Source organism: Macaca fascicularis, chromosome 10 (assembly GCF_037993035.2).
Source record: "Macaca fascicularis isolate 582-1 chromosome 10, T2T-MFA8v1.1".
Taxonomy (NCBI): domain Eukaryota; kingdom Metazoa; phylum Chordata; class Mammalia; order Primates; family Cercopithecidae; genus Macaca; species Macaca fascicularis.
This window is the reverse complement of record NC_088384.1, coordinates 33,670,886-33,952,178: the sequence shown is the minus strand read 5'-3', so window position 1 is coordinate 33,952,178 and position 281,293 is coordinate 33,670,886. Positions and strand designations below refer to the sequence as shown.

Genomic DNA, 281,293 nt, shown 5'->3' with positions numbered 1-281,293 from the left:
GGCGTGATCTCGGCTCACTGCAAACTCTGCTTCCCAGGTTCACGCCATTCTCCTGCTCCTGCCTCAGCCTCCCGAGTAGCTGGGACTGCAGGCATCTGCCACCACGCCTGGCTAATTTTTTGTATTTTTTTAGTAGAGATGGGGTTTCACCGGGCTAGCCAGGTTGGTCTCGATCTCCTGACCTCATGGCCTCCTGACCTCTGCCAGCCTCGGCCTCCCAAAGTGCTGGGATTACAGGCGTGAGCCACCGCACCCAGCCACCACACACTTCTTTTTTTTTTTTTTTTTTTTTTTTTTTTTTTTTTTTTTTTTTTTTTTTGAGACGGAGTCTCGCTCTGTCGCCCAGCCTGGAGTGCAGTGGCCGGATCTCGGCTCACTGCAAGCTCCGCCTCCCGGGTTTACGCCATTCTCCTGCCTCAGCCTCCCGAGTAGCTGGGACTACAGACGCTCGCCACCTCGCCCGGCTATTTTTTTGTATTTTTTTACTAGAGACGGGGTTTCACCGGGTTAGCCAGGATGGTCTCGATCTCCTGACCTCGTGATCCGCCCGTCTCGGCCTCCCAAAGTGCTGGGATTACAGGCTTGAGTCACCGCGCCCGGCCCACACACTTCTTAAAACAGGGTTTCGGCTGGGTATGGTGGCTCATGCCTGTAATGCCAGCAATTTGGGAGGCTGAGGCGGGCAGATCACCTGAGGTCAGGAGCTCGACACCAGCCCGGCTAACATGGTGAAACCCCGTCTCTACTAAAAATACAAAAATTAGGTGGGCATGGTGGCAGATGCCTGTAATCTCAGCTACTCGGGAGGCTGAGGCAGGAGGATTGCTTGAACCTGGGAGGCAGAGGTTGCAGTGAGCCGAGACCACACCATCGCACCCCAGCCTGGGCGACAAGAGCAAAACTCCGTCTCAAAAAAAAAGAAAAAAACCAGGGTTTCATAGGGAAAACACTATGCTAAGTCACTCACAAACCTATTTCTAATAAACACAGATGATGAACATGTATTAAAGAAAGCTATATTAGATGAACCACACCCTGCTAAACACATTGATTCTCAAAGATAACGTGAGGCTCACTCACTCATGGTAGACCTGTTAAACTTAACATTTAAATATGTATCACAGTAGATGGTAGTACATGAACCTCATGCTTCTGAATGCAGTGCTTCACAGAGGTAGCATTATTCTCAATCACTCACGCATCTGCCTCACTTCAATACGGAGCAAATATGTATCAGTGAACAGTGTGCCACGTGCGCTATACACGGCTAAACACAGTGGCTCAGACAGTAACACAGTGTGTGGTCGTTCACCGACAGAATGGGAAGGAGGAATGTGTCCCACTCTCAGCTGCTGTGTTATCTCATACAAGGTGAGTGACTAAGTTCATTCATGAACCCGGCTCTCTTCAACACAGGAATTAAACATGTCTATGGGACACAGCACACAGTGTGATTTGTGTCTGCATCTCCCTCGTGCATGTTGTGTATTTCATATAATGTGGGTACAAAATGTGACTTTGGTCTTCACCCCCATCAGCTATCATCTGTCACAGGCTACATAGTGACATAATACAACTCAGTTCTGCATCCGCCCTCTGCTATCATATGGCATCATGTGTGACAATGTGCCCCGAGGTGAGTAATGACTATCCCCTCACCTGCTGTATGATGTCATAGTGACATTTGTGACTCACATACACTGTGAATCAGGCCTGCATCTCTTCTGTCAGTTGTTGTATGATACTGTATGTGCCATAGTGACATAATGCAACTGAGGTCTGGGCTCCTTGATGTCATATAATATCATAAGTGACATGGTGACATGGTGTGAACAGGGCTGCCTCCCCCTCTTGGGTTATCATTGGCTATCATATAGGACATAGTGATACAAAGTGACAAGTACGTGTCCCCCTCAAGTGTTAAATACCATATGTGACATACAGTAAGGTGAGTCTGAGTCCCTCTCTTGGTTGTCCTAGATTATTATTATTATTTTATTTTATTTTATTTTTTGAGCTACAGTATCACTCTGTCCTCCAGGCTGGAGTGCAGTGGTGCAATCTCAGCTCACTGCACCCTCCGCCTCCTGGGTTCAAGCGATTCTCCTGCCTCAGCCTCCTGAGTAGCGGGGACCACAGGTGTGCACCACCTCACCCAGCTAATTTTGTATTTTTAGTTACATAGTGACAAATGTGACTGAGGTCTGCCTGCGCTCTCAGCTGATGCTGGCGCCTTTATTGCCTAGGCGTGTAACGCTCCTCAGATCTGCATCCTATCTCCTGTCACACATACTCACATGCTATGTAGGATGAGGACACAGCTGACACACTTAGTCACTGCACCTTGTATGATATAATACAACAGCTGAGCGAGTGGGACACATGCCTCGCTCTCATTCTGTCAGTGTAACAGCATATAGCAGCTGAGAACAGGGTACATCCCTGACTGACATGATGTCACAATGTCACATATGATATCATAAGTCATCCAGTGGCCCAGGCATGGTGGCTCACACCTATAATCCCCACGCTTTGGGAGTCTGAGGTGGGTAGATCGCTTGAGCTCAGGAGTTCAAGACCCGCCTGGGCAACATGGTGAAACCCTGTTTCTACTAAAAATACAAAAATTAGCCAGGCGTGGTGGTGTGTGTCTGCATTCCCAGCTACTCAGGAGGCTGAGGTGGGAGGATGACTTGAACCGAGGAAGCAGAGGCTACGGTGAGCCGAGATTGTGCTACTACACTCCAGCCTGGGCAACAAAGCTAGACCCTGCCTCAAAAATAAGAAAATTAAAATAAGTCATCCAGTGATATAATGTGACTCACATCTGCAGGCCATCTCTTGGTTGCCATATGATATTGTCAACCTTACATAGCAAGTTTCAGGAAATATGGTGAAATGTAGAGTTTATTTGAGCACAAACCTTGGCGACAGCCACCCAGGAACACAGATTCCAAAGAATGGAATTCAAGTGCCCCAAAGTGGAGAAGTTTTGGGGCTCATTTACATAAATGAGGTTTGGGAAGCTTAGCAGGGTTTCAACATTCCCTCAAGGCTAGCATGCAGTTACAGTAATCTGATCAGTCAAGGCAGTATTCCTTTATGGGAAAGGCATATTGAACATTTCACGGCCGGGCGCAGTGGCTCACGCCTGTAATCCCAGCACTCTGGGAGGCCGAGGCGGGCGGATCACAAGGTCAGGAGATCGAGACCATCCTGGCTAACATGGTGAAACTCCGTCTCTACTAAAAATACAAAAAATTAGCTGGGCGTGATGGCAGGCGCCTGTAGTCCCAGCTACGTGGGAGGCTGAGGCAGGAGAATGGTGTGAACCCAGGGGGCGGAACATGTAGTGAGCCGAGATCACGCCACCGCACTCCAGCCTGGGCGACAGAGCAAGACTCCGTTTCAAAAAAAAAAAAACCACAATGAAGATGTGAAACGTGGTCTTTTGTACCGTCTTGTCTGAGTTAGGTACAGGACAATAAAGGACAATAAAATATGACGAAGACCAGTGACTAGGAGGGGAGGCCTGGTCTCTGGTTTCTCCTGGTCATTTACAGAACATGAACAGTGAGGAAGAGAGAATGTATGATCCGAGAAGCTGAAGTTGCAGCTACCCACTTACGTGGCTCAGATCAGTCACATCTCTCTCAAGGCTCAAAGTGTCTGGGGGGTCCCAGCAGCTTTTACATTTTATCTGCTTTCACAACAGGTATGCTATATAGCAGTGTAATGTGTCTCAGGTCTGTGTCCCTAGTTTTGACTATTTGTAATGCCACGTGTCACATAGTGTCATAATTGAGCCCGGCTCCTGTGTGTGATTTGTTAGTCCTGACCACAGGCAATAACAAAGGCTTTACGTGGTGGGGCTGACAGGAGAAACCCCCTCCCACACCAGGCTTGGTGCACAGCCAGTGCATAGCAGGCCCGGGCCGAGCACAAAGGCCACACGCACGGCCTGCTGGATGGTTTCTAGGCTTATTGGCTGAATTGCCACGCAAAAGTGGCTGCCTTTTAGAAGATCTTACGTAATGAGCTGAGCAAGGTCTCCGGGTGAGGCGTGAGCTGCCGCCAATACTTGAGCAAGCAAATCAGAATTCGAGTATCGGTGCCTCCTCTTTGTTCACTGGAGGTTTCTCTCCAGTGAGCTCAGAGATCGTTCATCAGCCCCCATGGTCCTGCGATGGTTGATTTTATGTTGACCATCCTGGCTGGGCCACGGCGTGCCCGGACTGCACACTGTTCCACGTGTGCCCGTGAGGGCATTTCCAGGTGCACTTAGCATGTGAGCCAGTGGGTAAAGCAGACGGCCCTCCCCAGTGTGATGGGCATCACCCAATCCACTGAGGGCCTGAGTGGAACAAAGGCTGGGGAAGGAGAATTCACTTCCCTTTTCCCTCCCTCACTTCTGGGGCTGGACATCTCATCTCATTTTCTCCTGCCCTCAGACTGGCATTTCCACATCTGCTCCCCTGGTTCTCAGGCCTGGGGAGGGAGGTGTGAAGGTGTTGGATGGGGGCAGCCACCAGTCAGAGCAGCACAGGCCTCAGGAGGGGTCTAGGACTCCAGGCCTCTGATAGTGCCCAGAAAACACCAAGGGAGACAGGGATCTTTATTTTTATTTACTTTTTTTTTTTTTTTTTTACGGAGTTTAATTCTTGTCATCCAGGCTGGAGTGCAATGGCATGATCTCAGCTCACTGCAACCTCTGCCTCCTGGGTTCAAGCAATTCTCCTGCCTAAGCCTCCCGAGTAGCTGGGATTACAGGCATCCGCCACCACACCAGGCTAATTTTTGTACTTTTAGTAGAGACAGGGCTTCACCATGTTGGCCAGGCTGGTCTCAAACTTGTAACCTCAGGGGATCCACCCATCTTGGCCTCCCAAAGTGCTGGGATTACAGGCATGAGCTGCCGCGCCTGGCCGAGATGGGGATCTTTAAATGTGTTATCCTTCTGTGGCCTGGGAGGGAGAGAACCTCCCTTGTGGGCAGATCACCGATCTCTTTGGGAATACCCTGGTGTCACAGACAGGCCCACAGGGTCCTCCAGCCTAGTCTGGATCTTCCATTGTGGTCCTTTTCTCTGCCTTACACAGAAGGGCATTTCCCTTGGCCTGGGTCTAGTCTTCCACTCCAGGAGCTTGTTGCCAGGAACTGAAGAGTTTCCCAAAGGCTGACTATGGGGCCAAGAGAAGATTCATGTTCCCCAACAGCCTGGAGGTACTGATAGAACAAACTCGTCAATCTCACCCTCGTGACTGTGATGGGTTCAATTTCATCTCCCCTTCCAATTCATATGTTGAAGTCCTGACCTCCGGTTATCTCAGAAGGTGGCTGTATTTGGAGACAGGCTCTTTACAGAAGTAATTACGTTAAATGAGCTCATGGTCATTGGGGCGAACCCTAATCCCACTCTATAACTGGTGTCTTTATCAGAGTAAACTTGGAAACAGACTGTTAAATCAAGTGTAGTCTAAAACTACCTCCTTACATATTTTAAGTTCAGCCTAAAGATTTCTCTGCACGTTGTAAACTATAACCTAAATGGAACTGTAAGCAGATTCTAGCCTACTTTTGTGCCAATCACTAAGTTTTGGCCAATTAAATATGTCTAACTGTCCAAACTGTGTAGAAATAAGGCAAATGCCGAGCCGTAGCCAATCCGGCTGTGTCTGTCCCTCACTTCTGTTTTCTGTAGGTCACTCTCCTTTTTCTGTCCATAAATCTTTCACTACGTGCCTGCGCTGGAGTCTCTGAGCCTACTCTGGCTTGGGAGGCTGCCAACTCATGAATTGTTCTTTGCTCAAACTCTTTTAAATGTAATCTGGCTGAAATTTATCTCTTAACAAGACACACAGAGGGAAGACATTGTGAAGACACAGGGAAACGTCAGCCATCGACAAACCAAGGAGAGTCCTAGAACAGATCCTTCCCTTACGGCCCTCAGAAGGAACTGTGAGCCCAGAAGTATCTGAGACAGGTCTCAATCCAGTTAGAAAGTCCATTTTGCCAAGGTTAAGGATACACCTATGACACAGCCTCAGGAGGTCCTGATAACATATGCCCAAGGTGGTCGGGTACAGCTTGCTTTTATACTTTTTAGGGAGACATGAGACATCAATCAGTACAGATAAGATTTACAATCGGCTGGGTCTGGAAGGGCGGAGCAACTCAAAGCAGGGGGCTTTGGGGTCATACGTAGATTTAAAGGTTTTCTGATTGGCAATTAGTTGAAAGAGTTAAGTTATTATCTAAAGACCTGGAATCAATAGAAAGGAATGTCTGGGTTACGATGATGAAGGATTATGGAGAGCAAAGTTTTATGCAGATGAAGCCTCCAGATAGCAGGCTTCAGAGACAGTAGACTGTAAATGTTTCTGATCAGACTTAAGGTCTATATTGATGTTAATGCTGGTCAGCTTTTCCTGAATTCCAAAAGGGAGGAGGGTAAAACAAGACATGTCCAACCTCTGCTTCTCATCACTGCCTGAACTAGCTTTTCAGGCTAACTCTGGAATGCCTTTGGCCAAGAGAAGGGGTCTTAGAATTTTATTTTTGGTTTACAGAACCACCCCTACTAATAACTTGATCTCAGCCCTCTGGCCATCAGAACTATAAGAAAACACATTCCTGTTGGCCGTGTCTGTGGTCCTTTGTTACGGTAGCCCATAGACACACACACAGTGACATCTCATCATCTGGGCAGGCATGTTTTCCATTCTAAACCGCGGCTGGGGTTATAGTGGCCTGGGAAGATACAGCTGCCCCTCGTATTGTCCATGGCGCTAAGCAGATGAGGAAACAAATCTGGGCAGGTCGGTTCCCTTGTGGAGCTGAAGACCCTTTGCACAAGTCCTGGTGGGTCTTTGCAAGTTTTTCCTCACGCTCACATCACTGGCACAGTGGTCATGGCCTGGCCAGCTTGGGACATGGGGGTGGCCATTGGGCACCTGAGTGACATTCACTCCTTCTCATCCTGCATGTGCCAGCCAGAGGACCAGCCCCCTGGAGTCTCACTGGGCTTTTGCCCAAGCCCGTCGGCAACATTCCTCTTCTCATTGGCTCTAAGGGCAAACCTCAGAACGTGCATGTATTACTGACTGCCCATGGGGTCTAAGGAGAATTCTATCCATGTTTACAACCCACCAGGCAGAAGGAAGCAATCTCACTTTCCCAGTGGCGCAGACGATGAGCAGCAACTGTGGATGGCTTTCCTGAGCTTTCTGGGTCTTCTCTGCATTATCTCTAACTAGCCATCAGTGTGACTCATTGGAAGTCTCTGGCACAGCAAAGATCCCTCCGCCCCTCATCACCAAACACTTCAGCAACCAGGCCCATGCTGCCACCAGGGCTCTGCTTCCGACCTAGCTGGTTGGTCTGCAGGGTCTCACCTGTCGTTTTTCCAAAGAGCACTATGATGGGATCAATCTCCAAGAGAGGAGATGAAAGATCCAACAGCATGGATCTGTCCGAGGCATGTGACCTCTTTTCTGCAAAACAAACACACCTACTTTTACAGGAGTTGCCGATTTGGCATGAGGAACCTAAAGTTCTTTTTTTTTTTTGAGACGGAGTCTCACTGTGTCCCCCAGGCTGGAGTACAGTGGCATGATCTCAACTCACTGCAAGCTCTGCCTCCTAGGTTCACGCCATTCCCCTGCCTCAGCCTCCCGAGTAGCTGGGACTACAGGCAGCTGCCACCATGCCTGACTAAATTTTTTGTATTTTTAGTAGAGATGGGGTTTCATCATGTTAGCCAGGATGGTCTCGATCTCCTGACCTCGTGATCCGCCCGTCTCAGCCTCCCAAAGTACTGGGATTACAGGCGTGAGCCACTGCTCCGGGCCTAAAGTTCTTTACTTTGTAATAAGACAGAGAAGGCCAGGCGTGGTGGCTTAAGCCTGTAATCCCAGCACTATGGGAGGCTGAGATCACAAGGTCAGGAGTTCAAGACCAGCCTGACCAACATGGTGAAACCCCATCTCTACTAAAAATACAAAAAAATTAGCCGGGCACGGTGGTGTGCGCCTGTAATCCCGGCTACTCAGGAGGCCAAGGCAGGAGAACTGCTTGAACCCGGGAGGCGGAGGTTGCAGTGAGCTGAGATCACGCCATTGCATCCCAGCCTGGGCAACACAGCGAGCCTCTGTCTCAAAAAAAAAAAAAAGACAGAGGTTGCTCTCTGACTGCCTGAGGGATTCAGGGCTGAGTCCACCAACATTGTTTCATGAAACTCTCCTGGGTCAGCCAGCGGAGGCGTCATGTACACAGTCAGCACTCCACAGCTCCTCACTTCCTGAGCATTTACAGCGCAAACCGACACCCACCACACTCACAGAGCACCTGCTGCATGCCAACCCGAGCCTCCCTCACAGGTCGCTTTCATCTCTTTTTCTCTCTTCACTGCAAGGTTTGTGCCCAAATGCAATTAGGCACTTTTTTTTTTTTTTTTTTTTTTTTTTTTACAGAAACAGGAACTAAAGAGTTTTAACTGGGCACCACTATAGCAGTGGCTGTTGACCATCGTCTCCTGGCTGGAACCAGGGAATCCTGTCGTTCAAGGAGGAGCAACGCAGCAGCAGGCATGCCTTCTCAGCCCCAGCTGACTCACTCTGGGGTGGATGGATGGATTTACTTACTTATTTATTATTTGGTTCTTGCTCTGTCACCCAGGCTGGAGTACAGTGATGCAATCTCGGCTCACTGCAGCCTGGACCTCCCGGGCTCAAGCGATCCCACCTCAGCCTCCCAAGTAGCTGGGACTTCAGGCACATGCCACTACGCCAGCTAATTTTTTTTTTTTTTTTTTTTTTTTTTGAGACGGAGTCTCGCTGTGTCTCCCAGGCTGGAGTGCAGTGGCGTGATCTCGGCTCACTGCAAGCTCCGCCTCCCGGGTTCACGCCATTCTCCCGCCTCAGCCTCCCAAGTAGCTGAGACTACAGGCGCCCGCCACCACGCCCGGCTAGTTTTTTGTATTTTTAGTAGAGACGGGGTTTCACCATGTTAGCCAGGATAGTCTCGATCTCCTGACCTCGTGATCCACCCGCCTCGGCCTCCCAAAGTGCTGGGATTACAGGCTTGAGCCACCGCGCCCGGCCACCAGCTAATTTTTTTATTATTATTATTTTTTTTTTGAGACGGAGTCTCGCGCTGTGTCACCCAGGCTGGAGTGCAGTGGCGCAATCTCGGCTCACTGCAAGCTCCTCCTCCCAGGTTCACGCCATTCTCCTGCCTCAGCCTCCGAGTAGCTGGGACTACAGGCGCCCACCACCACGCCCGGCTAGTTTTTTGTATTTTTAGTAGAGACGGGGTTTCACCATGTTAGCCAGGATGGTCTCGATCTCCTGACCTCGTGATCCACCCGCCTCGGCCTCCCAAAGTGCTGGGATTACAGGCTTGAGCCACCACGCCCGGCTGCCAGCTAATTTTTTAAACGTTTTGTAGAGACAGGCTCTCGCCCTGTTGCCCAGGCTGGTCTTGAACTCCTGGCCTCAAGCCGTCTGCCCACCTTGGCCTCCCAATAGTGCTGGGATTACAGGTGTGAGTCGCCACACTCAGCCCACTCGGTTTTGAGTGGCCATTTGCTTTGACTCAGCAAACACTTCTGATGGTAACAAAGCATCAACTGGGTGGCTGGTTTCAATCCTACTCTTGCACCCAACACCGCAACATTTTATCTACCTGGAGCAAATGCTCTGGGGTCCTGAGGAGCTGGCCACACTGCCCATTTTGCTGGTGGGACAGTGGGAGGCCCTGCCCTCCTCCCATCCCACACCACTTAGGCAAAAGCTGTGCCCAGGAAATGTCACCAGTAACTGGTCTGCACAGATCCTGTCTTCCAAAAGGGTGCTGTGCCTCCACCAGACCCCACGGGCAGTACATTGGTCAAGCACATGCAAGACACGCCAAGGCCAAGGCCTGACTGATTGGACAGTAAAGACACAATGAGCCCCTCTCATTCGGAGCTGATTACTCACAGAGTGAAAATAAGAGAAGCCTGAGATGGCAGCTCCCTGCCATCCTGGTGCCACACACTAAAAAGGACAGCACCGAAACAAAAGGGGTCAGAGAGCACGCGCTGTGGGACACCCACTGCGGAGCAGCCCCTGGAGACTGCGCCGGGCGGCATCCTCATCTGTGGCTCTGTTATGGGGGCCGGGGGCAGGCAGCCTCCCCCTCACCAGGGCTGGCGAGGCAGGCAGTGAGGAGCAGTCTCGGGAGACAGACGGAGTGAGCGGTGGCCTGGGTGCAGCCTGATGTTCTGGGAGGAGCAGGCTTAGGTCAGCTGCTGTGCGCACCTCTGTGTGGCCTGTGGGGATCCTGCAATGGCTCAGGGCCCCACGGCAGAGCTGTCTCTCCGCCCACACAACGGACACACAACCTGACACACGGAAACTCACAGAGACACCAGAGAGGCACATGTGACACTCAAAGACAGACCCACACAAAACACGCAGCAAAGCCTTTTGCCACACGTGCACACACACATACACACAGGTGCCCATCCCTTCAAACCTTGGTGTTTGCCCAGACACACCTGTGTCAGAGACGGGACCTGCAGCTCCCCAACACACACCAGTCACCCCACACTAACCCAAGGTGTCACCAGCCAGCCTGGAGGACTTGGGAGGCCAAATGGAGGTGGACAGTGGCCGCAGAGCAAAGGCCTTCGGTGGATAGCACCCGACATGAAGAGCCATGGCGCCCACCGTGTCCACACACAGGGACACACACGTCTGTGCACCAGCTCCCCCATTCCTACACACGCATCACCCATCCCTGGGGCTCTGGAGGATGAGACCCCTCCCTAAAGACCCACAGGTGGCCCAGGAGTCCTCATGCCTGAGTGACCCACTGCTCATGTCCATGAAAAAGAAAAGGAACTTTTTATTAGCACCACGCTCTAACCAACTGAGCTAACCGGCCAGTTGTTAGAAAAGGAACTTTTTATCTGAGGAATGGGAGCCCCCTTTAATTATCTGGCTCACAGAGGCACTGGAATGAAACAGCAGTCACATCCCACTCCCACTTGAGCTAAAGACCTCTTGAAGCCACATCCTTTGTGAGTTCCAAACACGCCAAGTAGACATAAAAAGCCATGCGCTGGACACCATAACCCTGTAGTCCAACACTGTATAGCCAGTCACTAAGGTTCTCTCTGGAAAGCAGTCAGAAATCCTGCTTATTTGATATCAGCCCACTCCCTGTCCCCTTCAGTCTTTAAAAACTTGCTTGTGATAAGGCTGAAGGAAGCACTCCCAGGGCAACTTGGTGTGTCCTGGGCAGCTCTCTCAGCCTTGGCCCAGACAAACTCTCTATATGAACTGTGGTTCAGTTTCTTTCTTTAGGTTGACATCCACATTAGGGGAGCAGTGTTGCTGGGCTGGGGAAGCTGGTTCAGGTCAGATGTCGCACCAAGGGTGGGAGAAGGGGCGTTCCTGCATCAGCACCCGGACGAGGCAGAGCAGCAGGTGTCCAAACCCAGGCCTGGCTTGCTCCTGCTGTGGCTCACAGCCCCCACCCCACCTGGCAGACTGTGGAGCTGAAAACAGCATTGCCCAGCTGGCCACAGCATGTATCATCATCACATGGCGCTGCCCTATATACCCCAGTCTTCACACAGATACTCTTCATGGACTGGGGGACTGAGGGCAGGGACACTGGTGAAACAGGCAGGCGTCTTCACCCAGGTGCTTATCCCACTGACGACCTCCGGGGGAGGTTAACAGTGACCGACCAGGCCCAGCCCCAGCTGGCTCCTGGCCACTCACTGCAGGCTCAGCCCCCACAGTCTCCACTCCCACCTCCAGCTCCTGCCATTCCGAGGGACCTGGAGGCCAGGGTGCCCTGCGCATGAGCAGCTCTGGGTTGTGGCCCGCCCTCCACGGCAGTGGCCTGAGCGCTTGTCATTACTCACTTTATTAACTCCTGGTTTCTGGCTGGAAGGGATCACACAGACATGGCATGCAGCGGAGCCAATCCTGCCAGGGACTGAGGAAACAGATCCTGGAGAAAACCAGAGACTTTGCTGGCGCTTCAGGGGGACCCCAGTTGGCTCAACGCCCCCTCTCCCCCATAGCCAATCACTAACCAATGTTTTCTCTGGAAACCAGTCATAATTCCTAACCTAGTGAAAGCAGGGTCATCTCACACAGCCCAGCCACCCCGCAGGCAGCTAAAGAATGCCTGGTGAAACGCCAAGTCTGAGCGTGTCTGTGTCCCCAAGCCTTTCCGTGCCGCCTGCTGCTCTTCGGACAAGCCTCCAGCAGCCTCTGTAATGAGCAGCCCCCGCCCTTGTTTCCTGCGCTGGCTTCCGCAGCCTGGCCACACCGGTCCTCTCCTCCCTCCACCTGACCTGATACTGGCAGAACCTTTGCAGGAGCCTTTCCTCCACCCGAGCCCCTCCTATTAAAGCCTGTTCCTAGCCGGTTCAGCCTCAGCCACCAGAAGCCCCCCAGCCCCGGCCCAGCAGCTGGCCTGGGAACAGGGAAAGCGCAGTCTGGGCTCAGTTCGCGCTGGGGGCCGGGCAGCCTGGGGCGACCATGCAGGCCCAAATGGGGACTCCGGCTCCAACCGTCCTGGCCCAGAGGCTCTAGGGTGGTCCTGTCTGTCTCACCCCGGGGGCGGGGAGGACGCAGACAGACCCCAGCGCCACTGTTCGGCCGCGGATGGTGCCTTAGACCCAGGTCCTGTGGGCTCTGGCCGGAGCCCCCCACTCTGGGGGAAGGCCGGTGACTGGGAGGAGTCCGCCTCGCAGGCGCGCCCGTGCGGAGCCGGGACCTCAGCCCGCACTGACTCAGGGAGGGGTGGGATTCTCCATGGTCCTGCGATATCCAGGCGGCGGAATCTCGCCTCTAGGGTCGCGCGGCAGCAGGCAGGTGCGAGGCTGGGCTGAGCGAAACCCTCCTAGGAGCCTCCGCGGAGGGGCGGGGCCCCTCTCCTCCCGAATGACGCAGGGGGTGGGGCGCGGGGCGGGGCACGCGGCCAAGCGCGCCGCGCTCGGGACTGTCGTAAGAGGGGCGGGGCGCGCTGTGTTCGGAACTGTCGTAAAAGGGGCGGTCGCGCCGCGCTCGGGATGACGTGAAGCTGGGGGCGCTGTCGCTGTTGCCGGCGGCTAGCGGGCGTTCGCGCCATGGAGCGTTATGCGGGCGCCTTGGAGGAGGTGGCGGACGGTGCCCGGCAGCAGGAGCGACACTACCAGCTGCTGTCCGCGCTGCAGAGCCTTGTGAAGGAGTTGCCCAGGTATGCGGGCGGGCGGGCGGCGGCCTGCCGAGGCGGTGTCGGGTCCCTCCAGGGCTCACCGCGCCCCCCTACCCCGCAGCTCCTTCCAGCAGCGCCTGTCCTACACCACGCTCAGCGACCTGGCCCTGGCGCTTCTCGACGGCACCGTGTTCGAAATCGTGCAGGGGCTACTGGAGATCCAGCACCTCACTGAAAAGAGCCTGTACAACCAGCGCCTGCGCCTACAGAACGAGCACCGAGGTGCGCGGGGGCAGCGGGACGAGGTGCCTCCTCCTCGGGGTCGGCGCCTCCCGGCAGCTCTTGATATCTGTGCAGATCGGCTCCTTCCCTGGGAGTGTTCGGAAAAGGTCCCCGAGATTGACAAAACCCATGGGCGCGGAGACTGAGACAGTGCCTTTTTAGTGACCAGTGGGTCCAACTAGTTTTGTTTTCAGTTGCTGCAGCCCCCACTTCTTAGCAGAAACTCCTTGCTCGGGCTTCCCTCTGCCCCAGCCCCTTCCAGGCGGGACGGCCCTAGGCCTCGGTGCCTGATTGGCCTACAGGCAGACTCTGGTGGTGGCTCTGACTGGTTGCCCTTCGTAATTGGAGGTCTGTTGACAGCTGTGCAGCGAGCGCCCTTCAGGGTCAGTTCTCTCTCAGACCTCGCAGGGCCTCATTCCAGTTGCATGCACATCAAATTCCTAAGCACTGTCTCCTGTGGCGCCCTCGCAAACCCGAAGAGCTTCCCACTTGAGCCGCATGCTTGGTGCGCTTGGGAGTTCTTTCCTGCGAATTATATAGGCCAGGTGCCCCTGCACCATCAGATTTCAACCTTCGCTATTTTATTTTTCCCAAACTTCTTTTAAAAGTTGAAACATTTAGAAAAGCTGAAAAGATAGTCTACTGCGTGCGCTTGTGCTCGCCGCTGAAAGTTCAGTAGTGAACATTCTGCTCTAGTGTTTGATATCCCAAAATGCGTGCATGTGACAGCATAGCGGTTCACCTAGAGTCTTCAGCGTTCCTGGAGACCAAGATTTTAAACCCAGCAATGTTGACATTTGTGGCTGGGTAAGTCTATGGTGAGATGCTGTCTTGCGCATTGCAGGATGGCAGGGGTACCCTCCCTAGTCCGGAAAACCAAGAATGCCTCCAGACAACCGAGGGGTGGGGTCAACCTTGGCCTCGGATTGGGAGCAAGTTCTCTAGAACAAGAGCGGTCTCCTACACAGCTGCCGAGGGTAGCCCCCAGAGAAATTAACTGTTCCGGGTGACTCCTGACTTTCAGTGCACGGCCACATCATGCTACCTAACTTGTGGCAAATTGTTGATTTATAAGTAAGGATCCAGTCCAAGTTCATATACTACAATTGGCTACTTTGGTCTCTTTGCTTCTGGAACAGTCCCCAGCATTTATTGTGGCATTGACTTTGTGTAGAGTCCAGGGCAAATGCCCTGCTGTGGATCTATCAGGCTGCTTCCTCGTGCATTTAACCTGCTTCTCCACTCTCTGGGTTTCCTGTACACTGGACTGCTGGTAGAAGCCTGATTAGAAGCAGGTTTAATGTGGCAAAAATTCCTCCTAGCGGAGCAAGGCGCCCTTCCCCAGAAGGCAGGCGCTGTCCATCTGCTCCAGGATTCGTGTTTCTATCAAGAATGGATGTCGGATTTTGGTAGACCCGTTTGGCAGCTCTTGAGATGATCACGTGGTGAATCATTTTCTATGACTACAGTGAATTACAGTTACTTGAATTCCATCCTACTTGGTCGTGCTGTAGTATCCTCTTTATGTACGCTGGATTTGATTTGCTAAAATCTTGTTAAGAATTTTTTTGTCTATGTTCATGACAAAATGTGGTCTATAGTTTTCATGTAATATCTGGTTTGGGTATCAGGGTTTTTGCCAGCCTTATAGGATGAGTTTGGAAGTGTTCTCTCCTCTTCAGTTTTCCAGAAGAGTTTGTGTGTAATTGGCATTACTTCTTCCCCTAAATGTTTGGGCGTTTGTCTTTTTAAAATTTTTTATTGAGCTGTAAGAGGCATACAGTTTAATCCCAAGGGCATGGCTCATTATTCCTTATTGCTCAGACTGTGCCATGTGTGGCCAGTGGGGGCGCTCCAGGCTCCTTTAGATGCTTCCCCGTCATTCTGTGAGTACTTCCTTGCTTTCTGGTTCAGGTACATGTTCATGCTCATCTTTTCTTGTTTTCTCCCTGTCTCAGTCCTGGAATCCGCCATTTTTCCATAGAGCTGTGGTTCCTTCTAGCAGGATGGGGAGTTTCAGTAACTGCCTGGGCCCAGTGCTGTTTGTGCTTCAGGTTTGGGCCAGGCCCTGGTTCCACCAGCAGCAGGCATGCCTGCGTTGACTTTCTCCTTCTCCTTTCTGATTTGGCAGGGGTGACTGGCTGCTCCTGCCTCCTTTGTGTTCCCTGGGCATGTCTAAGGCCAGGCCCTTTCTACACAGGCAGCCGGCGTGGCTCTCTTCTTCCCTTTTTGTTGCCTACCTAGTGGAATCTGGTAGTGGGCCTGGCACTTGTAGCAATGTTTGATCAGTAGAGTGAAGGAGATGACATTTCCCTGCTTCCCTGTGTTATGGAGATGTCTCGAGGGAGCTCTTGGTTTGAAACATATTTCATGTGATAAATGCCATCACTGAGGTGTGTACAGAATGCCAAGAAACAGGAGATCGGGGAAGGCTGTAGGCACAGTGGAAGCCAGGCTACCCGCAGGGGAGCCTCAGGGACCCTGAAGTTCCCTGGAAACTTGCCACCAGAGAAGAGCTGCAACATCAGGGCTCTTCCCAGGAACAGAGTGTTGGGTTTCACGTTTCTTGTGGCCAGGGACCCCTCCTTCCTGGGGAGCTGTAGCCATTTGGCACTTACTGCAGTGGCGCCAGCTGCGGGGTGCTGCATGTTCCATTTTTGCCATGATGGTTTATGTCCCATGATTGCTTCCTCTGTACATTCTCTTCAGACTAGAGTTTGCACACATCTGTGTTTGTGCACAGTTCAGCAGGGACCGTGGAGCTTTGATTGGTGGCCGAGGGTGAGCCCCTCAAAGCCACACAGACTCCCTGACCCAGAGCCGCACAGGCTTATGGCACCCCAGGTTCATCCCAAATTTGGGCCTGCCAGGTCAGTTCACCCTTCTCGGTCTGACGCTGTGCAGGGGCTGGGAGCTGCAGATGGGGGAGGCGGCTGCCCACCCTGAAGGGTGGAGGGGCCGAGCACACCCCTGGTAGGTATCCCGGCCCACGGGATAGTCAGAGCAGGCCCTGGAGGAGGGGGTGGGAATTTGGGGAACAAGAGACATGAGAAATGGAGACAAGACAGTGCTCTGATCAAGTCTCGTTTAATGGCGGTAATGCACTGCCTTATATACACTTGGAAGGGAAGGGGTTGGGCTAAGGCGGAAATGATCTCATTGCCGAGGGCGTGGCCAGGTTAGTTTCGGTTTCTCGGGTCGGAGGTCATGTTGCGCTTGCGCTATTAAGTAACAATTTTCCCGGGCGCGGGAAAAGTGAGTGAAGAAGCAGGAAGAGCGCCATCTTTAATGAGGTATTAGTACAGGGGAAAAAAGGCAAAGATAGGGAGAAGGTGTGGGGTGGAAATGAATATAGCTCAGGCGTTTAATCCTCAATTATTATTCGCTATGGCCGGGGCGTGCAGCTCCGGACAGGTCCCCCTTTTTATATTTTTATGATAAGAAAACCCCTCGGGAACTGCGCCTGTCTTAGGTTGGGTCAACTCACCCCCACCTTCTAGGCCCGTCATGGGATAAGGCAGCAGCAAGGGCGGCCCTCCTGTCTTAGGCTCCGATGGGGATAGTGTCCTCTTACCCGTCATTGACTGTCCAGTTCAGCACACAGGGGAGGTGGTCTTATTAAGGTAAATAAGACTCACCATTTTCAGTCATCTCAAGGCGATGATAATGAACCTGTATAGGTTTGGCCTGGAAGGCCTCAATTTGTTGTCTGACAAATGCCATAAGCTTATTAAGGATTATAGGCCCGAGAGTGAGGAAGAGTAAAAGAGTGAGTAAAGGACCAAGAAATGGCAGGAGATAGGGGAGAAGTCCATCGAGTCCAGTCCATAGTGGATTGGCGGCCAGGCCTTTTCTGCGCTTTTCTAGTTCTTCTTGCAAAGTTTTTATCTTATCTCTGACGATTCCGGATTTGTTGGCGTAAAAACAGCACTTTTCCTGTAAAGCCAAACATATCCCTCCCTGTTCTGCCGTTAACAAATCTAGACCTCTTCTATTTTGGAGAACTACTTCAGCTAACGAGTCTACTTGGTCTTGTAAATCTTGTATAGTACTGGATAAGGTCTGTACATCTGAGATTAATTGATTGGATAATTTAGTATATTGGGTTAGTGAGACTCCTAGGCCTGTGGCTCCTGTAGTAAAAGCAGTGGTGATTCCTAGTCCAGCCAACAAGGGAATAAATTGTATGGCTCGTTTCGGTCTATAAATAAAATGTTCAATAGCGGGGATGGGGATAGGTTCATCTCCAGGGATGATATCAATGTCGGGGAGAAGAGTGGCCAGAACATAAAGCCCTGTCCAATTTGTAGGTAGATACGTATATGCCATGTTGTTTCCACAAACGAAAACCGAGCCATTTATAGCACACAAAGGGTTGGTGGCATTGATTATGGAAGTACAGTTGCCAAACACAACATAGCCTAAATCAATTTCTTTAGTGTTATTATATGATGGTGAAAAGAGGCAAGGGGAATTAGAAAACGTCATCGGTTGAACTAAGAGGGCGGGGGTAATAGGACAGGAATTATTTACTAAGGATTCATTTGAGTAATTGACATAGGGCAATGAAAGGTTAGGTATGGCTAGAGGAATAGGGGGGCCCATTTTAAGACAAAGCCAACAATCGTGGGCCAGGCTTGTATTGGACATTTGAAGTAAATTGTAAGTAGCATTGAGGATATCAAAGGTTTTGGCATCGAGCCTAAAATTATCTCTAAGCTCAGGCAGGGCTAAAGGGTGATATTGAAGTTCAGGATAAGAAGCTTTATGAATTTCTTCTAATTTTTTCTGGACGGTTTTAATTCTTGTAATATCTAATGGGCCTCCTCCATCAGAAATGTGAATGGGGACGGTAGTGCTTCAACAAACAGGCTTTCCTTTTTGGCCGTTACAAGGAGATTGTACAAGTTTATTAGTGGATCCTAATACTTGTACGTCATTAATGCCTCCAGTTTGTGTTTTTAGTAACGTGGCCGTATAATATGTTCTATTGCCTGATTTGCATTGTTGATAGGATGTATAACAGGAACTATGTACAGAAGATTGGAAAGAGCTACAAGGGCATTCTAGGAGTGGCCTGTTAGGTGAGGTATCTCTTGGGGTAGACTTACATTTCCATAACTGGTTTGGCATTAGGTAAGCTGTCTTGCCCGTGCAGGTCACCTGGGTGATTCTATCTGACGGAGGTTCAGATATTTGTCCCCCTCTGCAGTCACAAGGCTGGCCGTATTGTTTTCGTAATAATTCTCTTGCCTTACGAGGGTCACCAAAACCTGCATAGACTGTCACTATGTTATATAGAGCGATTATTCTCCAAAGGAATTTCATGTTAGGCTTCATTTTCTGAAAAACAAGAAGGAAAGAACTTCTCAGGGAGATTTATCTTCCCTGGACTGACAATGGTTATGATTTATTTGTCTTACCAATCTTTCAGGCAGCCATCTGGCTGCATCATTTTTTTGTGAGAAGATGCATACTGAGCCTCTTCCCCAAATTAAAACTGGATCGGGGCCATGCCATGAACTATCAAGTGGATCTTTCCATTTTACCATTGCAAACTGTTTTTGAGATTCAGGATGCCAGAAGTGGTCGGCAGCCGATTTTCCATGACTGTCCAAATTTAAAAAATTAAGGATAAACAGGGCATGATTGAGTATGTTTCTGGGGGTACCCTTCACGGGGTACCAGCTCCCCCCTTTTAATTTTGTGATAATAGTTTTTAATGACAGATGAGCTCTTTCTACTATACCTTGTCCTTGGGGATTATAGGGAATGCCTGTGGTATGTTTAATTTGTAGGGTATTACAAAATTGTAAGAAGGTTTTGGCTATATAACCGGGGCCATTATCTGTTTTGATTTGTTTGGGTATTCCTAAAATAGAAAAGCAGTGTAATAAATGAGCTATGACATGTTTGGTGGCCTCTCCTGTTTGGAGAGTTGCACTGATGAATCCACTATAGGTGTCTATGCATACATGGATATATTTTAGTTAACCGAGTTCTGAGTGGTGAGTAACGTCCATTTGCCAAATTTCGTTGGGGATGAGTCCTCGGGGGTTAACTCCTAGATGGGGAACAGGTAAATATGTTATGCAGTTGGCGCATTGTTTAACTATTTGTCGAGCTTGTTCTCTGGTAAGTTTAAACATAAGTCTTAAGGTTTGGGCGTTTAAATGATGTAAGGCATGTGCTTTTTGCGCTTGTTGCAAATTGTCTGTAGTGACTGTGGCTGTGGTTTTTGTTGCCGTGTCAGCTGTTGCGTTACCTTGTGTTAGAGGTCCCGGTAATCCTGAATGTGCTCTAATATGCCCAAGAAAAAAGGGAGTAGTCCTTTTTCGGATAAGTTGTTGACATTGCAAAAATAGGTTAGCTGTGTCTGAAATATGTTTAATTTGAGACACGGTCTCTAAGAGGGGTATTGAATGAGCCAGGTAGGCGCTGTCTGTATAAATGTTAAGTGGCTGACAAGGAAAAGCTGATAGTGCTGCAATTATAGCTTGCAATTCGACCAGCTGAGCTGATGTATAAGTGGTCTGGAATTTAACGACTACATTATTGTAAGTGTAAGCGGCAAGTCCTGTGGAGGATCCATCAGTGAAAATTAGTAATGCGTCATTGAGAGGTTCTTTACTGGTAATATAGGGAAATACAAACGCATGAAGTTTGCAAAATTGAATAAGTTTGTTAGGTGGGTAATGGTTGTCAATCGCGCCAGTATAAGAAGCGCAAGCAATTGGCCAGGCTTCCGTATTTTGTAACAGCCAATGGACGCGTGATTGAGTGTAGGGCTGTATAATGGTAGAGGGTTCTATTCCAAAGTATTTTCTACTGTTCTCTCTTCCCAAGATAATTAGATCAGCTATGGCATCATAATAAGGCAACAAAACATTTTTAGGGGAGGAGGGCAGGTGTACCCACATAATGGGATTGTTCTGCCAAAATAGGCCAGTAGGGGTTATTGTTGTGTTAAAAATAAGGAATATTAATGGCTGAGAATAATCAATACCGGTAACAAATTGTGTTGCAATGGCATGTTCTACCTGTTGGAGTGTTATTAATGCTTCTTTAGTAATGGACCTGGGGGATTTTGGATTAGAGTCTCCTTTTAATATATCGAAAAGAGGTTTTAACTCTCCTGTGGTGAGCTTTAAGTATGGTCGAAGCCAATTTATGTCTCCCAGTAATTTTTGGAAATCATTTAAAGTTTTTAAATGATCACGACGTATAACGGCCTTTTGATTAATGATTTTGGGTCCATTAATCTGGAAACCAAGATAAGTGTATGGATCTTGTAATTGTACTTTTTCTGGGGCTATTTGTAGTCCGGCTGCTGTTAACTCTTGTTTGAGTTGGGCGAAGCACTGTAAGACTTGTTCGCCAATTTCTCCTGCTATTAAAATATCATCCATATAATGTATAATATACATTTGTGCCCATGTTTTTCTGACTGGCTCTATAGCGGCAGCTACATATTTTTGACACAAGGTAGGACTATTGGCCATACCTTGAGGTAAGACTTTCCATTGATAGCGCTTCATTGGTTGTTTAAAATTTGTAGATGGAAGACTAAAGGCAAATCTTTTCTGGTCAGCAGGGTGAAGGGGAATTGTAAAAAAGCAATCTTTAAGGTCAATAACGATTTTAAAATATTTTTGAGGAATCGCAACCGGTGAAGACAATCCTGGTTGTAAGGCACCCATAAGGATCATAGTGATATTTACTGCTCTTAAATCTTGTAAGAGTCTCCATTTACCAGACTTCTTTTTAATAACAAAAATAGGTGTATTCCAAGGGGAATTACTTTCCTCAATATGTCCTGCTGCTAGTTGTTCCTGCACTAACTGTTGGGCAGCACTTAGTTTATCATTGAGTAAAGGCCACTGATCAACCCAAACGGGCTCATCTGACTTCCAAGTAATGGGGTCAGCGCACCTTTGGGGTGCAGGTATGTCAGTGGCCTGAGCTAAAAATTTCCAAACCCCTTTTTATCAAATTGTCCTGAAACCAGTATAGGCTGTGGGATACCGTTCTCTCCTTTTCCAAGACCTTTACCAGGGGTGTATCCTTGAGTCAACATTTGTGCAGTAACTATATCATTTGGACTACACATTATAATTTTCATTTGAGAGAGCAGATCTCGCCCCCAAAGGTTAACAGGTAGGTAAGGGATGACAAATGGCTTAATGAGGCCTGAATTGTTTTCTTTATCTGTCCATGTTAGGTATTTAGAACTTTGTTTAGGATTACTGCTTTGTCCAATTCCTCTCAAGTGAGTTAAAGTTTCTGTGGTAGACCAATGAGAGGGCCAATCTTCCTGTTTAATGATAGTTACATCAGCCCCAGTGTCTATTAGTCCAGTGAATGCCTTCCCATCTAACCATAAGGTTAGAGAGGGTTTTTGATTTGTAATTGGTTGCACCCAATATATATCTGATGATCCGAAACCTTTTATATTTCTATTAGAATATTGGATATTATTATCTGTTTTAACCAAAGGTAGCAGGAGTAACTGAGCTATTCTAACTCCTTGAGGGATAGTAATAATACTGTCAATAGCTCTGGCCATAATTTTAATTTCTCCTTCATAATCATTATCGATAACTCCAGGGAGGACTTGTAAGCCTCTCATGGTGACACTACTTCTTCCTAAAAGTAGCCCAAAAGTGTTAGGTGGTAAGGGTCCATATATTCCGGTATTTAAGGTTTGCGGTCCCATTTCAGGTGTTAGTATTGTGTGGGAGGTGGAACTGAGGTCCAATCCTGCACTTCCTGGGGTTGCTCTACTAAGTTTTGAAATGGATTGCTGTTGCTGGCTGGAACAAAGCTGACTGCCCCATATGCTTGTTTCGGGGCCTGAGGCTGGCCCCTCATCCCGTTTCCCTGCCTGGGGGGTAAAGGATTTCCTTGACTGTCAGTTTTAGATTTACATTCGTTTGCCCAGTGCCTTCCTCCTTTACACCTTGGGCAAAGGCCTGGGATTTTTGCTTCTGGACTCTTATTTTGGTTTTCACAGCAATCTTTTGCAAAGTGTCCCCTTTTACCACATCTAAAACATCCCCCTTTATCTTTACCTTTGTTAATGAGGAAATCTCTTACTGTTTGGCCGCTAAAAGCGGCGGCCATTGCTAGGCCTTGTTGATATGAGGGCCCAATATCTGAACAAAGGCGAATGTATCCTGTTAAATCTGTTTTCTTTCGATAAGGTCTGATTGCCGCTTGGCAGGCGGGGTTAGCATTTTCATAAGCTAACTGTTTAACATAATCTACACCCGTTTCTGCATTTCCAAAGATTCTACCTGCCGTGGTCATAAGTCTATGCACAAAGTCTGAAAATGGCTCATCGGGTCCTTGTTTAACCGCTGTGAGCGAGGCCCCTGGATCTCCTTTAACGGGAAGTTTTCTCCAGGCTTTTGTAGCAGCAGCCTGGATTTGTGAGAACAGTCCAGGGTCATATTGCATTTGGGCCTGAGTGTCTGCATAATTACCTGAACCAGTTAACATATCAAAATCCCAACCGTTTCCTGCCTGTTGATTTCTTTTAGCTGTATCTCTACAATTTTCAAAGAACTCTAACTTCCAAATTAAGTGGTCTCCCCCAGAAAGAACTGCCCCCAGAAAGACTGGAATAAGGTATTCCAGTCTGTAGGAGTGAGCCAATTCTCAGCTACAGATTCCACTATAGCAAGAGTATATGGAGCAGTAGCCCCATACTGAGAGGCAGCAGTCTTTAACTCTTTTATAATAGTAAAATCAAATCCAGTATGATGCCTCCAAGCCTGTCCCTGTTCATCTATGGTTTCAGTGACCGGAAAAACGTCTTTGGGGGAGGAGTCTTCTCTATGTCGGCTAGCAACTAACCCCCCTCTTGGAACATGTTGTCCAGGCCGCTGAAGTGGGCGCAAGGAACCCTCCATAGCGTCTGAGTTAGGTATTTTTTCATTTCCTGTTTTTAGCTTTTGGAGCCTAATTATCAATGATTGATGTAACTCTTCAAGTTTAATCTGTTCTTCTAGTTGAGCAATTTTTTGCTTTAACTCTTCTTTGGGATCTATTGCTGCCACAACAATGGGCGCAGAAGCCTCATTATGTGTCTTATTATATGGGGGTGGGTATGAAGAACAGGGAGGCAAATCAGGGTTATGATATTTAGCCGCCTCTTCCTCTAAATCATCCCAATTTATATCCGATTGATTAGGCTTATTAATTTCCTCCTCCTTTTGAAGCATCTGTAAAATTGGGTATTTTTTTGGTTTGTTTTCGTGTGGTATTTCTTTATGTTACAGAAGGAGACTTGATTTCCTCATGATCACTTTCGAGGGAAATGAGATCTTCCTCCGTATCTTGCGGAGGCTTTGTGAGGTTAGAGCGGGAGCTAACCTTTAAAATATGCTCTGTCTGAGCGACCGCAGCCATGACTTGCGGATCGGCCTCCTTCTTATCTATTAAATCTCTAATGAGGTTCCAATAAGAGAAGGCGGTTACAGGAATTTTTTCTGGCCCAAAAGTATTATAATAGTCCTGAAAACAATCCCCTACTCTACGCCATCTTTTAATATCAATAGTTCCTTCCTGTGGGAACCAAGGGCAAGTATCTTTTACAAAATCAAAAAATTTAAACAAATCATTACCTTTAACCTTTACTCCTCGTATCTTTAAAGCCTCTTTTAATTGTCCTACATATATTTGATGTTGGCTTAATTCTTGTCCCATTTCGGACGCGTCACTTACCTTCGATCCTGACGCGGCAGGTTCCCGCGGTGATCGGAAGAGTTTGACTCCTTTTGTCTTCGTTAGCGGTCGACCGTCCTTTGGCGTCCTCTTCCTCACGGAGTCCCTCGTTTCCAGGTCCCTGTTCGGGCGCCACGTATCCCGGCCCGCGGGATAGTCAGAGCAGGCCCTGGAGGAGGGGGTGGGAATTTGGGGAACAAGAGACACGAGAAATGGAGACAAGACAGTGCTCTGATCAAGTTTCGTTTAATGGCGGTAATGCACTGCCTTATATACACTTGGAAGGGAAGGGGTTGGGCTAAGGCGGAAATGATCTCATTGCCGAGGGCGTGGCCAGGTTAGTTTCGGTTTCTCCGGTCGGACGTCATGTTGCGCTTGCGCTATTAAGTAACAATTTTCCCGGGCGCAGGAAAAGTGAGTGAAGAAGAAGCAGGAAGAGCGCCATCTTTAATGAGGTATTAGTACAGGGGAAAAAAGGCAAAGATAGGGAGAAGGTGTGGGGTGGAAATGAATATAGCTCAGGCGTTTAATCCTCAATTATTATTCGCTATGGCCGGGGCGTGCAGCTCCGGACAGGTAGGCAGAGGCCCCACACTCAGGCTCAGCGACCCTGCTCCTCCTGCTCCTTTCCGGTGCTTTTGTCTGAGGTGGTCTCTGACTCTTGAGTAGATGTCCCATGGCCTGTGGCCATGGGGGCCCTGAAGCCCTCAGACTGCAGCCTCCCTCCCACCCGCCTCCTCCAGCTGCCCTGGGTCTGCGGCTGCAGCTTTGGCCCCACCTGGCCAGTCTTCCCCACCCCACCCTCTTTCAGTCCCCCCGTACCTTCTGGAGTCCCCTGGAGACTTGCCATTGGAGGGCCCGGCCCTGGGTGACAGTGGGGTAGGAGGATGGAGGAGGCCGGCGTCCCCAGTGCAGATACCCCTTTGGCCTGGCTGCTCCGCTGGGCTGGCAAGGCAGGTGCCCATGGGTGAGGGCTGCTGCCGAGTCCCACCACCTGCTGACCGGCTCTCATCCCTCCCAGTGCTCAGGCAGGCGCTGCGGCAGAAGCACCAGGAAGCCCAGCAGGCCTGCCGGCCCCACAACCTGCCTGTGCTTCAGGCGGCTCAGCAGCAAGAACTACAGGTATGGGGGGCACAGGCAGGGTGGCCAGCCCAGGTCTCTTGTGGGCACCACCTGGCTCTGCTGACTGGGCTGTACTGAAGGGGTGTGGGGGCCTCAGGCGTGGGTGGCTACCCTGGGCCTGAGTGGGCCACTGGAGGCCTAGTGAGTCCCACCAGGTGGCTCCTCCCTGAGGGTGCCAGGTGTGCTGGGGCTGGGTGGAGGGTGAGGGCCCACCGTTGCTCCCCTGGATAGCAGCTCCTCGTGGGTTGGGGCCTCCGCAGAGCAGGTGGCCTTGAGGGGGTACAAGGGCAATGGTGGGGTGATGGGGCCAGCCAGGAAGGGGCCCATCCTTCTCCCAGGGAGCACAGGGACAACCAGAGACTGGCATGTAACCAACAAGCCATGGGGCAGGGTGTGCCTGCGGAGATGTGTGTGTGGTCCCAAGGCAGCCCCAAGTTAGGGCATTTGTGGAAGCCCCTTAGGGCCCCCTTCAGGAGTTCGCATGGCCGAGGAGAGGCCTGGGTGTGCTGAGGATGCATCGGTGGTGTCAGAGCTGGTGCTGCTGGGGACGGCAGCAGGAGCATGTGTTTGAGCTGCCCTCCCCCTCCCGCCCCACCCCCCACGGCAGGCGGTGGAACACCGGATCCGTGAGGAGCAGCGGGCGATGGACCGGAAGATCGTCCTGGAGCTGGACCGGAAGGTGGCTGACCAGCAGAGCACACTGGAGAAGGCGGGGGTGGCTGGCTTCTATGTGACCACCAACCCACAGGTCAGTGCCTGGGCCTGCTCCGCCCTAGCCTGAGTGCCCCTGGGCCCCACAGACCCCATTCCATCTGGGGTTTCACCGCTGGTCCCTGGGGAGCCAGGCTCAGGGTATAGGGGATGAAGTGGAAGGATTGAGACTCTGGAAAGGATTTCTCTGCCATTCCCAGCACGGAGGCCAGGCCCATTCCCTACAGGAGGGTGAGCCAGCCAGCCACGGGGCACTGCCCACCCTCCCCAGGCCTGCTGTGCCCCACAGGGCCCTCTTCTGCTCCCCTCCCACATGCCATTCCGAGTGGCCCTGCTGGGGGCAGAGGCTCAGATTCTACCCTGTCCTGGCAGGCCATGACCAGGCTTCACAGGATGGCCGCCCTGTGGGCTCACTGCCTGGCACCCTTGGGCCGGGGTGAAAGGGGCCCAGGGGTCACTCTGGCCTTCACAGTGCCCCTCTGTATCCCAGGAGCTGATGCTGCAGATGAACCTGCTGGAACTCATCCGGAAGCTGCAGCAGAGGGGCTGCCGGGCAGGGAAGGCAGCCCTGGGACTGGGAGGTCCTTGGCAGCCACCTGCTGCCCAGTGTGCCCAGAAAGGCAGCCCTGTCCCACCATAGCCACAGGCAGCAGAAGTCTGGGCAGAGTTAATCTTCTGACCTTTGGCCACTGCCTTCCCAGCTGCCCACAGGGGTCCCCTGCTGAGGAGAGGCCGGGTGAACCCGGCTGCCTGTCCCCCTGCGTCTGGGACTTGCTGCCAAACGCTAGGTTGGTCTCATAAAAGGAAGGCCGGCCCAGCCTGCCGCTGTCTGCTTCAGGGCCCGGCAGAGAGTGAGGCCGGGGGTTCTCACACCTCACTCCACGGGGCACATCCCAGCCTGCACCGCGGGCCACCCGAGTGCTTGTTCTGGTCTCAGCCGCTCCCTTGGCAGCTGCAGCCCCCATGCAGAAGAGGCTCCGAGGCCCAAGCTCTGTGTGACCCAGAGAAATAAAGATGCCTCAGTGTGGCCCGCGTGTGGCTTGTGTGACAGCTGCAGGTTCTGCCATAACCAGGGCCCCAGTAGGGCCCCCGCCTCTGCTGCAGCAGAGGCCTCTGCCTGGGGGCCCCTTCCTGGGCTGTGTGCCCAGCCCGCCACCCCTCCCCCTGTACGGAGACTGGGACCCTCCAGCCTTTCCTGCCCCAGCCCTGCTCCCAGGATGCTGTCACTGCCATCTGCACGGGGCCCCCATCCAAGCCCCAGGGCATGAGGACCACATCCAGCCTGCTTTGTGGGGCTGGGGGCTGGAGAGCGTGGGAGAAGACCCGGGGTGCAACTGTGCGCCTGCCGCAGCCTGGTCAGTGTCCTGTGGGAACCACTAGGAGGCGCCTGATGCAGGTCACTGGGGTAGAGGACTCCGGGTGGCAGGAATGGCCTGAGGAGGAGCCCCGGGGGAAGGCGTGCCAGACCCACGTAGAGAGCTTGGCCTCTGCATCTGCATGAGTCCCCTCCATGCTGGCCTGGGCCCATGGGCCCTGCTGGGTCCTTGTGGAGTCAGGGTTGGGGGTGTCCAGGTCTGCGCAGGGCCTGGCCTCCAGGAACAGATGATGCTGGAAGCCAGAGTCTGGGGTGAGACTTCCCTGACCTTGTCTGAGCCACTCCCTCTTTGCTGCCCAGAGCTGACCCTGTGTGAGGGCAAGGGCTGTCAGCTGCAGGAACAGTGGTTTATTGACCAGGCAGGGCCTCCCCAGCCCGGCCTCTGCTCCCCGAGGGGCTCGGGCTGTGTGGGCTGGCCCTGGCAGAAGGCGGACAATCCTCTAGGCCCAAGGACATGGGGGTCACAGAGGTGGGGGCCTTGGGCCCACACATCCGGGGAGAGTTCCCAACCGTTCCCTGCAGCTATCCCAGGCAGGTAGCAGGTTTGGCCCACACCTGAGTGCCCAGACCCTGGGCAGGGCTGGGAGGCACCTGACCCCACCTCCAGCAGCTCTGCAAGTGTGGAGTGAAAAAAGGTGAGTCTATGTGAGGATGGGGTTGGTTACAACTGTGGTGACGGCCTGGGGTGGGCGCGGGGGGGCCTGGAGGCCGAGGGTGGGCTGGCGGGTGCTAGGCAGGGCGACGGAAGAGGTTGCCAGTTCGGAGCCGCCGCAAGAGTTCCAGCCACAGCAGCTGCCGCTCCCGACGGGCGCCCTTCATGAGGCTGCTGTTCTCCAGGGCGCGACGGGACAAGTAGGGCAGCACCTCCATCACGGGGCCGTAGGGCACGTACTTGTACACGGGGTAGCCAGCCTGGCCTGCAAAGGGGCAGATAGGCCATGAGGTACAGGCCCAGAACCGCACCCCATCACACCAGGGAGGGCCCCACTCACCCAGCGGGAAGCTGATCTGGTCACACATGCCTAGCAGCTGTCCAAAGTACACCTGATGGTCAGCGGGATGCAGGCACAGCTCCTCCATCCTATGCAAGTGGAGCCAGGAGCTGAGGGCCAGTTCCAGGACACTGTCCCCGGTACAGGGGTACAGGGCTCCTGTCCCAGCTCTGAGCCCATCCTACTACCCCAGATCCCCCATCTACACTCTCCAGACTTCATCCCCTGCAAGGTGGGGCTGGGGTGTGGGCTCTGCCTGGCCCTGCCCCAGTGAGGTCTCTTCTCAGCAGGACTCTGCTGGGCCGCCCTACTCTTCTCCCTGGGGAGGCCTCAGCCCTTAGCCAACAAGATCCTCCTCCTGCTTTCCCCACCCTCCCCTCTGCCACCTCTCCTCTACCTCCCTTCCTGGAGGTGCAGCCCTTCCTGGGGCCCTGACCCACCCAGCAGCCTGCCCCACAGGGCAGGGAAGCTCCTCGGCTCTCCTGCCATCCCTTCCTCAAGCCCCTCCAGGGTTCTGCGGTATGACTGGTCTCTGGCCCTCTGTGGGCTGCTCCTCTGCCCCATCCCCACAGCTGCTCTGTCCCACACAGCTGCCACCAGCCCCTGAGTCCTCGGAAGGCGGCTGCCCTGAACCGAGATGTGCTGCACATGTCACATACACACGGGATTTAGGAGACTTTGTAGAAACATAATACTCAATGCTGCGTTGCTTTTCTAAAAGCAGCTGGAATACGATTTGAAGTAATATTTTGTATATTTTGGGTTAATTAAAATATATTCTTGAAATTCATTTTCTTTTTTAATGTGGCTACTAAAGAATTTTGCAGATGTGGCTTGTATTATATATCTGTTAGCACTGCTCAGATATTGGGGTGAGGCCCTCAACTTTGTCCTGTCTTCACACCACCCCTGACAGGGTCTTACAAAGATTCTCAGGGTTTGAAATATCCATGCAGTGACAGTTCTCATGTTTCATGAGAAACATGAGACAAACAAAGTTCCAGCTTCCTATGTCCAGGTATCCTGACTTAGCCGGTCTGCACAGCACTGGGGCCCCCACCCTGGGCCAAGTTCCACCTGTTCCTCACACATCACCTGGGTGACTGGCGGGGCCTGTGCTGTGCTTCCCACTCCCTCCCCGAGGGCCTCACCTCCCCTGTTCTCTCCCCGCCCCAGCCCTGGCTCCCAGAGTACCCATCAGCCAGAGGCCCTTTCCCTCCATCCCTGGGCTGGGCTCCAGTGTCGGGACCACCCAGTCTAAAGCAGGCACCCGTCTCTGCCACATCGCCCTGGTCTCCATCGTGTGTCTCCCTCAACCCCAGGACAAGAACCCGAGAGCTGGGCTGCCACTGCTGGCTGCCCCCTCCCCTGTGGTGTGCATGGCCTCTGCCACGTGACTGCAGCTCCCCCCAGCGCCGGGCAGCAACTCACTCCGCCTGGCATCTGGGCTTGGCCTCATGAGGCATTTTGGCCAACAGGGAGGTACCAAAGGTGACACAAGCAGAGGCTTGCCCTCTCCAGGCCTTCTGGAAGCCTGAGCCCACCACATGCCCAAGCCTGGGCTGGCCTGTGAGACACTGGACCTGGGTACAGCCTCCTTTACTGCCCCAGCCACGAATGAGCTCATTAGGCCCCACCGGCCCCAGATCACAGATGCAGGAGGGACACAGGCACGGCCAGCGGCAGAAGCATCAGCTGAGCCAGCCTGCCCAGGCCTCCAGAACATGCCACTGTTTCAGCCTCTAAGTTTGGGGCGGGTTGGCTCCTCGGCCAAAGCCAACGCGGGTTGTTTGAGGGTGGGTGGTGTGGCAGTCTGGGCCCGGCATAGGACAGAGCAGCTGCCATAGTCTAGAAGCACTTACTCAGGGGAGGGGGCCCCAGTTCCCCAGAGCTCCCCAGCCACCCACTGCAGGGGCACAGAGCTGAAGCCTGCAGGGGTCCAGCCTCAGGCAGGGTTGTGAGCATGGTATTGGGGGAACCTGGCACACGGCCCTTGGGGCCATGAGGAGCGAGCCCAGCTGCCACTCAGGGGAGGGGGAAGCTGTGTCCAGTGGGGAAGCCACTGCCACAGCAAGACAGTGGGGACAGACAGGTGCCGGGGGGAAGCTGGAGAGAGGAAGCCCTGCTGAGGGCAGGCTGTCCTTTTGGAGTTGGATGGTGAGGTGTCTAGTCAGGCTGTGAGCTCACCAGCACTGAGAGTCCACGCAGAGGCCAGGAGTCCTGATTACAAGCTGAGAGGACCCACCAGCTCCCGAGTGCTGGCTCCTGCTGGCCGCCAGGCCTGTGCGTGTGGAGACAGTGAGTCTGTCCCATCACCAACACATCTGTGACAATTAGCAGAGGGTCAGGGCACAAAAGCGAGTGTGCTGCGATTTCAGGCCATGAAAAAGCAGCAGCATCGTGAACAAAGGCTGAATGTGGACATAAGTGAATGATTTCAGAGCCATGAGTCAGCTCCCCGAGCAGCACCAGGATGTGTCCTGTTGGCTGCAGCCCTGGCCCCAAGCCTGGCCCTGTGGCTTCACAGCTCCTTGGGGAGCCCCCTCGTGCCACAAGCCCTGGATCTGGAACACCCTGCCCTGCTGTGGAGTGGAACCTCTGCTCAGCTCCTAGGAAGGTGACAGCCAGCGAGGCCACTGCCCAGGCCCCCGAGGGTTCTAGGGGTCCCATCCCTGGGAAGGTGGAATCTGGGAGGGGAGGGGGACCTAGGACCCCATTGTGTGCATAGCTTGGGCTAAGGCATGAGATAAAACCAGGGTGACAGTACTGGAATATCCAAGAACTGACTTCACCTAACTGCTGCATTTGACTTGTTAGAATTCTACCAAAGTTGTGCTCCATGGGACACATGTTTAAAGGGAAAACAGACCGTTACATTCCAGATGTAGTAAAAATGTTAAGGGAACTGCTTATAAATGAGGCGGCGCTGTGGAGGCCTCCTGAGGGACTGGGCTCCAGCACTGCATCTGTACCTTTCAGCAGCCCTCCGAATCCCCTAATGAAACTTAGGTTTTTACTTTGGAAGTTTAATAAGTCAGATGTTAATTTTTAAAAGTCTGGGTACAGTGGCTGATGCTTGTAATCCCAGCACTTTGGGAGGCCAAGAAGGGAGGATCACTTGAGGTCAGGAGTTTGAGACCAACATAGTGAAACCCTGTCTCTGCTAAAAATAAAAAAAAACTAGCCAGGCATGGTGGTGCACACCTGTAATCCCAGCCACTTGGGAGGCTGAGGCATAAGGAATTGCTTGAACTTGGGAGGTGGAGGTTGCAGTGAGCCGAGACCATGCCACTGCATTCCAGCCGAGGTGACAGAGCGAGATTCTGTCTCAAAAAAAGATGTTAATTTTAAAAACCAACGTAACTGCAAAGAGCCTTTGTGCTCTCACAGTCCAATGTCCAGAAGGCCGGCAGGCCTGGGCCTGCAGGGCACTGAAGCTGCCCTCCAGTTCATTTCACCAACCTTTCCCCACAACCGTCCGCCTGCACCCAGCAGGTTGCTCTGCCCACCCTGAGCTCTGCACTGCTGCCACCTCTCCCCAGCCAGAGGAGCCAACGGCTCGGGTGGGGTGTCGGTGCAGGGTGGGGCGCACCTACCTGCGCAGCGTGAAGCGCACTGTGTCCTCGTTGTGGGAGGCCACCATCACCTTGGCCTTGGCGTTGTGCTTCAGCTCCTCCAGCACGTAGTCCAGGCACCTGTGGAGAGTGCCACGTGAGCCCAGTTCCAGCCTGTGGTCGCCTGCGCCTCTCATTACCAGCTGCACAGAGAGGAGGCCGAGGGCAGGCCCAGGGCCATCCAGTGAGCTGGCTCTTTCCAAGGGTGTCCACAGGATCCCACAGGATCAGGAGGAACAGGAGCAGCATCTGCCCCTCCCAGCACCTCATGAAAAAGAAAGACCGGCAACCAAGAAGAAGTGAGCGATGTCTGGGACCAGACAATTCATGCAGAACCAGCTGGGGTGCAGCGTCCCTGCATCGAACGTGCCGTGACGCTGGGGACCAGCCCAAACATGGCCATGAGCCTCATGACAGACACAGCTTTGCTTCTGGGGAGGGATCCTACAGTGCCCCCCGGCCCTGCAAGGAAATAAAAGGGAAGCAGGTCCCTATAGGGCACAGTGGGGGTGGGCATCCCGGTGCACCAGGAAGCCCGAGCAGTACCACCCTCCTGCAGCGAGGACACAGCAGGCTTGACCACGCGCACATTCTCTCTGACCCAGCAATTCCAGTTCCAGGAACCTAGGACAGCTGCATCCTCAGACACAAAACCCCTGATGGCCCGTGTGTACCATAGAGGGTGACGGTGTGTCCAGCGAGTCCCTGTTACAATAACCAGACTGAAACCAGTAAGATCAAAGATGCTGGACACACAGTCCCGGGCACCCCATGCCGGCTGGTAACAGCGCCACTCTGCAAGCCCACACAAGGGGACCCAGATGGAACGCGAAATGAAAAGCACATTGGGCAGAGAACACACTACAACGCAAACAACAATGGCGGAGATGTGTGCGCTGCGGCACGATGGGCACGGCGGCTGCAGGAGGGGAGCTGCAGGCAACCAGGAGACACCTGGGGTCTCTGAATTTGCAGCACACACGCCTCTAAGAGGAAAAGCTCATGGTTGGCCAACCTGTGCTACATGAAAAGATCACCAGGAAACTAGAGCAGTAAAAGCAGGTGCAGAACAGCTGATGGGCGATCCCACTGTGTGAACTGAAAAGCAAACAGGCTGAGCCTGCGGGGCGGGGAGGGCCGGGTGCTCGTGTACATCTCTGGATCTAAGTGTCTGCAGGAGCCGGCTCAGGGAACTGTGGCCTATTTTGCTTTGTTCAATGGGCTTTTCTATATTTGTAAAAGAATAACCTTAATGTTTTTGAAAAAGCAACACATGACACAAAAGCAGAGGAAATACCAGTTCTGACCTGGGGACACACAAGGCTGCCACTCCTGCTGGGGTCTTCTGGCCCCAGCAGGGTGGGACAGGGTCAGTCTCCAAGCCTCTCCCTCAGGTCCGGTTTCTTGGCACCCTGCCCTGGGAAGATGGAGGCGCGGGAGAGCTGCGCACCTGTGGTACATGGCGTTGGTGGCCTCGTACGTGGGGTTGATGGGGTCCTCATAGCCGATCTCTGCCGCACGGGCTCGCTCCTGAGCCAGGTAGGCGCCCCGCACCAGCTTGGCCCCAAAACACCAGCACTCACGGCGAGCCAGCTCCACGCCCAGGGTCACATTGTCATAGGCATCCTGTGGGGCCAGGGCCAAAAGTCACAGGGAGCCTGGGCAAGCCCAAGTGACAGCAGGATGGGGCCTTCCTGGGCCCAGGTGCAGTCACCAGGGCTGGGCAGCAGCTGCCTGGGGAGGTGCAGCTCAGGGCACCTGGAGCAGGTGTGGGTGAGGATCTGTCCCCAAGGAGCAATGGCAATGGGGATGTCTGCAGCTTCCTGTGTGGCCCGTGGACAGCCCTGTGGGAGCAGCTCAGGCACCAGCAGCCATCATGTGCCCTAGACTCCCAGGCTGACGGGGGGATGGGTGTGTACTGCAGGCTCCTGCCTGGACCCCTCGCCATGCCGCCCTGTGTCCTCCGGGCACCCGGCTCACCCCTGAGAGCTCTGAACCTGTTAACATCCCTGAGCAGTTTGGGGCCCACAGGCTAGGGTGGGCTCCCTGAATACATGTGACATCCTGGGTGAGTCTTTCCGGGGAGGACCCAAAGCTTTCATCCAAGTTCTTAGGGGCGTTGAACTGAAAACACGCTGGAGGAAATGGTCGTGTGGCGCCTTCCACGTTTGGGGCGTCAGGCACATCTAGTGGACCCTCATAGAGATCGCTGTCTTCCTCCTGCTCCTTAGACACTCGGCGGGTTCCGAGAACCACAGGAGAGGCTGCGGGCAGCGGGCCCTTCTTCCTACTCTGAGCCAGTCACCCTGGCCTCGGCCTCCTCTGCAGGCCTGGCTGTGGCCACCACCTAAGGGGCTCTTTCCTGGGCCCTGGGGCCCGCCCTGGGTGAGCTGTGTTGCAGAAGACCCCAGCAATCCCTTGGGGGCACGGCCCACTCCCTCCTCCATCCCGTGAGCTCCCTGGCGGGTGCTGAGTGTAGAGCCAGGCAAATGCCAGGGAGCTCAGATGAGAGGAGCCCCGCCTGTGGTGTCTCCAAGCCCCAAGGCAGGCAGGGAGGGGCTGAGCGGGGAGCTTGCCTTGAGGTAGCACTGGTACGTGTTGAAGATGAGCGGCTTCTCCACATTGAACTTGCGCTGCATCTCCAGTGTCAGGCGGCTGATGGCCGGCTGGAAGTAGGTCTGCTCGGCGTCCACCATCAGCCGCACGCCCACCTCTGTGGCTTTCTGAGAGGTGCAGAGGGAGGAGCAGTGGGAGCGACTGTTGCTCAGGTGAGGCAGGTGCCCTCTTCTGCACGAGTCCCAGGTCCCCAAGGCCCCAGCCCTCTGCCCGAGCAGGGCAGCTCACCTTGGCCAGGACATCCATCCGCTGTAGCATCCTCGTCATCTGTAGCTCCTCCTCCTCAGTGAACCGGGACAGCAGGGGCTCCAGCTGTCCTGTCTGGGGGTGCAGCACATGGTCAGGCCACAAGCGAGGGCTGGAAAGTGCCACCCTGAGGCCCAGGCTAAACCTTTCTCAGTGTTCCCAGCCCACGGGAACCCTCTGATCTGCCCATGCAGGGCCGGGAGGGCCACCTGGACACAGCAACACAGCGCCCGGGAACCTCCAATGCAGCCAGTGCACTGCCCTACGTGGGCCTGGTGGCACCATGAGGGAGCTCATTGGCCATGTCAGTGGGCCCCAGGCTCAGTCCAGGCCTGTACCCCAAAGTGTGTACTCTAGCAGCCTCCCCAGTTCCCACAGAGGCCCCACTGTTGTGGGAGGGCCCCCTGCAGCTCCCATGTGACACTGAAGAAGTGAACACTGACCACCCAATCGTCAAACAGAAGGCTCCGCCCGGAGCAGGGAGAGGACCCAGGAGGAGGAACCCCTGGCTACAGGCTGACAGGGCGGTCGTGCAGCACATGCTGACACATGGTTGGGGACCAGGGCAACCTCCAGGATGAGGCCTTCAAGGAGCTGGTGCTCAGAGGCCATGGGGACCCATCCCGCAGGGCCTCCCGCTCACCCCTTTGCTGCCCCAGCAGCCTTGCCTCACTGAGCACACACAGTACCGCTCTAGCCCTTGCTACACCATGCTAAAGTCTCCAGCAGCTGGTGGCCTTGGTGCACAGCCGCTCTGTACACACGGCGCCCCGAGCCTCTGGGTCGAGGTCTCTAAGTGTGAGGCTGGGCCCTTAGTGGACTGGGGCTGGATGTGTCACGGAAAGCTGCCTCTGTGGGATGTTTTCTGAAGGTGCTTCTGTTCTTTCTTCGAATCCCAGCTTAGGTTGTGGTTTCAAGCATTCTGCCAGGTCCTGGGCCCCCCTCCCACAGGCAGATGACTCTCATTCCTCTCCCCGCTGTACACAGGCTGGCCTGGTGACATGCTTCTAACACACAGAACTCGGCAGAAAAGACACCGTGTGACTTTTGAGGTGAGGCAGGAAAAGGTCACCCAGCTTCTGCCTGGCTCTCATGTCTCAGGGGACACTGGCAGGAAAAGGTCACCCAGCTTCTGCCTGGCTCTCACGTCTCAGGGGACACTGGCCCTTAGAGCCCAGCTGCCGTGTTGGGATAAAGCCCAAGCCACAGCCAGCACCAACTTCCAGGGAGTGGGCGCCTCCACCAGGTCCCAGCCCACCACTCTGTGAGGACAGCTACCCAGGAGACCCCAAGGGAGGACTGCCCGGCTGAGCCCTGTCAACCCCAGAACCATGAGGGAGAAGCAGAGTGACTGCTGCGTTTCAGGCCTCTGAAGTTTGGGGTGACTTGATGCACAAGACAGATGACTGGGGGAAGGCCCAGACCCCCTCTCCTTGTGGTGTCTTAAGGCTCTGCGTGGGTCTCTGTCCCACCAAGCACTCTGTGGGCACTAGTGGGTTTGTCTCCTTCCCCCTGGACCATAGGGGGTCTGTGGGGCCACAGTGTGCAGTGATCTTGGTCATGTTAAGTTCCCAGGGTGGGCAACCAGAGACACGCGTGGCAGGCTGAACTCCCTTCTCAGCCCAGCGCCCTGCTGAGCAGGGCCTCACCGAGGAGCGGAGGCGTTACCTGAGCGTTGGGGACCACCAGGTGCTTGGAGAGCTTGGTCCTGCTGTCGATGAGGCTGCCCCAGTCCAGCAGGTCCACGGTGCTGAGGGAGGAGGCGCATCAGCAGAGGGGGCGACCCCACCTGTGGGTGCTGGGGTCGGGTGGGGGATCCAGGCCCAAACCTGTCCGTTCACCAACCACCACAAAACCCACCTCGGTGTGCAGTTTTAAAAGACAGAGAAGGCTGAGGCAGGAGAATGGAGTGAACCCAGGAGGCAGAGCTTGCAGTGAGCAGAGATCGTGCCACTGCACTCCAGCCTGGGCGACAGAGCGAGACTCTGTCTCGGGAAAAAAAAAAAAAAAAAAGACAGAGAAAATGTAAATACTGTTCTCTGTTTAAAAATTTAAAACCAGTGGCGTGCAGTGGCTCAAACTTGTGATCCCAGCACTTTGGGAGGCTACGGTGGGCAGGTCACTTGAGCCCAGGAGTTTGAAACCAGCCTGGGCAACATGGTGAGACCTGGTCTCTATAAACATAAATTAATTAAAATAATTTAAAACCAAAACACAAACAGTCCTGTATCTAGGCGGCTCTGAAAACACTGAGTACCCTAGGGTTGTTTTGGGCTTGTGGAGGGGCCGAGCATAGGCAGCCAGGCAGGAGGTGGACACAGCTCCAGGGGCCAGGGAGGACACAGTGGGCAAAGCTGACAGTATGTGAGGGGATGGCTCACTACTGCACCACCCCAGTCACCTCCCCACTTCAACTGGGGGCTCCTGGTGACCTCGGTCCCAGCCCCTGACCCCAAGGATGGGGCGTGGGGCTCTGATCCTTCACCTGCCAGCGTGGGCTCCAGGGGGGCTGAGAGTGCCACCTTTGCTCTGGACCCAGATAATTCTATAAAGAGCCCTCTATGGGGCCCCAGGGACTCCTGAAGCCATCAAGTCCTGCTGTGTGAAAAGCAGGTCCTTCAGCACTGTCATCCCAAGGCCCACCCTCTCAGGCAGGGCAGTCAGGACTGGGAGACACCGCTGGGGCTTGGCTGGAACCATGGCTGATGCTTGTGTCCTCTCAGCCTGGGGGCTGTTCTCACCCAGACACTCCCAGGGTCTCCACCGTGAACCAGTCCTCAATCTCAGCCTTGGATGCGATGCCCATCTTTGCAACACTTTCCTTGAGAAGTGAGAAGGCCTGGATCAGCCCCATTCGTTCACATTTTATCCTTCCCCCACCCATTGGCCTCTGGTGCTGTTTCTGGCTTTATTACATCATTAGCGAGAACGGGATCCATTTCTGGTTTGTTTCTACTGCATAGACAGGTCTATTCCCACCCTGCTGCTGATGCTCGCCCATGCCCTGCAGGGCTGGTCCCCAGCCCTCCCACCAGCATCTCCCCACTCTGTTCAGCGTCCCTCTGACCTCCTCCTCCCCACAAGGCCAACCCCAGCAGCTGCAGAGTGAGCCACATGCCCTGGATGAGTTCCCCAAACCGCCTCAGACCACTGCCCACCATGCCCCCTGTGCGCCCCCATGGTGCCCACCCCCTCACAAGCCCCGGGAGTGGGGAAGGGGAGGGCTGCCCCACCTGCAGCGCCGCCACCTCCAGCTTGGTGTCCATGGCAGCCAGGCCCGCCTGCCCTTGCTCCGCAGCCATTTGGTGAAAGAAGCATCTCCACTTGGTCAGCACCTCTGAGAACTGCAGCTGCAAACACAGGCCTGAATGCCATCTGCACACGCCCCTGCCCGCCCCAGTCCCCCACGCAGCCCCTGTGGCCAGCTCAGGCCTCTAAGGCACAGGCACCTGTGCTTTCAGTGGATGCCCACAGCTGCACAGCACCAGACTCTGCAGGTGGAAGGTTCTAGCACTTACCAGAAACTGGGGTCTCCCCAGTGCCGTGAGCTTAATGGCTATGAAGCCGTCATCGCTGACTCTACCTGTCAGAAGCCACAGGAAAAGCCATGACGGCCCTGAGAGGTGCATGGAGGCAGTGCAGGGTGGGACAGGGAGGGCTGGGACCTCACCAGCCTACAGCAGGCTCCTGACCCCACCCCACCCGTGAAGTCCCCGCACATGGCGCTCTGGAGGTCCTGTAGAGATGGAAGGGGGCTCCGTGGCGGGGTCTGTGTTTGCCATGCAGGTGCGGGACAGCAGTGGGCACAGGAGCTGCCTGTCCCCTGCCAAGCAGCCCCCACAGGCTCCCTGCCTCAGTTTCCTCCCCTGTGCCACCAGCACCATAGGCTGCTCACCCGTGGGTCACAGAATCCAGAAACACCGAGCATGGCTAAGGCAGAGACACCCCAGCAAGGCCCCCTTGCTCAGGCCTCTGCCCCAGAGCCAGGGTCTCCCAGGCACCTCTGATGCTCCTGCCCCCACACAGCCAGCCCACAGTCCCACCCGGTCCTCCAGGCCGACCCTCCTGCAGCATTCTTCCCCCTGACACTTCTTTCCAAGCAGCAACCAGAAATGTTCCTTTAAAGTGAAAGCAGATCTTACCATCTCATCTTGTTTAATGTCACCCCAATGCAGGGCCTTCCCCTTCCATCTGCCCCGGGAGCACAGGCAATGGGCGAGAAGACGCCCCTCACCCTGGTGGCCCAGCATTCAGCTGGCCACTCTGACCCCCAGCCCCAGTCGGGAGGCGGCTTCCAAGCACTGCTCGGCAGGGCCAGGTGCAGTGGTCCTGGCCCTTTGGGAGGCCAAAGTGGAAGGTTCGCTTGAGCCCAGGAGTTTGAGACCACCCTGGGCAACATGGTGAAACACCATCTCTACAAAAAAATACGAAAAGTAGCTGGGTGTGGTAGTGTGCACCTGTAATCCCAGCACTTTGGGAGGCCAAGGTGGGGGGATCACTTGAGCCCAGGAGGAGTTCCAGGCTAGCCAGGGCAACATAGTGAGATCTCTCTTTTTTTTTTTTTTTTTTTTTTTGAGATGGAGTCACTCTGTCGCCCAGGCTGGAGTGCAGTGGCACAATCTCGGCTCACTGCAACCTCTGCCTCCTGGATTCAAGTGATTCTCCTGTCTCAGCCTCCCAAGTAGCTGGGATTACAGGCACCTGCTGCCATTCCTGGCTAATGTTTTGTATTTTAGTAGAGACAGGGTTTCACCATGTTGCCCAGGCTGGTCTTTAACCCCTGACCTCAGGCAAACCACCCGCCTCGGCCTCCCAAAGTGCTGGGATTACAGGCGTGGGCCACTGTGCCTGGGTGTAAGACCTCCTCTTTACAAAAATAATAACAAAAACAAAAACTTGGCCAGGTGTGGCGGCGTGCACCTGTAGACCCAGCTACTCAAGAGGCTGAGGTGGGAGGATGGCTTGAGCCCAGGAGGTCTAGGCTGCAGTGAGCTATGATCACACCACTGCACTCCAGCGTGGGCAACAGAGTAAGATCCAGTCTCATTTGAAACAAACAAACAAAAATATGAACAGGCCTGGGACCTGCTGCCCCTGACAGAGGGCTGCTGGGGCTAGCATGGGGCTGTGCAGGTTCGGGTGTTTCTAACACTGAAGGACACGGGGCCTTGGTGACCTCTGGCTTCTCTAGCCCTGGAAGCACCTGCTCCCCCCACCTCTGGCCCCCAGAGGCTGTGTCAGGGAGGGATTCCCAGGCAGAAGATGCGACACCAGCTCCCTGAACGGAACCTCCACCCTGGGCTAAGGGTGGCTCGGCAGCTGACATGGACCAACTTCCTGCAGCTCCTGGTCCTGGCCCCGAGCCAGGGAGAAGGGTGGGGAGCATGAGGTGGGATCAGGGAACAGGGGGCTGGGGCGGGGGCAGGAGATGCCTTCTGGGAGGCAGTGGGACCCCTCAGGAAGGGGCCGAACAGTGAGGCACCCAAGTGTGACCAGAACCCAGCCCTCTGGCTCCTGCCCCAGCTTGGTGTTCACCCACCAGCACCTCCGTGAGCCCAGGGGTCCACTCAGGCTGGGACATGGTGGGGGTATAGCTAGCAAAGAGGGGGCCCCACCTGAGGCTTCGATGCAGCGCAAGAATGTCTCCATGTGGCTGTCGCACTTGGCCTCGTTGGCATAGAAGTAGGTGCGGGCACTGATGACGCCACTCCTGCGGTCCCCGAAGGCCCGGTGGGCCTGGTATTGCTTATCTCGCTTATTTGTCCCTGGAATGGTGAATGCATGGCCTGAGCACAGCTCCAAACACCCACTCCCAGCACCCACACGCCAAAGCCCCAGGGCCCCTGCCCTCAGGAGGGCTCCAAGCGTAGTGGCCATGCCAGCCTGGCCTGGGCACTGTGCTGCCCCATGGTTCCCATCCCCAAACCCACCCTCCTGTCTGCACTGCAGCTCTTCCACCTGGAGTGCTGCATCCCCCTGGCTAAACCTCCTCATGAGGCCAGGACGGCAGAGCCTCCTCAACAAAAGCCTGGGTCCACCAGGAGGCCATCAAAAAGCAGCAAGGAATCGCTTTCCCCAGACACTTGAGAGTATGTCAGAGCCCAGAGCGACAGAGCAGGTGCCCTGGACACAGGAAGGGCCCTGGACATAGGGAGGATCCCAGACTCCGACATCACCCCAAGGCCCACTTGTGCTCCAGCCTAGACTCTCCTAGAAACCAGGGGGTGCGTGGAGTGGGGAGGGTGTCTGTTCACGTGCGGCGGCCTCTCACTCACCACTGCCATCCCTCTCCGCAGCTGAGGTGCAGGACCTGTGGGAAGGAGGGGGAAGGCAAAGGTCATTGTCACACCACCTGAGCCTCAGGTGACAGCCAAGTTCCCACTGAGGCTGCACAGAGGGCCCCACCACAACCCCGGTGGAGGGTAGATTCCAAGGTGCAGCCCCAGCCCCGCCCCAGCCTGGGGAGAACACCTGGGCCTGGGAGGGGCAGCACTTTATGGGGCTGTTGTGTCCCAAGGGCTCAGGAAGCCCGGGGCTCCTTGTGGGTGGAGAAATCAGAACGATATGCCTGAGTTCTCAGAACAGCCCAGGCCTTGCAGCAAGTTCTTGAATGAAGGTAGTTAGCTGGTTCCAAGTCAGGGCTGAGAGGAACGGAGGCGGGAAGGCACAAGCACACAGAGATCCCTAAATCCCCAACGAGGCCCCCTTACTCAGGCCTCTGTCCTAGAGCCAGGGTCTCCCAGGCACCTCTGCTGCAAGTGCAGGCTCCTGCCCCCACGCAGCCAGCCCACAGTCCCACCCTGTCCTCCAGGCCGGCCCTCCTGCAGCATTCTTGCCCCTGACACTTCTTTTCCAAGCAACAACCAGAAATGTTCCTTTAAAGTGAAAGCAGATCTTACCATCTCATCTTGCTTAATGCCACCCCGCTCCAGGTTCCCATCATTTCCCAGTAATACCCAAAATCCTGGGCCCCTGGCATGGGAACCTCAAGACCAGTGAGGCCAGGATGCTGGCTGTCCCCTGCTAGGCTGGCCACACTCTGCCCAGCCAAGCCCCTGTCCTTCCTGCAGGTGCCTCTCCATCCCCGTCTGGCCTGCACCCCCATTCCCACTGGCCCCTCCGTCCTCTAGGGTACCTGGCTCCCCTCCCCCACCAGCCCTGCACCCCTGCCAGAGCCACTGTGAACACCCTCCTCTTCCTCCTCCTCACGCCACAGTCTGCTTCCTGGCATGTGGTTTCGGTGCTGTGTCATTAGGGCTAGCAAGAGTTGCTGTGGCTGTTAAGTCTACTGTGACAAAGTGACCATGGTCTCTCCCTGGCCCCGGGAGCAGCTCTGTGGTCATCTGACTTTATATTCAAAGCCTGATTAAGTCAGTGACCATGGGGAGAGGTTGGCTGCATAACCAACAGCATCCAGAGCCTTCCCGAAGCTCCCCAGAGGCGGCGCTCGGACCCTCGGGGGGCAGCTCTGTCCACACTCACAGGAAAGGACAGGGTCCCCCTCAGGTGCCGGGAAGGGTAAAGGCAGAGCAGTGGTCAGTGAGCCGCATCCCACAGGCCTCCACATCGAGGAGCCTCAGCTGACTGCTTTCTACCTTCCACCTGCTCAAGGAGCAAGCCCTGGGCCAGGAGGCCCCACCAGGAGGCCTTCCCTCCCACCCACTCCTGGGCTGCCCCACATGGGCCAGGGACTCCTCATGTGCCTCCAGGTCCTCTAAGGCTGCAGCCCAGGGACGGGGCTGGCAGGCAGATATGTGCTGGCCCAGGGACGGGGCTGGCAGGCAGATATGTGCTGGCCGCCTTGTGCTGACAGAGATGTGACAGAAGAAGGTGGAATGCCATCTTGTGACTACGAACAGGCAGGCAGCACGTGACCCCCTGCCTTCGACAGGGAGCTCCCGGGTCCCTGGCTTGGGAACCTCAAGACCAGTCGTGAGGTCAATCCCAGGACTTTCACGCCGAGGTTCAGGTACAACCAGGCAAAAGCCATCTCCAAGGGGGACTCACTCTGCCAAGGCTGGGGCGGCAGCCAGAGCCCCGCCCAGGGTAGAAACCCTCATGGCAAGGAACAGCAGACAGTGGGGATGGGGCCTCAGGGGCCTCCATGACCCTGATGAGAAGATCCCATCTTGAAACCACACAGCCCACAGTTTGGATAACACGAGACTTAACCAGACAGGTGTCTGCCTGTGAGGCAGCCTGCCTTCATGAAACAGGATCGTTATCTGACAGGTCCCCGGGCAGATGAGTTCCGGCTAAGCATTCCCACAGCTGTTGTGTTCATCCTCCGAGGTGGGCCCGGCAGGAGAGGCTGGGGAAGCCAGGGCCACTCCCTCTCCTGCTCTGACACGCTCAGAAGCAGAACACCATAGGCTGCCCCCGTTTCCCTCCGTGAACCTTCAGAGCACAGACCAGGCTGACACAGCCAAGCACAGTGGCCAAGATGACCGCATAGCATGTGCAGTGGCCAGAGGGGCAACCAGGTCTCAGAGTGGACAGCTACGTGGCAAGGACAGGGCCACACTCTCCAACAGGCATCATGGGTTAGTCACAAGGAGACACAAATGGTGGTTCCCAGGCAGGTCAGGGTCCTGTTTCCACTGGAGGGGAGGAAGGACGCACCCTCAGAGCAGCTGATTCAGAACTGCTGGTGCCACATGGGAAATCTGGCTTTCCCCACTTGGGACGCTGCCACGTCATGGCTCAAGGCACCACAGGGAAGAGGGGGGCACGTGGCACTGGCAACTGTGGGGTGTTAGAGGAGGAAGGGTGAACTGGTGGATGTGAGGCCCTGATCAGGGTGAGGACCACATCCCAATGACTGCTTAAAGCCGGGACCCGCCCTGTGCTCCCCCAGCCCCACCCCTCATCATGCCCAGGGCATAGTCTATGGAAGGGCACATGATCACACACATGGGCACGGCCCGGGACACAGAGAAGGGAAGAGCAACAAGGGGACATGGGGCAGAGGAGGACAAGCACGAGTCCCCAGGGGGTCTTCCGAGACAGCAGGAAGACCCTAACCACCCCTTCAGCCTCTACCGAGCTCAGCTCTGGGTAGCTGTTCCTGGGGACGTGATGCCTGTTTGAAACAAGCAGAGCATAGGGGTCCACGCCCTGCCCTTGCCCAACTCTCCCCTGGAGGGAAGCCTGGCAAGCCCCTTCCTACCTGTACCCCCTTCCCCAGCTCCCCCAGCCCCTGCCTCCCCAGCCCCTTGCTCAGGACACACACTGCACACATATCCCAAGTGAGCTGCCCCAGCCTGGAGACCAAGTCCCAGACCCCGCCTCCAGCCAGCCCTGGGCCTGCACAGCCCGACTGATGCCCCCATCCATCCGCTAGGTGTCCCCTCACAGCCCAATCGTCAGGAAGATGCTTGGCCCCTTCCCCATCCCTAAGACCTCAGCCTGCTTAGGGGATCCCTGGGACTTCTCTCCTGGGATCAGGTAGGGCCCTGGCCTCTGGGAAGCATGGTCCCACTCCTCCTCTGTGTGGGCGCTGCTGTCCTGCACCTCCAGCCTCCCACCTCCTCCTTCGTGCTCCAGAGCACTGCTGGGACTCGCTTTGCCATGCACTCAGACGCCTCCATCCTCCCTGGGCCTCTCACGGTTAGGCCAGCACCACCCGCCATGGCCTTCATGTGGGGCGGTGGCCTCAGCGTCTCTCCCCAGAGTAGAGCTCATGGCCCTTGTGACAGGAAGGTAGGTTAGGAATACAGATCTTTCAGCAGTTCCCTGCACTAGGGTCTGCATAACTGGTCATTCCCGGCCAGGCAGGCCATGCTGCCGTGTGGACATCAGACCAGTGCTTGCAGACCCAGCCCTATCCCCATGGCTCAGGCCCCTCTGAAGGCACAGAGCAGCTGAGCTGGGTAGGTGTCCTCACCACGCACCCCCGTGAGGACAGGAGGGAACCCTGTTCACTTCCCAGAGCTGGAGCAGGGCCCCTGCAGACAGCAGCCACCAGCAGCAAGAGAGGCGCAGCCCTTGCAGGGCAAGGGACTCAGGCTCCTAAGGGGACGGGTGCCCAGCTCCCTGGCAGAGTGCAGGCCAGCCCACCTCCAGACACACAGCCTGCAGGGCATGGAGGAAGCCAGGCAGGACCACCCTGGGAAAGGAGTCTTTTCATACCAGAGGTGCCTGAGAAGAAAACCCCATTGTGAAACCAAGTCCCCACCCAGACTCCTTCTGAGAACACACAGGCCATTGGTTATTCAACAGGCAGCTCAGCAAAGGTTGCAGCCAAGGGCTCAGGCAGCTGTGAGGCCCACAGGGCCTGCTAGGAACACAGTGGAGTGCTGGGGCTGGAGCACCCCACCTTCAAAACAGCCAATCACAAGGCAGGGGCTGGGCTTCTCTCTCCGGGCAACTAGCAGCCGGCATGCTAAGGCAAGGCACAGACATTCCGTTCCCAGGGCTGGAGGCCTCATGTGACTGCCTTTCCCTCCCTTTCTCAGGCCAGCCACCAGGGCGGGGCATAGCAAACAAGACCTGACAAGGTCCACAGAGGGATTGTCCCAAGCCTCATGTGGGCCAGGCTCAGCTGCTGTCTGGGTGCAGGGGACCCAAATACATAAGGAGACACAGGGAGATCCCATCTTTACAAAAAAAAAAAATTAAAAATTAGCCAGATATGATGGTGCATGCCTATGGTCCCAGCTACTTAGGGGCTCAGATGGGAGGATCACTTGAGCCCAGAAGGCTGAGGCTGTAGTGAACCATGGCACCACTGCACTGCAGCCTGGGCAACACAGCAAGACCCTACTTTTAAAAAAATGGTTGAAAGAAATCAAAACAAGAATAATATTTTATGACACAAGAAAATTATATGAAATTCTAATTACCATGGCTCTACTGAGGCAGAGTGAAGCCGCTGTAGCAGGGAGGGTCTGGCGCAAGACTGAGAGTCTGTGCCACCTGGCTGTTTACACAAACATTTGCTGACCTGATGGGGGAGGCTCTGCTACAGCCTCTCTTCTGCAGGGATTCCTGACCCACAGGCGGGTCCCACTGCCTGACCCTTGCCTGGCCTCAGCCTGCCCTGCAGGTGTGGAACCTCCCAGGCCTGGCCCCTGCCCCAGTGTCAGTGGAGAAGGGAATTGAAGCCAGGAGCAGAGTGGCAGGCCGGCCTGGAGTCGGCTCCTGGAGGTCACTAACCCGACACAGAGCCCCTTCCCTGGGCAGTGAGTGTAGAGGGCAGTTGGTACCACCCTGACCCGCCCTCCTGGGCATCAGGACAGAACAAGACCATGTTTCTCTCCACTTCCTGGAGCAGTCCCTGGCTCATGGGAGATCCAGGCAAGACCAACCACTCTTTGCAGAGTGCTTGGTCCATATGCTGGTGCCTGTGCCCCTCCAGGTCGTGGGCTAGATAGGGCCAAGGGCCATTCTGTGCTTGGCTTCCTCAGGCCTCACGCACACCAGGCCTCCCATGAAAGCTGAGAGCTGTCATCTACATTAAGCAAAAATGCAAGAACTCCAGGCAGAACCCAGGAGGGTCGTCAGTAGTTGGGCTGACCAAGCTCTCCTAGGCTTGGCCTCCGCCCAGCTGAGGCTGAAGCCCAGCAGCTGGACACGTCCCACCTGCTCCCACTGGGTGCTCCCGGGTCATGATCAGAATGCCCGCAGACACTGGGCAGGCCTTACTCCATCTCCTTGTGCTCTGCCTCCTCGGGGCTCAGGTCCTCCTCCACTCCGTAGTCCAGAATGGCGCCGACACCGAAGGCCCTGTTGTGCCGAAGCAGGGGCTGGATGGACTCCTGGTCCTCGCCGGCTACAAAATGGCCGTAGAAGGTCATCTTCATGAGCTTGTTGAATAGCCTCTGCCCTAGAAGTTTCCTGGCAACATACAGCAGCTGAAAGGCAAAGGGAAGCCGCTGTCCTGGGCTGCCCGAACTCCCCTTCCCCAAGCAGGGCCCCGCTGCTCATCCCCGACCACAACACTTAACCCCAGCCGTGGGTCCCTGATATGGTCTCTTGGTGACTGGGCTTTCAGTGTCGATTTCTTTTTTTTTTTTTTTTTGAGACGGAGTCTCGCTCTGTTGCCCAGGCTGGAGTGCAATGGCCGGATCTCAGCTCACTGCAAGCTCCGCCTCCCGGGTTCACGCCATTCTCCTGCCTCAGCCTCCCGAGTAGCTGGGACTATAGGCGCCCGCCACCTCGCCCGGCTAGTTTTTTGTATTTTTTAGTAGAGATGGGGTTTCACCGTGTTAGCCAGGATGGTCTCGATCTCCTGACCTCGTGATCCGCCGTCTCGGCCTCCCAAAGTGCTGGGATTACAGGCTTGAGCCACCGCGCCCGGCCTCAGTGTCGATTTCATGGTGAAGACCAGCCGAAGCCGCTTGCTTCTCCACTCTGTCCATCACTCCAGTTCCCATCCAGAACAAAGAGACCACAGGAGGTGCCGCCTGCTTGGCCTGGGCACACTGTTCCCACCTGGACTCTGCCCCTTCAGGGCCCCACCCATGAGTCACTCCAGTGGCACACAGTGGGTGCCTGACCACTGCTTGGTGGAGCAAAAGGAGAATGGCCAGCCTCTGTGGGGACAGCAGCGGGCATTGTGAGACCATCCTCTGTACCCACATCTTGGCAGTTCTGCGGGGGAAGAGGAGGATCTAACTTGACTTTCTAGTACTTGACTGCCCAGATTTTTCAATGTTTTGTTCCCTCTTATCCCAAGTCCCTAAAACAGTGTGACTGGCACGAGGCCGGCCCCCGAATGGATGCTAAATAACAAACGTGTGAAACTCAGGCTGAGTCTGTGTCCAGCTGGAGGGAAGCATGCCCTGGCGACAAGGACAATGAGCTAGGTGACAGTCCACAGAGGCCTGTGAGATGACTCCCTCCCCATGACCCATAGGCTCTGCAGGCTCATCTGGGGCTGCCCGGGAACTTCTCGGCTGTCTCCTCCAATCATATTTCACCACATCGCTCATTCACATGTCCCAAGCTCCCATGCACCAAGCACCTTTTATAGACTGGAAACAACCAAAGGAAACTGACAAGGATCTCACATCCTGGTGGTAAACGAACCCCAAAGGGGAAGGAGGGACTCTGCCTGTCACTCAGGACAGGGGATGGGGCAGTGCCTGCAGGGTGGGGCAGGGGTGTTTACCAACCTAGACCCAGGAGTGGGGCTTGCCAAGGCAAGGAGATGGCATGGAGAACTGGGGGAGCTCCAGCACGGGGGACAGCCAGGGCAGAAAAGACAGGGACAACAAGAGGCTACTGGGAGAGGAGGGCCGAGTGTGATACTCAGAAGCACACCTCTGCCCCGTGTCTGCCACCCCTGCTGTCTCAGCACCGACACAGGAAGAGCCTGAGATTTCTCAAACCCAATGGAAACTAGAACTCCTTTTATGTGGGGAGCATCTCTTGAAACCATAGTTTCAGGAACAACTTCTAGTCTAAACAAAAGCATTAGCGAGTCAAACACTTATACCCAAGCCAGCCCTGAGCACCCACACACCTGCCCACAGGCAGACATGGCCCCACAGCCTTACCCTGAACATTGGTGCCCCATGGAGATGCCTCCTGACCATCACCCCTGGGCACGCCATGGGGCAGCCCCAAGGACCAGGGTTTCCCAGGCACTCACCCCTGCCTTCCTGCAGCCTCCACACAGAATCTGACTTTCCTGCATTTTGTTCTTTCATAAAGAGGATTAGAAACTGGAAAATGAACATGCTGACATGTTCTCCGTCTCCCACTGAGCCTGAGCCTGAGCCGGGAGCCAGGCCTCATTCCTGCCGGCAGCACCCAGGGATAGCTGGGAGAACAGGATGGGTCTGAAACATATCAAAGAACACCCAAGTGGCAGGCGGGGCAGAACTGGGGACCTGAAAACCATCACTGAGCTCATCCACATCCGCTCTGAGAGAACCATCAGAAACCCAACAGGAGGGAGGGTGGGCAACTGTCTGCTGTAGGGGCTGGCACGATTGCCTCACAGGGCCACGCAGTCTCCCTCTACCTAACCGCTCGCCTCTGCACAGCCAGCACTAAATGAAGAGGCGGGAGCTGGTTCCAGGCTGCACTGGTTCCAGGGATGCTTCTTCAAAAGATCGGGGGGCTGAGGGACTGGGTCCGGGCTGAGGCTGAAAGCTCCCTGCACAGGGCTACAGAAGCACACAGGCAGGGCCGGCAAGTTTATTTATTTATTTTTAGAGGCAGGGTCTCACTCCTGGGCTTAAGTGACCCTCCTGTCTCAGCCTCCAGAGTAGTTGGGACTAAAGGCATGCACCACCAGCTCAACTAACTTTTTTTTTTTTTTTTGCGATTCTCCCGCCTCAGCCTCCCAAGTAGCAGAGATTACAGGTGCCCACCACCACGCCCGGCTAATTTTTATATTTTTAGTAGAGATTGGGGTTTCTCCATGTTGACCAGGCTGGTCTTGAACTCCTAACTTCAGGTGATCCACCCGTCTCGGCCTCCCAATGTGCTGGAATTACAGGTGTGAGCCACCGCGCCCGGCCCCTGCTAACTTTTAAAAATATTTTGTAGAGACAGGGTTTCACAATGTTGCTCAGGCTGGTCTTGAACTCCTGGCCTTAAGTGGTCCTCCTGCCTTGACCTCCTGAAGTGCTGGAATTATAGGCATGAGCCACCATGCCCAGCCTAGGGCTGGTATGAGCAGAGCAAAGCAACCACTGTAACACCATCCTGATGTCACTGATGCCCCCGCATGGCACTACCTGAGACCAGGGCAGCCCCACATCTTCAGGTGAGGAGGGCCTTCGAGGATTTAGAAACCTGCACCAGTAACACATACACTTGTACCCTCTGTGAAAGACTCGATCAGATGTGTGCAGAGCAACACTGGTAGAGCCGGTTCTCTCCCCTCCCCCTCCTCAGGGAACCACCGTCACCATGGGTCCTGTCCCTTCTGTGAGGGCGCACACCTAACCTCAGTGCTGTTGTCATGGAAATCCCGGGACTTTCCTAAACCCTCCTCAAAAAGCCCTGCTTTCAGGCAAGGGCGGGCCCCAACGCTGTCCGCATCCAAGGCAGCAGCTCAAAGATCAATTCCTGCAACCTGACACTCCTGTGGCAGGTGTGATGGCCCCACTGCCCCGGCGCCTCACAGACCTGTGCTGGCTCAGCAGAAGGAATCTCCCCACAGCCACAGCCCAGAGGGTGAGGGCAGGCCCCCCTGCTCTGGCCTACCCACAGGACCAGGTTCTAGTGAGCAGCTCACAAGCCCAGGACCTGACCTCTGCCTTCGTCCAGTGCTGAGGCTGCCAACACCCACGGGACCACTAATAAGACAACAGCACAGACCCCACCGAGGGGCTTCCCAGAGCACAGGCAGGACCCTAGGGGAGCCTGGGAGAGGTCGCCTCTGGATGCCCTGCCTCTTCCAGGTACCCACAGCACCATCCCTGAGCCCTGGCACTTGCCTTAAGAAGGCACCCAAGGGACGGCGGAGCCGACACGTTCCTCCCACGGTCACGGAACAGCACCTGGCATTCCCCTCAGCGGACTGGGCACCAAACCCCACACCCAGCTCTTCTGGCTTCTCTGTGCAACAACTGGTCTAGACAAGAAAGCTTAGGGCTGTGCCTAGAGAAACCTGACCTGGTGCCTTCCTAGCCCTCTCTCCATCTCGGCCACAAGGTGGGCACGGCTTCTGCACAGCTGGCCCCAGCTGCCACCTAGGATGCCCATCCTTGCCCTGGGCAGGGACCTGTAACTGGCCACTCCCTCCCCTGGCATTCCTGCCCTGCTGCCTCCTCCTCCTACTGCAGCACCACCAGCACTGGCTGCTCTTTCTGGATGCCCCTTAGATGTGGGCACTCCCCAAAGCCTCCATATCACCGTCCCTCCCCCTGCCAGTTCCTCTACCTGGGATGTCCCTTCTCACCTTCTTGCTCTCCACGGCCACGGCTTGACCTTAAGGCATCTTTATGCACACAAGCACAGCAACGGCCTCTCAGAGGCCACTGTCTGTCCAGTTCAGCTCCTTCTTCCTCCACCATCCTCCGCACCCCTGCCACCACTGGTCCTCGGCTGACCGTGGCGCTCCCCATGGGATTCGGGCCAACAGCATCTGACTCTGATTTCGTGGACCTCTGCCCTCACCTCGCACCCGCCGAGGCCTCACCTAAGCTCAAGTGTGGCTCAGTGCTTCTCATCTCACACCACTCCCCGCCTTCCCCCCGCCTCCTGGTGAGGCCAGGGGTGCAGCCCCCGACCTCCGAGTCTCATCTGAGTAATCAACACCACCAGAACCCCGGCGCCAACAAAGGGAACGAAACTTGCAAACTCTTCCCAGGGTCACCTGGAGATAATCCTCATCTCTAATACCCCTAGGCCAATGCGGCTACAACAGCGTTCTGCTTGTTGCCCCCGCCCCCACCCCCACCAAAAGTCCTCACACTTTTTAAAGTTACCATGGGTGAGTTCAAAGCTGGGCGTTTGAGGGGCTTCCCTTTTTTCCCCAACAGTGTGCTCAGAGTGGCCCTGTCTGGGAAGCGGCTGGGTCCCGTGGATTTAACTCTGGAGTCCTACACCAGGCTTCTCTTGTGGCAACATGAAGAATACTCCATTTTAAATTCCAAGTGATAACTTTGTATTTCCACAAGTGGTATATATCGTAAATATTAAAACGATAATTGTTTTTAGTTGGTAGACATCGACAAGTAGGAAAATTTGCGAGGTTCGAAAGGCACTGCAGGAAACGCCTCCCTTCCTGGCTTCCCTCGCTCCAGGAGATGCTTGGGAGTCACCCCTTTCACGCCAGGAAGCTCCATAAAGGCTGACCGGCAGAAGCCCCGCGCCCCCGCCTGCACCCCGCGCACCTGCTCATGGCGCGCCAGCAGCGCGGGCCAGGCGCACAAGCGCAGCACCAGCAGGCTGCGCGCCAGCTCCCAGGTTCGCCGGCTGCGGTACGCCTCCTGCGTGTTGCCGAAGTCCACGGCGGGCACCGGTGCCCGCACTGCCTTGGCCGACCCACGTCCCGGCAGGGCTCCTGGGCCCGCGGTGGGCTGCTCGCGGACGGCCGGCGCCGTGGACAATGGGGCGAAGCGGGGAATGTAGGGGCGCAGCACCGGCAGGACGCGCCTCAGAGCCATGGCGGAAGGCCGGTACCGGCCCGGGCCGCTTAAGTATGCTCTGTTGGTCCCGCCCCGCCCCGCCCCGCCCCGCCACGCCCCGCCTGGTCCCGGAGGCCTCGCCCGATATTCCCCACAAATGCCAAAGGCTTAGTCTTGACAAGCACGCTGGCACTTCATTTACATGGTGGGGACCCTCTGCCGGCAGGGCTGAGGCCAAGGCCCACTGGCTTCCCAAAGCCTCTGCTCCTGCTCTCCATGAAGACAACAACAGAGTGAGACCCTGTCTCAAAACAAAACAAAAGAAAAATCGGCCGGGTGCGGTGGCTCAAGCCTGTAATCCCAGCACTTTGGGAGGCCGAGACGGGCGGATCACGAGGTCAGGAGATCAAGACCATCCTGGCTAACACGGTGAAACCCCGTCTCTACTAAAAAATACAAAAAACTAGCCAGTCCCAGCTACTCGGGAGGCTGAGGCAGGAGAATGGCGTAAACCCGGGAGGTGGAGCTTGCAGTGAGCCCAGATCGCGCCACTGCACTCCAGCCTGGGCGACAGAGTGAGACTCCATCTCAAAAAAAAAAAAAAAAGAAAAAAAAAAAGAAAAATCATGTATTTTCATATAGCTAGAAGATTATTGAGTGTTCGTAATGCAAAGAAATGATAAATGTTTAAGATGACAGCTATGCTAATTACCTCATCTGATCACTGCACATTGCATGTATAGAAACACCACTACATACCCCACAAATATGTACAATTATTATGTGTCAACTAGAAAATAAAAATATCCGAGTGTGGTGGCTCACGCCTGCAATCCCAGCACTTTGGGAGGCCAAGGCAGGAGGATCACTTGAGCCCAGGAGGGCCAGACCAGTCTGGGCAACATAATAAGACCTCATCTCTACAAAAAAATACAAAATTAATCAGGCATGGTGGTGTGTGTCTGTAATCCCAGCTGCTCAGGAGGCTGAAGTGAGGGGATTGCTTGAGCCCAGGAGGTCGAAGCTACAGTGAGCTATGATCATGCCACCGCACTCCAGCCTGGGCAATGGAAGGAGACTCTGTCTCAAAAATAAAAATGATTTTTGTTTTGTTTTGTTTTGAGACAGAGTCTTGCTCTGTCGCCCAGGCTAGACTGCAGTGGCGAGATCTCGGCTCACTGCAACCTCCGCCTCCCGGATTCACGCCATTCTCCTGTCTCAGCCTCCCCAGTAGCTGGGACTACAGGCGCCCGCCACCATGCCTGGCTAATTTTTTACGCTTTTAGTAGAGACAGGGTTTCACTGTGTTAGCCAGGATGGTCTCGAACTCCTGACCTCATGATCCGCCCGCCTCAGCCTCCCAAAGTGCTGGGATTACAAGCGTGAGCCACCGCGCCCAGCGAATTTTGTTTTTTTTTAAAGACAGAGAGATTCCAGACACAAATGGCCACAAGTTGTATGGTTCGGTTTATATGAAGAGTTCAGAGTAGACAAACCCATACAGACAGAAGTCACACGAAGACAAGCCCATAGTGTAGCCTGGTGAGTGCCTGGAGGTGGGGGACTGGAGGAGTAGGAGGGGCTGTCAAGGCCTGCGGAGTTTCTTTGGGGTCTGGAAATACTCTGGAACTAGAGAGTGGTGATGTTTGCTCATCCTTGTGTATTCACTGAAAAACCATTCAATTGTGCCATTGAAATGGGAAAAATTCCATGGTATAGTGCAAAAGGTAATACGTGAATAGTACAATGAATTATATCTCAATAAAGCTGTTATATTTTTTTACAAAGCAAAGTTGTAGCATTTGCTTCAAGGAAGCCTGTGGCCCTGCACAGAGGCAAAGGTGGGCAGGGGCTGCCAGGGGCTGCCAGGGGCAGGGCTGCAGAGAGGGCAGCGGGAGAGGTGAGGGGTGCAGGGATCACAGAGCTTGCCACTCATGTCCAGACCACAGCAGGGCAGGCCTAGCGCCGGGTGCCCAGGCCCATGGGAGAGCCCACCTGTGAGGGCGCCTGTGGGAACAAGACTGGCCTGAAAGTCACTGGTTGCGTATGACAATCAGTGAAACAACTGAGATTCACAGGAGCTCTGTTAACACTAGTGTCAGGCCTCTGAGCCCAAGCTAAGCCATCATATCCCCAGTGACCTGCACATATACATCCAGATGGCCTGAAGCAACTGAAGATCCACAAAAGAAGTGAAAATAGCCTTATCTGATGACATTCCACCATGGTGATTTGTTTCTGACCCACTGTAACTGATCAATGTACTTTGTAATCTCCCCCACCCCTAAGAAGATTATTTATAATCTCCCCCACCCTTAAGAAGGTATTTTGTAATTCTCCCCACCCTTGAGAATGTACTTTGTGAGATCCACCCCCTGCCCACAAAACATTGCTCCTATCTCCACTGCCTATCCCAAAACCTATAAGAACTAATGACAATCCCACCACCCTTTGCTGACTCTCTTTTCAGACTCAACCAGCCTGCACTCAGGTGAAATAAACAGCCATGTTGCTCACACAAAGCCTGTTTGGTGGTCTCATCATATGGAGACATGTGAGACAACTGGGAAGCAAGTCTTATGCTCAGCTGGGGACTCCTGGCAGGTGGCTACCCTGAGCCAGCTGATGGCTTTTTTTTTTTTTTTTTTTTTTAAGAGACAGGGTCTTTCTGTCTGTTGCCCAAGCTGGAGTGCAGTGGTGTGATCACAGCTCACTGTAGTCTTGAACTCCTGGGCTTAAGTGATCCCCCTGCCTCAGCCTCCCAAATAGCTGGGACTACGAGCTGGACTGCACCTAGCTAATTTTTTTAAAATATTTTTTTGTGGAGACAGGGTGTGGCTGTGTTATCCAGACTGATCTAAACTCTTGGGCTCAAGTAGTCCTCCCACCTTGGCGTCTGAAAGTGCTGGGATTCCGGCGTGAGCTACTGCGCCCAGTCGTGGATTATTTTGAAAGAATGATGCCCCGCCAGGGCCAGAGGATCCAGGTGGGAGTTGGTGGCGGGGGGTCCTCAGGGAGATGGGCTGGGTGGGAGGTGAGCGCCGGGGACAGAGGGGTGGGCTCTGTTCTCCAGCTCAGGAGATGGGCAGATCTGAGGGGCCAGTCTTGGGCATGTGGTGGGGACCCAGCTGCTGGGCGCCCCCGAGGTTGGGCCGGTCACCAGGGCCTGCCACTCCCAATGAGAAAGCAGACAAGAAACAGACTTTTGAGGGTAGAGAGGCTGCTGTGCTGCCCATTCGGCCCCCTGGGGACACTGCAGTCAGCCCCGCTCAGGACTCCTGTTCCCCCACTTGCCACTTGCATTCATTCCCAGCGAGATCATTGTTTCTCCTCAGCCGTGAGCATGACATAGGAGCTCTGGCAAAGTCTTTTTTTTTTTTTTTTTTTTTTTTTGAGACGGAGTCTCGCTCTGTCGCCCAGGCTGGAGTGCAGTGGCGCGATCTCGGCTCACTGCAAGCTCCGCCTCCCGGGTTCACGCCATTCTCCTGCCTCAGCCTCCGGAGTAGCTGGGACTACAGGCGCCCACAACCGCGCCCGGCTAATTTTTTGTATTTTTAGTAGAGACGGGGTTTCACCGTGGTCTCGATCTCCTGACCTTGTGATCCGCCCGCCTCGGCCTCCCAAAGTGCTGGTATTACAGGCGTGAGCCACCGCGCTCGGCCTATATATAATCATTTTCAATGCACGTGTGAGGAAAGGTATTTAGAGCCCCCCCCACCATCCCTACCAGATTGTTTCCTGCTGAGACCAGCTCAGTTGGGGAGACTCTAACCCAGTGGTGCTAGAGAAATTAAAGACACACACACAGCTGGGCACAGTGGCTCATGCCTGTAATCCCAGCACTTTGGGAGGCCGAGGCAGGTGGATCATGAGGCCAGGAGATCGAGACTATCCTGGTTAACACAGTGAAACCCCGTCTCTACTAAAAATACAAAAAAAATTAGCCGGGCGTGGTGGCGGGGGCCTGTAGTCCCAGCCACTTGGGAGGCTGAGACAGGAGAATGGCATGAACCCTGGAGGTGGAGCTTGCAGTGAGCCGAGATCGTGCTACTGCACTCCAGCCTGGGCAACAGAGCGAGACTCCGTCTCAAAAAAAAGAAGAAAAAAAAAAACAAAAGACACACACAGAAATATAGGGGTGTGGAATGGGAAATCAGGGGTCTCACACTCTTCAGAGCTGAGAGCTTCTAACAGATTTACCCACATATTTATTGACAGCAAGCCAGTGATAAGCATTGTTTCTTTTTCTTTTTTTTCTTTTTTGAGACAGTTTTGCTCTGTTACCCAGGCTGGAGTGCAGTGGTGTGATCTCCGCTCACTGCAGCTCTGCCTCCCGGGTTCACATCATTCTCTTGCCTCAGCCTCCCGAGTGGCTGGGACTATAGGCGCCCACCACCACGCCCGGCTAAGTTTTTGTATCTTTAGCAGAGACGGGGTTTCACCGTGTTAGCCAGGATGGTCTGACCTCGTGATCCACCCACCTCGGTCTCCCAGAGTGCTGGGATTACAGGCATGAGCCACTGCGCCTGGCCAGATAAGCATTGTTTCTATAGATTAACTAAAAGTATTCCTTATGGAAAACAAAGGGATGGGCCGAAATTAAGGTATGGGTTTGGCTAGTTATCTGCAGCAGGAGCATGTTGTTAAGGTACAGATTGCTCGTGCTATTGTTTGTGGTTTAAGAACATCTTTAAGAGGTTTTCCACCCTGGGTGGGCCAGGTGTTCCTTGCCCTCATTCCGGTAAACCCACAACCTTCCAGCGTGGGTGTCATGGCCATCACGAACACCCCACAGTGTTGCAGAGATTTTGTTTGTGGCCAGTTTTGAGGCCAGTTTATGGCCAGATTTTGGGGGACCTGTTCCCAATATGTCCCCCTTCTTTGATTTGCAAAGCAATAAAAGCAAAGGCAGCCTTGTCATGGTGAGCTACTTCTTGCAGGAGTCAGGATCCCCATCTGCAGACTAAACAAACAACACAGATGAAAAGCACAATCATCATTGAAATCACAGAGCTTCCAAGTGTTTTCCATTTTAATGGGTTGCTAGCCGTTCATCTGTCTGCAGCTCCTTCAAGCACTCCAGTTCCTGGCATTAAGGTCAGGTGTGCCTGGGATGCTTTAAATATTTGTTCTTTTTTTTTTTTTTTTTTTTTTTTTTTTTTGAGACGGAGTCTCGCTGTGTCTCCCAGGCTGGAGTGCAGTGGCACGATCTCGGCTCACTGCAAGCTCCGCCTCCCGGGTTCACGCCATTCTCCTGCCTCAGCCTCTCGAGTAGCTGGGACTACAGGCGCCCACAACCGCGCCCGGCTAATTTTTTCTATTTTTAGTAGAGACGGGGTTTCACCGTGGTCTCGATCTCCTGACCTTGTGATCCGCCCGCCTCGGCCTCCCAAAGTGCTGGGATTACAGGCGTGAGCCACCGCGCCTGGCCAAAATATTTGTTCTTTTAATTTTGCAATATCCAAAGACAAGTTTGTAGAATGTCCTTCTAGATGCTTTTTAAAAATTCTTTCCCAAATTTTGATCTTATTAAGAGCTATTCATAGTTTCCACAAATCCTTACGTTAAGCTCCTAGAGTGGGCCATATCATTGGAGGTTGAGGTGCCACTATACCACCATGGTTCCAGATAACGGGAACTCTTGCCACACTTCTTACCATTTCTGCCATCTGACCATTTTGTTCAGACCAGCTGAACGTAGTGCGGCCGTGGCACACAGACTGAGAGGTGCAATTTAAGCTAAACGTCCCCTTAGGGGACCAATCAATAATGATTCCATAGGAATCGTTGTGAAGCACCTCTGCCTGTTCTGCAATGCAATCTTCCCAGACAAGTACATTCATTACTTCTGGCCAGGTTCTGTTTTGTTTACAAAGAGGTTTTTAAGGGCGGTATGCCTCAATTATAGGAGCAGATTCATTATGGTAAACACTGAGATCAGAAAGTATGTGTAACTGTGTCATAGAGTGATTACATCAGGCATTATTGCCAGCCAAGATTGATAAATATGCCCAATAAGTGTAATTGTTCTCTGTGTCAGCCTTTGGTGAAGGAATATTCACGGCAGTGGTAGTCACCGCTATCATAGCTACCATTAAATTACTCATTGTGACTGGTCGTCCTGCTTTCCTCAGGTTTTCTTCTGCCATCTGTGACAGCTGCTTGATCTGTCCCCAGGTGGGTGCCTGTGTTCAACGGGTGTTGTTCGTGACAGTTGGGGTCCTCCTCAGCGTCAGTCTCCACATGGCTACAACCGGGGGGTCCTCAGGATCTTCCCGGAATCTCTTCCTCAGGATCTGGCTCATGATAAGTTTCAGGTGTCTTGATGGTATCCAAATCAGGTGTTGATTTGGTCCTGGAGAAACACAAGCATAACCTCTACCCCAAACCTATTTCCCAACTTTCTGTTATCAGATCTCTCCACCAAACCAGTTGTTCTGCTTCTCTATCTGCAGCTGGTTTCTGTAGATGTTGTTGAGCTGCTGATAACATCTGGCCTTTGGGCAGGCTCAAAAAATTTACAGTTAATAATGCTAGATTCAATTGTGTATGGGCTGTCCTGTAATCCCTATTTCTCCGCATTTTTTGTTTTTGTCATCAGTTGTTTATCTGTACAAAATAGTAACTGAGCATTTTTATTTTTTATTTTTATTTTTATTTTTTTTTGAGACGGAGTCTCGCTCTGTCGCCCAGGCTGGAGTGCAGTGGCCGGATCTCAGCTCACTGCAAGCTCCGCCTCCCAGGTTTACGCCATTCTCCTGCCTCAGCCTCCTGAGTAGCTGGGACTACAGGCGCCCGCAACCTCGCCCGGCTAGTTTTTTGTATTTTTTATTTTTATTTTTTTTTTTTTTTTTTTTTTTTTTTTTGAGACGGAGTCTGGCTCTGTCGCCCGGGCTGGAGTGCAGTGGCCGGATCTCAGCTCACTGCAAGCTCCGCCTCCCGGGTTTATGCCATTCTCCTGCCTCAGCCTCCCGAGTAGCTGGGACTACAGGCGCCCGCCGCCTCGCCCAGCTAGTTTTTTTTTGTATTTTTTAGTAGAGACGGGGTTTCACCGTGTTCGCCAGGATGGTCTCGATCTCCTGACCTAGTGATCCGCCCGTCTCGGCCTCCCAAAGTGCTGGGATTACAGGCTTGAGCCACCGCGCCCGGCCTAACTGAGCATTTTTAATTAACTGTGTGGAATGAACCACGTATGAAGAATCAGAATCACATTAATAGGCATATTAAAAGCAGTCAACACCTCAGTTAGAGCTCCGTTTTTTGAGCTGAAGTATAGGGCGTCTGGAAAACTTTACTTTTTGAGCCAGAATAAGAAGCTTTACCATTACTAGACCCATCTGTGAAACAATGAAAACGCTTAGTAGGCTGCAGGTTGTTTACCACAGGAATTGTAAATGCAAACCGTTCACAGTCTTGCTCAGCTAAGGGGATAGTAAAGAAACAGTCTTTTAAGTCTATGACTATTAAAGGCCAATTTTTTGGAATTATAGCAGGAGAAGGCAACCCTGGCTGTAATGCTCCCATAGGTTGTATAAGTGAATTGATGGCTCTTAAGTCAGTTAACACTCTCCATTTACCTGACTTTTTCTTAATTATGAAAACTGGAGAATTCCAAGGGGAAAATGTTGGAGCTATGTGCCCATTTTCTAATTGTTCAATAACTAATTCCTCTAAAGCCTCAAGTTGCTCTTTACTTAGTGGCCATTGTTCTATCCAAATTGGCTTATCTGTTAACCATTTTAAAGGCACGGGTTCTGGAGGCTTAACAATGGCCACCATCAAAAATGATATCCTAATCTTTGGCAGGACCTTTAACTTTCCACTTGAAGCGGTTTTTTCTTTCTTTTCTTTTCTTTCTTTTTTTTTTTTTTTTTTTTGAGACAGAGTCTCACTCTGTCGCCCAGGTTAGAGTGTGGTGGCACAATCTGGGCTCACTGCCAGCTCCGCCTCCCAGGTTCATGCCATTTTCCTGCCTCAGCCTCCCGAGTAGCTGGGACAACATGTGCCCGCCACCACGCCCAGCTAATTTTTTGTATTTTTAGTAGAGATGGGGTTTCACCGTGTTAGCCAGGATGGTCTCGATCTCTTGACCTCGTGATCTGCCCCCCCTCGGCCTCCCAAAGTGCTGGGATTACAAGCATGAGCCACTGCGCCTGGCCGAAGCAGTTCTTTCAAATCTTGCAAATTTTTTTCTAGTCCCATATCAGGGACATGCCCCATTTCATGCATCATATGTTGACTTTAAGAGCTATATAATTGTTCTGGAATTAGAACTTTGCTCCCCATTGTTGTAATAAATCTCTCCCCCATAAATTTATAGGTACAGAAGTTATAATTGGTTAAATAGTCCCAGGTTATCCATTGGGCCCCTCACAATGCAAAATATAACTACTTTGATATACTTCAGGGGCTTTACCAACTCCAACTATGTTAAATTGAGCGGGTTGAATTGGCCATGCGGACGGCCAGTGCTGTAGAGAAATGATTGAAATGTCTGCTCCTATATCTACCAAACCTTTACATTTCTTTCCCTGAATAGTCATTTCACAGGTAGGATGTTTATCAGTAATTTGATTCACCTAATAAGCTGCTTTGCCTTGTTTATTTGTGCTTCCAAATCCTCCTCCTATTGGTTTAATTTCACTTTTCCCCACTCCCACATACGTCACGATCAGGAGCTGTGCTATGCACTCTCCTGGCTCTGCTTTCCAGGAAACAGAAGTAGATATAACAATTTCAATTTCCCCATTGTAATCTGAATCAATGACTCCTGTATGTATTTGTACTGCTTTTATTTATTTGTTTGTTTATTTATTTATTTATTTATTTATTTATTTATTTTATTATTATTTTTTTGAGAGGGAGTCTTTCTCTGTCACCCAGGCTGGAGTGCAGTGGTGCGATCTCGGCTCACTGCAAGCTCTGCCTCTGCCTCCCAGGTTCAACCCATTCTCCTGCCTCAGCCTCCCGAGTAGCTGGGACTACAGGCACCTGCCACCATGCCTGGCTAATTTTTTTTGTATTTTTAGTAGAGACGGGGTTTCACCTTGTTAGCCAGGATGGTCTCAATCTGCTGACCTTGTGATCCGCCCACCTTGGCCTCCCAAAGTGCTGGGATTACAGGCGTGAGCCACCGTGCCTGGCCGTATTTGTACCCCTTTTAAATTTAAACTAGACCTTCCTAGAAGTAATCCTATTGTCCCCGCTGGCAAGGGTCCACAGACTCCTGTTGGGACATTTTGCAGGGGTTCCACAAATAGAAGGCTCACAGCTTTTGTGCAGCGTAAATCTACTGCGGCACTACTGGCAGTGGCGGGGGACAGACATTGCACGGGGGCGAGGGAATGGCCTGAGCTGGAAATGCCCCGGTTTGGAATGGGCCCCACATGGCATTTCCCGAAATCAGGTTCCCATCTTTATCAAACTTAGATTGACACCGATTAGCCCAACATTTTCCTTTTTTACATTTTGGACATATTTCAGACTCAGCAGTTTTCTTTTTTCCCCTATCTGGCGGCCTGACTCGCTGATTTTTTCTACATTCTTTTTTAGTATGACCATGCTTCCCACAGTTAAAACAAGCTCCAGGAAACAGTATTTCCTTTATCCACTCTTAGTCCTGCCATTGCCTGTGCCAACAAAGTAGCTTTATGCAAATTACCTCCGATACCATCATAGGCCTTGATATAATCAACTAAATATGCCTTCCCAAATGTAAAAGGAAAAGACTCAAATGTAGCTATACTATTTCCCTGTTGATCTTGGGGGTGTATTCTAACAGGGAACTGCCAAGCCTCTATATCACCCTCTCGTCTAGCTTGCTGAATTCCTGCCTGAATAGAACTGAGAGTGGTTGCTTGAGGCGCTGCTCGAACAGTCACTGGGGCAAGTACTTTTCACCCAGTGTCCTCCAGAAAAGAAAGATCTGGAGGGGCGGGCCACTCTTTTTCTTCAAAATAATAATGAGGGGATGCAGAAGGGTAGGGGTGAACTTCTCCCTCCTTTGCCACTTTAGCTTTAGCTGGCAAACAAACCTGCTCTGTAACCTCTTCTGTTACTTCGTTATACTCTCCTTCCTCCTCATCACTAGTGTGAAAAGGTTCCAAGGTGGAAGGAACCAGAGCCCACACTTGTCCCATTGTTACCCTGATGCTTCCGAGCTCCCTTTCTTACTCACCATGGGGATTGCTTTAAGAGTACTTGGGTGTCCTCCAGCTTAGTTCCACTTTCTCCAACCGTTGCTCCAGCAACTCTTCAACCTGGATTCGAGCCCCCATGTATGGGCACCGCTTGCCGAGACCAGCTCAGTGGGGGAGACCCTAACCCAGTGGCACTAGAGGAATTAAAGACACACACACACAGAAATATAGAGGTGTGAAGTGGGAAATCATGGGTCTCACAGCCTTCAGAGCTGAAAGCCTCGAACAGAGATGTACCCACGCATTTATTGACAGCAAACCAGTGATAAGCATTGTTTCTATAGATTATAGATTAACTAAAAATATTCCTTATGGGAAAAAAAGGGAGGGTCAAAATAAAGGGATGAGTTGGGCTAGTTATCTGCAGCAGGAGCATGTCCTCAAGGCACAGATCGCTCATGCTATCGTTTGTGGCTTAAGAACGCCTTTAAGCGGTTTTCCGCCCTGGGTGGGCCAGGTGTTCCTTGCCCTCGTTCCGTAAACCCACAACCTTCCAGCGTGGGCGTCATGGCCATCAGGAACATGTCACAGTGCTGCAGAGATTTTGTTTATGGCCAGTTTGGGGGCCACTTTATGGCCAGATTTTGGGGGGCCTGTTTCCAACAGTTTCCTTGCAAATTTAGGGTATATTCTGCTGACAAGCATGGTGTTCACAACCTTCCCATGCAGGAGCTACGATCACCGCTCCATTCTATGCAGGGGAGACTGAAGCTCAGGAGGAGGAGGGACTTGCCCAAGAGCCCACAGCAATATTTGAAGCTGAGGTCTCTGTCCTCAGAGACATTTCCTTTTTCCAAGAGTCAGATGTGTGCTAGGTCCACAGAGCCTGCTGCCCCCCACCCCCACCCCAGGGAGATGCAGGTGACTGGCACCAGGTGAGCCCAGGCTGGCATTGTCCTGATGGCCTGCGGGTCAGGGATCAGGAATGTGGGAGCCCAGCTGAAGGGACCCAAGCCCTCCAGCAATTGGAAGGGGAGGTGCTGATGGGGTTGAGGCCAGGTAAACACGGGCATCTTTGTGGTTGGTGAAGTGGGATTGTGTGTGTGAAGGATGAGGCAGGCTTGGGGTGCACGACCCCTTTGCTGGATGGAGCAGGTGTGAGCCTTGGGAAAGCTGAATGCCACAGTGACAGCAGCAGCAGCACTGACCCCAGATGTTGTGACGTCCCAGGCGTGCCCCACGTGGGAGCAGGTGGACTGCAGAGGGAGACTCCAGGCCCTGGCTTTGTGCCAGATGGGGTTTGGGACTTCTTCCTTGCGGAAGTGAGAATGGTAATAATGCCCCCTCAGGTTACTGTCAAGATTCAGGGGGCACCCAAGTTGTTTAGCACAAGCTCCAGCCCCCACTAAGCACACGATAACGCAGAGCCGTGATCTCTCTGCCTGAGCAGGTAGTGGGGTGGGGGACTGAGAGGCTGCAGAAAAGCCTCAGAGCCTCAGACTCCCTGCAGGCTGGGAGGGACCCTGGGGAAGGTCGGCTGCTGACTTGGAGAGGTCGAGGTGGAGCTTGAGCTGGGCGGTTTACAGGTAGGGGTGCTCCCTGTGAGATGCCCCAGCTGGCATCAGTCTTGGGGCCCCAGACAAGGCTGAGCCTCCCAGAGCCTTTCTGTAGGGTGGCTAGGTGCCTGTGATAGCCGGCACCAGAGACCTCGTCAGGAGGGCTGACAGGTTCCAGACAGAATCTCAGAGGGCCGCCCCTTTCAGAGGTGGATGGGAGGTCAGAGGACAAGCCACATGGGCTCCTGTGGAGTCAAGATGATTAATGGAGCCACATGTCTGGTGATGCCAGGCCAACCAACCACCCAAGATGGTTCACCCCATGGCCTGGCCACACCCTCTCTCCAGCCCGTCCAAGGCAGGACATGCGTCTGGAGTGGACCCAGTGACACCCTCGTTCAGGTGGAGCTCTCCTCAGGGAGGGGTGCCCGGCCATCCCCTGAGGTCCCTCCAGCCCGACCTAGCTCTCTTCCCCAGGTGGGCAGTCCCCAGTGTGCGGGATAAGCTTGTCTACTGTCCCCAGAGCCTGACCTGGCCTTGTGTGCCCTGCCGGGTGCCAGCAGGGCTTGTAGCCTCAGCACTGACTGTGCCTCCTGGGCACCCACTCGAGGGCTTGGGGACTTCCCAGAGGCGGTGACAACTGAGCTGAGATGAGGAGGACCCAGGCTGGTGAGGGAGAACCAGGGTGTCAGGGGGACAGAAGGACAGTCCATAAAGTCACAGGGAGACGTCGGCCCCGGAGCGTGAAATCAGCACCCCGGACTCACCCCCAAGCCTGCCCCACTCTAGCCAGGGCAGGTCGGGGCCGGGGGCTGGCAGCCTCCACTTCTCGCTTCTTTGCCATGGACACCCCCATGCCCCCATCTTCCTCCAGCAGCACGGGAATCCCCAAGGGCCCCATCAGTCCCAGCTCCTGAACCACAGGTCTCAGACTGCAGGCTCTGCTGGAGGCCCGGGCATGGGGGGATATCGGGGGCTCCCACCGGCCCCCTCCCAGGTGTCAGACTGTCAGCAACCTGTGCCTTCCAGCAGAGTTGCCAAGGTGAGTTCCCTTGGGTGGAGGACAGGGACAGACGGTGCTGTGCCCATCACAGCTGAAGGCTCCGGCTCTCCTCCTGTTTCAGAGCCCTTCATGGGCTTCAGGCCTCACGCAGAGCCTGTCTCCTCGGCTGGTGTGGGAGGCGTTTTATCCCCAGGTCTCAGCCAGTGGTTGCCCAGCAGCACGGTCAGAGCCGGGCCTACCTGGTTCCCTGGGCTGGCACTCTGAGTCCAAGGTGGCACCGTTGGGCAGTGACCCCTCCCTAAGCCCCCAACCTCTGACCTCCTAGGCACTGGCCCAAGCCATGGCTCCTGAAAAGGAAAACCTGGGGATTCCTTCAATGTCCACCACAGGTGATGACGGGCTCAGAGCACCATGGGGTGTGCCCAAGATGATGAGCCCTCCCTGCATGTCAGTAACAGGGACACACATCCCTGATGCGCGGGGAGGGAAGAGTCTGAGTGTACGAAGCTGTCTGTCCAGGCAGGCCACACGTGGATGGGGGGCTAGGACACGGAATGGAGGAAGACAGGACTCAGAGGACTCCCATCTTATGTGGTAATGTCTTTGCATCGACCACTCTTGTATAAAGACTCACCATCATTTCTCGCAAAGTAATAACGCCATGAGATAACGCCACAGTTTATCTCGTAATGTGGATCAGTCAGGACCAACTGGAGACGAGCATCGCCCTGAGGCTGACCCGTAGCAGGGCCACTGGAGCTTTGGGGAATTTGAGATTTCTTTAGCCAAGCCTGGGGTGCACTGTCAGGGAGCACCTCCAGAGCTGTTCAAGGCCTTTGTCTCCCCTCCGGGAAGGGCTCCGAGTGGAGTCAGATGAAGGGCCTATCAGGGGTCAGCTTGCCTACCAGGTTGTTCCAAACGTAGACAGCCGGGCTCCCTGGCAAGCTCCCGGGTGCCCTGTGAGCAGCTCTGACGTCAGTGGACAGTGTTCCCAGTGACCACTGACGTCGGTGGTCGGTCCTTGTGCCCAGCATTGATTTTCCTTCTGCGGTCAAGCTAGGCTGTGTTGTTGGTACTCGCTGTACCTCCAGGAGCTGAGCAAGCTGACCTTGGCCTCCCTGGCCCCATGGCCGCATGAAGCTAATCTCCCCCTACACATCCCGCCCCTCTGGCCCCGCCAACACCAGGGCACAGAGGAGCTGGCCCATGGCTTTCTTGAAACCATACATTTCATTTCTGATTATAAAACTAAGGTGTGCTGGGCTGGGCACCATGGCTCACACCTGTAATCTCAGCACTTTGGGAGGCCAAGGTGGGTGGATCATGAGGTCAGGAGATCGAGATCATCCTGGCTAACACAGTGAAACCCAATCTCTACTAAAAATACAAAAAAATTAGCTGGGTGTGGCAGCGGGCGCTTGTAGTCCCAGCTACTAGGGAGGCTGAGGCAGGAGAATGGCATGAACCCGGGAGGCGGAGCTTGCAGTGAGCTGAGATCACGCCACTGCACTCCAGCCTGGGTGACAGAGCGAGACTCCATCTCAATCAATCAATCAATCAATCAATCAATAAAACTAAGGCGTGCTTTGGTAGACCGTGTGGTGGATATGGGGAAGGATAAAAAGGACATCAACCTGTTCTGACATCCCAGCACCCAGGGCAGGGATCCAGAGGGGAGATTTGGGTGTATTTCTCTCCTTTGTCTTCGCTGCAAGCGTGACACAGGTGTGCACACACACATCATGTGGACACGTGCAGATGCAGCCCACCCATGTGTGCACAGGCACGAACACATGTGGGACATTTGCTCTGCCCCGCAGTGTGTGTGAGGCATGTGCACATCCACTGCCCTTTGTGGAAGGCATGTTCACACCTGTGCACACACCTGAGGCCACTGTGTCACTCCAGGCCCCTGTGCATTTCCTGGGAGACACGTTCCCATTTCATTAAGAATTCTCGGCCAGGCGCAGTGGCTCACACCTGTAATCCCAGCACTTTGGGAGGCCAAGGCCGGTGGATCACGAGGTCAGGAAATCGAGACCATCCTGGCCAACATGGTGAAACCCCGTCTCTACTAAAAATACAAAAATTAGCCAGGCGTGGGGGCCTGTGCCTGTAATCACAGCTACTCAGGAGGCTAAGGCAGGATAATTGCTTGAACCAGGGAGTCGGAGGTTGCAGTGAGCCGAGATCACGCACTCCAGCCTGGTGACACAGCGAGACTCTGTCTCAAAAAAAGAAAAGAATTATTCGTGATGGATCTACTCCAGGCCCTGCCTCGCCATCACTAGCCACAGAGCAACTCACAGCCAGTGCTCTCCTCACAGGGGTCTGAATGGCAAGGAGTGAGCCCCAGGATTGCCCAGGACAAGTGGCAGCAACAGGGTGAGTTCCCAGGACGCTGGCAGGCTGTGTGCGGCTCCCGGCTCTTGGAGGGTGCAGAGACCCCAGGGAAAGCCTTGAGATGCCTCCTGCACTTGTCCCACCGGCAACCTGCAGGGGTGGGTGGGATCAAGAGTGGCAGCAACTGCAGACACCCAGACATCTCCCCAAAAGAGCAGGGTGGGGGGCTCTGGGTGATGTTCTGGAGGGACAGGAGCAAGGAGGGAGGCCCAGGGCACCAAGGGCTTCTCATCACACAGGCTCTGTCCCAGCCACAGTGCTGTCCCTCCCTGAGCCCTGCATAGCCTCCTGCCCATAGGTGAAGATCCAGCCTCAGCTCCCTGCATGCAGCAGGCCCACCCGTCCATCCATCTGTTCACACCAGGAAGCCCAGTCAGGTGGATGGCCCCTGTCCTGGCAGTGCCATGTTGCTGGAGGCATCCTCCAAGAGTCACCCAGCCCCACAGACACTGATGGAGGACAGCAATGGTGCTTCCTGACAGTGACCACCATTCACCGAGTGCTCGGCAGGGGTGGGCGTCAGGGTCAGCCTCCACCACATCGCTGTGGGGACAGCCCCCAGGACCCGCTGACCCATTTGATACATCAGGAGGAAAGCCAGGGAGCACGGCGCACTCTCCAGCTACCGTGGGGCCAGCACACTGTCCAGCCACCGTGGGCCAGTGAAATGGAAAAAGTTCCCGTTGCCCTTGCAGGGTGTGTGACAAGGGGCGTGGCTCGCTTCTTCAGTGCTCCGCTGCCCAAACCTCTAGGGGAGCTGACAGATGCGCAGGCTGGGGCTCCGACCCCACAGCAGTCTCTAGGGGTCAATGTTTACAGCTGAAGCCCCAGTGGGCGTGTGTTATGGGGGCTCTTTTAGTTTGCCGTCCACAGGGCGACTTGTGTTAGTCACAGGGCTTTCTGCATCCTGGGTTTCTTGCCTTGGTGCACCAGAAGACTCAGGTCACATGTGGACTTGCAGAATGAGTGCAAGGTTGTATTGAGTGGAAGCCAGAAGGGGGTGGAGTGGGAAGGTTTTCCCTGGAGTGGGGTCACTGAGCGCCCAGGCTGTCCTCCGGCTGCCCAGCCAAACTCCGCGTGGTTCTGCCAGTCGGTGGCCTGCCAGCATGCCGGTGCCTATCAGTGTGTTCATCTCGACGTCCAGCCGCCCGTGTGTGCCTCTGTGACGTGCTCCTCTCCACGTCCAGCTGCCTGTGTCTGCCTGCTAAGGTCTCGGGGGGTTTTACAAGCACAGGATGGGGGCGTGGCAGGTCAGGGTGGTCGTGAGAAATGCGACATTTGGGCAGGAAATGCCTGTTCTCACCTATGTCCATGGAGTTGGAGCCCTAGTCAGGGATCACGCCCTCCTCTACCCAGCACTTCCCTTCCCCTCCTTCTGTGTCATTTAAATGGACCATACTTTTCCCTTCCCAGCACTTCCCTTCCATATCAACAGCACATTCTCCAGTCACTATGGGGTCAGCACACTCTCCAGCCACGTGGGGCCAGCAGCGGCTGGGCTCCAATTCAGGTCTGCACCAGTCCCTCATTCTTAAACCCCTGGGTCTCGGCCTGCCCATGTCCCAGCTTCTCCAAGTCTTGACTCCCAAAGTCCCAGCCTCCTTGAGGTCTCAGTCTCCCTGTTCCAGGCCTCAGCCTCCCCTGAATCCCTGCCTAGCCCAGTTCCTACCTCCCATATCCCCTCCCCAGGTCTCTGCTACTATGGCTCACCCAGCTGCACCCCCACCCCACATATCTCCTGGGACCCAGGAGGCCACTCGTGGGCTAAGCCTGGTATCATCCGCGTGTAAACCTTGCTCTGAGCACACTCCCATGGCTGTGGCTGCCGACTTCACTGTGCATATTAAATGCCATTCAGATGGATGGGATTGGTTTTCAGTGTCCAGCGGACGGCAGCACGTGGAGAAACAGCCGTCCTGAGGGGCCTCTCCCTGGGCCCTGGCGGGTGAGCTCTTGGTGGGAGCGACTGGGGAGCAGGAACCCATTTAGGATGGGGTTGGGGGAGAAGGCAGGAGGCAGGTGGGACCCTCCCTGGAGCCTCTCCTGAGATGCCCTAAGGGCTGGGAACGGAAGCTACTTGGTGGGGGAACCCAGCAGGGGTTTCCTGTCCCCGGGCTGTGGCCATGCCGAGGACCCTCCTGCTGCTGCCTCTCCCAAGGCCACTCGGCCCCTGCTCACTGTGCGACCTCACACAGCAGCTCTCTGAGCCCTTCTGTCGTCTTTAGCCACGGCCCACCAGAGTCCCCTGGGAGCCGCTGGCCAAGGCAAGGCTGGGCAGGGGGTTGACATAGGCTCTCACTCCTTCAGATGCCCTCAAATGGGATTCCACCTTGTCTTGGCTCCTGAGACCTCCCAGCCTGGCCTCTGAGGGTCTGTCCAGACCTGCAGGTAGATGGCTGGGCCTGCAGGGACAGAGGCGGCCGGCAGAGGGCAGCAGAGCGCCACAGAACTGAGCGGCCGGCACTCATCAGGTGGGGATGTGGCCACCCTGCATGCGAGCAGCTCTGGCTCTGCCTCTGCCCTGGGCCTTGTCCCACCCCAGGACACCCCAGGACACCCCAGGCCCTGGCTCGGCTGCAGCAGGGAGGCCAGGCCTCACCCCCCTCTCTCTTGACACCTGTCCAGCCACTGGCCTGAGCCACCGCCCTCCAGGCCTCTCCTGCCATCCACCCCAGCACCGGGCCCCTGATGCCCCTGCTTCCCTCCCATGGGTCCCTCCTAGACACCATCCTGGCCCAGCCAAGATGCCAGCACCGGATCTCCCCAAAACATTCCGGGCCCTGGAGGACAGGGTGAGGCTCCAGCACCTTCCAGGTGGCACACACGATGAACAATCCCAGGGCCACGCACCCTGGACCCACCTCCCCCAACGCAGAGACCCCCACCGCAGGCCTTCAACCATGAGTATGGACACACAAGCCTCCCGGGGTGTGGGCAAAGGGTTGACACTGGCCTATAGTGTGGGCACCATGTCACAGGGCGAGACAGAGACTCAGCCCCCAGGGTAGCTGACCTCGGGCTGGGCCAGGCCCTGGCCACGATGAACCAGGCCTGAGCATCCTCAGGGGCCGGCCTCTCCCTGGGGGGTCCCCACAAAGGCAGCCATAGGCTGGGCCCACCTCAAGCCCAGCACCTTGAGGGCCGCAGAGCCTCATGGCCCGGGTCACTAGTGGTCCCTTTGTGTCCTCTGGTGACAGGAAGCCCCCTTCCCGTCAGCCCAGTCGGTCAGCCCCCTCTGTCCCAAGGTGAGGCCTCTATGGTGAGGCCCGTGGTCCTGGCTCCAACCTAGCACTCCTCGGGACCCACTCCCAGGCCCAGCTCCCTGCCAGACCCACACACCCAGCTAACACCAGCCCCACCCGTCCTGCCCCACGGGGGCGGCACCCTCCACTCTCCTTCACTGGTCCCTTCTCTGTCCCCTCTTCCTGCCTCCCCGCCCTATCTGCTGGGCCCTCATTGTCTGGCCTCCTTCCACCACTCCTGAGAACCCTCCCGCACGTGAGCACCCGTCCCCGCACCTGCTCACCAGGCCTGGCTGGGCCGGACCCTCTCCCGAGGTGAGGGCTGCAGCCGGGTCGGCTCGGCTCGGCTCGGCTCAGCGGCGCTGACTTGTTTCTGCCACAACAGCGGGTGAGGAATGAGCAGACCACGGGCTAGCCAGGTCTCCGCAGCCTGCCCCGGGGCCGTGATGCTCCAGGGTGGTGCGATGAGGGAGGAGCTGCAGGTGGCTGAAGCAGAACGCGCTGATTGGGGCTGCCCAGAGGGGAGGTGGGCCCCTGGGCTGAGGGAGTCCCAAGGAACAGAGCTGAACCTACCTACCACTAACAAAAGATGGGCCAGAGCCAGCACACTATGCCACAGCACACAGAACAAAGGCCTCGTGCCCTGTCCCAGGCTGGCCGTGTTTCCCCTCCAGGCCCATCACTGGGCTTCCTGACCGCCTCATCTCCACTGTCCCTGGTAGCCGCCCTCACTGCACCCTCCTCCATGGCGCCCTCTGAATGAGGCCACCGAGGGGACATGCATGACTCCAGCTGGCATGGCCTTGCCCATCCCTCAAGGCTGCAGCACAGTGGCCACCCTCTCCTCACTGCTGGGAATGTTCTGGAGCTGAGTTGGTGAAGGGAGGGTGGAGAAGAGGACCCGAGCCCTCCGCACACCCACCCCTGGCTGCAGTTAGCAGCGGCTGGGGAGAGAAGGGTGTGAGCTCTTGCAGACATGGCACCCCAGGGTATCCTGTGCCAGGGACACTGGGCATGCAGGGGCTATCGGGGCACAGCAGGCTCTGGGGAGCATCGAGGGTGCCCTGACAGCACGTGTAGGGGAGCAGGGTCCCAGTCTCATCACCGTCCGGTCAGATGGGCCTGGCCTGAGTTCCAACTGCCTCTCCCAGCTCTTTGACCCCAGACGTCATGGCTTTCTGGCCTCTGGAATAGAGTTGGGGAGGGATGAAAGCCTCACCAGGGGTGGAGCAGGACCCACAGAGTCCCGTGGAAGTGCATGGCAGCTGTGAGCCTTTCATTCTGAGTATCTGAGACCCCAGGAGGGGCTGGGCGCTCGTCTGGGCTGAAGTCCCGCAGTGAGGGGCGGCGGCCGCAGCCAGGATGCACCATTCATTGCCATTGACGAGGTCTGGGAAGAGAGGTGGTTTGGGGGCCATTATCTGGGGTCCCTGGGCTGGAGGGTCCCGTCTTTGGAACGGAGGGGCCGAGAGAATGGGCTCTAAGCCGGCTGCCCAGGCCCCTCTGTGCTGTGTGCGGCTCTGTGCTGAGTGCATGGCCCCCAACCCCCCGGCCTGTTTGATGGCTTCTCCCCTCCCCTCTCTGCTGCATGGTCCCCTGGAGCTCTCCCTTCCCCACTGTGGGGCTGAGTTAAAGAAAAAAACTGATTCCAGCAGACGAGGGGAGGAACAGGCCTGCTGGAGGCAAGGTGGGCGTGGGGGGAGTTTGTCTCCCCCGATGCGCAGGCAGTGGCTGGGGGAGCATCTTTGGTGGGGGGATGAAAGCTCAGACTCTGGCCTGTGGGTCCCAGCTCTAGGCTCCCCAAGCCCCAGGCTCCCCAAAAGGCCTGTAGTGTCCTGGGCACCCAGGCCCCGATCTCCGGTGGAGGGGCACAGTGCCTCCCACAAGCGGCTCTGCCCAGCCTCAGGGCTCCTCACACACACCCAGGGCCTCTGGAGTGGGCAACTCCTGCATCTTCCGCTTCCCTCAGCTCAAAACCAGGGCAGGTTTGAAACGCGTGTGCAGCTCATCGTAGACGTGGGTTTGGAATTTCCAACGCGGTGCCTCCAATTTCACAAAATATTGCCCCACGTTAGACACTCTCAAGGAAAGGAAATGGGGTCTGGGAGGGACCAGGGCCTGTGGGAGGTGGGGCTGGGGGCAGCAGCCTTGGGACCCTTTCCCCGCTCCTTTCAGTCTGGCTCAGATATTTTTTAGATGAAATAAAATCGGATTCAGTGGTGGTTTCTGCACTGCCCCCAGGGCCTGGGGTCAGAATTCCCCCGCTGGGGCACAATAGGTGCCATTTCCCGTGTTTGCGGGCTCAGGGAACAGGGTGTGAGCCATGAGGGGAGGGGCTTGGGAAGGTGGGGATGGGCAGCTGGAGGCTGTGGGCCAGCATCCTGGTGTGGTGCCGTGCCTCCACCACGGCAGGCGGGTCCCTGGATGCCCAAGGCCCAGGACCCCGGTCCAAGGTGAGGAGCTGGGTCTCTGGGGAGGCCAGGCTACCTATAGTGGACCAGCTGTACCCTGGAGCCCTGTGCTAATGCCCATCCTCAGATGCTCCCAGCTCCAGCTTGCCTCAGGGCCTTGGCACTGGGGACCCATCCCGGCCTCCTGTCCCGTGAGGCCTTCAGAGCCTGTGGAAGCAGCGCCACCTGAGTTCCAGCTCTGCGGAGTCTGCTTTGGGCCGCATTTCCTCACTGCAGGCCCAGCTGGCTCTCAGCTGGTATCTGCCCGGGTGCCTGCGTCACAGAGACTGGGGTATGGAGGATGGCAGGCTCCCAGGGACCCTCTGGGGCCGCTCTCCAGGTTGGGTGCATGCTGGACACTCACTCCATTCTGCCCTCCATTTGCCCATGCTCCGTCCACCCAGCCAGGCCCGGAGGGTCAGGGGTGTGTGGGTGGGTGCTGCTCAGAAGCCCTGGCTATGGGGCAGGGGGCCCAGCCTCAAGACTGCGGCCTGGCCCTGAGCGTGGGCGCAGCCTGGCTCCCCGACTCTCCCTCCCCATAAATAAAAGATTCCCTCCTTCCAGCTTTCGCAGCCGCCGCCTGCTCGCCCGGCCCTTTGTGCCCACGCGTTGCCATGGAGATGGGCGATTCAAAGGCCTGGCACTTCAAGGCTTCCCTCCTCTCCTGGCGGGCCGGGGCGGGGGTAGCCGGGATGGTTGCTGGAGCCCCAGTGGGTGCCGCCTCCTCTCTCTGTTCGTGGGAGTTCGTGGGTGTTTTCAACAGGTACCCCTCCCCCCCGACCCGGTTTTGACTGCCCGCTGGGCTTCTGGTGTGAACAGCGGCTCCCAATTTAGCTGTCACTGCCAGGTGGGTGGCTCTAGAAGGATCCGCACTCCCTGCAGGGGCGGGGGAGGGGCGTGAAGCCACAGCGGATGCCTTGGGCACAGCCCAGGGACCCCCACCTTCCAGAGCTCTGCCCCTGCACCAGATTTGGGCCTTCAGGGACCAGAAGCTTCCTACTCCCCAGCCCCACCCAGCCGGCCTCCCCAGAGAGAGGCCACCAACTCGGTTGTGCCCACTGAGAGAAGACCCTGAGCCCATCTGCTGGCAAACACAAGTGGCCTGAGCTCATCTCAAGGTCCAGGAGCCCTGGGGACTCACTCACCCCTTCCTCTGGGCACCAGGAAGAGTGGCGGACCAGGGGTCCAGGTGCCAGCCCTGCGTGTCTCACTTGGCGGAGTGCCTGTTCATCTCCTTTCAGGCTCCCATCCTGGAGATGGGCCACAACGGATCCAGTCCAGGGCTGGGGGAGGCAGAGGTAAGGGCCATCACTGTGCAATGCACACGTCCCATTGACGGTCACCAGCAGCCTCCGGGTGGTGAGAGATGCGCATGGCCCGTCGGGGGGCCTGACCACAATCCAGGATGCCATTCTGTGGGAGGAGGCCCTTGCTAGTACAGAAGTCAGAGGCATTCGGAGATGGGCAGGCCCAGTGGGACTCTTGGGGCCCCTGCTGGGGTTTGGCTGTCGGTCCCTTCCTTGTACCAGCCCCCTTTGCTGCTGCATGTGGCTTTGGTGAATAAGAGACGAGGAAGCAGATTAATTTTGGCTTAATAGGCAGCAAAGTTGGGCAGAGGGACTCCTAGGGACGGGAGTCCTCAGGGTGCAGAGCTGATGGGGGAAGGCCAGGACACCCTCTGCAGCCCCGGAGATGGGGAATGGTGAGAGGCTTCTGGAGGAGGCAGAGTCTGTGGACAAAGAGAGGGCAGAGAGGGGCTGCCAAAATGTGGGTCCACCTAAGCTCCCCAGACCTCTTTCTCCCGTCTGGAAAATGGGTGGTGGTAGTAGTGTCTACACTGCAGGACTGAATGGGATGACTCACTCAGCAGGCCTGGCATAGAGTCCTCTCAGGCCTTGGGCATGCAGCCGCCCTCTGTGGTGACAGCAGATGGCAGGCTGGCGCCCCCCAGCTCCCTGGCACCGGGACCACATCCCCAGCCGCCTACTCAGAGTGCAGGGAAGGGTCGGTCACACTGACACACTTGGGCAGCAGGCACGCGCTTTCCACATGACCTTCGCGCTTCCTTCCCGGTCTCTCCTTGCGTTGGCCTGGAGTGGCCCAGAATGTGTGGAGCAAAGACTCAGTTTCCTTGCTGCCCCATCCCTCCCCAGGAGGCATCGAGGGCCTGGATGTCCATGAGTGCCGCACAGGCATGCCAAGCAAAGCCGTGGCACGCCTGTCTCTCCAGGCGGGAGATGAGCCTCCCGAAGCCCTGGGAAGCAGTGACCTTCCAAGGAGGATGAACCGTGTCCCTGTCAGCCCAAGACAGGCCACTGTGAAAGGTCGCCTCACCTCAAGCTGGCTTCTATGGGCAGGCCTGGAGTTTTTTTTTTGTTTTTTTTTTTTGAGACGGAGTCTCACGCTGTTGCCCAGGCTGGAGTGCAGTGGCGCGATCTCGGCTCACTGCAAGCTCCGCCTCCTGGGTTCACGCCATTCTCCTGCCTCAGCCTCCTGAGTAGCTGGGACTACAGGCGCCCGCCACCGTGCCCAGCTAATTTTTTGTATTTTTAGTAGAGACGGGGTTTCACTGTGGTCTCGATCTTCTGACCTCGTGATCCGCCCGCCTCGGCCTCCCAAAGTGCTGGGATTACAGGTTTGAGCCACCGCGCCCGGCCCTAGGCCTGGAGTTTTGAGTGAAAACCCTGCATGATCCTCTCAGGGGACAGGAGGGATGAACAAAGGAGGGAGGGTGATCAGCTGACCAGGCCCGGAGGCATTAGCGTCTGCCTCATCCACATGCTGTGCCAAGCTCAGAGAGGCCAAGGGGCTGGGCCGAGGTCACACAGTTGGGCAGGGCCCTCATGACCGGCATGCTGGTGGTGGAGGCCGAGCCCCAGGTTGGGGGTGGGGTGGGAGGTGAGGCAGCTCCTGGCCTCACTGGAAGGGGGTGGTGGACTGGGCAAGCTGGCAAAGGATGTGCCCTACAGGGTGGGTGTGGGGTGGGGAGCGATTCAGGCAGATGCCTGTGTGGCCCTCCTGGCCCAGTCCAGGCAAGGTGTGACAGGTCTGCACGGCTCTGAGGGCACAGCTGTCTGCAGTCTCCAGCTCACTCCTGATCCCCAGGGCCACGTGTCCAGAAAGCCTGGGAGCTCGGATCAGCTGGGCACAGATGGCCTGTCCTTCCAGCATCCCTGCTGGGGCTTCCTAGGGACTGATCGGTGTAGACTCTGGGCAGCAGATGGCCAGGATCTGCCCACAGGGTCCGTGGCTCCTCGCACGAGGTCACCCCATAGAACTGGCTGTGCCCCTTGACCAGGGGCTCCAGCCCTCCCTTGCTGCCCTCGCCCCCTTGCCCACTGGGCCCTGGGGGGTGATGGCTCCGCAGTCGCCTGCCCAGAGAGTACACCACTCCCCATGCTGCCCCCAACCTGGCTACACCTTGCAAAATGTGGCTTACCAAACCCTCCCACATGTGCAGCCTGAGAAGTGGGCTGTGCCTTGCTGGCAGCAGACCGACCAGCTGCCTAGCCCTGCTCAACTCTGCCTCTGCACCCACATAACTCCCTATCAGCGCTCGACACCTAACCATCCCAGCCAGCACCCAGGAGTGGACTCAGCTTCCAGTGGGGAGGGCGCTGGCCAAGGTGCTGACCTAGTGGCGGACATAGGAAATCGGCCAGTCCCTCAGCGCTCCCTCTGTGGGCACTGCACAGACCTGTGGGGAAGTGGAGGCCCAGGCCCCAGCCTAGAGCAACCGGAAACAGCCGGGCTTGGTGGCTGGAGAGGATTCCGGTGCCAGAAGCCTCCAGGGCAGCCCCAGCTCCCCATTTTCCCCCATGCCCATTCCATGCCCCAGAATGGTCACTTCAGCTGCTGCAGGAGGGGCGGGAGGGGCTTTAAATCTATGGGAGGGGGTGGGCTCACAATCTTCAGCTGTAGTGGGCCACTCTGGGTCACTGATAACTGAAGTGACGCCTGCGTAGTAAGCACGGAAGTGTCCTTTCAAAGCTCTCTGCAAGCACAGAGCAGCCCAAGACTGGAGCCTGGTCCACCCCGGGGCTGTCCTCAGACTGATGGCCAGTGCCACATGACTCATCTAGGGTCTGATCCATCACTGCTTCTCCTAGCAATTTGAGGCGATGTGCAAATTTAACCTTTGGATTTATGACTCTATTTCTTTGCAGCAAATGTCACGGGAAATGTCAGGCCAAGGCTGAGGCTGGGTGAGGGGCCTGTCGAGGAAGGAGGTAGGGCTAGGCAGGCTGGAGTGCTGAGGAGGGGCTCAGGCCAGGGTGGGCTTCAGGCCCCTCACCTCCTCCTGGGAGCCTTCCTGGGTTGTCCCTTTCTTGCCTGGATCCCCGGCTGTCACAACCTTGCTGAGATGTTGCCTTTATTTGCCTTCTGCCAGGGCCCAGATGAGGCCAGCTCGGGGACATGCCGGAAGTGCCCCATTCCCCAAGGCTGGTCAGCCGTGGGATCAGCTTGTGCAGTGTCAGCTTGCTGTGTGACCTTGGGCAGCTCCACCCTTCCTGGTCACCGTAGGCCTCATCTGCAGTCCGCGGCTGGTAGCCAGAGGTGGTGTTCCCAGCTCAGGGCCCTCAAGAGTGGGGAAACGCCTGGAGTCCTCGATGTGTGGGGTGTGGGGCTCTGGAGGAAGTGGGCGGGGGCTGAGTGCAGGGCTGGGGTTGTGGAGGGCTGGTCCTTGGTGGTCCCAGGGCCTAGGGCAGCCCCTGCACACAACAGGTGCTCAGTAAAGACCGAAAGGCAGTGTATGGATGTGGAAGGTGGAGGTGGATTCCAGCTGGGAGTCCACAGTCCCCAGTTACGCCCTCCCACTGCTACATGCCAGATGTCATTCCAAGGCCCCAGCCTGGCCTGTCACCAGCTCTGCCCTGCCTCCCAGGCCCGGGCGGGTCAGGGAACGGTGACTGCCTCCTCCCTGCCGTGTGCCAGGTCTGTGCACTGGAGCAGGGGTTCAGGCTCCCTAGTGCCCCGGCAGTTCCGCATCTCTCCGGCACACACAGCTCCCCCCACTGCACACCTTGAACCTCCAGATCCAGCCCATCCGCTAGTGTCACATTCTCCGTACCCAACGTCCAAGCCCGGAGTCCCAGCCTCTTCCCTCTACCCATCCCCAAAGGCAAAATCTGTGTCAAACTTGCACCCCATCTCCCGGTCCATCCCCTTCACTCCTCACTGAGGGCCAGCCTCAGACCCGGCCTCCATCCCTGGTCTGTGACCACAGCCGGCCCCTGCAACCTCCCCACCTCCCAGGTTCAAGCAATTCTCCTGCCTCAGCCTCCTGAGTAGCTGGGATTACAGGTGCCCACCACCACGCCCAGCTAATTTTTTTGTATTTTTAATAGAGATGGGGTTTCACCATGTTGGCCAGGTTGGTCTCAAACTCTGACCTCAAGTGATCCACCCACCTCATCCTCCCTGGGATTACAGGCATGAGCCACCGTGCCTGGCCTATGAAGGACACTTTCAAGAGAATACACAAACAACAAGCCAGGAGAAACTATTTGCAAATCATATATCTGGTAAAAGAGTTATATCCTAAATATACAAAGAACTCTCAAAACTCAATAATAAGAAAAAAACCTATTCACAAATTGGGCAAAATAATTGAACAACTGGTTCACCAAAGACATTTTGTCAGCAAACAGGCACAAGAATAGATGCTCCACATCTTTAGTCATTATGGAAATGCAAAATAGAACCTCAGTGAGATAGTACTTCATGCCCACCAGGATGGCTGTAATTTAAAACAGAAAATACCGAGTGTTGGCAAGGACGTGGAGGAACTGGAACTCTCATATGCTGCTGGTGGGAATATAACATGGTGCAACCACTTTGGAAAAGAGTTTGGTAGTTTCTTGAAGAGTTAAATATGAACCTACCATATGACACAGTCATTTCCCTCCTAGGTATCTACCCAAGGTAAGTGGAAGCATTTGTCCAGACAAAGATTTGTATACAAAGGTTTATAGCAGCTTTATTTGTATAAGCAAAAACTGGAAAGGACCTGGAAGTCCATCCACATGTGAATGGATAAACAGGCTGTGTTATATTCATACAGTGGATGGATATAACTGTATGACACATGAAGCATGGATGTGTATCGTGGATGAATATCAAAGGATTTTAGACATGGATAAATATCAGAATGATTGTGCTGAGTGAAAGAAGCCAGACAGAAAGCAGTGCATACCGTATGTTTCTATTTAGATTGAATTTCACAAGATGCAAACTAATCTACAGTGACAGTACAGATGAATGGTTGCCCAGGGGCAGGGAAGGGCACCGGGAACCTTTTGGGGGTCATCAGTATACTCACCTCGACTGTGATAAGAGGTTCACAGGTACAAACATGTCAAAATGTACCAAATTATACGTTTTAAATGGGCACAATTTATGTCAATTACACCTCAATAGAGAAAAATACAATGCTTATTTTACGCAAAGAGTTATTTTGTAAAACTCTTTTGAGGAGGACCATCCTGGTCAACGGCCCCCACCATCGAGACTCTCCCAGCACGTGGGTGCTGTGGTGACTCGGCCCCTGGGCTCACCCTCTGGTGCTGTGTGTACATCAAGAGCAGGATGGAAAGGTCCCCTCCCCACAGCCTGGCTGTCAAACCCCCAGCACAGAGGTGCACCGTGCAGCCTCCCGCCATTTCCCATTTGCCTGTCCAAGCTCTCAGTGTCCGAGCTCTGTCCTCTTTCTGGAAGACAGCCAGGTTTAGTGTTGGGAGCAGGAGACCAGCACGAGCTAGCCCAGTCCCACCACCTGAACAGAGGGGCTGTGATCCTCCAAGCTACCCAGGGAAGGTGCCACCTGGGTACACAGCTGGTCCCAATGGTCAGGCCTCCCCCTGACAGAGGGGCAGGGCCGTGTCATGGTCAGGGCCTGTGCCCCGAAGCCAGACTGAGGGTCAAAGCCCAGCTGCCCCACCGACAAGTTTCATGGTCTCAGGAGTGTCACTCTGCACATCAGTTTCCTCATCTATAAAACAGATCAATGACGTTATCTGCCTGGGTACCTGCTAGGGCAAGTGGGTGAGTTAAGTCTGATGAAGCACTTAGAACGGTGCCTGGTATGTGGCAGTGTACAGAGCATGCGGCAATCACTGCAGCCGACCTAGCTGGTGGCCCCAGTGGGCCTTAGTGCCCCCGGTGTCTGAGGAGCCCACACTTCGGCCCTTCCTCCCGGTGGCTGCAGCACACACTCCCCCATGACCCATTCAGCCCTCCCAAGGAGAGGGAAGCCTCCGGAACCTGGCACTGTCCGAGGCACAACATGCAGGAAGTAGGGCAGGTGTCCTCCCTGGCCCCTCCTGCTTCCTAGCCAGGCTGCAGCTGATCTGAGGTGGTTCCTTGATTCCGGAGTCTGAAGGGACATTGAGGGGCTACCTGTGCTCCAAACAGACCAGCCCTCTTCTCATCTGCTTCACACACAGGGGCTCTGGGTAAGATCTCGCTTCATTTCTTTGAAACACCACTCTGCTGGGCCAGCCAAGTCCTGTAGACCCCACCACTTGCACCCCTTGACCTCAGCATCCACAACAGGCCCACAAACTGCACCCAGCCGTGCTCACCAGACAATGAGGATGGTGCTGCTCACTGGCTCCGGACAGCTGTTGACTCCAGGGGAGCCAGCTGTGGCTGAGATCTTGGGGGTCTTGGTAAATCTGGTAAACTCCATGTGCAGTTCTAGCGAGCCCAGATGTGAGCACTGCCTGTTGGCCGGGAACCCTAGATCTGCTTGGGCTTTGTGAGGATCTTGCCCTGAGTGACCTCCAGCTGGGGAATCGCCCTCCACCTACACCAGGGAGAGCTTGGTCATTGTCCGCAGGACCCAACTAGTCAGGACGGGCTTCGATGAGGAGACAGATTGGAAAGTATGCTCCCTTCAGGAAGCAGTAGCTTTAAACTGGACTAGTTCTTATATAATGGGCAGTGTGTCCCTAACGAAACCAAAATATAGTCCAATAATGGCTTCTCTGAGGGAAGCACAGGGCAGTTGGGTTGTCCAAAACCGCCTTTGGAACTTCACAGGTTTGAAAGATGATGGTTCAAGAGGCCCCAGTACTGTTCAGCCATATAAAAGAATACCTAAACAAAAAGTGGCCTAGCCATACAATGGGCTATTATTCAGCCATAAAAAATAACATTCTAATACCTGCTGCAACATGGAAGAACGTTGAAGCATGATCCTGAGTGAAAGAAGCCAGACGCAAAAGGTCACATATGCGATTCCACTCATATGAAATATCCAGCACAGGTCAATTCAAAGAGACAGATGGTACATTAGAGGCTGCCACGGGCCAGGGAACGGGAAATGGGGAGTGACTGCTAATGGGTTCTGCTTCAGGATAATAAAAATGTTCTGGAATTAAATAGGGGTGATGATTGCACACCATTGTGAATGTACTAAAACCAATTAATTCTACCCTCTAAAGTGGTGGATCTTATGTGAATTATATCTCAATTGTATCTAAATAAATAATTGGTAAAGGCCTCAGGAGGGGAGCTGATAATCAGGACTTAATCCCTGACTTTGCACACTACCTGTCACCCACTGTCTCCAGTCCCTCATACTCATCAGGAGCCTTGTGCAATACCACCTTTGCACTTGAGGCTCCCTCTGCTTGGAATGCTGATCCACCTGCCCCAGCATGTCCCATGAGCCTGCCCGGCTCAGCTCAGTGACCCTTGGCTTCTGCTCTCCCCATTCCAGGTATCACAGCTTGTATTCTGCTTTCAGAAATCAGGTAGTCAATCTTGCTGGTGCCTAGGGGACTGGTATTCTGTCACATATAAAGAGTGGGTGACCAGCATTAGAGCATCAGGGAACACCCTCACCCAGGCACTCACCTGTGGGATGAAGCCACAGCACATCACCATGTGGAAGCCAAACTTGGTCACGTACTGAAGCTCAGCAACCTTACCTTTTCAGCCTGTTGACAGAGATCCTTGACCTGAAGGAGCTATTTGTCTTTCTCTTAAATGTCAGACCTCAGCAGAGCATCAGTACAAGCCTGGGCTGCACATGCTAGAATATAGGTGGTCTAAGGATGTACTACATACAGTGGCAATTAGTCAATATATGGATCTGCCAGGACATACCTACCTGAAACACACTGGACAGCAGGGTTGGGTATAAAAGGGGTTATTATTACCTCAAGCACACCAGACAAGAGGGCTAGGCATAAAAGGGATCATGTGCCAATTCTACTAGCTTATCAGCTCCATCAAAATTCTTATTTAATAATCTCATTTTCAGCCAGGCGCGGTGGCTCACGCTTGTAATCCCAGCGCTTTGGGAGGCCTAGGTGGGCGGATCACAAGGTCAGGAGATCAAGACCATCCTGGCTAACACAGTGAAACCCCATCTCTACTAAAAATACACAAAATTAGCTGGGCGTGGTGGTGGGCACCTGTAGTCCCAGCTACTTGGGAGGCTGAGGCAGGAGAATGGCGTGGACCTGGGAGGCGGAGCTTGCAGTGAGCCAAGATCGCACTACTGCACTCCAGCCTGGGCGACAGAGCGAGACTCCGCCTCAAAAAAAAAAAAAATCTCATTTTCATAATGTAGTGTAAAGGGAGACGGTATACAACTGAACCTATTATTGAAATGCCACCAAGAAGTACCATGAGCACCAATCTAGGGTAGACAATGTGGCTGGGTCAAGGTACCCAAAAGCAATCTGAACATACCCACTGTGTTCTCCTCCAACTTCTCCCTGAGCTTCTGGTTGTAAAGGTGCAAATCTGCCATCTGGTCTCCAAGTTTTGGTGCTTGACTGAGGAAAGAAGAAATGCCCCTAGTTAAAATAACAACTAAAAAAACATTACCTAGTTTGTTCCATTTTGAGAAATGTTTTAAATACATTAAAAACTACTCTCCACTCTTTAAAAAGTGAAAAATGAACACCAAGTAATGACTCTTTCTTTTCCTATTTCTTTGTTGTTTTTTTGAGACGGAGTCTCGTTCTGTCACCCAGGCTGGAGTGCAGTGGTGCAATCTTGGCTCATTGCAAGCTCCACCTCCCAGGTTCATGCCATTCTCCTGCCTCAGCCTCCTGAGTAGCTGGGACTACAGGCACTCACCACCACACCCGGCTAATTTTTTCTATTTTTAGTAGAGACGGGGTTTTACTGTGTTAGCCAGGATGGTCTCGATCTCCTGACCCCGTGATCCGCCTGCCTCGGCCTCCAAAGTGCTGAGATTACAGGCGTGAGCCACCACGCCCAGGCTTTTTTTCTTTTTTGAGACAGGGTCTTGCTCTGTCATCCAGGCTGGAGTGCAGTAGCACAATCATGGCTCACTGCAGCCTTGACCTCCAGGGCTCAAGCAATTCTCCCACCTCAGCCTCACAACTAGCTGGGACCACATGCATGTGCCACAATTCCTTTTTTTTTTTTTTTTTTTTTTACGAGATGGGGTCTCCCTATGTTGCCCAGCTGGTCTTGAACTCCTGGGCTCAAGCAATCCTCCTGCCTTGGCTTCCTAAAATACTGGGATTACAGGTGTGAACCACTATGCTTAGCCCTGGCAATGACCCTTTCCAAAAAATAAAATCGTGTAATCACAAACAGGAATTAAGCAAGTGAGCTTCAACAGAAGTCTTAGGAGGTACTAGGAATTAAGGGAGGAGTGCTGAAAAAGTAATGAAAAGTGAAAATGCAGGGTCAGGCACAGCGGCACAGTGGCAAAGGCTTATAATCCCAGCACTTTGGGAGGCTGAGGTGGGAGGACTGCATGAGACCAGGAGCTGAAGACCAGCCTGGGCAACATAGTGAGATCCCACCTCTACAAAACATTTAAAAATTAAAAAAAATTAGCTACAAATTTTTTGAGAAAACCAATGTAAATCACATATAGGAGAAAGACTGGGGCTGGGTGTGGTGGCTCACACCTGTAATCTCAGCACTTTGGGAGGCTTAAGGAGGCAGATCACTGAAGTCAGGAGTTTGAGACCAGCCTGGCTAACATGGTGAAACCCTGTCTCTACTAAAAATACAAAAATTAGCTGGTTGAGGTGGCAGGGTGCCTGTAATCCCAGGTACTCGGGAGGCTGAGGCAGGAGAATCGCTTGAATTTGGGAGGGGGAGGTTACAGTGAGCCGAGATCGTGCCATTGCACTCCAGCTTGGGTGATAGAGTGAGACTTTGTCTCAAAAATCAAACTGTCCAGGCACGGTGGCTCACGCCTGTAATCCCAGCACTTTGGGAAACTGAGGCAGGTGGATCACGAGGTCAGGAGATTGAGACCATCCTGGCTAACACGGTGAAACCCTGTCTCTACTAAAAATACAAAAAGAAATAGCCGGGCATGGTGGCGGGCGCCTGTAGTCCCAGCTACTCGGGAGGCTGAGACACGAGAATGGCGTGAACCCGGGAGGCAGAGCTTGCAGTGAGCCGAGATCGTGCCACTGCACTCCAGCCTGGGCAACAGAGCGAGACTCCATCTCAAAAACAAAACAAAAAAAGAATTGCATATTTGTTCATTTTGAGACAGGGTCTCGCTCTGTCATCCAGGCTGGAGTACAGTGGCACAATCTTGGCTCCCTGCAGCCTCTGCCTCCTGGGTTCAAGCGATTCTCCTGCCTCAACCCTGTAGTAGCTGGGATTACAGGTGTGCGCCTCCACACCCTGCTGTGTTTTTGTATTTTTACTAGAGATGGGGTTGGCCAGGCTGATCTAGAACTCTTGGCCTCAAGTGATCCACCTGCCTCGGCCTCCCAAAGTATAGGATTGCATGTTTAAAAAAATCAAACCTCATGAATGAGACCAAAGCGTCTACTGGTGCACAGGAAAAGAACACCCTTTACTTCGAAGTACCCCAGGGAAAACCCAGCCACAGCCTCCCCAGCCTGGCAGCCCTTGCCAGCCTGTACCTAGGGTGTGTGTGAGCGTCCACAGCTGGGAGAGCAGCTGGCACACCCCAGTCCTGCTCCCAGGGTGAGCCCCACATGCACCAGGCAGAGAACTCCTGGGCTTCGGGCTGCTAAGCCCCAGGGGCTCCAGCGTCACTTGCTGTCATGCATGGACTGAGCACCTACTGTGTACAGTTGGGGGTGGGAGGGAAGGAGTGGTCTCACCCTGCACAGCTTTCAGGACAACTAAGGATGTTTTTCCAGGGCCTGTGGGAAGTCTGAATCAAAAACTGCTTTTCAGTGAGTGGGACTCCTCGCTTTGAGGGATTTGGGTTCTGAGCCAGCAGAGCAGGCAATGCGAGGGGATCCGATCCCACACCCAGGCTCCATGGCTCTGGGGTTCCTCCTGCCAGCACTCTCCACCAGGACCCCTGCTGCCCCTCAGAGCACCCCCCACCAGAGTATGCAGGGCCTCCGAGCCCACTTGGGCCAGAAGGGCGCCCAGACCTGCCTTTCCCTGCCTGCCTGCTCTCAAGGCTTAAGCTAACTTTCTCCATTTGTGCTAACATCTTCCTTCCCTCCCTCCCTCCCTCCCTCCCTCCCTCCCTCCCTCCCTCCCTCCTTCCTTCCTTCCTTTCTTCCTTCCTTCTTTCCTTTCTTTCTTGAGACGGAGTCTTGCTCTGTCACCCAGGCTGGAATACAGTGTTACCATCTCAATCTAGGCTAACTGCAACCTTTGCCTCCCGGGTTCAAGTTATTCTCCTGCCTCAGCATCCTGAGTAGCTGGGATTACAGGCCGGTGCACCCCCCGCCCCCACCGGCTAATTACTGTATTTTTTTAGTAGAGACAGGGTTTCACCATGTAGGCCAGGCTAGTCTTGAACTCCTGATCCACCCACCTCGGCCTCCCAAAGTGCTGGAATTACAGACATGAGCCACCACGCTTGGACTTCCATACATTCTGGCCATTGGGACCAGCTGCGCACCCAGGTGGCACCTTCCCTGGGTAGCTTGGAGGATCACAGCCTCTCTGTTCAGGAGGTGGGACTTAGCTAGCCCATGCTGGTCTCCTGCTCCCAACACTAAACCTGGTTGTGTCATCCACGCAGGGCCCCCACAGGGCCTCCAGTCCATGCAGGGCCCCCATGAGATCTTCTGGTCTGCACAAGGCCCCCAGAGACCAGGAAGGGTCCCCTCGCTGGGATTTGAGTCCCAGCCTGAGAGTTGGGCCAGTGGTGTTTGTTCTCCATGTGTGACTCTGCAAGCAGCTTTCCCTCCTGGTTTCCTTTTTTTTTTTTTTTTTTTGAAACATGGTCTTGCTCTGTTGCCCAGGCTGGAGTGCGGTGGTCTGATCTTGGCACACTACAACCTTCACCTCCAGGATTCAAGCAGTTCTCCTGCCACAGCCTCCCAAGTAGCTGGTATTACAGGTGTCCACCACCATGCGCCCAGCTAATTTTTTGTATTTTTAGTAGAGATGGGGTTTCACCATGTTGGCCAGGATGGTCTCGAACTCCTGACCTCAGGCGATCCACCTGCCTCAGTCTCCCAAAGTGCTGGGATTACAGGCGTGAGCCACTGTGCCCGGCCCCGGTTTCTGTCTTGGGTGTGGTCCCCAAACTCTTGAGCATAGCCCCACGCCTCCACCCAGTCATTCACATAGACCCTGGGGTGCACAGAGGCGGAGGGTCGCCCTCGGAGGAGCTGTCCACATGTCCATGGCGGCCTCAGTGTGGCTCCTCTGCTTAGCCCAGGGTGTGGTGGTTCCATCACTGCTTTACGCGGTGGGGTTCAGGAGGAATTCTCATATAACAGGAATGTCTCCACATGTCTTCCCCGCCTTAGCGTCTTGGGGTGTACGTGGAAAAACCCCTGGTGGGGCTCACTCCGACAGAGTCCCGGCCTCTGACATTGAATCATCCACAGCCTCTCTAGTTTACATGGTAGGGTTCGGGATTTATGAAAATCATATATTAAAAAATGACTTCATTATCTCTTTGAATTCAACTTTGATTAATGTTTGATCCTATTTATTAACTCAGACCATGAAATTCCCTTATTTTTTTTTTTTTTTTTTTTGAGACGGAGTCTCGCTCTGTTGCCCAGGCTGGAGTGCAGTGGCGCAATCTCGGCTCACTGCAAGCTCCGCCTCCCGGGTTCACGCCATTCTCCGGCCTCAGCCTCCCGAGTAGCTGGGACTACAGGCGCCCGCCACTGCGCCCGGCTAATTTTTTCTATTTTTAGTAGAGACGGGGTTTCACCATGGTCTCGATCTGCTGACCTTGTGATCCGCCCGCCTCGGCCTTCCAAAGTGCTGGTATTACAGGCGTGAGCCACCGCGCCCGGCCTCCCTTAAGTATTTTAAATGAGATTAATATACATCATAGATTTGATTTTTCTTTTCATATATCAGTTGTTTGGCTAGCAAACAGACCTTCCAAGCATTTAAACCGTGCTTGTAAATCTAATAAATTAACCAAAAAATGTGAAGCATCTTTAATAATTCTCTGGATTTTAATATACTTTGTGAGCTTAGTAACATTTTTCTATTCCTCTTAAGATAAACTTAAGGCCGGGCGCGGTGGCTCAAGCCTGTAATCCCAGCACTCTGGGAGGCCGAGACGGGCGGATCACAAGGTCAGGAGATCGAGACCATCCTGGCTAACACCGTGAAACCCCGTCTCTACTAAAAAAATACAAAAAACTAGCCGGGCGAGGTGGTGGGCGCCTGTAGTCCCAGCTACTCGGGAGGCTGAGGCAGGAGAATGGCGTGAACCTGGGAGGCGGAGCTTGCAGTGAGCTGAGATCCGGCCACTGCACTCCAGCCTGGGCGACAGAGCCAGACTCCGTCTCAAAAAAAAAAAAAAAAGATAAACTTAAAAAAAAATTGGGGAACTAGGCCAGGTGCAGTGGGTCACGCCTGTAATCCCAGAAGTTTGGGAGGCCGAGGCAGGCAGAACACCTGATGTCAGGAGTTCAAGACCAGCCTGGCCAACATGGTGAAACACTGTCTCTACTAAAAATACAAAAATTAGCCAGTGTGGTGGCACATGTGTGCCTGTAATCCCAGCTACTCGGGAGGTTGAGGCAGGAGAATTGCTTGAACCCAGGAGGCGGAGGTTGCGGTGAGCCAAGATTGTACCACTGCATTCTAGCCTGGGCAACAAGAGCAAAAGTCTGCCTCAAAAAAAAAAAAAAAAAAAAGGAAACTAATATTAAAGAGCACAATCTAAAGTGTAGGGGTGGAATGAATGAATGAACCCTCTAGGCGAGCAAAGGCTTTCAGGGCAGGTGTCCGTCAGTCCTGTGAGCCAGGCCTCCGCAGGCTAAGCACTGAGCGCTGTCTGACCAGGACGTCATCCACTCGGGCAGCGCCCTCCTGCCCCGGCCACCAGGGCGGCGTGGGAGCAGATCCAGCAGAGTGAGGGTGGCACGGCACAGCTGCTCTGGCGCCTCGAGGGCTACTTCAGCAACGTGGCACGCAACATGCAGCGGACGTACCTGTGGCCGTTTGTCATCGTCACCGTCAACATGAGTAAGGCACAGGCTGCGTGGGGGCTGGAGGCCTGCAACCCTCAGGGGTGCGCCCAGGAGCTGGGACCCCATGGGTGGAGCAGGTAGGCTCCTGGCCCCCGCTTGGCCATGCTTTTAGAAAAATGATTCAGAGGCTGGGTGCGGTGGCTCATGCCTGTAATCCCACCACTTTTGGAGGCCAAGACAGGCAGATCACATGCAGTCAGGAGTTCGAGACCAGCCTGGGCAACATGGTAAAACCCCGTCTCTACTAAAAATACAAAAAGTAGCCAGGCGTGGTGGTGTGTGCCTATAATCCCAGCTACTTGGGAGGCTGAGGCAGGAGAATCACTTGAACCTGGGAGGTGGAGGTTGCAGTGAGCCGAGATTGCACTCCAGCCTGGGTGACAGAGCGAGACTCTGTCAAAAAAAAAAAATCAGCAGCTAGGCCTCCGTTTCCTCATCTGTAAATGGAGCCTTTGGGAAGACAGTCCGCGATGACACACCCATCACTCCCAGGGACAGGTCCTGGGCTTGGGAGATGGTGGGCCATGATCTTGGGGGTCCGGCAGCCCTTCCAGACCCTCAGGTGTGAGACTCTAGAAGGGTAAATGTCGAGGGTCCTGCCTCGCTCCAGGCTCACTGCAGACAGGTGTGGGTACAGGTGGGAGGCAGGAAGTTGGAAGTCAGTTCTGTTCTAAAGATGGTCAGTCAACCGGATGTGGTAGTTCACACCTGTAATCCCTGCACTGTGGGAGACCAAGGCGGGTAGATTGCTTGAGCCCAGGAGTTTGAGACCAGCCCAGGTGCCATAGTGAGACCCCATCTCTATTAAAAAAAAAAAAAAAATTGCCAGAGGTGGTGGCATGCTTCTGTATCCCCAGCTACTCAGGAGGCTGAGGTGGGAGGATCGCTTGAGCTCAGGAGGTTGAGACTACAGTGAGCTGAGATTGCACCACCGTACTCCAGCCTGGGTGACAGAGTGAGACCCTGTTTCAAAAAATAACATATAAATAAATAGGCTGGGCACGGTGGCTCATGCCTGTAATCCCAGCACTTTGGGAGGCCAAGGCAGGCGGATCACTTGAGGTCAAGAGTTTGAGACCAGCCTGGCCAACATGGTGAAACCCCATCTCTACCAAAAATACAAAAAATTAGCCGGGCGTGGTGGTGCATGCCTATAACCCCAGCTACTTGGGAGGCTGAGGCAGGAGAATTGCTTGAACCTGGGAGACCGAGGTTGCAGTGAGCAGAGATCACACCACTGCACTCCAGCCTAGGCGACTTGAAACGAAGTCACTGCGAGACTTCGTTTCAAAAAAATTAAGAATAAAATGTAAACAAATAAATACATAAATATGGCCAGCCAGTGTCAGTGTGACAGTTGTGGTCATTTTGAAAACAGCAAGTGTTCAAGAAAGCCCTGGGAATTACGTCTGATTAAAGGAACTGTCCCCCTAGTTCTTGCTGTCGACATCTTTGACAAGTTCAGCTTCATGGGAGCCAGTGTCCTGCGGTTCAACGCCCTTCACGAAGAGTTCCCCGGGGACCTGGAGTCCTCCATCTCCTTCCCAGCTGACTTCCTCAAACCACCTGAAGAAAAAGGTAGAACTGCTTAGAAACCTGCTACTTCCCTCGAAGTCCCCAGCGTTCAGAGAGGGAAGGGTCCCCTCCTGCGGCATCCCAGGAGGATGAACACGCCATACTCCCCGCACTGAATATCCGGCCGGAGTGTTCTGAGTGTTCACTGGCACCAGGTCCTATTGGTGACAGCGGGTTGTTTCGTCCGGTGCTTAGGTACAGGTTCGGCATCCTAATCCTGAAATCTGAAATGCTGCAGAATCTGAACCTTCTTGAGCACAAGCCTGACACTTAAAGGAAGTGCTCATTGGAGCGTAAGTATCAAACGATACTTAAAAAAAAAAAAAAAAAAAAAAAAAAAGATCTAGGCCGGGCACGGTGGCTCATGCCTATAATCCCAGGACTTTGGGAGGCCGAGGCAGGGGGATCACCTGAGGTCAGCAGTTCGAGACCACTCTGGCCAATATGGTTAAACCCCACCTTTACTAAAAAATAAAAAAAATTAGCCAGCTGTGGTGGTGGGTCCCTGTAATCCCAGCTACTCAGGAGGCAGAGGCATGAGAATCACTTGAGCCCAGGAGGTGGAGGTTGCAAAAAATCCAGAATGTTCCCAAGCATTTCAGCTAAGGGATACTCAGTCGTGTAACTGATAATGTAAGAAAGAAAAAGAGAACTGAAATTTGTATGTGAGCTGATTGTCTTTGACGTGCAGTGAAAAGCTGCTTCTAGCTGGGTGCGATGGCTCACACCTGTGACCCCAACACTTTAGCCGGGAGTGATGGCTCACACCTGTGACCCACCCCAACATTTTAGCCGGGCGCAATGGCTCACACCTGTGACCCCACACTTTAGCTGGGTATGATGGCTCACACCTGTGACCCCAACACTTTAGCCGGGCGTGATGGCTCACACCTGTGACCCCAACACTTTAGCTGGGCGCGATGGCTCACGCCTGTGACCCCAACACTTTAGCTGGGCGCGATGGCTCACGCCTGTGACCCCAACACTTTAGCTGGGCGCGATGGCTCACGCCTGTGACCCCAACACTTTAGCTGGGCGCGATGGCTCACGCCTGTGACCCCAACACTTTAGCTGGGCGCGATGGCTCACGCCTGTGATCCCAACACTTAAGCCGGGCACGATGGCTTACACTTGTGACCCCAACACTTTAGCCGGGCATGATGGCTCACACTTGTAACCCCAACACTTTAGCTGGGTGCGATGGCTAATGTCTGTAACACCAACACTTTGGGAGGCCGACACGGGGAGGATCACTTGAGCCCAGAAATTTAAGACTAACCTGGACAACATAGGAAAATCCCATCTATACTAAAAAAGTTTTTTGTTTTAATTACCTGGGCATGGTGGCACATGCTTATAGTCCGGCCTACTAAGAGGCTGAGGCAGGAGGATTGCTTTAGTCCAGGAGATGAGGCTGCAGTGAATTGTGATTAGGTCCCTACAGCCCAGCCTGGGCAGCAGAGCAAGAACCTGTCTAGGTGGGGGGGAGTCAGGGGAAGCTGCTTCTAAATAGAAATAGAAATTTTAGAATCACCTTCCCTTCCCTGCAAAAAACAAACAAAAACAAACCAGAATGCTGTCTGTGTATGTACAAATCTTCAATCCCAGGTTGAGATTATGACACAAAACAGTTTGAAGAATTTGAACTTTCTTAAGGTGCTTTTTTACAGATCCATGACAGTTACTAAAAACTTCCCCAAATAAAAAGGACATGAAAAGGTAAACTCCATAATGGACAGTTTAAAATTGGAAACCTTGGTAGTAAATGGATTTTGTCAGGTATATGGTGTTAACGCCTGTGTCTTTTTTTTTTTTTTTTTTTTTTTTTTTGAGATGGAGTCTCACTCTGTCACTCAGGCTGGAGTGCAGTGGCACGATTTCGGCTCACTGCAAGCTCCGCCTCCTGGGTACACGGCATTCTCCTGTCTCAGCCTCCCGAGTGGCTGGGACTACAGATGCCCGCCACCATGCCCAGCTAATTTTTTGTATTTTTAGTAGAGATGGGGTTTCACCGTGTTAGCCAGGATGGTCTCGATCTCCTGACCTCATGATCCACCTGCCTCAGCCTCCCAAAGTGCTGGGATTACAGGTGTGAGCCATCGCGCCCGGCCCTCATGTGTCTTAAAAAGAGGGGTGACTCTGATGTGGGGTCATGCTTGAAACTGAGAGGACGAGGTCCCCGACTCTCCATTGCAGCCAGCTCTCTCTGGAACTAATAGAGTGAGAACTCGCTCATTACCAAGGGGAGGGCACCCCTATGACCCAAACAACCCCGACCAGGCCCACCTCCAACACTGATCACATTTCAACATGAGATTTGGAGGGTTAGACACCCAAACGGCATCAGATACATTCATGTTTAAGCAGTCGGTCCCCAGAACTCTTTTCAGCCTGCAGATCTGAAACTCTAGTCCACAAAACACCAACTCCCCTCCCCAGCCCCTGGTGCCCACCGTTGTTTCTGTCTCTGAATTTGACTCTTCTAGGGACCTCCTAGAAGTGGAATCACACGATATTTGTCCTTTTGTGATTGGCTTATTTCACTGAGCGGAATGTCCTCTAGGTTCACCTGCGTTGTAGCAAGTGTCAGACTTTCCTCCCTTTTGAAGGCTGAGTAATACTCCGTTGTGCGTGGGATTAAGCAAATGTTTCCTAATCATGTTCGTCCCTGTGCTCTGGCTTCTTGACCTCAGGCTGCCTCACTGGTCCATCATTAATACCCCGATGGTGAGCATGCTGGTATACAGTGAACGGGCTCTGGTCCCGAGACCCCTGGAGAGGCGTGTCCTGGTAGAGTTCACCCTGCTGGAGATGGAGAAGCGAACCAAGCCCGTCTGCGTGTTCTGGAATAATTCCCTGGTGTAAGTGTGACGCCGGGAGCCCTGCGTCTCTATGTGAGGGCTTTGCCAAGGCAGAGAGAACCTGCAGGGTCGGAGGCTCAGTTGCACAGCGTCCCACAGGGACAGTCTCTTGTGGTCTGTGTCTCCCATTTCAGCCCCCCATGGGGCAGTGAGCCTCCTGCTCTGCTTCTGTGGGAGCATCAGAGGCCCCCAGATGCCCACACACAGACGTGCACAGACCTGAACAGGGAGACACAGACATGCACATACACAGGCCCCCACACAGACACGCACAGACCTGCATGTGGAGACGCAGATGTGCTGCACGGTTTATGTGAGGTGTGGACTTACTTGAGTTACTCTGTCTTTACAGGGAGCTTGCTTTTTCTCTGCTGGTTTGTTTTCACGTTTGCTGTCTCTGTTTAGAAGAAAACATTAGAACTGGGGTGTGGTAGGAGGATGGGAGCACGATCTGGGAGGGGAAGACCTGCTGTCCCTCCACATACCAGGAGGGAGTGGCAGGAAGGGGAGACGCTGCACCAGACAGGGAGTCAGAGCGTGAGCACCCCCAGGCTCGAATCTGCTGAACGTTGTGCATCTGGGGGTGCCCGTGCAGCAGGAACACTCTCCCCATCACAATTCCTCTGGCAACAGTGGAGAGCTATGAGTGGGGGCTGTCCTGGGCACTGTGCTATGGTGAGCGAGCGCACGCCAGGAGCTCGTTCAGCCCAGCCTCGTTCTCCTCCTGCTTCTGTGCTTTCCAAGTTCTAGTTAATAAGCAACCAGCACGGTACCTGGAATGTAATAGGCGCTTGTCTTATAAAAGAGAGAATAAAGGAACCCCTTTCACCACGAGGGACATCAGGCCCAGCTCTCTGTCCCGGGTTTCCATCTTTGTTCTGGCAATTAGCTCCAGCTCTAATGACCTGCTCTCTGCTTTATGTTGCACCTATTATTTCCAGATTGTAAAGTTGGTGGCAAAAGTACTAACGTTCACATCCCATTTACAGATTAGCAAACTAAGGATCTGAGAGGTTACGTGACTTTCCTAGAGTCCGGCGGGGGGCAGGGCCCTGTCTGAAGCTGAGAAACACCTCGTAACAGCTTGTTATTTGGGCCTTCCCATCAGTGAGGCGGGAGTCATCATGGGGCCCTGGCTTCTGGGCAGTTCCCATAGAACATTGTGCAATCTGAAGATGGAAGTGTCAGAGGAAGGTGAGATGTTATTTCTGAAAGATCTGCCCTCAGAAGGAGACAGGAGTGCATTGCAGCCGTGTGAACCCCGGGTGGTGGTTCCAGCAGCAGGGCATGTGGTGGACGCGAGAGGACCACGTTTGAGTTTTGCTGCTAGATGACACATAGAACTTGAACTTCAGAGGGTGCTCCTTGGAGGCCCTGACCAGACACAAAAGGGAAGGGAGACTGTTCCCATGGTCCTGCCTCTGTGGCAGCAAGCCTGCTGTTCTTGCAGCCAGGTGGCTGTTTGGTGCAGGGGGCCAGTGAGGAACACGATGGGGAGCAGAATGCGAGAGTGCCGGGCTTTCAGCACTCATGTTACCTGCTGTTTGGTTTGGCCAGGATGGCCTGGGAGTCCCCAGGGCTGGGCAAAGACTGCCCCCAACAGACTCATGGGTGGAGGGAACTGTCTCTCCCCCGCCCCTTCTCCCTTCTCTCTTCTCTGTGCAGTGTCAGTGGGACGGGAGGGCGGTCTGCCCGGGACTTTGAGCTCCTGTCCTGGAACTGGACACACGTTGCATGCCAGTGCAGCCACACAGCCAGCTTCCAGGTGCTCATGGACATCTCCAGGTATGAGGTGGGCATCCTCCTGTGGCCACTATGCTCACTGAGCCTACCCCCAAACCTGCCCCTCCTCAATCTACATCTTCCATTCTAAGCGCTTAGAACAAAGCAAATTAACTGATTAAAAAAATATATTCCAGGATCGGCCAGAGTCTTTGATGATTTCCATAACAAAGCGCCATTACAAGGGTTTTCAGAGAGCCCTGGTTGTGCATTAAACCCTGGGATGGCAGACCCAAAACTCAGGCTCCAAGGAGCTCCTGGAGTCTGCCCCTCGCTTCAGAGCTGGTCTGTGCAACGGTGCCGCTATCCACCGCTTTGACCACTTTGATCGTAAGGAAGGTGACAGCTGCCGGGGATGGTAGGTGGTCTCCCTCAGGGCCACATGCAGGGCCACAGGATAAAAGGCTGGGCAGCTGATGTTTAACCTCCGGCATTTTAAGCAGCCTGGGAGTGTGAGTCGGCCATTGTGGGCCTGCAGATTAATTGGGGAGTGGACCGAGTGCTGTTCTGTTATCCAGCCAGGAAGTGGATGGGAGCCAGCCTGGGCGTGGCCTACATGGGACCCGGTGTCTAGGAGTCAGAACCAGAGGCCTGGGTGGCCTCCCCTGGCCCCTTCCTGGGGCTGTGCTGTAGCTCAAGGGCCCAGGCCACTGTCCCTCCAGAGGGCTTTCTGATATGAAGTGGCCCTGGTTTCTGTCATATTCTTGGAAGGGTGAGTCAGCCCTGGGGCAGGGCTAGAGGAGGGCTGTGGCCTTCTGTGCAATGTGCAGGTGAAGCTGCCCCGCCTGTGCCGCCGTCTCATGGGCAGATGGCGCTCCCCAGCAGGACCCACCTGGAGAGGGGTCAGTGATTAGTGGACTTTGTTCATGCATGGGCGGGGTTGGGGGTTGTCTCATGGCCAGGATGCCAGGTGACATCTGGGCCAAGGAAGCTGAAATTGAGGCAGAAGGAAGGAGGCTGGAGTGGGAGTCTGAGGCTCCCATGGCCCCGGTGCCCCAAAGCCAGCGGTCTCTGAACAGCCCCGAGCCAGTGGAGGGAGGCTGTGGTGCTGCTGCTGGCCCAGGGTCCAGGTCATTGAAGGGGCCTCAGGAGGGGCAGTTCCAGGCCCAGGGCCATGAGCACGTGGCCTCCCTGGCTCAGCCAGATCTTGCCTTCCCAGCTCATAGTTCCACATGGTAAGCAACACCTTCCAGAAGTTACCAGAGAACCAGAGCTTGTCGTTCCCCAAATGCAGAAACTCCCCAGGGGCCTGGGTCCTGGACAAGTGTCCTGGTTTGTGAAAGCACAGGAAACACAGCAATGTGAACATACATACTGCTGAACTGTGCACTTCAAAGTGGCCAAGATGATATGTTTTATGTCATGTATATTTTAGCACAACTTTCCTTTTTTGTTGTTTTGTTTTGTTTTGTTTTTTGAGACAGAATTTTGCTCTTTTTGCCCAGGCTGGAGTGCAATGGTGAAACCTTGGCTCACTGCAACCTCCGCCTCCTGGATTCAAGTGATTCTCTTGTGTCAGCCTTCCAAGTACCTGGGATTACAGGCTTCAGCCACCGTGCCGGGCTAATTTTTATATCTTTAGTAGAGATGGGGTTTCACCATGTTGGCGAGGCTGATCTCAAACTCCTGACCTCAGGTGATCCCCCTGCCTCGGCCTCCCAAAGTGATGGGATTACAGGTGTGCGCCACTGCACCCAGACTGTTTTTTTTTTTTTTTTTTTTTGAGACGGAGTCTAGCTCTGTTGCCCAGGCTGGAGTGCAATGGCCGGATCTCAGCTCACTGCAAGCCCCGCCTCCCGGGTTCACGCCATTCTCCTGCCTCAGCCTCCCGAGTAGCTGGGAGTACAGGCGCCCGCCACCTCGCCCAGCTAATTTTTTTTGTATTTTAGTAGAGACGGGGTTTCACCGTGTTAGCCAGGATGGTCTCGATCTCCTGAACTCATGATCCGCCCGTCTCGGCCTCCCAAAGTGCTGGGATTACAGGCTTGAGCCACCGCGCCCAGCCTGGACTGTTTTTTAAAGACATGTTCACTACCCATAAGAAATGCATAATAAGGTTGGGTGTGGTGGCTCACACCTGTAATCCCAGCACTTCGGGAGGCCGAGATGGGCAGATCATTTGAGCTCACAAGTTTGAGACCAGCCTGGGCAACATGGCGAAACCCTATCTCTACCAAAAATACAAAAATTAGCCAGGCATGGTGGTGCATGCCTGTAGTCCCAGCTACTTGGCAGGCTGAGGTAGGAGGATGGCTTGAGCCTAGGAGGCGGAGGTTGCAGTGAACTGAGATTGCACCTCTGCAACAGAGCCAGACCCTGTCTCAAAATAATAAGGGATCTGGAATTTAAAAAGTAAGACCATATAATGAGCTATAATAGAGACATGTGCAGCTGGCACAGGACATCCATCCACTGGTGATAATGATAGAACACGTCATATTGCGGGATAAGTAGGAAAAACAGAACGGATGGGAAGGGTGCAGATGACCAGCGCCATAGCAATCTGAAGCATTGAGCCTGCCAGTCCGCATAACTGAAACCTGAAGCTCTGCCCCTGCCCAGCTCTGTGACCTCCGGCAAGTTGTTCAGCTTCTTTAAGCAAGCGTTGATTTTCTCACCTGGAAGATGAGGGTCGCACTCGCACTCTCCTCATAGCTGTGATCTAAGGATGATATGAAACGACGCCCTTGGCAGGTCTATCAGAACCCCCACCACATAATAAGTGCTCAGTAAAAGGTTTTGCTGAACAAAGGAGATTACATTCATGTTGTATTACCACAATTACCCACTTTCTTTGTAAAGCGGGAGTAGGTCTTTCAGCCAAAAGAATAAGTCCAGGATGGGATTAAGTGAAAGCCCAAGAAGCACTGCGTGCACCTGCAATGGAGATGTGTTTATGTTTTGCATAAGCCAAGGATGTATTTGGAAGGTTTCTGCCAGCCCAGAATTTTGGGTGGACAGGCTGAGCCTCTCCTGACAGCAGGATTCACTTGTGGGGTTTGTTTTGGGTAGACCGGCTGAGCCTGTCTCGTGGAGCTGTAGGAGCTCAAGATGGCATTCCGTTTGGGGAAGGAGCTCATCCAGGAGGACTGGGATCTCTGGTTAGATGTGACTTCTGACCTCTGGGGATGGAGGTCTCTCTGTAGAGGCCCGGGCCTGGGCACGAAGGGAGAGAGGCCTCCATTGTTCCGCAGGGGTCTAAATGCAGATGGTGCATCCCCAGTGTTCTCAGGGACCCTTCTCTAATCATCAGGATTCTTCTGGACCCTGGGGTCCTTGTCCTGCTCAGGCATCCCTGCCCTGCTCTCCTTAAGGGCCATCAACACGATCTTCTCTGGACAGGAGCCTGGCGCACAGCCGGGTGTTGTGGGCCGCAAAGGGGTGACTCCCTGCTCCTGGGCCCCACAGAGAGTCCTTGTGCTCAGTGCACTGGCTGAGCTGCAGGACACCCTGGAATTGGGAGCACACAGTGCTGGCTTGCTGTGGTATCTGTGCATTCAAATGGAAGGCAGGATGGCCAGCAAGGAACACAGGGCTTGCAGGATCACGGAAAACCCTTGGAGTTGTCATGGCACACCACTGATGCCAAGTGTACACCACTGATGCCAAGTGTCCGGGTGCTTGTAGGATGGCCTGCCACTCCGTCCAGGGGCGGGAGCAATGGGGAGATCCCACATGAAAAGTGAACTGGGGGATCGGGTGAGCGGGCTTCAGGCAACTGAGCCCTACTGGCAGGTCCTTGCCTCCCGGGCCGGGACAGGAATGAGGGGCACAGAGTGCCCAGGTAACCGCTCCTGGGAACAGTGGGGAACTATTGGATACTCAGACTCTCCAGAGCTGGGCTCTGAGCGTCCTTGTGGAGCTACCAACTAGGTCAAAGGCTAAGCAAGCAGTTTCTTCTGTTGCCAGGCAACGCATCTTTTAAACCTGAGCAAGTGGGTGCGTGTGCAAAGAACGGGTGCAAGTGACAGAGCGACCTTAACGGATTAGCACGGCAAGGTACGCACGCAAGTCACCTGCTGGCAATGTGGGGGTAGGGAGGGGGAGGCGCGCAATACTACTGGAGGGAGAGGCACGCGCACAAAGGACTTGGGAAGAACAGGTGCGCACAATAACATAATGGCTGCAGATCTGCCCGTGGATCACTGAAGATTCCTGCTCTCCTGCTGAGGCAGAGATTGCAGTGAACTGAGATTACACCATTGCACTAGAGCCTGAGTGACAGACCAAGACTCGGTCTCAAAAAATAAATAAAATATGTACAATAAAATCACAAAATAAAATAAAGTAAGGGGAGATGACATCTGGTCATGTTTTAGTGCTGTCTGGTAAGGAAGATTCTTCCCTTTGGTTTTGTTGCCAATCAGTGATTTGAAAGAAGCAATTTACTGTTGGCTTGTTTTTCCCCTCAACTAAGTGTAAGAAAAAAAAAAGAGTCGGTTGGGTGCAGTGGCTCACGTCTGTAATCCCAGCACTTTGGGAGGCCGAGGTGGGTGGATCACAAGGTCAGGAGATGGAGACCATCCTGGCTAACATGGGGAAACCCCATCTCTACTAAAAATACAGAAAAAAAAAAATTACCCAGGCATGGTGGCAGGCACCTGTAGTCCCAGCTACTCAGGAGACTGAGGCCGGAGAATGGCGTGAACCTGGGAGGTGGAGCTTGCAGCGAGCTGAGATCGCGCTACTGCACTCCAGCCTGGGCAACAGAGCAAGACTCCGTCTCAAAAACAAAAACAAACGAAAGAAAGAAAGAAAGAAAGAAAGAAAGAAAGAAAGAAAGAAAGAAAGAAAGAAAGAAAGAAAGAAAGAAAGAAAAGAGTCAAAAATACTGTAGCTAATTTAAAAATGAATATATAGAGAGAGACATGGTCTTACCTTGTTGTCCAGGCTGGAGTGCAGTAGTGCCATCATGGCTCAGGCAATCCTTCCACCTCAGTCAACCAGATAGCTGAGACTACAAGTATGGGACGCCACACCCAGCTAATTTCGTGTATTTTTTGTAGAGTCGGGGTTTCACCTTGTTGCTGAGGCTGGTCTCCAACTCCTGGGCTCAAGCAATCTTTCTGCTTCTGCCTCCCAAAGTGTTGGGGTTATGGGCATGAGCCGCCATGTCCCGCCTAAATATTTTTGAGATTCATAGAGATGAGTAGGCCATAGTAACAGTTCACAACTTGTAGTTATATTTAATATCTTTATATATTTAATCGGCCACCCCCACTGTAATTTAAATGATTTGTTCCTGACCTGGTTTTACGTCGTTGGTGAGGGTTGCAGATCCCTTGAACAACATTCCATGAATGAAGCAGTGATAATAAGCCTGCAGCTGCCCGAGGGGGCGCTGTGCTGAGGTTTACAAAGGGACCTGGTGCTCCCTGGTGCGGATGGGGCGAAGACTCCATTCTGCTTTCTGACACCGCCACCGTGGGGCCAGGCTTGATGTGACCCCATCACTGCTCAGTTCACTACACAGTTGCATCTTTTGATATGGAAGACTTGACTCCATCCACGTTCCTTAGGAGGTTACTGGAAATGACAGCGCTGTAAATTCCTCTGTAAATGAGCAGCCAACAGTTTTGGAAGCTGTCACACATCCACGCTGCCTTTCCCTCTGCCTGAAAACCTTTAGGCCTGATTGACCCGGAGAAAACCCATTAAACTCAGCCCCCACTGACTTGTTCATTCCCACTCAAACATTTCTGACAGTCCCAACACGAGGCTTGTCCTCCAAGGGACAACTTGTAAACACTTCTGAGAAAGAGGGTTGACTGGGCTCGGTGGTTCATGCCTGTAATCTCAGCACTTTGGAAGGCCGAGGCGGGCAGATCACCTGAGGTCAAGAGTTTGAGATCAGGCCATGATCTTGGCTTGAAGAGGCAAGACCCCAAGTTTATTGAACATTTTAAGCCCACTCCTTGATCCATGAGCTGCAGAATGGATGTTGTATTAGCAAAAATGAAAACAACTTTTATCTCCTTGTATCATCATTAGAGCTCCTGGCAGACTGGTTACATTTTCAAGGAGCAGTAATATTTTGAAAGGAACAGTGGGCTTAAAGTGTTCAATAATCGGCCGGGCGCGGTGGCTCACGCCTGTAATCCCAGCACTTTGGGAGGCCGAGACGGGAGGATCACGAGGTCAGGAGATCGAGACCATCCTGGCTAACACGGTGAAACCCCGTCTCTACTAAAAATACAAAAAGAAATTAGCCGGGTGTGGTGGCGGGCGCCTGTAGTCCCAGCTACTCTGGAGGCTGAGGCGGGAGAATGGCGTGAACCCAGGAGGCAGAGGTTTCAGTGAGCCGAGATCGTGCCACTGCACTCCAGCCTGGGCGACAGAGCAAGACTCCGTCTCAAAAAAAAAAAAAAAAAGTTCAATAATCTATGCTCTCAGCAGATGTGCTATCATCCAGGCTTTGTTGTTTCATTTACAGAGCACAGGCAGAGTAGTGCAGCATAACTCTTAAGGGCCCTAGGATTGTGGGACTGGTAAATGAACATTGGCTTCCACTTAAAGTCACCAGCTACTTAGCCCCTAATGACAGAGACAGCCTGTCCTTTGAAGCTTCGAAGCCAGGCATTGACTTCTCCTCTGTAGCTATGAAAGTTTCAGATGTCATCTTCTTTTAATAGAAGGCTGTTTTATCCTCATGGAAAATTGTCGTTTAGTGTGGCCACCTTCATCAGTGATCTTAGCTAGATCTTCTGGGTAGCTTTCTGCAGCTTCTGTATCAGCACTTGCTGCTTCACCTTGCACTTGTATGTTATGGAGATGGCTTCTTCCCTTCAATATCATGAGCCAACCTCTGCTAGCTTCAAACTTTTCTTCTGCAGCTTCATCACCAATCTCAGCATTCGTAGAATTGAAGAGAGTTAGGGCCTTGCTGTGGATTCACCTTTGGCTTAAGGGAATGTTGTAGCTGGTTTGACCTTTTATTCAAGGCATGAAAACTTTCTCCATATCAGCAATAAGGCTGTTTTGCTGTCTTATCACTTGTATATTCATTGGTGTAGCATTTTTAATTTCCTTCTAGAACTTTTCCTCTGCACTCACAACTTGGCTAACAGGCCTAGCTTTCAGCCTTTTGGCTTTTGCCATGCCTTTCTCAATTAGCTTAAGCATTTCTAGATTTGGATTTAAAGTGAAAGATGTGCGAGTCTTCCTTTTACTTGAACACTTAGAGGCCTTTGTAGGGTTATTAATTGGCCTAATTTTAATATTGTTATGTCTCAAGGAATAGGGAGGCCCAAGGAGAAGGAGAAAGACAGAATGGCTAGTCAGTGGATCATTCAGAACACACAGAACTTTATAGATTAAGCAAACTGTCTCATATGGGCACAGTTCATGGCACCCCAAGACAATTACTATAGTAGCATTAAAGATCACTGGTAATATATCACCATAACAGTTATAACAATAATGAGAAAGTTTAAAATATTGCAAGAATTACCTAAATTGACCCAGAGACATTGAAGTGAGCACATACTGTTGGCAAAATGGTACCAACAGACTAGTTTGATACAGGGTTGCCACAAACCCTCAATTTGTAAAAAACACAGTATCCATGAAGCACAAGAAGGTGAAGTACAATTTGAGGTGCATCTGCATTTTCTTCCACGTCATTAGGTGTCTTCTTATAACCTACGTTTTAAATTTTCCTAGACAATAACTTAAATAATTTGAGAACATTATAAATTACTTCTCCCTTGAAGGATCACTTGTGCTTAGGAGTTTGAGACCAGCCTGGACAACATAGTGAGATCTTCTCTCTACTAAAATTTAAAAAAAAATAGCCAGGCATGGTGGCAATCCTCCCACCTCAGACCAGCTACTTGGAGGGCTGAAGCAGGAGGATTCCTTGAGACAGGAAGTTGAGGCTGCTGTGAGCCATTATCACGCCACTGCACTCCTGCCTGGACAACAGCGCAAGACCCTGTCTCCGAAGGGGAAAAAAAAAATTACTTCCCTTTGATTATAGAACTTTGCGATGTATCAAGTTGATTAAATGGAGATAATTCAGGCATTAAGTATTTAATGCCTCTTGTGTTCTTCTAGTTTAAGTTCTACGATTCTATGATCTTAAGATATTTACCTTAATATATAGAGAGAATATATATATGCACACAAATTAATTATTTCAATTAATAATTTGAAGTTTTTTTCCATTTACTTGGTACTTAAAAATGCAAGGAGAAATATGATATAGGATGGTTAATCGTACATAAGGAAAATTCTTTTTGTACACTTGACAGTCTTTGCTACAAATCCAATTCTCTGCTTTCTCACTTCCTTTGGACACTTCTTTGGTGATATATATGTATGGCTTGGGGGAGGCGTTTGGCTTTTGTTTCCTGTAAGACAGATATCTAAGTTCCATAGATATCTGTTCCTTCCCTTTAGAAGCAAAGAGAATACTGGTTATTTTATTGCAAGATCTGTAAGTTAAAATTGGACAATCTGAAATGCATAATCTTTTGCTTTTTGAGACGGAGTCTCACTGTCGCCCAGGCTGGAGTACAATGGTGCAATCTCGGCTCACTGCAGCCTCCACCTCCCAGGTTCAAGTGATTTGCCGGCCTCAGCCTCCATAGTTACTGGGATTACAGGTGCCTGCCACCATGCCTGGCTAATTTTAGAGACAGGGTTTCGCCATATTGGCCAGGCTGGTCTCGAACTCCTGACCTCAAGTGATCCGCCCGCCTCAGCCTCCCAAAGTGCTGGGATTACAGGCGTGAACCACTGCACCTGGTCTGAAATGCATAATCTTTTAAAACTGAAAGCCATATCTAATAGCGCTCTTAATTTGTCAAGAATCTTATAAGAAGTGCCAGCGCCCTTTCCCTGTCTAGCTATAAATGGACGATCATGCCCATCCTTTGGAGCCAGCAGTTTTGGTTCAGTACTTTGGTCTCTGACTACTCACAGTCTGCAGGAAAGAGCAGGTTGTGACACTTGACTGGTTTATGAGAGCAGAAGCTATTACGTGACACTTAGCACATACTGCTTCCAGAGGCCCCAGATGGATCATTAATGCTTGGAACGTGCGTGCTTTATGAAGAAGCCATCTAATCAACGGAGATAGATTCCCTAATACCCATATCATCTTTCGTTAACTCTCTTAAGAGTCACCCTAAAATTACTGTGCTGATCACTGTAATTTCATTAAGCATCCATTACAAAGCAAGCCCTTATGAGCTTAGCTTTTATTTAACAAATACATTTTTCTCTTTTAACTTGTGCCCTTTATCATCCATTGAAGCTTTAGAATAGTAGAATATTCGTGTTGAAAACATCTTGGCATTCTGGTTTATCATCAGATTTACAGATCTGGGACTGAAACCCCCACAAGGATAAATGGCTGCCTCAAGGCTGTCTTGTGAGTCCAGGACATTATGTAACCAGCTTTCAGCACTATTGCTGTAAGGGTTGGGTCTGCCTTTTTTTCTCTTTTTAAAAAATCAGTGCCTCTGCTTATACACAATTGTGTTTTTAATTTAAGTATGGAACTAACTCTTATAATTTTTACATGCTTATCGTAAGAAGTGGTAATCCAGTTCCATTTCCTTACCTCTAAAATTTCACTGTCCAGAGACAACCACTTTTAATTTTTTTAGCTGCTGTATTTAGGGGTTGATGGTGCAAGACTGATAATACAAGAATAACCAACCGGAATAGAGAAAATATTTATACGTTCAGTAAACTTTTCTTTGGTTTTAGATTTTCTATCTATGAGCTTTGGTTGTGTTATTGTTTTCTTGCTCTGGAAAACCCTAACTGCATGTGATCCAGATGTCTCTAAAGGTTCAATTGAGAGCTTTGTTTTGAATGAAAAATCTCATTGTTTCCTGATAAAACTCTAGACCTAGAAATGGATTGGTTAAATCTAAAGAATAATGAAATCACTTAATCTAGTACAAAATAGTTTTAATAAATGAACAACAGATGTTAGTACTACTCTCTGAGGTAATTTAATCTCAGATTAACATTGAGAATGCAGTTTTATTAGGGGATGTACTTCATTAATATGTGGGTCACAGAAGAAAAGATTGGCTGTTTCTTTCTGGAGATGAGTGGAATTAAAAGAATTAATGGGCCGGAATGGTTTAGCAGGCACATAGGTATGTGTTATGCTTTACTTGCATTCTAAGCTTTTTTTCCTTTTTTTTTTTTTTTTTGAGACGGAGTCTGGCTCTGTCGCCCAGGCTGGAGTGCAGTGGCGCAATCTTGGCTCACTGCAAGCTCCGCCTCCCGGGTTCACGCCACTCTCCGGCCTCAGCCTCCCGAGTAGCTGGGACTACAGGCGCCCGCCACCACGCCCGGCTAGTTTTTTCTATTTTTAGTAGAGACGGGGTTTCACCATGGTCTCGATCTGCTGACCTTGTGATCCACCCGCCTCGGCCTTCCAAAGTGTTGGGATTACAGGCGTGAGCCACCGCGCCCGGCCGCGTTTTTTTCCTAATATAAAAGTTAATGATTCATCAACTAGTAACCTCTGTGTCAGGTAGTGTGCTGAGTGTTTAAATAGAAGTTAGGGAATAAAAATAGTTTCTATTCTCAGGAAGTTTATAGATAGTCAGCAAAAAATACATCAGTCATTAAAACTCAGTAAAGTAAAACTTTTGTTTCTGGTTACAACAGAGTATCGGACCAAATCTCTGATGAGACTACTGTAAAAACTGTTTAAAATACAAAAATAAATATCTTTGAAGGCACTGGGGACTAACGAAAGCAGCCAGGTCAAATCTGGCAGGAGCCAAAATTGTAGAGAAAAATCCTGTTGAGTTGAGCCATATTTACCCCTGCTTTTTTCCCTTAGGGTGGTGGCCAACTCTACACATAGGGTAGAGGCCAGACAAAGCGGTGGTCCAGAGTTTGTTTTGGAATCACTGAGTAGTGGGAGTAAAATTTGAATTGAGGGATTCTAAGGCAGCCAAGATTTGAGGGTTCAAGATCCTAGGAAAAAGACAACCTCAAGAATAATGAACTCAGCCAACATGGTGGCACATGCCTGTAGTCCCAGCTACTCGGGAGGCTGAGGCAGGAGGATTGCTTGAGCCCAGCAGTTTGAGGTTACAGTGTGCATTGATCACACCACTGCACTCCAGCCTGGGCAACAGAGTGAGACCCCATCTCTTCGGGAAAATAGAGAGAAAGAGGGTATAAACTCAACATCTGACTTAGCTTTTGCTGTTAAGGTATTTTTCAAATTCAGAAGGAGAAATTCGGTAGAAAGTTATTACCAAAACCTAAAAAACTTAAGCACAGCTTTTGTTCTCACAGGAGTAGGTAGACAAAAAATTAGATTTCAAGGCCAGCCAAAGAGTATTTCCCAATGACAATGGGAAATATTCCAGGCCTTCGGTTGAGATCTCAGAAGAATTATGTCCTACAGATAAAGGTTGATCAGAAGTTATCAGCTTGAAATCCAGCTTCAAAACTTTGATTGGATGAGGTGATCAGCCCTTATTCTAGTACCTGCCAGGAGAAACTTAGCCTCTATACTCTTTGAAACATAGTATCCCGCATTCCATCAAAATACCAGGCCCAGGGCTCATGCCTGTAATCCTAGCACTTTGGGGGGCCAAGGTGGGAGGATTACTGGAGGCCAAGAGTTCAAGACCAGCCTGGCCAACATAGTGAGACCCTGTCTGTATAATTAATTAATTAATTAATAAAAATGCCAGGCGTGCCCATAAGCAGGATCAAGTGAATGAAAATCAAGAGGAAGAATGAGTAACAGGAAAAGAACTTGAGGTGATCCAGATATTGGAACTCTTAGATAGGCTTTTATAATAACTGATTTATGAGTTTAAGGAAACAGATGAAGAGATGGAGAGTTTTACCAGAGAACTGGAATCTATAAAATAGAATCAAACAACAATTTTATTTTATTTTATTTTATTTATTTTTTATTTTTTGAGATGGAGTTTCGCTCTTGTTGCCCAGGCTGGAGTGCAATGGCGCAATCTCGGCTCACTGCAACCTCTGCCTCCAGGGTTCAAGCGATTCTCCTGCCTCAGGCTCCTGAGTAGCTGGGATTACAGGCACCTGCCACAAGGCCCAGCTAATTTTTTTTTTTTTTTTTTTTTTTTTGTATTTTTAGTAGAAACGGGGTTTCGCCATGTTGACCAGGCTGGTCTCGAACTCCTGACCTCAGGTGATCCGCCCACCTGGGCCTCCCAAAGTACTGGGATTACAGGCATGAGCCACTGCGCCTGGCCAAATGACAATTTTAGGACTAAAAAGTACACTAGCTTGAGTTAGGAACTCCCATACATGTGTTTTACAACCACTCAATACAGAAAAGATTTGTGAATTAGAGGATTGATCAGTAAGAAATATCCACAGTGAAGCACTGAGAAATGAAAGGCTGAAAAAAACAGAGTGTAATGGAGACAAGGGACATAACAGAAGGGCTAAGACACATACAGTTGGGTTCTACTAAGAGAAAAGAGAGGGCTCGGAGTGTCATAATAAAAGTGCTAAAAGTCAAGGACAGTGAAAAAAATCTTTAATTGCTAGAGAAAAAACATGTTAGGGTCCGGGCTCGGTGGCTCAAGCCTGTAATTACAGCACTTTGGGAGGCCGAGACGGGCGGATCACGAGGTCAGGAGATCGAGACCATCCTGGCTAACACGGTGAAACCCCGTCTCTACTAAAAATGCAAAAAAAAAAAATTAGCTGGGCATGGTGGCGGGCACCTGTAGTTCCAGCTACTCAGGAGACTGAGGCAGGAGAATAGGGTAAACCCGGGAGGCGGAGCTTGCAGTGAGCTGAGATCCGGCCACTGCACTCCAGTCTGGGTGACAGAGCAAGACTCCGCCTCAAAAAAAAAAAAAAAAAGATATTAGGTTAAGAGGAATAATAAGATTGGCAGCTGATTTCTCAATAGATAACAAAAAGAGGATTTGTCACCAGCAGGCCTATTCTGAAAGAAAAAGGAAGTTCTCGTAGCAGAAAGAAAATAATCCCATAGGGAAACAAAATTTCAGGAAGGAATAAAGAACAGTGGAAGAGTAAATGTGAAGGTAAATATATATGAGTATTGACTGCAGTGTAATAAAAATGTCTTATTTAAAGATACATGTAGGTTGAAAATTTAAGATAAAATGGTTCAGAAGTTAGGAGGGGGACAGTAAATGTAATTAAGGTGTTGCAAGGTCCTTGAATTGTTCAGAAGGTTAGGAAATTAATTTGTCGTAGATTCTGAATAAGTGAAGGGCTGCAAATTGTCAGTCTTTAGGGCTACACTCTGCTACAGTTGAGGTCGGCTGCATGGAGTTATTGAGAACTAAAATGTGGCTATTCTGAATTGAGATGTGCTTTGATTATAAAATAAACACCAGATTTTGAACACCTAGAAGACTTAGTATAGAAAAAAAAGAATGGGTAGGGCACAGTGGCTCAAGCCTGTAATCCCAGCACTTTGGGAGGCCGAGACAGGCAGATCATGAGGTCAGGAGATCGAGACCATCCTGGCTAACACGGTGAAACCCCGTCTCTACTAAAAAATACAAAAATCTAGCCGGGCGAGGTGGCGGGCGCCTGTAGTCCCTGCTACTCGGGAGGCTGAGGCAGGAGAATGGCGTGAACCCGGGAGGCGGAGCTTGCAGTGAGCTGAGATCCGGCCACTGCACTCCAGCCTGGGTGACAGAGTGAGACTCCATCTCAAAAAAAGAAAAAGAAAAAAAAGAATGTACAATACTTCATTTAAAAAATACTGATTATATGTTGAAATGATCTTTTTTTTTGAGATGGAGTCTCCCTCTGTCGCCCAGGATGGAGTGCAGTGGCGCCATCTCGGCTCACTGCAAGCTCGGCTTCCCAGGTTCACGCCATTCTCCTGCCTCAGCCTCCAGAGTAACTGGGACTACAGGCGCCCGCCACCGCGCCCGGCTAACTTTTTTTGTATTTTTAGTAGAGACGGGGTTTCACCGTGTTAGCCAGGATGGTCTCGATCTCCTGACCTCGTGATCTGCCTGCCTCAGCCTCCCAAAGTGCTGGGATTACAGGCGTGAGCCACCGCACCAAGCTGAAATGATCATATTTTTAATATATATGATTAAATAAGACACATTAAAATATATTTTTAACTTTTTCAATGTGGCTACTATAATATTTAAAATCACATATTGTTAACAAAGTAATAAAAAGAATGGAAAATAAGAGGCTAATAGAAGAGAAATGGAATATTAATACTTGATTCATCCAAAATAAGGCAGGACAGGAGAGACAAGGAACAAAGAACTAAGGTTATAGAATAGATGTAAACCCAAATATGTACAAATCACATTATAGGTAAATAGGCTGAATATTCCATTTAAAAGACAAAGATTTTCGTATTAAAAACAATAGACCCAACCATGATTTTGTACAAGAGACCCACTTTATTTATTTATTTATTTATTTATTTTGAGACGGAGTCTGGCTCTGTCGCCTGGGCTGGAGTGCAGTGGCCGGATCTCGGCTCACTGCAAGCTCCGCCTCCCGGGTTCACGCCATTCTCCTGCCTCAGCCTCCCGAGTAGCTGGGACTACAGGCGCCCGCCACCTCGCCCGGCTAGTTTTTTGTATTTTTTAGTAGAGACGGGGTTTCACCGTGTTAGCCAGGATGGTCTCGATCTCCTGACCTCGTGATCCGCCCGTCTCGGCCTCCCAAAGTGCTGGGATTACAGGCGTGAGCCACCGCGCCCGGCCAAGAGACCCACTTTAAATGGAAAGACCAAAAGTAAAAGAGTTGGAAAAGATGTACTATGCGAGCACTAACCAAAGGACTGCTGGCAGAGCTATACTAATTTCAAAGCATCATTTCTCAGAAAGAAATATTACTAGAGATAGAGATTGTCCATAATGATAAAGGATTAAAACAATAACAATAGCCAAGGCACTCTTAGAAAACAACATTGGAAGACTTCACGCTGCCCAGTAACACTTTAAAGGCACTTACAGCACATCACAAATTCATATGTATCTAGAAACACAGCCCCAGAGAATATAAAGGGAAACTGATAGAACTAAAAGGTGAAATAGGCATATTTGGAAATTTTAACACACTTCTCTCATTAGCGAATAGAAAAAGCAAATGAAATTTAGTGGAGTTGTAGAACATGTAAGTAATGCTATTAACTACTTTGTCCTGACTGATACATAAAACACTGCACCAGACAACAGCGAATTGCACATTCCTTTTTTTTTTTTTTTTGAGATGGAGTCCTGCTCTGTCACCCAGGCTGGAGTGCAGTGGCACAATCTCGACTCACCACAACCTCCGCCTCCTGGATTCAAGCAATTCTCCTGCCTCAGCCTCCTGAGCATCTGGGATTACAGGAATGCGCCACCGCACCTGGCTAATTTTGTATTTTCAGCAGAGACAGGGTTTCTCCATGTTGGTCAGGCTGGTCTCGAACTCCCGATCTCAGTGATCCGCCTGTCTCAGCCTCCCAAAGTGCTGGGATTACAGGCCCGAGCCACTGTGCCCAGCCTGCACATTCCTTGTGATTGGCCACAGTATATTCATCAGAATTGGCCACATGCAATCTCAAAACACTTCAATGAATTAAAGTCCTTCAGAGTAAGTTCTCAAAATGGAGGGAAAAATGTGATCTAATCAAAGTGATGAACAAAAGCATTTGATAAAATTCAACACCTGTTTATTAGTTTCCAAAAAAAAAAAATCCCACACAACAAATTTCTAACAAACTGGGAATAAAGGGACTTTTAAAAAGATGACAAAGGGCATCTACACAAAATAATATTTATGGTGGACATTAAGCTTAATGGTGACTTATCGAAAGCTTTCTTTCAGAGATGAGGAAAGAGACAAGACCCTGCTCTCATCACTTCTATTCAGTGTTGTATGTAAAGCTATATTGGGAGACTGAGGCAGGAGGACCCCTTGAGGCCAAGAGTTCAAGACTCACCTGGGCAACATAGTGAGACACCCATCTCTACAAAAAAGTAAAAAATAAAGTTCTAGTCAGGGCAGAAAGGCAGAAAGAGAGAGAAGAGGTATAATACTTGGAAAGAAAGAAATAAAATTCTAGGCCAGGCAGGGTGGCTCACGCCTGTAATCCCAGCACTTTGGGAGACCGAGGCAGGCAGATCACAAGGTCAGGAGATCGAGACCATCCTGGCTAACACGGTGAAACCCCATCTCTACTAAAAATACAAAAAATTAGCCGGGCGTGGTGGCGGGCACCTGTAGTCCCAGCTACTCGGGAGGCTGAGGCAGGAGAATGGCGTGAACCCGGGAGGTGGAGCTTGCAGTGAGCCGAGATCGTGCCACTGCACTCCAGCCTGGGTGACGGAGCGAGACTCCGTCTCAAAAAAAAAAAAGAAATAAAATTCTATTTGCAGACATGATTATGATGTAGGAAATACTAACAAATAAGCATGTAAAATATGAGAATTAATAGCAAGTGAAAAAATTTCAGGATCTAATTTTTGTTAACATTTAAAAAATTAAGTACAGCCAGACTTTGCTATGCCTGCAGCAGATTAGACACAGAATGCCTAATTTTAAAAGCTGATAATACCAAGTGTTAGCAAGGAAGCAGAGAAACAAGAACACTTGCACCCTGCTGAGAGTGCTGTAAACTGTTCTCGCCAGTTTGGAAAACTTTGGCAGTATCTGCTGAATTTGAATAGTCTTCATAAGAGTCAAAAGCTGGAAACAACCCAAATAATCATCAAGACGTGAATGCATAAATGAATTGTGATATATAAGGTACTACAAAACAGCAAAAAAATAAATAAATAAATAAACTGTTGCAACATGCAGCAACATGGATGAATCTCACACATGTAATATTGAGCAGAAGCAGCCGGATGGACAGGAGTCTAAACTATGATTCCATTTAAATGAAGCCAAAACAGTGGTGGGAATTAATCTGTTATAATATGTCAGAATAGTGGTTATCTTTAGGGGAATTGAGGGATGCTTTCTGGGATTCTGGGATTCTGGTTACATTCTGTATCTTGATTTGGGGGAGGCGGCTACATGGTGTATTCACTTTGTGAAAATTCTTTTAGCTGTACTTGTCATTTGGGTACTTCATGCATATTATACTTCAGGAAAAATTAATTAAAAATTTGTTGGTATTATCAGGAATGTTGTTGCCCCAATTATCGGTGGTTTTGAGGTTTTTATGTCACATTTCTGATATTTTATTCTTCATTCATTCCAGATGATTTATTAAGATCCATTAGATTCATTTTCTTTTCTATATAAAACACATAATTTATACTATAGTGTATTGGTTTTCTATTACTATTGAAATTACCACAAATGTAGTAGCTAAACCAACATGTATTTTTCATCTTAGAGTTGTGTTGGTTAGAAGTCCAACATGGCTCTTACTGGACTAAAATCAAGGTGTCAGCAGAGCTGTGTCCTTTTCTCAAGGCTTTAGGGGAGAATCTATTTCCTTGCCTTTTCCAGCTTATAGAGGCACCCATGTTTCTTGGCTTGCGGCCCCTTCCTCCATCTTCAAAGCCAACAACAACTGGTCAAGTCATCGCATTGCATCACTCTGACCATAGGTTATCTGCTTTTAAGGCCTTGTGTGATTCGATTGGGTCCACCTGGACAATTCAGGATCATCTTCCTCTCCTTAAAATTCTTCATCACATCTGCAAACTCTCTTGCCATGTAAATAAACATGTTCATAGGTTCCAGAGATTAAGACATCAACAGCTTCTGGGGCTACCACAGATGATACCTTATAAAGTTATCTCCTGAAAGTTGGGTTTCTAGGATTTAGTTGTGTTTTTTTTTTTATAACTTGCATGCCATACAATTCGCCAAGTTGGACGGTTCAGTGGTTTTTAATATATGCACAGAGTTGTGTAACCATCATCACAATACATTTTAGAATATTCTCACCACCTTACAGCCCTAGGCAGCCACCGTAGGTTTGCCTGTCCCAGACATTTCATGTAACAGGAATCATTGTGGTCTTTTGTCCCTGGCATCTTTCACGTACCATATTTTTGAGGTTCTTCCATGAGGCATGTGTTAGTACTTCACTCCTTTCTATGATTGAATGATTTTTTTTTTTTTTTTTGAGACAGTGTTTCGCTTTTGTCACCCAGGCTGGAGTGCAATGGTGCGATCTCAGCTCACTATAACCTCTGCCTCCGGGGTTCAAACGATTCTCCTGCCTCAGCCTCCCAAGTAGCTGGGATTACAGGCACACACCACCACACCCAGCTAATTTTTGTAGTTTTTTTAGTAGAGACGGGGTTTCACCATATTGGCCAGGCTGGTCTCGATCTCCTGTCCTTGTGATCTGCCTGCTTCCACCTCCCAAAGTGCTGGGATTACAGGCGTGCGCCACTGTGCCCAGCCAATTAATCTTTTCTTCATGGGGTATGTGTGTCTGTGTATGTGTGTTCGTGTTCGTGTGTGTGTGTGTGTTTGTTTTAAGGAATCTTAACCCGTCCCCAGGTCAAGTGAAATAATTTCCTATATTTTTTTCTTTTTCTTCTTGTAGGAACAAGGTCTCATTATGCTGCCCAGGCAGGTCTCAATCTTCTGATCGCAGGAGATCCTTCTGCCTCACCCTCCCAAAGCCTTGGGATTATAGGCATGAGCCACCATGCCTGACCCCTACTTTTTTTTAAGTGTTTTTCTAAATTTCATATTTAGGTCCTCAATCTGTCTGGAAATAATTATGTAAAAGCTTTTTATTTTGAAATAATTTTAGGCTTACAGAAAGTTGAAGGACTAGTACAAAGAATTCTAGTACAGTCTAAGATTCCTCACATGTTAACCTGTCATGATTATCACTTCCCTGCATATACACATGTATACACACATAGTTTTTTTGGGGGGGGAGCTGTTTGAGCATGAACTATAGACATAATGCTTCTCTACTGCTGAATATTTTAGTGTGTATTTCCAGAAAAACAAGGACATTCTTTTTTATAACCATAGTAAATTGCAAAATCAGGAAATTAACATTGATAGGATGCTAGTATCTAATGTATAGCCTTTCATTAAATTTCACCAATTGTGCTAATTTCAGATATAGCAAAAGAGAAAAAAGAAATCTGTTTTCTGGCCCAGGATCCAATCCAGATTATGTATTGCATTTAGTTGTTATGCTCCTCATCCTTTTTAAATTTGGAATAGTTTCTCACTCTGTCTTTTATCACCTTGACATTTCTAAAGAGTGAAAGGCAGTTATTTGATAGACTGCCCTCCAGATTTGGATTTGGTAATATTTCCTTGTGATTAGATTTGGGTTATGCATTTTAGGCAGGAATACCACAGAAGTGTATGGAAACACATGACTTCTATCTTTTCCATTGTGGGGGATATTAACTTCCTTTGGCTAGGTTTCTCCACTGTCAGGTTACCGTTCCCTCTTGTAATTAATAAGTCAGTAGCTTGTCAGAGATACTTTGAAACTCTGTACATATATCTATTCTCTTTTTCACCAGACTTTTCACCCTGATTTTAGCTTTTTTTTTTTTTTTTTTTTTGGCTAGTTCTTTGCCAAATCAGTTAGTACTGTGATTTTGTCACATGGTGATTTTCTAATTCCATCATTCCTTCTATGTGTATTAGTTGGCATTTTGCTGCGAGGAAGAGTTTTTACTTTCCCTGGTTTATGTATTCATTTATATTATTGTGAATTCATAGATTCTTACTTGGTGTGGTATAAATTGTTAGGATCATTTCGTTTTATGCTCAGATTATCCCTGATTTGGCCAGTGGGAGCCCGGTCAGGCTGGTTCCTGTGTCCTTTTGACGTGTTCCTGTTACTCTTTGAGCACTTCCTTCATTTCTGGCATAGTATGTTTTGTACCTTTCCAGCCCCAGCCCTAGAATCAGCCATTTCCTCAAGGAGGACACATACTCACCCAGACACAGACACACACACACACACACACACACACACACACCCCTATATCAATTTCTGTACCTGTTTCTCTCTATATTACAATGTATGAGTTCACACTGATACTTCCAATTCATTGACTTAAAAGGTTCCTAACAACCTTTCCACATCCTATAATTGTAATCCATTTATCCAACACTGAAACACCTGGTTTCCACCACACATATTTACTTATTTTCTCTACCCTAGAATGCACAGATAATAGTTTTAGAATTACCCATACCACTGTGAAAAACAAATGTGTCAACTGAAGTTCAATATTTGCATACACTTTTTTTGTCTTTGTCTTGAGAGTTTGAGGATTTATGGTCAAAATACTACTGTGTTGAAAAAATACTCGGGTTATGCTGTTCATTTGAAATACAGTTAGTCTGTTTGTTCCTATCCTATTCCATTTTAGGCTTCTCCTATCTTTATTTAAATTTTATTTATTTGCTTATTTTCAGCATAGGAAACACTAACATGGCTCCACGAGTCAGAACTATATAAGAAGATATATTCCGAAAAGCACCCCTCCCCTCCCCCATTCCCTCTCATGCAGTTCCCACCCACCCCAGAGGTTAACAGGCAATTTAGCTTTTATTTATTCTTCTCATGTTTCCTTTTGCGTAAATGAGCAAATGCACATGTATTTTTTACTTACCCTTTCTTACACAAAAGGTGGCAAAATATATTCTTTTGCATTCTGTCAATCTTTTCACTTATTGTACTCTGGAAATCTCTCTCCACACCAATTTGTAGCAGTCTTTCTTATTTTTTATTGCTGTTTACTACCTCATTGTATTCACTAAAGTGTACTGCGTATGCTTTCCTGTGTATATAGGCATTTAAGGCGTACCAGTATTGTGCAATGAAAAACAATGCTGCAATGAATCATTAGCCTTGTGCATATGTATTTTTGTATTATTGGAGGTGTATCTTCAGGTTAAATTCCCAGAAGTGAAGTTGCTGGGCAGAAGGTAAATACATGTGTAGCTTTGTTAGATATTGCATGATTCCTTTCATAAGACTGTCAAGGTGCATCCCATCAGCTACTAAGGAGAGTGCCTGTTTCCCCATATTCTTCCCAAAAGAGCGTGTTTACCAATCTGTTAAGTGACAAGTGCTGCTTAATTTGCATTTCTCTCATGATGCATTAGGTTGATCATCATTTTCTGTGTCTGTGTGTGTGTGTGTGTGTGTGTAAATTGATTGTGTGATTCATTCATTTTGCTCATTTTTCTGTCTTCTTTTGGTCTTTTTCCCTTCAATTTTAAAGCATTTTGTATGTACTAGGAACCTTAACCATTTATCTGTGAGATATTGCAAATATACTTTCACAGTTTTTTATGTTTTTAAATTCTGTTTATGATGGTTTTTGGGCCGCGCAAAACATTTTCACATATTTTTAATTACAAGCATTTTTATTTTTAAGATTTTAATTTGTATATAGTCACATCGATCAAGTCCTTGTTTTACAATTTCGGATTTAAAATCGTAGTTACAAAACCTTGGACTTTATGTTTGATATGGTGTGAAACAGGTCTCAGCATTTATTTTTGCCCCCTTTGTGTATACACTTGGCCTAGCACCATTTGCTGGAAGACTCTTGTTTTCTGCGCTGCTGCTTTGTTTATAAATCAAGTGTCTATAAATATGCAGCTTCTTTACGGACTCTGTTTCACTAGTTTATTCTTGTGCCAGTGCTGCACTGTCTTAATTATTATAAGTGCAAAGTTTGTGATTTGGTGCCTTTGTGTATATTTAACTTTGTCCTTACCCAAAGGCAAATTGTAACCAGAGAAGTGTGATGAGTAATCCACGTTGACATGACAATGTAGCATGGTTTTCGATGTAATTATTATCAAAGGAAAGAATATTTAACTTAGGAGGAAGAAAGATTAGTTCAAAGACAACTTTACTTTTATTAGCAGGATATAAAAGTAGATTGAAAATATAAGAATGTGTCGAGTTTATTTACTGGCTAACAGAGGAGGGACAAATTGGCAGGAAAGGGGTATGACTTTCATTGTGTGACTTTTTGACATCATAGTTGATGGCCAGTTTTTGTGAACAGAAACAAGTCTTAAAGAATATGAACAGGCCAGGCATGGTATCTCATGCCTGTAATCCCAGCACTTTGGGAGGCTGAGGTGGGTGGGTCTCCTGAGGTCAGGAGTTCGAGACCAGTCTGGCCAACACACTGAAACCAAACCCCATCTCTACTAAAAATACAAAAATTAGCTGAGTGTGGTGGTGTGTGCCTGTAATCCCAGCTACTTGGGAGGCTGAGGCAGGAGAATCTCTTGAACCCAGGAGGTGGAGGTTGCAGTGAGCTGAGATTGCGCCACTGCACTCCAGCCTGGGCAACAAGAGTGAAACTCTATCTAAAAAAAAAAAAAGAATATGAACAGTCCTTGAAATTAATGAAATTAGTGCAGTGTCTCCCTCTATTTTTATATATTCTAGATTTCATAAAGTGACAGCCCTAAATTACCAGAGTTGAATTCTGTTTAATTCATTGAAAATATTGATCCCTTTTTCTGCCTCTTTTTTTCAGCAGTGGCGGGGACAGGGTCTCACTCTGTTGCCCAGGCTGGAGTACAGTGGCGTGATCACAGCTCAGTGAAGCTTTGACCTTCTGGGCTCAAGTGATCCTCTCATTTCAACCTTCCCAGTAGCTGGGACTACAGGCATGTGCCACTTTGCCCAGGTAATTAGTTTTTAAATTTTTTGTAGAGACAGAGTCTCCCTAATGTTGCCCAGGCTGGTGTTGAACTCCTGGGCTCAAGTGATTCACCTCGGCCTCCCAAAATGCTAAGATTACAGGCACGAGCCACTGTGCCAAAAATTTTCTGCCTCTTCTTAACCTAATGGTACTGTATCAGAACTTTCATAATTGAATAACATGGAATCACTGACATTTAGAACTGGAAGAGACTTTAGAGATTAGTTATTTATAAACTTTTTTTTTTTTTTTTTTTTTTTTTGAGACGGAATCTCGCTCTGTCACCCAGGCTGGAGTGCAGTGGCTGGATCTCTGCTCACTGCAAGCTCCACCTCCCGGGTTCACGCCATTCTCCTGCCTCAGCCTCCCGAAGTAGCTGGGACTACAGGCGCCCGCCACCTCGCCCGGCTAGTTTTTTGTATTTTTTAGTAGAGACGGGGTTTCACCGTGTTAGCCAGGATGGTCTCGATCTCCTGACCTCGTGATCTGCCTGTCTCGGCCTCCCAAAGTGCTGGGATTACAGGCTTGAGCCACCGCGCCCGGCCAGTTATTTATAAACTCTTTAATTTGTAGCAATGAATTCAGCATGATTATCTGAGAGAGGGCACGGTTCCAGATAGAAGACAGTGTAAATCGATTGGCTAACTCATGCCAAAGAGAGAAAACTTTTGGGTTCTTTTGTTAAAAAGTAGTTTTTCTTTTTTTCCCCCACAGATCTTTAACTCCTCTGTGTTCCCTTCATTTCTAGGGGAAGTGAAAACATTTCTTCACTACTTTTTAGAATAATAAATTTACAGCCAGTTTATTATCCATAGTTTTTTAAAGCTCATATTTTAAAAATTGTCTTTATAAAATATAAATATTTCAACTGGTCTTTCTCAAATATGATCATTTACACAGTTTAACCCTTGCTCAAACTGTAAAGTCTCTAGTTTTTTTATTAATATATTATACATGATTTAGAAAATACCTCCTTTCAATGGTGACTGAAATTTGACTACTACAGAATTATATGGCAAAAAATATAAATTTCAGAATAATTTTTTTTTTTTCTTTTTTTTTTTTGAGACGGAGTCTTGCTCTGTAGCCCGGGCTGGAGTGCAGTGGCCGGATCTCAGCTCACTGCAAGCTCCGCCTCCCGGGTTTACGCCGTTCTCCTGCCTCAGCCTCCGGAGTAGCTGGGACTACAGGCGCCCGCCACCTCGCCCGGCTAGTTTTTTTTTTTTTTTTGTATTTTTAGTAGAGACGGGGTTTCACTGTGTTAGCCAGGATGGTCTCAATCTCCTGACCTCGTGATCCGCCCGTCTCGGCCTCCCAAAGTGCTGGGATTACAGGCGTGAACCACTGCACCCGGCCCAGAATAAATTATTTTAGATACTGGCCTCATCATGGAATCACTTTAGAGCAATGAAGATTATTTGACTCTCAATGATATTTCTTTCTAGAAATTGCAAGATGACACTTCCTGTGGCATTATAGGATTTTCCCAAGATAGCTTATGTGCTAGCCCCCATCATCTGAATCCGGCATGTGTGGACACATAGCAGCTTCCATAAAGTCTTTGATTACATGTATGATTTTATTATTTTAAAAAGAAGTACGTGATTTGACCAGGTGCAGCGTCTCATGCCTATAATCCCAGCACTTTAGGAGGCCGAGGCAGGGGGATCACAAGGTCAGGAGTTCAAGACCAACCTGGCCAATATGGTGAAACCCTGTCTCTACTAAAAATACAAAAATTAGCTAGGCGTGGTGGCACATGCCTGTAATCCCAGCTACTTGGAGGCTGAGGCAGAAGAATCGCATGAACTGGGGAGGCGGAGATTGCAGTAAGCAGAGATTGCGCCACTGTACTCCAGGCTGGGTGACAGCCAGACTCCATCTAAAAATAAAAATAAAAAGAAGTACGTGATAGTTTACAAACCTATAAAGTTTTATTTCTGTAGCACAGTATGGTGTGCTGCTTACTCCCTGTCAGAAAGGTTTGGTAATAGGGCTCTTGAACTCAGTATAAAAATCAAGAGCTGGCCAGGCGCGGCGGCTCAACGCCTGTAATCCCAGCACTTTGGGAGGCCGAGACGGGCGGATCACGAGGTCAGGAGATCGAGACCATCCTGGCTAACACGGTGAAACCCCGTCTCTACTAAAAATACAAAAAATTAGCCGGGCATAGGGGCAAGCGCCTGTAGTCCCAGCTACTCAGGAGGCTGAGGCAGGAGAATGGCGTGAACCCAGGAGGCAGAGGTTTCAGTGAGCCGAGATCGTGCCACTGCACTCCAGCCTGGGCAACAGAGCAAGACTCCATCTCAAAAAAAAAAAAAAAAAAATCCAGAGCTGGCTGGTACCAGGCCTGGTGGCTCGAGGGGGAGGAGTTACCGCCCTTCTTCGGCATCAGAACACACCATGACGCCTGTTACCTGAGACCCTCAGGAAGCCCCGGGGTCATGGCCCAGAAGCACCCTGGAGAAAGAGAGTTGTGTGGAGCCCACCACAGTGGTGGTGCCTCCCTCAGGACTTTAGGACCCTCCGTGGACCCTGAAACACCTTCATTCTCAGGACTTACAGACTCAGCAGGGACTGCTCCTAATGGCACCCGCTGCCTCACAGAGCACTCTGGTCCTAAGTACACACAGCACCCAAACCCAGCTCATTGGTTGGACCCAAGCCATGGCCCCCCAAGGGGTCCAGGACCACCTAGAGATGCAGAGGACCCTGACCAGAGTGAGACATCTTCAGAAGAAGAGTCAGGAGTGGACCAGGAACTCTTAAAAGAAAACGAGGCTGGGTACCAGGAGGATGGGAACCCTTCTTTTCTTTCCATTCCATCTGCTTGCAGCTGCCAGGGAACACCCGGAATTCCAGAAGGGCCTTACTCTGAGGGAGGAAATGGCTCTTCTAGCAACTCTTGCCACCTCTATGCCTCTCCAGCCTTGGGGGAAGATGAAGAGTTGGAAGAGGAATATGATGATGAAGAATCTCTTAAGTTCCCCAGTGATTTTTCACGTGTGTCCAGCGGAAAGAAAGCCCTATTCCGGAGACAGCGGCACCACTTTCCAACGAAGGCGGATACTCGGGAGGGTGGACGTAGGGATCCCAGGTCCCCTGGTCAACATCGACTGGGCCAGAAATGAAGTCAGGCAGATAAGCGCAGAGGCCTGGGATTGTGGGGAGCTGAGGAACTATGTCAACTTGGACAGGCAGGCTTTTCGTGGCTCATTGAACTGCTGGTGTTGGTGGGAGAGTATGTAGAAACTTGTGGGCACACCATCTATGCATGCAGGCAGCTGAAAAGCAGTGATTCGGACCTTTTTCAAGTTTGGATGGGAGTCTGGACAGGGCGGCTGGGGGCTGGGCCCAGGTCATGTTTCAGTTTCTAAGCCAGGAGTTTTATTGTGGAGTAGGATTGTTTACCTGTTTTCTTTTTTTTTTTTTTTTTGGACGGAGTCTCCCTCTGTCGCCCAGGCTGGAGTGCAGTGGCCGGATCTCAGCTCACTGCAAGCTCCGCCTCCCGGGTTCACGCCATTCTCCTGCCTCAGCCTCCCGAGTAGCTGGGACTACAGGCGCCCGCCACCTCGCCCGGCTAGTTTTTTGTATTTTTTAGTAGAGACGGGGTTTCACCGTGTTAGCCAGGATGGTCTCGATCTCCTGACCTCGTGATCCGCCCGTCTCGGCCTCCCAAAGTGCTGGGATTACAGGCTTGAGCCACCGCGCCCCGCCACGTTTCAGTTTCTAAGCCAGGGGTTTTACTGTGGAGTAGGATTGTTTACCCATTTTCTTAAGCTGCTGGGTGCTTTACTGCCCCGGGCTCTGGCCCTCTTTTTGGGCTTTCTACAGTTGGGATGGTGGTTTCTGGAGGGACTAGGTGACCGGTTAGGCTGGAGGGATAAGGCCACCTGGCTTTTCTCTTGGCTGGATTCTCCAGCCTCGCAGCGTTGCTTGACTCTGCTGAGAGATAGCAGGTCATGGCAGTGGCTGGTAAGAATAATTCAGTGGGGGTCGGGTGCGGTGGCTCACGTCTGTAATCCCAGCACTTTGGGAGGCCAAGGCGGGTGGATCATGAGGTCAGGAGATCGAGACCATCCTGGCTAACACGGTGAAACCCCATCTCTACTAAAAATACAAAAAATTAGCTGGGCGTGGTGGTGGGCGCCTGTAGTCCCAAGGCCGGACTACTCCAGAGGCCGAGGCAGGAGAATGGCATGAATCCGGGAGGTGGAGCTTGCAGTGAGCTGAGATTGCGCCACTGCACTCCAGCCTGGGCAACAGAGCCAGATTCTGTCTTTAAAAAAAAAAAAAAAGAATAATTCAGTGGGGTTGGCTGGAGTTGCCTTGGGTCAAGCAGAATACTAATAGGCAGGGGAATGCACCTGTAGCTACTGGGCGCTACTGCCAGCCTGAAGAGGAAGTGGCTCAACTCTTGACCTTGGCTGGGGTTCCTGAGGATGAGTTAAACCCTTTCCATGTACTAGGCGTTGAGGCCACAGCATCAGACGCTGAACTGAAGAAGGCCTATAGACAGCTGGCAGTGATGGTTCATCCCGACAAAACTCATCACCCCCGGGCTGAGGAGGCCTTCAAGGTTTTGCGCGCAGCTTGGGACATTGTCAGCAATGCTGAAAAGCGGAAGGAATATGAGATGAAAGGAATGGCAGAGAATGAGCTGAGCCGGTCAGTAAATGAATTTCTGTCCAAGCTGCAAGATGACCTCAAGGAGGCAGTGAATACTTTGATGTGTGGCCGATGCCAAGGAAAGCATAGGAGGTTTGAGGTGAACCAGGAACCTAAGAGTGCCAGATACTATGCTGCGTGTGATAGGCTGCGTCCCGCTAAGGAAGGAGACTTTTGGGCAGAGTCAAGCTTGTTGGGCCTCAAGATCACCTACTTAGCACTGATGGATGGAAAGGTGTATGACAACACACAGTGGGCTGGAGGCCAGCGTCCTACATATCTCCCCAGACCCGCAGAGTCCCCTCACATCTCTCATTTGGTTCTCGGATTCCAGGCACCAGAGGGCGGCAGAGAGCCACCCCGGACGCCCCTTCTGCTGATCTTCAGGATTTCTTGAGTCGGATCTTCCAAGTACACCCAGCGCAGACGCCCAGTGGGAACTTCTTTGCAGCTCCTCAGCCTGCCCCCGGAGCCACTGCAGCCTCTAAGCCCAACCGCACAGTACCCAAGGGAGAAACGAAACCGACGCGGCGGACGAAAGTGAGGAGGCCCTTCCAACGTTGAAGGCCCCTTCTCTTTCCTCAAAACAATGTCAGGGAGTGGAAAGGACTGTGTACAGCGCAGGATGGAGTTTGATTTCTCCCTCCTCCCCCAACACCTAGGAACTGAATCTTTTTTTTTTTTTTTTTTTTTTTTTTTTTTTTTTTTGAGACAGAGTCTCGCTGTGTTGCCCAGCTGGGGTGCAGTGGTGTGATCTTGGTTTACTGCAACCTCTGTTTCCTGGGTTCAAGCAATTCTCCCATCTCGGCCACCTGAGTAGCTGGGATTACAGGCACGCACCACCACACCTGGCTCAACGAATTCTTTTTTGGATTTTTAGTAGAGACGGGGTTTCACCATGTTGCCCAGGCTGGTCTCGAGCTCCTGAGCTCAGGCGATCCACCCGTCCTGGCCTCCCAAAGTGCTGGATTACAGGCATGAGCCACCGCGCCGGACCTGAATCTTGTCTTTTGAAAACACCGAAGAAATAGGGGGTAGCTAGAGTAAAGAACCCAGGGCCTGGACCTGGGCTGGACAGTATATCCCTTTAGGTGTGGGAACTGGGTATTTCCCTGGGGTCTCTATGCCTTTGTCATGCCATTTGCTTTTGAGGGCAGATGAGACTTTTTCCCACCCTTTTAAAGCCACAAGTCTATCTTCTTTCTTGACCCATCTCAGGAGGGAGCCCTCTCCTTTACCCTGATACAACATTTAAAAGACAGAACAAGAAAGCATTCAGCCCTAATGATAGGAGGTTACCTATGCGGTATGAGTTCAGAGTTCAGAGAATGGAAACGGAATTTTCCCTCGACTTTCACTTTGTGGGTAAATCACCCAATTTTAGGCTCTTTTCTGCAAGGATGGCCAAAATTAATCTTTTTTTTTTTTTTCCAGGAGAATGACTCAGTTTATTATCTCAATTTGACCCTATCTATACCACTTTAGGCTCAAACACTGTACAGAGCTGCCATGCCTAACCTCATAATAATCGCATCCCTGGAAGGTGAACGGGGTAAACCACAAAGTCAGAAACACTGGGAAAAGCCACGGTCGCACGCACATCTCTCAAGGAAACAAACTACAAGAAAGGGCTCAGTCACTGTACACAGCAAGTGTGCAGTGGGCAAAGTTCTGTTCTTTTGACAGTAGCCAAATGCTTAAGTCCCTGGTTTCTTGGGATCAATCATGGCCCAAGGTTAGTAAGAAGGCCAACAATGTTGTGAGCAGGATTCAATTTCTACAGGGTCATGGGGCATCATCCACCATCTGAAGGGGCTCCAGCAGGTTGGACATGATCAATACCCATCCAGATTAGGATCCTGATGCCCTTGCCAGAGCTCGGGCTCGGGCAGCTTTGGCCTCGTCTTCTAGCTCATCTAGGAAACGCTCCTGGGAAATCGAGTAGAAGGTGTAACCATAAATAGCTAACACCAGGGCCCCGATGCCTAGGCCGGTCACGATGTTCCGGGTCTGCCGCTGCGGTAGGACCCTCTGCCACTGGGCAAGCTGCGCCCGCCGCATGGAATACAGTTGCTCGGGTGTCAGCTTCTCCCGCGTCGGGTCGACACGCTGAGCGAAAGGGGCCTCTCCACGCTTAGCATCCAGAGGGTCACCAGCTCCCGAAGCCGCCATGTTGCCGCTCCTCTCTTCGCGTTGCCCAATCATTTTAAAAAAGTAGATTCATGCCCAATGCCCTTGGGTGAGGGGGAAGGATACGGGGGTTCCCAGAAGCCCCCATGTGATCCAAGGGTTTGTATTTTTTTTAAGTTTGTTCATATTTGTATGTATATACCTATTTAAAGCCAGGGGATTATCTTTCTATAAATGTATAACTGGCAAAAAAAAAAAAAAAAAAAATCAAGAGCTGGCCGGGCGTGGTGGCTCATGCCTATAATCCCAGCACTTTGGGAGGCCGAGGCAGGCAGATCACGAGGTCAGGAGATCGAGACCATCCTGGCTAACACGGTGAAACCCTGTCTCTACTAAAAATACAAAAAATTATCCAGGCGTGGTGGCGGGCGCCTGTAATCCCAGCTACTCGGGAGGCTGAGGCAGGAGAATGGCATGAATCTGGGAGACGGAGCTTGCAGTGAGCTGAGATCACGCCACTGCACTCCAGCCTGGGCGACACAGCGAGACTCCGTCTCAAAAAAAAAAAATAGTCAGGAGCATTGTTGAGTCTCAAAATATCTAATCTTGCTTCATCTAGTAAATTTGCTTTTATTTTCTGTTGCTTCTAGACCAAGAGCAGTGATGACCTTTTAGCTGGAATGGCCAGAGGGGTAACAGTGACTAATGGTGTTAAAGGAAAGAAAAGCACCTGCCCATCTGTGGCATCTTCAGCATCTGCCCCTGCCGTGACCACCGTGGAGAACAAATCCAAGATTAGCACAGGTATGAGTGACACTCAGTTTGAGACTTCAACTGCGTTTTTGTTGGAATAGGCAGGATGCATTGGTGTTTACAGTGTTCCATCTCATTACAGGACATTTTCGACATACAAAAGTAGATGGATTGATATTTCAGCCCAATACGCTCATCACACTCATCACCATTATCAACTCACAGCCAGTTGTAACTCCCTGATACCCACCCTCCCCTCTTATTATTCTGAAGCAGATTCCAGACATCATATCATTTCATCCATAAATATTTTATTATCTTGGAAAGAGGATTCTCCTTTTTTTTTTTGTTTTTTTTTTGAGACGGAGTCTCGCTCTGTCGCCCAGGCTGGAGTGCAGTGGCCAGATCTCTGCTCACTGCAAGCTCTGCCTCCCGTGTTCACGCCATTCGAGAAAGATTCTTTTAAAAATATAATCATAATACCATTATCAGTCCTTAAAATAATTGATAATCATTCCTTAAATCATACCTTATTCAATGAGTATTTAAATTTCCAACAATCTTATAAATATTTCTGTTTTGTTTACTGTCTATTTTTATGTTTGGATCAGGACTCACATAAATCCATATATAATTGGCTGATGCGTCTCTTAAATCTTTTTTAAATCTATAGGTTTAACCTGATTCTTACAGTTTAATTTTTGTGGAAGCTGGTCAAATGACCTATAGAGTTTCTGAGAATCTGGATTTTTATATCACAATATCCCCATTATGTTTTTGCCCAACACCCTTTATTGTCTCTATTTATTGTATATGGCATTGGAGTCTTATGGGACAGATTCAGGTCCCCTGTCCCCCCATTTGGAAAAAAAAACAACCAAAACACCACGTTGGCTAGGCTGGTGTCGAACTTCTGACCTCAGGTGATCTGCCTGCCTCGGCCTCCCAAAGTGCTGGGATTACAGGCACGAGCTATCGCATCATTTAAATGTACTGAGAGGCTGGGCACGGTGGTTCAGAGCTGTAAGCCTAGTACTTTGAGAGGACAAGGCAGGCAGATCACCTGAGGTCAGGAGTTCAAGACCAGCCTGGCCAACATGGTGAAACCTTGTCTCTACAAAAAAAAAAAAAAAAACGAAAGAAAGAAAGAAAAAATTAGCCCTGTGTGGTGGCGTGCGGCTCTGGTCCCAGTTACTCAAGAGGCTGAGGCATGAGAATCGTCTGAACCCCGGAGGCATAGGCTGCAGTGAGTTGAGATGGCACCACTGCACTCCAGCCTGGGCGACAGAGCAAGACCCTGTCTCTAAATAAATAAACTTTGCCAGTAATCCCAGCACTTTGCGAGGCTGAGGCGGGTGGATCACCCAAGGTCAGGAGTTCGAGACCAGCCTGACTACTATGACGAAACCCTGTCTCTACTAAATATACAAAAATTAACTGGGCATTGTGGCATGTGCCTAGTCCCAGCTACTCCGGAGGCTGAGACAGGAGAATTGCTTGAACCAGGAGGTGGAGGGTGCAGTGAGCTGAGATTGAGCCACTGCACTTCAGCCTGGGCAACAGAGTGAGACTCCATCTCAAAAAAATTAAATAAAATAAAAAATAAAAATAAATAAATGTAGTAAGGTTGCAGAGTTGTGCAGTGGAAGCGTGCTGGTTCTATCCATGTAGTGAAGGCAGATTTCATCCACAAATCTCACAAGAACTTTTAGCCCCAATTGCCTTCCAAAGAAGCAGTACATGGACTGACGCATGGGCTGTCCCAAACAGCTCTGGAAAGAAAAACAGAAAACAGAAAATGACACGCTCAGCCCTTGAGGCCCAAATGCCCTTCCCCAGAGCAGCTGCCAGAAGACAGGAAGCAGGATCGGGTTGGGGGTCACTTCTGGGTGAGGGGGAGAACGGTCAGACCCGGGGCAGGGGTGTTGGAGCCTGTCGGCCTCACTGGAACAGAAGAGAGCTGCTTCGTGATGCTCAGCTGACTGGCAGAGCCTTGCATAACCCAAGTTCTCACGGTACAGAGAGGCCAGCCAGTGCGGGGACAAAGACAGGCATGCACAGAAATGGTTTCCTGGAAGACAGCCCAGTTGCATCTCTCAAATGGGACCAGATCGGAAGGGAGACCAGCTGCTTTGGGCAACCGAGGTTGCTTCTGGGCGAGCTCCCAAACTAGATGGTGCCGAGGGCCCTGGACCTGGCAGCTGGACTGGACATCACATGACCCTGTCTTCCAGGAAACGGCATCTTAGCGCTTGTCTGGCCAGTTCTCCAAAAGAATCATCCACAGGCCATTTCTCCATTCCCCTCCTATGCACAGACTGGGCGGGGCCTGACCAGAAACTCTCCCTTAGGGTTTTGAGTCACTGCCAAAACTTGAGCCCAGCGGTGAGGATGTGATGTTAAAATGTGACTCTGGGTCAGGCAGTGGCTCATGCTTGTCCACCCAGTGCTTTTGGGAGGCTGAGTTGGGAGAATCACTTGAGGTCAGCAGTTCAAGACCAACCTGAGGAACATAGATCTCTACAAAAAAATTAAAATAAAAATTAGCCAGCTCTGGTGACATGTACCTGTAGTCCCAGCTACTCGAAAGGCTGAAGTGGCTTAAGCCCATGAGTTCAAAGCTACAGCTATGATGGTGTCACTGCACTCCAGCATGAAAAACAGAGTGACACCATGTCTTGAAAAAAGGAACAAACTAGGCATAGAAGAAACATACCTGAAAATGGCCAGGCCCAGTGGCTCACGCGTGTAATCCCAGCACTTTGGGAGGCTGGGGTGGGTGGATCACCTGAGGTCAGGAGTTCGAGACCAGCGTGACCAACATGGTGAAACCCCATCTCTACCAAAAGTACAAAAATTAGCCGGGCGGGGTGGCAAGCGCCTCCCAGCTACTCGGGAGGCTGAGGCAGGAGAATTGCTTGAACCTGGGAGGTGGAGGTTGCTGTGAGCCAAGGTTGCACCATTGCACTACAGCCTGGGTGACACGAGCCAGAATCCGTCTATTAAAAAAAAAAAAAAACAAAACCTAGAAATAATAAAAGCTGTATATGACAAAGCCATAGCTAACCTACTACAGGATGGGGAAAAGTTAAAAGCATTTCCTGTGTAAACAGTAACAAGAGGAGGATGCCCGTTCTCACCACTTTTATTTGAAATCACACAATCACGCAGGAGAGAAAAATAAAAGCCACCCACATTGGAAAAGAGGACATCAAATTATCCTTGTCTGATGAAGATGTGATCTTGGATTTAGAAACACGTAAAGTCTCCACCAGAAAACTCTAGACTTGATAAATAAATTAATACACTCATTTGCAGGATACAAAATCAACATACAAAAATCAGCAGCATTTTATACACCAATAATGGTCCAGTTGGGAAAGAAATTAAGAAGGCAATCCCATGTACAACAGCAACAAAATGAAAACGATACGCCGCAGAAAAAGTTTTACCAAGGAGGTGAAAGATTTCTACAAGGAAAACTAGAAAACACTGATGAAAATGTTTAAGAGGAGAGAAAGAAATGGACAATCATTTCATGCCCACAGAAGGAATTCATAGCACTAAAATGACCACACTGCCCAAAGCAGTCTAGAGATTCAATACAACCTCTACCAAAATACCAACATCATCACTCACAGAACTGGAAAATCATAAAACTCATATGAAACCAAAAAAGAGCTCAAAGAACCAAAGTCATCCTCACCAAAAACAACAAAACTAAAGGCATCCCATTTCACTGCAAATTAGAATGACAAAATTTTTGACAAGTGCGTGCTAACCAAAACAGCACGGTCCTAGCATAAAACTAGACACATAGATCAATGGCACAGATAAGAGAGCCCAGAAAGACAGCCACAAAGTCTTGGGACTTGTGTCTCTTCTGCTGTACATCCAGGCTGGGTGCTTTATGTACAACAGGCAGACGAGAAGTCCCTGTTGCAAGTGAGGACAAAGTGTGGGAAGGCCGTGAGGGTCTGCAGTCCCAGAGGGCCTTAGCCTCATCCCACAGTGCACTGTTGCACCGGAATGCCACCTCCTTCTCGAGGTCCAGGTCTTCAACAGTGACCCGGACCCCAGCTGTAAGGCAGGTGGCAGCATCAGAGGCTCCCCTTGCCTGAGCGGCAGCAGGGGAAACTTGTGTCTACGGGGCCTAGAGGCCTGGGATGTCAGGGAGCCATTCCTGGGGGCAAGTGTCTGCCCTGGTGCTGCATCTGCTACCTTTTCACACTGGGCGAGACCCCAAGAAACAGCCTGAGGCCGGTCCTCACTCACCGTCTTTGAGGACTTCAGGGGCAGCCAACAGTGGGATGAGGCTGGCCCTCTCCTCCTCTTTAGTGACGGGAAGCCTTCTGGGGAGCTGTAGGAGCTCAAGATGGCATTTCGTTTGGGGCATGAGCTCATCCAGGAGGACTGAGATCTCTGGGTATATCCCAGACTTCTTTTTTTTTTTTTTTTTTGAGACGGAGTCTCGCTCTGTTGCCCAGGCTGGAGTGCAGTGGCCGGATCTCAGCTCACTGCAAGCTCCGCCTCCCGGGTTCACGCCATTCTCCTGCCTCAGCCTCCCGAGTAACTGGGACTACAGGCGCCCGCCACCTCGCCCAGCTAGTTTTTTGAATTTTTTAGTAGAGACGGGGTTTCACCGTGTTAACCAGGATGGTCTCGATCTCCTGACCTCGTGATCCACCCGTCTCGGCCTCCCAAAGTGCTGGGATTACAGGCTTGAGCCACCGCGCCCGGCCTATCCCAGACTTCTGACATCTGGGCATGGAGGTCTCTCTGCAGAGGTCCAGGCCTGGGCACGAAGGGAGAGAGGCCTCCATCGTCCCGCAGGGACCTAAATGTAGACCGTGCATCCCCGGTGCTCTCGGGAACCCTTCTCTGATCATGACTCTCTTGGACCCTGGGGTCCTTGTCCTGCTCAGGCATCCCTGCCCCCTTCTCCTTAAGGGCCTTCAACATGATCTTCTCTGGACATGAGTCTGGAGCACAGCCGGGTGTTGTGGGCCCCAAAGGGGTGACTCCCTGCTTCTGGGCCCCACAGAGAGTCCTTGTGCTCAGTGCACTGGCTGAGCTGCAGGACACCCTGGAATTGGGAGCACAAAGCGCTGGCTTGCTGTGGTACCTGTGCATTCAAATTGAAGGCAGAATGGCCAGCAAGGAACACAGGGCTTGCAGGATCACGGAAAACCCTTGGAGTTGTTTTGACACACCACTGATGCCAAGTGTCTGGGTACTTGTAGGATGGCCTTTCACTCCGTCCAGGGGCAGTGGCAACAGGGAGATCCCACACGCAAAGTGAACTGGGGGATGGGGTGAGCGGGCTCCAGGCAACTGAGCCCTACTGGCAGGTCTTCAGCCCCCGGGACAGGAGAGGGGTGACAGGCAGAGAGTGCCCAGGTAACCACTCCTGGGAGCAGTGGGGAACCGTGGGATGCTTCAACTCTCGAGAGCTGGGCTCTGAGCATCTGCCTTAGCTGCCAACTCAGCCAAAGGCTACATGAGCAGTTTCCCCTGTTGACGAGCAATGCATCTTTCCAACCTGAGCGAGTGGGTATGCGTGCAAAGACGGTGCGAGTCACAGATCTTCGTAGGAAGGGAGATCTTAAGGGACTGGCGCGGCCAGGGATGCACACAAGGCACCTGCTGGCAACACCTTGGTGGGGGCGGGTGGTGCACACAATAGGTACTGGAGGGAGAGGCGCGTGGGAAGAACAGGCGTGCACAATGGCTGCAGATCCTCCTGTGGATGGCTGAAGATTCCTGCTCTCCTGCTGAGGCTTGAGGCTGCTGGGCTGGAGGACTGTATGGTCCATGCATTGTAGTGTCCCCTTCTCTCCCTGGCCTGGAGCCCCAAGAGCTATCCGGACTCTGTCCAAGGCCTGGTTCTGGCCCAGCAAATAGGTCACTGCAGGGAAACTGGATTCCCGGTCCAGCAGCTGGCACAGGAGGTGACAGCTTTGGGATTCATATCTGAGTGTCCTCCTGCCCTTCTCCTAGGAATCTGGAGTGGAGAGTTGCTCAGAACAGAAGTGCCTGGGACACCCAGATCCTGCTGGAGTGGCAGCTGGAGTGATGGCCAGGGCAGGCTGGGAGGGACATACTTTCCACAGGACCCAGTGCTTTCATCTCTGTGCAATTGACCAAGAGAAACCAAAACCAAACTCCTTCTTTTACACAGACCTATTTGAGGGAGGCCGGGTATTCTTTGTGTATTTCAACCTAACAAGATTATGAGATAGTCGGAATGCAGAAGGAGACAGGAGGACTCAAGTGTCCTCTCTTTTGCAAAAATGTCACACGAAGCCACTCGGTCTCTTTTTGTTTTTTTTTGTTTGTTTTGAAGACTATTGTAATTTTGCAAAATATATGTTATTTGAGGATCGGTGTGCTATTTTTAGATAAATTAATATACTTTTTTTCATCAGCACATGAAACATTCTTCAAAACAGATCCTTTGTTAGTCCACAAAAGCTGTCCCTACAAATTTTAAGAAATCACAATCATAGCATTCCGATTATCAGACAACAGAGGAATAAAACTAGAAATGGATATCAAGGCAAACTACAGAACCTATACACATATATGAAAATTAGGCCGGGCGCGGTGGCTCAAGCCTGTAATCCCAGCACTTTGGGAGGCCGAGACGGGCGGATCACTAGGTCAGGAGATCGAGACCATCCTGGCGAACACGGTGAAACCCCGTCTCTACTAAAAAATACAAAAAACTAGCCGGGCGAGGCGGCGGGCGCCTGTAGTCCCAGCTACTCGGGAGGCTGAGGCAGGAGAATGGCGTAAACCCGGGGGGCGGAGCTTGCAGTGAGCTGAGATCCGGCCACTGCACTCTAGCCCGGGCGACAGAGCCAGACTCCGTCTCAAAAAAAAAAAAAAAAAAAAAAAAAAAAAGAAAATTAAACCCCACCCTCCTGAATGACCACTGGTTCAATGAAAAAATTAAAATGAAAATCCGAAAATGTTTTCAAACAAATGAAAATGGAAACACCATATACCAAAAGCTTTTGGATTCAGCAAAATCAGTGCTGTGAGGGAAGTGTGTAGCAGTAAATGCCTACATCCAAAAAGTAGAAAGATGACACATTAATAAACTGATGATGCACCTTAAAGATCTAGAAAAGCAAGAACAAAGCAAAACCAAAATCAGCCCATGAAAAAAATAATAAAGATCAGAGGAGAACTAAATAAAATAGAGTCTCAAAAACAACACAGAAATCAGGAAAAGCAATTACTGGTTCTTAGCGAGAAAAACACACTTTGGGTATTTCCTTTTTTTTTTTGAGACAGAGTTTTGCTCTTGTTGCCCAGGCTGCAGTGCAGTGGCGCAATCTCCACTCACTGCAAGCTCCGCCTCCCGGGTTCATGCCATTCTCCTGTCTCAGCCTCCTGTGTAGCTGGGACTACAAAAAATACAAAAATACAAAATTTTTGTATTTTTAGTAGAGACGGGGTTTCACCGTGTTAGCCAGGATGGTCTCGATCTCTTGACCTTGTGATCCGCCCATCTCGGCCTCCCAAAGTGCTGGGATTACAGGCGTGAGCCACCGCACCCGGCCAGTTCTTTTGAGGGACTCTTGCATAGGAGCCCCAAGAGGCAGGTGCAAAAATGTCCATAGAAACACCGTAATACAACAACAACAAAAAATCCAGACTGATTCAAATGTCCATTAACAGGAGAATGAATTCATTAGTTGGAATCTTCTTATACAGTGGTCAGACTGAATCAACTACAGCTGCACAACAGACTGGATGAAGCTTACAAGTAATGTTGGGATTAAATGGCCAGTCCCAGACCATTACATTTACCATTTGCAATAACAAGAGGAACAAAGGTAACTGAAGAATCTAACAAAAACTATGCAAGACCTGTATTGAAAAATTATAAAACTTGACCGGGCGCGGTGGCTCAAGCCTGTAATCCCAGCACTTTGGGAGGCCGAGACGGGCGGATCACGAGGGTCAGGAGATCGAGACCATCCTGGCTAACACGGTGAAACCCCGTCTCTACTAAAAAATACAAAAAAACTAGCCGGGCGAGGTGGCGGGCGCCTGTAGTCCCAGCTACTCGGGAGGCTGAGGCAGAGAATGGCGTGAACCCGGGAGGCGGAGCTTGCAGTGAGCTGAGATCTGGCCACTGCACCCCAGCCTGGGCAATAGAGCCAGACTCCGTCTCAAAAAAAAAAAAAATTATAAAACTTGATTGAAAGACATTTAAAAAATTCTAAATAAGAGAGATAATATATAATCTACTCTGTGGATTGGAAGATTCAATATTATAAAGTTGTCGATTCTCCCCAAATTGTTCTACAGATTTAATGCAAATTAAATAAAAAATTCAGCAAGGGGTGTGTGTGTGTGTGTGTGTGTGTGTAACTTGACAAGCCATACACAGAATATCTTTTTTTCTTTTGAGAGAGTCTTGCTCTGTCGCCCAGGCTGGAGTGCAGTGGTTCGATCTCAGCTCACTGCAAGCTCCGCCTCCTAGGTTCAAGTGATTCTCCTGCCCCTGCCTCCTGTGTCGCTGGGATTACAGGTGTGCACCACCACACCTGGCTAATTTTTGTATTTTTAGTAGACACAGGGTTTCACCATGTTGGCCAGGCTGGTCTCCAACTCCTGGCCGCAAGTAATCGGCCTACTTCAGCCTCCCAAATTGTTGGCATTACAGGCGTGAGCCACTGAGCCCAGCCCGTACACAGAATACCATTTTTTACTTAAGCATATTGATCTAGAAGAATTTTTTAAAAATACAGCCTACCATTTTTATTTATAACACTTACAGACAACAAACCATACTGTTCCAAGATACCATATACCTAGGAAAACATCTATAAAAAGCAAGAGAAACATACAAATCAGGCCCATCTGGAGAGAAGGGAGTGAAGCACTGCGCTGATTCGGGGATAAATACTGGTTGGGTAGACAGGCAGTCCTCATGCTTTTGGCTGACATAGATGTTACATACTATTTCATGTGTTATCACACACTCCCAGTAAACATATAACATAAGAGAATAATTAACCACCATCAGGCGTACTCATTTTGAGACAGGAAGATGTAGAGGAAAGACCTTGATGAGGGTGTCAGTTCCAAGGATGTATACCAGTGACTGACATGACTTGGTGCAAAGCTTGGGTAGAGACCTACACTTAAGCCCCTCACCCCCACTTGCTGAGGCATAAGGGCTCAGAGGGGGTTCCATGGGGTGGGCGGGAGTGGTAAGGGCCCAGGTGGGGCCGCAGCCTGGCGCCCCCCACCCCATGTGCACACCCTCTCCCTCCCCCATCCCATGTGCACACCCTCTCCCTCCCCCCATGTGCACACCCTCTCCCTCCCCCACCCCATGTGTACACCCTCTCCCTCACCCCATGTGCACACCCTCTCCCTCCCCCACCCCATGTGTACACCCTCTCCCTCACCCCATGTGCACACCCTCTCCCTCCCCCACCCCATGTGTACACCCTTTCCCTCCCCCACCTCATGCTCACACCCTCCCTCCCTCCCACCTCATGTGTACACCCTCTCCCTCCCCACCTCATGTGCACACGCTCTCCATCCCCCCACCACATGTACACACCCTCTCCTCCCTCCCACCTCATGCTCACACCCTCTCCTCCCTCCCACCTCATGCTCACACCCTCTCCTCCCTCCCACCTCATGTGCACACCCTCTCCTCCCTCCCACCTCATGCTCACACCCTCTCCTCCCTCCCACCTCATGCTCACACCCTCTCCTGCCTCCCACCTCATGTGCACACCCTCTCCTCCCTCCCATCTCATGCTCACACCCTCTCCTCCCTCCCACCTCATGTGCACACCCTCTGTCCCCATCGTCCTGCCCCAGCCTGTGTTTGCAGTGCTGCAGGGTGGCTGCAGCCTTTGCCTCCCAAAGCTCCTCAAGGTCAGAGGGTTGGGAACCCCTGGGATGGAGCTGGGATGAGGACCCTGCCCCTCCTCAGGCATTTCCAGGCAAGGGGCACAGAGACACAGCCAGCCCAGCAGCTGAGACCCTCCTGTCAGGCCAGGTGGGAAAGTGAGGCACGAACACAACCCCAGACTGGAAATAACAAAGCCATCATGTACTGCGTGCCTACTGAATGCCAAGCCCTATGCCCTGTTCTTTAATGTCATCTTTAATGAGATGTCTTCACTCAGTGATCGTGGACAGGTATTTATGGTGTGCAGGAGCATGCTGGGCACTTTGCTGGGCCGTGAAGACTCAGGGAGGTCCCTGCTCTGGTAGAAATCAAATCCAACAGGAGACAGAGACTGGGGCCCCACACACCAGGAGGAACTACCCAGTGCAGTGAGTGCCAGCAGGAAGCCACAGGGGCAGGGAAGGGCCTCCTGGGAGGGTGGGTGGCTGCATCCTGCGGCTGAGCAGGGGAAGCTGGCCTCAGGACAGGATGTGCGCGGGCATGGAGCAGGAAGTTCCTGGAATGATGGGCAAGAGGGAGCAGGTCACTGGGGGCAGGTCTAAATACTGAGGGCTGCATTGGGATAGCAGAGGCCTCGGGCAGGCCCACTCAGCATGCAGACTCCCCTCCCCGGCCCCTTCCCTAGGATAACAGTGGAGGTCCATCCCCAAGTGGTGGGGAGGACAATCCAGACACAGAGACCCCAGCCCAGCTGGCAGGGGAAGGGGAGCCCCCAAGGGCCCCTGCATGCGGGGGCCTGTCCCGCCAGGCAGCCCTCCCACGGTGCCCAGCAGCAGCCCTGCTTGCAGACCCTCTTTTGTCCCCATTGTTAAAAAAAAAAAATTCAATGAAAAATGACACTAGCTGGGCGTGGTGGTGGGTGCCTATAATCCCAGCTGCTTGGGAGGCTGAGGCAGGAGGATTGCTTGAACCAGGGAGTCGGAGACTGCAGTGAGCCAAGATGGTGCCACTGCACTCTAGCCTGGGCGACAGAGTGAGACTCCATCTCAAAAAAAAAAAAAAAAAAAAGAAGACACTTGCTAAAGCTCTGTAGGGAAGACTATTCAGGACTATCTCACTAGGTATAAGGGACCACGGAGATGAGATTCTGCTCGTCTCAAAGGCTCAGTCTCAAAGACCGCAAGGGCAAGTGGGATCTGACAGTCCAGGAGCAGGGTGGGGGCGGTGCATGGACAGTGACTAGGAGGAAACGTCAGCCGGCAGGGATTCTGGCTAAATTCCCCTAACAGGATTCTTGCTGAAGGCCGGCCAGGATGGTCAGACCGCACCTTCGGGACAGAGGGGGAATCCGATCAGATGTCAAGGATGAGGGCTTCTCGCTAAACTGACTTTGCAGGATTCTTGCTAAAACTGGAGTTTATAAGGAAGTGCTCAGATGTGCCCAGGAGAAGGCTCAGGAGCCTAAATAAAGTTTGACCTAGCAGAGAATCTTTGTCATCAGCTGTGGTGAGAGTGAGGCCCAGAGTGGGTCAGGGATTACCTGCCCAGGTTGTGCAATTGGGAGGGCTCTGTCAGGAGCTCTGAGTTTTCCCACTGGGGGCTGAGTCTGGGCCCTCAGGGCACACACAGGTAGATACTGGCAGGCCCAACACCCCATGCAGGGCAGACTGGGATGCTGGGGCCTGCGGCACAGACTGGTCAGACCCACCCCAGTCCAGACATTCTTTGCAAGAAGAACTGAGGCTGCTGATGCCAGGAACAGACAAACAAGGTCATTACCAGGTCATAAGCTCATTACCCACATCAGGCAAGGCCATGGCTGGCTAATGAGTTGGCCTCCTGCTGAGCCACCTGCCCTGGGGTGGTTCCCAGAGATCTGGCTAGCCAGTGCTACAGGAGGCCGGGGCACAGTTCCAGGGTCCAGTGGGCAGGGCACGGGTATTCAGGGACAAGGTGTGCCTGAGTCCCCACAGGAAGCCCCAGACCCTGCAGTAAGACCTGGAGCAAGTCATTCTCCTCTCTGAGCTCTCAAAGAAGAGGTCAGCTCAGGGGTCTGGGAGGCAAGGTCTCCTGGAGTAGACTAAGCCGGCTGATACCAATGGTCACACACACCTCCCAGCCAGCCGCTGGTCCTGACAGATGAGGAAACTGAGGCTAGGTGTTTTCATGAGGCCTCTGAACCCAGAACCCAGTAGCCAGTGTCCTGAGCAAAGCCCAAGCCAGACCTGCCAGTTTACGTGTACTGAGGCCCCACTACGCAGCCTGCACTCCTGGGGCCTAAAAGGACCATCACCTTCCCTTCTAAGAGCCCGGACGCAGGGGCTGGGCCCCAGCCAGGCCAACCTCCCTCCTCCTCCAAAGGCCCAGCAGCAGCTGCTACCAGAGCAAGCAGCACAGTCACAGCAAAGGACGGACAGGTGTCCTGTGCTCTGTGGTCTGAGCAGAGGGCCAGGGGCCGTGACCCACATGGCCCCTCCAGGACCAGCTCCAAGATGAGCCTTCCTGTCCCGACCAGTGTGTCCAGGACCTCAGGGCAGATCAGCTGTACCTGCTGGCTGCTCCTGTTCCCTGCCCTTCCTGGGGCTCCCCACCACCTTTGGGAGACAGCTCCAAGACCCTGCTGCCTCCCTAGCTTACCCTCAGGCCCCTGCTGGGTGTGCCCTGTCCCCACACAGACCCCTGAGCCAGCTTCAAGGACTCTGCCCGCATCTCTACCTCCACTCTGATGACGGTGAAGCCACAGTCACACCCTCTGCCTCCACCCCGGCCCTGCTGGGTCCCTGCAGCAGCCCTCAGAGGCCCCCATAGCTCCCTCCCACACACAGAGCTCGCCTGGCCCTGCCGTCTGAGCGCTCCCCTGGCTCCCAACTGCCCTTGGGCTCTGGGACATAAAACCTCCAGCCAAGGTGGCTGCCAAGTTTGTTTTTTTTTTTTGAGACGGAGTCTGGCTCTGTCGCCCAGGCTGGAGTGCAGTGGCCGGATCTCAGCTCACTGCAAGCTCTGCCTCCCGGGTTCACGCCATTCTCCTGCCTCAGCCTCCCGAGTAGCTGGGACTACAGGCGCCCGCCACCTCGCCCGGCTAGTTTTTTGTATTTTTTTTTAGTAGAGATGGGGTTTCACCGTGTTAGCCAGGATGGTCTCGATCTCCTGACCCTCGTGATCCGCCCGTCTCAGCCTCCCAGAGTGCTGGGATTACAGGCTTGAGCCACCGTGCCCGGCCGCGAAGTTTTATTTAATAGCCATAGAGCACAGAGGTGATGACAATTGAGTCACACGGAGAGACTGCCCCATCGAGACCCCTGGCCCAGCTAAGCAGAGGAGCCCTGGGGTTTCCTCTGACCGCCCCCTCCACTGTGAATGCATTACTAAGGGGCAAGGTGGCTAGTCACCCACCCAGCTTGCATGCCTGAATGCACAGAGCTACAGCCTGGGCCCAGGGACAGCCCCCGGAGCTGGTGGCTTCCCACAGGCACAGCCAGCCTCCTCACCCCCACCATTCCTGGCCCCTGGCCCAGGGCACACTGAAGGGAACAGGAGCGGAAGGAGCAGGCCCTGCACTGGAGCCGCAGTCAGCTCCTCGGTGCCGGGGCAGCTGTGGCTGGCTGAATTTGAGGAACTTCCTAGAGGAAGTGGAGAGCAGACTTGTGTGCACGTCCCGCTCTGCCGCTCTGCCACGCTCCCTGAGGGACACACTGCTTTGGCCAGCCCCCACTCCATCTCCTCTCCGCCAGTCCCCGGTTTCCACCCCAGCCCTGCTACCAATGAAGCTCAAGCCAGGGTCCCCACAACCTGCTTCACGGCCACCGCTGCACTTGAGCTCAGGGACTCAGGGTCTTGCTGACACGCCTGCATGTCCACCCCTCACCGACACCTCCGCAGTCCTCCTCAGGGCCCAACAGGGTCCCCAGGACCCCGCTCCCATTCTGCCCTTGCTCCTGCCAACCTATCTTCTCTATGCCTATGGCTTTGGGACCCCCTGTCACAAGTGCCAGCCCCCACATCTGGAGCCCCTGCCCCCACATCTGGAGCCCCTGCAGGAACAAACCCTGATCTGGACTCATTGCAAAGGCTCAGCTTCTCTTTTCAGCCCGTCCATAAACCTCCAGGCGGAGATCACAAAACTAACAGCTCTTTCAGCAAATCTGGACTCTCTCCTGCACCTTCTCCACCATCCAGGCCTCCCCGTCATCCCTCCTGGGGACCTCAGAGATCTCTTCATTTCACAGGTGAAGACTTGGCTCAGAGAGGGCAGAGCCCCTGGGTCTCCAGCAGGGCTGGGGAAAGAACCCAGGGCTCTTTTGCTGGCAGTGTTTTAATGACGCGGGGGAGGGAGAGAATGGCTAATGAGGCTCTAGGGATCAGTAGAGCCAGCTGCTGGAGGTCCCAGGGCACAGGTGACTCAGCAGGAATGGGGGAGTCTGAGGGGTTGACGGAATACCCAATTCTCACCTCCTCCTGTACCTTCCAGAGAGACGGGCTGCAGGGAGTGACTGCGTGAATGAACATGGCTAGAGGGACCTAGCTTCTCCTCAGCAGCTGCTTAAGGACAGCATTAGCGATCCCCTCAATCCCCCCACCCATACACGCACACATGCACTGACCTGCAGGGGCCAGACCCCGGTGGACCTGGGGACACATTCTCCAGGGACTGTCTTGCTATGTCCCTTCCCAGATCAGCCTGGATTCGTGCCAGGCCAGCCTCCACAATTTGCTGAGGGAGGCCCCAGGGTCCAGGGCACCCAGAGTGCTAACTAGCCCCTGGGGGTACAGGGAGAACAACGTGCTGTGTGGGAGATACTACCCTCTGCCCATACCTAGGGCCCTGTGGTGGCCACAGGCAGCACTGCTTATGCAAAGGCACTGGGGTGAGAAGGAATGGGGTGCAGTGGCGAGGGTCCCGCAAAGGGTGGAAGGGCTGCAGGGGAAGGCAGGCCAGCAGAGATGCCATGAGGGCCTCAGATGCCAGGCTGCAGAGGTGGACAGGCTGGCCAGCTCCTCTCCCCCAGCCTCCTACTGTAAAAGGGGAGAGGATCCCAGCCCCACTAATTCATCCACTCATTCCATGGCAAGACAGCCACTGACAGCTGTGTCCTGGGACCCACCCAGGTCTGGCCTCTGTGCAGGCTAGCACTCAGCATGCTTAGTGCCACACTCAGCCCAGGAGAGATGATGCAGCCCTGGGCTCAGAGACCCCACTGTGGGAGGAAGGAGAAGAGTCATTTAAATAGAACTGTGAAGGGTGCTGTGGAGAAGGGGCTCGAGGTCCCCGGTGTGGGATGGGGTGGTCAAGGAACTTTTCCCTACCCAAGTGGGAAAAGTGAGAGCCACGAGGAAAATGGTGGGGAGGGGGGTGGTGGGGGGGAGAGGAACTATGCAAAGACCCAGAAGGATGAAGAAGACTGTTGGATTAGAGGAGGTTAAAGGCACAGACAGGCTTGGACATGGTGGCTCACGCCTGTAATCCCAGCACTTTGGGAGGCCAAGACAGGAGGATCACTTGAGGCCAGGAGTTCAAGACCAACCTGGGAAACACAGTAAGACCCTATCTCTACAAAATATAATAATAATAATAATAATAATTTTAAATTAGCCGGACATGCTGGTGCACACTTATAGTCCCATCTACTCAGGAGACTGAGGTGGGAGCATCACTTGGGCCCAGGAGGTGGAGGCTGCAGTGAGCTATGATTGATTGCACCACTGCACCCCAGCCTGGGCAGCACAGCAAAATCCTGTTTATAAAAACAAAACGAAACAAAAAACCCAGCTTGAGATGGCCAGGGATTTCCAGAGGCCCTAGGTGGGCCGCCTTGGAGAGTAAGGGAGACCCTGAAGAGCTCGCATGGAAGGGCCAGCAGCTTGGGGCTGGAGATGCCACCTGGATGGATTCTTCCAGCTGTGTGGACTAGCGGACAGGGTGAGGAGATAATGGCCTGGACTACATGGAAGGAGGTCGCCCTGAGCCACTGAAAAGGGCTGTGGGGTCCATGACCACTCCTGGTCTTCCCTTGACTATGATGGAGAACTGTCTCCATAGCTTCCAGCGGAAAATGTGAGCTCAGTTCCTGATTTGTGTGTAGCGGGTGGTGCCTGGGCTTCGGCTGGCGATGCTCCATGTCACCTCTGCCCAGAAACTGGGCTATGCTCTTGGTGAGAACCTGCCCACAACGCCGTCGTTCCGGCAGGGTCCCCTGGGAACCCGGCTGCCCAGGACCCTGCCCTGCCGGGGTTCACCGCGCCCCAGGCCGGATCCCCCAGGGCTTTGGTCGTTCCCACAGCCATCCCGAGGGCCCCCTCCACGGTACGTCGCCTGGGCCCCAGCGGTCGCTAGGCTGCAGCCTGAGGCTTCCGGCCATCCCGGGCGCTGGCGGCTGTGGAGGCAGCAGTGCGGATGGCGGAGCCTGGGGCCCAGGCGCAAAGTGCGTACGGAGCCAGCGAGGTGCTGCGGCGCGGCGCCGGCCGCTGGCGGGACCCGGGGCCACAATCCAATGGGCCCGGCCGGGAAGACGCCCGAGCCCCGGGCCGGCTGGCTCGCCTGCGCGGCCAGCTCCGGGCCCAGGCAACTTCGCGGTCCGAGGTGCCGCGGCTGCTGAAGCTGGTGGAGCGTGCGGGGGCCGGGACGGTGGGCGTGGGCGAGAGGACCGGGGCGCACAGCCGCGACTCAGTGTGCTCGGTGTGCGGGGAGCCGCGTGGCGGGGCCACCTACCCGGCGGGGGTCCTGGAGGTGAGCGAGCGGCGGCTGCAGGAGGGCTTGGCGGCTGTGCCCGCGGAGCTGGGCGCCGGGATTGAGGCGCTGCGCGCCGAGCTTCGAGCGGAGCTGGACGCCCTGCGCGCGCTGCTGCCGCCGCCGCCGCCGCCGTCCCCCTCTGCCAGCCGCGAGCCCCGCGCGGTCCTCCGTGCCGCGCCCCGCAACCCGACCCTGCTGCGGACGCTCGGCGCCATGAGCGCCCTGGTCGCCGCCTCCAGGACCGCAGATGACGCCCCGGACGGCCCAGCAGACGGTGGAGCGCACCAAACCCCGGCCGGGAAGAACCACAAGAAGATGCCGGTGCCTCCTGGGGTCCCGCAAGGTGGCAGGGACTGAGGACGGCCGCACAAGGGCGGCCTAGGCGAGGTGCGGAAGGCGTCGCGCTGGCTACTCTGGTACCCCCAGGACGGGGCAAGTGAACAGATCGGTCCCCCTCGTGGAGCGTGGCTCTGAGCCAGAAGGGTGCCCGGGTGCCGCCGGCTAGGGCTCTGGTACTGGAGGGAGGGGGTGGGCGTGGGACGGGCGGAGGGTGGGCCACGTGCATCTGGGGAGTGCGGATGGCAGCCTGGGTCCTTGCCAGAGACTGAGTCCGGTTAGAGAACAGGGTGGAGCCCCTTTGGACCTTAGAGTGGGGCCTTTGGGCCTTGGGTCTGGGTCAGGGCTGGGTCAGGGAACAGCTGAGACTCCCCTTCCTTGGGGGTGACTGCAGGTTCTGTTTCTTTCAAGGTCTCATGAGGAGGCAGGGTCTCCACGCACTGGAATAGTGTCACCCACATACAAGGGCACAGATCCCAGGGACACAGGACAGCTGAGACACGCAGCTGGTGATGTCCCTCAGGACGGTGTCAACCAGTATGTAATCACATTCCACACGGCACCAGCTGGACAGCGGCCTCCGATCACCCTCACTCTGACTGCAACCCTTCTCACTGGACAGCATCACCTGGACACAGAGCCTCACCCAGTCCGTGTCCCGTGGACCCAGCTTTACTTTGGGCGGTGACACCAAGAATACTCACCCCTTAGCCAGACCACAGGCAGCCACCTGGACACGAACATCTCTCCAGACTCACCCTCCATGCAGACTCCACAGCAGAACTCCCAGGGAAGCACTGGGCCATGGCTTCGGAACACCAGGCAGCCCTCTGTGGTGCCCAGCACCCACTCAGCCAGGGCAGCCTGCAGCGGAGCCTGGAGCCAGCAGCTTCTCATCTCTTGGCCTTGGGAAATGTAGCTGGAGTCATCATTTAGCCGAGCACAGTGTCCCTGGGTTGGTCACCCAGCTTATTTTTTAAATAAAATAATGTAATCTTGGCCTAACCGTGGAATTTCTGACTGCTAGATTTTCTCCTTCCATCTGACCAGGGGAGTCAGACACAATGTGTAGGATAAGGGTGGGGGCCCTTCCCCCTCTGAGAGGAACCTGGAGAATCCCGGGTTCTGGTGAGGTAGGAGAGGGTCACTCAGAGGGCTCCCACAGAACAGACAGGCACACTGAGGCCTCAGTGGGATTAGGGCAGGAAATGCTCCTCTTGCAGTAGGGGACCGCGCCAGGTCACACACACCCCCCCGACTACGCCACATTAGGCTAAGGTCACTCTGTGCATTGTTTATTTCATTGTTCATTTCACATGGAGGGTCGCCCACGGTTGACAGAAGCACAAGCTGAGCCCCAGGCCCATCAGAGCCCAGTGCACACCTGCTAGGGTGGGGGAAGAGCAGGGGCCTGTCGCTGGGACCCAGGCTCTGGAGGAGGCCAATACGGCGTGCCCCTTAAGAGGCTGCTGTGGGCGGAAGTTATACATGAGCGGTATGGGGCAAGACACCCAGGTGCCCCCACCTTGCTCTCTCTCACCTCCGTGGGAGCACTCCGGCCACCCCACCTCGTGCCCGAGTCTACCTCCATAGCCTGGCTCTGCCTGTCCTGGCCGTGCTCCCAGTCTGCTCAGCTCCAGCCCCCCTTCAGTTGAAGTGCAGCTACAGTGTGCGGTAGGCAGGCGACAGCAGCCCAGCCCCCCAAATCTCCAGGTGGTTCTGAGGATCAGCGTCCATTCAGAGTAGCAATGACGGGGAGGAGGCACATGACACCCTCTCTACCTCACCACCTGCCCACCTTGTGCCATTAGGACGCAGGGTATGGGCAGAAGCCCTTCCTCAGGCCAGGCTGCTTCCCAGTGGGGCCCCATTGCTTCCACTGAATGGGACCCATGGTGTCCAGGGCTCCTGCTGGTCAGCAGAGCAGAGCTCCACAGACTGCAGGGGAAACCCTCCCCGCCTACACCCAGCATGGCAAGGAAGAGGGCAGAGGGCAGCCCTCCTGGGGTGGGGCTGAGCCCAGCTGTGTGTGGTCAGGGATCCTGGTCCTGCCAGAGACCCTGACTCCTGGTCCTCAGGGGCCACGGCTGGCTGTGGTTTGTAGGGTGGGGCCTGGCGCCTACACAGAGGGCGCATCTGGACTGCTGTGTGAGGATGCTCCTTCCCTGTGGAACTAGCCCCTGTGGAGGGTTTCTGGCCCTGTAGGGTGTCTCAGCTCCCGTGTGTAGGGGGTCCTGGTCCCTATGTACACGCAGGAGCTCTCATGCCCTGTGTGGGGCTCTTGCCCCTGCCTAGGAGGGATCCTGACCGCAGGGTGCTGACCTGTGTGGCTGTCATTCTCCAGGGTCCAAGGCCCTCAAGGTGCTGAGTCATAGCCTTGGAAGATGAAGGTCTCGAGGGTAGAGTTCCGCTGGACCCTGTGAAGGTCAGTGTTGATGGGGGACTGGCCTGGGCCCCCACAGGCTGGGGCCAGCTTCTTCCAGTGGGTGAGGCCTGTGAGAACAAGGACTGGGGTCTTTGGGGTAGGGGGGTCAGGGAGGCAGCCTGGGGGTGCAGCAGAGGGTGGCCCCCATACACCCAGAGGATAGCCCAGCCTCAGGAAACCCAGCTCCCTGCTTGCCCCACACCTGAACAGGTCACAGCGCCCCCCTTCTCTTGTACCCTGCATCTGACCTAGCCATCTAGGATTGACTGCCCCATGGTGAGATGAAGGCGGAAGGGTCTCCGGCACACAGCTGCACACCCACACTGGGACCTCTATCACCTGCACACGCTTGGGCTGGCCACAGTGGCACACCAGCCTTGACTGACTCAGGACCGACGGTCACAGCAGGCCCAGACTCACGCACAGGGGGACAGTCACACACTTGCACTGATGCCCAGTCACTGGGGCAGAGGACTATAGACAGAAACCTGCAAAAACCACAGAGTGCAGGGTGCAGACTGTCTCTTGGCCACTCTTGCACCACAGGCACATGCTCTGGTGGTCCCAGGACACAGACTGATCTCACACAGCCTCACTCTGTCCTCACCACACTTGGGGTCCTGGGAGTCGTAGCAGCAGGTGCCTATGGAGACAGTGGGCAGGGGGCTGAGCTGAGAGGCCAGTCGTCTGGGCCCTCTCTAAGCCCCATGCCATCAGCTGGAGTCCAAGAATGAAGTAGGCCAGGGGAGGCCAGTGAAGAACCCTCTCTCCTGTCACCCCTACCCCAGTATCTTCTGCCCCCAGTCCCTCCCCACCCCCAGTGGCAAGACCTAAGGGGTGGTGGAGCGTGGCAAGAGAGGGTAGATTGGAAACCAGACAGGCAGAGTCCTGGTGCCCACTCTCAGAGTCTGCGCCACACCAGCTGCACCACAAGGAAGGCGAGCACAATGCCAGGGGCGCATGTGGCTCAGTGGCAGCCGCAGCTAGGAAAGACTAGAAAGTGGCCAGGCTGCTGGCCTGGCTGCTATGTATGTATTCATTAGCTAGGTGGGCTAGGGGCATGGCTATTGAGGAGAGGGTGGGAGGAGGCAGTCCCCAGGCAGGGCCACCAAGAAGACAGCAAGCTCTCCAAACTCACCCAGGTGCGCTCTGGTCCCAGGGCTGCACTGAGTGCAGCAACAATCGCTGAGGTTAATCCTGCAGGAGAGGGGTGACCTATTATTATCCCCACTTACAGTCCAGGAAATAGAGGCTGGGGACCCAAATGACACACCAAAGCCACCAGCAAGAAAGGTCAAATAGTGAGGGCACCTTGGACCCCAGCACCCATGACTTTTGGGGCAAGGATAGGAGGAAGGTGTAGGACGTCTCTTGCCCCACTGTGGGCCTGGAACTGCCACCCCATCCCAAGACCACAGCCTGCCTCCTACCCAGCACCCCCCTGTGGATCCAGGCCAAGACAGGAGGTCAGAGGAGGGGAATTCTTTACACCCCACGCCTCTCTCCAATCGCCAGAGGGCAGGGCCCTACCCACACTGGGGATGGGAAGACGGCCCTTACCCAGATGCAGGGCTCGGGGCTCTGTCCAGGGTGCTGACAGCAACCTGTGTGCCCAGGACTCAACACCACCACTCCACTCCTGCCCCAGAAGATTGGATAAAAAATGAGGGGCCGCATCCTTGAGGCTCCCATCCCTGCCAAGGGACTTACCAGCTCCTTTCCTAACCCTGATCCCTCTCACGTCCGGCCGCCGGACTTCCCGCAAGTATACACACCTGGAATGCCCCCAGAGCAGGGCATGCAATCACACTTCCTGGGCCCCCTACCCTCTGACACCGAGAGATGGCACTGCTGGACATGTGTGAAGAGGCTGCAGAAGACCTAGGCTACTTTGTAACACTAGGTGGCTTGGACTGGAGGGAGGGGCTGTTTCCAGCCACCTGGATGATGAGGGGAGCTTAGAGCAGATGGGGCTGACGGCCCGGTTCCAAGCCCTGCCGACACCCCGTCCCATGCTGGCTCCCAGATGGTGTCAAGCAGCCTCTATGTGGATCCTGTGCAAGTCAGCAACACCTGCCAAGGCAGCAGCCAATGCCTCGAGCGAGGCTGGGTGCTGCAGGATAGCTGTAGGCAGCTCAGGGCTGCTGCTCTCCCTGCACACCCTACCTGGGGGCTCCAGGCTCAGCTCTGCCTGGTCCTCAGGGGGTTTGCTGGACGCCTGCAAGGGCTGCAAACCCTAGGAGCATTCTGCTGAAAGGTGGGTACCCAGTCTCTTCCACCTTAGCCTGTGGCAGCTGTGGGGGTCACACCAAGGACTGACCATGCTTCTTCCAGAACACAAGTTTATTTGGCATTTGGATGAAATGGTTCTCACAGCATCTTAAGAAAAGTTAGTGTCAACCCAACCAGAAACTAAAAACCCTTAATGAAAGGAAAACATAAAAAAAAAACAGGCATCAAGACAATGTACAGTATCAAATCCCACCTCCACATGGCAGGTCAGAGGACACCTGGTCTCCGAGAAACTGTGGCAAGGTGGTCCTGGGGTAGGAGGACCCCTGGAGCACAAGGTTCGGCAAGGGTAGCCCCGGGACTTGCTGGTCAGACTGGGGGCTGCAGCAGGCCTTGCAACGGGGGCATTCTGGATGGCGGTGCAAGGATAGATGAGCGAGTCCAGCTCTCCTCATGCCCCCAAGGGCCTCCTGGAGCCACAGGTGTTCCAGGCAGCTCTGCTATGTGGACCTTCTGACTGGCCTGACGTGCCAGTGGTCTGAGTGCTTGTGGAGGCGCATGGGGAAGGGGCCACCCAGTAACCCCTGGCCAGCCCAAGGCCCACCCTCTGCAGCCTGCATGGTCCACTTTACCCCATTGCCTCGCTGCCCCCTACACGTCTGACTGGCCCTAATGTTCCTCTGGTCCCCAAAGGAAGCGTCCCAGTCCCACACATCTCGTGCCAGCTACCCTGTCCTGCACACACAGTTCTGAGGCCAAGCAGGAACCCTCTAAGCTCTCAGGATCAGGCCCGTGGGGGACTCTGCTGTGTGGTCCTCGGGCCCTCACTGGCCACCTGGCACCCATAATGCACATGCCTGCTGCTCTGGAACCTGGCTGCCATGCCCCAGTGCATGTGGGATACATGACGTGCTTCCTGCTTTGTCTTCTGCAGCCAGCGGGGGACTCTTGTGGCCAGGACTTCCTTCTCAAGAAGTAGCAGCCCTTCTCCAAGAGGAGCGCAAACCTGCCCGCACACAGCCTCTAGCATCATGCTCCAGCAGGCCAAGCTCAGGGACAGGCAATTCAGTGACAAAACTCACTCACAGCTCTGGCACAAAGGTCAAGTCTGTCTATGGGTAACTCAAGATTCTCATTCCACACGGGATGGAAAAAATGGGTCTCCAGCCACAGTGTGAGAATGTGTCAAGTGGACTGTGCATGGAGTCCGTCCCCGAGCAGCACCACAGAACTGCATGCTTCAGCCAGGCCTCCCAAGTGCTGCCCCCGCAGGTCTGGAAAGACTGAGTGAGACAGCCCTGCCGCAGCACAGCCCAGGATGTCGATGACCCTAGAAGAGTGGGCCCCCACTGACCTGCAAAGTTCCATGTACCACCCTCACCTGCAAACGCTTGGCCACATACACACACAGAGACAAACATATAAAGGAAAGATCCAGACATTCAACGTAGAAAAGATGGATGTGCTAAAAATCGCACAGAACCCGCTTAATCTCCAAACCTCAAAAATGTTAAAGGCCCTGTATCAGGCAACAAGACCACTGCCCAGGAGCAGGCAACAGGGTCCTTCAGGCAGAAGGGTCCCAGGCAGGGCCCCCAGCCCCTGCGCTGCGGAGGAGGGGCCCGGAGGTGTGCATGCGGCTGCTGGGCACTGAGCTGCAGCAGTGGCGGTGATGTAGAGTGGACTTGAAGGAGAAAGATGCAGCCTAGGATGGTGGTTTCAGCCACCCCTCCTGCAATGAAGCAACCCTTTATGGCACAAACAGGGTCGGGGGCAGGCCCAGGGGCAATTCAACAGGAGGCAAGAGCCCAGGGCTCCAGAGTGGAGAGACAGGAGGCAGCTCAGTCTCCAGAGCCCGCAGAGCACAGCCCCAGTCCAGAGCTTCTTCCTGAGGCAGCCATGCACAGCAATGCTGGGAGGGATTGACGGGGTGGGGTCAGGCCTCCTGCCGCAGAGCTGGGCTGCAGAGCGCCCAGATGGAAAGACACAGAGAAGAGCTCAACCTCCTTCCAAGCTCTCCTTCTCAGGGCTTCAGGTTCCAGAGTCCCAAGGGAGCTGCCAGCCAGGGGCAGGGCCACCCTGATATTCACAACCGGGCTTGTGGGGCCGTCTTCAGTGCAGCCACTGTGGCAAACTCAAGAGGCTGCCTCCCTGAAGCAGACCCACTGCCTACACCACACCGACAGTCCAGAGGCCCTTCCTGAGGGCGGCCAGCAAGGGGCACCGTGGCAACCCCCGCTGTGCCCATCCCCGACTGGGTCAGCAGGTCTCTGGACAGCACACTGCAGTGAGCAGGCCCACCACAGACGCGTTGGGTGTGGCCATGGCCCACAGTACCTTCTTCATTCCCTGCCTCTAAAATGTGTGGTCTGAACGAATTTTGTCACTCTTCTGCCATTTATAAAGGCGAAGACAGTGATCCAAAGCTAAGCATGTTTCTGAAGCCCTCAAGGAAGCTCCGTGCAGGCCACCACGTCTTTTGGCAGGAGGCGGGCTGTGGTCTCTATGTACACACGCATGCCCACCTGTGATGTGCGGCAGTGCGCGGCGTCCAGGCTGGGACAGGGGCCTTTCAAGTCTCCCCAGGGACCGGCGTTTTCGACAACAGACAGGTGCTCCCAGACCGTTGGGGTACAGGCCGGGCCGTCTACACCACAGTATTGAGGGAGCTGCGACTGTGGCGGCCGCCCCCTGGCAGTGCCTCTGCAGCTGGGATGCTCCCACTCTGGGCAGGGTCAGGGGGCACGAGCAGGGAGCTGCTGCTGTCGGCAGAGTCTTCCAGGTCTGCCAGAGAGGCGCCCACAGTGGGCAGAGGCTGCTCCAGGCGCCGGGGTAATGCACCTTCACTCCCACCATCCCCAGGGGCTGGCAGGCTGACCTCCGCGGGCTCAAAAGCATCATCGTCTGCAGGGAGAGACAGAAGGGTGTCAGAGACAGACATAGGCCTGGCACAGAGGATGCAGGGGAGCTGGGCAGAACCAGGAGACACTCCTCCTGCCTGAACACCCCTGTGAAGCTGGGTGGAGCAACACCTGGGTGGCTCCCCGTGCCTCAGATTTTGAAGGAAGAGCCTGCCCCACATGACCCCTGTTGTACCTACTGCTCCCTGTGGCTGGGAACCTGGTATATGCAAGGTGCAGGACACATCTCAAATGGCAGACACGCGCCTGTCCCACCATCGGTGTCAGGTCGGGGAGACACACTGACCAGCAGTCACTAGAACAGAGGGGCCCAAAGGGAAACTGTCTGAGACTCAGTACGGGTGAAGACCCGGCTCAGCGGGAAGTCAGGGGTATTTGTCATCAGGGAGGCACTGGTCCCAGGTGGGTGGAACAACATTCAAGACTGCAGCTGGAATGTGACAACCGTCATGTGGGCAACAGGGCTGCAGGGAGCGGCCTGGAAACCACACAGGTGTCTGCAGGAAGCTCTGATTCAAGGTAGGCTGTGTGGTAAGGAGTCCACTCGCTTTGTTTTGCCCGATCTTTATTATTTGCTTTTTTTTTTTTTTTTTTAAGAGACAGGATCTTAAAAGATTGCACGCTGGTGTGCAGTGACATGACCATGGCTCATGACAGCTTAGAATTCCTGGGCTCAGGTGATCCTCCAGTCTCAGCCTGCCCAGTAACTGGCACTACAGGTGTGCCCACATGCATGGCTAGTTTTGAATTTTTTGTGGAGATGGAGGTCTCACAGGCTGCTCTCAAACCAACCTGGGCAACATAGTGAGACCCCTCCTCCCGCCTCAGCCTCCCAGAGTGCTGGATTACAGGTGTGAGCCACTGTGCCTGGGCTGCCTGCTTGTCATTACCACAGGCCGTGCTGTCTGAAAGCTGACAGCACAAGGCCCCAGTGACGCATCTCCCCCCTGGTCAGCCCCTCACAGCCCCCACCCTGCTCTGCAACCTGGCCCACTGAGGTATCTGGGATCTGCTGCCACCCACTGGCATCCCTTGCAGGAAGCTAGTCCTACCCTGAAAGACTGTGACAATCTTGTGTCCTGAGGGCAGGGGTCAAATCCAAGTCTTTTCCGCATCCCCAGATCATGCAAGAGCTGTGACAGCTGACCAAACAAACAAATAGGACTCAGACCTTTTGGCACAGCAGCACCAGCCTCACAATGCCCATTCTGCTGAGATGTGCGGGCATGCAAGGAGACAGCCGCCTTGGGGTGGCAGTGCCTGCCAAGTACACTACAGGTTTGTGTGTGTTAGGGGGCCTAATGCACAGGGAGAGGGGAAGGAACACCTGCACTGCTCACCAGAGACAGGGACAGGCCAGGGGTCGGGAGCCTGCCTCTCCTTAGCTACACAGCCTTGAGGAATGGTGCCACTATCAGATGGGTGGCAGACTCCGACTATGGGCCAGTGGCACGGAAGCCGCGCTTTCCTCCCACCTCACAGAGCTGCCTCCTGACATAAGGGTCTGTCACCATGGTGTCTCTAGCTCACGTGTCTTTCCAGACAAGTGACTCGCTCCTGGGTCTGGGCCAGCCCTGTCCTCACAACTGCCAGTGCCTGGCTCTCCAGGTCTCTAGAGCTGGGCTGAGGGCCCTGAGGGCTGCCCAGTTGACAGGTGCTCACAGAAGGGAGGGAGGGAGGGGTCTCAGGCCTCCTTAGAGCTCTCTGCACAGATAGCCAGGGGCGGCCAGGCAGGGAGATCAGGATCCCTTCTGCACGGGCAGCCCCAGGAGGAGCCTTAAAGGAAAAACCAAAGACAAAACCAGAAAGAAGTGAGGCCCCAGGCCTCTGCAGCTGGGCAGGAGTGCTGGGCCTGGCCCCATGTGCCAGGTTACTTGACAAGGTGTTCCCTCTCCCTGGGGAGTCAGGCACCTGCAGGGTCATAGAACACACTGTCCGGGTGGATGGAGGCCTCGTAGGGCGGCGGGGGGTCGTCGGGCTGGCCGATGTCCGGGTACTTGTATGCCGTGTAGGGAGGTGGAGGGTCGTGGAAGTGGAAAGTCCCACCCTCTCCGTCATCAGAAAGATGCAGCGGCGTGAGACCTGTGCCGAACCCGTCTGGGCCATAATCAAAGCCAGGGATCCTGCGACCGAGGTTGAAGTGGTGCACTGGGCCATCAAAAGTGTGGAACGGGAACAGAGACAAGTCACTGGCGGCAGGCTGCCTGGCTCCTGAGCGCCCCACCCTCAGGCTGGGCCTGCCGTACCTGAGTGCACACACCTGGCCCCACTGCCTACCCCTCAGCCACATTCGGCATCCCCGTAAGACCCCTGGTGTGCTCCATGGCACGTCCCACCCTCACCACACCAATCTGTCCCTCTGGGCTGACACTTCTGCCAGACCCAGCCTCTGGCTGCCCACAACCCTCCAGCAAGGGGGTGATCCAGGCCTCTGATCCTAAGAGGCCTCCGAGTTCTGCCCACCCTGTGGTTTGGGAGGAGTAAGGAGGGTCTTGGCAAGAACTTTCCTGGCCCACAGGTAAGGACACAGACCCCACAACATGCAGCATTCAAATCTGACCAGGGGGCCCTCCACCTGCCTCTGCCCTCTCTGTCCAGGGCTGGGGAGCTCACAGAGACAGGGGTGACCTGGGGTGGGGATGGGGAGCAGGGCTGTGGCCCTCAGAGGGCACTCACAGTTTGCTCCAATCAGGGACTCGATGCGCTCCCGGCGCCGCTGGCGCAGCCGGTGGACCATGAAGAGCAGCAGGGACAGGATGAGGAAGGAGGAGATGCAGCTGACAACCAGGCGCATCCCGCTGGCCATGGAGTCGAACAGGCTGTTGCCATCTGAACGGGAGGGAAGGAAATGGCCGATCTGAGAAGGGGGACCACCTTCGTGCTGGGCTGGGGATGCTGTCGTCCTCCTGCCCAGGTGGGCTGTGTGGACAAGGCACGCAGTGTCTCCCTGCACTCAACCGTCTTCAGGATACTTGTGAAATAAGGCCACTCAAAATCAAGAACATGGTGACAGCACAGAAGCAGAAGAGCGAATCTCAGGTCAGGAGGAGCATCTCACCATGGCCCCCGGGGCTGCTGTGTGCTAACGCCCATCTGACTATCACTGGAGCAAAGTGGGGTTTCCTGTCCTAGGACCAGCACTCCTAGCAGGCTGTGCTCACGCACTGCATGCCCCAGGTGCGGCTGGGGAGTGGCCCTCCTGCAGAGGTGCACATCCTTTCCCAGGGGCCAGGGCTGTGCACAGGCCACCACCCATATCCGTCCAACAGCAGATTTCCTTTTGTCTGAGGCCTGGGCTCTTGGAAGGAAGGTGCTCAGTTGCCCAACAAGATGAGCCAGGGGGAGGTGAGGGACAGCCTTGTCCTGGTGGGAGGCCAGGGTTGGCCAGGTAGGCAGGGGTCTCATGACAGCTGCTGGCAGTTTGGAGTGGGGGTGGCGTCCCTGTGGAGCATGGCTCGGGTGGCTGCCGTGGGGAGGACAGGCTGCAAGAGAGTAGCATAGAGCGTCAGGAAGCCAGGAGGAGGACCTGCTGCGGCAGAGAAGGGAATGACAGAGGCCTGGACCGGGTAGCAACAGACTGGGAGAAGCGACAGTACAAGGTACACTTGGGATTCAGATTGCCACAACTCCCTGATGGACTGTGTAGGGGAACAGTGAGTCCCTGTGGGCAGCCGCACGGTCAACTCAGGTATCGTTTCACAAATGAGTCTCTGCTGTGGTTGGGAGTGAAGCCTGTCACTTCAATCCTTAACAAGCAATGGCAGAGAAAATGTGCATCCCCTGATGCACCCAGCTCCAGCACACACGTGCAGATGACACCTGGACACAGCACTGGGTCCCACAGGCTCCCCGCTGAGATGCTCTCCTGGCTCAGCCACACCCACACACTGGGTACACACGCACCAGGCGTAGGTGTAGGAAGGCTGGGTGGACCCGACTCCACCTCTTTGCTGGGTGAGTGGGCAGGAGGGGCCATGAAGCCGAGTCCCAGCCAGGCTAGACACCAAGGAGCACCGGGTCTAAGCTGCTGCACCTTCCTCTGCTCTTCTTGGACCCTTTCATGCTTTTCGTGGCCACCACTTGGCTGGGATGCTACTAGTATTCAGTAGGTGGAGGCCAGGGGTCCTGCTCAACATTCTCCAGGGCAGCCCCCATTACACAATATCTGGTCCAAATGTCAACAGCGCCAAGAGTGAGACACCCTGCCCTGGTGCAGTGCACACTGGCCTAGGAGCTCGCTATGAGCTGCCCATGGGGAGGCAGAGATGATGTGAGTGGCAGCAGGCATGAAGGGAGAATTTGTGCCAGCCATGCATCTATAACATGCTGGCACTTCCACGCACTCCTGACCTATGTAAAATGGCAACTCACAGAAGTCACAGAATAGTGGAACCAGGAAGTGGTCCCAGAAGTAGCTGCCTCCACAGACCAAGAGTGAAGGCCAGGGAGACTTCAGAACGAGGAGTGACCCATCAGCTCCTGGAAGGAGAAGGACCCCCGCAACAGCAGGGAGCCTGCCAAGCTAGGAATGGCCACTCCCACCTCTGCAACAATCTCAGCAGGCAGGACTCCCACTGCCTGCCCCAAGGAGACACTTCACAACCCCCATGTGAGTGGCTGGGCTCCCAGAGCCCTCAAGTCATTCCTGCTAGCCCAGGACACTCCATGCCCACAGAGATAGCAGCGCCAGCTCCTGCCCTCCTCCCACGGGGCCAGGAAGCATCTCTAAAAGCTGCAGTTGTTGCTGACAACACATGAAGTGAACATGTGAGAAGGATACATCCTCTCACCAATTAGCTGCTTTTTCTGATGCTTCTGACCCTCTTCCAGTCTCAAGGGCACTCTCATCAGTGGGCGAAAGCCCAGTGGCCCAGGGACTGGCAATGTGCCTGTTCATTGGAGGCCAGTTCAGAGATACCAGGGGAGCTCCTAAGGAAGCAGCCCCTTTGCAATGACTAACTCTTAAATCAGTTCTAAAATAAACCCAAGGACATGGTCAAGGTCCCAATTGTCCCTCAAGGTGGGGACCAGAAATAATCATCTCTCAGAACCAAGCCACTTGTAGTTAAGCACAAAGAACAGAGCCTGCCCCAGAAGCCAGAGGCCAGCCCAGGGACCCCAGAGGCCCCTTGATAGGGCTGCTCCCTCCATGGAGCTCTGGGCTGCGCGGCTGGGGTTGTCTTTTGTCTCTGAGCTATCCTGTAGCTCCCAGAGAGAGGATCCAGCCTGTGCATGAAGAACTCCAATGACAAGGAGCTCACTGTTTCACTGAGCTTGGTTACCTTCTAACAGTTTCAAAATCTCCATCAGAGACGGCAGGGGGAGCAGGAGGTCAGCAGGGATCAGAAGCTGAGACCAGGAACCCAATGTGGGCTCTGTGCCTGGCAGCTGCACCAGCCAAACACCTCAACATGCCTCTGGGAACCTCATCATATCAGGGCTGCCCAACAGCAGCAGAGCAAGCAGGGGCAGAGGGCAGCATGAGTTTCAGCTGCTCTGCATCTTGGCCAGCACTTGGTGCTGTCAGTTTCATTATTTCAGCCTTTCGAGCACGAGTGGTACCCCATGTGGATTTAGTTTGCTTCCCTAACGGCCAATACTGAGCATCGTTTCAGGTGCCTGACTGCCATCCTGTATCTTCTTTTGTGAAGTGTAATAAAGTAAATCTTCTTCTAAAGCCATTTTTCAATAGGGTTGTTTTGTTTTCTTATTGAGTTTTGGTGTATTCTGAATATAGACCTTTGGTGTGTGTTTTGCAAATATTTGTTTTGATTCAGTCAGGGGCTTATCTTTTCATTTCCTTAACAGTGTCTTCCAAAGAACAGTAGTTTTCAATTTTGATGAAGTCGAATTTGTGTTTTTTTTAAGGATCATGCTAAAAATGTTGCATAACCCATGGTCACAGATTTCTCTCCTATGTTTTCTCCTATAGAAGTTTTATAGTTCAAGGTTTTACAGTTGTGTCTATGACTATTTTGAGTAAATTTTACATACAGAAGGAGGGATAGTGCAAGTTCGTATTTTTGGCATATAGATGTCCTGCTGTCCCAGCACTAGTCATTGAAAGACTCTCCTTTCTCCACTGAACCATCCTTGCACCTTTGTCAAAGATGAGGCTGGTCTGAAGGTAGTGAGTTATCTCAATTGACTGTTCACAGTCAGTTAACAGATCAAACTCCTTGTTCTACTCTTTTCCCGTTCTCACTACTGCACTTGACTAGTCTTAAACAAACAAACAAAAAAAAAAAAAAAGGAGAGAGATCACTTGATTATATGTAGTGTGGAACTATTTCTGGACTGTTCTGTTCCACTGATCCATGTGTCTATTCCTTCATCAGTACCACATTCATAAATTAGGTAGCATGGATCCTCCAACTTTGTTCTTTGTAAAAACTACTTTGGCTATTCTAGTTATTTTGCTTTTCTACCAACTTTTATCCATCTTTTTATTATTTAAGAGACGGGGTCTTGCTATGTTGGCCAGGTTGGTCTTGAACTCCTGGCCTCAAGCAATCCTCCTGCCTCAGACTCCCAAAGTGCTACAATTACAGGCATGAGCCACTGAACCCAGCCCACCTAACTTTTATTTATTTTATTTTTATTTTTTAAGATGGAGTCTCGCTCTGTCACCCAGGATGGAGTACAGTGGCATGATCTCGGCTCACTGTAACCTCTACCTCCCAGGTTGAAGTGACTCTCCTGCCTCAGCCTCCTGAATAGCTGGTATATAGGCATGAGCCACCATGCCCAACTAATTTTTGTATTTTTTGTAGAGATGAGGCTTCACCATGTTGGCCAGACTGGTCACAAACTCCTGACCTCAAGTGATCCACCCTCCCCAGCCTCCCAAAGTGCTGGGATTACAAGTGTGAGACACCGCGCCTGGCCCCACCTAACTTTTAGAATTAGCTTTTCAATACCTACAAAAATGTCTGCTAGAATTTTGGTTGGGATTATAATGAATCTATAATTTGGGAAGAGTTAACCTCCTAATGATATTGAGACACCTGATCCATGAACATGGTGTCTTCCCTTTTATTTAAGCCTTTGATTTTTTTTCATTACGGTTTTACAGTTTGCAGCAAACAGAATGTGCACATATTTTATATTATTTATAATTGGGTATTTCATGTTTTTTGGTGCTATTATTAATGGTACTTTTCTCAAAAATTTCAATTTTCAACTGTTACAGGTAGATTATATAAATATAATGAATTTTTGTTAAGTTGACCTTCTATCTGGAGACCTTGCTTAAACACACTTATTAGTTCTCGTAACTTTCCTGTAGATTCCCTAGGATTTTCTATGCAGCCAAGTCATCTGTAAAAGGAGATGGTTTCATTTCTTCCCCTCTGGCCTGGACGGTTTTTCGTTTCTTCTTGCCTTCTGGCACTGGCTTTGACCTCGAGCACAATGATGACAGGGTGGCAAAAGTAGACACTCTCAGCTTGTTGAAGGGGACATTCTGATGCTTAACACATGACATCCTATTCCCAGAGTCTCCAGTTTTGGTGATAGTGTCTCGGTTCTTAATGTAGTATGAGCACTTCCCAGGAGAAGGCCCCTAGGAAAGTCAGGAGCCCATGGAAGCATGGCCACAGGGTGGGCAGAGCAGGGCCCAGCTAAGTTGCTCTGGCCGTGCAGGAGAGAGGGCTGCGGCTGCTCTGGGCCCACCCAGATGCACTAAGGGCCCTGCTCTGCTAAGAAGTCCCTGGGGCTGGGCAGGCTCTTTAGGCCATACATGTCCACAAATGGGTCATCCTTGTACACATCTGGGCATTCTTACAAAGCTTGGACATAGTGGCAAGGCAGCATTGGTAGACTCCTGAGAAATGGAACCAGGAGTCCAGGTAGCATGGCTTGTGAACAGTTTGACTCTTGTAGCCCGTCACTAAGTTGGAGGTTTAAAGTTATGTGGCTGGGCACAGGGAACTTGGTAAGCACTCAACTGGTGCTTCTCATGGCCTTAAACAGACATGCACCTGATACGAGGAGAAACTGCCCTGTAGAATGGGGTCCAAGCATCACCCTCTAGTTCTAGGTCCTCTGGTGGGCCTGGCTGCAAATGTAGCCTTGTGCTCACCACAGTCAACTGCACATGTCTAATGGTGCATGCCAGAGTGCCCACTTTCACCCAGCCTCAGACACGGCCTCTGGAGGCCGGCTCTGTCCTCCCACCCAGCAGCCTCCTGGTGTGGAGGGACACTGACAACATTCCACTCAGGGGAAGCTTTCACTGTTGTGGCCCAGCCTCTAGCTGCAGCCTCTCCTCTACAGGGACCCTGGAGACGGAGATGGCCATCACACCCTGCCAAAGCTGCTCTTCTACAGGGTCCACAAGTCCAGGGACTTCAATAAGTCCCCATCATTTCATTCTTACTGTGGCACCCAAGAAAGAAAGAAACTCATACTTTTGATTTACATTTCTCTTGAGATCTGAATTCACACAGAGCTACAGCTACAATGGTGTGCAGAATGACAAAGCATGCCCCTGGAGTGTGAGGGGTGTTAACATCTCAGAGAGCAGCGACCCATCTGCCCCTCTCTTTTCGCAAGTGGAAGGAAGAGGATCACCCTGAGATCAGATTCCCTGTACTGTCTACCGCCTGGTGGTGAGGAGTCTGATCTCGAAACTCAGAATAATACTTCATCTTTTTCTTGAAGATTCTAAGGTAAAAATGGATGACCGTAAGCAATGACAACTGTCACTACCCTCCGTATCATACTAGAGAACAGGAAGAGTTCCAATGTGGACATAAATTAGAAGTCTAGGCTGGGTGTGGTGGCTCATGCCTGTAATCCCAGCACCTTGGGAAGCTGAGGTGGGTGGATCACTTGAGGTCAGGAGTTCAAGACCTGGCCTGGACGACATGGCGAAACCCCATCTCTAGTAAAAATACAAAAACTAGTCGGGCATAGTGGCACACGCGTGTAATCCCAGCTACTGAGGAGGCTGAGGCAGAAGAATGGCTTAAACCCTAGAGGCAGAGATTTGAAGATAGGTTTGAAGCTGTCAGTGGTGATTTGTGAACAAACAGCCACACTCAAGTTCAAGTTCATTTGTGACTGCTGCCTGTCACCCCAGAATGGGAAGGAGGCAGCTGGAGGGGTCGTGTCAGACACGCCCACTAGAGTGGTGGCATCAAAGTCTTTGAGACATCTCCGTGACAAACGCTGCCACTGCTGCTGCGCCATGCTCTGTAAACTGCCCTGAGTCCTCACCACTGAGGAAGCAAAGGGACGCCTAGCCTCCAGCCCCAAATAGGGAGGCTGACTTGGGACCTACTATCAAGAGTCTCACCTGGGTCCAGACACATGAACTTGCAGCACTCTTTGGGGTCCTTGCGGTACTGCTGGCAGCCCTGGGGCCTCTCACAGAGAGCAGCCACGCACATCTCAGGCTCCCCTCCATGGCAGGTGCAGCTCAGGCATGGGTCGTCCCCCTTAGGGGTGAAGTAGAACCCTTCATCCACCACGTTGTCCTTGATGTCAACACATGTTTGACCTGCAATGAGCATACATTGTGTACAGATGTATACACTGCCAAAAAAGGTAGCCTCCCCATATGGGCCTGTGAATGCTACCTGCTACCTTAGAATGGGAATGAGGCAGCTGGAGGGGTCATGTGAGACATGCCCACTAGAGCAGTGGCATCAAAGCCTCTGAGACAGCTCTGTGAGCAAATGCTGCCATCACCGCTCCACCACTTGACATGAGCTGACCTTCCCTCCCGGGCCTGGGGAACCAACAAGGCAACTGAAGACTTGGCCAGATTGTGCTGAGAGTCTTCCTAGGACTGGAATGTCATGGATCTGGCACATGGCACAGGGAGTAGCTGTCCAAGAGCAGTCACTACAACACACTGTTAGGACAAAGCACATCCAGCCAGGGCAAATGGAGGCCAGAGAGCCAGGATGGAGCAGAGTGCCAGACTCCAGGGTCACGACAGAAGTGTTTGCCTTGAGGTTGCCAAAGTAGATTACTTACGAGATTTTCTCAATTCTAAGATGCAGCTGCTATGAGTATTAACCATTTCAAAATCAGAATGTGTCTAAGGAAGCTGCCAGTTCTGCTTGGGAAGACAGTCCACTGGACCTGAGGCACACTCTGCACAGAGCTGACCTGGGACAAGAGTAAGAGGAATGGCCATGGCTAAAAACCCAGAGTCTTCAACTGGTAGGCAGACATTGCGAATGCCTGGAGGAAGAGAAAAGGGACGAAGGAGCCTCCAAGAGAGCTACCCTCAGTGAAAGGCAAAGAGACATGAGAAGGTAGCTTGTTACAGTCTCCAAATGGGGTAAGGATGTCTAGAAAAAGACTCTTCCGAAATTTCACAACCACAGGTCTATGCCTCACTTAAGATTGCAGTCAGCCAGGCGCAGTGGCTCACACCTGTAATCCCAGAACTTTGGGAGGCCGAGGCAGGCGGATCGCCTGAGGTCAGGAGTTCGAGACCAGCCTAGCAAAACCCTGTCTCCACTAAAGATACAAAAATTAGCCAAGCGTGGTGGCATGCGCCTGTAACCTTGGCTACTCAGGAGGCTGAGGCATGAGAATCTCTTGAACCCAGGAGGTGTAGGTTGCAGTGAGCAGAGACTGTGCCACTGCACTCCAGCCTGGGCGACAGCGTGAGACTCTGTCTCAAAAAAAAAAAAAAAAAAAAAGGATTGGGATCAAATCTAGGTCACCCATGTGGTCAGGAACTCCCAGGGCAAGATACTCACATACAATTATTCCCTGGCTAAAACAGAGAAAAAAGAATGAAGAAAAATGAACAGAGCTCCCAGAGAAATGTGAAACACCATTAAGCACACCAACATATGTGAAACAGGAGTAACAAATGCAGAGGAGGGAGAGGAGAGAGAGAAAGAGGCAAAACAAATACTCGAAGAACTAACAGTTGCAAACTACTCAAATTCACTGAAAAACAATAACCTACACATTCAGGAAGCTCAACAAATTCCACATAGGATAAACGCAAAGGAGCCACAAACTGACACATCAGAGTGAAAATGCTGAAAGTGAAAGACAAGGCAAAAATATGAAGAGCAGCGAATGGGACATGATTTGTTACTTATAAGGGAATCCCAAAAAGACAAACAACTGACTTTTCAGCAGAAATAACACAGGCTGGGGCAGTGGGATAACTGCTCACAGAAAACCATCAACTGAGATCCAAATCCAGCAAAGATATCTTCTGAAAAATAAAAGTAAAATAAACTTTCCCAAACAACAAGTGAGAAGTTGTTTGCAGACTCACCTTGTATAAAACACGAAAGGCAGTTTTGCAGGCTAAAAGTATGCAATCCCCAGATAGTAATTTGAATACTAACAAGAAACTGAAGAGCAACAGTAAAGGCAATCATGTGATTATAAATTACAGCCTATATGCATAGTTTTCCTCCTTTATTCTCTTAGCTGATTTAAAAAGCAATTGTATAAAATAATATGTATGGAATGTAGTGTTGGGTCTATAACATACCAAAATGTAACACACTTAAGATTTGCTAAGAATGGCACAAAGGTGGTATGTGGGAGCAAAGCTATACTGGACTAAAGAACCTTGACCTAAGTCTCACACCTTAATAAAAAACTCATTCAAAATACGTCCTAGACTTAAATGTAAAATGGAAAATGATTAAAATTTTAGGGAAAAACACAGAAGAAATGTAAGGCTAGGCAAAGAGTACCTGGACTTGAAACCAAAAGAATAATCCATAAGAGGAGGCTGGGCTCAGTGGCTCGCACCTGTAATCCCAGCACTTTGGGAGGCAGAGGTAGGTGGATCACCTGGGGTCAGGAGTTTGCACCCAGCCTGGCCAACATTGTGAAACCCTGTCTCTACTAAAAATGCAAAAATTAGCCAGGCGTGGTGCTGGCTCGTGTTGGTAATCGCAGCTACTTGGGAAGCTGAGGCACAAGAATCACTTGAACCCAGGAGGTGGAGGTTGCAGTGAGCCAAGATTGTACCACTTCACTCTAGCCTGGGCAACAGAGTGAAACTCTGTCTCAAAAAAAAAAAAAAAAAAAAAAAAAAAAAGAACAATCCATAAAAGGAGAGACGAATAACCAGGACTTCATTAAAATTAAGAACTTTTTTTCTTTGGGTAAACTTATACTGCCAGGGAAAAACAATAACAAAACTTTCTTTCCTGAAATCTCATTTGAAGAGGATGAAGGCAAGCTACAGACTAGAAAAAATATTTCTAGTCGGATTTCATATCCGACAAAGGACTGGTATCTAGAATACATAAAGAACCTCGAAAATCAACAGTTTAAAAAAAACAAGAACAAAACAGATCATTAGTTCACACCTGTAATCTCAATACAAGAGGATCACTTGAGCCTAGGAGTTGAGTTTGAGGCCAACCTAGACAACGTAGTGAGACCGTATCTCCATAGAAAATAAAAAACTTAGCCAGGCATGACGGTGCACACCTACAGTTCTAGCTACTCAGGAGACTGAAGTGAGAGGACTGCTTGAGCCCAGGAGCTGGAGGTTACAGTGAACTATGATTGCACCACTGCATTTGAGCCTGGGTGACAGAGCAAGATCCTTTCTCAAACCAAAACGAACAAACAATGCAAAAAGAAAATGGAAAAATAACATGAACAACAAACAATATACAGACGGCAAATAAGCATATGAAACATGAAAAGGTTTTAACATCATTAGCCTCAGGGAAATGCAAATTAAAACCACAAGAAGCTACATGTCTACATAGATATCTGCATACCTAACAGAAGGGCTAAGATGAAAAATAGTGAAAACGGTAAGTGCTGGGGAAGACATGGAGAAATGAAATCACTCCTACATTGCTAGTGGGACTATAAAACAGTACAGCCACTCTGGAAAACAATTTGCTTGTTTTTTTAAAAACTAAATATGCAACTACACTACAGCCAAGCAGCTGTAATCCTGGGCATCTATCACAGAGGACTGAAAACACATTTGCAGCCAGGTGCGGTGGCTCATGCCTGTAATCCCAGCACTTTAGGAGGCCGATGCGGGTGGATCATCTGAGGTTGGGAGTTCAAGACCAGCCTGGCCAACATGGTGAAACCCGTCTCCACTAAAAAGACAAAAATTAGCTGGGCATAGTGGCACATGCCTATAATTCCAGCTACTTGGGAGGCTGAGACATGAGAATCGCTTGAACCCAAGAGGCGGAAGCTACAGTGAGCCAAGACTGTGCCACTGCACTCCAGCCTGGGCAACAGAGTAAGACTCTGTTACACACACACACACACATACACACACACAAAGGAAGAAAGAAAACATGTTTGCACAAAAACCTGTATGCAGATGTTCATGGCAGCTTTCACTGTAATAGCCAAAGACTGGAATCAGCCCAGATGTCCTTCAACACTTGAGGCCTATAGTTTGAGACCAGCTTGGGCAACATAGCGAAATCCCACCTCTACAAAAAAAAAATACAAAAATAAGTTGGGCACAGCAGCATGAACCTGTGGTCCCAGCTACTTGGGAAGCTGAGGCGGGAGGTTCACCTGAGCCCGGGAGGTTGAGGCTGCAGTGAGCAGTGATCACACTACTGTACTATAGGGTAACAGAGACCCTGTCGCCAAAAAAAAAAAAAGGAATAAATTGTTAATAAAAATGACAATGTGGATGACTCTCCAGGGAATTATGAGTGAAAAAGTCAACTCCAAAAGGTTGCTGACTATATGATTCCATTTATAGAACATTTCTGCCTCACGACAATACCTGACAAAGGCCAGACCACAAATGAGCAAAGGCCTCTGACCTACCACTTCTGTGGCAACCAGTCTAGGGCAGTCAGGATCTGGAAAATGGCCACCAGCTTCTCTATTTTGAGTCCATACTTCCAACTCAAAACCCACCAGGGAAAGCCAAATATGTTCCCCAAACCAATCAACTCCACTGCCCTGCTTCTAGTCAGCCTGCCTCTAATCAGAGCATACCTGGAGTCTTTAGGGCCCTGGTGAAAAGCCACTGTGCTGGACCCAACTCCAGCTGCAGGAGGGTCAGAAGCAGTTGTGAAGGGTCAACCCTGGATACTCAGGGCACTGGGCCTGTCTAAGGCTGAGATGCAGTTAGAACATCAGACCCTACTATCAGCATGCTAACCAGCTTTGAGTCACACAGTGGACTACTGCTAGGCGGGCTGCAAAAGACAGACTCTCTAGAGATGTGGCCCAAAGGGATAACCTAAAGTGGAGGGTGGCGGAGACATGAAGAAAAACCCTCTGGCAAACCAGCCTCCACCCAGAACAACAATCCTGCTGAATACGAAAGCCTGAGGTGCACTCAGAGCAACTACAGTGCCAACAAACCCCAAGCCCAGCCCAACTCTCACCCAGATCAATGCCCTTCACCGTACTAAAGACCCTCCCACAAGAAAGGCCCAGTGGAAGTAAAGGCATAGCCATTGCAAGCACAAAACTATTGAACTCAGTCTCTATTGTCCCACACAAGATGTCAGACTTCCAATGAAAAGCCTAGAAAAAAGTACCATGCTCCAGAGACAGAACATTCAAGAAACCAGACTCAAATATGACACAAATGAAGGAACTTTCCCACAGGGAATTTAAAATAATTGTGATTAATTTGTTAAAGGCTCTAATGGAAAAGCTGGACAATATACAAAGTTAGATGAGAAATTCAGATGAGAGACGGAAACTGTAAGAATCAAATGGAAATTCTAGAAATAAAAAAACAGACAAAATCAATGAAACAGATGAAGAATACCTTCAACGGGCTCATAAGCAGACTTGACACAGCCAAGGAAAGAATTAGTAAACCTGAGGACAGGTCAACAGAAATTACTCAAACTGAAGGACTAAAAGAATCCAGGAGACATGATGACTAGATGTAATGCATGATTCTGGACCAGGAAAAAAAAAGTTATAAAGGATATTATTGGAACAACTGATAAAACTGGAATGATGGATTGTGGATTATTGTATGGTACTGTATCCATGTTAAGTGTCCTGATTTTGATCCACACAGTATGGGTACATAAAAGAGTGTCCTTTTTCTTAGGAAATATACACTGAAGTAGAAAAGGCTTAAGGTCCACAGTATCTTCAGTTTACTCCCAAGTGATTCAGAAAAAATATGCAGAGAAGTGAATGATAAAGTAAATGTAGTAAAATTGAAATACTGGCCGGGCGTGGTGGCTCACGCCTGTGATCCCAGCACTTTGGGAGGCCGAGGCGGGTGGATCACGAGGTCAGAAGATCGAGACCATCCTGGCTGACACAGTGAAACCCCGTCTCTACTAAAAATACAAAAAATTAGCCCAGTGTGGTGGCAGGTGCCTGTAGTCCCAGCTACTGGAGAAGCTGAGGCAGGAGAATTGCTTCAACCTGGGAAGGCAGAGCTTGCAGTAAGCCGAGATCATGCCACTGCACTCCAGCCTGGGCAATAGAGTGAGACTCTGTCTCAAAAAAAAAAAAAAAAAAAAAAGAGGACCAATGTCAACAAGAACACCTGCACCACGCTCGGCAACATCAGACACATGATCCACAAGAACAAAGCCTCTCTTCAACCTGCACACAGCTGCCATCCCAGGGCCAGCGCCACCCCGCGAAGCCAGAAGCCTGTGATGAAGAGGAAGGGGACCTGTCCCACCAAGAGCTCCTGAGGCCCCTGCCCCCCAAAAGCAATAGAGTTAGCTGGCTAAAATAAAATAAAATAAAATAAAATAAAATAAAATAAAATAAACACACCATAGACTGGCAAGGTAAACTGAGAAGCAGAGAGAAGGATGGCAGAAGCGGGGGTGGGGAGGTGACCGATGGACTCAGATGCTCCAGAGACGCCAAGTCCTTGGGTCCTCATTCCCATCTACTCTCTTAACAACACTGCAGCAGGGAGGACGGGGAGGACTGTCTCTTTCGTGGGAAAGAGAATAGTGGGCTCTAAGATGCTGACCAGCTGCCCTGGTCACAGAGCTGCAGACAGGCCCCAAGAACAAGGTGTGAGCTGGTGAGGGGCGCCCACCCCAACACGGCAAATCAGGTTCTGCCTCAGAAACCTTGAACTCAGGGTCCAACAAAGTGACACAAGGGCCCAGACATCCCCAAGAACGCCAGCTCAAGGGGGCTTACTTCTTTTACACAGAAATGAAGACTTCTCGTAGCAGCTCTCGGCGTGCCAGCTGTGGAGGTCGTGGTGCCGCAGGGTGGGGAAATGGAAGCACTGAAGCTGGGCACAGAACACGTTGTCGTTCTCAGACATGGCCGAAGCAAAGATGGGGTCTGGGGGCAGGAACACCTCTGAAGAGCCTGTTGGGGAGACAAAAGGTGGGGCTGGACAACATCATGTCAGAGGACAAGTTGTGTAGTCCTCAAGGGGACCATGGCGTCAGACAGGATCATCAACCACAGGGCCTGGGCCGCCAAGTGCTGGTGGTCACTGTGGCCAGGTGTTCATTCGGGACTCCCCAACCTCCTGGGAGTCACCCCAGGTGCTGGGCCTGGCAGGAGCCACTCTGTGGGGGCTGCAAGCACACAGGCCACAAACCCTGGGTAGCAGTAAGTGCCAGCCTGAGCACCAAAAGAGGGTGCTGGATCAGGGTTAGTGGGCAGCATTTAAAGTTAGAGCAACAGCATGAATAACAAAGTAATGGACTGTAGCACACTGGATTAAAATGCAAACAGGGGAATGGGCAGGGGAAAAAGGCAGGAAAGTTCTCCCTTAGGACAGAACACCCAGTCATAAACAGAGGAGTCACAAAGTCCACCCAGCACCCATGAGGAAGGCACCATCAGGCAGCATCGGCACTGGCCAGCACTACCACCAGCTGGCTGCAGGCAACACTTAGGAAGCACTGGTTCCCAGGGACCTCTCTCAGCTCAAGGGAAACTGTCACCACTCAGCTCCTGCCTGTCTAAGCCAGGCACAAGGCAGTCAGAAACCATGTACCCTCGCCACAGACAGCGTGAGGGTTGGGGACTGCTAACCTCCAAGCCTCTCTTCTGCAAGCTTCCAGATGGGCTCTGGCCACACCCAGGGCATAGCACAGCCAGCCCTAGGCCCCACTCTCTCCCCGGCACGGCCCTTCCAGTCTGGGCCGCCGAGATTCCTTGAGGCTTACGCAGCCAGGATCACTGGAAACACAAAGCAACCTTTCCAAGAAGCAGAATAATGAAGGCACACCTGGCGCTCTCCCCTCCTAAGATAGCAGTGCAGCTCACCCCTTCATAAGCCTCCAGCATGCTCACCTGCCTCTTTTGGAGCTCCCTTTACACCCAGCACTAAACACGGGGCTCTGCCTCAAAAGAACCAGTGAGTCTGGAAGCAGGCCTATGCTGTGGGCCTGTGGACGGACAAGTGGTGCCCTGCCATGGGCAGGACAGCTCTCAGGAAGCTGAGACCTGAAAGACCTGTGCCGGGCCAGCAGGCAGTCACAGCAACAGCTGCGCCCCCTTCCCAGAGACACACAGGCCTAGCATCTTGCCTGCCTCATCAGCATGTATCAGACCCACAGCAGGGCAGGAAAGAGGCCCACTGTCATGGAGTCGCCTCCCCATACCAACTGAAGCGCTCATCTCCACTGCTGACAGTGGGTGCCACCACCATCACGCTGCGCACCACCCCACCTTTTCTCCAGGCCCCCAAGCCCCTGCACACCCTCCTCATCTCCCACAGATGCCCTCTCACCTAAGTAGAGCCCCTCCCCTTTTAAACCCTGTTTTCTTCACTATTTGCCTTCTTGTCCCATGGGATGAAAACCAAATGGGTTCCTTCCAACCTTTAACAAACAAAAAATCTTCAGTACTGAAGCTAGTTGCCAGCCCAGAGCTCCTGACCACAACTACAGTACATGACGGTAGACCGAGACCAAGGCCACAAATGACCTCTCTGGGCAGAGTCCTGGGACCCAGCATCTGCCCCCAAAAGCTGCCTGGACTGGGGCACAGCCAAGTCGGAGAGTGGGTCAGGCAACCAGCAAAACAGGGTTCATGTGGGACTCTAGGCCAAGGCCCAGTAAGCCACACAGTGCTCCCTCCTGGCAGTGAGCTGCATGGGTACTTGCGCAACGCCCCTGCCCAGGAAAGCTGCTGGTGGTTCTGCATCCAGGTGCTGACTGGGGGCTGGTCGTGCGGGGACTGCACGCCTACCCGAGGTGCTGCCTTGCAGAGTGGGCAGGTGCTCGTCTTTGGAGCGTCCCTGGAAGGGCGTCACAGTGACAGCCATGAATGAGGCAGCCTGTGGGGCTGGAGAAGACGCTGGAGAGTGGTAGGTGATGAGGGTAGTGAGGGAAGGGACTGCTAGCTTTGATGGAACTGTGATTTCTATGAGAAACGAGAGCTGTGCAAGGGAGCAGAGGTGAAAAGGACCCCCGGCAGCTGTGTGAGGAACGGTGGGGCTGGGGCCAGGAGACCAGATAGAGGCCACTAGCACAATCAGGTGAGGGATGATTGTCAGGTCCAGGTGGGGGCTGCAAGACTGGTGCCAGGTGATGAGATCCTGGACGTATTCCAAAGGTGTGAGAGGAGCCAGGAGGCTTCCCTATACTGCACTGGGGATGAGTTCTGCAGATTTTTCTCCAGGGCCTCCCACTTCCTCCTGGACGCCCCCTTACCTCAAACATCCCGCTCTTCCTGAAGGACCCTCATCCTGGAGAAAGGCCCTGTGAGCAGAGCCGCCCTGGCTACCAGAGTGACTGGGAGCAGTTCCTCGCGAAGAGCCCTCCTCCCAAGCCTCCCTCCAAGACACTCCTCCTCAACCCCTGCCACCCCAGCAGATCCAGTTCTCACCTTGACAGGGCAGCAGCAAGTTTCCAGGTGCCCCCCCATTTGTCCACACATGAGGTGTGGGCAAGGCTCTGACAGGAGCCTTGGGGTGGGCCATCACCAGCCACCGGAGGACACCCTGCTCCAGAGACTGATACACGAGGGCATCTGAATGTCACTTGATTACCTCTGCCACCACATCTTCTCCCATGCATGCCAGCAACCACTGCCACCTCCATGTCTGCCCCTGCTCCCCAAGCCTGGAGAACCCTCCCCGGCCCCCCCCGGCCCCCTTGTTCCTGTGGTGGGGAGACCTTCACTCACTTTTCTGAGCCCTCAAAGAACCTCCCCTTCCTGTCTCGCCACCTCCGCAGCCACAGAGTGAGCCTCTACTCAGGGCCCACCAGGGGCTGTCCAGATGCTCCCGAATGCCCCACCACGGTGGCAGCTGCCCCACTCAGGGGCTGTCTCCCCTCCAGGAACTGCGGCGACCCCAGCTGACCCCATCCTAGCCCAATGGTCACCTCACCCAGAGGGCAGGGTCTCTACAATGCACCTTCCAGTGGCTGCTAGGCCAGCCTGGCCCCTTCCTCACTGCTGACTGAGGTTTCCAGATGCCAGGTCCCGCAGGCTGGCCCAGGACCACAGCCCTGACTGCTGGCCTCAGGGGGCAGCACCCTACAATCCCTCGTGTATAGCACCAGAGAAAGAAGACGATGGAGACCATGAAGGACTGGCCACAAGATCTTGGGAGAGAAAAGAAGGCTTCTACTCAGTTACACACCTCCCGACCTCAGCCAACCTGCAACGTGCGTGCTGAGACACCATGGGGGACAAATGAGGGCCAGGCACCAAGTGATCTTACATGAGCAAGTGACACGTGTGGACACATTAAACACATGGTGTTTTCACTTTTATGTTTTAAGGTAAATATCAAGTATGACTCACCAGACAGAAGCCACACTGCTGGTGCTGACAGGAAGGCCCTGGGAGCAGCACGTGGGGCGGTGTGGATGATTCTCCCTAGACAAGGATCTGTATTTTTTCAACCTTTCTGCACAAATGTTACAGAAATCCTGGCCCCATGTCTTCTGGCAGCAGCAGCGGCAGTTCTATCTCCAGGGCATACCATGACCTGGTGCTGTCAAACCTGCAGGGTCTTGGCCCCTGGATGGGGCTCACAGGCTGGTGTGGGCCCCACCCAGAGAGCGCTCCACCAAGCCGCATAGGAGCCCCGCGGAAACGAGCTCCCAACTTCAAATGTGTGTGCTGGGTGCCGACATATGGGCATAGTAAGCGTCTATGTACCATGGTATCACTCACACCCCAATCCAGAACATATTATACAACACAGAAAAGATGGACAACATGTAGATGAAAGAAACATTTTTCAACATCTTAATGTGAGGCCTTCCCACCAACATTGGCTAATATTCTCAGGTACAGTATTTTCTTAGGGAAGGGTTCAGAATGAATAACAAAAGACTCACATCCACTTCCCATAGTTTTTTGGGTATTTTTTGGGGGGCCAACCCCTCAGACCCCAATGAGCCCTCTGTTTTGCACCATGTCCCTGGGCAGGAGAAGGGCTGGGCTGGGCTGGACGTGCTCTTGTTAGCTTGTTTTATGCCCAGTACTGACTTCACTCTGCAGCTTGCTTTTGGTATGGGAATTTTTAAAACAATGCCACTATGGAGACAGGAGTGCATACACCCAAGCTGCTTTGGCGCTGACCATACCCTGCTGCTTGGCTCCTCTCTGCCCTACCACCCTGGGAGCCCCTCTCCTGCAGACTCCAGGATACTGGCTCCTAAACCACATAACCACAGTCCTACTGCTGCACCTAAGAAAATGAATCTTCCACAAGTCCCCACTCACATTTCTTGAATTGTCCTGTGGAGTTTTTTATAAGCCTCCCAACCCAGGATGCCATCAAGGTTCATGTGCCACATTTGGTTTTATGTTTCTTTAATCTCTTTAAGCCCAGAACCACTCATGATGTTGAGCTGCGTCAAGGGCCAGTTATCCTGCAGCAGAAAACTTATTTTTACTATTTGTTTTGTGACCACTATTTAAATCTGCTAACAGAGTTCCCAAATCCATTTAACTGGGCACAAGAAGGCAGCGGCACATGGTCACCCCCGCGAAGCTCCGGGATGCTGTGGGGCCCCTTGCACGTTGAGCTGCATGAATAGGGAGCTCTATGCCAGCCGCGGCTGCCAGCACCGACACACATGTTCAATCTTTTTCTAAATTTTAGGTTCACTCTCCTGCCTGATGCTCCAATGGAGTCACCGAGCTGCACCTGGCCATTAAATCCCACCCAGGACCCTTGCCATTCTCACACCAAGCATGGGGTCCTGAGTCCCAACTCTGAATGTGCTGTCATCCCACTCAGAATCATGTCCTCTCTTCAACCACCAGCGTGAAGAGGACAAGCTACCAGGAGAATCATGTTCTACAAGGCAAATTTTGACACTGGGGCCTGGAAACCCAGACGCCATTGATTAGTCAACAGCAATCTAAACAATGCACTCATAAAGCCGGGGAATGCAAATGTGGCTGGGACTCTCAGGAGGGCACTGGTGGTCATGAGAACAGGGTGGCACCTGTCCTGAGCAGGAGCGGGACAGCAGGTGTGGACCCAATCTGCTGGGCTCTGCAGCCCCCACCTCTGCTCCCGCCCTGTCCCAGCAGCCAGGCATGGCCCTGTCTCTGTGGGGCCCTCTTCTCTCCAGGGAAGCCAGCCACCCAGGCCGTGACTCTTTTCAACCCTGTCAGAGATACTCAAGACATCAACAGCAGGACTGGGATGTGTTTATGAAAAGAACCCAAATCCTAGCTCAAGCCACAGGCACAAAGCACAGCCCAACACACAGGCCTGACAAGGGGCAGGGCGAGGGAGTGTGGCCCTGGCGGCAGCTGGAGAGGGCACTGCTGGAGTATGCCCAGGAGGAGCTCGCCAGTGCCAGGGCAATGGGACAGGAGGGGCAAGCCAAGTCCGAGCCCCCAACGTAAAGGAAGCAGCAGCCATGTTTCCTTTACATCGTCTTGGTATTTCCAAGCAGGCAGCGTAACATCTTTACACACACACACACACACACACACACACACACACACACACACACTCTCTCTCTCTCTAAGTCTATCTGCCTGATAGCTTCCTTCAGGTCTGGATTCTACCTCTGACCTTCTTTGTCCTGGCAAGCTTGTCCTCCCCTCCGGCCTGCCAGGGGCATACTCTGCATGCTCACTTTTATACTCCAAGGTCCTTAACTTCAAAGAGAGGAGGGGACACACACACACGATCTATTTTAAGTCTATCTGCCTGATAGCTTCCTTCAGGTCTGGATTCTACCTCTGACCTTCTTTGTCCTGGCAAGCTTGTCCTCACCTCCAGCCTGCCAGGGGCATACTCTGCATGCTCATTTTTATACTCCAAGGTCCTTAACTTCAAAGGGAGGAGGGGACAATCTAAAAAGCTGGCCAAAGTGAGATGCAACAGTGGGTTCCAGAGATGACCACAGCCCAATGCAGGGTCTGATCTGCAGGCTGCACTGGCCCCATGACCACAGCCCTCCCTGCAACTGGGGCTCACCCTCTCCATGTCCTCTGCACAGCGCCCCTACAGGCCAGGCAGCACTGGGTGAGAGGGAGGAGGGGAGGCCCCAAATCAGGGTGACTCTGCCCAGCTTCAAACACTCCCACACACCACAAGGTCTCACCTTTGAATGCAACCTCCCAGCGACCTTCCAAGGAGCGGTTCCGGCCGGTGATAACATACTGATAGCCAACCCACAACCTGCAGGGCACAGACAGAGACAGAGATCTCAGCGGCAGGAGGGATGCAGCCATCAATGACTGTGTTTTCTGTTTTTCGTTTTGTTTTTTTTTTTGAGACCGACCTTGCTCTGTTGCCAGGCTGGAGTGCAGTGGCACGATCTCGGCTCACTGCAACTTCTGACTTCCTGGTTCAAGCAATTCTCCTGCCTCAGCCTCCCAAGTAGCTGGGATTACAGGTGCCCGCCACCACGCCTGGCTAATTTTTGTATTTTTTTTTTTTCCAGTAGAGATGGGGTTTCACCATATTGGCCAGGATGGTCTCGATCTCCTGACCTCATGATCCACCCGCCTCAGCTTCCCAAAGTGCTGGGATTGTTTTTTAATAGCTATACTGACCTCCAAAACACTGAGCTTCTAACAAGAGACACTCATGTCACAATGCATTAAAATTCAAAACAAGGAAGTTCACAGGGCAGGAAAACTTTTATCTCAGGGAACTCTTGCCAAGACTGTTTCTATGAGCTGAACCGATAAAGCTTTCACAATTTAAGCAAGAACAATCTTATTCTTGGTAGACATGAAACCCCATGAATACAACTCTGTGACTATGCTAAAACCACAGAACAGGGCACTCCACATGGGTGAGTTTCATGGCATGTGAACTGCATCTCAATAAAGACATAAGCCCCTGCAAATATCTACTACCATGGAGGCTGAAAACACTTGCATGGCTTCCTGCTCAGAGCCAGCCACCGCAGGCCTGCAGCCTGCTCCTGAGCACGCAGGCCTATGACTGGAGGGACCTTGCACTGGGAGCTGGTTGACTGCCATAAGCTCCTGCCTAGTCTGCGCCCCTTGGCTCAGCTATCCAGCCCCAAGCCTGGAGATGCCCATCAGCAGGTCTCCCTGCATGGCAGGAGCCCAGGGATGGCACACTCAGCCCTTGGCCTGTGCTGTGCAACCACACGGCTGTCCTCAGAGACGAGGCTGCCCTGCCCTCTGGGATATGCCCTCTTGCTTCTCCACTGGACTCACAGGTCTGTCTTCAGGGGTCAGTACAACAACCTGTGAGCTAAGAGTTAGTTTCCGCCCTTTGTAGCTGCGGAAGGAGAAACAACTCCGTCTTGTGATTTGCCAAAGTCACACAGGGCACAACTGTGGAGTCAAAACCCAGCTTAGGTCTTGAAGCGAAGGACCCCTTGCTTTCTCAGGGGGAACCTCCACCTACTGCACACCCCTCACACCAGGCCCAGAAGCCCCACACCAAGCAGCTCTCTCCACACAAGCCAGCAACCCCAGGTCCCCTGCCTGCCCTTAGCAACTGCAGCTGTACACACACAGGGGGACCAATGAAAGGGGCGACCCCACAGTCCCACAAAGTAGCAGCAGAGTCCAGCCCGCCCCTGCCCCCAGGCCCCTCCACCGATCTCAATGCACACTCCAACCCATGGATCTCCTGGGCTTCCAGTGGGCGAGCTGGTCTTCCCAACCTGCTGTCTGCCAGCTGTGCCCCAGGAGAGGAGTTTACTGAGTGGTCAGAGGCCATGTGCTCAGTAGTCATCAGACTCTGACTCCAGGCTCCCCAGGTCCCCAATCCAGGACTCACTTGCGCTGGTCCTTCCAACCAAAGCTCCGCTCTGGCTGGTCCCATTCCTGGGCCAGGACAAAGCGCAGCTCCTGGTCAGTGGAGAAGGTGGCGAGAGAGCCATTCAGGCGCTGGCAGGTCTGCGCGGCATCCCAGTAGTTCTCCCCGCTCAGGTAGACCCTGTAGCAGCTGGCCGTGCCTTCGTAGTGGTGCCACCCTGTCGGGCACTTCCCTAGGAAACATAAAGGACAGAAGGGGAGTTGTCCCCCAAGTTAGGATCCAGCTCCAAAACGCAAATTCTATGTGCTCCATCAGGGACAGGCACACCTTGTAAATCACCCTAGAAAAGTGGGGAAACTGAGGCTCAAGAGGACAAGCTCTGCTTCTGAAACCACATTGCAGAAATGCTCAAGTTTCTCTAAAACACAGATTCAATGATACAAGTACATTTGGTGACTCCTCCCATTTCTGTAAGATCTTTTAATTTATTCACTAGTCAAGAATGGCTGCTGAATTATGTCTTGTAAAGCGGATTTCATCCTCTGGGTTAACAACACAGCACAACACCCATGCAGTTCACTTTGGGCCCTGCTTCCACTGCCCAGCTCTCCTGGCCTCCGCTGCCAGTTAGCCCACTCCCCTCTCTTCCTTTTCTACTTACATGAGCATTTGCAGTGGGGGCTGGCCAACCCTCCACTAAAACAGCAGCTCAAAGGATAACAGCTGGGAGGGCCATGACACTGTGTAACCCGCCCCCGCCTCCCACAGGCAAACAAAATAAGGTGTGGGCGATGCCACAGCTGACAAAGCTGAGGAGCCAGCCAGCACTTGAGTACCAATGAGTCTGGCCAGCGTCTTCTCACTTCCCCCACCCATCACTTCCGACTCCTACACCTACACATGGGAATGCCTGGTAATTTACAGCTCACCCTAGGTAACATCAGTGATCTGTTTTACAGAATCTTTAACCTTCAAATGTTGGGTACCTCATGTTAGTATACTGGAGAAGAGTAACAATTGTTAGCAAAGCCAGCTGTAAAATTAAAAATGCCATTTTTAAAGTGCATCTATGTCTTCTGGCACTAGTAAAACTTCTAGAGACATATCGTCATGTATTTATTATGTAAGCATGTGTGTGTGTGACGTCTTCACAAAGGCACATAGATTACAGAAAAGGAGGGGCAGCCCTGGCCCCTAGGCATGGCCACAGCTGGACAGCATGATCTGCTCACCGTGAAGGGTACACCTGAGTGTGCAGGGAAGCTATTTAGGTGCAGACAAGGAATCAGAGGGCTGGGCACAGTGGCTCATGCCTGTAATTCCAGCACTTTGGGAGGCCGATGTGGGCAGATTGCTTGAGCTCAGGAGTTTGAGACCAGCCTGGGCAACAGGCAAACCCCCTATCTACAAAAATACAAAAAATTAGCCAGGTGTGGTGGGGCACACCTGTAGTCCCAGCTACTCAGGAGGCTGAGGTTGGAGGACCACTTGAGCTCAAAAGGCAGAGGCTGCCTGCAGTGAGCCAAAAGTGTGCCACTGCACTCCAGCCTGGGTGACAGAGTGAGACCCTGTCTCAAAAACAAAAAACAAAACAAAACAAAACAAAACAAAACAAAACAATAAAAAACCCCACGGCATCAGCTCTCGAGAAGGTGTGCTGCGCATTCATTGTGTGTTTCCTGGGTGCCACACCAAAGCGTGTAGCCTGACCACATTCCCCACAGGTGGCTCTGCACCGTCTCCATGGAAAGGTGAGGACGCCGAGGTAGGCAGAGGCCAGGCCCCTATTTCATGCAAGGTGAGAGGAAGTCCTGTAGGGAGGGAAGCTGGTTGGAGCATGGAGGGAAGGAGACCTCCCAGGAAGAGAGCCAGCTGGCTGGGGCATGGAGGGAGGAAGTGCTCCTGTGCACTGACTCATCTTCTTTATGTTCGGAACTTGGAGGAGTTGCTTACTACCCAGGCAGAAGTGCTGCCTGTTCAACACTGAACAGACAGGCAAGGGGAAGGAAGAATAGGGAGCCAAGCATCAGGACCCCCTGGGGCTGCACTGTGAACTGCCCCTTCCCTACAGGCATCCTCTCAGTCTCAGTGTCCTCACACACCAAGCCTGTGCACCACACTTCCACTGTGGGGACCCCTTCGGGCTGTGGGCATAGGCTGGGGACAATGTGCATCACCAGGACTTTTGTTCAGCCCTGCTTCAGCTGCACGGACATGCATGACCACCTGGAAACACCTGGCCCCACTCTGGGCACCCAGGGTTGGTGGGGGTTCTGCCAGAAGCCTACCTGGTCACCTCTGAGGTGCTCCCCAGTGCTGAGAGTCTGGGGGCTGCGGAGTAACACTAGCAGACAGGCCCAAGGCAGGGCAGCAGGCCCAGCCAGTGTCAGTCCTGCCTGGCCCACAGCTGCTGCTCAGCGTACCTGGGCACCTCACGCCTGAGTGGGTCTGTTCAGGGCCATTTCAGCGGTGGCTTTTCCTCCCCTCAACCTTCCTTGATGATCTTACGCCCCTTTAAAATTTCAATGTCATAGGTAATTTATTAAATAACTAATCATCTTAAAAATTTTTCTTAAAATGGCCGGGAACAGTGTGGCTCATGCCTGTAATCCCAGCTCTTTGGGAAGCTGGGGTGGGTGGATCATCTCAGGTCAGGAGTTCAAGACCAGCCTGGTCAACATGGTGAAACCCGGTCTCTACTAAAAATACAAAAATTACCCAGGCATGGTGGCACGTGCCTGTAATCCCAGCTACTCGGGAGGCTGAGACAGGAGAATCACTTAACCTGGAAGGCAGAGGTTTCAGTAAGCTGAGATTGAGCCACTGCACTCAAGCCTGGGTGACAAAAGCGAGACTCTGTCTCAAAATCAATCAATCAATCAATCAATCAACCAATCAATCAATCAGGAGTCAAGCCTTCCCATTCTATCAGCTGTACCTAAACTCAGAGCTGGTTTCCCCATTTATAAAAGGGAATAATACAACTTTGGAATTTCCAAGGGCCAGTGCCTTCTGGCCCTGAAAGGCAGTCACTTTGTGAGAACAAGCAGCCTGGTTTCAGAGCCGGCTGATTTCCCAGGGCCTTGAGTCACATACCACCACTCCAAAGCTGGGCAACTGCTGGTGGGTCATTCATTCCCCCCACTGGCCTCCAAGGGCTGTTTTGAGAAACCTCTCAGGCAGCACAGTAGCGCTGGAGAGGCAGGGGTCGTGTCAGGCTTGCACTCCCCAGTGTCCCAGTCAGGGCAGGTCTGCAACTTACTGCTGAAGCGAACGGGCTGTGCCACATTCACTGCGTGGAAGTGCGTAGGGTCGCCTCCTCTGGTCCGCCCCTGCCGCGGATCCACAGCCTCCTTCCCATGGTAAGGACGCGCCTCCCCCGTCACTTCTGAAAGCGAAAGGAGATGTGTGCTGTGAGTCCTGTCTGTGCAGTCGCAGCCTCCCTGGCCAGCACGGTTCAGACTACTCAGGGCTGCAAGGCTGGAGGGAGGGCCTGTAGCACAGAGTCCAGCAATGCAGGCTTTCTTTAGAGCCCTATGAAACGCTGCTGCTCGCATCAAATGGGTCCCCTGTGCTTCTTATTAAAATTATGCCCTGGTAGTTTTTGTTTTTTAAGTTACTATTGTGAAATGGAGGCCCTCTTCATTGCATTTTCTAACATGTCATTGCTAGCACAGCAAAGGGTCCTGCATAAATTAAAATCCCTCAGCAGCTCCAGTCCTGTGGGGATGGCCCACGAAGGAGTTCTCTCCAGAGCCCAGGCTGCCCCTGCCCCTTCCTCGAGGGCCTTCTCTCCCAGTACAGAGACCCACATGTGCAACCTTCCTCTGCAGCCCTTGTCCTGGGGCCTGAGCTGCCTGTCTGTCCCCCTGCCTGCTGGTCCCCCAAGGCTGTGAAAGCCTCCAGGCCAGGACCTCAGTATGTTCCTGTCTGGCTCTTTGGTGCTTGGCACAGGCCCTGGTGTGCAGCAGGTCTCAGTGCATGGTTAGAAGGTGTGAACAGGCAGCTGAAGATGGGGAAATAACTATAGTTTCATGCAGCATGATCTAATAGTAATTTGCACACCAGTCCTTCCATCCACATACGCTCTCTTTTGTCCTCCAACCCCCTTGTGAAAAAGGAGAACCACACTCCTCCTGTCTCACAAGGTGAGGGGCAGACTCAGAGAAGGGAAGTGACTTACACAAGGTCATGGTACAGGGAAGAGGGCCCTCATGGGCCCACCCACCTCCCACTCTGTCTGTACAGGTGTACCTTGATGCATCATGAAGGGCACTGGGTACAAGGTCAGGTCAGATGGGCAACAAACTTGGTCTGCAAGGCTGCACACAGACAGACGCCTGCCAGCAAGTGCGCTCTGACTGCAGATGGCTGAGTGGGGCCTCAGCTCCCCAAAGGAGGTCACAGGGAGGGTTAGGAGGCCTCCTGCAAAGCCTCCTTCCCTGACCCTGAGCCGGCGGTCAGCCTCACCTGACAAACCCCTCTCCAGCAGGTTGGTTCTGCTGGTGTCATAGACTTTGCAGTGGTTTTTATTTAATAAAAAATCTACATGCTTTTTTTTCTCACGATAAAGTAACAAACATTCAATGTGAAATGCTTGAAATATACAAAAGTTTGAAAAGACAATAAACAACAAAGGCCATACTTAACTATGTGAGCATCTGCCCCCTCACCCAGTCTCTTTTCTACACAAATCTTTAAGAATACTGGGATCACATCAGACACTCCATTTCACGACTTGCTTTGTAAGCTTAAGATTATAAACAGCTTTCTATATTTTTAAATGGGTTTAGGAACATGACTTTTGATGGCTGCATAGTATTCCATGAATGGATTTCTTTCGTTCCCATAATCTCTATGGTTTAAGGTTAAGCTGTTTGCATTTTTTTCATTATTCTACAAAAGGCTGCCTTGAACACCTTGTACATAAGTCTGTATGTAGTCCTATTTCTGAGACTCTGGATACTCACTCAGTACTTGATAAGCATAGTTCCATAGCTCCTGTCAGGCATGTGATGGGGATGGGTTGTTATTCGACTGGGAATCACTAAAATACAAAATACGCTACCTGTGTCCAAGATACCTTCAACACAAAGTGAAGACCTCAAAGGGAGAAGCATCTTCAAGGCTTGTGTTTTTTGGTAGAGGTGCCTTTGGGGTATTTTACCACTCCAAAATACAACCTAAGGACCTCAGTGTGGGACAGTACCTGGCACCATGACAGGCTTGATGCTGTAAACACGCAGTACTGGGGGACCATCAGCTCTTCAGGACTGGTCCCATGTCCTGAGCCATGCTACCTGCAGCACCCGACACTCTGGGCAGGAGACCCGACCCACAGACTCGCTGGTAGCTCCGATGCAGGGCAGGGCTCGCAGGGATGCAGCCACTGGGATGGGGCATCAGCACGCAGTGGAGAAGGGAAGAGCCACCTGAGCTTCTGAGGAGCTGGACCTGAGACTGGAAGCTGAGAAAGAACCGAGGGGCTTCCTGGCAGATGGAGCAGCTTTGGCAAGGGGCAAAGGCAGACACATCTGGGACAAACCTGAGGCCAGGCCTGGGTGTCGCTGGAGAATGTCACTGAACTTAAATTCAACATCTCCCTCTGCTTAAATGGGTAAGACCTGTGGCTCCACTTTGTATCGTGGCCTCTTCCCCAAGCCAAACACAGTACCTGGTAAAACTGCTCACAGAAAGACAAGATGAATTAAGGGCAGAGGAAAGGGAAGAGAAAGAAAAGGTAACAGAGGGAGAGTGCTGCCAGTTCACATGGATGCCAAAGACCAGGTTGTTACATGTTGACTGAGTGAAGCCATCTGTCCCCTGGGGTGGGAGACCAGGTGAAATATTTCAGACACATAACCAGAAAGACAAATGGTGATAAAGGATAATACTCTGTTGAGCAGGCTCCTCTGGGTTCAGGTGGCGATTGTGAGCCGTTTCTTTTCTCCATCATGTGTCTTTATATATAAATGCTCACATTCATCCCCTCACCCCCATTATTATTCAATGCCCATTCTGGGCCCACCATGGAAAAATGCCAGCACAGACACAGGCCTTTGCCAGCAAGAAGGGGAAGAGCTTGGCTGTCAAGATGATGCTGATGGCAGACAGTGTCCTGGGGAAGAGTCTGGGGGCCAGGCTGGGGAATGAGCACAGCACAGGACAGAACCCTTACAGACCTCTCAGGACTGCCTCTGACAGTAGAGAATGTCCCTCTTCCTGTGGAGGGCCAGCCTTTGGTGTGCTGGGGGGCCTCCTCCACTTCCACCAGGGCCACAGGGCCCTAGCAGCCCCACCTCACAGCCCAGCTGGGGACGTGGTGCAGGGGTCACTGCAGCACCCAGAGCCACATCTGTTCTGACTCTAGGCCCCATGACCTGTGCAGCTCGGAGCATATGTGCCCCTTCTGCCTCCAGCACCACTGGAGTGCCAGGCTGCTGCTTCCCCAGCACAGGAACACACTGGAGAACAAGTTCAACAAGGAAACAGAATCAGGGAGAATACCTGGAATACCACTCCACAGACTATTTATTCACAAATTACTTTTCGTCACAAAAAGGGAAAGAAATATTCACAACAGTGATTAAAAATAACATCACCAATAATGAGACAAAATGACCTTGGGCCTCGTGATTTGATAATTGATGACTTACATAGTATTGCTAACTAAAAAGTAAAGTCTCACCTGAAGCTAATCATGAAGAAAGAGACAAGTCCAAATGGAAGGCCATTCTACAGAACAACTGACCTGGACTCTTCAAATATGGCAATGTCATGAAAGACATCCCACGCCCCCTGCAAAAGAGGGCTGGGAATACTTCTAGATTAAAGAACAAAGCAATACGGCAATAAAATACTTATGTAATCCTTGAATAAATCTTGAATTAGGCCAGGCGCAGTGGCTCACGCCTGTAATCCCAGCACTTTGGGAGGCCTGAGGTGGGCAGATCACAAGGTCAAGAGATCAAGACCATCCTGGCCAACACGGTGAAACCCCGTCTCTACTAAAAATACAAAAATTAGCTGGGCGTGGTGGCAGGCGCCTGTAGTCCCAACTACTCGGGAGGCTGAGGCAGAAGAATTGCTTGAACCCGGGAGGCAGAGGTTGCAGCGCGCTGAGATCACACCACTGCACTCCAGCCTGGGCCACAGAGTGAGACAAAAAAAAAAAAAGTGAAAACAAAATGTTGTGCCAATAAAAAGAAAATGGAGTGCTCCTGCGTGGCCCAGCTAGCAGCAGCACTGAAAGCAGGCAAGACCTCACAGAGCACAGGGCCCAGACTGAGCCACCAGGCTTAGGGAAGAATCAGCAGAGAAGGCCTAAAACCATGGAATTTAAAGACGCAGATAAATACCAAATGCAACAGCTAAAACAATGTTTGCCTTGAAAATTAGAGGGGTTCATTGGGTTTGCCATTAAAAAAAAAAAGATTTACAGAACTATTTGAATATTCAAATTGTATGCATAAGTAACTTGAATAAAGATAAAACTAAAAATTGGAAGTAGACAATCAAAATCAGTTCCTCTTTGGATCTGGGTGGCCCCGCCCCACCTTTTTTTCACATCAGAGCTGCCGCTGAGGGGTCTACTGCTCTGATTCCTGATCCTTTTATTATGACCCAGGTTTCCCGCTAGAGGGTTTGATGTCCTCTGCATTACCAATGTTCCGCAACTGCACAAGGAGGTAATTTGTACATGCCTCTTTTAAATTATTGTGCTAGGCCCTTCCAGTCCAAGGCTGCAATCTTTCATTTCTGGGAGATTTTCTTACATAACTTCTTTGCTAATTCCCTCCTACTCCATCTCCTCTATTTTCTTTCAAGGAATTTGTATTAATCAGATATTGGATTTTCTGAACTCATTTTTAACCACTTAAGAGTGCACAGTTGGGCTGGATGTGGTGGCTCACGCCTATAATCCCAGCACTTTGGGAGGCCAAGGCAGGCAGATCATGAGGTCAGGAGATCAAGACTATCCTGGGTAACGTGGTGAAACCCCATCTCTACTAAAAATACAAAAAATTAGCTGGGCATGGTGGTGGGCGCCTATAGTCCCAGCTACTCGGGAGGCTGAGGCAGGAAAATGATGTGAACCTGGGAGGTGGAGCTTGCAGTGAGCTGAGATCGCGCCACTGTACTCCAGCATGGGCGACAGAGCGAGACTCCCTCTCAAAAAAAAAAAAAAAGAAAAAAGAGTATACAGTTAAGTGTCATTATTAAGTACCTTCACATTAGTTCCATAACCATCACCACCATCCATCTCCACAACTTCTTTTCATCTTACCAAACATTGTATCCGTTAAACATTACCTCCCGATTTTTCTCTCCTCCCAGCCCCTGGCAACCACAATTCTACTTCCTGTATATTTGCATTTGAATATCTTGACAGCACATCTAAATAGAAACATACAGTATTTGTTATTTTGTGACTGGCTTATTTCACTGAGCATAATGTCCTCAAAGTCCATCCATGCTGTAGCATGTGTCAGAATTCCTTCCTTTTTAAGGTAAACCATATATTCCTTCCACTGGATGGACAGACTATCTTTTTGTTGATCCATTCATCTGTGGATGGACACTTGAGTTACTTGCACCTTTTGGCTACTATGGGTAATGCTGCTATGAACTCAGGCGTATAAATCTCTCTTCAAGTTCCTGCTTCCAATTCTTTTGAGTCAAACTGCTAAGTCGTATGGTAATTATTTTATTTTATTTTATTTTATTTTTTGAGACACAGTCTCGCTCTGTCGCCCAGGCTGGAGTGCAGTGGTGTGATCTCAGCTCACTGCAACCTTTGTCTCCCGGGTTCAAGTAATTCTCCTGCCTCAGACTCCCCAGTAGTTGAGATTACAGGTGTGCGCCATGACACCTGGCTAATTTTTGTATTTTTAGTAGAGACGGGGTTTCACCGTGTTAGCCAGGATGGTCTCGATCTCCTGACATCCTGATTTGCCCACCTTGGCCTACCAAAGTGTTGGGATTACAAGCGTGAGCCACCACACCCGGCCGGGTAATTCTACTTTTAATTTGGGTGGCACTGTCAGACTGTTTTAGTAGCTGCACCAGTTCTCATTCCTAACAAAACTGCAGAGGGATTCCACTTTCTCTAAATCCTCATCAACACTTGTCATTTTCTGTTCGACAGCAGACATCTAATGGCTGTGAGATGTTTTACTCTGTTTGGATTTGCATTGCTCTAATTATTAGTGATGTTGGGCATGTTTTCATGTGCTTATCAGTCATTTGTTTAACTTCTTTGGAGAAATGTCTACTCAAGTCCTTTGCACATTTTTTAACCAGGATGTTTATTATTATTGAGCTGTGGGAGTTCTTTTTGTATTTTAAATATTAACCCTTACCAGATATGAGTTTCAAATGTTTTCCATTTTGTAGGCTGCCTTTTCACTCTGTTGAATGTTTCTTTTAATTAATAGAAGTTTTAAATCTTGATGTAGCCTAATTTATCTATTGTTTCTTTTGTTGCCTGTGATTTTAGTGTCTTATGTAAGAAATCATTGCCAAATTCAATGTCATGAAGACTTTATTCTGTTTTTCTAGGAATTTTATGGTTTAAGGTCTTAAGTCTGATCCATTTTGGGTTAAGTTTTGTGTATCATTAGCTAAGGGTCTAACTTTATTCTTTTGATGTGTATGTCCAGTTTTCCTAGCACCATTCACTCTGAAAAGACACTTTTTTCCTCCCTGAATGGTACTGGCATCCTTGTGAAAAATAATTTGACCACTGTATGCAAGGACTCATTTCTAAGGCTCTGTATTCTATTCCATTGGTCTATATGTCTGTCTTTATACCAGTACTACAATGTTTTGATTACCGCAGTTTTGTAGTTAAAGGTTTAAAGTCAGGAATTATGAGGTTTTCACATTTATTCTTCTTCAAGACTGTTCTGGCTCTTTGGAGTCTGCTGAGATTCTATGAACGTTAGGATAAATTTTTCTATTTCAGCAAAAAAAAAAAAAAAACAACTTGTTGGCATTTTAATAGGGATTGAATCTGTAGACTGCTTTAGGTAATAGTCACATCTTACATCTTGCAGTCCATGAGCATGGAACGTCTCTCCATTTATTTTTGTCTTTTTTTTTTTTTTTTTTTTTGAGACAGTGTCTCACTCTGTCACCCAGGATGGAGTGCAGTGGTGCGATCTCAGCTTACTATAATCTTCACCTTCTGGGTTTGAGCAATTCTCCTGCCTCAGCCTCCCGAGTAGCTGGGACTACAGGGGCACCTCACCACACCCAGCTAATTTTTGTATTTTTAGCCAAGATGAGTTTTTGCCATGTTGGCCAGGCTGGTCCCAAACTCCTGACCTCAAGTGATCCACCCGACTTGGCCTCCCAAAATGCTGGGATTACAGGTGTGAGCCACCGCACCCAGTGTCTTCTTTAATTTCTTTTAACATTTTGCAGTTGTCAGTGTTTAAGTTTTTCATCTGTACTTAAGTATATTCCTTTTTTTTCTTTTGTTTTTGAGACAGACTCTCGCTTTGTCGCCCAGACTGGAGTGCGGTGGCACGATCTCAGCTCACTGCAAGCTCCGCCTCCTGGGTTCACACCATTCTCCTGCCTCAGCCTCCCGAGTAGCTGGGACTACAGGCGCCCGCCACCACACCCGGCTAATTTTTTGTATTTTCAGTAGAGACGAGCTTTCACTGTGTTAGCCAGGCTTGTCTCGAACTCCAGACCTCAGGTGATCCACCCGCCTCGGCCTCCCAAAGTGCTGAGATTACAGGCGTGAGCCACCATGCCCGGCCAAGTATATTCTTAAGTACAGACAGACCCCCAACTTATGATAGTTTGACTAAAACATTTTTCGACTTTACAATAGGTTTAAGACAAATCTGTTATAAGGTGAGGTATATCTGTATTTTATTCTTTGTACTATTACTGTAAATGGAATTATTTTTTTAATTTCCTCTTCGGATTGCTTAGTGTACATAAATATAAATACAACTGATTTTGTGTTTTGACTTTGTGTCCTGCAATTTTGCTGCATTCATTTATTAGTTCTAACAATGTTTCTGTGAAATCTTTAAGGTTTTTACATATAAAATCACGTCATCACACATACAAACAGGGATAACTTGACTTTTCCCTTTCCAATTTTGATAGCTTTCTCTTCTTGATTAATTACTGTGGGCAATTAACTCCCAATACTATGATGAATAAAAGTGGTGAAAGCAGACATCCTTGTCTTGTCTCTGATCTTAGAGAAAAAGCTTTCAGTCTTTGACCACTGATTGCTTTTAGTTTGCTGAGACATCCTTGCATTACACTTGGTCCCAGCCTTTTGAAAGACTGTGAAACTTAGTTTTGCTAGTATTTTGCTGGGGATTTTGTATCAATATTCACAAAGGATACTGGTCTGTAATTTTCTAGTAGTATTATTGTCTGGCTTTGGTATCAGGGCATGTTAGAGTCACAGAATGAATTCACTTGAGAAGGACTGGTGCTAATTCTTTAAATGTCTGGAGAATTCAGCAGTGAAGCCATGTGGTTCAGGACTTTTCTTTGTTCAGAGGTTTTTGATTACTGATTCAATCTCTTTATTAATTATAGTCCTATTCAGATTTTCTATTTCTTCATGATTCAGTCTTGGCAGGTTGTATGTTTCCAGGAATGTGTCCGCTTCATTTAGGTTAAGCAATTTGTTCATGTATAGTTCTTAGCAGTATTCTCTTATAATCCTCACATCAAGGAATCCTCCCACCTTGAACTCCCAAAGCACTGAGATGATAGGTATGAGCCCAGCCCAAAATCCAAAACTTCTGAGTGCCAACGTTGTACTCAAAGGAAATGCTCATTGGAGCATTTCGTATTGGGGGTGTTCAACTGGTAAGTATAATGCAAATATTCCAAAATCAGAAAAAAAACCAAAATCCAAAACACTGGTCCCAACCATTTCAGTTAAGGGATACTCAATCTGTATTTTGAATGTGGCTTTTTCTTTATTAGGCATTTTCTTAGCTGGTATAGACCTCGGACTGTTTTCCAGAGCTTCTATAAAGTGATTTCGTCTAGTCCCTAGTTGCTTATTAACGTTTCTATGGTGGAACGAGAGCCTGGAGCTTCCTAGACTGCCATTTTACCAATGTCAGAAAAAATTTTTTAAAGTTTTATTACATCAATAAAATAACTGCTAATTGAGGGATTACTGTGTGCTACGTTCTTGTCTAACTCCTTTACATGCAGCATGTAATTTAATCCTCACAACAACCCCAAGTGATGGGCACTATTATTTTCTCCATTTTATGGATGTAATTTGCCCAAAGGATCACAACCACTAAGTGGTAAAAGCAGGGGAGCAGCCCTAGTCCCTGGTTCCAAGCCCCCACATTTAACCACGATATGACATATAGCAGAGTTGACTGCCTCAGGCCACTTTGCTCTGGCCCTTCAGGTGGGGTGCTTTGTTCAGAGTCTGGTGAATATCCATAGTGGATGTTTTCTTCTAGATCTGGTCAGCACTGGTTGTCTTTCATCATAAGAGGAAGGTGACCCAGCTAGCCAGAGGCTCTGTGAGCACTAGTGGGCCAGACGCTTGTCAGGGACCACGGTGGGAGAGCTAGTCTTTCACTTGGAAATCTTCCATTATGTTGACACCTTTTCTACCTCTTCGGTGAAGTGCCAGTGTCTCCAGGAAAGACTCCTCCAATCTCCTGTCTGGGAAAACACCTGGCTGCTGACATCTGGGGGGCAGGGCAGAAGATAGGCCTGAGCGTCCTACTTGTCACTATCGAGAATTTCTCTTAATTCCTCTATTTTCAACCTCCACGACTCCCCTCTGTTGTACCTGGTGTCACTTATTTTACAGACTTTTCTATTAGTGCTATCTAATAGAAACACAATGCAAACCACATGTCAACAAGTAGAAACAAACATGAAATTAATTTTAATACTTTATTTAACCCAACATATTCAAAATACTATTATTGCAACATGGAATCAATATAAAGAAGTATTCATGGGATGTTTTACATTCTTTTTTTGTACTAGGTCTTTCCTATTTGGTGTGTATTTTACACCTGCTGCACATCTTCCTTCAAAACAGCCACATGTGACTCACGGCTACTACACTGGACAGTGTTGGTCTAGAAAATCAACTCCTGCAGGGCACAGTGGCTCATGCCTGTAATCCCAGTATTTTGGGAGGCTGAGGGCAGGATTGCTAGAGCCCTGGAGTTCACGACCAGCCTCGGCAACAGGGCGAGACCTCGTCTCTACAAAAAATTTAAAAATTAGCTGGGCATGGTGGTGCACACCTGTAGTGTCAGCTACTCAGGAGGCTGAGGTGGGAGGATCACTTGAGTCCAGGAGTTCGAGGTTGCAGTCAGCTGTGGTTTCACCACTGCACTCCATTTGGGCAATAGAGCAAGACTCTATCTCAAAAAAAAAAAAAAGAAATGAAACCCCACATCTTTTGGTAGCAGCAGGAGTCACCCAGTGATGGAAAGTGAAGAAGGGAATGCGGGTGCCAAGAGAGAATTCCACCAATCCCTATCCCACTCCCATGCCCATGCCTGATGCCTGCCACCCTTGGCACTCAGAGCCTTCAAGAACTGAGTCTTTCTGGGGGGCTGCTGGGCAAACTGCTCATTTCTTGTTGTTCTCACTCAAGCAGGCCCATGGTTGCAGCTGCTCTGCTATGCCAAGTCAGTTGTAACTCTCCTGTTGGCTGTTCTTTGGAAAGAAAAAAAGCTGTATAATATGTGAAACATTTCAAAGAATGTATGTAGCACATATGTAAGATTCATAAGCCTAATAAGAAAGCATAGCTGTGAGCGACCTCCCCACACCTGACTCAGGAACCCGAGCGTCATCTGTAGATGAACTTCCATTTTGCTTCTCCCAGTCTTCCCCTCTGTGTCCCCACCAGCAACGAGAATTTTGTGTATCATTGCACTTATTTTTTTCTTTTAGTTTACCACATGTGTATGTATCTATAAGTAATAAAATGATCTGTTTTGCTTCTCTACATTGTGCCATATGCCGTTTTTAGCAACTTGCTTTTAGATGATGTTCTGTTTTCAAGATTCATCCATGTTGCTGCATAAACCTAACACCTACTTACTGTTGCTGGTGTATAACATTCCATCATGTGAGCACAGACATGAGGGTTATTTCCAAGACCTGTATCAACGGCAAAAATTAAGATATCTGGCAAAACCAAGTGTTGGAGAGGATGTGGATAGCTTGGAATTTTATCTGCTCCTTTACACTCACTCTAGAAAAACTGTACAAACAATTCTGCAAGAATTTTTCCAGAGTTTCCCTAAATAGAAATCCTGAATCACAGAAAATAAGAATGTTCAGCTTTGCAAGATAATGTCTCTATTCTAGAGTGGGTGTAAAGAAGCACATAAAATTTCCACACTATCCACATCCTCTCCAACATCTTAATTTTTGAAAGTCTAAGCATCTGTAAAGTGGTATATCTCACTGCATGTAGTCTTAGAATACTAACAAGGTTAAATGTCTTTTTCCATGTTGAATCACCATCTATGAAATGCTTTATAGGAGTTCTTTATATACACTGAATTAGAATCCTTATCCTTTACAGGCTGTAAGTGTTGCAAATATCTTCTCCCTACTTCGGCTTGTCTTTTCACAGTCTTTACTGGTGTTTTTTGTTTGTTTTGGGTTTTGTTTTGGTTTTTTTTTTTTTAGAGACAGGGTCTCACTCTGATGTCCAGTGGTGTAATCTCGGCTCACTGCAGCCTTGACCTCGGGGACTCAGGTGTTTCTTCCCACCTCAGCCTACTGAGGAGCTGGGACTACAAGTGTGTACCACCACAGCTGGCTAATTTTTTCTTTTTATTTCATAGAGACAGGATTTCACCAAGTTGCCCTGGCTAGTATGGAACTCTTGGGCTCTGGCAATCTGCCCACCTCGGCCTCCCAAAGTGCTGGGATTCCTGGCATAAGCACATGGCCTATTGGTGTCTTGCAATAAACAAGAGACCTTAATTTTAATCTAGCAAATTCGGTCATTTTTATTTTAAAGTGAACATTTTCTGCGATTAGGAAAAACATGGCCAGAGGCTGGGTATGGTGGCTCACGCACCTGTAATCCCAACACTGTGGGAAGCCAAGGCAGGCAGATCACCTGAGATCAGGGGTTCGAGCCCAGTCCGGCCAACATGGCAAAACCCTGTTTCTACTAAAAATACAAAAATTAGACGAGCGTGGTGGCATGCCTGTAATCCCAGTTACTCGGGAGGCTGAGGCAGGAGAATCACTTGAACCCAGGGGGCGGAGGATGCAGTGAGCTGAGATGGCACTACTACACTCTAGCCTGGGCAACAGAGCGAAATTCCATCTCCAGAAAATAAAAAAAAGAAAGAAAGAAAAAAGAAAAGAAAAAGGTGGCTGGGTGCAGTGGCTCATGCCCCTGTAATCCGAGCACTTTGGGAGGCTGAAGGAGGCAGACTGCTTAAACTCATGAGTTAGAGCCCAGCCTGAGCAACATGGCGAAACCCTGATTCTACGAAAAATGCAAAAATTAGCCAGGCATAGTGGTGCAGGCTTGTAGTCCTAGCTACTCGAGAGACTGAGGTAGGAGGATGGCTTGAGCCCAGGAGGCAGAGGTTGCAGTGATCCAAGAACGTGTCACTGCACTCCAGCCTGGGTGACAGAGCCAGACCTTGTCTCAAAAAAAAAAAAAAAGAAAGAAAAGAAAAAGGCATACTTCCCTATCAAGGTCTTAAAGATAGTCTCCTATAATTTACCCAAAACTGAATTTCCCGTATGTTGTGAGTTAGGGATCCAACTGCATCCTTCTCCGAATGTCACAGCACTATGTTTGAAGGGTCTGTCCTTTGCACAGCGATAGGAATTCCACCTCTGGAATTCAAACTTCTTAGGTCTGTTTCTGACAGCTTCTGTCTCACTGGCCAATTTGGATTTCCCTGAGCCAATTCTGAAGTAAGTCTTGATACGGGCAAGGCAAGTGCTCCCTCCTTATTCTTCTTCACAATGACCTCTCAATACTAGGACTTAATTCTCCTCAACATTTTAGAATCAACTTATCACATTTCACATAAAACTCAAGGAGGTTTTGGCCGGGCGCGGTGGCTCAAGCCTGTAATCCCAGCACTTTGGGAGGCCGAGATGGGTGGATCACGAGGTCAGGAGATCAAGACCATCCTGGCGAACACAGTGAAACCCCGTCTCTACTAAAAAATACAAAAAACTAGCCGGGTGAGATGGCGGGCGCCTGTAGTCCCAGCTACTCGGGAGGCTGAGGCAGGAGAATGGCGTAAACCCCGGAGGCGGAGCTTGCAGTGAGCTGAGATCCGGCCACTGCACTCCAGCCCGGGCGACAGAGCGAGACTCCGTCTCAAAAAAACAAACAAACAAACAAACAAAAAAACTCAAGGAGGTTTAAAGAGGCACTGAATCCACAGAACAATATGAGTTTTGAAAATATTCAGTCTTCCTAGGCAAGAACATTCTGCCTCTATTTATTTATTTATTTATTTTTTGAGACGGAGTCTCGCTGAGCCGCCCAGGCGGAAGTGCAGTGGTGCGATCTCGGCTCACTGCAAGCTCCACCTCCCGGGTTCACACCATTCTCCTGCCTCAGCCTCCCAAGTACCTGGGACTACAGGCGCCTGCCGCCACGCCAGGCTAATTTTTTGTATTTTTAGTAGAGACGGGGTTTCACCGTGTTAGCCAGGATGGTCTCAATCTCCTGACCTCGTGATCCATCCGCTTTGGCCTCCCAAAGTTCTGGGATTATTTGTCTTCTTTAATGTCTCTTAATAAAATTGCAAATTTTTCTCCCTCAAAAATTTTACACATCTTTTGTTAATCGTTTATATCAAAGACGGTTCTATTGGGAAAACAGAAACCATGCTAAGGCATTTCAAACTCAAAGGGTTTAATATAGAAAATAGGTGCTTTCAAAACAACTGGCAAGGCTATATAGTGTGAGCAAAAGTAAAGTGGGCTAACTCTTCCATCTAATTCCTACAGTCATCGTCAAGAGTCAGGCAGCTACCACTGCCATCTATAGGTTAAGAAACTGCAAAAATCTGCTGCCAATAATGCAGCTGCTCTGCAGCCCTGAGACAGCTGGCCAGTGGGGGAAGGCAGAAGCCACTGCAAAAAGTCACCACAAAATCTAAGCCCTCAGGCACATCCCCCCACATACACTATGGCCTGAGGAAGAAAGGTTCCACCTCCTTTCCACTTGCCACATTTCCCAAGACACATGTGATAGAGCAAATGACACACAGAAGCCTGCTGCCAGAGGGTTCTGAGTGCTACTGCTCCAGTATTCCAGCCTCTGAAACCCAGGGACAAGCCCAGAAGGGAGCAGGAAGGTACTGAATGCCCAGGTTGTACCTAACATGCCATTTCCCTCTTTTCAAAAACATGCAGAAATTACTGATCTACTGTTACATCTCTCCCCTTTTTTCATCCCCTTTGGTTTTACATTTTTTATATTCCTTTTTAGTAGGCTTTTAGCAGGGCAATGAAGTAACCTCACATGGTAACTCCAGAAGTCCTGAAGTCTGCGCTCAAAAGCAACCTGACTGAGCATGGCCAGGGCTTCCCAAAGGGTTACTAAAACTCTCCTCATACAAAGGAAGGTCACAGCTTTTGAGCAAATGTGGTTATTAGCTAACTCTCTACTCCCCCCACCAACACAGAGTTTCCTTTTTTTGCAGGGGGAGAGGGTTGGGGGAAGGGAGAGTGTCAATGGAGACCTGACTCTATATCCATGATTTTTTAAAAATTTCTTTTAAAATAAACTAGAAAAAAAATCACAAGATGTTAGCAGTTATTAATTCAGGGAAGAAAATATGTATTACATTTTCTTTGTACATTTTAATGACTTAATTTGCTCAGAATCTCAACTTTAAGAACAATTAGAAATCAATCTGCTTGGCCGGGCACAGTGACTCATGCCTGTAATCCCAGCACTTTGGGAAGCCAAGGCGGGTGGATCATGAGGTCAGGAGATCGAGACCATCCTGGCTAGCACGGCGAAACCCCATCTCTACTAAAAATACAAAAAAAAAAAGCCAGGTGTGATAGCAGGTGCCTGTAATCCCAGCTACTCGGGAGGCTGAGGCAGGAGAATGGCATGAACCCGGGAGGCGGAGCTTGTAGTAAGCCAAGATCGCAACACTGTACTCCAGCCTAGGCGACAGAGCGAGACTCCGTCTCAAAAAAAAAAAAATAAATAAATCTGCTCACCCTCCAGACTGTGACACAGCACTATACAAGGACAATCATAGGACCATGAGTCAAGGGGAAGCAGAGTGAGCCTTGCCAGGGCAGTGGCCTCCTCAGCCCACCTGGAACACTCCTAGGCCCTACCGGGTCTCAACGGGCTTGCACACACGGGTCCTCATTGTCATGCCTTCACTGCTCAGTCCTGGTGCAGGCCACCACTCATAACTCTCGGCTTCTATGAGAGATTTTATTTTTCTGTCTAGGGAAAACATATAGCAACCAATGTAACTTCAAGCCAATACTCAAGTGCAAAGCTGATGCCTCCTCCATGCCAGGCCATGTGGTCAAAAAGGGAAATCAAACCTTGCCTTCAACAAGTCTTCAGAGCGTGGAAAAATGAACAAGGCGGCAACTATGAGAGTGGATACTATTATGTTCAGTGTGCGTACCAGGACAGTTATTACAAACAACCACAAAAGCAAAGCCAAATGGCACTTGGAGAACAGCAAATAAGCTCTGCTTCCATTTGAAAGTGAATCAAGAATCATCTGGTTCTCTCTTCAGGAATTCTCCAAGAGGCTGGATATAAGGTCTCACTCTATGAGTCAGACAAGGGGAGGCTCCCACTCATAACCACATGGTCGTCCCCAGGCTGACCAACCAGGGAACCCAGCAACCAAAGGAGCCCAAGCACTGGGAAGCCGACTGGGAATCCACTTTCTCTGGGTTTTGACCCTAAAGACCCACCAGAGAGGCTCCCAGTCAAAGGGCTGTCCCAGAGGCTCCTGACAGGGCCAACACCATCCAAACCCCCAATTGGAAAGGCAAACACCTCCACTGGAGACATGCATAATCTGATGAAGGGATGATCAGGAGAGGCCCCCTCTAAACAGCATTCTTTTCTTTTCTTTTTTTTTTTTTGAGACGGAGTCTTTGCTCTGTCACCCAGGCTGGAGTGCAGTGGCACCATCTCGGCCTACTGCAAGCTCCGCCTCCTGGGCTCACGCCATTCTCCTGCCTCAGCCTCCCGAGTAGCTGGGACTACAGGCGCCCGCTACCACACCTGGCTGATTTTTTGTATTTTTAGTAGTGACGGGGTTTCACCATGTTAGCCAGGATGGTCTCGATCTCCTGACCTCGTGATCCGCCCGCCTCGGCCTCCCAAAGTGCTGGGATTACAGGCTTGAGCCACCGCGCCCGGCCTTTTTTTTTTTTTAAACAGAATCTCACTCTGTCGCCCAGGCTGGAGTGCACTGGCATGATCTCAGCTCACTGCAACCTCCACCTCCCAGGTTCAAGTGATTCTCCTTCAAGTTCAAATGTCACCTAATGCCCTACCTAATACCCTGGTTGGAATGAATTAGTTTTCCTTCAGTACTAAGCCTACAGGAATTATGGCACACCGTTCATGTCCTAGGCCAAGTCCCACTAAGGAAGGAGAAAGGTCTCTGCCCTCTGGGATCTCATAGTCTGGATGGAAAAATCAAGCCTGGGCACCAGGCATGGTGAGAATTACCAATGGTTCTGATGCTGTAAGAGAGGGACGAGTGGGGGACTGGAAGAAGCCAATCTATAAAAGGAGGGACCACAGACATTCTCCCACTGTGGTAGCATCTGAGCTACAGCCTGAAGGACAGCAGGGCTTGTCTATGCAGAAACAGAACAAGGGAATTCCAGGAAAACATAAAGGAAGCACGCATCTAGCAGATTATTAATGGGGGTGGGTACAGGAAACAACAGCCCAGCTGAGCCACTGAAGGGGAAGTAGTGATAAATCAGGCTGGCAAAGCAGTTTGTGAAGGAGTTTGCATGCCTGACCAAAGCATTTAGGCCTGTGATTCTCAAGCTGGTGTAAGACACACTCTCCCCTTAGTGGCTTTATCAGCACCACCTACTCTTAAAAACAAATTCGTGGATACATGTATATGTATGTCTCACACATTCACACACACATGCATAAGTACTCACTACACCTCCCACCCAACACAAGTTGAGAACAACGGATCCAGTGAACATTGTTACTCATGGGGTACCCTGTATTCCTTGAGGGTGCTGGGGCTAAAGAACCTGGTTCTCTGATTTAGCCTTTTTGTGGCCTTTACATACATCTTTAGGAGGCTACATATGGCCAGGAGAGAACCCACAAGTGCAAAGTTCCAGGTGAATAAGTGAGCAGGAGGGGAGGGCGTGCCAAGGTCAGTCTAAAAGAGCACACTCGGGATCAAGAGGCAGCCACATCCAGAGCCAGGATGGGGATAAGGTCAGAGGCAGCCAGGGTGCCACCCCTCAGGAGGGGTTCACACTCAAGACCATGCAAGTCCAGGGAGTGCAGCGCCTCCTTAAGTGTGGCCTCCTGGGCATCTCACAGGCCTCCCCACAGTCCTGCCATCTTGTAAGTTCTGGGATCTGCCTAGGTTGGGCACCTATTTTTTAAAAAGATAGAAAGAGAGAGAGAGAGGAAGGGGTCGGCTCAAACTAACTTTCCAATATGTTAAGACAGCACACACCTCCACCCCTCACAAGAGGCACAGTCACCCAGCTACAACAAAGAGACAAGGTGGTGTGTACCCGGCCTACGCAACATACTCACCTGGACAGTTGGCTTCGTCACTCTCATCCTCGCAAGTTGCCCAGCCGTCACACTGCCAGGGAAGGGGGATACACTGGATGGTGCCGCTGCGACAGGCAAACTGCCCAGGGTTGCACCGCAGCTCTGTGGAACCAAAGGGTGAGAGGCCATTGAGGAAGTGGCAGTAGGTCAGCAAACCACAGCCCACGGGCCAGATCAATCTCTTCCCATTTGTTTATTTTATGAATGTATTTATTTATTTATTTTTGAGACACAGTCTCACTCTGTCACCCAGGCTGGCGTGCCAGTGGTGCGATCTCAGCTCACTGCAACCTTCACCTTCCGGATTCAAGCAATTCTCGTCCCTCAGCCTCCTGAGTAGCTGGAACTACAAGCATGTGCCACCATGCCTAGCTAATTTTTATATTTTTAGTAGAGACAGGGTTTTGCAATGTTGGCCAGGCTGGTCTTGAACTCCTGCCCTCAAGTGATCTGCCTGCTTCGGCCTCCCAAAGTGCCAGGATTACAGGCACGTACCACTGTGCCCGGCCCCCGTCTGTTTTTAAAATCAAGTTTTATCAGAACACAGCCACAAATATGTATTGTCTATGGCTGCTTTCAAGCTACAGCAGCAGAGCTGAGTGGCTGCAGGAGAGACTATATGGCCTGCAAAGCTGAAAACATTGAATGCCTGGCCCTTTACGAACCTATTACCTAGAGATAAAAACTGTAACACTTAAGATGAAAAATACACTGCAGAACATTAACAGGTTAGATTTTGTAGTAGCAAAGATTAGTGACGTGAAGACATAACAATCAAAACATTCTGAACTAAGGCCGGGCGCGGTGGCTCAAGCCTGTAATCCCAGCACTTTGGGACGCCGAGGTGGGCAGATCACGAGGTCACGAGATCAAGACCATCCTGGCGAACACGGTGAAACCCCGTCTCTACTAAAAATACAAAAAAATTAGCCGGGTGTGGTGGCGGGCGCCTGTAGTCCCAGCTTCTAGGGAGGCTGAGGCAGGAGAATGGCTTGAACCCGGGAGGCGGTGGAACTTGCAGTGAGCCAGGATCGCGCCACTGCACTCCAGCCTGGGCGACAGAGCGAGACTCTGTCTCAAAAAAAAAAAAAAAGAAACATTCTGAACTAAAACACAGAATGAAAAAATACCAGAAAAAAAAGTGCAAATCATCAGTAAGCTGTGGAACAACCTCATACACCGTAATACATGGGGGAACACACAAAACATCTGAAGAAACAATGGGGAAAGTTTCCCGGATGGATGAAAACTATAAACCCACAAATCCAAGTAGCTCAATGAACTGCAAGCATCAGAAATACAAAGAATACAACTCCAAGTCACATTGGAATTGAATTGCTTAAAATCAGTGATAAAATCTTTTTTTTTTTTTTTTTTTTTTTTGAGACGGAGTCTCACTTTGTCGCCCAGGCTGGAGTGCAGTGGCGCGATCTCGGCTCACTGCAAGCTCCGCCTCCCGGGTTCACGCCATTCTCCTGCCTCAGCCTCCCAGTAGCTGGGACTACAGGCGCCCACCACCAGGCCCGGCTAATTTTTTGTATTTTTAGTAGAGACGGGGTTTCACCGTGTTAGCCAGGATGGTCTCGATCTCCTGACCTCGTGATCCACCCTCCTCGGCCTCCCAAAGTGCTGGGATTACAGGCGTGAGCCACCGCGCCCGGCCAAATCAGTGATAAAATCTTAAAAGCAGGCAGAAAAAGAAGACATGCACAGAAACACAAAGATCAAGATGACAGCAGATTTCTTATTAGAAACAACACAGCCTAGAAGACAGTAAGGTGACATGTTAAAGTTCTGAAAGAAAAACCTGTTGGCCTACAATCATTTAAAGCAAAAACACAGATACTACATTGTGGGGTTTATAACATACACAGAAGAAAAATGTTGACAATAATAGCACCAAAGCTGGGAAGAGAGAAACAGAAGCACACTGTTTTAAGGCTCTCATACTACAGGTAAAGTGGTCCATCACTTGAAGGTACTCTGTGATAAGTTAATGATGAACTCCAATAAAATAACGCAAGAGTTGTAGCAAGCAAGCCAACATAGAAGAGAACAAAAAATAATCCAAAAGAAGAAAAAAAAAAGGAGACAAACAGATGGTACAAATGAAAACAAATGGTAATATGGTAGATTTTAATTAAACTTGCCTAATCAATAAGCATACGGAATGATCTAAACACTCCAACTGAAAGGCAGAATGTGTACATAGGGAAAAAAGCAAGAAACAACTACATATTACCTAAAAGAAACTCACTTTATATAGGCATATATAAGAGAAAATAAAACAATAAAAAATGATACACCATAACACTAATCAAAGGATAGCTGGAAGGGCGGGTACAGTGGCTCACTCCTGTAATCCCCATAATCCCCGCATTTTGGGAGGCTGATGCAGAGAGATCACTTGAGCCTAGGAGTTCGAGACCAGCCTGAGCAACATGGCGAAACGCCATCTCTCCAAAAATACAAAAAATTAGCTGGGTATTGGGACAAACACCTGTAGCCCCAGCTACTCGAGAGGCTGAGGTGGGAGGATCACCTGAACCGGGAGAGTTGAGGCTGCAGTGAGCTATAATTGTGCCACTGCACTATAGCCTGGGCAACGGGAATGAGACCCTGTCTCAAAAAAAGGATAGCTGGAGTGTATTAATATCACACAAAGTAGACTTCAGTGCAAATACTACCAGGAATAAAGAAGGTCATTTAATAATGATAAGGAATTGATTCAAAAGGACATAATCCTAAATGTTTATGTATCTATTAAAATTTACAAGGCCAGGCGCAGTGGCTCAAGCCTGTAATCCCAGCACTTTGGGAGGCCGAGACGGGCAGATCACGAGGTCAGGAGATCGAGACCATCCTGGTTAACACGGTGAAACCCCGTCTCTACTAAAAATACAAAAAAAAAACCAGCCGGGCTAGGTGGCGGGCGCCTGTAGTCCCAGCTACTCAGGAGGCTGAGGCAGGAGAATGGCGTGAACCCGGAAGGCGGAGCTTGCAGTGAGCTGAGATCCGGCCACTGTACTCCAGCCTGGGCGGCAGAGAGAGACTCCGTCTCAAAAAAAAAAAAAAATGTACGAAAGAAACTTCAAAATTCATGAAACAAAAACTATTGTAACTGCTAATAGACTAATCCACAATTAAAGTCAGAGATTTTAATAACCCTCTTGATAGAACAAGCAGATAGAAAACCAGCAAGGGCTGGGCATGGTGGCTCATGCCTGTAATCCCAGAATCTTGGGAGGCTGAGGCAGGTGGATCACTTGAGGTCAGGAGTTCGAGACCAGCCTGGCCAACATGGTGAATGGTCAGGAGTTCGAGACCAGCCAGGCCAACATGGTGAATACTAAAATACAAAAATTAGCTGGGTGTGGCGATGCACACCTGTAATCCCAGCAACTTGGGAGGCCGAGGCAGGAGAATCACTTGAACCTGGAAAAAAAAAAAAAAAGAAAAGAAATCACAAAAGAAGAGCAAATGAAACCTAGCAGTAAGAAATAATAAAGATGAGAGTAGATATTACTGAAATTGAAAACAGAAAAATAATGAAGAAAAACAAAAGTTGTTTTTATGAGATCAGTAATATTAATAAACCTCTAGACAGTCTGATCAGCAAAAAAAGTAAAGAATACAAAATACCAGGCCAAGTGTGGTGGCTCATGCCTGTAATCCAAACACTTTGGGAGGTTGAGGTGGGCAAATCATGTGAGGTCAGGAGTTCGAGACCAGCCTGGCCAACATGGCGAAACCCCGTCTACTAAAAATACAAAAATCAGCCAGGTGTGGTGGCGCATGCCTGTGGTCCCAGCTACTCAGGAGGCTAAGGCAGGAGAATCGCTTGAACCTGGGAGGTGGAGGTTACAGTGAGCTAAGATTACACAACTGCACTGCAGCCTGGGCGACAGAACAAGACTTCGTCTCAAAAAAAACTACTATCAGAAGAGAGGTGTCATCACTATGGATTCCAGAGAAATTAAAAAGGCTAACAGAGGAGGGGTGAAGAATAAGGTAATAGTATGAACAACTTTATGTCAATAAATCTGACAATTTGGATGAAATACACAAATTATTTGAAAGATGAAATGCAAAGTTCACTCTAAGATAAATAAACAATCTGAACAGCCCTAAAAGGAATTGAATTTTTAGTTAAAAATCTTCAAAGGAAACTCCAGGCACAAATAGTTTCAATGGAAAATTCCTCCAAATATTTAAGGAAGAATCGATGTCAATTCTATACAAACTCTACCATAAGTTCAGATATTTAAAAATTACCATTAGCAATAGTATCAAAAACAAGAAATACTTAGGTATAAATCTAACAAAAGATGTGAAGTCCCGCACACTGAAAATTTTTCAACATTGCTGAGAAAAAAACATTTTTTAAAGACCTAAACCTTTAGGGAGACATACAGTGTTCATGGACTAGTAGATTCAAAACGATTAATATCAATTCTACGCAAATTGACCTACAGATTCAATTTAACCCCAATCAATATTTCAGCAGGACTTTTTGTAGAAACTGAGTGACTGTAAAATTCATATAGAAAGACAAAAGACTTAGAATACTCCAAACAACTTTGAACTGAAAGAACAAACTTGGAGGCCTCTACAAAGGAACAATAATCAAGACAGTGTGACACAAGCATAAAAACAGACATCAAGATCAAGAGAATAGAACAGAGTGCAGAAACAAACCCACACATATGTGACCAACTAATTTATGACAAAGTGCAAAGGCAGTTCCCTGGAGAAAGAACAGTCCTTTCAACAGAATGGTACTTGGAAAACTAGGAAGAAAAATGAAGAGCAGGAGGAGGAAAGAAAGGAAGAAGGAAGGAGTTCATCTACAAAATGAAGTTAAAAAAAGGAGGAGGAAGAGGAGGAAGAAAGAAGAGGAGGAGGAGGAGGAAGAAAGAGGAACAAAGAACAACTACTTTGATCCATTCCCCGCACCGCATAAAAAATTCAGAATAGCCAGGTGAGGTGGCTCACGCCTGTAATCCCAGCACTTTCGGGTGGGCCTGACGTGGGTGGGTCACCTAAGGTCGGGAGCTCAAGACCAGTCTGACCAACATGGTGAAACCCTGTCTCTACTAAAAATACAAAATTAGCCGGGCGTGGTGGTGCACGTCTGTAATCCCAGCTACTAGGGAGGCTGAGGCAGAAGAATTGCTTGAACCCAGGAGGCGGAGGTTGTGGTAAGCCAAGACAGTGCCATTGCACTCCAGCCTGGGCAACAAGAGTGAAACTCCACCAAAAAAAAAAATCAAAATAGATCATAGGCCTACAGGTGAAGCCTAAAACTATAAAACTCAGAGAAGAAAATACAAGAAGAAAATCTTCGCACCCTTGGTTTAGGCAAATACCTTTAATATATCTACCACAAATACAATCTATAAAAGAAAAAGCTGATAAATTGGACTTCATCAAAATTGAGAACTTTTGTTTTTTTTCCAAGAACTTTTGTTTTTCAAAAGACATGTTAAGATAATGCAAAGACAAACCACACACAGAGAGAAAACATTTGCAAATCACGGATCTGATAAAGGGCTTGCTTGTATCCAGAATATATAAAGCATTCTCAAATTTCAGTAAGAAAACCACCCAATTTTTCAAATGGGCATGGGCCAAGTGCGGTGGCTTATACCTGTAATCCCTGCACTTTAGGAGGCAAAGGTGGGAGCAACACTTGAGCCCAGGAGTTCAAAACCAACATAACAAGACTTCATCTCTACGTTATAAAAAAAAAAAAAAAAAATTAGCTGGGCTTGGTGACACATGCCTGTAATCCCAGCTACTCAGGAGGCTGAGGCAAGAGGATTGCCTAAGCCTAAGTGAGGCAAGAGGATTGCCTAAGCCTAAGAGCTGGAGGCTGTGCTGAAATAGGATTGCAATGCTGCCCTCCAGCTTAGGCAACAGCAAGACACCCCCAACTCCAGAAAAAAATAAATAAAATAGGCAAAATATCTTAACGGTCACTTAACCAAACAAGACGTACAGACGGCTAGCAAGCACATGAAAAGATGCTCAACATCTGTAGTCATTAAGGAAATGCAAATTAAAGCATGAAGAGGTGGGGCACAGCAGCCCACGCCTGTAATCCCAACACTTTGGGGGGCTGAGGTGGGTGGATCACGTGAGGTCAAGAGTTCGAGACCAGCCTGGTCAACAAGATGAAACCCCGTCTCTACTAAAAATACAAAAATTACATGGGTGTGGTGGCAGGCGCCTGTAATCCCAGTTATTCAGGAAGCTGAGGCAGAATTGCTTGAACCCAGGAGATAGAGGTTGCAGTGAGCCAAGATTGCACCACTAGACTCCAGTCTGGGTGACAGAACGAGACTCCGTCTCAAAAAAAAAAAAAAAAAAAAAAAAATGAAGAGAAACCACTTACTAAAATGGTTAAAATGAAAAAGAATGACCATACCAAGTGGTGGCAAGTGTGTGAAGCAACTGGAACTCTCCCAGTGAAAATGTAAAATGGTACAACTTTTTTGCAAAACAAGTTGACAGTTTCTTTAAAAACTGAATATACACCTACCATATAACCTGACCATTCCATTCCTAAGTATTTAACCAAGAGAAATGAAAGCAAATGTCCATACAAAGACTTGTTCATAGTACTTTTATTTGTAATATCCAAAAGCTGGAAACAAACAGTGTCTATCAAGAAGCAAATCGGTAAGTTGTGTACAGCCATACAATGGACTACTACTCAGCAATAAAAAGGAATAAGCTATTAACACATTGTGCGGCATGGATGAATCTCAAAATAATTATGTTGAGTGAAGAAGCCAGCATGTACTCAAAAGAATACCTATTGTATGACAATATTTATATAAAAATCTAAAAAATGCACTTGCAGCTGTCATGACAGAAAGGGACAGGGGTGGGAGGGATTACAAAGGAGCACGAGAAAACATTTGGGGTGACGATATGCTGTGTTCATTACCTTGACTGTGGTGACGGTTTCACAGGTTTATACATACATGAAAACTCAAATTTGGCCGGGCGCAGAGGCTCATGCCTGTAATCCCAGCACTTTGGGAGGCTGAGGCAGGTGGATCACCTGAGGTCAGGAGTTCGAGACCAGCCTGACCAACATGGAAAAACCCCATCTCTACTAAAAATACAAAATTAGCCAGGCATGGTGGTGCATGCCTGCAATCCCAGCTATTTGGGAGGCTGAGGCAGGAGAATCGCTTGAACCTGGGAGGCGGAGGTTGCAGTGAGTCGAAATCATGCCGTTGCTCTCCAGCCTAGGCAACAAGAGCAAAACTCTGTCTCAAAAAACAAAAAACTTGGTCAGGCACAGTGGCTCACGCCTGTAATCCCAACACTTTGGGAGGCCGAGACAGGCAAATCCCAAAGTCAGGAGATCGAGACCATCCTCGCTGACATGGTGAAACCCATCTCTACTAAAAATACAAACAATTAGCTGGGCGTGGTGGTGGGCGCCTTAGTCCCAGCTACTCAGGAGGCTGAGGCAGGAGAATGCCGGCAACCGAGATGGAGCTTGCATTGAGCCGAGATGGAGGTGGAGCTTGCAGTGAGCTGACATCGCGCCACTGCCCTTCAGCCTGGGCGACAAAGCAAGACTCCGTCTCAAAGAAGAAAAAAAAAACACTCAAATTTTACACTTTATGTATAATTTATTATAAGTCAATTATACCTCAATAAGGCTGTTTAAAAAAAATAGTAACTATCATGAAACAGATTTCTGTTTAAATAAACAGGAAACAATCTTGAGGTCAAAAGATACTGACCCCAAGGCTAAAAATCCAGGCACCCTGTGTTCTAGGACTAGATATGCCTGGAACTGAAGAACTAAATTGAATCATGGCCCATCTAACATGCTTGCTCCTCTAGAAAAGACAGCCTTGGCCTACCAGATCTCACCTCCGCCATCCATACAGGAGTTAGGTCCTTTTCGTAATTATAAACCCAGGGCTTGCCCCATGACTGGTACTGAAGAACTATCTGATGAGTGAATCAGCAATTGGCACAAGCTCTTCTGGCCTTTAGGCCAGGTCTGTCTCCCTCAGCCACAACTAACCATTAGATCAAGAATCTGGAACCCTCCATTCTTCCTCAACATATTCTAGGTCTTCAGTTTTATGGTAAAAATTTCTAATTTCTTACTATTTTGCGATAAAAATGGAACATGAATGGAACTGGAGGACATTATGTTAAGTGAAATAAGCCAGGCACAGAAAGACAAACTTCACGTTCTCATTCATGTGTGGGAGCTGAAAAAAAGTTAAACTCATGGAGCTAGAGTGGAATGGTGGTTACCAGAGGCTGGGAAAGGCAGAGGTGAGAAAGAGAGCTTGGTTAATAGGTACAAAAACATAGCTAAAGGAAATAAGGAATAAGGTCTAGTATGACTATAGTTAATAATAGTTTATTCCATACTTCAAAATAAAAAGAGTAGAATCAGAATGTTCCTAACACAAGAAAAGTGATAAATGCTTGAGGTGACAGATACCCCAATGACCATAATTTGATCATTACACATTGTATGACTGTATCAAAATATTATATATACCCCATACATGTAACTACTGTGCCACAAAGTTTAAAACAAAATTTTTTAAAGACTAATGCAGAAGAAAGAAAAAAAAAACCCTCTAATTTCCCAAACTATATTGAGAAAGAGTTCATTAACTGAATAGAAATTTAGCAACAGAACATTCTTTTTTATTTTTTAGAGATGGACTCTCACTATGCTGCCCAGGCCAGAGTACAGTGGTGGCTATTCACAGGCACAATCACGGTGCCTCAAAGTCAAATGACTCTCCCACCTTAGACGACAGGCCTGAGCTACTCCGCCCAGCAGAACATTTTAACAGTGTCCATTCCGTTTAAAAAAAAAAAAAAAAAAAAAAAAAAAAAAAAAAAAAAACTATGGTTTTGTTCAAAGTAAATTCATAGCTCACATCACAGCCCTCCAAATCTACGCCCTAACACATCATACCCTAGGCCTAGAAAAACTTCAATGCACTACCTTAAATTATTTTTGAAATAGTTGAGTAAGAAGTAATAAGTAACAACCCTGTGGGTTTTCTTTCTCCATACCCATATCTCCTCCAAAAGCAAATGTCCTGGTGTCAGCCAAGTCTTCTCTGGCAAACAAGGCCCCTTCCCCTACGCACCACAGCCACCTTGCCTTGGCCGCTTTTAAGTAGTACTTGTCACTCCTGGCTTCCTATATATTGGTATACAGTAAACCTATATATACATATATTGATATGTAAGTGAAGCAGGCAGGTGCAGTGGCTCACGCCTGTAATCCCAGCACTTTGGGAAGCTGAGGCAGGTGGATCATGAGGTCAGGAGTTCAAGACCAGCCAGGCCAAGATGGTGAAACCCCATCTCTACTAAAAACACAAAAATTAGCCAGGTGTGGTGCGGGTGCCTGTAATCCCAGCTACTCTGGAGGCTGAGGCAGAGAACTGCTTGAATCCAGGAGGTGGAGGTTGCAGTAAGCTGAGATTGCACTACTGCACTCTAGCCTGGGCAACAAGTAGTTTCCTGAGGGCACAGGTCATGTCTGCACTATTCACTCCTGTGTTCCCAGAGCATAGCAGACCACACTTAGTGTCCATAACTCAAACACACTCAAAGAATACTTCTTCTCTCCACTCTCTAATCTATGCATGTCTGGGAAAGGCTCCTAAGGCCCAAACAGCCTTCCTCTTTGAGAAGTGCCCATTTGGCCACTTCATGAGTGCCACCTGCCCTGCCCCAGGCTGGGCCAATGAGAAGAGTCTGTAAGGTGATGGGAGTGGGAAAGTCCACGCTAGCCAGACTGAGACAGTCACTTGAAGTTCTGTGCACCCTGAGGCAGAAAGAGGAAAGGGGTAAGACCAGAAGGGCTGAGAAAGGGGACAACACCCTTCACAGTCCCATGACCCCAAGGATGGCTGTGCTTCCTCCCTGGGCTCAGGGAAAAGTTCCTCCTACAGCTACTCCTTACAACCAGACGGCTCTGGCTAAAATAGCCCCCATACCAACTTTCTGTTCTTTTCTTTCTCCAAATACTTTTAAAAAATAGTTATCAAAAGAGGAAAAATAAGCTATCAGCAGAATGACTGTCTTACTACATCCTCAACACAGCTGGGCTCCCCACTGCTGGGTCTTAGTCCATGGTACCCCCTCTCCCCAGGTCTCAAGACACACCAGGAACCCCTCCCTAAACTCCCCTTAGTCTGCCTCCTTGGCCTAGCCCTGTTTTCCCAAGCAGCTCTTCTCTGTTCTTTTCTTCACACCTTGAGTAGGGTCAGCACACTTTTCCCTCAAGGGCCAGATAAGTATTTCCAGCATCGCAGTCACCCTCTCTCGCCACAGCTGCTCAACCCTGCTGCTGTGGAGCTAAAGGAGCCGCAGATAATATGGGAATGCTTGGGCATAGCCATGTCCAATAAAGCATTAGCAAAAAACAAAAAAAAAAAGGGGGGCCAGTTGCAGGTGTAGTTTGCCAAACCCTGTTCTGGAGTATACAGATAAGGACATTTCACATACATGTAAATGTTTTGTTTTTTTGAGACAGGGTCTCACTCTGTCACCCAGGCTGGAGTGCAGTGGCATGATCACAGATCACTGCAGCACAGACATCCTGGGCTCCAGTGATCCTCTTGCCCCAGACTCCCGAGTAGCTGGGACTACAGGCACATACCGCCATACCAAGCTAATTTTTTTTTTTTTTTTTTTAAGTAAAGACAAGGTCTTGCTATGTTGCCCAGGCTGGTCTCGAACTCCTGAGCTCAAGCGACCCTCTCACTTCACACTCTCAAAGTTTTGGGATTACAGGCATGAGCCACTGTGTCTGGCCAAGAGACACATCTTTATTGCTGCCCCATACTCCATATCACCAACACCCCACACATGAAGGCATTCACTAAATGCCTGATAAACTGCACAGCTCAAAATCTTCCCATATTCTGCTAGCAGACAACAAAGTGTCAAAAGTTCTCCAATAGGGAAGGTTTTCTCCCTTCTTGATCCACCTGTCAAGCCAGGTCTATTCTGGAAGCAACTGAAGATGTGGATCACTCATTAACATTGGCACGTACTCTGTGCCAGGCAGTTCTCCAGGTGACAGGGCTGTGGTAATGAACAAAGCAAGTCAACTCCAGGACATGACAGAGCTTGCATCCAGCACAGCATGCCAGATGGTAACTCCGACAGGTCAAACTGGCATTGCTTTAGCTGGACGTCAACACTGCGTTTCCACGGCTATGCATGGTGACTCATGCCTGTTACCCCAACACTTTGGGAGGCCAAGGCAGGTGGATCACTTGAGCCCAGGAGTTCGAGACCAGCGTGGGCAACATGGTGAAATCCCAGCTCTACTAAAAATACAAAACATAAGCCAGGTATGGTGGTGTGCAGGCCTGTAGTCCCAGCTACTCAGGAGGCTGAGGCGGGAGAATCACCTCAGCCTGAGAAGCCAAGACTGCAGTGAGCCATGATAGCTCCACTGCACTCCAGCCTGTCTCAAAAAAACAAAACACCACCACCAACAAATAACTGCCTGTCGTTTCTCAATATCCTCCACAGTCTCTCTGTAAAGCATTAAGTGCAATTTCCGCGACATATAGAGTTGCTTAAAAACAGTCACCCTTGGCCGGGCGTGGTGGCTCACACCTGTAAGCCCAGCACTTTGGGAGGCTGAGGCAGGTGGATCACGAGGTCAGGAGTTCAAGACCAGCCTGGCCAAGATGGTGAAACTTCGACTCTACTAAAAATACAAAAAAATTAGCTGGGCGTGATGGCACACGCCTGTAATCCCAGCTACTCTGGATGCTGAGGCAGAGAATTTCTTAAACCCAGGAGGCGGAGGTTGCAGTGAGCCGAGATTGCACCACTGCACTCCAGCCTGGGTGACAGAGCAAGATTCCATCTTAAAAAAAAAAAAATTCACCCTTGGCTAGGTATAGTGGCTCATGCCTATAATCCCAGCACTTTAGGAGGCCAAGGTAGGAGGATCACTTAAGGTTAGGAGTTAGGAGTTCGAGACCAGCCTGGACAAGGCAAAACCCTGTTCCTACTAAAGTACAAACATTAGCTGGGTGTGGCGGCACACATCTGTAATCCCAGCTACTCAGAAGGCTGAGACACAAGAATCGCTTGAACAGGGGAGGCGAGGTTGCAGTGAGCCAAGATCACGTTACTGCACTCCAGCCTGTGCAACAGAGCAAGACTCTGTATCAAAAAAAAAAAAAAAAAAAAGGTCACCCCTTTCCACTAATGGCTTTATGAGGTCCTGTCCCAGGCCTTCTGGTGATGACTGTCACCTTGCTGTAGCATGGCAGAGGCAGGCCAGCTCCTCTTAGCCAATGGATTGTTGACACTTTATGAAACGATCCATGCCCACAACATGCCAGCTGCAGTACCAAAATAAGAACGGCCCCATCCTGGCTGACATGGTGAAACCCTGTCTCTACTAAAAATACAAAAAAATTAGCCGGGGTGTGGTAGCCTGTGCTTGTAGTCCCAGCTACTCAGGAGGCTGAGGCAGGAGAATCGCTTGAACTCGGTAGGCAGAGGTTGCAGTGAGCCAAGATTGTGCCACTGCACTCCAGCCTGGGCAACAGAGCGAGACTCCGTTTTTAAAAACAAAAACAAAAACCTGCCACATCAGCAGTTCCTAGACTTCTTCATTCTAAGATACCTTAATACACTTAAAATTATTGAAGACCCCAAAGAGCTTTTATTTATGTGGGTTATATCTGTCAATATTTACTGTATCAGAAATTAAAACTGAGAAATTTGGCCAGACACAGTGGCTCACGTCTGCAATCCCAGCACTTTGGGAGGCCAAGGTGGTCAGAACATTTGAGGTCAGGAGTTCAAGACCAGCCTGGCCAACATGATGAAACCCTGTATCTACCAAAAAATATAAAACTCAGCCAGGCGTGGTGGCACGCTCCTGCAGTCCCAGCTACTCCAGAGGCTGAAGTGGGAGAATCACTTGAACCTGGGAGGTGGATGGAGGTTGCAGTGAGCCAAGATTGCGCCACTGTATACTCCAGCCTGGGCGTCTGAGCGAAACCCTGTCTCAAAAAAAACACTTGAGAATTTTTTTAAACACAAGAATCCCAAGCCCCTGCTCAAAGGTTTTAACCTTTTATTAGAATTATCAAATGCTCATGATTCCACTCATAAGCATGTACTCAAGAGAATTAAAAGCAGACTCAAACAGATGCTGGCACACCACTGTTCCCAACAGCATTATTCACACCAGCCAAGAGGCAGAGACAACCCAAGTGGCCAGAACAGATGAGAGGATAAATAAATGCGGTATATCCATACAAAAGAGTATTATTCTGCCATAAAAAAAGCAGGCATGTAGTACCCCATGGGCAACCAAGTAATGGTGTACTGTGTCGCTTCAAAAGTGAATGTGGGGCCCGGCGCGGTGGCTCACACCTGTCATCCCAGCACTTTGGGAGGCTGAGTTGGGCGGATCACCTGAGGTCAAGAGTTCAAGACCACCCTGGCCAACATGGTGAAACTCTGTCTCTACCAAAAATACAAAAATTAGCCAGGTGTAGTGACACATACCTGTAGTCCCAACTACTTGGGAGGCTGAGGCATGAGAATCACTTGAACCAGGGAGGTGGAGGTTGCAGTGAGCCGAGGTTGTGCCACTGCACTCCAGCCTGGGCAACAAGAGCAAAACTCTGTTTTTTAAAAAAAAAAAAAAAACAAAAAGTGAATGTGGGCCAAGCACGGTGGCTCACCACACTTGTCTGTAATCCTAGAACTTTGGGAGGCCGAGGCAAGTGGATTACTTGAGGCCAGGAGCTCAAGGTCAGCCTAGCCAACATAGTGAAACCTCATCTCTACGAGAAATACAAACATTAGCCAGGCATGGTGGCACACACCTGTAATCCCAGCTACTCGGGAGGCTGAGGCACAAGAATTGTTTGAACCTGGGAAGCAGAAGTTGCAGTGAGCCGAGATCGCATCACTACACTCCAGCCTGGGTGAAAGAGTGAGGCAAAAAATAAAACACAAAAGTGAATGTGATCATCCATCAGCCATAAAAAGGAAGAAAATTCTGACACATGCTACAACATGAATGAACCTGGACAACATTATGCTAAGTGAAAGAAGACAGACACAAAAGAGGCAAATAATATATGATTTCACTCATAAGAGGTACCTAGAGTAGTCAATTTCTTTTTTTTTTTTTTTTTTTTGAGACGGAGTCTGGCTCTGTCGCCCAGGCTGGAGTGCAGTGGCCGGATCTCAGCTCACTGCAAGCTCCGCCTCCTGGGTTTACGCCATTCTCCTGCCTCAGTCTCCTGAGTAGCTGGGACTACAGGCGCCCGCCACCTCGCCCGGCTAGTTTTTGGTATTTTTTAGTAGAGACGGGGTTTCACCGTGTTAGCTAGGATGGTCTTGATCTCCTGACCTCGTGATCCGCCCGTCTCAGCCTCCCAAAGTGCTGGGATTACAGGTTTGAGCCACCGCGCCCGGCCGAGTAGTCAATTTTGTAAGGATGGAAAGTAGAATGGCAGTTGCCAGGGACTAGGGGTGAGAAGAATAGGGAGTATTGTCTAATGGGTATAGAGTTTCTGTTTGGAACAACAAAAAAGTTCTGGAAGTGGGTAATGGTGCTCGTTGCATAACATTCTGAATGTTCTTAGCGCCACTGAAATAACTGTATACTTAAAAATGGTTAAAATGGGGCTGGGCATGGTGGCTCATTCCTGTAATCCCAAAACTTTGGGAGGCTAAGACAGAAAGATTGCTTGAAGCCAGGAGTTTGAGACCACTCTGGACAACATAGTGAGACTTCATCTCCACAAAAAAATAGAAAAATCTGCCAGACATAGTGGCATGCACCTATGGTCCTAGCTACTCAGGAGGCTGAGATGGAAGGATCGCTCGAACCCAGGAGGTCAGGGCTGCGGTGAGTTATGATTTGATTGCACCACTGCACTCTAGCCTTGGCAACACAGTAAGACCCTGTCTCTGGAAAAAAAAAAAAAAAAAAAAGATAAAATGGTAAATTTTGTTATATATATTTTACCGCAATTTAAAAAAGAAATGAAATACTGACACATGCTATAACATGGATGAACTACGAAAACATAATGCTAAGAGAAAGAAGCCAGACACAAAGGACAACATATTGCATGATTCCATTAGTACGAAATGTCTAGAATGGGCATATCTATACAGACAGAAATTGCCAAAGGCTGTGGGCAGGGGAACTGGGGAGTTACTGTTTAAAAAGTATCAAGTTACTGTTTGGGATTAAAAAAAAGTTCTGGAAATGGGTAGTGGTGCTGGCTGCACAACATTCTGAATGTTCTTAAAGCCACTGAATTGTGTACTTAAAAAGTGGTAAATTGTATGTGTATCTTACCACAATAAAATTTTTTTTTTTTTTAAAACAGAGGCCAGGTGTGGTGGCTCATGCCTATAATCCCCGCACTTTGAGAAGCCAAGTAGGAGGATCACCTGAGTCCAAGATTTCAAGACCAGCGTGGGCAACATAGCCAGACCCTGACTCTACAAATAAAATAAAATAAAATAAAAATTAGCCAGTTGTGGTGGTGTCTGTCTGTAGTAATACCTACTCAGGAGGCTGAGGCGAGAGGATCTCTTGAACCCAGGAGTTCAAGGTTACAGTGAGCTGCGACCTGGCCACTGCAGTCACGCCTGGGCACCAGAGTGAGGCACCGTTCTTAAAAAAGAGAGAGCGAGCGAGCAAGAAAGAGAATCCCAAGCATACATCCCATTAGCTGTCAGAGCAATGATGTCATCACACATCAAACAGTCTCTGGAAATGCTACTTTATGCTTGTGAGAATGAGAGAAAGAGGCAAATGACACCTTGGTATTATTATGAAAACAGTTTTGACCTCACGGAGCCCCTAAAAGGGTCAGGGAACCCCCCCAGAGACCCCTGGGCACACTTAGAGAGCTACTGCTTTGGGTTATGCAAAGCTTGGGAATTAGTGGATTCATGCCCTGCAGAAACCCACGTGTCTCTGCAATACAGATTCTTTCTCTAGATTCAATTTCTTCTTTGTCAGCAAGTCTTAGCCTTGTTTTAAATTATGTAAACTGAGCTGTCTCAAATTACTGTGTGAAATTTAGTATGCTGCATAAATTGTTTAAAATTGATTTCTCCTCAACATGTGCCCACAAAGAACAAGAGGGAGACAGAGTACCAGCAGAAGTACACATGTCCACAGCTACATCACTAAGAAAATCAAAACACTTCCAGCAAAGAAATGCAAGAGAAATTCCAGCCCATCTTGCACTACTCACAGCCCACTAGGATAGGTCTCCACCAGAGCAGTCTGAGACCCATCAGACACAGGCTCCCACACCTGGGGCAGGGGACAACCATGCCCTGCTGGAGTGCCCAGAAGGTTCCAGCATCCCTGGCAGGCCTGCTCACACCTGGGCAGGAAAGCCTCACTGCACATTCTGCCTTGGAAAGAGCTGGCAGCTGCTTCCCAGTGGGGCTTTCCCACAGGTCATTTCACCCTCCATACGAGTTGCTACTAGGAAAGGAAGATTTGTCCAGCACCGCACTTCAAAGCAGCAGCAGCAGCAGAGGGGAGAGGGTTTGAAAGTCAAGGGCTGGCTGGGCTATTGTAAAAGGTGACCATGCAGCTCTAGGAGACCAGAGCTGTGGATGCTGGGTTCCGCCCTGGGCCAGCCATCTCTTCTCCAGATGCCCTCAAGAAGGGACAGAGGGCCGGGCGCGGTGGCTCACGCCTGTAATCCCAGCACTTTGGCGGGCTAAGGCGGGTGAATCACCGGAGGTCAGGAGTTCAAGACCAGCCTGGACAGTATGGGAAACCCCATCTCTACTAAAAATACAAAAATTAGACAGGCGTGGTGGTGCACACCTGTAGTCTCAACTACTTGGGAGGCTGAGGTGGGAAAAATTGCTTGAACCTAGAAGGCAGAGGTTGCAGTGAGCCAAGATTGTGCCACCGCACACCAGTCTGGGTGACAGAGAGAGATTCCATCTCAAAAAAATAAAAAAATAGAAAGAGGACAGAGAGCACTGTTGATAGCAAAATAACTAAAAGACAAAACAGAGGGCATATTGCTCAGTGACCTTCTAAATGGAGCGGTCACCTCTGTCCTGAGACAAGAGAGTGAATAATAAGGGCCTTGAATGGGGACTCAGAGATGGCCAACATCTGAGCCACCAGGGGCCATAGGGCAAGCCTCCGGCAAGCATCCATCCTGAACAAGTGCTGCCCACGGGGGAAGGGAGCGACGTGTGCTCTGGAAGACACACTGTACTCCAGGGCCCCTAAGGGACTTTGGGACCAGATAGCTTCACGGGATGTGCTGTAACTCCAGAAAGCGACACAGCTGGCGATGGAGGAGCAGATCATCAGAATACCAATCTGCATCAACACAGAGAGCAGACCTGGGAGGGCAGAGCTAGGAAGTGAGGAAAGGCAGGACCTGGCATTCCAAACAGTGCACAGACCATTCCAGAACCAACTGTGATCATATCACAAACTCCCTGCCTTCTCTACAGTGCTTAAATGCCATCTGCCCTTTTACGGGGTCCAAGGGCCACCTCTAGCCTTCCCTCAAAGCCCCACACCCAGGTTCTTGGGGGTCCTGGCTCATCAGTCCCTGCAGCTCTCCCCTGCAGCCCATCTAGCTCCTTCCCTGTCACTGCCACTGCCCCATAGCACCAGCAGGCCAGCAGCAACCTCCCCGCCTCTGTGGCTTCCTGGAACCACGCAGGGAGATTGGCTTGGAAAGAGGCCCCACAGATCTGTCGCAAGACAAACAGCAGGCTTCAGCTCCTGGCCCGTGCAATCCCACTCAGCCTTGCCAGGCTGCTTCCTCCATCTGTAAAGCATGGAGGTGATCATCCTGCCCTGCCTATCCCTCCTGACTTCCACGGAGGTCATGAGGCCAAAGGAGAAAATCACTCCAACAATGCTCAGCTGCTGAACTTTCACATACGCCACCCCTAGGAACAATCCTGGGAGGTCCTCTGAAATGCTCTGAGAGGGACCCATAGGGGCAAAGAGAGGACGGGAGGCAGGAACCATGGCCGGGGGCTCTGTGCAGTTTGACCTGCCACTGCGTCGCAGCAGCGAGGTGCAGTGAAGACTGCTGCTACCTGGAGGCCTGGGTATCCTCTGCACTGGCAGCCACCAAGCTGTAGCACAAAGAATGCCAGCATCTGAACTTCAAGCCACAAGGAGCTCAGGGACCAGCCGGCTCCTCATCCACGAGGGCCCAGAGTTCAAAGGGGAGCAAGACATGCATGGCTCGTGGAAAATGATAGGATTGGAAGTTTCATTAGCAAAATGTGAAGGAGGGCCTGAAGCTGTTCTATGTATTGAAACTCCCATCTAGTCCAGTCAGCTCGCTTCTCAGAGGGGCTGACCCACCTGCTCAGTGTCCCACATCAAGTTGGCAGCAGCAGAATGGGCATCAGAGGCCAGGTTGTGGGCTCTTTCACCCAAATCCCCATCCCTGAAGCCAGCAGAGCCCCTGGCTGGGGCTCTGCGTTCTGACTCCTCAGAGGACCAGGTCCAAACTTTCCAGTTCTGAGCCATTTCCTTCACTGAGACAGTAGCCAGTGGAGCCTCTGGGGGCTTGCTACACAAAGCCCAGGGATACCAGAGCCCCACCACCAGTTTGGCACAAAGCCAAGGATGTATCAACATGTTGTACTTTTTTTCCCTACCAGTGGCCAGTTACTAGAATGAAATATTTTAAATCTGCAAACACTCTTGCTGTAGTTTTGAAATATGCCCACAACTTCTTTGATATGGCTCCCTAAATGGCAGTAGCTCCCCAAACACATAACCACCAAACCCATTTCCATACAGCCCCTGGGCCAAGTGGAATCTCTAAGTGAAGGCTCCACCCTCAGTCACTCCTTCTCTGGACCTTGGAGCTCCTGACTCCCCATCACCATCACTGGAGGCAGGTGGTCAGCTCTCCTGTGACAGTGGAGAGGGAGTAGGGTTGCCAAGCGCTAGCGGAGTGCCAGCCACTTTCTCCCACAGCCCGAGGGGTCACAACACTGACACTGGGGAACACCACACAAGAACAAAGGGACAAGGCCTATGCTTCAGCATTTACTTCTCATAAATAACAAGCATTTTCTACCTCCAGGAGATGAAGGGACCATCACCTGCTACCATCTATCTGTAGATGCCGTCCAACCAAAACACTGGCTCAGCTGCTCTGCCCTGTGGCTTCTCCTCAGGCAGATGTTTGGGGAAGAAGGCCCTGTTTAAAATAAGTTATCCTTGAAAAGAAGGGAAGGTCCTAAGAAAAAGGAAGTGATCATATAAGATGAAAGAGGAGAAAGGCAAGTCTGCCAAGCATATCTATTCCATGAGTGCCACTTTCAAGAAAAGAACAGCAACCTGCAATCAGTCTTTATTTCATGGGGGTTCGGGCAGGAGAGGCTACATACTTGGAAGTAAGACCAGGGCAGGAAGGTGGGACAGAACTGGAGTGAGAGTTATCTCGCATCTGATGTAAGCATCAGCCAGCAGTTTCATCCAACATTCACACCACATTTTGATCATAGCTACAGGATAGCACAGCCAATTTCTCTAAGAGAAAGAACAGCTGTAGCCAAATCAGATTCCTGAATGCTCATTTTGCATGTGCCAGGCAGTATATCAAGTGCTTAGAATACATTATTATGAATCCTTAAGACAACTCATTTGCTCCTTCCATGAACACTGCCGTGTACCTCCTAGGGGCCAGGTGCTGTGCAGGACACAAGTGAGAAGAGCAAGATGAGAAACAAAAGGTGCCTCCGCCCCACGAAGCTCATATTCTACTAGGGGAGGAGAAGATCTTTGTAACCTTGGGGTAGGCAAAGATTTATTAGACAAACACAGAAAGCATGACCATAACAAGAAAAATTGATAAATCAGACTTCTTCAAAATTAAAAAAGTCTTTGATCAAAAGCTTAGTAAAGATACACAGACCACACTGAGCACAGTAGCTCACACTTGTAATCCAACACTTTGGAAAGCTGAGACAGGAGGATCACTTGAGCCCAGGAGGTGGAGACCAGCTTGGGCAACATAGGGATCCAGTCTCTACAAAAATTAAAATTAAAAATATTAGCCACATATGATGATGCACACCTGTGGTCCCAGCTACTCAGTGAGGGTGAGGTGGGAGAATCACTTCAGCCAGGGAGGTCAAGGCTGCAGTGAGCTGTGATCCCACCACCGCACTCCAGCCTGGGCAACAGAGACTTTATCTGGAAAAAAAAAAAAAAAAAAAAAGATGCACAGACCAACAGAACAGAACAGAATACAGATATCAGAAACAGACCCACACAAATGTAGTCAATGGATTTTGACAAAGGTACAAAGACAATTCAATGGAGAAAGTATAACCTTTCAACAAATGGTACTAGACAATTGGACTCCACATATCAGAAAATGAACCTCATACTTTGGGAGGCAGATGGGAGGATTGCTTGAGCCCAGGAGCTCAAGACCAGCCTGAGCAACAAAGCGAGATCTCATCTCTACCAAAAAAACCAAAAAACAAAAAATTAGCTGGCTGTGGTGGTACGCATTTGTAGTGCCAACTACATGGGAGGCTGAGGCAGGAGGATCACTTGAGTCCAGGAGGTCAAGGCCTCAAGGAGTTACGATTATATCACTGCACCCCAACCCGGGTGACAGAGCGAAACTGTCTCAAAAGGAAAAAAAAAAAAAAAACTTCCTTAATCATCAGGGAAATGTAAGCCAAAACCACAATAGGCTATCACCTCACCCATTAGGATAGCCACTGTCAAAAAAAACAAAACAAAACAACCCACAAGTGTTGGCAAAGATGTGAAGAAATCAGAACTCTTGCACATCATTGGTAGGAGTGTAAAATGGAACAGTCACTATGGAAGACAGCATGGAGTTTCCTTAAAAAATTAAAAATAGAATTACCACATGATCCAGCAATTCCACTTCTGGATATATACCCCATATTAATTGAAGGCAAGGTCTCAAAGAGATATTCATATACCCATGCTCATAGCAGAGCTACTGACAGTAACTAAGAGGTGGAAGCAATCCAAGCGCACATTGAATAAGCAACATGCAGTACACACACACAGTGGAACACTACTCAGTCTCAAAAAGAAGCTCCGACACATGCTACAACATGGATGAACCTTGAGGTGAAATAAGCCAAACATAAGAAGACAAATCTGCATGATTCTACTCATATGGAGTATCTAAAGTAGTCAAACTCTTAGAAACAGGAAGTAGGACGGTGGTTGCCAGGCTGGAGAGAGAGATACAAGGGAGGATAGTTACTCAATGGGTACGGAGTTTCAGTTTTGCAAGATGAAAACATTCTAGAGATCTGTTGCATAACAAGGTACATACTCTGACACTACCGAACTGAACACTGAATGAACTGAACACTGAATTGAGTGCTCATGGTGGTATATTTTACTATATTTTATTTAAAAAAAAACTGGGGTAGCAGTGGGGTCACCTAACCCTGAAAAGCACACATAAAATATGGAGGGATTTTAAAGTCCTAAGGATAATACTACAACTGAACGAAGTAACTCCTGCAAGAAAGCAAGACTAGAAATCTGAGGCATCTAAAAGGAGACTGAGCCTACAGCCCAGCATGGGCAGGTAGCTCTGCCCAGTTCCTCCCTTGTCTAGCAGAGTGGGTCCAAACTTTAGTGTGATCACCACAGGGAGTTACACTCACAAAAAGCACATGTCCTATCATACGGGGTCTTTAAAGAACGTTCAAAGAAACATGTGCAGTCTGAAAGCTTCATTTCCTGCGCTTATTTCAAAACCTAAATTGAGCACAAGATTTAACACACCAAAAACTCTATCCAAAAAGTGGGGTTACAGGTAAGGTTAATGGAGCTATTGTGTGCCAAGTGCTGATCAGGGTGCCTGATGCTCAAAAACGGGGATGGGGTGGGGCTGATAATGATGACAGCATCAGCTAAGAACCAAGGCAGGGACTGCAGGAACAGGCTGCGGGGAAGTGTCAGCTTTCTGGGGGCATTTGCGTGGACACAGCAGGGGTGGGCACTGAGGAGTCAGGGCTGCGGCACCTGTAGCCTGCTGAAGCAATGGGAAGAAGACAAGAAAAGCAGGGTGGGGAGGTTCACATTGAAAAGGTGGGAGGAGAGCCTTACGACAAATACCTAATGCATGCGGGGCTTAAAACCTAGATGATAGGTGCAGCAAACCACCATAGCACATGTATACCTATGTAACAAACCAGCACGTTCTGCACATGTATCCCGGAACTTAAAGCAAAATAAAATTAAATTTGAAAAAAAAAAGAAAAAAAGCAAAGGAGGAAGGAGAAAGACAAGGAGTCGATGGAAAACGAGCCGAAGACTTCTCTTGAAGCTGTGCAATACCACAGCATGAGCTCTATGCAGCCCAGGTTTCAAATACCCACTCCATGACTCTAAAAGCTGTGTGACTTAGCTAAGTCACTTAGTCTCCCGAGCTCTGTTTCTTCATCTGTAAAATGAGGTTAATATGAGTACCTACTTCCTATAAAAAGGCATCATCACATCTCATGCTGCAATTATAAAGCAGAAATATGCAACAGCATTAAGCTAGAATTTCATTAAATTTTTTGTTGGTTCTAAGCATTTTAGATCTATTTTTTCTGTTAAGTAATATCTGTTTTATATTCAGTTATACGAAACTTTTTCCCTTTAAAATACCTTTTCCTCATCTTTTACTTTCATGAGTGTTTCTTAAGAAGTAATACAACCACATGGTTGAAAATCCACAAAGTCCATCCATACAAAAGAAGGTGACTCTCTAATAAGCCTCCCAAGCTTCTGGAAACGTACAGATCGCTTTGAATGCAATTACTGTATGGTGAGATCACAGAGGGTGGTCACCAGCTGGCCTGAATTGATCACCCAAGCCCAAAGAGACATCACAGCACCACTGTCCACACAAGATGCTGGTGCAGTCAGAACTGTGAACACTAGCGATGCTCAACCCGGTGAAAAGGTGCCCGGTTCTTAGGCAGGAGGCCCCAGGTGGTGGCGCTCCACTTAGCTCCCTCTGCCATACAGCTCTTTCATCTGCTTTTGGAATCATGGTGCAGGAGGCAAAGCACGGGGCTCAGGACAGCAGTCCTGAGTTTCCTGTTCTTGCTTCTACTTAAAAGCTAAGTGATGCCACCAGGCAAGCTAATTAACCTCTCCGGGCCTCAGCATCCTAATCTCCAAAATGGACCTACCACCTGCCCCACTCATCACCCCTCCACAATGAGTCTGTCAGGTAAAGGGTGTGCACAACTACACCCAAACTCCCAGGCCAACCTCAGGCCCTGTTTCAGACAGCTCCCCCATACCACTGCATGCCCAAAGACTATCAGAGCACAAACCCAAGCGATCAGACGGACAGGAAACACAAAGGGTGATGGCTGGGGGAACTGAGACCCTATTACACCAACAAGCTCACAATGTCAGCACTTGGGCCCAAATAGCCCTTGAACATCTAAACCCCCACTTTTTTTTTTTTTTTTTTTTTTTTTTTTGGTCTCCAGGAAGAAACTGAAACTGAAAAAGTGATTTGCCAAGAGTTTCGACAAAAGTACGTCAACCAAGGCTCAGGACTCTCAGAAATGAAAAATAATTATTTTTAAAATATCCAATTATTGGCCAAGCATGATGGCTCATGCCTGTTATCCCAGCACTTTCAGAGGCTGAGGCAGGTGGATCACCTGAGGTCAGGAGTTCAAGACCAGCCTGGCCATGATGGCAAAACCCCATCTCCACTAAAAATACAATAATTAGCCGGGCATGGTGGCTTGCACCTGTAGTCCCACCTACCGGGGAGGCTGGGGCAGGAGAATCGCTTGAACCCAGGAGGCAGAGGTTACAGTGAGCCAAGGTCATACCACTGCACTCCAGCCCAGGTGACACAGCGAGACTCCATCTCAAAAAAAAAAAAAAAAAGAAAAGAAAAGAAAAAAAGAAAGGAAAAAAATTTACCTAGGAAAATAATAAAACCTGTTCAAAATTGAGATGCTTCCTTACCAATTAGTGTAATGAAAGAGGGGCTTGTTATAATACTGAGGTTACAGTAAATACCACTCTCAATATTATTTAATAAACACAGTTTCAAACCAAAACAGGTTTTTTTTTGGTTTTGGTTTTGGTTTTGGTTTTTGAGGCAGGTCTTGCTCTGTTGTCTAGGCTGGAGTGCAGAGGCATGATCTCGGCTCACTGCAACTTCTGCTCACTGGGCTCAAATGATCCTCCCACCTCAGTCCCCTCCAAGTAGCTAGGAGTACAGGCGTGCGCCACCATACCCAGCTAATTTTTCTATTTTCTGCAGAGATGCCATATTGCCCAGGCTGGTTTTGAACTTCTAAGTTCAAGCAATCCACCCACCTCAACCTCCCATAGTGCTGGAAATTTCAGGTGTGAACCACCCTGCCCTGCCACAACACAGTTTTGAACCTAATTGTGTAAGAGAATTAATCCAAGTGGCTTTTGAACCCAAGACTCTTGAGTATACACCATCAGTCTGAAAACACAAAGAGTTAAAAAAAAAATTAAACTCTACTTAGTAGGTCTGCTGTTACTAGTGGTGTGAACGCAGCACTTCTGAAACGATTCTGTGTGCAGTGTAAGACTAAGCAAATGAGTAAACCTACTGATGCTGTTGGGAGCCAGGGTTTTCACTGTAGAAAAAAAGAGAAACAAACTTGAAACAGAGAAAGCAAGACCCTGTAATGCTGGATTGGAACTAAAGAAACAGTATGGGCCAGGCACAGTGGCTCATACCTGTAATCCCAGCACTTTGGGAGGCCGAGGCAGGCAGATCATGAGGTCAAGAGATCGAGACCATCCTGGCCAACATGGTGAAACCCCATCTCTACTAAAAATACAAAAATTAGCTGGGTGTGGTAGCACATGCGTGTAGTTCCAGCTACTAGGGAGGCTGAGCGGGGAGAACTGCTTGAACCTGGGAGGCGGAGGTTGCAGTGAGCCAAGATCACACCACTGCACTCCAGCCTGGCAACAGAGTGAGACTCCGTCTCAAAAAAAAAAAAAAAAAAAAAAAAAAAAACCAGTATGAACTTACACAGGCACAGACACATGCACGCACACACACATGCACATAGAGACATACCTCTTGGGCTAGACTGAAAAGATGGAGTTGCAGCATGCTCTAGTAGCTAGCAATAAACACACCTACCACCAAAATCCTGCTTTCTAAATACCATCTCCCACCAAAAGGAACCAGCGCTCTGTGGAAAAATGCCCCATTCCAGTCTGGGGCAGGTAAGGTGCAAGATGAGCCTGGCAATAAGGAATGTTCCAATTGATGAACACATGTCAGAAGGCAACATTCCCATCCTGAAGGGACCAGGTGAAGGGGTTTTCCCTTGCCAACTCAATTATAATATGAGCCCCAATGTGAACTATGACCATAACAGGTTATAACACACTAAATAAAAAGAAGACTCCATGAGTCCATACGGAGAGTAAATAAAAAGGAATTCTGCAGGAGAAGGTTCTATTTTATAGAATACCAATAAAAGTAGAAAGAATAAGATAAAATCACCATTTAGCAACAATCATAATGGTAACCGATTCAGGCAGGAATTGGTGCTTAAAACCACCTGACAAAGCTATCTACCTCCCACAGAGTCCTTGGCCAATCACAATGGGGAAAAAGCACCTTTACAGCAGAGAAACCCTGTAGATAGCACTTGACCAAGTGGTCAAAGTGAACATCACCATTCCTGGGACAAGCTAGCAGCAGGCACCTCCTGATGGGATGCACTGAGGACTGAATGTCCTGCAGTGTTGCTCCTCCCAAAATTGAGCAGACTCAATCTTACCACAAGGAAACAACCTGATAAACCTCACGTGAGCAATATATTCTATAAGCACTGGCCTGTAGTCTTTTAAAAATATCCATGTTGGTTGGGTGTGGTGACTCACACCTGTAATCCCAGCACTTTGGGAGGCCATGGTAGGCAGATCACCTAAGGTCAGGAGTTTGAGACCAGCCTGGCCAACATGGCGAAATCCCATCTCTACTTAAAATACAAAAATTAGCCAGGCATGGCGGCAGATGCCTGTCATCCCAGCTACTTGGGAGGCCGAGGCAGGATAATCACTTGAACCCAGGAAGTGAAGGCTGCAGTGAGCTGAGATCACGCCACTGCACTCCAGCCTGGGCAACAAGAGCAAGATTCCGTCTGGAAAAAAAAAAAGAATGAGTTAGACAATCCTGCCCCAACCCATTCCCACCTCTCCTCTCCATCTTTTGTTACAAAAAAAAAAAAAAAAAGAATGAGGTTATATATGTACTGATCTACAAAGATCTGAAAACAAATGAAAAAAATTAAATAAAAAACATAATTCCATTTATGTAAAATATTCCATGTATGAATGTTACCAAATGTGAAAAAATATCAACTTTATTTTTTCTAGATTGTGCAGACAAGATCTTCTACACCCTTGGGCTCTCTCCATGCCCCATGGCTTACCATGCTGGTCTAGCAGGCATCCTTCACAAATAGGGTAGATGGGGAAATCCTAAGAGCTGCTCCTACTGTCAGGAGTGGCCAAGAAACCTCCAAGAGCTGCAGCAAAGGCCTGCCATGGGCCCCAACAAGCCTCTAGCTCTTCCGGGTCCTCTTATTCTAAGACCACAGACAGAGCTCTGTAGGTAAACTAATCTACCTGGAGGCCCTAAGCAGCAGCCAGGGGCACCGGAGAGACCTCTGCATCAGCAGACCTAGTTTCAGTGGAGCACCCGGCCAGGTCCTATGGTCAGTCTCCTGCTGACCACCCCTGTGCTGACCTTCTGGGTCCCTCTGCTGTGACTCCTGCCCCTCATCCAGTGCCCTGGCCAGCCAAAAACAATCGTCTCCACAACTATGAACTCCTAAGGAAGGTTTCCCAGAAAATGAGACTTCCCAGGCAAGGAAGAGGGCAGGGTCTACCTGGGGGACCCTCAGTCCAGCATACTCACCAGAGTACTGTCCTCAGTACTGTCCTGTCTAACAGGTAGCAGCCAACAGCTGAAGGATGACAGACTAACCAAGGAAGACAAGCTAACCAAACTGATAGCTGTCTGCCATTTTGCCAGAGGTCAGCCAGAAGTCAGGCTACAGGGAGGGACCTGTAGGGGACAAGGGCACTGAGAACAATGACCAGCCCAGAGTGACTGAAGCAACAGCTACCCCAGGCAGAGGAGGGGAGAAGGCCAAGAGGCAAGCATGTACAGCCCATGCACCCAGCCAGCTCTTGACCAGAAACAAGCCCTGCATTGTGCAAATGACCCAGGGAAGGTCCGGCCACATCCTCACACAAGGCAGTCCAGTTCTCAAAGCCAGGTGCCAGCAAGTCCATCAGAGAGGCAGTGCTCCCTCTGCACTGGCTTGCTGGGGTCCCTCCCTCTGGGGGGCCCCTCAACCCTCCACCCCAGGCTGGGCAGCTGGTGAGCTTCAGTGAGGATCCACATTAATGAGAAGCCGCACTTGCTCTCACCTCTCAGCTCAGCTCCCATCACAGGAGCAAGCTCCCACCAGGGTGGGGCCCAGGCCAGCTGGCTCCACAGCCATGTCCCCTACCCCCCATCCCATCCTCCCAAGGGGTTTTTGCAGGACTGCCACAAGGCTCTCATCCTCCTCGCCACCCCCACCAGAGGCAGCTGCAAGGCCTGCTGGCTAAAGTAGCTGTTGCTCTTTATGTCAAAATATAAATAGGCATTTGTGCATTTGTTCAATAACTGATTTCTGAGTGCCTACTCTGTGCCTGACCAGGCCCAGGTGACACAGCATGAATGTGACGAAGAGCAAAACGTGTATGAACAATCCTCGCCCTGTCCAAAGCACCATGGCTGTTTCAGGGGCTCTCAGAGAGTCATACGCAGTCCCTCTGATCCCATCAGAACAGCAAAGCGCACTCTCTGTGCGCAGACACTCCTCAGAGCCACTGCACTCTGCCACCTCCTGAGGGAGCCCTCTCCCGACCAATACGCCCTGTGCACACACAACCTCACATTTCACATTTCAGTTCAGGGTTCCTGAAGTCTATCTGTGATTAATACTAACATTTTGCCTGATGAAGAGTTTGCTTTACATCAGACACTTTTTAGAATTTTATGCTTACCCATTTTAATCCTCACAACGTCTCCATGAAGTTCTGTTATGATGTCCATGTTCCAAATGAGGAGACTGAAGCAGAAGTCACAGAGTGAGCAGCAGAGCAGACTGAGCCTAGGCAGTGTGGCTCTAGAGCCCATGCTCTTAAGCCACCATACCCAACTGCTGCCATGGACCGGGAGGAGAAGGCTTGATCTAATAATCCCAGCTGCTACTTTTACAGACAGCTCATCTGAGGTCAAACCAGACCTGAGCTTCCCCACCTCCCAAGTGGATGCCCAGAAGGTCCAGGACATCTGGGTCCACAGGCCATTCACCCTTCAACCTAGACTTACCCTGCCAAGCCCACCATGTCCACACTGACAGGACACACAGCTTGAAATGGCAGGATGAGATGGAATGGCTTTGACTAAAGCTCCCAGGACAACTGGTAAATCATGCCAGAAACACAAATACAGTTGGTACACAGTTTTCACATAATAACCATACCCAAGCCCATGCATCACGCTGCTCAATGAACTGTTGGCCCAAAACTGGTCTCTCTGGATTACCGAGCCCACTCTGCAGACTGGCAGGGAAAGAAAGGAAAGAGGACGGTCACCAAACCCTCAGCACCCAAACATAACAGCACATGTGATAAGGGAAAATCTAGCAGCACACCAAAGAAAAGACATCTAATCAGTCATGAGCTTTCTACGGGGTCCTTAATGTTGTCACTGATGCATTCCACTTAAGAGTCAAGAAACTACTAAATGCCAGTCGGGTCCTTCCTTATGCCAACAACCAAGAGAAGCAGAGGAACTCCCTGCCCGTCAAAGGCTCAGGTCCAGCAGGGGAGAGTCAACAACCAGATCACCTGCCATCAGTGTTGAGAGGATGCATGCACTACTAGATCACCTGTCATCATTGCTGAGAGGACATGCACACGACCGGATCACCTGCCACTACTGCTAAGAGAAAACATGCATAATAAGATCACCTCCCATCACTGAGATCACCTCCCATCACTGCTAAGAGGACACCTGCACAACCAGATCACCTCCCACCATGGCTAAGAGGACACGTGCACAGCTAGATCACCTGCCCTCACTGCTAAGAGGACACACGTGGATCAATCACCTCCCATTACTGCTAAGAGGATCCGTGCATAACAAGATTACCTGCTGTCACTGCTAGAAGGACACTTGCACAAACAAATCACCGGCCACCGCTGCTAAGAGGATATAATCACTCAGCACTCTGGGAAGTCTCTGGGAAGGAAGGGGTGGGAAAAGTGCCCATAAGCTAGCTTAACAGAGCCTAACAGAGCACAAATGTTCCACAACAGCAATCTTCATTCCCGAATCTAGAACCGCCAACTAAAATAATAACCCTGACATGCAGTGATGCCAGCTTGCCACCTGAGCCAACCTGGGCTTTAACCACAGGGCTTCGTGCACCCACGAGACCTTCCCACGTGACACAGGGCTTGGCACATAGCAGGTGTTAGGGAGAACAATGGGGAGGGGCTAAGTGGGAGCAGCCTCTACTCTCTGCAATGGCTAACATGTACAAGGATAAAGGGCCATGGCGCATGCAACTTACTCTCAAATGGTTCACAAAAAAGCAACGTGTGTGAATGCACGATATGCACATACACACAGAGGACGGGGGATAAGGCAAATAAGGTAAAACGCCAACAGTAGGGAAGCCTCAGCAAAGAATATGCAGGTGTTCTCTGCACTCATTTTATTCTTGCAAATTTTCTGTGAGTTTGAAATTATTTCCAAGTAAAAGGTTTCTTTTTGTCAAGAAAAGAAAGGAAAATTCATTAGCTAGTAAAGCTAGAAAGTATATTACACCACTTTCCAACTAAAAAAAATGAACCTGTTAACCCAAAAGCCAAATCTACCAGTGGACAAACTCTACAAAGTGTCACAGTACCAGGCTATAGAGGAAAGCACTCCAAACTCAGGAGGTTTTGGCAAGGCCAGGTGCAAGCTCACCTCTCCAGCTACTTCTGAGCCTCAGTCACTTTTCCTTGTGATGAAAATATGCACTCTCTCCCTATTCACCAAACCCCTGTGCTACTTCACACGATAGAAAACTCTGGACTCCAGCCCGGGTGAGGTGGTTCACACCTGCAATCCCGTAACTTTGGGAGGCCAAAGCAGGTGGATCACTTGAGCCCAGGAATTTGAGGAAAGCCTACATGGCCAACATGGTGAAACCCCGTTTCTACTAAAAATACAAAGTTAGCCCGGCATGGTGGCGTACGCCGTAATGTTACTCTGGAGGCTGACACAGGAGAATTACTGGAACCCAGGAGGCGGAGGTTACAGTGAGCTGAGATCCCACAACTGCACTCTAGCCTGGGTGACAGACAGAAACTCCGTCACAAAAAAAACAACTCTGGACTCCAGAGCCAAGGTGCTGTGTTCCCTTCACAGCTCCCTGAGATTTTATCAGCTCAGCACAGCTGCCTACTGAAAGCAAAAGGGCAAGAACCCTAAGCTAGCAGCCAGCTCCACCTGGGTCTGAACCCTCGCTCTGCTGCTCACCAGCTGTGTGACCTTAGACAAGTCATTTGCCTCTCCCAGCTAGCTGTACCAGCAATAGAAGGAAGACGATCTTCTCATCCTATACCTCACCAAGGGGCCTGGCTGAGCACAAGCCCTGTACAGGACCAGCAACCAGCAGGAAGGGACCAGGGTGCACCAGTACTCAGAAGGCAATTTTTTCTCAGCTATGTATGGTAGGTTCAACCTGGATAGAGCTGTGGCTTGTGATATAATTTTGTTTCACAATTCAAGCTAGAAAGAAAAACAGTTTTAGAATCAGCAATCAATGCTGCCTTCTCTATACAGATGGAGAAAGGGCCAATGAGACATTATCAGTGTTCCCCAAATCCCCCACCGTCTCGCTGTCAGTTACCTTAGCAGTAGTCTCCAACCCTTCTTCCTCATCACACCCCCAGTGATCATAACACACATCATCAGTGGTCACATGGCCAAACACAGAAGGGATTTGGGGGAGTGGGTGGTTCTGTCCCTCAGACTGGAGTATCCACATGGAAAAAGATTCTGCACCCTCACCTAGAGGACCCCAGGACCTATCAGGGGACAGATAGGTCCCCTGTGGCTCCACCTGGGGTTAAGGAAGCTGTTCAGAGCATAATGTGAGGTACTCCTGTGGCTGGGCTGGAGACACAGTTGGAGTGCACAAGCCCCAGTCGGGGTGCACAATGGGGGGAAGGCCAGACTCCTACAATGAAATCTCATCTCAGCCACTTAGCTTCACAAGCACTCTGGATTTCAGCTTCCCCATCTTTAAATGAGACTAAAAATAGCATCCAGCAGGGACCTCTTGAGAGTTAATACATATTAGTGCTTAGAACAGTGTCCGGCACATGACACATCTTAAATCAAGTTCAAATGTGCATTTAAAAGAAAATTGCTGGGCATGGTACCTCAGACCTGTAATTCCAGCACTTTGGGAGGCCAAGGTGGGTGGATCACCAGAGGTCAGAAGTTCCAGACCAGCCTGGCCAACATGGCAAAACCCCATCTCTACTAAAAATACAAAAATTAGCTGGGCGTGGAGGTGTGTGCCTATAATCCCAGCTAATCGGGAGGCTGACGCAGGAGAATCGCTTGAACCAAGGAGGTGGAGGTTGCAGTGGGCCAAGATCACGCTACTGCACTCCAGCCTGGGCAGCAGAGCAGGACTCTGTCTCAAAAAAAAAAAAAAAAAAAATTGGTGAAAGGTCAAGTACAGCAAGCACTTGCTGCCCTGTAACTCCATGAAAGGCCTTCCACCCTGCCCTGTACCAGAGAGGAGACCCAAGTGGCTTGGCCTCATCTTCAGGGAACCCACCAGGCAGGAGTCAGAAAACACACTCCTGAGAAGTGGGCTTTGACTGGTACCTTCCTCATACCCAAGTATGCTTTTAAGGCCGGGATCCCCACAGAAAGAACACCGACTAAGACCAGAGAAGCCCCAGCCTCTTGAAAGCACCAGCTAGGCAGATCCTTGCAGCACTCTCTCAGGAAGGACATAGGGTGAATGTGTGAAGAGGCACACGCGGGCATACAAGGAACACATCAGGCCCAGAGGCCTGCCCTCACTGCCCAGCCAAAGCCAGGGAGCCAACTGCAGCTCCCAGCTTCTGCACGGCAACTCAAGACGCCTCCAGGGGTAGCTGCAATGTTCTCATCTGGAGAGTCATGGAATCGAAAAGAATGTTTGTTCCCTCTACCAGAGCTACCCCACCCATGCCCTACTGAGACCTCAGTCTCAGTGTGAGGTCTCCTGTGACGCCCCCCTGCTTTACCTCCCGGGTTCACGCCATTCTCCTGCCTCAGCCTCCCCAGCACCTGGGACTATAGGTGCCTGCCACCACGCCCGGTTAATTTTTTGTATTTTTAGTAGAGACGGGGTTTCAACGGGTTAGCCAGGATGGTCTCGATCCCCTGACCTCGTGATCCACCCGCCTCGGCCTCCCAAAGTGCTGGGATTACAGGCGTGAGCCACCGCGCCCGGCCCTGGCTTCTGTTCTTACCAAGGCCACCCCACTACCAGTCATCCCGCTGCCCAGAGAGCAGCCAAAAGCAGTGAGCAACTAGCTCTGCATGGGGAGACCAGAGAAGCATCACTGAATCTGTCCAGGTTGAGCATGGGTCAGGGCCTTGGCCACCAGGTAGGCACCAGGGAGGAGGCAGACATTCCATACAGATGACACAAGCGCAGAGCCAAGAGGTGCGGTGTATCTGGGCTGGGAGCCTGGCTAGGACAGAGGAGAGGGCCACACACCCCGTGCTCCCACACCCAGGTCATCAGAGAAGACGGCCCTGGCACTTCTGCCTTCATGGGACCTTTCCTCCACTAAGAAATATTAAGAGTCATGCTTTTTCATTGTATTGGCATAAAGAAAACTGTATTAATATACATAAGAAAACATTTCCTTTGACCAGAAGTTGTTTTTTCCTGCTGACTTAAAAAATGAAATAAAATAACATTCGCAGGCCACTAAAAGTACCGTGGGCCAGTGATATCAGAATTCCTGTGCCTGATGGATACATCGGTCCTGTATTTAGGGGGTTTGATTTTCTGGGGCAGTTCAAGGGAAGGAGAGGTACACTGAAATAGGTAGAAAAGGGTCTCCTAGGAGGTTGCCCGGGTTCTGATTCCCCACCACAGACTTAAGAACACACTAGCTCCTAGGGGAGTTCCAAAGCCTGGACTCATTCATCACATACACGCAGCACGCCTAAGGGCCCCGCACAGTGGCGAGGTCTCCGCTCGCGGGACGCTGGCGCCGGCCACACAACGCTAGGCTGACTCCTGGTGCCTCCTCTGGACCGGGTGTGAGCTGAGGACTTCTTCAGTGCAACGTCTCACTGAATGACAGTCTGCCACAGCCACCAATGTCCAGGCGAGGAGTTTCCAGGACTGAGAGGCTGGCACTAGGCCACTGCTGGGAGGACTTCTGCGAAACCAGGTGCCCCCGAGAGCCGCTGTCCCCAGCCCGACTCCGACGCTGGGCTGGCGGGAGGGCGCGCCCGTGGCGTAGCTCCTGGCCGCCGCCGCTCCCAGGAAGGGCCCAGAGGCAACATCCCGGGCAGCACAGCTGCACGAAGTCCGAGGCGCCGCGAGCCCAGGTAAGCTCCAGCAGGCGTCCGCAGACAGTGCCAGGCGGCCCGCGAGCCAGGCCCCGCCCGCCCCTGCCCCAGGCGCGGCCCCTGCAGAAGGGCGCCGCGGGTGAAAGGAGGTCCTGGGGCGACCCCGGCCCCGCTCGCCGCCCCGCCCCCACACCGCCCCCATCGCGCGGCGCACCTGGCCGCAGCGGCTCGGTGACAGTGAGCACGAGCAGGAAGAGCAGTAGGAAGACGCCGCTGTCTGCCTTGGGCACCATTTATCCTCCGTTCATCGTCCCCGGGGCGGCTGCGTGACCCCGCTGGGAGGCCGGACCGAGCCGGACTGAGGGTCAGGGGACCGTGCCAAGAGGAGGGTCAGGCGGGGCTGGACCTGGGCGAGGCGCGGAGAGGCGGCGGGAAAGAGCTTAGGCTGGGCCGCGGGCTGGCGCGCACTCTCGGCGGCAGCCTCAGGCTCCGACTCCAGCTCCGCGCAAGATGGCTGCCGTCCTGCTCGGCTCCGCGCCGCGCCGCCCCGCCTCCCGCCCTCGACGCCGGCGCGGGCCAATGAACGCCAAGGCAGGGGGCGGGGCCAGAGCCACAGAACTTCCCCCCGAAGGGGGTGAGGCCTAAGGTCACGACGGCGGTGGGCGGGGACCTAAGGGCGGTGACTGAGGGGCGGGCTCTAAGGGAAGGGCGGGACCATACGGAGTGAGGCGTGCCATTGGTTAAGCAGAGAGGCAGAGCCGGGGCTGGGGCCTGAGCGACGCGGCCTCGGAAGGGAGTAGGGTCTCTGGACGCGGGGTAGGGGCGGCGGGCGCGGGACCACAAGGACAGACATCGAAAGGCGCGGGGCATGGGGCTGGGCACCGTGGGGTCGCGCGGGTAGGGAGCGGAGAGGACGAAGCGGGAACCTGGCTGAGACTCCAAGGGTCTTAACACCTGCAAGCTCAGGTCCCGTGAGCAGCCCAAAAGTGCGCCCCAAAGGGGTCTTTTTAAGGCCGAACCGCTGTGGAGGAGGGAGGGCCTGCCGGTTCTAAGGGTGGGGAAAGAGGGTCACCCTGTAAGGAACAGGAATGGCCTAAGAGAGTGTCAGGCAAAGAGATACTGGGAAGGCCAGATCCTGGAGACTGCAGCGAAGCCGGCTCCCTGGAGGACCTCCCTGCACAATGGCGAAGGGAAGGCCACATGTGCAGGAAGGAAAGCTAGGCAAAGAGGAGGCTCAGCGCCCCTGCGAACAGTGCTCCAAGTGCCACCTCTCACCTGTCATCACCAACAGGGTGAACCTTGGAGGGCAGTGTTGGCAAAAAGAGTCCAGCTCTGTAAAATATTTGAAGACATTTCTTCTGAGCCAGTATGTGACCAATAGCCTGGGACACAGCCCCAGGAGATCCTGCAAGTGTCCACGGGGGTAGGGCTACAGCTTGGTTTTATACATTTTAGGGAGACAAGACATCAGTCATGTAAGGTATACAGTGGTTCAGTCGGAAAAGGCGGGACAACTTGAAAGTGGGGGTGGAGGGGGCTTCCAGGTCATGCGGATTGGCAGCTGGTTCAAAGAGTTTATCTAAAGACGTGGAATCAATAAAAGGGACTGTCTGGATTAAGGGATTGTGGAGACCAAGCTTCTTAGACAGATGAAGCTTCCAGGTATCAGGCTTCACAGAGAAGAAACTGTTAATGTTTCTTATTAAAAAGTGCTAGACTCGGCCGGGCGCAGTGGCTTACACTTGTAATCCCAGCACTTTGGGAGGCCGAGGTGGGCGGATCACGAGGTCAGGAGATCGAGACCATCCTGGCTAACACCGTGAAACCCCGTCTCTATTAAAAATGCAAAAAATTAGCCGGGCGTGGTGGCGGGCGCCTGTAGTCCCAGCTACTCGGGAGGCTGAGGCAGGAGAATGGCGTAAACCCAGGAAACAGAGGTTGCAGTGAGCTGAGATTGTGCCACTGCACTCCAGCCTGGGCGACAGAGCAAGGCTCCATCTCAAAAAAAAAAAAAAAAAAAAAAAGTGCCAGACTCCTGGGCACAGTGACTCACGCCTGTAACCCCAGCACTTTGAGATGCCAAGGTGGGCAGATCACTTGAAGTCAGGAGTTCAAGATCAGCCTGGCCAACACGGTGAAACCACGTCTCTACCAAAACTACAAAAGTTATCCAGGCATGGTGGCACACGCCTGTAATCCCAGCTACTCAGGAGGCTGATAGCAGGAGAATCACTTGAACCAGGGAGGCAGAGGTTGCGGTGAGCCAAGATCACGCCACTGCACTCCAGCCTGGGCAACAGAGCAAGACTCTGTCTCAAAAAAAAAAAAAAATTAAAAAAGGAAAAATAAATAAAAGGTGCCAGACTCTAGTTAATTCTCTCAGGAGAAAAGACCTTGAAAGGGATGGGGATTCTCTACAGAATGTAGATTTTCCCCACAAGAAACAGCTTTGCAGAGTGACTTCAAAATATGTGAAAGAAATCTGTTTTACAGTAAAATACTTGTTTCTTTCCGGGCCTGCTGTCATGCTGGTATCTTACTGCCACAGAGTCTGTTGTCAGTCTTCAAGTCTCTGTGTCGATGTTACCATTGCTTAGCTGTGCCTGAAACCTGAAGGGAGGAGGGATAATGAGGCCTGACTCCCACTTCCTATCACAGCCTGAACTAGTTTTTCAGGTTAAGTTTGGAATGCCCTTGGTGGAGAGGAGGGGTCCATTCAGATGGCTAGGGAGCTTAGAATTTTATTTTTGGTTTCCAGGAGACAGTAGTTGGGGTGTCCCCAGCAGGAAGGAGAAGGAGGCTGTCCGGAAGAAGGAGCGCCCAGAACGCACAAAGTCCTGGCAGTGGGCAGTCAGGGTTAGGGAAGAAGGTGAAGGAGCAGAGAAAAGGGGGAAGGGCCATGGCAGGTAGGAACCCAACCCAACCTGAGTGACATCCAGCCTGCACTACCAAGTCATCCCTGAGGGATCCAGGGTTCCACTTGGCTCTGTGAGGAAGGGGTGTTCACTCCCTCTAGGTGGATGAGGCCAAAGTCAAATCCAAGGCTAGGATAGTCGTGTGACCCCTACTCCCCTAGGGCGTAGCCTGGAACAGGTGCCGGACGCAGAGCCTGGCACAGCAGCAGGGCTCCACTGCCAGAAGAAACAATAGCCACTGTCCAGTGCTGCCCCTGCTGCTTATACTGTCCTCAGAGCAGCCACCAGTGCTCAGGGTGGCATCCAGGCCCCGCCTTTGGCCCCCAGCCCCAGGTCTGCCCTGGGAGCCCAGCCAGGGTTGAGAAAAAAAACTAGTTCATCGAGTGCCAGGGAGCCCTGCCCAAGGACATGGCGTGCAAGATGTTCCACCAACTCTCCTTGGCCATTAAGTACTGCCATGACCTGGACATCGTGCACCAGAACCTCAAGTGTTAGAACCTGCTCCTCCACAAGGATTTCAACATCAAGCTGTTCTACTTCAGGTTCTCCAAGCTCTGCCTGCGGGATGACAATGGCCAACAGAGATTAAGCAAGACCTTCTGTGGGTCGGTGGCATATGCAGCCCCTGAGGTGTAGCAGGGCATCCCCTACTAGCCCAAGGTGTATGACATCTGGAGCCTGGGCATGATCCTCTACATCATGGTCTGCAGCGCCATGCCCTAGGACGACTCCAACATCAGGAAGATGCTGTGTACCCAGAAGGCGCACCATGTGGACTTCCCACACTCCAAGAACCTGACAGACGAGTGCAAGGACCTCATCTAGTGCATGCTGCAGCCCAACATCAGCCAACAGCTCCACATCCATGACATTCTCAGCCAATGCTGGGTGCAGCCCAAGGCACAAGGACTGCCCTCTATGGTCATCAACATGGAGGGGGAAAGCTCCCGGGGAACTGAACTCTTGTGGACCCCTGAACCTGGCTCTGCCAAGAGGTCTGCCACCAAGCTGGAGTCTGGGGAAGAGGCACAGCCCAAGAGACAACCTGAGACAAAACCTGAGGGGTTGGCAATGCAAATGTCCAGGCAGTCGGACGTCCTAGGCTTCCCCAGCAAGCCGTCAACCAGAGAGAAAGAGGAAGGGCCCCCCCAAAGGCCTCCAGAGATTCGCATCCAGTGAGCATTTGTGGCCCAGTATGCCAGCAGTGAATGAGATGGAGCTCACACCTTCAGGCCCAAGCTCTGAAGAAGTCAAGGCACAAACCAGAGAAGGAAGAGAGTCCCGGATGAGCCGCTGTTTTCATCAGTTTCTTCTCTCTCCCCTTGAACTTCATAACCACATTGCTAAAGGAGCAATAAATCACTATATTAATGCAGATGCCAAAGTGAATGTCTTTGCCTCAGCTGACTAGTCCTGGGCTCCCCTCCACGGGTTTCCCACTCAGATTGTGCTATGATTCCTTCTTCACTTGGGAAAACATCCCAGCGTGCCCAGCCCAGACCATGACCTCAAGCCCGTGCTGGGGCTGGGGCTGGGAGAGACCTGGAGGGGCAGGGGCCAGAGCTGAGAGGTGAATGAGGAAGCTGCTGCCTCAGAAGGGATGCCCCCGAGTGCGGTGCTGGGGTCAGGAAAGGACAGGGAGAGGACAGGACCAAGAAGTGTGCCGAGGCACCCCTGCAGAGGAGCGCAGGCTCTGTGTACAGTTGGGACTGAGGGTCTGGGCAGACCTGCCCTCTGCAGCCCCACAAGGCTGCCAGTGGGGGTTGCAGGAGGCTGCAGAGGACAGGTGGCCAGCCTCTCAGCCACTCCTGAGCTCCCTACCCTGCTGGGCAACTCGTTCATTGTGCTCTGTCCACCACAGGCCCCGTGTCCAGCCAGCACCCAGCTTTCAACAGTGCCGGGGTCACCCCACCCTGTGGTCACTCTCCAGCCCAGGAGAAGTAGGAGGCTCTGCTGGATGGCCCAACCACACTCCAGCCCAAGCATGTCCCACAGTCGTGTGTGCTCTTGACCACATCTTATCCCCATCCCAGCCTGTCCCCAGGGATGACACCCCTGCCAGCATTAGAAGTTGACACTGGCAAGTAGGATAGGCCAGGCAACCACAATGCATGCCTGGCCTGAGGACAGGGAATGCTGACCATCGGAGCCCCACAGGGGTCATGAGCCTAAAGTTGGCACCACTGGCTAAGTGTGCTGCATGGCCTGTGCATATCTTAGGCAGGGCTACCTCCCCATGGCCCCTTTCTCCTCGCCCCACTGTGGACAACCTTATGTGGGCCTAAGGCTTGACACACACACAAAGGACAAGCGCTTTCAGAATCACCTTTCCCATGGCCTCTAAGTGGATGGGGCCAAAGTCAAACCCAAGGCTAGGACAGTCGTGCGACTCCCACTCCCCCGGGGCGGGGCCTGAAGCAGGTGCTGGACACAGAGAATGTCAGAGCAGAGGAGCTCCACTGCCAGCAGCATCCATGATCACTGTCCACAGTCTACCTATGGTCACTTCTCTACCTCAGGAAGACCCCAACCTCAGTCCCCTTGGAGAAGTAGGGTCCAGTGACAGCCTGGACCGGCCCTCCTTGCACTCCTCAAGTCCACCTGCCTCCTCATGCTCCCAAAGCCCCCTTCCACGTGGTTTAATTTCAGGCCTCCACCCCAACCCTCCCACCACCTCCAACAGTGTCCAGAGCCATCCCCCACCCAGCCTGGCTCCCACTGCCCAGCGGGGAGAAACCTGCCCTGGCCTCTGGGGTCCTCCTGTGGCCCAATGCATCCTCCCCTGGCCTCTGGGCACCAGGCCTCACCACTGTGCCCCCATCACACACATGGCCCATAATCATACAGGGAACTTGCCCCTGCAGACTCTGTCCAGCTCTCCAGGCTCAGCTGAGGGGCTGAGGCCTCCATAAAGCCTTCTAGGGGTTCTCAGCAGCCTGCCACTCTGTACTCTGCCAACAGGCCTCGAGGGGCCACCCTGTTCTTCCCACCAAGAAACTCATGGTGGAGAGGAAGCCCAGAGTGCCGGGATGGGGGCCCAGGTGGGACATCCTGAGGAATGGCTCTTGGGCCCTCCTCCCCAATTATCCCCACAGACCTGCGCTGGTCCTCAGGGGAGTGGCCAGCAAGCAGGTCTGGGAGCTTCACTGTAGCTCAGCCAGGTGAGCCCGGGTGGGAGGGGCTGCGGGAGGAGTTCCTGCTCTGCGCTTTACAGCTGGAAACAGCTCAGAGAGTGTGTCTGAGATCACACTGCCCAGGGCAGGAGGCCCAGGTGACCCCTCCACAGGTGGCCTCGCCATGCCGGGCGACTCCCATAGGTGGCTCAGCCCTGGCTCAGACCCCTTCAAGGACCCTCGGAGGTGCTAGGACCAGGACCTCAACAAGGCCCTCCATGGCCTGTCCATGTTCCTGCCAAGCCACATCCCTTCAAACCATCACATGTAATAGCCATCCTCATCCCCCTCCACCTGGCTCGTTCCTCAGACCTCAGCCTTCCCCAGCTTCCCAAAGTCCAATCCCCAGTTCCCTGTCCTCACAGCACCATGGTTCTGAGGCGTGGCACAGCCACCATCGTGCATACACACTTGGTGTGATTGAGCCTCCCTCGCCTCTGGGCTCCAGGAAGGCATGGGTGGTCTAGCTCATCAGTGTACCTCAGCACCCAGGGCAGACCCTCAGTGCCTGGGGGACAAATGGGTAAACAGGTATCTACTTTATAAAGGAAAGGAAGGTTCAGAGGGAAGTGGATTTCTCAGAGTGTGCAGGTACCTGGCTCACAGGACTGCATCCCTAGGAGCAACGCTGGAGGTCCCCAGATCCAATCCAACCCTCTCCGTCAAACACACCAGGAGTCCCGGCCCTGTGTGTACTTCCTGGATGAAGCAGCCCACTCCATGCCTGGGCAGCTCTGCCTCTGCAATGTTGACACCTGCCTCTTCTGGCACGTCCCCCAAGGACCAGAGAGGCACTCGGGGGGTGAAGTAGAATGCACAAAAAGAGGGAGAAGGCATTGGTAGAGTCTAGCAAGAAGGCAGATATCTGGCCAGGGCACGGTAGCTCATGCCTGTAATCTCAGCACTTTGGGAGGCTGAGACAGGCAGATCCCTTGAGGCCAGGAGTTCGAGACCAACCTGGGCAATAGAGTGAAACCCCATCTCTACTAAAAAATACAAAAATTAGCTGGGCATCATGGTGCGTGCTTGTAATTCCAGCTGCTGGAGAGGCTGAGGCATGAAAATTGCTTGAACCCTGGAGGTGAAGGTTGCAGTGAGCTGAGATCGTGCCAAAGCAAGACTCCATTGAAAAGAAAGGAAAGGAAAGGAAAGGGAAGAGAAAGGGAAGGGAAAGGGAAGGGAAAGGGAAGGGAAAGGAAAAAGGAAAGGAAAAGGGAAAGGGAGGGGAAAGGAAAGGGGAAAGGAAAGGAAAGGGCAAGGGCAAGGGCAAGGGCAGGGCAAGCAGATATGCAGAGAAATGCCCCAGATAGGGCATTTAGGGGAGCAAGGGAAAGGGTCAGGGGGTGGTAAGTGGGAATTCTCATGCTCCTGGGTCCTGGCCTACAAATTTTCATAGCCAGCCCCTTCTAGGACAAAAAAAGGAGTGAAGTGCTGGTCATTTCAGCCATAGAGACTCCCAGGAGAAAGGAAAGCATCAAACTAAAGCTATTAACCACCGATGCTACAAAGAGCTTCGGGTGGGACTCTGGGAGGCTGTCACTGCTGGAAGGCAGTCACTGTGGGCACATCGGCCCATCCTGCTCATCTGAGCCTCTCAGCTTGGCATCCTGACTTTGGCTGCCCTGTTTCTCCAATCTTCCCTAGTGACCTCCAGACACAGGGTGCTCCCTGTGTACTCCAGACAGAGTGGGTTCACACAGCCATGTCAGGGCCAAGATGTCACATCTGCCTGACATGTCCTGCCCCTCTTGTCAACCCCATGGAGTCTGTTGATTCCCAGCACCCCAGCTCCAACATCACTTCCTCTTTGAAACCTTCCAGGACTAAACCCCACCTGGGAGCAGGCCTTCCTCCCTCTCCCCTGAACGCTGAGCACACAGCTCGTCTGTCCCAGCCACTCCCTGTGGACCCAGGATGCCTGTGATGGATGACAAATGAACATCCGTCCAAAGCACCTGAGGAGACATGTACAGGATGCCACATTTCCGAAAGCACAAATCCACACACCAGCCCTGACACAGGATGTTCACACTGTTTCCAGGTGCAAAAGGCAGCCCAAGATGCAAATGATACTCAGTGTCAGGGTTCCAACAGGCGACTGCTGCTCACTCCACACAAAGGCCCAAACTGACGTGACTCAGAACTCCCTCCTCACCCAGGTGCCTGCTCTTCCCAGTGCATGGCCTGGGTGCTATCAGCTCCAGGATTCCCCAGCACCAGGGCCCGTCCACTGACAGACTAGCAAACCAGACAGACCTGACCTTCTGTCTCCTGCTGATCCCGAGGCCCACCCTGGCCCAGCCTCCTCTCACTTGGTCGAAGGCACTGGCCCCCACCTTCATGGCAAAGCCAGTTCTACTCTGTCTCTCTCTCTGCCACTGACCATCTTAAAACACAACTGGGACGGCCCTTCTCCTCTCCTGCACCTGCGGCGGCGGCCTGCCACTTACAGAAAAAGCCCCGACTCCTTCACTTCCCTCCTCCTTCCCAGCCACTCTCAGAAAAAGCCCTCTCTTCTCCCAAGCTCTCTGCTGCCCAGGTGCCTTCCTGCCGCCTCTACCCAAGGGAGGCCCTGCCCCACCCCTCAGACATGCAGGCACCTGCCCTGGACCCTGGACACCCAGTTGGCATGTACTGCAGCCCTGACCCACCCATACACAGGCCCTTGCTCGCTGGAGCAGCAGCAACTCACCTGCCCGGCTCTCTACCCTGAGGGGCCTGCCGCCTCCGCTCCCAAACACAGGGCCGCTTTCGTCTACCAGGCTTGGCACCACTGCCAGCCGGACTGGTCCAGGGCAGTCCCTCCCAGGTACCACTGTTCCCAGAACCAAGCCAGGTCCAGCTGCATTTTCTTGAGGCCCAATAACAAGCAGCAGACAAACTAGGAAAGAAGGGAATTTATTACTGTAACTGCATACAGGGAGAAGGCTGGAGATAATTCCACCAGACCAACTCCAAGTGTTACGATTTTCTTAGTGTTTATATAGGTTGGGGTTATATGTCTACGTGCTAGCAATCACCTAAGTCTACTGGTAACTGATTTTGTTTCAAGTAGGTCAGAGGCAAAAAAAAAAAAAAAAAGCTTGCTAAGTCTGATCAAAAGGGGCCCACTGTCTTCAAGGCCTGTCTACTGTGGTACGGGTGTGATTATTTCGATTTTATCTCCTTTACAGCTTGGTCCAGAGAGCTGCCTTAGACTATTCAATGAATCTATTCAAACAGCTGCCTGTTACCTTGACTTGTCTTCAGATTTTGTCGACCCGAGATGGGTCCTGGCACTAGGAATGTAAAACCGTTCCTATTATTTTGGCTGGCTCCAGCAAGAGAGAAGCCCATGCAAGGCTCCTACTGACTGTATGTTTCATTTCTAGCTTCGATGTTTGGGCACTAATTTCCCTAGATTTAACTATGTGCTCAATGTTAAGGCAGTGCTGTGGAAATCTGTCTGTGTAACCGGGGTGCTATGCAGGCCTGTCTGGGTGACTGTCAGGGAGAACTGTCCTGCCACACCAAGGACACAGCCCAAGGGGGGCTTTTTTTCATAGCCCAAAGAAGCTGCAGGAAACCCACCCTAGTGAGACAAAGACCAACGCAGGGTCGGTCCCCACAGCCAGGTGATGGAAACAGGCTGGACGTGGGCCGCCTCCCCTCCGGCCTGACTTGTGTGACAGACAGGGAAACCAATGCAAGCAGCAGCAGCAGGGTTACCACAGTCCTGTCTGGGGACAGGCTTCCTTCCAGCGGGTGGGGAGCGGGCGCTCCTGCCAGACCAGCCTGGCTTCCATGGTTCCAGGAACCCTGTTCCCCCTCAGCCCAGTCCCCGCCCCCACTCCTTGGCTTTATGAGTTCATTCGCTGAAGTCACCCAGAGACAATGCTGAGTGTTCCACCCCTGAGTTGAAGCCCAGCCCAGCCCAGCCAGACACCTCCCGGTAGTGTAAATGAGGACAATGCCCGCTGGCCCACGTGACGGGGGGATGTAGACGGCAGCGGCGCCAGTCGCTCCTGGCACCATGGACGATGCCACAGTCCTAAGGAAGAAGGGTTACATCGTAGGCATCAATCTTGGCAAGGGTTCCTACGCAAAAGTCAAATCTGCCTACTCTGAGCGCCTCAAGTTCAATGTGGCTGTCAAGATCATCGACCGCAAAAAAACACCCACTGACTTTGTGGAGAGATTCCTTCCTCGGGAGATGGACATCCTGGCAACTGTCAACCACGGCTCCATCATCAAGACCTACGAGATCTTTGAGACCTCTGATGGGCGCATCTACATCATCATGGAGCTTGGCGTCCAGGGCGACCTCCTCGAGTTCATCAAGTGCCGGGGAGCCCTGCACGAGGACGTGGCGCGCAAGATGTTCCGACAGCTCTCCTTGGCCGTCAAGTACTGCCACGACCTGGACGTTGTCCACCGGGACCTCAAGTGCGAGAACCTTCTCCTCGACAAGGACTTCAACATCAAGCTGTCTGACTTCGGCTTCTCCAAGCGCTGCCTGCGGGACAGCAATGGGCGCATCATCCTCAGCAAGACCTTCTGCGGGTCAGCGGCATATGCAGCCCCCGAGGTGCTGCAGGGCATCCCCTACCAGCCCAAGGTGTACGACATCTGGAGCCTGGGTGTGATCCTCTACATCATGGTCTGCGGCTCCATGCCCTACGACGACTCCGACATCAGGAAGATGCTGCGTATCCAGAAGGAGCACCGTGTGGACTTCCCACGCTCCAAGAACCTGACCTGTGAGTGCAAGGACCTCATCTACCGCATGCTGCAGCCTGACGTCAGCCAGCGGCTCCACATTGATGAGATCCTCAGCCACTCGTGGCTGCAGCCCCCCAAGCCCAAAGCCATGTCTTCTGCCTCCTTCAAGAGGGAGGGGGAGGGCAAGTACCGCGCCGAGTGCAAACTGGACACCAAGCCAGGCTTGAGGCCCGACCACCGGCCCGACCACCGACCCGACCACAAGCTTGGAGCCAAAACCCAGCACCGGCTGCTGGTGGTGCCCGAGAACGAGGACAAGGTGGAGGACAGGCTGGCCGAGACCTCCAGGGCCAAAGACCATCACGTCTCCGGAGCTGAGGTGGGGAAAGCAAGCACCTAGCATGATGATGACCCCGTCGTGTGTGGTGGGGGTCGTGGTGGGGGGGGCATGGCGAAGTCGGCCTTCACATTAACTAAGTAGGCAGGTAGGATCTGAAGAAGGCACAGGTGCAAGTAAAATTCGTCAATTAAACCACTATTTTGATTACGTTCCATTAGCTTTCTTCCACTTAGTAGCAAAGACGTTCTTTACTGACCACCAAATAAACCACAGGGTGTGTACAAGCATCAAGAATGCCCAGTGAGGAGTGTTTTTCTCTGGGACTCAGCCAACCGCCCCACCTGACACACAGTGGTCTCCGGCCTAGGAGCACAGGACAGGTGCTCAGGTACAGGCAGACTCGTGGTGTGGCCTGGCCTTGTGGGGGACGAGAGGGCCTCTGCCAGGGTCCACCTGCCAGGCCCACACTGTCTCCCTCTGACCTGGCCTCCTCCTCAATGCCCTGGGGCTGGCCAGCTCCAGGGGTCCACGACTCCCCCTGGCCTCCTGCAGTTCAGCCCACTCTAACCTACCCCCACTCCCTCAGAGCCCCTCGCTCAGCATCCTCCTCTTCCTCTATTTCCCAGAGTCATTTGAGATTTCTGTCCTCAGCCCTCAAGTTCCCTGCCCAGTCCTCCAGGGGCAGCCCCAGCTGAGACCTCCCGGTGTGCCCTCCCCACCCAGTGGCTCTGCAAGCTGCTCAGCAGCCCTTGGTGATGGTGCACTGGCCTGTCTTTTGTGCTTCCTGCTGTGTCACCCATTGCTCCCAAAGCATGCGGCCCACTTGCTGGCCAAGTGCTCGAGGTGGTCAGCACCTAGACAGTGCTCCTCCCTCTCCCTCCCCACTTCCTGGGGACTCCCTTAGGACAACATGCACCCTTTCCTATGGGATAAAGCACCAAAGGCCCCACATCCCCCACCCATTAAGAGTCCCATCCTACCTGTCCAGCAACCCTACATCCACCTGCAGGTCCCAGGGCACATCTGGAGCTCAGCCACCCCAGGAACTTGCAGGAACTCACTATCGAGGAACACAGGTTAGCAGTGGCCCCAGGTAGGTGGCAGAGATCAGGCCCTGCACCAGCCTCCAGAGAACTTCAGCACTTAGGAAAGGCGTGAGAGGACCAGAGAAGATCGCCTAGCACAGGCTGGGTACATGTACACTCAAAGCAAGAAGGATCCCAGTGTGAGCAGAGGCCAGGTGTGTCCCTGAGCAGTGAGACCCCCACCCTGAATGCACAATCTGTGCCCTCCACTTGAGGTCTGGGGGCCAGATCTTGGTCTTGGGCCCACCTGGGCCCCTCTACCTCTGCAGAAAGCAGGCACAGGACCGTCAGGCCACCAGACTCCTAAGGGTCAGACACCCATATCCTTGGCCAATGGGCAAGTGTGCCCGCAGTGCACAGAGGACCTGCCAGGTCTGCATGGAGCCTGGGGCCCACATTACTGTTATCTGGGAGCTCCTGTTGGTGGGAGAGACAAGGTGAGGCCAGGGCCAGCAGCATAAGATGGGCAGTGCCTACGGCAGAGAGGTGAGCGGGACAGTCCCACCCCATGAGCTGGAAGCCAGGGCTGGGAGAAGGTGACGGCTGAGATCACCTGATATGCAGCCCCTACACAGTCCTATAACCAGTGCACCTCACAGCAGGCAAGCCCAGAGTGGAGGCTGCAGACCTGGGCCCAGAACTGCAGGTGAACCTGAGAGTACAACTTCCAAGGGCTCCATTTCTCCTTCACATCCCCCCAGAGGAGCAGAAAGCACAGGAGGATGTGAGCTCAGCTCAGAACACAGGTTCCGGGTGCTGCAGAAAGCGATGCCAGAGTCATCCGGTGCCCCCACAGCCACCCCACCTGCAGCTTCCTCACCTGGGGAGCCCCTCGCTTCAAGCCCTGCGGTCCTGAGACACGATGTAGGCCCCAGGGCAAGGCTAGGGCTTGTGTGGGGAGCAGGATGGAGAGGCAACCCCCAGACTGTACCAGGTGTTCTTTAATGACACTTCAAGGGGCCAATTAAACAGCAAACAGCTTGGCAAGGCCCTGGGATGTGGCGTGGGCCTGTGCGTCCTGTGCCAGCCTGGCCCCAGCGCAGCCCCTTTCTCCAGTGGCTCCTGGCGTAGTAAACAGCTTTGGCCCAGGCCTGGGCCCCGAGAAGGCTGGAGTCCTCTGCTGGGTGTACAGCTGCCCTGCAGGCTCCATGAAGCGTCTATGGGCCCAGCCCAGGCCTAGCTCTAAAAGAAGTCCGAGGCTTTGCGCCGGGCAGGGAGCTGCAGCAGGTTGTCCGTGATGGAGGCCGGGTCCTGCGTGAGAGGGGTGCGTGTGGCAGAGCCAGGCGCTGGTGTGCTTGTGGGGGTCTGTAGCCCACTGGCCGGGGTCTTGAGGTGGGTGGAGCGTGCTGGGGATGGTGTGTAGCTGGCCCGCAGGGCTCGGTCTGTGTACTTGCCGGCCGTCCTGCTCACGAGGCGCTGTAGGGCTGGGGACATGGCTGGGTTCAGGCCTTTGGGAGTGAGGCTGGGGTGAAGGGATGGACGAGAGAGGCAGGGTTAGGTGGGCTGAGAGCTGCCGGCAGCAGGGCCTCCCTCGGCTCCCAGGAAGAGCCTGGACAGAGACACAGTCACTCTGAGCTGAGGAGGACGGCACTGCCGGCATGGCGGCAAATGCGGGGGATCCCTGAGGTCAAACAGCAGCACTCAGGTCAAACCTGAGGTCAAGGCCGGGCGCGGTGGCTCAAGCCTGTAATCCCAGCACTTTGGGAGGCCGAGACGGGCGGATCACGAGGTCAGGAGATCGAGACCATCCTGGCTAAAGCGGTGAAACCCCGTCTCTACTAAAAAAATACAAAAAAAAAACTAGCCGGGCGAGGTGGCGGGCGCCTGTAGTCCCAGCTACTCGGGAGGCTGAGGCAGGAGAATGACGTGAACCCAGGAGGCGGAGCTTGCAGTGAGCCGAGATCCCGCCACTGCACTCCAGCCTGGGCGACAGAGCGAGACTCCGTCTCAAAAAAAAAAAAAGAAAAACCTGAGGTCAAACAGTAGCACTCAGTAGCACTGCCCTTGGCTGTGGGGGCTGGGGTGGACCCCCAGGCCTCTGAGAGTTGGAGTCCCCACCCCTCTCCAAGGGGAACGATGGCCGTCTCCACAGGGCTGATGAAAGCTCCCAGCAGGACCACATGCCTAAAGATGCCTCTTAGGGACGGGCCAAAGAGGACGTGGAGGAAAGAGAAGATGGAGGGGGCCTCTCATCCTGTCCATGTGTGGCCGTGCTCTGGATAGAGGAGCTGCCACAGTACCCACTGCAGAACCCCACAGACCTGCCCTGGACTCTGCCGCATGGGCCATGCCTCCACACTGTCAGGGCAGGGGCCAAGCAGGAGCAGGCCAGAGCTACCCTCACACTTCCCCACCAGCCAGGCGGCCCCTCACCTGGCCAGATTCTCCGTCACTCTCCGCAAGGCTTCCTGCTTCTTGGCCCGGTTCTTGGCGGCAGCCTCGTTGGCCATCTTCAGCCCCAGTCGCTCCCTGCGGCCCGGCTCCAAGATCTACAAGGTAGCAGGCGTGTGGGTAGCTGTGCCAGGCCTGCCACATGCCAGGCAGCCCCTCACACAGAAAGCCACTGTGGTGGCTGCCAGCCTCTCTTTGTTGCCTACAAAACCCCCACAACCCACCATCATCTCCCACTAAAAGCCCCTGGAAAGCCCCCAACCCCGCCTGACCTGCCCAGGGCCCAGCACTCCTCACCTGTCTTCCTGTTCCTCCCAAAGCCATGACCTCTGACAACCTCTCAGGAACAAGAGGTCTGTTTTAACGTTTCCCTGATTATCGGCGTGAACATCTCTGTCTTATCGGCACTCTGTATTTTGGGCGCTTCCCCACGTGTCTGTGGCCTATTTTACTCTCAAGGGGCTCATTTTCCTTTTCTGCTGCTGTCACTCAGAAGACCCTCGCCAAGACCCTGTGTCAAGTCAACTGCGCTACACCGTGCATATGTGTTTTCAGTTATTTGCCCTTGTTTCACTTATAACATTTTCTGCTGTATTTGTTATTTTCATTTGTGATTTCTTCCTTTGCTTTTGTTTAGAGAGTCCTCCCTAACTTAAGATTAGACTACAGGCTGGGAGTGGTGGCTCATACCTGGAACCCCAGCACTTTGGGAGGCCAAGGCAGGAGGATCACTTGAGCTCAGGTGTTGGAGACCAGTCTGAGCAACATGACGAGACCTCTTTTCTACACACACACACATACACAAAATTAGCTGGGTGTGGTGGTGTGTGCTGTTAGTCCCAGCTACTCAGGAGACTGAGGCTGGAGGGTCACTTGAGCCCAGGAGCTCAATGTTACAAGGAGCTATGATTGCACCACTGTTCTCCAGCCTGGACAACACAGTGAAACCCTATCTGTTTAAAATAAATAAATAAATAAAGGCGAGGCACGGTGGCTCACACCTGTAATCCCAGCACTTTGGGAGGCTGAGGTGGGTGGATCACAAGGTCAAGAGTTCGAGACCAGTCTGGCCAACATAGTGAAACCCCATCTCTACTAAAAATACAAAAATAAGCCGGGCATGATGACGCATGCCTGTAGTCCCAGTTACTCGGGAGGCTGAGGCAGGAGAATCACTTGAACCCAGGAGGTGGACGTTGCAGTGAGCCGAGATCGCGCCACCACACTCCAGCCTGGGCAACAGAGCGAGACTCCATCTCAAAAAAAAAAAAAAAAAAATCAAACTAGGCCGGGCGCAGTGGCACAAGCCTGTAATCCCAGCACTTTGAGAGGCTAAGACGGGCGGATCACGAGGTCAGGAAATCGAGACCATCCTGGCTGACACGGTGAAACCCCGTCTCTACTTTAAAAATACAAAAAAACTAGCCGGGCGAGGTGGCGGGCGCCTGTAGTCCCAGCTGCTCGGGAGGCTGAGGCAGGAGAATGGCGTGAACCCGGGAGGCGGAGCTTGCAGTGAGCTGAGATCCGGCCACTGCACTCCAGCCTGGGCGGCAGAACGAGACTCCATCTCAAAAAAAAAAAAAAAAAAAAAATCAAACTAAATACTCGCCACTATTTTCTTCTAGTTGTTTTATGGTTATTGTTTTTACATGTAACCTTTTCACCTTTCCAGAATGTATGCTGCTACACATCCTAAGGACCCAGCTTCCTTCATTTCTAAATACTCTGCTATTCAGTGCAATTTGAGTTGCCATCTTTATCGAGCCCTAAATTCTGACTCATGATTTCACAATTTCCGTTGGCCTGGAGACTCGGGAAGCAGTGGCAGGCGCACCTTGGAAGCACCTCAGCCCTTGCCTTATGCTCTCACATTTGACAGCATAGCATCCTCTTCATTATCCCTCTCGCATGCCTGCCTTAGTTATCCTTGCATCCCAGACAATTCAGAACCAAAGTAACCAAAACCTCTCCCCATGTTTTGTCTGGACATGGGTTACCTCTACTAAGTACTCTGGGGAAAGCCCCGCAGTGGTACGGGGAGGCCTGTTGCACCTGACCCAGCCCACGAAGAGCCTCCCCTGGTTTGTGCCGGCTCTCACACACTCCACCCCGACCACTCCTACAACACCAGGCTTAAGCCGTGTCATCCAGCGTGCCCCAGTCACGTTCTGTAACCAGGGGCCTTCCTCTGCAAGCACACAGCCGCGTCCCGTGGTCCTCAGGCCTGCAGAGCTCCTGACGTGTCTGTGACTATCCTCCCTCACTCGTGAACAGCACCCGGCCTCCAGGATCCACAGGGCCCAAGCCACTCCCTGCCTTGGTGTCTCAGCCCTCACACCCCCAAATCCCTCTGTGACAGGTCCACCCACCCACACCTGCCTTCGGTGCCCTGGCATTCAGAAAAGCCAGCACTCTGCCTGTCAGCAGCTGGGGGCCGATTCCAGTGCTCAGTCCTGAGCCACAGGCACTCAGGGCTCTAGAGGTGTCCACCCCGGTCACACACGGTTCCCCCATCACCACGACCCACCTTGAAAGCTGGGCCCGGTGTCCTGTCCACGTAGGGGGTTTCCGACCCTTCAACTCTCAACGGTGTGTTCTCAACCTCCCCCCAGGTCATCATTGGGGACTCGTTCACACCTGCAAATAAAGAGCCCAAAACCGTCTCAGGCCAAAGGACTCCCCACCACCCTCCCCTCCAGTCACAGCCTGTTCACCCAGTGTGCATCCCAGCTAACATGAATACAGGCAGCTAGCCCTTTCTCCTTTCCCAGGACTCTGGAACCCTGGCACCTCCATCCTCCGAAAGGGAAATGCCAAGCTCCTAGCAGGCCCGAGGCAGGCTCAAGGCCCTACAGCCATGTGCTTAGCCTACGAGCCTCTGGGAGGTCTCCCCCAGCCATGCGGGAGGAGACACTCAGGCCTTCCAGGGCTCCCAAACCTCCTAGAACCCCGGACAAACCTGTGGTGCCTTCACATGCCCTGGCCTGTGACACAGCACCAGCACCCAAAAGCACAGAGGCCAGACTGCAGGAGGGGCACCCATGCATGCCACGGGACCACCTGAGTGTCACCTGCCCCCTGAGGTGCCGAGCCTCCCTCCCTGCAGTGCTAGGTAGACTTAGACTCATAAGCACTGTGCACACACCCCCACCTGCTGACATCACAGCAAGGACCAGGACAGAACACATCACCCCAGGACGTCTCGGGTCAGGTCTGCCTGAGAGTCCAGCCCGCCCATGGCCCCAAGCAGCCTGGACACCTGGCCTCTAAGGCCTTGTACAGACAGGAGACCAGGTCCCTGAGTTACACAACGTGTGGGGCAGGCCAGGTGGAGGCCGAGAGTGGCCAGGGCCGACTGAGAAGCCCACCTCTCCCAGGGAGTCCCAGCAGTAGGCCACTTGCCAGTGGGCACTTTTCTCACCAGGGGCAGGAGAAGGAGTGGCAACAAATCCAAATCCACCCACTCGAGGGGACTCCTGGGGGATCAGCTCCTTGCCATCAGGGCCCACCTTGCCCTGTTTGTGCTGGAACAAGCAGAGAGGCTGGCATCAGGGGGACTGCAGCCCACGCTCGACAGCGGGCTAGTGGGCAAACACATAGGAACATGCTGGAAACACTTCCTCTCCTCAAGGCAAGGCTGGGGCTCTGAGGTTGGCGGCCTTCTTGGAGAAAGAGAGGGAGGGCCCCTGCCCCAACCACCCCAAAGACTTTGAGGGCCTGTCAAAGTGGGCACCTGAGCGAGGGAAGCCCCTCCTCCCATCCAGGGAGGTGCCAGGGCTCAGCTCCAGCTGCGCCTATCCCAGCGACTCCAGAGGATGCTGATGCCAGGCCTCTGCAGGGGGCAATGCTGACGACAGACAGGACTTACACTCTAGTCTCTTCCTGCCTCCTCCACTTCAACCGTGTGACTGCCACAGTCACTGTCAGAGTGTCCACTCATCTTGTCCCCAGACTCAGACAGCCTCTGCTCTCTGCCAACCCAGGCCCTGTCTTACCCCAGCCACCCCTGGGGCCTGGGCTCCCTCTGCTACTCGCTGGCTTCCCTGCCTGGCGTGTGCGCATGCAGCGGCCAGCCTGGACTCGCTCCCAGCAGCCCCTTTTCTCTCATGCCCCTGCCATCAAGGGAGCTGGCACAGATCTGGACCTACAGAACGTGTGTGACCAAGGCAGTGTTCAATGGAAGCCCACTGGGGCTGAGGAAAGACTCAGGACCCTGCCACACAGGGCCGCAGATGGTTCCACTCACTGAGCTCCGCCAAGCTCAAGGACATGGGAGAGATCGTGCCTACCCCCAGGCAGCCCTGCCCCGCCTGGCGCATGTGACCCTGCTGACCCGCCACTCACCTGGGCATTGAGGGCGGCTGCCTGCTGGAGCTGGCACCTGCTCAGGGCTTGGCTGAAGGGATCCCTAAGGAAGCGCGTGTTCTTATGCACCACCTGCCGGGGCTTCTTAAACAGCTGCTCCTCATCAGGGACACCTGGCAGAGGAAGCAAAGGTAGCAGCAGGTGTCAGAAAGGCAGCAGCCTAAGGAGCATGAGGAGCTCGCTTCTCGGCCAAGTCACTCCCAGATGAACAGAAGCACTGAGCAGAACGCAGGCCCTGGTGCTGCTGGAGAGGGCCTCACTCACTGCTGACCTCACACAGACCTGTCCACTCTGAGACAGACCAGTACCCCTCGGAGGCCCAAACTGCAAGGGGGCACGGACATACACACCTGGAAGCCTGCTCCAAACACAGAGCCAGACACACGCAGCTCTACCCAACACCTCCCCATCTGGCTGCCAGGCCCGCTGCTTACCCTCTGGATAGTACATGAGGGAATTCTTGGCCTTGTACTTCCAGGTCTCCACACCGGCCTGGCTGCTCTCGATGGCCTGGTGCTCTGCTGACGGGAGTTCAAGATTATCTTTCTGCCTCTGCAATCACATGGGGAAAACTGATGGTCAGAGATGCCCCTGGGCATTGTACCCACGGCCCTGGGGCTCCCCCAACCACCACAGAGAGTGCCTACGCCTATGTGACACCCAAGACCCCAAAGACACCTTCTCAAACTCCTCCTCAGCCTGGTAGAGCCAAGCGTGGCGTGCCCGGCTCCTCTCCTTGGCCACCTCCATGATCTCCTGGAAGGAGGCATTGTCCTCACTCGTGTAGCGGCTCAGGAAGACATCTAGGCTGGGCAGTGGCTCCTTCTCCTCCTCCTCTCCAGCCTCTCCTGCTTAGGGGTTGCGGGAGGAGGAACACAGCACCCTTTGCAGTCAGGAAAGAGGACGACACCCAGGCCCAGGAATCACAGCCCCCAACATGCAGTGCTGGAATCCTCTCCCCTGGTCCTGGCTTCTGCCCATGAGAGCCTACACTGCCAAGGACTCCCCATGGGGGCAGAATCCACCCACTCTGACTGCCCAGAGAGCCTTCAGGTGGTGCTCTACAGATGCAGGGCTAGCTCCGCCCATGTGCTGGATGCCAAGGGAATTACATAGTCTGATTCAGACTGGAGGGAGCAACACAGGTGTTAGAGTAAGAGCTCATGATCACAGGCAGGCTCCTCCCCCACCAAAGTGGTGCCAGCCCTGTGGGATGTACCTCCAAATCCTCGGGGGCTCTCCCTCACTTCCTAGGATTTCCTTACTAATTTAACCACTCTTCTCTTCCCAGTACCTGTACTACAGGTGGGTGGTCATCGCCTAATCATCCTGACCTGAGAGCCAGCCCCAATTCCAGGGACCCCATATGACCCGGTCCTCTGGATGGGGCCTCACAGGTGCTAAGCCACAACCCCAAACACCTCGACACCAAGCCTGCCACCATGGAAAGTGGTACCCCCACTGAGGTGGTGCCCTGGTGCTGCGTGTGGTGGTGCAAACTTCAGTGGGGCCACCTAGAGAGCTTTGCCTTCAAGTCTAGTGACAGTCCTGACCACCTGCTACACGCGAGGCTATGCACAAGGCACAGTGGCTACAAGTTCAAGACCCAAGGGATGAGGACAGGGGTCAGAGAGATAAGAAGTGAAACCCCATTCATCTCAGAGAGATAAGAAGTGAAACCCTGACCATCGCTGAGACCTGCAGAAGTGACTCCCTTTCTGAGCCTCAGCTTCCTCACCTGTAAATGCGATGATGACTCCTACCACTTAGGTTCTGAAAAGGATTCCTGTATTTACTGGCATGTAGGTGTATAGGTATTGAAAATCTGCCAATTGGCTACGTATGATGGCTCACACTTGTAATCCTAGCACTTTGGGAGGCTGAGGTGGGAGGATCACTTGAGCTCAGGAGTTCAAGACCAGCCTGGGCAACATAATGAAACCTCATCTCTATAGGGAAAAAAAGGAAGAAAAAAATCTACAAATTGTCCTGTGATGCACAAGCTACATTTCAACAGATAATCAAGTTTCAAGGACAACAAGGACTGTGTTAATGGCCGAAAAAGCTGAATTGTAAAGCAAAAAATATCATGTTTGTGCAAACATACAACACATCTGTGCTGTTCCAGCACACTGGAGTCTAGAAACTGATAGGAAAGAGCGTCTCATTCGTCCATACATGCACTGATGTTCTACTACTGATTAAAAGAGGGCCTGACCATGCGGAAGTCCCATGGCGTGCAGAACACTTACATTCAACAGGACTCGGAGTGCCCTTTCCTAAACGGACTCCCCCATCAAATCACGATGTTACCATATAGACCTGTGTGTCCCAGCAAACATGCTGAAGATGACAACTTTCATCTGTTCCACGTGTACCTGTGCAAGGCCCACAATACCACGTGTGCTGTTCCCAACACAGCATACAGATGAAAGCAAAATAACGCTTCTGCTCTTATGCAAGCGATGCCAATTAGGGAAAGAGACCATAAATAGTAATCCCTTTAAAATGTTATGTCTCGGCCAGACGCGGTGGCGTAAGCCTTGTATATTAAGGTATAAACCTGTAATCCCAGCACTCCGGGGGGGCCAAGGCAGGCAGATCACCTGAGGGCAGGTGTTCAAGACCAGCAGGGCCAATATGGCAAAATCCTGTCTCTACTAGAAAATACAAAAATTAGCCAGGTGTGGTGGCAGGAGCCTGTAATCCCGGCTATTTGGGACGCTAAGGCAGGGAGAATTGCTTGAATCCAGGAGGTGGAGGTTGCGGTGAGCTGGGATCACACCATTGCACTCCAGCCTGGGTGACAGAGTGAGACTCTGTGTCAAAAAATAAAAAATAAAGTAAAATAAAATAAAATAAAATAAAATGAAATGTCTTGTGATGAAAAACCAAAGCCAGGCTGGAAGCCACAGAGCACCAGTGGTGTTGTGACTTTACAGTGGCAGGTCAAGAAAGGTTTCTCTGAACAGGTAACATCTATACAGAGATCTATAGGAAGAAAAGCAGCGAGCCATGCAGTTATCTGGGAAGCAACCAATATGAAGGAAACAAATGGAGAGGCCCTGAGGCGTCTTCAGGATAGTGACAAAAGGGGCCTTCCAACATCCATGAAGCCCACAGGGCAGGGCTGGAACACAGCCGAAAAGCCAGTGAGAGCTAGTGAGAGTCCCATTTCACAGAGGCGAGTCACGTGTGGGAGCTGGACCCAAATGTTTAACAGTTAGACCAACGTCCTTTGACTTCACAGGCTGCTATTTAGGCAAGACCCCTCAGGAACAAGATGTGACCTGCAGCCCTCTGGAGCACCCCCTCAGGGCCTCACTGGCTAAGATTCCCAGGCAATCCTGACCAGGTGACTGAAAGAGGGCATCCTCACTCACCATCCTCCGGGCCTCGGCCGCGGGGCCTGGGCTTATTGCCCACCACTCCAGTGCCCGCGTGCACCTCAGGGGTTTCAAACGTGGCTGGAGTCACATCTAAGGGAAGAGAGGGGGATGAGAATTAGAGTAGCCTGAAGCAACAGTTCAGCAGGCTTTCCCCTCTCCACTACCCACAGGGTCCTCATACAGGGCGGCGGGGGCTCCCGGGACATCTTGCCCAAGGCAGAGCCAAATTTGATGGCAATCTGGCGCATCCGTTCCAAGTCTCCATTCTCCTCGGCTTCCAGGTACTCCTTCTGTGCCTGGAGCTTCTCCACATCAGGAAAGAAATCCCTTTGGATGACTGTCTGGAGGCCCTGCAAGGAGAGATCAGAATGAAGGTCAGAGGCTGAGCACAGTGGCTCATGCCTGTAATCCCAACACTTCAGGAGGCCAAGGCAGGTGGATCACGAGGTCAGGAGTTCCAGACCAGCCTGGCCAACATGGTGAAACCCCATCTCTACTAAAAATACAAAAAATTAGCCTGGCGTGGTGGCAGGCGCCTGTAGTCCCAGCTACTTGGGAGCCTGAGGCAGAAGAACCGCTTAAACCCGAGAGGTGGAGGTTGCAGTGAGTCGAGATCATGCCCCTGCACTCCAGCCTGGGTGACAGAGCAAGACTGTCTCAAAAAAAAAAAAAAAAAAGAAAGTTGGAGTTGCCGTCTGGGCGCTCCTGCCTCACAGCCCACTCCTTCAAATTCCGCTTCCCCAGTGATTGGGACTGGCTTGAGGGCGCTTGAGGGCACTTTCTAGCGAGGTTGAGCATCCCATATGGTTGCCACGCTGCAACCTCTAACATCACTAAACACTCTTCTGATGTCCGTCAAACTCTTCTCTCTCGCCCTTGCTAACTGGTCATTCTCATTCTCCATTGCTGGCTGCCCACCAGCCAGACCAACGGGGGTATTGTCACTTTCATTCCACACATGACTTTCTATTTCCAATCTAAACCTTTTTCCTGGCGGGGCATGGTGGCTCAGGCCTGTAATCCCAGCACTTTGAGAGGCTAAGGCAGGTGGACCATCTGAGGTCAGCAGTTCGACATCAGCCTGGCCAACATGGTGAAACCCTGCCGCTACTAAAAATACAAAAATTGGCCGGGCGCGGTGGCTCAAGCCTGTAATCTCAGCATTTTGGGAGGCCGAGACGGGCGGACACAAGGTCAGAAGATCGAGACCATCCTGGCTAACACGGTGAAACCCCGTCTCTACTAAAAAAAAATACAAAAAACTAGCCGGGCGAGGTGGCGGGCGCCTGTAGTCCCAGCTACTCGGGAGGCTGAGGCAGGAGAATGGCGTGAACCCGGGAGGCGGAGCTTGCAGTGAGCTGAGATCCGGCCACTGCACTCCAGCCTGGGCGACAGAGCGAGACTCTGTCTCAAAAAAAAAAATAAATAAATAAAAAATAAAAATAATAATACAAAAATTAGCCAGGCGTGGTGGCGGCCACCTGTAGTCCCAGCTACTCGGCAGGCTGAGGCAGGAGCGAGACTCCGCCTCAAAAAATAAAATAAAGGCCGGGCGCGGTGGCTCAAGCCTGTAATCCCAGCACTTTGGGAGGCCGAGACGGGCGGATCACGAGGTCAGGAGATCGAGACTATCCTGGCTAACACGGTGAAACCCCGTCTCTACTAAAAAAAAAATACAAAAAACTAGCTGGGCGAGGTGGCGGGCGCCTGTAGTCCCAGCTACTCGGGAGGCTGAGGCAGGAGAATGGCGTGAACCCGGGAGGCGGAGCTTGCAGTGAGCTGAGATCCGGCCACTGCACTCCAGCCTGGGTGACAGAGCGAGACTCCGTCTCAAAATAAAATAAAATAAAATAAAATAAAAAACTAAACTAAAATAAAATAAAATAAAAATAAACCTTCTTCCTGAGTAACTTCAGCCAGTCACTAGCACCGGCTGAGATTCCCAAGTCTGCACCTCCAGCCAGACCTTGCTCCCGAGCTGCGAATTTGGGCACCCAACCGCCCGTTAAAGCCACTCATCTACATATCCCAAAAGGTGTCCCGAATTAAACAGGTCTAAAACCAAACTGACTTCCGCCAATCCCCGTTTCAGCTCCTTCTGTGAGCTTGTGGTGGGGCGACGGAGGTCCACTCACTCGAGATGCTGTTACAACTGCAGGCTTTTTCCTGGAACCCCAGCATTCATACTTGATGCCACCGCTCTTTAGAAAGCCCTCTTTGCCACCATCCTTCCAGTGTGTCAAACTCTTACACTTTAACAGAAAATCTTATTTCCCTAACCCCCGTCCCATAGAAAGAGAGCCGCTCCCTCTTTTCCCTGACAACACTGCTACAGCCTCTTCCACCACAGACGTCTTCCTCTGCCCTGTTTACTTGACTCGTGGGACCACCCACACCCCAAGGGCAGGGACTCCGGCTCCTCCACTTCCAAGAGGAGACGGAGCGTCAAGACCCGAGAGAGGGAACCCGAGGGGAGCGTGAAGCAGGGGAGGGGCCCAGAAGTCGCCGGCGTCCGCACCGAGGTCGTACCTCGATATACTCTTCCTCGTCCAGGACCCGCTGCTTGCTCGTCGCAGCCCCAGCCTCTCCCGCCTCGCGCTTCCTCGGGGGCCTGGACGCGGCGGGGAGCAACAAGGACGAAGCTGATGCGCCCGGAGTCTCCATCGCTATCCCAGGGAAAAGCTCGGGCGCCCCAGGCGCGTCACAGGGTGGAGGGGGCGGGATTGCATCATTTGCGCAGGCGCCTCCAATAGTTGGCCAATGGAAAAGCTGTGGCTCTAGAAAGCCAGCCCGCGCTCCGTACTGACGTCACTATAAATGCTAGACATTATGGGAGTTGTAGTCTTTGTCCTGCCCCGCGCTATTCATGCTTGTCAATGCTGTGAACACGAGGTGGTGCTGTGGAGGTGGCGGCGGGCGGGTGCTATGGGGCGTGTTCTTCACGCGAAAAATTCTAGCTTTACGGTGCCCAAAGGCCTTAGAATTCTAATTTCCCACAAGTAAGAACTATGTATGCTTCGAGATTATTCAACAAAAATACACACGAGGAAATGTGCTTATATAGGAGTTTCAAGCTTTATGCAAAAAAAGGGCCTTAAAACAATTTTTTTTTTTTTTTTTTTGAGATGGAGTTTCGCTCTTGTTGCCCAGGCTGGAGTGCAATGGTGCGATCTCGGCTCACCGGATTTCCCGGGTTCAAGGGATTCTCCTGCCTCAGCCTCCCGAGAAGCTGGGATTACAGGCATGGGCCACCACGCCCAGTTAATTTTGCATTTTTAGTAGAGACAGGTTTTCTCCATGTTGGTCAGGCTGGTCTCTGGATCACAGGCGTGAGCCACCGCGCCCGGCCAAAACAATCTTTTTTTATAGCTATCTAACAAAAGATAAAAGAAAGAACAAGACAGTGGATCAATTAAGAAATGTCTAAAGATTATTCTGAATCCCAGCACTTTGAGAGGCCAAGAGGGGCGGATCACCTGAGGTCAGGAGTTCGAGACCAGCCTGGCCAACAAGATGAAACCCGATCTCTACTAAAAACACACAAAAGGCCGGGCGCAGTGGCTCACCGCCTGTAATCCCAGCGCTTTGGGAGGCCGAGGCGGGTGGATCACGAGGTCAGGAGATGGAGACCATCCTGGCTAACATGGTGAAGCCCTGTCTCTACTAAAAATACAAAAAAAAATAAGCCGGGCATGGTGGCTGGCGCCTAGTCCCAGCTACTCGGAAGGCTGAGGCAGGAGAATTGCTTGAACCCAGGAGGCACTTGAATCCTGAGGCAGGAGAATGGCGTGAACCCGGGAGCAGAGATGGCAGTGAGCCGAGATTGTGCCACTGCACTCCAGCCCGGGGGACAGAGCAAGACGCCGTCTCAAAATAAATAAATAAATAAAAAAATAACACGCACACACACAAAAAATTAGCTGGGCATGGTGGTGGAGGCGGGTGCCTGTAGTCCCAGCTACTCGGGAGGCTGAGGCTGGAGAATCACTTGAACCCAGTAGGCGGAGGTTGCAGTGAGCTGAGTTCACGTCACTGCACTCCAGCCAGGGCAACAAGAGTGAAACTCTGTCAAAAAATAAAAATAAAAATAAAAGAGATTATTGGGCCCCCAAATGCCATAGTGGGCTTCCCAGAAGAGGGATAATTCTCATTCAAGGCCAGGCACAGTGGCTCATGCCTGTAACCTCAGCACTTTGGGAAGCACAGGCAGGTGGATCACTTGAAGTCAGGAGTTTGAGACCAGCCTGGCCAACATGGTGAAACTCCAACTCTACTAAAAAAAAATATGTATACACACACACACACACACACACACACATTAGCTGGGCGTGGTGGTGGGTGCCTGTAGTCCCAGCTACTTGGGAGGCTGAGGCAGGAGAATCACTCGAACCCAGGAAGCGGAAACTGCAGTGAGCAGAGATTGTGCCACTGCACTCCAGCCACACACACATTAGCTGGGCGTGGTGGTAGGTGCCTGTAGTCCCAGCTACTTGGGAGGCTGAGGCAGGAGAATCACTCGAACCCAGGAAGCGGAAACTGCAGTGAGCAGAGATTGTGCCACTGCACTCCAGCCTGGGTGACAGTGAAACTCTGTCCAAAAAAAAAAAAAAAAAATTGGCCGGGCGCGGTGGCTCACGCCTGTAATCCCAGCACTTTGGGAGGCCGAGGCGGGCGGATCACAAGGTCAGGAGATCGAGACCATGGTGAAACCCCGTCTCTACTAAAAATAGAAAAAATTAGCCGGGCGCAGTGGCGGGCGCCTGTAGTCCCAGCTACTCGGGAGGCTGAGGCAGAAGAATGGCGTGAACCCGGGAGGCGGAGCTTGCAGTGAGCCGAGATTGCGCCACTGCACTCCAGCCTGGGCGACAGAGCGAGACTCCGTCTCAAAAAAAAAAAAAAAAAATTAACATTCAAGTGGACCAGAAAATTTAAGGAATTTCTCCCCAAACGGAAGATGTGAATTATGTCAGACAAATAAATTCTGCCCTGGAACAATTTAATACAATTTTGCTTTTGCAACATACAAGCATACCTTCATTCACTGAAGTGCAGCGTGCTGCTGCTGCCCTGGTACAAGTGACAGGGCAATGGGGGAGACAGAGACACTTGTTAGATCATCACACAAACAGGTGTAAAATTGCAGCTGTGTCCTTGCAAGAAAAGAGTTTGTACTCGGGGAATCTTGACCTAGTTTGGGAGGTCAGAGAAGTTTCCCCAGGCAGAAAGTGATTGCAGATTCAAAAGATGAACAAACAGGCAGTGGTCAGGTGGAAAGAGCATGTGCAAAGGCCTAGTGGTGGGAGGGAGCAAGGCAAGTTCCCAAGAAGTCCTTTGGAAATGCAGAGTGCAGTGAGGTGTGAGATGATGCCAGAGAGGCAGGGCCAGGCTGCACGGGGCCTCGTGGGGTATGGTGAGGTGGTTTGTCTTTATTCTGAATTGAAGGGACAGGCCAGGAACAGTGGCTCATGCCTATAATCCTAGCACTTTGGGAGACCTAGGCTGGCGGATCATTTGAGGCCAGAAGTTTGAGGCCCGCCTGGTCAACATGGCAAGACCTCATCTCTACAAAATATTTTTCAAGTTAGCCAGGTGTGGTGGTGCCCACCTGTGGTCCTAGCTACTCAAAAGGCTGATGCGGGAGGATCACTTGAGCCCAGGAGCTGGAGGCTGTAGTGAGCCGTGATTGCACCACTGCACTCCAGCTTGGGTGACGGAGCGAGACCTTGTCTCAAACAAACCAACCAACAAAAAAGCAGAGCCAGTGTGGGTGCAGGTGGACAAGACTGGAAACAGTTGGCAGTGGTCAAGGTGAGAGGTGACGGTGGCTTACATCAGACTGGTACAGTTAAGAGCTGAAGAGATTCTGGAATTTATTGATAAACAGTAAAATTGACTTCCTGTCAGCCTGGGTATAGTGGATGATCAGGAGAAGGAGGGGTCCAGTGACTGCTGGCTCTTTGGCTCATGTGCCTGGTTTGCACAGAAGAGCTCACTGTGGACAAGGTGACCTTAAGGAGTCTGTGGGCTTCAAGCAGACAGCTGGAGATAAATACCTGGCTCAGGGGAAGGGCCTGAGCTTGAGATGTAAATGTGGCAGAAAGATGGGAACTGGAGTCCGAGGGTAAAAGATAAACCGGGGAGAGGGTGAAGATGAGAAGTGAGTGCCTGGGTGTGAGCCTGAAGGATGCCTATGTTAACAGCCTGCTGGAGGGGGGTCAGCCTGCCAAGGAGCAGCTAGAGCTCAAGGAGCAAATTCAGGAGAGCAACACAGCCACTGAGCCCTGGAAGGTGGCGCTCCACAAGCTCTGATCAGGGCTCCCGACACAATGACAGATGGCCATTCAACCAAGGAGTGCGAGGGGCCTGGAACCCGCCAGATGGGAGTGTCCCCACCTGCAAGGGAGCTGACCGGGACACGGGCATGTCCACAGGTCGTCTGTTCAGTCCCCGAGGGCAAGACCAGGGTTCAGGGAGAAGGGTTTTGTGACAACCAGCAGTGTGCATGCTAGGGGTGGAGGCGGGAATGCTAGGGACACCCAGCAGTGTCAGGGCAGTTCTGACTGGGGACACCATGCTTGGTTGGTGTTATCCAAGCTGGCCAGCCTTGGGGTGTCCGAGGAGCTGCAGCCCTGGCTTCTGCAGTCCTGCTTTTAGAGATGGATTTCGTTTCCTGCAGGGAGAACTGCCCCGTTTCCTGCACGGCCTGTAAGGTGACAGAGCGAGGTGCTCAAGCCAGCTGAAGGGGATGTGAGATGCTTTGGACCCACTGTAGGGCCTACTTGGAGAATCGAAGGCTTCTTCGCAGGGCGCCTTTTGCCATGGGCCAGGACAAAGAAGGGGAGGGCAGGCATCTTCCTAGGCAGCAGGGGTGGGGTCTCCCCAATCCAATCTCCTTTTGCCCTACCCTAGGATGGCAGAGATTGCTGTGAGGGAGGCCGACCCCACAGCATGAAAACCCCAGGAGGAAGCAGGGGACCCCCACCCATGGGCAGGTTCACAGTAGCCCAGAGGCCAGGGCTGGACCCCAGGGGCCCAAGGCCACCATCCATGGAGCAGTCTCCTCTGCTGGGGAGCACCCTGGTGCAGAGACTGAGGCCTCGCAAAGCTGTGCTCCTCTCAAAGACAGCTGTACCCTAAACTCCCCTCGCTGCGAAGGAAGGAAGAAGGGACAGCTCCTTGTTGGTTGTGAGGGTGGAGCCAAGGTGGACTTTAGACTCTGGGCGGCTTCTGTGGTATCTGAAGTTGCTTGTTTCTCAGTATCAGCGTGAGGCTCGAAGGTGAAGGTGAAGGTGAAGGGACTGGGGAGGGGCTCCTGGAATCGCTCCTGCGACCTTCTTATCCTACAGGTCCAGATACCAAGAGTCAGCCCAGGGCCTGGGAAGCCTGCAACCCCAGGACTGTACAGACACGAACCCCACCCCGCTTCCCGCTGCGGGAGGGCGGGCCAGGTCAAGTTGGGTCAATGTTCACATTGAGAAGAGGGAGGCCAGCATGTCCCAGGGTGCGGAGAGAGGCTCCGCTGCGGAGGATTCTGGGTCCAGTGTTGATACGGAGTGGTTCCCCTCCTGGGGTGGAGTTAGTGTCTCTTGGGGTGATGAGGGGGTGAGGAAGCTGCTCTATGCCCCAGCCCACCCCCCAAGGGACTCCCCACTCCCACTACCGTGGAACACCATGCACCAGGGGCCCTGGGCTGGGGTCCTTCCTTCCCAGCGAGGAGTGTTTAGGGTACAGCTGTCTTTAGGGTACAAGCTGCAGGAAGCAAGGGCTGTGGAGACGGGCGGAGCAGACGGGTATACTCTCCCAGTTCCTTTTCGGGTAGATCTGTCTTCTCCCAGGGCCAACTCCAAAGACCCCAAAAAGGGTGGCCGAGCCCAGGGGCAGCTCCTAGAGTCATCAGCAGCTCCCCTTGAAGGACTTCTTGACGCCGGGCAGGAGCCTCGCGGAAGCCGACGCGCGCTTCTGGTGTCGCCATTTGGCCCGGCGGTTCTTGAACCAGACCTGGGAATGGGGAGAATGTTCAGCCCCAGCCCAGGTCCCGCGTCCCACCGGCTCCCGAGGCTCCCACAGGGACCGACAAGGGAGCTTCGCGACAGGGGCGTGGGCGGACGGCGCTGCAGAGCCGGCAACCGGCAGCGGCTGCGCGCCACCTGCTCTTATTCGCTGCGGACAGACTCGGTGGGTCTGAACGCGAGCTGGGAACCCCCTTCGTACCCGCCCCAGCCTCCAGCTGGCGGCAAACAGGACGCCCCTTCTTGGGTTCAGGGCCCTTCTGAATATCCCAAATTCGGGACGTGAAGGCGCGCCTCTTTCGTCATCAGGATAAAGTGTAAAACAAAAGTAGCCCTCCCGTCCCTTTCCCGCGACACCTGCCCGCCCTCACCCGCTCCTCGTCCCCCTGGACGCCCAGCACCTTCCAGGGACCTCCGGCGCGCCAGGGTAGGGCTTGGGCCGAGGCCGTTTTTGCAAAGGGCGCCCGCCCGCCAGGACCCAGTGCAGTGTAGCCGCGGCCCGCGCGCTCTGGGGAGAGGCTGGGCGGGGCACCCACCTCCACGCGCTCCTCGCGAAGGCGGATGCGGCCGGCCAGGCGCTCGCGCGTGCTCACGTCAGGATACTGGTTCTGCACGAAGAGCGCCTCGAGCGCCTGCAACTGCTCCTCGCTGAAGATGGTGCGGTGGCGCCGCGTGCGCCGCTGCGAACCCGGGCCGACCGGGCCCGGGAGCGCCCGGGAACCTCCAGCTGGCGCACCAAGGGACAAGGGCACCGCGGGTCCCAGCCTCAGCGGCCACGCCAGACGAGCGTCTGTGGAGCGAGGGCGCGGTGAGGCGCGGGGCTGGGGCCAAGCTCGGCACCCACCGCGCTGCGTCCCGGGCTCCCCAGCCGGGCCCCGCGCCCCGCCCCGCGCCCCGCCCCGCGCCTACTCACTCAGCCCGGCTGCCGCCTCTGGGGACCCGCAGGGCCCCGCGCGGGGGCTGCAGCAGCAACAGCAGGCGCAGGGCGCAGCCTCTGGCGCCCCGGGCTCCTCTGGTTCGGTGGGGCTCTGGCCACCGGCGGGCTGCGGTGGGCAGGCGGCCCGGGCCGGGAGGCTCCGCTCGGGCAGGCTGGAGAGGATGTGCTCGATGGAGAAGGGGCAGGGCCGCCCGGGGGCCCCCGCCGCTGCCGCCATGCCCTGCCCGGCCCGGCCGCCGCCGCCGCCGCTGAAATATATACGTCGAGGGGGGGAGCGCGCAGTAATCCCCGGGCCGGGCGCCCAGTCCACGCGGGTTAATCCCGCAGCGCCGGCCGCGAGCGCGCTAATCCTCGACTGCGGCGGCTCTGCCTCGGCGCGCGGGGGCCGGCGGCGCTGCGGGGAGGGCGCCCTGTGCCTCCCCCCCCCCACCGCCCGCGTCCTCCTGTCCCGCCGGGGCCCACCGCTCGCCCGGTCAGGGCGACCTGCGGGGAAGGGTCGGATGACCGCCTCCCCGCCAACCCCTGGGCCTGGCAGCCGCCCGGAGGGCGCCCCGACCCTGGCGGCCCCCAGAGCGCGGCGGTGCCTCCCGGCCTAGCCTCTGGTGGCCCCCCCACGCCTCGTTCCGCCGGGCCTTGTTCCTCGTCCCCTCTGGGGCCCTACCGTGGCGGCTCAGCACGCCTGCAGAAGCCCAGCCTAGCCGCCCACCCGAAACTCCGGGACCGCAGCCTCCATGGGGCCCAACACCACCGGCAACCCCACGGTCCCACCGCGCTGGGTTCCAAACCCGCCCGCCGCCTCGGAGCCAGGGTCTCATGGCCCTAGAGGACGTGGGAGCGCGGCAGGAAACCTGGGCTGCCGGGTGCCCCCAGTTCTCCGTCTCCTCACTTGCGTCAAGGAGACCTCCCTGCTCCTTTCAAGGCCCCTCCTCGGTGCTCCACAGCCGTCCGTCCTCCAGCTTTCCCACTGGACCCAGAATCCCCGCAGAAACATCCAACACTGCACCCCGCCCTTCCTCGCACTGTCACTGCCCCCAGGAGCTGTGGGCTCCCCCTCCTCGCTCTCCGCCCAGGACAGTCCTACTTTGGCCACACCGTCCTCGGTCCCTTCTGCCACAGCGCAGGTGACCGGCACTTGGCTGCATTGTTTCACCCTCAGTGAAGTGGCTTCGGACAGCGGGACCGTCACTTCAGCTTAAGACCCTCTCCTCTTGACCTCCGAAAATACAGTATGGGACTCAGCACAGAGAAACAGACGGCCTGGCTCATACCGAGTTGTCACTTTCTGGCCGTGTGACTTCCACAGGTGCCTTCAGCCTCTGGGCTTGACTCTCCCAGTCTGTAAACTGTAGTGACTAGGCGTGAGACGGTTAGAAGCTGGCCGCCTCCACAGGGCAATGCGTATTCCTGCGCTCCTCCCGCCGCCAGCCCCTCTGCAAGACTCTGCCATCCCCGCTCTGCTATCAGTGAAAGTGCTGTGGACATCGCTGTGACAGAACCTACTGATTTAATTTCTGTCACAAGAGCTCCCACATAGGATTCCCAGGGGTTGTTAGTCTGGAGGCTCAGTGATGGAGCTGCCACCTCCGTGAGTGGCTCTGCCAACCCCACACCCACCTCCTGGTGGTAGAATGGCTGCCACAGCCCCACACTTTTCGTCTCCTCCCATGGCCTTTTGGATGGCCATGGATCCCTTCTACCCCAGCAGACCTCCCTCACAGAACTGCATCTGGACCATCCTCGAAAATCAGAACTCTGCTATGATAGGGGAGGCAGGGTCATTGGTCATGAGAGCCACCCGAACATTTGCTGAGCCCTCTTCCTCCTAGCCCTGGCCATTGCTTCATCCCTTCCCATTCTCACCCTCGATACCTATTCCAGCCTTGGAGATCCAGACACCATCTTTGTGACAGTGACTCACAAGTGCACCTCCAGCCTGGCCTTTCTTTCTGCTCCAGGCTCTTGTTTCCAGAGCCTGCTCCACATCTCCATCTCCACCACCAATAAAGGTCTCCCAGTCACCATGCCAGAAAGGAACTCTAGGTCTTCTCAAAATCCCTTTCTTGTTCCCCACTTTTACAAATGGACCACTGCCCACCTGTCCACCTCCAGGGCTTATTCTCTTCCACCTGTCTGCTTCTGCGTGTGCCCTGCCTCATCACCAGTCCACCTTGGTAAATGGCCCACTGTGGCACCTTTTCAAAATATTTTCTATTTTGTATTATTTTTTGGGACAGGGTCTTGCTCTGTCGCCCAGGCTGGAGTGCAGTGGTGCAATCACAGCTCACTGGAGCCTTGGTGCCCTGGGCTCAAGTGATCCTCCTGCCTCAGCCTACCAAGTAGCTGGGACTACAGGTGCACCACCATGCTCAGCTAATGTTTCTGGTTTTGGGGGGTTTTGCCATGTTGCCTAGGCTGGTCTCAAACTCCCAAGCTCAAGCAATCTGCCTGCCTCAGCCTCCCAAAGTGTTGAGATTACAGGTGTGAGCCACTGTGCCTGCCTGGCCTGCCCACCGCCCCCCCTCCCTTTTTTTTTTTCACTTTTGAGACTGGGTCTCACTCTTTCACCCAGGCTGGAGTGCAGTGGGTGACCATAGCTCACTGCAGCCTCGAACACCTGGGCTTAAGAGGTTCTGCCACCTCAGCCTCCTGAGTATCTGGGAACACAGACACACACCACCACACCTGGCTAATTAAGAAACAATATAGATCTATGTTGCCCAGGCTAGTCTAGAACTCGTGACCTCAAGCAATCCACCTGCCTCAGCCTCCCAAAGCTCTGGGGTTATAGGTGTGAGCCACTGTGCCTGGCCACTGTGGTGCCTCTGAAATATGCTGGCAGGTTTTCTGACACCCCTCCCTTTGGGAGTTTAGTTGGGTTTCTTCCTGAACATGGGCTGGCCTCAATGACTTGCTTCTAATCCACAGAATGCAGCAGAACTGACATCATGTGGTTTCTGAGGCCAAGTCACACACAGAGTCACACAGATCAGCGACCCAGCTCCTTCTCTCTGTCACATCTCGGGATGCTTGCTGTTCGCACCCAGCCACTATGCTGTGAGGGGTACAGGCAGCCTCGGGAGAGGATAGGAGTGCTCCAGCCAGCAGCGCCAGCTGAAGGACCCACCCACCCCCTGCACGGGGCACCTACAAGTGAGTGAGGAAGCCTTCCAGATGGCTCTGGCCCTGGCCGCCATTGGACTGCAACCACAGGAGATACCAAAACTGAGAATCCCCTGCCTGAGCCCAGTCAAGCTCCAGGACGATGAGAGATAATAAAATAGATGATGCTGTGCATTTTTACTGCACCAAGTTTGAGGTGGTTTGTTATATAGCTACAGATAAGCAGAACGGGATCTGGTAGTGGAAGTGGGGTGCTGCTGATACAAAACCTAAATCATGTGACATTGGCTTTGGGATGGGGCAGGATCCGGGAGCTGGGAGGATCTTGCAGAGGCTGACAGTGGGAACTTAGAGGAAAGTGAAGAAAATGTTACTGGAGGACGGAGGAAAGGAGACCACTGTTATGCAGCGGCAGGAAGTTTAGCAACGTTGTCACCTGTGGCCAAATAGGAACTAGAAGCCAGACAGTATACCCAAGAATAAGAGGATCCAGCTAAAGAGATGCCCAGAGAGAAGGTTCAAGGTGCTGCTTGGCTTCTTCTAGCTACCAATAATAAAAAGAAAGAAGATATGATTCAAAAAGCAAGAGTTAGGGCCGGGCATGGAGACTCACTCCTGTTATCCCAATGCTTTGGGAAGCTGAGACGGGAGAATCGCTTGAGGCCAGGAGTTCAAGACCAGCCTAGGCAACATAGCAAGATCCTCATGTCTATAAAAAAATGTTTTTTCCTTGAGATGGAGTCTTGCTCTGTTGTCCAGGCTAGAGTGCAATGGTGTAATCTCTGCTCACTGCAACCTCCGCCTCCTGGGTTCAAGCAATTTTTGTGCCTCAGCCTCCCGAGTAGCTAGGATTACGGGCATGTGCCACCATGCCCAACTAATTTTTTGTATTTTTAGTAGAGATTCCATGTTGGCTAGGCTGGTCTTGAACTCCTGACCTCAGGTGATCTGCCTGCCTCAGCCTCCCAAAGTGCTGAGATTACAGGCGTGAGCCACCTCGACTGACTACAAAAAAAATTGTAAAAATTAGTTTTGGTGGTGGCCCCGGATTGTGGTGCCAGCTACTCAGGAGGCTGAGGCAGGGAATTACTTCAGCCTGGAGGTTGAGGCTGCAGGAAGCCATGATCGTACTACTGCACTCCAGCCTGAGCAATACAGAAAGACCTCGTCTTTAACTAAAACAAAGCAAAACAAAATACCAGAACATAAAGGGTTGTTTCACAGACACTTTCCAACAGACCAGAGGGTCCAGCTGTGGGGCTGCAAGGGAGTGGAGTTCCTGACAAATTCAAGAAAGGGGCCCCCAGGTTCAAGGGAGGGGCATAAAGAGACTCTGCCTCTGTGTGGAGGGCTGGAGAGGAGCTGGAGCCGGGAAACCGCCCACCTGCCCACCCACCCACTTCCTAATCCCATACCCACCCACCTCTCTTAGTATCACTCCCTGGAATTGCAGCGAAAGACAGGGATTTGGGCACCAGGGCTTCCTGAGGTGCCAGGGGAGGGCAGGTGATACTGCAGAAGCTCCACTGTAGCCCACAGAGGGTCGGGGTGCACAGTCTCCCCGCTCCAAGGCGGCTCCCACTTGGCCAGTGCTCCGGAGAAGGGGTTTGCTGTGAGTGATCTTCTCGAGTCAGCTGCAGGCGAAGGGCTCCAGGAGAGGCCAAGGATGGTTCCCATAGCCCTGCAGAGCTCCGCTCCCCTGGCTTCTTGGGCCAAGTCCATTCCATGCAGATGCAGGGAACAGGAAGTCTGATTGGTCACAGCTGCTGTGCAGGTGTAGAGGAGGAAGGTTGGTGGGGCCAGCAGCCGCCCATGCTGCGTGAGTTGGTCCTGAGGCTGTAACTGAGGATCATCTCCTCCCCATTCCTCCCCTTTTCAGGGCTCCCTCTCCTGGAGCCGGAAGCACTTCTGAAGGTCTGGGTGGCTCACCTGGCAGGCTGATCCAGGTCCTCCTCCTGGAGGGGTCTGATCCCCTGGGTGCCAGCCTGTGGCAGGCTGCAATGCTCCAGTGGCCCATTGACAGGGAGGGCTGGGCATGGGAGCATCACAGGACACCCAAGGGATGCCCGGAAGATGGAACATTCCTCCCGGTCCCCAGTATGAGCTGGGTTGGGTACCTGGGCCAGCCTGGGGACTCCTTTGCTTGCTGGCACAAGGAGCCTAGAGTGACTGGGCAATTGTCATAATTTATGTTTCACACAACCCTTACCATGACCCTGGTGACGGCACTCCCCGCCTCCCACCCCAAGGGACCCAGAACCTAAAGTTGTGAGGCTGGGAACAGAATTACCCCAGGGGGATTACCAGGAGTCCTGGGGAGCAAAGCACGCCCTTGGGGCTCAGACCAGCGCATTCACCCATGGAAGCAGCACGCATCACCCCAGAGCTTCAAGTGCCTCTCTTGATGTCCTCATCTCCTAACATTCTTCTTCTTCCTCCTCCTCCTCCTCCTCCTTATTCTCCAAGACAGAGTCTCACTCTGTTGCCCAGGCTGGAGTGCAGCAGCGTGATCTTGGCTCACTGCAGCCTGCCTCTGCCTTCCAGGTTCAAGCGATTCTTGTGCCTCAGCCACCTGAATAGCTGGATTCCAGGTATGCACCAACATACCCGGCTACACTTTGGTATTTTTTTTTTTTTGGAGACGGAGTCTCACTCTGTTGCCCAGGCTGGAGTGCAGTGGCCGCATCTCAGCTCACTGCAAGCTCCGCCTCCCGGGTTTACACCATTCTCCTGCCTCAGCCTCCCGAGTAGCTGGGACTACAGGCGCCTGCCACCACGCCCGGCTAGTTTTTTGTATTTTTTTAGTAGAGACGGGGTTTCACCGTGTTAGCCAGGATGATCTCGATCTCCTGACCTCATGATCCGCCCGTCTCGGCCTCCCAAAGTGATGGGATTACAGGCTTGAGCCACCGCACCCAGCCTATATTTTTAATAGAGATGGGGTTTCACCATGTTAGCCAGGATGGTCTCGATCTCCTGACCTCGTGATTCACCCACCTCGGCCTCCCAAAGTGCTGGGATTACAGGCATGAGCCACCGCGCCCGGCCAATACCGATTGATGCATTTTATTTCATTTTCCTACCTAATTGCAGAGCTTTCTTTTCTTTTCTTTTTTTTTGAGACAGAGTCTCACTCTGTTGCCCAGTTGGAGTGCAGTGGCACGAATGTGGCTCACTGCAACGTCCACCTCCCAGGTTCAAGTGATTCTCCTGTCTCAGCCTCCCGAGTAGCTGGGATTACAGGCACGCACCAGCATGCCTGGCTAAGTTTTGTATATTTTTAGTAGATATGGAGTTTCGCTATGTTGGCCAAGCTGGTCTTGAACTCCTGATCTCAGGTGATCCACCTGCTTCGTTCTGCCAAAGTGCTAGGATTATAGGCATGAGCCACCGTGCCCAGCTTTCAATACAGTGTTGAATTGAAGTGGCGAGAGAGTGGACCTCCTTGTGTTGTTCCTGATCTTAGAGGAAAATGATTCGGTCTTCACCACTGAGTGTGATGTTAGCTGAGGATTTTTCATAGGCGCCCTTTATCAAGTTGTGGAAGTGTCCTTTTTTTTTTTTTTCGAGACAGAATCTCACTCTGTCGCCCAGGCTGGAGTGTAGTGGCATGATCTCCTCTCACTGCAACCTTGCAACCTCTGCCTCCCGGGTTCAAGCAGTTCTCCTGCCTTAGCACCCCGAGTAGCTGGGATTACAGGTGTGTGCCATCAAGCCCAGCTAATTTTTGTATTTTTAGAAGAGACGGGCTTTCACCATGTTAGTCAGGCTGGTCTCGAACTCCTGACCTCATGATCTGCCCGCCTCGGCTTGCCAAAGTGCTGGGATTACAGGCGTGAGCCACCGCACCCAGCATGTCCTTCTAGTTTTGGGATTAAACAACATGATCCACTGGTTTTTGCAGGAGCCCGATAATGTATTAAACTGGGATTTCCTAAGGACCACATTGCAACCTCCTTTCAATCTTTATTTATTTATTTTTTGAGACAGGGTCTTGGTCTGTCACTCAGGCTGGAGTGCAGTGCTGTAATCAACACTCACTGCAACCTCACCATCCTGGGCCCCGGTGATTCTCTTGCCTCAGCCTCCCAGGTAGCTGGAACTGCAGGCATGCACCATCATGCCTGGCTAAATTTCGTATTTTTTTGTAGAGACAGGGCCTCACTATGTTGCCTAGGCTGGTCTCAAACTACTAGACTCAAGTGATCCCCCTGCCTCAGCCTCCCAAAGTGCTGGGATTACAAGGCATGACCAGCCGCGCCCGGCCATCCTTTCAATCTTCAACTGAGACCTCTAAGCTCTGCTATACTTCCTGGGATGCAGCACTGTTTTTTTAATCTTGGTGGGGGCAGTTCAGGAACTTTCATGTAGCCTTTATTGCAAAATAGGTCTCACTCCTGAGAACTAAAAGTAGAATCCTAAGCACTCCCACCAACTGAAAAGATCCCCCTTGACCGAAGGGACCGCAGAGAAACCTTAAAAACTGAGTTAACAGCCGTGAGAGGACAGAAGGTCAGACATGCCTTGCTGAACCCTGTCCCTTTTGTGGTTTAAACACAACAACTGACCAACATTAATGTTAAAATAGAGATCATAAAACTGACAGAAGAGACTGTGGCAAAAAGATACCAAATTATAAACAGGACTAAAGGCCATGCTAGGCAAGGGTTAAGTCACGCATCCCCATACTTAAAGAAGAAACTATATTCTGTCACGGGCGGTTGGTTTGTTTTTTTTTTTTTTTCCTGTAACAGTTAAACAAGCACTCACCTCGAGATAAACAATATTAAAACAATTACAACTCAACTACCGCCGGACACTAACTGACCCTCCTGTTCTTACAAGCCACAACTACAGCTTTGATAGGACAAGAGACTGGATTTAATAACTGTCTTCTGATAAAAAGACCACCCAACCTAGACTGGCTCTGGCTGGTTACAGAGGCTGCACACTTGCGTGCCTTCACGTCCGTCCCTGCTTCACCTTTGGACGTGTAGGGTCTAATTGTAATGCATTTAAATGTGAAGTCTCCACCCCAAAGTAAACGTGGCTGCATGTAACATGCATATTTGCTTACCACATATGCACATGTTCCCCCTTCGTGAATATTCACAACTCCTCCCAGATCCTGTTAAATACGTATACTTGGCTGGCCGGGCGCGGTGGCTCACGCCTGTAATCCCAGCACTTTGGGAGACCAAGGCAGGTGGATCACGAGGTCAGGATATCGAGACCATCCTGGCTAACACAGTGAAACCTCGTCTCTACTAAAAATACAAAAAAATTAGCCAGGCGTGGTGGCAAGCACCTGTAGTCCCAGCTACTCGGGAGGCTGAGGCAGGAGAATGGCGTGAACCCAGGAGGCAGAGCTTGCAGTGTGCCGAGATGGTGCCACTGCACTCCAGCCTGGGTGACAGAGCGAGACTCCATCTCAAAAAAAAAAAAAAAAAAAAAAAAAAAAATGCATACTTGGCTATCCTATTCAGCATAAATTCCTGTTTCACTGCTGTCATCCTAAACATGCCTGTCTTTTGGTCTCTGCAAGTGGCTACACTTCCCAGCCTGGCCGCCTTGTGGGCTGTAACCCTTTATAAGAAATAAAGTTGGCAAAGCGTAGCGGCTCATGCCTGTAACCCCATAATCCCAGCACTTTGGGAGGCTGAGGTGGGAGGATCAGGCCAGGAGTTGGAGATCAGTCTGGGCAACATAGTGAGACCCCATCTCTACAAAAAATAAAAAAATTAGCAGGTATGGTGACGTGCACCTGTGGCCTCAGCTACTTGGGAAGCTGCAATGGGAGGATCTCTTGAGCCCAGGAATTTGAGCCTGCCGTGAGCTATGATTGTGCCACTGCACTCCAGCCTGGGTGACAGAGTGAGACTGTCTCTAGAGAAAAGAAAAGAAATAAAGTCTCCTTTCTAAATTTATAAATTGTGTGATTTTTCAGCTGGCACTCTAAAGGTTAGAAATCACTATGAAAGTTCTGCCAAATACTAAATATGTCTATTCCAATTATGCATTCAGAAACTGCAGAAATAACCCGTGGGTAGCTCATGCATTGCTGGGGCCACTGTGGGATGGAATTGGGCCAGGACTTTGCTTACTGCCTGACTCTCTGTGCTCCTGCTCTAGCAGGGAGGCCATGAGGGCACTTTGGGTCCCAGGAATCAGTGCTGACTTGGAGCCAGTATCTAATAGCACTAAAAAGATCTGAGTTTTCCCTTTCCCCAGCACACAGCTACCTGAGTAAGCGGACACAGGCCCCTTCAAGGAAGGATGAGGGGGATCACCAATAGAAATACCCTTCATGGGCCGGGCGCGGTGGCTCACGCCTGTAATCCCAGCACTTTGGGAGGCCGAGATGGGTGGATCACAAGGTCAGGAGATTGAGACCATTCTGACTAACATGGTGAAACCCCGTCTCTACTACAAATACAAAAATTAGCCAGGTGCGGTGGTGGGCGCCTGTAGTCCCAGCTACACAGGAGGTTGAGGCAGGAGAATGGTGTGAACCCGGGAGGTGGAGCTTGCAGTGAGTGGAGATCGTGCCACCACACTCCAGCCTGGGCGACAGAGCGAGACTCCGTCTCAAAAAAATAAAAAATAAAAAAAATAAAATAAAGAAATACCCTTCATGGTGTTACTGGCTCCTTTCTCCTGGGAAGGAGACTTCAACAGAGGAGGTCTGGGCCTGAGAACTGGCTGGACACTGGGCGAAGCACTGAGACAGTTCAGTGGGCAGGTGACCTCAGCCTTTTGCCCTTCTATTATTTTTACTTATGTTTTTAAATTAAAATAAAAACAGAATAGCATTTACCATTTTAACCTTTTTGTTTGTTTGTTTTTTGTAGAGGGGGGTCTTGCTCTGTCGCCCAGGCTGGAGTGCAGTGGTGCAGTCATGACTCACTGCAGCCTCGACCTCCTGGGCTCAAGCGATTCTCCCACCTCAGCCTCCAGTTGCTGGGACCATAGGCATCCACCATGCGCACCTAATTTTTGTATATTGGTAGAGACCGGGTCTCACGTATTTGCCCAGATTCATTTTAACCTTTTCTACGTGTGCAATACAAGTGTGCGTTAAGGATATCCACAAAGCTATGTAACTCTCCACGACCGTTCCCAGAGCCTTCCTAATCAGAAAACTGTAACCATTGCACAGTAACTGCCCTTCCCTGAACTCCCAGCGCCCGGCGAGGGGGGCTTACTGCTGAATAACACCGCACTGCGCATGTGCAGACCACATTTTGTTTATCCACTTATTCCTCCAGGGTCCCTGGGTTGTTTCCGCCCTCTGACTCCTGTGAATAGCGCTGCTGTGAACGTGGGTGTACAGCGCTTGCTTCAGTTCCTGCATTCAGCCCTTCTGGGTATACACTGAGGAGAGGAATTGCTGGGGTGCATGGTAATTCTATGTTTAGGGATTTGAGGATCCACCAAACCTTTTCATAGCTGCAGCTCCATCTTACATTCCCACTAGGTTCCCGTAAGAGTTCTACTTTATCTTTGTCCTCAACAACATTTGTCATTTTCTGGTTTTAAAATGTATAGACACCCTAGTGGGGATGAAGTATTTTTCTCATTCTTATTTATTTATTTATTTATTTTTTGAGACGGAGTCTTGCCCTGTCGCCCAGGCTGAAGTCAAAGTGGTGCGATCTTGGTTCATTGCAACCTCCACCTCCTGATTCAAGCGAGTCTCGTGCCTCAGCCTCCTGAATAGCTGGGATTACAGGTGCCTGCCACCACACCCAGCAAATTTTTGTGTTTTTAATAGAGATGGGTTTCGCTAGGTTGGCCAGGCTGGTCTCAAACTCCTGGCCTCAAGTGATGGGCCAGCCTTGGCCTCCCAAAGTACTAGGATCACAGGTGTGAGCTACTGTGCCCAGCCTCTTTGCTTATTTTTTCAATTTTCGTTTATTTATTTTTTTGAGACTCAGTTTCACTTTTGGCCCCCAGGCTAGAGTGCAGTTGGCACGATCTCACCTCATTGCAACCTCCGTCTCCTGGGTTCAAGCAATTCTCCTGCCTCAGCCTCCCAAGTAGCTGGGATTACAGGTGCCTGCCACCACACCCAGCTAATTCTGTATTTTTAGTAGAGACGGGGTTTCACTATGTTGGCCAGGCTGATCACGAACTCCTGACCTCAGGTGATCTGCCCGCCTCAGCCTCCCAAAGTGCTGGGATTACAGGGGTGATCCACCATGCCTGTCCTCTTTGCTCATTTTTATGTTTTTTTTTTCTTTTTTCTTTCTTTCTTTTTTTTTTGAGAGAGTCTTGCTCTGTGGGCTAGGCTGGGGTGCAGTGGCTATTCACGGCTCACTGCAGCCTCAAACTCCTGGACTCAAGTGATCACATGAGCCACCGTGCCCAGCCAGTTGTTTGTTTGTGGTTGTTGTTGAGTTTACTTATATTATTTTTTCCAATATGTCATCATGAAAATTTTCCAATATTCAGATAATTTGAAGGGATATTCACTACCTAGATTATTTAGTGATTAATATTTTGCTATAGTTGATTTATCACTATGTATGCATTCGTCTTTTCATTTTTACAAACGGGGTCTGGGTATGTTGCCCAGGCTTGTCTCAAACTCCTGGACTACCGTGATCTTCCCGCCTCAGCCTCCCAAATTGCTGAGATTACAGGCGGGAGTCACAGCAGCAGGCCAGGATTGTTTTTATTAATCTTTCAGTGGCCTGCCAATGGTATATAAAAATACAGTCCATTTCTGTGTAGTCATCTGGTAACTGTTTTAGCATCCTAGCACACACCCGAGAAAAAGAAACTTTAAAAATAGCTAAAATAACGAAATAACTAAATGGGCCAGCGTGGTGGCTCACGCTTGTAATCCCAGAACTTTGGAAGCCCGAGGCGGGTGGAGGCGTCTGAAGTCAGGAGTTGGAGACCAGCCTGGCCAACATAGTGAAACCCTGTCTCTACTAAAAATACAAAAAATTAACCAGGTGTGGTGGTGGGTACCTGTAATCCCAGCTACTCGGGAGGCTGAGGCAGGAGAATTGCTTGAACCCAGGAAGCAGAGGTTGCAATGCACCGAGAATACGCCATTGCACTCCAGCCTGGGTAAAAAGAGCCAAACTCTGTCTCAAATAAATAAATAAAATAACTAAATGGAAATTCTAGAACTGAAAAATGCAACATCAGAAATAAAAAATTCCCTAAATAGGCTTGACAGCAGAAGAGAGATAACAGAATAACGGAAGAGTCAGTGTGAGACTAGCTGGATAATAGAAATTATCCAGTCTGGGGTGGGATGGTGGCTCACACTTGTAATCTCAGCACTTTGGGAGGCCAAGGCAAGCAAGTCACTTGAGCTCAGGAGTTAGAGACCAGCCTGGGCAGCATGGCAAAATCCCACTTGAATTTCTACGAAAAATACAAAAATTAGCTGGGCATGGTGGCACATGCCTGTAGTCCCAGATACTCGGAGGCAGAGGTGGGAGGATCGCTTGAGCCCAGGAGGTTGAGGATACAGTTAGCCAAGATGACACTACTGCACTCCAACCTGGGCGACAGAGTGAGACTCCATCTTAAAAAAAAAAAAAAAATCCTAGCACTTTGGGAAGCTAAGGAGGGCAGATTGCTTGAGCCCAGGAGTTCAAGACCAGACTAGGCAACATAGAGAGACCTCCATCTGTACAAAAAATTCCAAAAATTAGCCAGGCGTGGTGGTGCACACCTGGAGTCCCAGATACTCAGGAAGCTGAGGTGGGAGGATCATCTGAGCCTGAGGATGTCAAGACTGCATTGAGCCATGATCATGCCACTGCACTCCAGTCTGGGTGACAGAGCAAGACTCCATTTCGGGGAAAAAAAAAAAAAAAAGATGCAAGTAAAAGAAGGTATTTTTGTATAGAGTCAATAATATATAAAAAGGCAAAAATAGAGAAAATAATGAAGCCAAAGATAAACAAAATTAATAAATTGAACTGAATCAGAAAAAAGGAACACAAATTACTAACATCAGGACTGAGAGAAGGGATATAACTCTAGATTCTGCAGACATTAAAAGATAATAAGGGAATGTAATGAACAACTTTATTAATAATCTATAGTTAACCTACAGTTAATATCATACTTTCTGGCAAAACATTGGTTATTTTCTCCCTAAAATCAAGAGTAAAGTAAGGATATCCATGACACTTCTATTCAACATTGTCCTGGAAGTCTTAGTGCAATAAAGCAAGAAAAATATATAAAAGGTATAAAGGACTTGGCGTGGTGGCTCATGCCTATAATCTCAGCATTTTGGGAGGCTGAGGCTGGAGGATCACTTGAGGCCAGGAGTTTGAAACCAGCCTAGGCAACATAGTGAGACCTTGTCTCTAAAAAATTTTTAAAAAATTTGCGGGGCATGGTGGTGCACACCTGTAGTCCCAACTACTTAGGAGGCTGAGGTGGGACGATCACTTGAGCCTAGGAGTTGGAGGCTGCAGTGAACTATGATCATGCCACTGCACTCCTGCCTGGGCACCAAAGCAAGACTCCATGTCAAATAAATACCTCAAGGCCAGGCGCGGTGGCTCACGCCTGTAATCCCAGCACTTTGGGAAACCAAGGTGGGTGAATCATGAGGTCAGCAGTTCGAGATCAGCCTGACCAGCATGATGAAATCCCGTCTCTACTAAAAATACAAAAAAATTAGCTGGGCATGGTGGCGGGTGCCTGTCATCCCAGCTACTTGGGAGGCTGAGGCGGGAGAATCGCTTGAAATCGGAAGGCAGAGGTTGCAGTGAGCCGAGATCGTGCCACTGTACTTTAGCCTGGGCAATAAGAGCAAAACTCCTCTCAAAAAAAAAAAAAAAAAAAAAAAATTAAAACAAAAAACCAAAGTGCGCAAGGCCATCCACTCCGATATCCCACCCCACACATCGGCGTCCCACCCCTTCACCATCAGGGCTGTCACTTTGCTACCAGAGCCTTGTTTAAGTTAAGATCCCCCGCCTTGCCTGCAGTTCAGCTGTGCTCCACTAACCCCCAGGGTCTCATCTTCATTTCTGTCCACCCGCCGGCCAGTCTCTGCGTGTGCCAGCTGGGCTCTGACACGGGGCACTCTGCTTCATGCTGTTGATGGGTGTGTCTGGATCTGTCATGTTCTCTCCCCAAGGAATCAATAGTGCTTAGCAACAGCCTCTGAGTCCCATGGCTCTTGGAGTTCCTCCCCACCTCTCAGGTGCCCAGGGCGCTGCACCAGTGACACTGCCTCCCAATGTCTCCCATCCCATTCCCCCTGGTGACAGTTCTTACTGTCATACTGCGACCCAGGCCGGGGGCTCTCAGTTCTCCACCTGCCACCTTGGCATCTACAAGGACGGAACACCACAAAATGCTGGAAACACGAGAAGAGTGACGGCTCCCCGTTGCCACCCTGCTGGTGCGGGATCCAATAGCGGAGTGCTATCCTTCAGGTGGGCTTCCCAGGGCCACCCACCAGACACCCACTGTTGAGGTCAAGTTCCCTAGAAGCAAAGCCTGAAAGCGAGGATTCTTGTTCTCGGGCTGTTGCTGAGCGTGTGCTCAGGAGAGTGGGGAAGTCCGTGCTGCCTTCCGGTGGTGCTGAGCCCTGAACAGTTTCCAAGAGAAGCTTACTTGTTCTTACTTCTGGAGGCCAGGAACCCCGATCAGGGTGTCAGCAGGGCCATGCTCTCTGAAGGCTCCAGGGGACAGTCTACCCCCTGCCTTTCTCCCAGCATCTGGCATTGCTGGACCCACTGGGCATTCCTTGGCTCACACATGCCCCCTCCCATCTCCACCTCGGTCATCACATGGCCTTCTCCTGTATGCAGCTCTTCTCTTCTGAGGACTTCATCAGTCTTACTGGGTTAAGGACCTGCCCTACTCCAGTATGACTTCATCTTCATTTACGTGGTTTTTGTTGTTGTTGTTTTGCTTTGTTAAGAGGCAGGGTCTTGCTCTGTTGGCCAGGCTGAAGTGCAGTAATATGGCCAAAGCTCAGTGCAGGCTCAACCTTCTGGGCTCCAGCAATCTTCTCACCTCAGCCTCCAAAGTAGCTGGCACCACAGATGTGTACCAACATGCCCAGCTAATTAATTTAAATGTTAATTACATCTGCAAACACCTGATTTCTAAATAACTTCACATTCACAGGTACGATAAGCTGGGACTTTGGCATCTCTGGGGGACACAACAGAAACCTAGAGGGACTCACCATCCTGGTTTGCCTGGGACTTTCCCAGGTTTTGGTGCTGAAAGCCCTGCTTTCCAAGAACTTCCTTAGTCTTGGGAAAACTGAGATGCCTGGTCACTGTGGAAGTAGGACAGGGCTGGGTGGTGGAGTGGAGACTGCTGAGCAGAAGTCTGTCTCTGTTAGAGGTCAGTTTCCATCATTCCACATGAAAGACACTGAGAACTTCACAGATCTGAACTACCTTTTGGCAAAGCAGGGACGCCCATGTATCAGCCATTGTCAGGGTTCTACCTCTGGGTCTGGAGGGCTGCTATGTGGGTGGCTGTCATTCCCCAGGACAATTCTCCAAGACCAAGGCCATGAGCCACCAGGAGGCAACAGTCAGCAGGTGGGGACCAGTAGGCTGACCTCAAAAGGGGATCTGAACAGAGTCATCTGTGCACACCCATCCCCTTGTCCTCCCAGTAAATGGCCCACCGCCCCACCTACTCACCTGGGTAAATGCATACCTCGACTCTTGTGCACCTTGGTAAACACACACCTGTCCGTCCAGGTAAATGCCTCACTCACTCACCTGCACAGCGCTCACCTGCCTCTGGGGCCGCTCAAGGCTCAGCTGGTGGGCAATGCTTAACACTCCCCACTCCCACCTTGGATCTCATCGTTCACCTCCAGATCCAGCTGGCATTGCCCATGCCTGTCCCTGTGCACTGCCTCCGCCTTGGCGCCAGTCACAGATGTCTGCTACCTGCACCCCCATAGTGGCTGGCTTTTGAACCCACTCTCAGCCACTTTTCTCTCCTGTCCTCCTCCCCAAAGTGAGCCTCCCCCAGAGAGGCGTCAATGCTCACCACAAACACAAGTGCAATCATGGCGCCCTCACTTCAGATGCCCAGAGTGAGTGGTCCTCAGTGCCTGGAAGCCCTGGACTCTGCCACCTCTCCCATCTGTCCCCTCCCTCCTCACTCTCAGCTGCTCAGGCCCCTGGTCAGCTCCTCCAATGCACGGAGCTCGCACCCACCCTGGCTCCTTGATACCCTATCCTGGGGCTCCCGGCACCTCTGCAAAGGGGCCTTCCCTGCTGTCCCCACCTGCACCTCCCTAGACAATCCCAGTGCTTGCGGCTGCCACCATTTCTTTCCTCGATTAAAGAACAGACCTGATTGTTTCCAGGACTGGATGAAGCTGAGACAGATGAAGGGGGCAGGGATCTGGAGGGGCTGGGGGAGAATTAGAGGCCACAGAGGAATGGAGCTTTGGGTGCGCACGGACAGACCACTGGATTTGGTCAGTCAGGGCCGAGACGCAGGAGCAGCTAGGACCCAGGGAGCTGGGGGGTTAGATCCCTTAGGTCCTGCACATGCAAAAGTGAGGCTGAAGTAGGGGAGTGGTCCCTCGGCATGTGAGCCCAGGGGCTTCCCGAGCCAAGTGGCAGCCAGAACAGTGGGGAGGGGCAGTCATGGAGGTGGGGAGGGGGCGCTGGCCCCGCTCAGGGCTGGTTGGGGTGGAGGAAGCCCGGGCCCAGGCCATTCCCCGCTGGGTCGAGGCCACCCCGCCTCGAGGGCGCGGCCGTCCGGATCCCCTGATTGCTTTCTTTCATCCCGGTGCCTTTCTCAGCCACAGACGCCTGCTAATGCCTCCTTTATCACGGAATTAGGGGATTTAGGGCCGGTCACACAAAGGGGCCCTCGATAGCGGCCATAATCAAACTCCAATCGGCCGATCTCGGGCGGTCCGGGGAAGAAAGGAGCGCCGGGGATTAGCGCGGCTCCGCGGCCGGGCAGGCGGAGATAGCATCGGCGCCGCTGCGGGGCTGAAGCCGCGGAGGGCTCGGCCGCGCACGGAGAAAGGCCGGCTTAGCTCCTGGAGCCGGGGATTCTGAAGCCATTAAGGGGGGCATTAACACCCAAGTTAATCTGCTTTGGTCGCTCAATTGTCAGCATCGTACGCGCGGGGCTGAGGAAACTTGGCTCCCAGCGACCACAGGGCCTTGCCACCCGGCAGTCCAGAGCTATGAGCTGGTATCAGTTTCCCCAGCTATCACCTGGCCAAGGCGGGCCCTGGAGCCAAAAGGGAGATGCGCACGTTGGTGGGCTGGCCAACGGGTCTGGATGAGTGGATCCCCCGCCCCTGCCAGCCTTCCTGGGTGATCAGGGAACTCAGAGAAGGATGCTCCTGCCCCTCCCGACCCACACCACTTGTGGACCCTGATCGCCAGTGCTGCCCTGGGTGCCACCCACACACTAAGCTTGGGTTGCATGGCAACATGCGTGACACACCTGTCCCCATCAAGCAGGATCAGGGGGCAGCCTGCAGACTGGGTGGATGCTGACTGAGGGCAGCTAGCAGCCCCCTTGCAGACCCTCCATCTTCCCTTTGGGGTCCCTGTCCAGGTACAGCCCCCTGAAGGCCTCTGTTGACTAACTCACTGACAGAGCAGAAGTGACACCACCTGCTCTCAATCCAGCCTCACTCTTCATCTTCAGTCTTTTATCACTAGGTGGCAGAGGGAAGGACTGGGCCTCCACAGGTCCCAAGTAGGTCCTTTGTCTCTGCCTGAGTTTTCCTATCTGAGGAATGGAGCCGGCTAAGGAAAGGCCCAGCCAGGATGTGCCAGTATGGTGTGTGGCCTGTGCTCACTGCCACCTTCTGTGGGGACACAACCCCAACCCAGACTCCTTCTCCTGTTCTTGCCAACAGGCCCCCAGAGTAGGCGGCTCAGAGGGGTGTGCCTACACCTGCCTCCTCTTCCATGGGGATGTGGCAAGGCCACCGTGCCTTACATGAGCCTACAGGCAGCAGTAAGTGGCTGGACTGGAGCTGGCCAGGCAGGCAGGATGGGGTGGGCAGTAGCAGAGGAGAGGCTAGTGGAGCGCTCTGGTTCCCCATCTTCTTTCCCATGGCTGAGACTAGGGACATTGGGACAAAAAGTCACAAGTGGAGGAAGAGAGGCAGTCATAAGTACATTTGTCTTTCCTTCCCTCTCACCTCCCTCCCTCCCTTTGTTCCTTCAGCAGTGACCAAGGACCATCCAAGCCCGGTGGAGGGGACACAGGCGTGAACCACAGGCCCAGGCTCTGCCCTCTGGGAGCTTGGGTCCGAGGACACAGTTAGACAACCGGATGGGAGGGCGCCGTTCTGGAAAGGGAAACAGGCACCCCACCTGCACATGAGCCAGGCAGGGCCTGCAGGGCAGTGTGAATTACAGGGGAAAGGAGGGGGGAGAGGAAGAGTGTTCCAGGGCGAGGAAGCCGCGCCCGCAGCGATCTGGAGTGTGGTGGGGAGCACGTGAGGCGGGAGAAGCCCAGTTCTGGGACACGCAGGCCAGCTCTAGGCAGGGGAAAGGAGGGGCGGGAGGAGCGGGAGGCCAGGGAGTGTCCCCTCAGGCTGGTGAGTCAGGATGGCCCAGGCAGCCTCCAGCGTGGGCCTCCGCTGGTCCCGGGAGGCGCCGTCAGAGGCTCGGGGAGGGTAGATGATATGGCTGGGCCGGCGAGAATCCAGGGGCTGCAGGCGAGGACGGGGACTCGCGATGAAACCCGAAGGTCAGGGGCTGGTGGCAGTAACCGCGAGGGACCTCCAGGCCGCCCAATCAACCTCGGACGAGGCGTCGAGCCCGCGGCGGTGCAGGCGGCCGGGGTCTGAGCAGCGCGGCTCCAGACCTAGCAGCCCCGGCAGGGCGCGTGCGCAGCCCCGGGCTACTGGGCGCGCCCTCGTGACGCCATCAGCGCGCGCCGCTCCAACTTCCGAGCGCAAGCATGGCGGTCCCCGCAGCCTGTGCGCTCCGAGAACGCGATCCGCCTCGGCGGCCCTACCTGCCTGGATGGCCGGTCCGCGAGACTGAGGAAGTCCATTCCTTTTTCGGAAATGGGCCCCAGGAAGCCTCTCGGTGTGGCTGGGCACTGAGCGGGGCCCGGGTGATCTGCGGCCGTGGCCCCCGCCCCTCAGCGCAGGCGACCCCCATCCTGGCCCTGCCGGGCACAGCGCCTCTCCCGTGACCTGGGCCGGCCCGCTGGATGAGCCCCCGGATCACGGTCGCTGGCATTTTATTTACCTTCCTCCATGACAACCCCAGGCGAGTCCCCGGGGCCCCGAGAGGAGGGGGTGACTGGCCAGGGCCATCGGCAGCGGCAGCTGGGGCCTGCATAGGGCTGCCTCGGGGCGACTGGCAGGATGGCCGCGAGCCTCGGGGGCCGTAGCCCCCAGCGCATGGAATGTGCCCCGGGACCCAGGAGCTCCAGGAGCCGCGCTTGTGAGACAGAGCTTGCGCTGCTTGGAGCTAGTGAGCCACCGGCCACGGCAGGGATATAAGCAGAGCTTGGAGGCAGAGGGATGAGATGGTGCATCTCTTGAGGTCACTTCAGGAGATGACACTCCTGTGGCTAAGTGTAGCCTGCCAGATACAGCTAAAAGCTGGTCATTGTTCCCAGGTCAGGCCTGGTCAGTGGAGAATTAAGTGGGCGATGGGTGGTTGATGAGTGTGGTTTGGCAGAGGGGACAAATGTGACAACAGTGTAATAAGGGCCATGTTGGGGAGGGTCAGGGGTCAGGGCCTGGCCCAACCTGAGCAGAAGGGAGGCTGCTCTCAGGGATACTTGTCAGGTAGGAATGGGTGGAGTGGAACTACAGGGCCACCATGTTTCCCATGGGTCACCCATGTTTTTGGCCTTGTCATGTTTATCCGTGATCCTCAGTGTTCTCTGTGGTCCTCCCAGCACCCCTTTCAGGCTGTGCTTTCAGTTCGCCAATGTCCCTGCATCATCTCTGCCCCTGTCCCTTGTGTGTCTGTTCAGTCCATGTTCCCAGGTCTCGAGGTGGCCCCTGGTTCTGTGCCCCTTACCTAAGACCCTGTGCAGGGAATCTGTGAAAACACAGAGGAAATAAAAAGTGAGGAAAATACTACTCTTTCATCCTCGACCAAGATAGTGTTTGTTGTGAGTGCTGAGAGGGACACAACCCCCAAACCAGCATTCTCTTTGTTGGCTAAGAGGAGACAGACCCACTGACAGGAGTCATTGGCTTTTTTGAATACTAAGCTCTGACTGCCATTCATCATCTACACAGGAACAGAAAGCCCAGTGTGGAGGAGGTGGCACGCAGCAGTGTGTGAGGGGAACGTCAAGGAATCTGGGGAGCGGGAGGATGGAGCGGGGTAGCTGCCTGGAGGCCTCAGTCCCACAGTGGTGAGGACAAGGCTGGAGGTTAGCCATGCCCTGCCCTAGGTGTAGTCACCACCTCACCTGCTCCCTCGTCCTTTTCTGTGAGGCCATTGTCCCTTCTGGGCACAGTTGGTAAGGTTCAGATTCCAGACTGTGACTTTAACTGGCCACTGTGGCTCTGGCTGGAGCAGGACATGGTGACCTGGAGTCTTCATCCAGTCCTCCAATGTGCACTTAGCCACCTCCTGGGGCTCTCCCCAGCACTGGCCGAGTGTCCTGGTTAGTGGGGAGACGTGGAGCATCACGCTAGAAATCAAGACCCTTCTGCCTGCAGGCTAGCTTGGAGACCCATCCACATGTCTCTGCCCCTCTGCCCCTAGGGGCCCCAGTGTTCTTAGTCTATGCTACTCCCTGCTGCAAGCCTCCTCTTTGCAGTCTGGTTAAATGCAACTTGGCAGGCCGGGTGCGGTGGCTCACGAGGTCAGGAGATCAAGACCATCCTGCCTAACACAGTGAAACCCCTTCTCTACTAAAAATACAAAAAAAAAAAAAAATTATCTGGGCGTGATGGTGGGCACCTGTAGTACCAGCTACTCAGGAGGCTGAGGCAGGAGAATGGTGTGAACCCCGGAGGTGGAGCTTGCAGTGAGCTGAGATCACGTCACTGCACTCCAGCCTGGGCGACAGGGCGAGACTCTATAAAAAAAAAAATGCAACTTGGCTCCCTCCAGGCCCCTGCCTGCCTCTCCAGCCTCCAGCTCTTTCCTGCACAGACACCTTTCCCCTTGGGTCTCAGCCCCAAGACTGGAGGCTGCTTACTTCTTGAGGGAATGTGTGAAGCAGCCTACAGTGTGGGTTCTATCTACCAGAGTAGGTAGCTCCTCCATGCTCGTGGCCCCAAGGGACTCAGACCCAGCTCGATCAACATTTCTGGCTGTGCTACCTGATGTCTGTCCTGTGATTCAAAGCATAAACAAGGTGACCCTGAGAATGGCAGGGGTCCAGGGAGGATGGAGACCCATGCCATCCTACACCCTGCTCTCAGCTAGTGCAGCCTCAGCCCCTTCCTTTGGAGAGGGACAGGGACAGGACTCAATGCAGGTGTGCAGTGAGTGGCTGGCATCTCTGGAGGTCAGGATGTGGGGGCGGGGGGTTCCCTTCAGGCAGCTGCGAGGCCTTGGCTACTCCCAGAACTGCCTGGAACCTGGGGAGACTGTAAACAGCCCCAAGAAAAAAGCTGCCATCTGTGAGGGCTTGCTCTGCACTAAGCATGATTCTCAGCACCTGCAGGGAGTACAGCAAGTGGATGCTGAGGCCTAGAGGGCAGGCCCCAGAGAGCTGAGTGCCCCTCCAGGTTTCAGGGCTGGCACTGTGGACCAGTGCGGCCCACTGCCTGCTTGCCAGCCCACAACAAAGCTTCTGAGGTGCAGAACCAGTGGCCTGAGCTCCAGGGACAGGAAGCATCTTGGTGTGGGGTTCTCGTGGTGGCACTTGCATGCCCTAGTGCACAGGGGCAGGAGGGGAGGCTCTGTTGCCTGGGCCCTTTCTCTTCTGTAGCAACAGATTGGGAAGTCTGCCATGAGCATGGAGAGTGCATGGCCATCCCGTCACAGCACAGGTTGAGTGCTGAGCCACCCCCAGCCCTCCCTAGCCCGGCGGCTCTCCCCAAGGAGGCTTCCAAACCCTTTGCTCCCTTCGTACCCCCAAACCCATGCTTGGCTGTCACCTCTGGCCCTTTGCACCCCAGACTCCTCCCCAGCTGCACATTCCCGGGATTCCAGGGATCCGGTGCTGTGTGAGGTCATCAGGACAGGGCAGTCTCCCCAGGGACAGAACCTGTTCACATGG

General features: G+C 51.9%; 11 protein-coding genes, 1 long non-coding RNA gene and 1 pseudogene across 34 annotated transcripts; 5 read left to right on the top strand and 8 right to left on the bottom strand.

The window, feature by feature from the left end:
* Positions 1-13,106: 13,106 nt before the first annotated feature.
* Positions 13,107-27,073, top strand: DGCR6 (DiGeorge syndrome critical region gene 6). Of its 2 annotated transcripts, none has more exons than XM_045364040.2 (5): positions 13,107-13,245; positions 13,325-13,485; positions 25,235-25,335; positions 25,943-26,083; positions 26,537-27,073. In XM_045364040.2, exons 1-5 carry the CDS (start codon positions 13,136-13,138, stop codon positions 26,684-26,686), a joined length of 663 nt encoding a protein of 220 aa, XP_045219975.2. In that variant the 5' UTR covers positions 13,107-13,135; the 3' UTR covers positions 26,687-27,073. The 2 variants fall into 2 exon arrangements, with proteins under 2 accessions (XP_045219975.2, XP_073860585.1); XM_074004484.1 differs by having other exon boundaries at positions 13,325-13,508.
* On the bottom strand, positions 16,557-26,915 carry LOC141407872 (uncharacterized). 2 transcript variants are annotated; one of them, XM_074004483.1, is made up of 4 exons: positions 25,036-26,915; positions 24,214-24,382; positions 18,597-18,828; positions 16,557-17,421 (listed from the first exon to the last, which is right to left on the bottom strand). In XM_074004483.1, coding segments are annotated over exons 1-4 (546 nt in total). In that variant the 5' UTR covers positions 25,179-26,915; the 3' UTR covers positions 16,557-17,419. The 2 variants fall into 2 exon arrangements, with proteins under 2 accessions (XP_073860584.1, XP_073860583.1); XM_074004482.1 differs by having other exon boundaries at positions 16,557-18,828; positions 25,036-26,435.
* A 681-nt stretch (positions 27,074-27,754) lies between the features above and the next one.
* PRODH (proline dehydrogenase 1) lies at positions 27,755-51,966 on the bottom strand. 7 transcript variants are annotated; one of them, XM_074004480.1, is made up of 14 exons: positions 51,281-51,966; positions 46,536-46,744; positions 41,165-41,199; positions 40,505-40,654; positions 38,408-38,472; positions 38,123-38,239; positions 37,631-37,710; positions 36,558-36,639; positions 34,872-34,964; positions 34,604-34,750; positions 33,478-33,653; positions 32,010-32,108; positions 28,414-28,502; positions 27,755-28,338 (listed from the first exon to the last, which is right to left on the bottom strand). In XM_074004480.1, the coding sequence occupies exons 1-14, from the start codon at positions 51,281-51,283 to the stop codon at positions 28,151-28,153; spliced, it is 1,533 nt and encodes a 510-aa protein (XP_073860581.1). In that variant the 5' UTR covers positions 51,284-51,966; the 3' UTR covers positions 27,755-28,150. The 7 variants fall into 7 exon arrangements, 6 of the variants coding, with proteins under 6 accessions (XP_073860581.1, XP_065378585.1, XP_065378588.1 ...); XM_065522513.2 differs by having other exon boundaries at positions 51,689-51,966; XM_065522516.1 differs by having other exon boundaries at positions 46,536-46,727; positions 51,844-51,915.
* A 67,343-nt stretch (positions 51,967-119,309) lies between these two features.
* On the top strand, positions 119,310-122,185 carry LOC102143408 (dnaJ homolog subfamily C member 14-like). Its single transcript, XM_015444641.3, is given in 5 exon segments — positions 119,310-120,292; positions 120,295-120,337; positions 120,688-120,942; positions 121,253-121,893; positions 121,896-122,185. Coding segments are annotated over 5 exon segments (2,124 nt in total). The 5' UTR covers positions 119,310-119,397.
* Positions 122,186-123,330: 1,145 nt separating this feature from the next.
* LOC102143795 (cytochrome c oxidase assembly factor 3 homolog, mitochondrial) lies at positions 123,331-123,816 on the bottom strand. Its single transcript, XM_045364035.3, has one exon. It carries the CDS (start codon positions 123,791-123,793, stop codon positions 123,473-123,475), a length of 321 nt encoding a protein of 106 aa, XP_045219970.1. The 5' UTR covers positions 123,794-123,816; the 3' UTR covers positions 123,331-123,472.
* Positions 123,817-127,637: 3,821 nt separating this feature from the next.
* On the bottom strand, positions 127,638-138,457 carry LOC102131463 (putative POM121-like protein 1). The gene is given in 8 exon segments (XM_065521785.2): positions 127,638-128,578; positions 128,581-129,008; positions 129,264-129,590; positions 130,047-130,193; positions 135,725-135,806; positions 136,740-136,832; positions 137,885-138,016; positions 138,262-138,457. Coding segments are annotated over 8 exon segments (1,671 nt in total). The 3' UTR covers positions 127,638-128,312.
* A 2,275-nt stretch (positions 138,458-140,732) lies between these two features.
* On the top strand, positions 140,733-142,461 carry FAM246C (family with sequence similarity 246 member C). Its single transcript, XM_045364033.3, has 2 exons — positions 140,733-141,510; positions 141,871-142,461. Exon 1 carries the CDS (start codon positions 140,788-140,790, stop codon positions 141,478-141,480), a length of 693 nt encoding a protein of 230 aa, XP_045219968.2. The 5' UTR covers positions 140,733-140,787; the 3' UTR covers positions 141,481-141,510; positions 141,871-142,461.
* Positions 142,462-142,738: 277 nt separating this feature from the next.
* LOC141407871 (uncharacterized) lies at positions 142,739-145,140 on the bottom strand. Its single transcript, XR_012419023.1, has 3 exons — positions 145,023-145,140; positions 143,782-144,527; positions 142,739-142,928 (listed from the first exon to the last, which is right to left on the bottom strand). It is a non-coding gene; the product is annotated as an uncharacterized lncRNA (long non-coding RNA).
* Positions 145,141-146,212: 1,072 nt separating this feature from the next.
* Positions 146,213-228,247, bottom strand: DGCR2 (DiGeorge syndrome critical region gene 2). 12 transcript variants are annotated; one of them, XR_006690100.3, is made up of 12 exons: positions 227,913-228,247; positions 197,334-197,381; positions 193,926-194,048; positions 176,394-176,519; positions 173,153-173,372; positions 171,489-171,565; positions 165,133-165,309; positions 158,339-158,542; positions 151,714-151,866; positions 150,949-151,185; positions 149,213-149,332; positions 146,213-149,020 (listed from the first exon to the last, which is right to left on the bottom strand). XR_006690100.3 is itself a non-coding variant. In XM_045364030.3 (11 exons), exons 1-11 carry the CDS (start codon positions 227,989-227,991, stop codon positions 148,764-148,766), a joined length of 1,701 nt encoding a protein of 566 aa, XP_045219965.2. In that variant the 5' UTR covers positions 227,992-228,247; the 3' UTR covers positions 146,213-148,763. The 12 variants fall into 12 exon arrangements, 8 of the variants coding, with proteins under 8 accessions (XP_045219965.2, XP_015312934.2, XP_015312935.1 ...); XR_012419018.1 differs by having other exon boundaries at positions 173,153-173,363; XR_012419019.1 differs by lacking the exon at positions 197,334-197,381 and having other exon boundaries at positions 173,153-173,363.
* Positions 227,682-239,114, top strand: TSSK2 (testis specific serine kinase 2). Its single transcript, XM_045364028.3, has 2 exons — positions 227,682-227,737; positions 236,960-239,114. Exon 2 carries the CDS (start codon positions 237,799-237,801, stop codon positions 238,885-238,887), a length of 1,089 nt encoding a protein of 362 aa, XP_045219963.1. The 5' UTR covers positions 227,682-227,737; positions 236,960-237,798; the 3' UTR covers positions 238,888-239,114.
* Positions 228,209-231,920, top strand: LOC102121599 (testis-specific serine/threonine-protein kinase 1-like; annotated as a pseudogene).
* Positions 239,115-240,835: 1,721 nt separating the features above from the next.
* ESS2 (ess-2 splicing factor homolog) lies at positions 240,836-252,738 on the bottom strand. Of its 4 annotated transcripts, none has more exons than XM_005568000.5 (10): positions 252,587-252,738; positions 250,239-250,407; positions 250,052-250,147; positions 247,347-247,516; positions 247,103-247,220; positions 246,648-246,781; positions 245,725-245,827; positions 244,831-244,940; positions 242,286-242,401; positions 240,836-241,374 (listed from the first exon to the last, which is right to left on the bottom strand). In XM_005568000.5, the coding sequence occupies exons 1-10, from the start codon at positions 252,719-252,721 to the stop codon at positions 241,095-241,097; spliced, it is 1,431 nt and encodes a 476-aa protein (XP_005568057.3). In that variant the 5' UTR covers positions 252,722-252,738; the 3' UTR covers positions 240,836-241,094. The 4 variants fall into 4 exon arrangements, 2 of the variants coding, with proteins under 2 accessions (XP_005568057.3, XP_005568056.3); XM_005567999.5 differs by having other exon boundaries at positions 240,836-241,336; XR_012419021.1 differs by lacking the exon at positions 245,725-245,827.
* A 3,167-nt stretch (positions 252,739-255,905) lies between these two features.
* GSC2 (goosecoid homeobox 2) lies at positions 255,906-259,376 on the bottom strand. Its single transcript, XM_005568109.5, has 3 exons — positions 258,980-259,376; positions 258,603-258,856; positions 255,906-258,055 (listed from the first exon to the last, which is right to left on the bottom strand). Exons 1-3 carry the CDS (start codon positions 259,218-259,220, stop codon positions 257,951-257,953), a joined length of 600 nt encoding a protein of 199 aa, XP_005568166.3. The 5' UTR covers positions 259,221-259,376; the 3' UTR covers positions 255,906-257,950.
* Positions 259,377-281,293: the final 21,917 nt, after the last annotated feature.

What these genes read in the sequence shown, in the direction of transcription:
- DGCR6 (XM_045364040.2), top strand. Translation starts at nt 13,136, where the DNA reads ATGGAGCGTTATGCGGGCGCCTTGGAGGAGGTGGCGGACGGTGCCCGG. An exon ending in CTTGTGAAGGAGTTGCCCAG is followed by an intron (nt 13,246 to 13,324) that starts GTATGCGGGCGG and finishes CCTACCCCGCAG; the next exon opens with CTCCTTCCAGCAGCGCCTGT. An exon ending in ATGTGACCACCAACCCACAG is followed by an intron (nt 26,084 to 26,536) that starts GTCAGTGCCTGG and finishes TCTGTATCCCAG; the next exon opens with GAGCTGATGCTGCAGATGAA.
- ESS2 (XM_005567999.5), bottom strand. Translation starts at nt 252,721, where the DNA reads ATGGAGACTCCGGGCGCATCAGCTTCGTCCTTGTTGCTCCCCGCCGCG. An exon ending in ACGAGGAAGAGTATATCGAG is followed by an intron (nt 250,408 to 252,586) that starts GTACGACCTCGG and finishes CTCTCCTTGCAG; the next exon opens with GGCCTCCAGACAGTCATCCA. An exon ending in CTGAGGAGGAGTTTGAGAAG is followed by an intron (nt 247,221 to 247,346) that starts GTGTCTTTGGGG and finishes ATGTGATTGCAG; the next exon opens with AGGCAGAAAGATAATCTTGA.
- LOC102143795 (XM_045364035.3), bottom strand. Translation starts at nt 123,793, where the DNA reads ATGGCGGCTTCGGGAGCTGGTGACCCTCTGGATGCTAAGCGTGGAGAG.
- PRODH (XM_065522513.2), bottom strand. Translation starts at nt 51,961, where the DNA reads ATGGCTCTGAGGCGCGTCCTGCCGGTGCTGCGCCCCTACATTCCCCGC. An exon ending in TGGGGAGACCCCAGTTTCTG is followed by an intron (nt 38,240 to 38,407) that starts GTAAGTGCTAGA and finishes CTGTGTTTGCAG; the next exon opens with CTGCAGTTCTCAGAGGTGCT. An exon ending in TGGAGGTGGCGGCGCTGCAG is followed by an intron (nt 37,711 to 38,122) that starts GTGGGGCAGCCC and finishes TCACTTCTCAAG; the next exon opens with GAAAGTGTTGCAAAGATGGG.
- FAM246C (XM_045364033.3), top strand. Translation starts at nt 140,788, where the DNA reads ATGGCGGAGCCTGGGGCCCAGGCGCAAAGTGCGTACGGAGCCAGCGAG.
- DGCR2 (XM_045364030.3), bottom strand. Translation starts at nt 227,991, where the DNA reads ATGGTGCCCAAGGCAGACAGCGGCGTCTTCCTACTGCTCTTCCTGCTC. An exon ending in GGTTGGAAGGACCAGCGCAA is followed by an intron (nt 171,566 to 173,152) that starts GTGAGTCCTGGA and finishes TGTGCCCTGCAG; the next exon opens with GTTGTGGGTTGGCTATCAGT. An exon ending in CTGGGAGGTTGCATTCAAAG is followed by an intron (nt 165,310 to 171,488) that starts GTGAGACCTTGT and finishes TCTCCCCAACAG; the next exon opens with GCTCTTCAGAGGTGTTCCTG.
- TSSK2 (XM_045364028.3), top strand. Translation starts at nt 237,799, where the DNA reads ATGGACGATGCCACAGTCCTAAGGAAGAAGGGTTACATCGTAGGCATC.
- GSC2 (XM_005568109.5), bottom strand. Translation starts at nt 259,220, where the DNA reads ATGGCGGCAGCGGCGGGGGCCCCCGGGCGGCCCTGCCCCTTCTCCATC. An exon ending in AGAGGCGGCAGCCGGGCTGA is followed by an intron (nt 258,857 to 258,979) that starts GTGAGTAGGCGC and finishes CTCGCTCCACAG; the next exon opens with ACGCTCGTCTGGCGTGGCCG. An exon ending in TTCGCGAGGAGCGCGTGGAG is followed by an intron (nt 258,056 to 258,602) that starts GTGGGTGCCCCG and finishes CCCCATTCCCAG; the next exon opens with GTCTGGTTCAAGAACCGCCG.
- LOC141407872 (XM_074004482.1), bottom strand. Translation starts at nt 25,178, where the DNA reads ATGGGCACCTGCCTTGCCAGCCCAGCGGAGCAGCCAGGCCAAAGGGGT. An exon ending in TCTCCAGGGGACTCCAGAAG is followed by an intron (nt 24,383 to 25,035) that starts GTACGGGGGGAC and finishes CCCCTCCTCCAG; the next exon opens with GGCCTGCTCTGACTATCCCG. An exon ending in CTGCCGCGTCAGGATCGAAG is followed by an intron (nt 18,829 to 24,213) that starts GTAAGTGACGCG and finishes CTTGTTTTTCAG; the next exon opens with AAAATGAAGCCTAACATGAA.